A 288,358-nucleotide genomic window follows, 5' to 3' on the forward strand; every position below is an offset into this window, starting at 1 on the left:
CTACTGAATGGTAACATTATTCCCTACAATAAACGGTTACAAATCTCGGCGTAATGATGAACGGAACAGTTGATTGGTCTGATCACACGAAAGAAATACGTAAAAAGATTTTTGGAGTTCTTCACCCTCTTAAACGATAGAGGGATGTATTTCCATTTGAGCTACAGACCAAACTAATAGAGACACTCATTCTCCCTATTCTTTATTATTGTAACGTTGTTTTAGTTGACATGACGAGAGAATAAACACTTAAAAACTTCAACGAGCACTGAATTCCTGCGATTTATTTACAATATCGGATACGATGTTCATATCACCCCATACTATCAGACTGTTTCATGGCTGATGTCTGATAAACGTCGGCAGCTACAACTTTAACGATGGTGTTTAGAGTATCAGCTACTGTATATTTCTTCTAAATTAATCTTTTTATCATCATTTCACAACGTAAATACACATTCATTCTTTCATTCCACTTCACCGCACAAATAAAATTAATAGATCATTTGTGGTCCGCCTCTGTGGTGTAGTGGTTAGCGTGATTAGCTGCAACCCCCGGAGGCCCGGGTTCGATTCCCGGCTCTGCCACGAAATTTAAAAAGTGGTACGAGGGCTGGAACGGGGTCCACTCAGCCTCGGGAGGTCAACTGAGTAGAGGTGGGTTCGATTCCCACCTCAGCCATCCTGGAAGTGGTTTTCCGTGGTTTCCCACTTCTCCTCCAGGCGAATGCCGGGATGGTACCTAACTTAAGGCCACGGCCGCTTCCTTCCCACTTCCTTGCCTATCCCTTCCAATCTTCCCATCCCACCACAAGGCCCCTGTTCAGCATAGCAGGTGAGGCCGCCTGGGCGAGGTACTGGTCATACTCCCCAGTTGTATCCCCCTACCAAGAGTCTGAAGCTCTAGTACACTGCCCTTGAGGCGGTAGATATGGGATCCCTCGCTAAGTCCGAGGGAACAACCGAACCTGGAGGGTAAACAGATGATGATGAAGATGATGATGAGATCATTTGTGGTACTGTCGCCAGATTATGGAATACCCTACCAGCTCAGGTCAGAGAACGATTTAAGGTCACCTGCCGAGACTACCTGCCGAGACTACCTGCTGAGGACAGCTGACTGAATGGCTGAAGTATGAATGTGTACGTGCCTGATGGTTAGTCATTTTAAGAGTTTTTAGTATTAATTAATTTTAATATTAATTTAGTAATTTATTTAAATTTACTTTCAATTCTATTAATTTATGCAGTTTTAACTATTTTAAGTATCTCAGTATTTTATTTTTCCGATTAGTATGTAGTTAAGTGTACGAAGGGGCCTGGAGCCCTAACTTCGCCACGGCATAGAAGGCACTAATAAATAAATAAACAAACAAACAAATAAATACATAAATATAGAATGAAGCGTATGCATATAGATACGTATTTTGTTAGTTGGTAAAGAAAAATACACGTCACAACATATGCTAGGTAGAGTTTACCTTGTCCTATTAGTTTCCCTAGCGGTTAGGGCCACACAGTTGTGAGCTTGCATCCGGGAGATAGTGAATTCGAACCCCACTGCCGGCAGCCCTGAAAATGGTTTCCCGTGGTTTCCCATTTTCACACCAAGCAAATTCTGCGGCTGTATCTTAATTATTAAGGCCACGGCCGGTTCCTTCCCACTCCTAGGCCTTTCCAATCCCACCGTCGCCATAAGATCTATCTGCGTAGGTGCGTTGTAAAGCAAAAGCACCCTAGTATAAAGTTATAGTTTTGTGACGCTAATATTCGTATCTATAATTTTTATTAACGTGCCAGAAACCAACGAAATGGAGCTGTTGCAATTTCAACACCGTTTTAAGTGCCACCGACCCAAATCGGGATTTGAACCTGCAAACTTGGACTCAGAATGACAGCGACTCAACCAACTGAGCCGCATGAAAAGGAAGCGTTTGTGATTATTGTTGTAAATAGATGCAGTTAGTATTTTTACAATGGTTTTATGAGGAGCATTTATTAAGGCGTACGTTTTCCAACTGTCCTAAATGCACGAGTCCGGACAGAAGAACTAGCTGGAAGCTAAAGAGGCCTGCAGGGTTGTCGCTTCCTTCTCTGTTCACTTTTCCAAACCAAACTCCATGGCGTAACAGCCCCCAAGGGCCATCGCCTACAAAGCGACCGCTGTTCAGCCCGGAGGCCTGCAGATTACGAGGTGTCGTGTGGTCAGCACGACGAATCCTCTCTGCTGTTATTCTAGGCTTTCTAGACCGGGGCCGCCATCTCACCATCAGATAGCTCCTCAATTATAAACACGTGGGCTGAGTGTACCTCGAACCAGCCCTCAGATCCAGGTAAAAATCCCTGACCTGGCCGGGAATCGAACCCGGGTCCTCCGGTAAGAGACAAGCACGCTACCCCTACACCGCGGGGCCGGCTGGTTACTTTTAGGTCTTCTTATTTTAGAATTTGACTTAAGGCATCCTGCATTCGATTTTCGGCACTGACGGAGTTAAGAAAGGCATGGGATGGGGAAGATACAGCTTTGTTTTTGGGTGCATTAGAGTTGGCCTTGAGTCTCCCGTAATCGAAATATCTACGACCTGGAAGGGGCGTAGTACCAAAGTGTCTCCTTTTTATAAGAAGACAAATTAAATGAAGATTCTACTTCCTCACAAACGAAGAACGACATTATAAATTTTACGAACAGTTTCAATAATGCAGCCGGTTTATGTTAAGAGTACAGAAGCTATGATTGTACATGGTAACAATCAAAACCATCAGTATCTACTGAAGATCCGTCACCGCACTTGGTGTTCGGCTCCATGGCTAAATGGTTAGCGTGCTGGCCTTTGGTCACAGGGGTCCTTGGTTCGATTCCCGGCAGGGTCGAGAATTTTAACCATCAGTGGTTAATTTCGCTGACACCGGGGCTGGGTGTGTGCATTGTCTTCATCATCATTTCGTCCTCATCATGACGCGCAGGTCGCCTACGGGAGTCAAATCAAAAGACCTGCACCTGGTGAGCCGAACATGTTTTCGGACACTCCCGGCACTAAAACCATACGCCTTTTCATTTTTACCGCACTCAGTAGGACCAGCTTTCTTTTCATATCCACCAGGCGAGTTGGCCGTGCGGTTAGGGGTGCACAGCTGTGTGCTTGCATCCGGAAGATAGTGGGTTCAAACCCCACCGTCGGCAGCCCTAAAGATGGGTTAACGTGATTTCCCATTTATTTATTTATTTTTTTGCTAGGGGCTTTACGTCGCACCGGCACAGATAGGTCTTATGGCGACGATGGGATAGGAAAGGCCTAGGAGTTGGAAGGAACCGGCCGTGGCCTTAATTAAGGTACAGCCCCAGCATTTGCCTGGTGTGAAAATGGGAAACGACGGAAAACCATCTTCAGGGCTGCCGATAGTGGGATTCGAACCTACTATCTCCCGGATGCAAGCTCACAGCCGCGCGCCTCTACGCGCACGGCCAACTCGCCTGGTGGATATTTTCACACCAGGCAAACACTTCTTTCCCACTCTTAGCCCGTTCCTTTCCCATCGTCGCCATAAGGCCTACGGTGCGACGTAAAGCAAATTCTAAATAAAAATTTAAAAAATCTTTTCACAACCCCTTCCAAGGAAAAGTTGTATCAACGCTACTGGCCTGGACTTATACCCCATCCACTGAAATTATGTTGTGGGTACGCCACTGCATCCACTCGCCATTTAAGGTACAAGCTAAGCCAGAAGAATGGTTGGATACTCAAGATACACCATCGTAAATGATGGGATTATGGCTCAAAAGTACAAAGAAAGGTCAGGGACGGCATCTAGTGTTTTGAGTAGAATCCGTATCAATAGAACGTGACTTCCCATTTTTAAAACGTGTCATGCACCGACTGCGATTCAAGCCTGGGTTGCCCTGATGAGAAGATAAAACCATTTGAACTGAGTTATCACGCCCGCCAATTACAAAATAGTTACCCGCACTTTTGATGGCGCCATTTGAGGTTCCAATCCGTTCCCGGGCATTTGACAAAATATTCCTGCCTATTGAACTTAGGCACGAATCCGCGATTGTCTTGCTACTGTTAGAATTTAAAAAAACATTTTCATAACTTACCAAGGATGCGCATAGTTCTGGCTTCTCAGCGACAAAACGGTTCCTCTTCAAAAAATGAGGAACTAAGTGCAGCTCACAATCCTGCCACAGTCTTCCCAACGCTGCAACTTAAACACAGAACATCTCTCAACCACGGCACAACCCGAGGATCCCTAGGACATTGTTGTTTCCGGGAACCGATGCGCAAAAGCTGACACGATGTCGTAAGCTTGCAGCTGTTTTTAAGGCCGGGCCCCCGTTTTCTCGGTGATCACGTTCTGGCCCCCTACTGAGTAATCCCTTGCTAATTGCCCCTTTCCTCATGTCTTGACATTTGTGAACACACCGTTACATTCCCAATACTGAGGCCTCTACAGGGAAATATTCCCGCGCATCACAATCCCAAGTGTTTTCCTTTCATTCAAGCAGTACAAATGTGGAGAATTATGTACGGCCCCACTGAGCCTTGCTAGTAGATTCTTTGTCGCTACGTTAATTTAACATTTCGGCGAAAGATTTTAAGTTGTTCGTACCGTACGTAAAACAACGGCTGATCCTCGCTCTAGTTTCAGGAAACTACGCCAGTGGTATATAGTACCTAACCTCAATAGAGTTGCCAAACATGGGAACACACGCTATGACCTGAATTTTTCGGAGAATGTTATATGGTATTTTAAGTATTGTGTGGAAGTATGTGAAAAGGAGGTTCAATTAATTCCTAAACATCATATCAGTCTCCACTGGGACTTGTGGAGGAGTTATAGGCTGATCGTTACCACTAGAGAAGAGATGTTTGACGAAATGCCAATCGTATGCTTTATTCTTAAAAAATTAATACAAACAATTTGTCATAAACAGTGTTCTCCCCAGAAATTTTCGTCAGGTGCGTGTCAGGAATGAGTAGCCGGGAGGGAAATAGGACATAAAAATGGATATGATAAAATTTCAGTGTATTCCTCCCAGGGCATTAATAATATCGGACAGGTAAACAAAGTCCTCTCACTGGGTAAAGTCACTACGTACTGAAGGAATCGGTACATTTTTGTACGTTTTCTGTACTTGGCTGTCGTGAAAAATTCTGGAGTTCACCCTGTATCAATAACCACACTCCAGGTGACACTAATTTCTCCATGTCCTCAACGTTCTTCTTCTTTCTTATCACCTCCTTGAGACCCTTGCAATTACCCTTCAACTTATCGACCTTCAGCGCCATTCTCCTGGCCTGTTCACAGTACTCCTCTGCAGTCTTCAGAAGAGCTTCCTTGCAGGGAGTACCTATGTCTGCATGGTCAAGGCCTGACTTCTGCAGCACTGGTGAGACCTTTTCCCGCTTCATCCATCTCTTGACTTTATCATCTGTAATGGAAACCAAGGAATAAGAATTAATGTTCAGTCTACCAACCCAAAAGACAAGTATAAAAAAGACATGCCTTTATTTCGCAGTCATGAAGTGAGCCTAGAAATGTTAGTGCATGGATGATCCTTTGGTTGCTCCGTTCAGAAATTTTTGATGATACACACCAATAACTGAACTGCAGTGACCTAAGCATCTGTACACCTAGGATAGCCATATTATAGAGAAAGTGAACTCTGTCTGGAGACAAATAAGGACGCAGGATCTCCCCGTCAACAAAATTATACAGAAGAACATGGATATAAGTATGAAAAGTTCGAAGCAATAGACAGTAAGAAGGTTTAGGATCATTATAACCAGTAAGATTTTCATTGGTATTTTGCAAGGGAAGGTGCAATCAATGGTTGATAGTAGGCTAAGTTGGATAAACCGGCTTCCGTGGTGGGGTCATGTGAGGCGAATGGAGGACAGTGTACCAGGAAAATGGGTATCAAAGTGCATGAGATCTTTCCAAGGGGTTCTTAGTCCTTAGGAGCGGGTACAGAGATAAGGATCGCAAGGCGAAATAATAGATATCATAACTTCCTCCCATTTATTCAATCTATGAAAAGTTACCCTATTATATAGCTGAATTGTAGTGATCAAAGATATTTATTGGAAAATATGTTCCAATTCCTGCAACAAAATATAGAAATATTGTGTTGATCGTATTAAAAATCTTGCTATCCAAATGAGTAATGTTTTTTTCAACTAGTTATATCCATCATGATTTTTTTGATCTAAAACAATAAAACATGTTGAAAATAAGTTAATATAACACTTGAACGAAATCCTAAAGTCCTTTCTACTACCATTTGTGATTTCAGAGTATGTTTTCTACGTAAATTAAACAAAGTAAATTCTATAATTTCTTCTCGTGAAATTCTCAAAAATATTTTAGTCATAAAAATTTACAAAACACTTGAAATTAAATTCGATCTTCCGATAGAAAGTTCTAAGTATTATCCTACTTTACGTAACTTATTGTACACTTTATATGAATATTGCGAATTAAGAGTTTATTGTACGCCTTCACTACAAATAAAACACTGAATTGAACTTCTAAAGTTGCAACAAGTAATAATAATAATAATAATAATAATAATTGCGTATGGCCTCCGGAGAGGCAGGGTGCGGGTCTTTTTCTCGTAGACGGCCCATTAGGCGACCTGCATGTCTGTGAAGATGAGGGCCCTACCTAGGATGATATCTAATTCTGAACACGCCACACATACCAGCCCCAGAGCCATTGGAATTAACCAATTGAGGTTAAAATACCCGACCCGGCCGAAATCGAACCGGGACCCTCTGAACCGAAGGTCAGTACGCTGACCATACAGCCAACGAGTCGGACAGTTGCAACAAGTGAGAGCATACGATATTACGAGAGCTAACGTGATAACACACAGTCTTCCAAAAGTCTGTCTGTATTTTTAATGAGAGTGAATTATTGCATTACGTTGTAAAACGGCAATTTTCAAAGTTTATAATCTTCTAATAATTGTTCATCAAAATGTTAAGTAAGTGAGCTTTTGAATTGAGTTAATATTCTTTGTCAACAATGACATTGTCTATAAGACATCTTTTGAGACTCAGAACTATGTTTTTAAATGAAAAGACACTTATATAACCTGTAATATGTCTTCTTGTTGAGCTCAGACTGTTGAATACTGCTCCACAAGCAACAATCTGGAACTCAGCTAACAGCAGGCACCGCGATGTTCCATAGTACCGCGTTCCAGGAACCGTCCCTCGTAGTACCAAGCCCACGTTCCGCGTTGATCTGCATCAATCTCCGTCGATCTACGTCATCTTCATCGATCTGCGTCGTTGTCCGTCGATCTGCGTCGTCTTGAATCAGGATCCCTCATGTTAATAAAAGAGTGGCTTTAACACAAGAAAGTCCATCTGACTAGGTAACTGTTAGATTGTCCTGTTTTGAAACGAGCACAATTTGATGTGCGGCATTAGAATTGATTAAAACGGCTTCAGAAATAATCACCATTCACTAGATGAGAAATTTTGTCGAAGCACTGCTTCTTTTCTTTTTTACCAGTCCCAATCTGTACGTAAGTTGAAATAATTGGAAAATGAAAAACGTATTTCTTTGCATAGTTCATCTTTACACTCACTGCATACCGTTCGTATTGTCAGAAATGACCCTCATTCGAAGCACAGTTTATCATGAATCACTTTCACAGTAAAAAAGGAAATAGCTCTCTCTCGTAAAATAGCGTAATGTTCCTTCTCACTGTCATAGTTCCTCAAGTATTCATGTACGAATCTTATAATTCACAATGTCTCTGAATTACGAAGCGTACATAATGTATTAAGGCGTATTTACAGTTCATTATCAGTCTATTCACACGAATTGGTTTCAAATGGTACAGCCTATTACGAAAATTAGTAAAGAGTCTTTATGCACAAGTTAAAGTGGTTTTAGATTTTGATAATATTCAAAATAGTTAATGTGTTTCAAACCTACACTTACGATATTCTAAGTTGAAACAGTTTATGACCATTAAAATTTAAAGTAATCATGCTAGCTTTAAGTTTGTTAAAGTTATTCACACGGATATCGTGATATTTTATAAGTTCAAATACTGGCGGAATTTTACAAGTCTTATATCTTCAATGTTATAAACACATTAATTTCCGAAGTTCAAATATCCCTGATGAATTGCAATTCCGACAATTTCTCAAGAAAATTCATAGGTTACTCACTAGTGTTCAAATCAACTAAGCGTCAACTTGCTGTCAAAAATAATATAAGTATCACGACGTTCCCGCAGAATGAACACAAAGTTCGGCTTCACATGTCGCGAACAGCAGGACCTACAAGCCAGCTGTGAGCGAAGAATTGGTACTGCTTTGCTCTGTTTTTTTCTTCGGGTGTGGGGGGGGGGGGGCGAAGCCCGCTCCCCCCGCGTGACCAACGACTCAATCTACATGGCCTCCGACATGCTATTATTTCTAAGAAGAAGAAAGAGGTAGCAGGGAGGAGTGGGAAGTGATACAAGGAGTATCTGCCTGTTTCCATGTCAGACACGCTACCAGGCGATATTGTGTTAGGTATATGGTATTGCAGTATGGTACTGAAGGGTCAGGGAAAAACCACATAGGCAGAAAGAAGAAAGAGCCTACATGTAAAACCTGACATCTTTTGATAGCACATGCAAGGATGTGGACTGGAGAAAGACCAGAGTTTGTGTTAGTTAGGAACAGGTAACATGCACAGAACACAAACCAATTCCTTGCCATTCCATCACCTGGGGATCAGTCCGTCTGGGCACTGCTGTGACTAGCGCGGTCCTTGCCGGCTGCGGAGCCATGCGTCGAGTACCACTAGGGCCCGTCACACGACTCCACCTCCTTGGGGTACCTCGTATCCAGTCTCCGATCCCGGAGAATGAGGCCAAGCCCGCCGAGGCGGGGGCCTCCTGGAAGGGGGTGGGTCATGGCGCCGGGCCTCCCTCCTCTCTGCCCGCGCCATGGCCCGGTAGATTGGGCAACTGCGATGGGAGGCCGGATGCCCCCCCGCACAGTTGGCGCACACCGGCGCCTCCTAAAGTGTTGCGCAGGCCGTGTAGTGGTGATCACCACCACAGCGGTTGCACTTCACTTGGAGTCCACAGCTAACTTGACGGTGGCCCCACCTCAGAGAGCGGAAACACTGCAAGAGCTGCTGAGGGGGACGTTTTACTCTTACCCGACTGCCCCTACCCGCTGAAGTCCTCTCCTGATTGGCTCCTCGGTTGACTGCTGTCCTGGGGGCAGTCTTGGGTTGCGGCTGGGCGGCCCTCTCCTGTTGGGCCGGCGTCGCCTTCTGCTTCCTGGTCTGGCGTCGTCTTCTTCTTCTTCCCGGGGGTTTCTTCTCGGCAGGGGAAGAGGCCTCGCCCTGGTGGCCCTCCTCCCGGCCTGGTGACCCCGGGGTAGCTGATGGCTCCGCTGCGTCGCCGTCTTCCACCTTCTCCTGGCTGGCGGCGGCGGCGTCGGTCGGTGCTAACACTCGACTGCGTTCCCGGTCCTGGGGGGCGCACATCGAGGTCTGCAGCTCGACAGACACGATGGCAGGCTGGGCCTGAGTAGCAGCCTCCGAACGCCATGGGGCGTCCTTTTTCCACTGCTGTGCTGCCATCCGCCATCAGGGGCGCCTTCCTGGATTGCGCCCGGGTGACAGGGCCTTCCTGGTGGAGGTGGCCCTTGGAGGAGCGGTCTGCGTCCACTTCGCAGTTCCGAGCCGCTCAGCCTGGGTCGCACAGTCGCGGCGCCAGGGGGCGGCATGCTCCACCTCCGTGGTGGCGTCGCTGGTCTCCGGCGTGGACGGGAGGACTAAGTCGGTATTAACCGCTTTATTCCTCGTCCATCGGTCCCTCTTGTCCGTCTGGATGGCGGCCGTGCTGGTACTGGGCCTCCATATGTAGGCGTCGAACATCCCTGGTGCGTCGTCCCTGCCTGGTAGCCGGATGACCTGGTATATCTGAGAGAGATCTCTCGCGATATTATCCAGGCGCTCCTGCCTGGGGTCCCTGATGATTAAGCCTCCCGGGAGGAAGCTCTCGACGCTCTGCGTAGGGGAGATCCTGGCCCCCTTGGACACGGGGTGGCGCATGAAGTTCAGGACCCCGTCCCGCTCCTTGGCTGCGTCTTCCCCCGGCCGGTAGTAGACGACGAGAGCCGGGTCCGCCGGGGTAGCGGAGCTCTCTCGGAACTCGAAGCCGTCAGGGGGGTCGCACCCGTCCCTGTAGGCGTCCCAGTCCATCTCGTCGTCGTCCGCCGTAGTCGTCCTGATGTCCGCCTCTGTTGTCCTGGTGTCCCCCGCATGCCACACGTTCCTGGGGTCCGCACGCCTCTCGTTCGACTTCTTCATCCTGAAAGGAAAGCTCCTGAAACAGAAAAAGCGAGCACTGAGAAGTGCTTAGCTCAGACAAATGCTCTTCGGAAGTCGTACTAATAAGTACAGCTGCCTGGTTAGCACTTGAGAAGTACCGAGCGCCTGGCAATGAGAGAGAGAGCGGAGTGACAGGCACGTACGACCTCTCGCTACGACACTGCTTTGCTCTGTTTTTTTTTTTTCGGGGGGGCCCCCGAAGCCCGCTCCCCCCGCGTGACCAACGACTCAATCTACATGGCCTCCGACATGCTATTATTTCTAAGAAGAAGAAAGAGATAGCAGGGAAGAGTGGGAAGTGATACAAGGAGTATCTGCCTGTTTCCATGTCAGACACGCTACCAGGCGATATTGTATTAGGTATATGGTGTTGAAGTATGGTATTGAAGGGTCAGGGAAAAACCACATAGGCAGAAAGAAGAAAGAGCCTACATGTAAAACCTGACATCTTTTGATAGCACATGCAAGGATGTGGGCTGGAAAAAGACCAGAGGTTATGTTAGTTAGGAACAGGTAACATGCACAAAACATAAACCAATTCCTCGCCGTTCCAGTTATTCAGGGGATCAGTCCTTCTGGGCACTGCTGTGACTAGCGCGGTCCTTGCCGGCTGCGGAGCCATGCGGGGGCCTCCTGGAAAGGGGTGGGTCATGGCGCCGGGCCTCCTTCCTCTCTGCCCGCACCATGGCCCGGTAGACAGGGCAACTGCGATGGGAGGCCGGGTGGCCCCCGAGCAGTTGGCGCACACCGGCGCGTCTCTAAGTGTTGCGCAGGCCGTGTAGTAGTGATCACCACCACAGCGGTTGCACCTCACCTCGAGCCCACAGCTGACCTGACGGTGGCCCCACCTCAGACAGCGGAAACACTGCAAGAGCTGCTGAGGGGGACGTTTCACTCTCACCTGACTGCCGCTACCCGCTGAGGTCCTCTCCTGATTGGCTCCTCGGTTGACTGCTGTCCTGGGAGCTTTGCTCTGGCCCGAGCCTCAGCTTTTATACCGCAAGGCAAAGGTTACTCGCTAAGTCACGAGGAAATGTGTTTTCTTTCTCGGTTGTTATCTCTTGAACGCCTTGGTGGAATTTGCTGAGATTGACATATATTTGTCTTCAGAACACTAGCTACACGATGTGGTATGTCACATTTCTGCACCTTCATCGGTTAAAAGTCAGTAAATTTTTGTTCTCGTAAATTCGAGAGAAAGGCATACGACATGTGGACATGTGGCAATGACGTCACCCGGAAGTTCATCGCTCGTGACGTGTCCTGCTTGCCATGAGGAACTTCGTTTTGAGCTCACGTAAGATGTCTGGCACATGAACACATATTACTGCCGCCCTTTTCCAAATATTCCGGTAACTTTTAGGAAAATGTGCCTGGCTAAAACAGTTCCTAGTACAATAGGTTACACAGGACAATAATGGTCAGGATCGTGGAGAGTAAGAGAAGTAGAGGAAGATCAAGACGATTATGGTTACAGTCAGTTTGTAATGATTTAAAGATAAGATACATGGATGTAAACGAGTTACAACGAAGTTACAAATAGACGATTGTGGAGATGCTTTAAATGAACTGGGCTTGGAGAATGAGCACTGAAAGGCATAAGTCGTTTTTTGTTTTGCTAGTGGTTTACGTTGCACTGGCACAGATGGGTCTTATGGCGATGAAAACGGGAAACCACGGAAAACCACCTTCAGGGCTGCCAAGAGTGGGATTCGAACCCATTATCTCCCGTATGCAAAACATTCTATAATGAAGATGATTAATTTATATTTGGAATCGAAACAGGATGCTGCATTTCTTACTACTTGAAACCCGATAAATAATATTTGAGGTGAAATTTTAATTTTTGTGTACTGCCGAGAGTATTTAAAGGTAAAAAGATGTTGAGGAAAGAAACTGCTGGTGATGTGTTGTGCATTATCTTTGAAAACTTTTAAAATAAAGTCATTTTCAACGAGTAACCATGATGGTGTGCTGCGATAACCAAGTTGACGAAACAAATTTGGAACCAACTAAGTTTGAAGACATGTTTTGAACTAAACCTCGTACTGTAATCTTCGTGGAACTTAGTGTACTCTGTGATGTTGCTCTTTCTGATGAGAACTACGGTGTGTAAACTATAAAAAGTGTTTCATGGAAATTGAAATTGCATTGGAACTCTGATGAACTCTGGTTGTGTTTATTATGAAAATTGTTGCTGGACATGATGTAAAAACTCTACTAGAACTTAAATATTTGATATAAGGTGATAGTTTTACATGCTGGATACATCGGAGGTTGGACTTGGTTCTTGTGGTCATTTTGATTTGGACAATGTTAAAAATTTAGTTTATATCAGACCACTGTACCGTGAATATGTATGTGGATAAGTAGTGCTTCGGGGAGAGAGGCTGACACAGTTGTGTCGTGTTCATTTACCTTCTCCCCTAACGTTTTAGTTGTGGGCTAATCGCCATTGAAATTCGTGTCCTAAAGTCCTAACTTTCTTCAAACCTTTCTTCCTTAGTTTTTCTAGTCATTTCATGTTTTATTAAATTAGTATATTCCCCGAGCCTAGCAATCGATATCATGGTTTATACTTAAAGTATGAAAACTTCCTTGTGTGTGCTGCTCTCTCTACGGAGAGTTCGTACTGCGATGCTCTCTGTCTTGTTAGCTCTCTCTTCATCATCTAGCGGGCGTGTGCCGTCATTATAGTCTAATCGCTGGAGTGAGATGCATCGCTGGCGTGCTTGGTGTCTCTTGCTGGACCAAATGTCGGTCCACATGGTTAACGGATAAAGTGTCTGTGTGATAGTGCTCCCTCTTGCCCTCACTGCATCTTTTACTTATTTATATCTTAGTGGAAACGTCCCCAGACGGTATCGAATTTGTTTTTAAAAACCTCTTGGATTATTGTGTCCACGTGAGTACTGTGAACTGACGCTAACGCGTCTCTGCTAACATCTGAAAACATGTAAGTTACTTGCCTTCCCAAGTGAAGTGAATCTTTTGCACTTCCGCTATGAGTCTCCTAAAATATTCCATCTTCCTATCTCAGCTTTTAATTTTAAATAATGTACCTGAAAATATATTCGGGTTTCCTTGTAAAATTAAATTATGTATAGAGATATTCATGCTAAAAGATCGTGTACTGAAACCGTACTAAGCTTATCATGTTACATTTTTCCATGGGTGAATCTTAATTGTTATTATTATTATTATTATTATTATTATTATTATTATTATTATGATTATTATTATTATTATTATTATTACTATTATTATTTATTTTGAAAAGATAGAGTGTAGTTTTATTTATGGTTGCTATGAAATTACCCCACTATGCAAAGTTTTGAGCCATGCGTGTTCTCACCAAGACGAAAATTTTATTTAATTTTCACTGCCTTATTTCTTTTCTGGTTCCGTCCTTTTTATTATTTACTTGTACACCCTTCCACCTGCCAATATTTCATTAATCTTTTTCAAGAACGGGGGCTTAATTGATAAATCATGTATGGTTTTAGGAAGTGTATGTTCGAGCCAGCTACTCAGGGTAAAAATATAAACTTAGTCCATAAAAATCTGTTAATATCATCGTAGGTTCCGTTGAAGAGTAAAGACATTCGCATATCTATCATTCAACCCCTATAATCAAGCAATTAACCATGATATCGCCTATATCATATCATAGATTATTACTATTAGCATTTATACTATCTTATGACTCAATATCATTAGCTATTTTCAGAAAGAAAACGCATAAATTATTCTAATTCTAGTTTGTTAGCATGCTAACATGATATCAAATAAAATAAAATCGAATTGAGGGCTGTAGAGAAAAGGAAATGAAGTTATGTTACATATTTAACTTGAATACATAAATTATTTAAATTAACATAGTTGAAATTGGATATACTATATCCTTTCATTGATAACTTGTCATTATTACTTTGTTGAATTATTTCAGTTCATCACTTTTGAATACAAATAGTTCATGGGGTAAATGGGGTTTGATTCTTTATTTCAGTAGGAAGTAGGGATTCTTCATGTTTAGTTTGGATTTTTGTATTAGCTTTTTTTCGAGTTCGAGATAATCAATTAGTTTCCTGAATGTGGTATCAAATTGTCATCACACTTTAAATTACTATATCTATAATAATATTAAATAAATATCGTCATATTCATTCGTATATGCCAGTAGAAATCAAATATTTTACCAGTAAGTGCCACTAATAGAATAATCAATCAGTTCAAACTACGAAAATCGTGCTGTATGATTATATATTTATGTGCTACTGTAATTAAAATAAATTCTTATATCATTTACTGCCGTGACAATACTACGTTGTAATTCAATTTACCAATCTACATTCACATTATGAAACATTTGTTCCGTAAGGCGATTTTCCTTAATATCCCTATATCAACTCCATAAAGTAGGTGAGATTCAATTAACCTAGCATTATCTCCCATGTTATACTACCAATCGACATTTAATCACCTGGACTGTATCTCTATATTCATATGAGCATGACCTAACCTCGTTGCTTGTGTCTTATTTATCATACAATAACCGTAACTAACACATAAATCCGTAACATCATCTTCCTACTATTCCTCACACAATGAATAAATAATATTCTCCAATATTATGATTACTTCATAATTCTCATATATCCCTTCTTATAGACTCATCTGCATACACAAATTCTCCACTAATTTCTTCTAAAAAACCTCTTTGTTACGGTTTACTAGTCCATCGAAGACATATTCTGATTATTAACCGCGAATTCCCAATATTTAATTCATTTCTTCTTATAATACAGTCATTATGGCCATGTCTGCCGATTTGGTCTCTTCGATATCCAGGTTTTTCTCTGTAATTCACAGACTCTCTTCTTGGTCTCGCCTAGTTCAACGCTAAATGATCTTTCCGAGTAGATTGGTACATAAACATCGATATTCACATTCCATATATGTTTATAATAACCTAAAATCATCTTACGAGTATGGTATAACTATTACTCAAATTGGCACACGCTTGCGGTTAACTTCTTAAAATATAGTACTGACATTCATATACTGGCACATATAAGTTATTTGTAGGCAATTCTGCACTCCTACTACTATATTTCAACAACTACAAATAACTTTGAACTGGTAATTTGGGAACTTATTACTTATCTCGTCTCCAACGAGCTAGAAAGAGGACTATAGAGTGGCTATTGGACCACCATATTTGAATCTACTTGAAAGCCACGTCCGCCATATTGTAAGCGATCAAATCGAGTGGGCTTGTGATGAAGCAAGTACAGAGGCTGCGGGAATAAATACCGTTTCACAGTTTTTTTTATTAGGGAAGCACTCAAAGATGCGCAATGTCTGTTTAAAAGGACATTAAAAATACAAGATACAGGCTACGTACTTACATATTGTATAAAGAAAGAAAATTAGCGCATTTCCAGTAGTCCGAATTACAAAACAAATCAAAAATTTAGACCCACTTACAGGGAATGAAAATATAGAACAGAAAACCTTGAGCAAAGTAATATAACATCGAGAAATAATTCATATAACTTTAATAATAATAATAATAATAATAATAATAATAATAATAATAATAATAATAATAATAATAATAATAATAAATCCTAGTATCTTTCCATTTACCTGGAATTGGAATTTTGTATGGATTTAGCCTAATTTAACGACCGAATGCCCTTCCTGACGACGCCAACCCTAGGTGGAGTGATGTATTTACTATTGCATGTTTTTGTAGTGGTTTGTAGTATGTTCTGTTGTGTGTAGATGAAGAAGAAGGTTATCCAGTCCCGGATCCAGAGTAATTAACTGTCGACTACCCGGTTAAAATCCTCAACCCGGTCGAATCCGGTGCCCTCTGAACCAAAGGCCAGCACGCTGATCATTCAGCCAAGGAGCCGACACTAAACAACTTGGCAGGTTCGATCCTGGCTCAGTACGATGGTATTTGAAGGTGCTCATATCCCTCAGAACTCCTGCGGGACAACATTCCGGCACCTCGGCTTATCCGATAAAGTAGTTTATAGGACGTAAAACTAATAATAATTTACGAAAAATAAGTATTCTAGAGCCGTGGGGTACAAGGTTTGAAGTGAACAATGGTGTAATAAAGTATCCCTTAATAATAATAATAATAATAATAATAATAATAATAATAATAATAATAATAATATATATAATAATAAAATAACAAGAATTTGTAGGATAAACAATTTGAAATAATTGTTGAAAAAGAGAACAGTTCTTCTTGTGATAATGATCTTAAATCACATAAGTTAACTTTCTTGAATAATTCACTTCGATTATCTTTGGAAGAAGATTATGGTAACGCCGATTTTTATTTGCCTTATGTAGCACCCACTCAGACACGCCTTATAGCTACGATGGGATAGGGAAATGCTAGGACTGCGAAGGAAGTGTCAGTGGCATTAAGGCACAGCAGCCCCCGTATTTGCCTGATGTGAAAATGGGAACCACGGAAAACCAGCTATCAGTGCTGTCGGCAGTGGAATTAGAACTCACTATATCCCGAATGCAAGCTAAGAGCTATATACCGCGAAGCACGTAGCCAACTCGCTCAGCAGTAGTGGTCCTCATATTACTCCGTATCGTTGGCAGAGGGGATGGGGTGACTAGGAAATTCTAAATATTGTAGGTGTGGCGTTGGACAGCAGGCGTCTTGTAACACCGTTGTTCACTTTATATTTATTTTCAAAATGCTGGGGAAATGTGCTCTGTAGGATACAATGTAATAATAAATAGTGGTCTTGGTTTTTCTTCCTACCGACTACTTAGTACGGTTTTCGGAGAAGCTGAAGTGCCGGAGTTTTGCCCCGGCGGAGTTCCCTTACGGGCCGGAAAATCTACTGACACAAAGGTGACCTATCTGAGCATCTTCAAATACAAAATATGGCAACTTGGGCTCAGAAAGCTAGCGCTCTACCGTCTGAGCCACTTAGTCAGGCAGGATACATTTTTATCGTGTTTGGCTGCCAGTTCCTACAAGAAAATAAAAGTAGGCCTAATGTACACGTGCTGGATTGTGCTACACAGGCTACGTAATTCTGCTAATCGCCCAAAACTGTGTAGGCTACTTTAGTAAAACAAAATCTTATCTGAAATATGATATTTATTCTTCGTGTTTTCTCTACAATTTATGCAACTGCATGCCACACACGTAGAGAGCATAATTTCTTCGATCTAATCTGTTAAAAGTATTGCACCGTATGCGGAAGAAATTATATGAATGGCGCTTAAACTATGGAGTCGCTATTTCGTCTTGGCACCACCCAGAGCGCTGTAGCAGCCATGTTAGCCACTCTATAGTCCTCTTTCTAGCTCGTTGCTCGTCTCGATTGGGTCAACTGCTGGCTCCTGCTCGTTCGTTAGGCCATCTCTGAGCAATCAGCTTCGGTATCCGTATACGTCACAGCTGGGCATCAGTCTCAACAGTCTGGCTTGAGTCATAGCATCTCAGGTAGTCCTCCTTCACCAGTTTAAGCGTGTTTCATCATATCGCCGGTGTCCATGCAAACAGAAGACAACATTATTTGGGCAGAATACATAACTAGATCTTCCATTATAAGCCTTCTAGCATGTATGAATGGATATTGGTATTTCTTAATACTTCGAAATTATGCTCTAAATATATACTCCCAATGAAGCTTATTCTCGTTAAATATATCGTCTGCTGAACGTTGAATAATGCTTCTAATTAATATCTTTGCTGTTTTTGACGGTATCCGGCCACTTATTATAAGGCAACTGGCCCTTTTCTCCTCAATCTTTCACTGGTCCGTAACTTTCCTTAACTTTAATATGTTAAAACGAAAGTGTATACGTTTTCGTTTCGTCTCGGCTTATTTTGCAGGTGTAAATAACTAAATTCTTCGCTGGAATGTATGTTATCTCTCGGCTCTTCTCGTACGTTGATGATACTCTTCTTGGCCCTCAGTAAAATTACTATCTTTTTTAAATGCGATCTTCCCTTACAAAGTAGTTAAGAATAGAATGAATTCAATTATTTTTAAGGACCATAGTTGTTCTATCTAAGAAACTCTTTTCTTTCTCGCCGGTCTTTATAAGTCTCCGCCTTCTAATTACGATCAACATGCCACATGGATACAGTTCATATATATTTGCGCTGTCTGAAGCTGCTCCACGCCATTTTATCCGCTACATCTCCATGTTAATGATCATCTCAAGTGTAACGTAATGGTACACTTGTAAATTTGTGATTTTGCCCCTTAAAGTTATGGCCATTGTTGTGGTTGTACTGATCAGTCATGGCTTATGTCCATAGCGTGTGTTCGTTGCCATGACGATGAGTTGCTGCTGGTGATGATTTGTTTTTTTCCTGGGGATTGTTGACGAGTTTACAATTAGTATGACTTGGCCCTTGCTCTTGTGAAATTTTTGGGGCATGTTATTGGGCATTTAATCTTACTGTGTATTTTGTCTATCCTAAGTAGGATATATCTATATTTTTCGCTTTGGTACTTGGGGAAGTACCATTTGGTGATGGTAACGTGTGGAGTTAGTAAGTGAATCCCTTGTAGAGAACTCCACGATTAATGGTAGTGTTATCTTGTGTAACTGAAGTAAACTCTAAATGATAAGTTACAAGGAACTTTTACATTTCAAAAAAAGAAAATCTTGATTTATCCTGCTTCACTGAGAGTTTAGTTTTCTAAAATAATTAGCTTGTTTAATTATTGATTTATTATTTTCTTCTTTGGTTGGTTGACCACGTTAGGAATTTTTATCCTTCCAATTTATCATTTTTCAAAATAGTCAATTAATTGTACAGGTGGACGTTTTCTCTGTTATGGTATTTAATTTAATTTGTTTTCTTTAAAATAAAGGTATTATATTTTTGTTATCTAGGTAAGACATTTTGTTCTTTATTTAATTTTAGTATTTTGATACCCGGTACAGTTGTTCTTAATCCACGGTTTTAATTGAGACACCTCTCCACCTGCTCTGGTAAGTTATTCCTCGTTTATTTTATGGTGGTGTTGTACGGTGTCTGTTCTCGCTTCCCGTTTCTTGATGAACTAGTTAATTTACGGTAACGACTAGTTCCCTTTTTTACTGCCGTTAACGTGTAGTTGTGTTTGACTACGTAACGGGTCAAACGGCTCGGGTACAATGCTATCATATATCTCAAATATTATTATAATATTTATAGATCCACCTGTTCAATACAATACAATATAATCCACTATTTCATGTGGTAAAATGTATACATAATACGTAAATGTCATAGGTACATGTTTCACCCTTTTCTTTACGGGTATCTTCAGCCTATATCAATCTTAAAAATTAATGGATATGGAATTTTTCTAATCTTATAAACTATAGAGTAAAATGTTGGACAATGATTTCATAAAATATTATACTATAACGTCTAAAATAACAATATTGCACAGAAAGTATGTTAAAATACTGTGAATAGTTTTTGAAGATTAAAACGTGGTTAATCATGAATATTTGAGCGTTTAAAACCAAAATGGATCGTCTTCTTATACATCATTAAGACTGTGACGGCCTTGCGTTAAGCACAATCGTCAAAGGGGGATGTTTGCTCAATACGGAACCAAAATGAGAATAGTTACTTGTAACAATGCTATCAACCAAATTCTGATAAGGACGACAACGTTTTGCCTACATCAAAAACTAAGCTACTATTATGGCATATTGAAGGACTGCTGAGCATGACAAATACACTAGAAGAGATTATACAGGAATTTTATTCCAATAATCCTAGTGGAAACATTTTTAACGCATGTGTGGCAAACTAGTAGAAACTATTCAACGTTCGCCATTGCAGAAAAATCTCCAGTAGGGAGGCCCAAAGGAGGCAATGCATATCTGTTTACTGATCAATTCTCACCATTGAGTGTACAATACAGATCTACGAACGTTTTAGTAGTTCGAAGCAAGCCGTGTGTATGTGTATGTGTATATTTCCAGCCAGACTTGTCATCAACTGAGATTATTGAGGAAGTTAGTAAAGCTTTAATTGTGACTTCTAGAGATGATCTCATTATCATTGCCAGAGACCTAAATTGTCGCATTGATAAAGAACATCGAATATCAACAGAATTTTTGGACTTCTTGGAAGAGGAAGATCTTCGGTTGTTGAATGCCTCTGACTTGAATACCTACATATCTCATAATGGTGCTAGCACAATAGATCTGGTGTTTATGAACTCCAAGTTTGTGCCGATCAAACAGGAGGTCATTCTTGAGGCGCAACGGAAACACCTACCAGCTGAATCTTACAGCTGGAGAATAGGCCTAGTATGCTTGATACAGTTAGAGACCGTACAAAAATAAGTAGAAAAATTAATCCGTCTCTTAACAGTGGTAAAGATAATCAAACGATACTTAACCTATTACGAGAGGGTAATCTTAATGCGGCTGCATTATATCTAGAAGTGCTGCTCCAGAGTGCTACTCTACCATCAATAACTGTGGTCAGGAAATCTCAACCCTGGTTCACCAAGGAATGCTATAAATGTCGTAGATATGTACTGGAAGCATTACATATAGTCAGAAGAGAGAAAACAAAAGAATCCCTTGAAATATATGCCAGTAAACGGAGAGCATACAAACTACTACTAAAAGAAGCCAAAAATCATTATAGAGGGGAAGAATAAAATAAACTTATAGAGCGTGCCAGTCTAGATACTTCACTGGCTCTGAAGTCTAGGCAACCGAAGTTCTCCAGGAACTTACGAATGAAAGTTTGGGAAAAGCACTTGAGTGCAATGCTTCAAGAGAGAGATACTCGACCTACTAATTATTTCGTGCCAGTTTTACAAATAATCCCCGAAATTGACAGATTTTGCATTAATGAGTTGGTATAAACTATTACAGCATCTAAAGATAACAAGGCATGTGGCACAGATCATATTTGTAATGAACATCTTAAAGCTGCTCTTCCAAAAACGGATGAATCCATCACTCACCCAATGAATTAATGCTTGCGGCAACGTAGGATACCAGACAACTGGAGAAAATCTACTATTAAATTGCTATATAAAGGCAAAAGTGATATCGCAGATCCCAACTCATATAGAGGAATAGCGCTAGAATGTACTCTATTAAAGACTTTTACTTCACTAGTAGGTAAACGTCTCATTAAATTGATGGATAATAAACTACCAGAGTCGCAATTCGGTTTTAGAAAAGGAAAATCAACGACTTAAACTGTTCGCTGCCTCCAGACTGACATAGAAGAAGCCTTAAAGAAACTAGGGTGTAAACTGCATGGCATCTTTATAGATTATTCTAAAGCTTTTGACACCATAACCAGAACCAAACAGTACTGTTAGAAAAATGGAGATTATCACTGGTAGTACGAACTACCTGGTACCGTTAATTAGGAACCTACTGCTCAATAGTTCAATAGAAGTAGATGATGGCATTACCAAATCTAATATTTTGGTAAAAACAACCGGGGTATTACATGGAGACCCGTTAAGTACACTACTATTCATCACTGCGACAACAGACATAGTAGATTTGGTAAACCAGGAAAGCGTCAAACTATTAATGTACGCTGATAATATGTTCTTAACATAAACGTCAAAGAAGGAACTACAGGAATCATTCAATCAAATAGTATTTTGGGTAAATAAAAACGAGCTCCAACTACCGTCTAAATGCATCTATGAAAGCAATATCTGACATTAAACATCTGAGAAAATTATCTTTAGAAACAGCCAAAAAACCCTTTCATCTAAAATTCAGCCCTATAGCAACACATGGCTTGGAGAACATTTGGGAACATTTTAGTATGAAACAGCTAGAAAAAGTCCAGAAGTTGAAGGCAATTTACTTGAAATGGGCTCTGTGCCTCTCCAAAAATTATCTTTCTTGGTTTGTGTATGAGCTATCCAGGGAGGGATTTTATGTGGAGGAACTAAGGTTACAGTTTTTACTTCCAGAAACAACACCCTAAGTACATCTGCTTCGAGACCTACAATCGAAGATAGCTGACATCTGGGAAGATTTCTACTCTACCGATGCCATGCTGAATCGCGAGTGGGTTCGAGGTGGAAATGAACTGCGGCACTTGCTGACAAGGTTCTCCATTCATGGGTTCCATTATAAACTATGTAATATAGAGCAGTATCATGAACCAGATTTGAACTGCGTATTTTCAAAATGTGGTGCATACTGTACTAGATACCATGGTTCAAGGTGTAAACAGCGATCGGAATCACTGGTGAAATTTTGTAACGAAGATTAATAAACTTAATCAATACAAAGTTTTGTCAGAGAACACGATCTCTTCGAGCACTCCAGTGCGTGGTAACAACCACAGAACTTCTCACACCATCGACATACACAGTCATGGTTCGGATCGTGAAATCTAGGTACAACACATGCCTTGTGATGGAAGCCATGGACAGCTGCACGGGTTACTGTATATCTGAGGTCGAAGCAACTCTGACACCAATTGACTGTTGTCATTGCATCCGTTATATAGAAATCACTCCAAATTTTTGTCTTCTTTAATTTTAATTCATGTAAGAGCTCTTCATATGCCTTTGTTGATTGTAGAGTCATTGTATGTCGTAAGTCCTCAATGAAGAAAGGTTCTCGGGTCAGTTAATACACAAGTCTAGAGGGGTGTGTATTTAGATACACATAGGGCTCTTTTAAGGAAAATTGCTTTCACCCTTTCTACCTCTTTTAGATCTTTCTTTTTTCAGGAAGGTTCAAATTGTTTCAATGCCGTAAGCGACAGTTGGAGTAACTTTGAGGCGGAAGAGTTTCAAGGCCGTTTTGATTGACAGTTGACTAAGGTGATCTATGTCATTTATTGCTATGATTGCTGCCAGAGTCCTTTCCTTTATGTGAGCTGTAAATGTGGTTCCAGTTGTCTGAAAAGTCATTCCGAGATACTTGAATGAATTGACAATCCTTAAAGGTGAACCTTCGTAGCGTATTATGTCTGATGCTGCTCTTCTTCCTCCCCTTCTAAAAACCATGACTACTGTCTTCTGATCATTAATTTCTAAATTGTTTTCTTTTGACCAATTTGTCAGATTGGTGACTGCTTTTTGAAGTTCATCTCGATATGGCGATACAATTACCATGTCATCAACGTATAGATACATTTTTGCACGAATCGTAGCAATTGCTTCTGTAACATCACGTGTTATTACATTAAAAAGAAGTGGACTCAGAGAATCCCCTTGAAGGACCCCTACCGTCTGAAGGATTGGTTTTGACTGTGCTAAATCATCGCATATTCTCACATAGTTTTCTGATATTGTATTCTTAATAAGCTTTGTGTAACAGTTTTTCCCTGTTATCTCTTCCAGTTTCCGAAGAATCAGGCTCCTGCTTGTGGAGTCAAAGGCTTTGCGGAAATCTATAAACACTGCATAGAGCTTTCTTTTCTGCAACCTGAGTGCTTCTTGTATATCTTCAGGCAAGCAATTGATTGCCTGGATTGTTGATCTGCCTCTTCTAAATTCGAACTGTTCTTCCGGTATTTTATCATCTACTATATCCCTCAATCGATTTGTCAGTGTTTTTGTAAGAATCTTCAGTAATGTGCACTCAAGAGCTATTCCACGGTAGGTGATCGGATCTCTCACATCTCCTTTACCCTTGTACATCACTTTTAAACTTGATTCCCGCCATTTGTCTGGTATTCTTCCTTGTTTGAGACATTGATTCATAAGTTCCGTGACAGGTTCTTTTAGGGTTGCCCAAATGTCTTTGATATGTTCGTAGAGTATGTAATCTGGACCTCCTGCTTTCCTAGTCTTACTCTCACGGACGACTTCTTCTAATTCGTCAACTGTGAATAATTCAATTCGTGCTGCATCCCAGTCACTATCTTCAGTCAAGTCTCGGGTTTCCTTTGCTTGTAGTAGTTTAGTGAAATGATCTTTCCAGGTTTCTAGTGGTATCTACCTCGTATATTTTGGTTGTCTCTGCTTCAGGATTGAAAATGGTTCCTCTTCTGCTCTCTTGATCATATTTTCTTCTGACGTTTTCTGGAATTCTTCCTTTGCATCTTTAATTATTGCTTTATACTGTTTCCTACTTTTGGAATATTCCGCAAGTGTTTCTGGTGTTTGAAATTCCAGGGCTTTATGAAGGGCATCTAACGCTTCTTTCCTGGATTTTTAGCAGATATGGTTAAACCATGGTTTAGACTTCCTTTCTTTGTTATCTCGTTGAACTAACGTTTGCTTAATGATATCTTCTATGTGTTGAAGGGACCCATTTAAGTCACCACTATGTATTTCATTCAAGATCATTGGTACTAATACAGAACAGGCCTCTAATTTATCCTCATCGATTTTCCGCAGCGGCAGCTTCTTGTGGTTGGTTTTGATTAACGAATCGAAGTTTCCTGTTATGACAATTTCTACTGGTAGGTGTTTCCTTATTGCTATTTCTTTTAGTACCGATGGCCTCACTTCCTTGGGACCTATCTGATTGCTGAATATAAGATCAATAGTGCTGCTTCCATTTGGGCCTATGTGTGTCTTCTCACTTTTCTTGTTTAGTAATGAAAATCCCTCTGTCTCCAGGTAATTTACTACTATCTCCGCTTTCTTATTTGCAACGTCTATACGGCAGTTTAGGTCCCCGGTAATTATAAGATGATCTGTATTTCCCAATTTAGAGATACCTAACATCAGTTCATTTATAATGTCGTGTTCTTTCCATTCAGGTTGAAAATAGGCGCACATCACGGATAAGGGTGCTGTTTTGACCATTAAAATATTGTCTGTCTTATGTAGTAAACTGAAAGGTGACATTCTAGCTGATAATAGACGTGCTAGCCCTCCCTTTGGTCTCCCAGAGTCACCTTGAGTTGCTAACACGTGGATTGCGTATTTATTATTTATGTGAATTTCTTTCAATGAGAATGTTTCTGTAAGCACCACTATATCATATTCAGAGAATTTATGGCAAGATAATGTACCAAGTACACTTGCCAACCCTTCTATGTTCCATATTAAACATTTAATATCAGTTCCTATGTTACATGTCTCTTTGATCGCGGGGTTCCTTATTGGGGTTTCGTCATGTTTATTATTCTTAGTTAATAGTTTCAATATTTTAATAGTTTCTGAGGTCGACTGCTTCGGATTCCCGTCTTGACCGCCGAAAATTAAACCGTCTTATGATCAATCTTTGGGGCCAAAATTCATCCTCTTGCATCTTGACGTAATGATGAAAAGGTATTCCCACCTTGAATGCTTTACTTCTCCCTATTGTTTTCAATTGTTCGCATTCGATGTTATCGTTTATTCCATTTCTTTGAAGGAAGCTCGTGACTGTTTCTGCTGTTGCGGTTTCATGTAATCTACTTACGTATATCCATGCTTTACGTTCTACTGCTTTTAATTCTTCATTTGCTCCTTGTTTCTTGCCTACTACTATTTTGCTACTGTTTCTTCTTCTACGTCCCTGTGTAGACCAAGCTCCTTGTCCTCCATCCGCATCTGCCTGTTCTGGGTATATATCACTCTTCTGTGCTTCGATGAGGCTAAAATTAGGATCAAATACCTCATTTGACTGCTGACGAGAAGATGTAGTTTGTGACGTAATAACTGATGGTCTGGGGTTTGATGAAATACTTTGTAGATTTCTCTTTATCTTTGACCTCTAGAATGTTTTTGATATGCTCTTCTAGTGAATCGATTTTCTGTGTGAGTAATTTTATTGGAGGGTTTACATTATCTACCGTTTTCTCTTTGATGTGACTTTCTAGGAAGTTTACTCTTTGCATCAGTTGATCTATACGAGGGTTCTTACTTACGATTTCCTCCAGTTTGATCATCAATTGGTGCATTGCATCTCCTTGTAATTTCGTTGTCTTTAGTGCTGTTTTGCATTTATCGCAGAGCCATGTTAGTTTGCAGTTGCTTCTACTGATGATATCGAATTCTCCTTGTTTTAAGCCCTCACAGTCCTTGTGATACCAGAGTTCACAGGCGCCTTCACATTGAAACGCTTGCGAGCCTAGTTCGAAGTCCTGTCTGCAGGCGTCGCATTTATCTAAATTCTGGCAACCGTCTTGGTCGTGTTTACGGATAGGCATCTCGATCTAAGCGGCCGAAGATTAATGTATATTAATTCTTTGCACATTGTGGTCATTAAATAAATTATTGGGTGGTATGAATAAAAATGATAATATAGTATGTACTCAACTTTTCTGAGTATATACTCCACTTCATAAGAATAAAGTTCTTGAGAATGTACTCACTAGCTGAGTATATACTCATGTTATGGAGATATGGCGGCCGGTGCAGTGTGAGTGTTACGAGCTCTCTGTTATATCCTGCGAAAACTGCAAGAACAACCGCATCTAGGTACGAACTCTGTCACTGAAAACATTTGTAGAGTGCTCTAGTGGAAATATATCATTTAAAACATGACACTTAAAGAAATAAATCAAAGAATAACTGTCTTTGAAAGTCAACTGAGTGACTTCGAAGCTCGCCTAGCAGCAGCGACCACCAGTGCTGGCGACACTACTACCAAACCACGACAAGAAATACAGAGCCTGACTGCCGACTTTGAAACCTTCAAGGACCAAGTGACCATTGAAATTGCCGAACTAAGGACTAAGATATCTACGATGGACGAGACACTAACCCGTCATGAAGAAATGATTGACGATTTGGCTCAATATAGCCGTCGTAACTGCCTCCTACTGCACGGTGTTGCCGAGGAACCTGATGAAGACGTGTATAAAAAATTACGGACTTCATCAGGGATAAGCTACAACTGGACATCTCACTAGGAGACATTGACCGCTGCCACAGGCTTGGTGAGCGGAAACGTACAACAGCTGAAGCCGTAGTGACGGGAAGACGACCGATCATCGTGAAGTTCCTTAGGTTTCAAGATCGTAACCGGGTTTGGAGAGTTAAAAAACTTCTCAAAGATCTAAATTTCTAATAACTGAATCGCTTACGAGTATACGGAAACAGATTCTAAACAGAGCTAGGGATATCCTAGGGCATAAGCGGGTATGGACAGTCGAAGGAGGCATAGTAGTGTTACTAAATAATGGAAAGAAAGAATATATTAGTACTGTAGGTGACTTGAACAGAACTCTAAACTCAGCAGGTGTAACAGTGAATTAAGGTTTAAGTCTTAAAATGTTCAGTAGTGTTCATGTGTATATATTTGTGTGTGTGTCTGAGTGTGTGCGAATTGAGTCAGCGAATGTACCTGGGAAATTCTCGGTAAGTGTTTCTTTAGTTATGCATGATAATGGCTAAGACTAATGAGCCTGTGCTTGTAGCAGGTGAGAAATTCCTGCATGCCATTGACCCGGACGTATTCCAAGACAATGACAACCCTCTTTCACAATCACCAGTAGCTCCCCTACCCCAACCTGAGCCCACAGGAATCCTATTGAAACGTGCCTTGGCGCAGTTTCCTAGAACCCTCCAATGTTGCCACATTAACTGTTTATCACTTTTAAGTCACTTTGACGAAGTCCGTTCTATAATTACTGATACAAATATGCATTTAATCGGCCTGAGTGAAAGTTGGTTGACTAACAGTATCAGTTCAGCGCTTGTAAAAATTGATGGGTATACTTTATTCAGGAATGACCGCGCAGGTAAACGAGGCGGTGGTGTTTCAGTGTACTGTAGAGACGACATTAAGAGCAAAATAATCTGTGAATCTTCCCCCAATGTCACTCCGCATACTGAATATATGTTCCTTGAGGCGATTGTCAACAACCAGAAATTGTTAATAGTAGTAGTATATAAGCCACCCAAGGTAAGTAATATAGACGCACTTGAAGCGGATCTGCTGAAACTTATACCAGGCTACGAACACATCATAATCCTCGGTGATTTTAACATAAATCTCCTGACCCAGACTAGTGACTCGGACCGAATTCGCAGGCTGTTCATGTCAATGGACATGACGATCTTACCGTTAGACGCAACTAACCACGTACATACACGTAACGGCTCAACCCACACCCTAATTGACTCCTTAGTGACAAATAATCCCCATAAGGCTGTCAAGCACGGACAAATCTCTGTCCCCGGTATCTCTACACACGATCTTATCTATCTGTGCTACTCACTGCGGGTGCCGAAGTGTAAAGCTAAGTATGTAAACTACAGAGACATGAAAAATATAGACTTAACTCTACTACAATATGACGCATATAATTTACCTTGGGACGACATACGTCAATTGCACGACGTGAATTTGAAAGTACAACGATTTAACTCCTTATTGTTAGGACTCTATGACAAGCATGCTCCCGTTCTGCAGGCAAGGATTACTCGCCCTCCTGCTCCATGGTTAAACACTGAGATAAAAGCAACAATGGCCCGCCGTGATGCTTTGTTTCGCTGGTATAGAGCAACAAAAGAGCAAACGGATTTCGAACAATACTGTCGTCTACGGAACAAAACGAAACAATTAATTAGAAAGAGTAAATTTAAATATATCAGAAATCACACAAAAAATCTCAATACTGTTAATGCGTGGAATCAGTCACGTTCAATAGGAATAGGAAAAATTAAAGAACCTCATATACCAACAATATCGTTGGACATACTTAACTCTCATTTCACTGGTAATCAAATCAAAGAAACTCGACCCCAATCTGGATCCCGTTACACGAAGATGGCAATTACTTAAATATTGAACCAACATTCTCATTGCGAACTGTCAATATAAACGAAGTAAAACGAGTCTTAAATTCCATTAAATCTGAAGCGAAAGGAACAGATCATATTCCAATAGGCTTCATAAAAAATGTCATCGGCGCAGTATTACCGATCATTACTCATATCTTCAATTACTGTATAAACTCAGGAACTTTTCCAGACATTTGGAAGGATGCTCTAGTGATTCCGGTATTAAAGAACACCACATCAAATTATCCATCAGACTACCGCCCTATATCAATACTCCCTCCGTTTGCGAAAGCCCTTGAACGACTTATTCACGAGCAACTAACTGAATATCTCACAAATCATTCACTACTGGACCCGTTGCAATCTGGCTTCAGGAAGGGCCACAGTACGGCGACAGCACTCCTTCGGGTAACAGATGATATCAGGCTTGCTATGGATAAGCGACAGGTGACGGTACTCACGCTCCTTGACTTTTGCAGTGCATTTGATACAGTCAACATACAACTACTCCTTTCAAAATTGCGCTTCCTTGGCGTTGACCGGAATGCACTCAATTTCTTTATATCCTACCTCACAAATCGTCGTCAGTGTGTCTCAGTAAACGATGTTACGTCCAAATGGGCTATCAGATTATCTGGCGTGCCTCAAGGATCTGTGCTTGGACCTTTATTATTCAGCCTGCATATCAATGATACTTCATCCCCACTTGTCCACTGTAAATACCATCTGTATGCTGATGACCTACAGGTATATTACCATACCAGTGTAGATAGTATATGCGAAGCGATCCAGCATATGAATACAGGCCTACAACGACTTACAACGTACGCCAGGAACAACACCTTACTCATCAACCCACGAAAGACCCAAAGCATAATAATTAGACACAAAAAATTACTATGTGCTCTAAATAGTAATCACAATCCTCCTCCAATTACCATTGATGATACCGAAGTGCCATACTCCAAGATTGTTACAAACCTCGGGGTCACCTTAAATGAGACTCTGACCTGGAATGAGCATATAACCAATGTGTGCAGAAAAGTACACGCATCTATTTATCCTTTGAAGCGTCATAAAAATGTTCTCCCACTGGACCTTAAATTAAAACTCATACAAACACTTCTATTTCCAATCTTTGACTACTGTGACAGTTTATTGACTGACGTAACCTGTGAACAAGCAACAAAGCTACAACGTGTACAGAACTCTTGCATTCGATATGCCTTCCATCTCCGACATGATGCTCATATAACACCATACTACAAAAAGTTGGGATGGCTACGTTTAAATGACCGTAGAAAAATGCACCAAATGACCCTTATCTATCAGTTGCTTTCCTCAAACAGCCCCACCTACCTGTCGTCCAATTTTAGGCTTCTTTCTTCGTTCCACGAAATTAACACTCGTTCCGGATCACTACTTGAAATAGCACCGCATCGAACGAATACCTACAGCCATTCATTTCTGGTCTCCGCTACGAGGTTATGGAATACGATCCCGGATGATATTAAAAAGTCTTGCTCGTCTAGGACATTTAAAACAGCCTACCGTAAATTTCTCCAGAGTACATACAGTTGACTCGAATGAATGTAAGAGTGAATGACGTGTGAATGAAACCAAAAATGACGTACTAGATTTAAGTTCTTAGGCTATCCCATTTATGTTCATACTACTCTCATTTAAGGCTATAGACTGTTCATAGAAATAGACTACATAGTAACATTGATTTTAGTTCACTCAGATCGTAACATACTAGTTAATTTATTTTAGCCTTGTATTTGAATAAGTTTTTCTTTAAGCTAGTTGTAGGTATAATCTTGATATATATATAATTTTTTTTGTTATTATCCACTCTCTATTTATCCTATAATTTTTCATCAGTAGTAACCTTAATTAATTGTATTATTGTAATTCCTTATCTGACATGCATATCTCAATAACAGTAATTGATTACAATGATACTTTATATTAATACTGTAAAAATAAAAAAAATGTATGTGGCTAAGTGTAAGAGAGCGCCAAGAGCCCTAACTGCGCCACTTAATAAATAAATAAATAAATAAATAAATAAATAAATAAATAAATAAATAAATAAATAAATAAATAAATAAATAAATAAATAAATAAATACATACATACATACATACATACATACATACATACATACATACATACATACTCACCTTCCTAAGAGTCTGAGAGTAGTTTCTCATATGTGCTATGAATAAAAGGGAGTGTCTTCTCAGATTGATGAGTATATATTCACTTTGTTTTGAGTATGGCTGATAGTTGTCTCAAGCTTGAGTATATACCAATTTTTAGCTTCTGAGGAGAAATAACACGGCTGAGTTTATTAATAATGTGGTGCCTTGTGGAAAAATTTACAAGGAGAGAAGTGAACATGTGGACTCTAATAATTTTAAAAGTCTATATCGTTTTTCCAAAGTTAATGTGGACTGGTTAAACCTATACTTATTTGGACCGGAGAAACTGGAAACAAGAGGTGGTGCTGTTAAAAACATAGTAAAATTAAAAGCATTTTTAAGATTGGTAGGTGACCCAGGATTCCAGTGTGGCATAGGAGAAAATCTTGGAATCCATTAAACAACTGTGTCTAAAAATCTTGTTGAGTTTATGGACCGCATCATGGCTAAAGCTGCAGTGGGGATAAAATTTCCTCATACAGATATGGAATTTGAAGTTGCGAAACAAGATTGGCAGGAAAAGTACTACTTTCCAGCAGCGGTAGGTGCTCTTGACTGCACTCATGTTGGAATTAATAAGCCTACACATTATGGTGATGAATATGTAAACAGGAAAGGTTATACAAGTATTACTGTACAGGCAACGTGCAATGCCAAGGAAGTTTTTACCAGTGTCGATGTATCATGGCCTGGATCTGTGCATGATTCTCGAGTCTGGAGAAATTCAGCTGTCCAGACAACAGTAAGTCTGAATAGGGTAAATGCTTTACTGTTAGCAGATAGTGGCTATGGTATTGCACCTTGGCTTATGACACCGTTCAGAAATCCACAAACACCTCAAGAAATTGCTTATAACAGGTGCATTACCGAAGAAAGAGTTGTGATCAAACGATGTTTTGGGCAACTAAAACGTTTCCCAATTCTTCTGCACAAGGTAGGCCTATCTTTAAATAAAGTGCCAAAACTGATCATTTGTTGCTGTGTGTTGCACAATATTGCCAAGTACTTACAGTATGAGGACCCTGAACTACAACCATTAGGTGGCAATGTAAGGTTAGAAGATGGAAATGAGGATGACATGGCAGCTGCTGCAAATATCAGGTGGAATGGTGAAGCTAGGCGAAATGAATTGGCAGAGATAATATATCAAGGTGTTTGAGTTGCAGCAAGTACCAGTGTCACTCTGTTTATTGTACACTTAAACAAATAAAAAATGTATGCAAAACAATTTATTTTTAAATATATATATACTCGACTATCATTCTTTCATCTATGATTTTAACTTTTTTTTTTCTGTGAGTTCCAACACTCTTATCTGCTTTAACATCACCAAGCGCTGCAGGTCTGTGTTATTTAGAGTTCTGGTTTCGTCATTTTCATAGTCATCCAAAACACTTCTTTTTCGTTTAGGGGTGGCTACATTTGGAGAGTTGACGATTTCTACAGGACTCCCTCCTTCTCCTCCAATACTACAAATTCCACTACAGGTGGAGGAATATGTTGTGGCTGAACTTCAGGAAGCCCTACTCCAACCCTCCAACCGCAGTTGCTCCTACCAAAAAAAACAAAAAAAACACGAAAAACGTTTTAATTCACTAATTCAGTTTTCTACGGACAATTGAATTAAACGGAGCTAAAATCCCAGGCCCAGGATTCAAACCCGGTACTCTTAACCAGATGCCTAGGTGCTATTTGGTTCTTATAAAGCAATAAATAGAAATATCTTAACCTTAAAGTTTGTAGTGTTGGCACACAAAATACTGAACTTTTTACAACCTCTATAAACCTGTTCAAGAAAATAATCGTGAATATACTTTAGGAACATACCCGGAATTTGTGTCAATGTTGGATTAGTATCCCCATCCATCAGCTCGTGGATATCTCCCAGTCCTTGAGCACTATCCTTTTATTCCCCGTTTGGTTTAGGTCGCACTTTTGTTTCACCCTCATTTTCATGTTGTTTATCCTATTCGTAATGGTGCCGATCTCAACTTTCTTGCCGCACATGGCTATCAATTTCGTTTGAATTGCCTCCAACGATTCGGATTTTTCTTTCCGAACTGTCGGCAGTTGGGACTTACTAAAAAATACCGCATGTTCCCGCAATATATTCGCAAATGTTACCGGATGAATACTTTCCATATCGACGAACTTGACGAACGAACAATCAGTGCAAACTACAAACTAAACCGGATCTAGTTGAGGTTATGTTGCGATTGGAACCAAACAAGATAACAGTTAACGATCGCACACAACAGGAGTATCTACTCAGTTTCAAACGATCAACATGGCGGTGCGCTTGAGTATCTACTGTACTCCATCAGAGGAGAATCTTTTTATTCTTACCAAATGGAGTACTGTACATACTACTTGGGCTGAGAATATACTCCTACTAAATGCTCATACGTATGTAGTTTGAGTAAGTACTCACGTTTTATTCATTCCACCCATATCTAGTGTTCTGATTATGAACTTTATAGTTATTGTGATTGGGTAAAATTACGTGCCCAATAAACTTCCAAGTAGGAGGAGGAGGAGAAGAAGAAGAAGAAGTTGTTAACATGTGGTGCTGGTGGTGAACCTTTATTCTCAAATTGTCACCTTAGCGTCTCTTACTGTATTGTGACTATCTGTTGGCAGTAGTATAGCACCGTTGAATAGGTTGAAGTTTTAAGAAACCGGGAAAATAACATTTTTCGCTATGGATGAGGACGATCAAATATCTGAGGATGTTGAGATGACACTAAACAGTAACAGTGCAAACGTAGAGAAAACTTACCTTCCCGGAGACCCCATTGAGGATGATGATGAACTTGTATGTGATGAATCGGCGTATATTATGCTTCATCAAGCTAGCACAGGTTTGTGTACTTGTTATTTTACTAATTAGTGCAACAATGTAGGTATGAAATAACTTTGTGCAAGGTGATAACGTGAGATATTTAACCCGCCAATGCACGGGTTAGGTCTGCGAGACCCATGCTCTGGTATTTCCAACATTTTCTGATAGACGGTGATAGCTGCATACTTCCGGCTTCTGCTGCCTTCCTTTTATCACCGGTGTAGTATTCCTGCAGACGAACACGGAAATGATTGCTTTAGTACGTGAGCAGTGGTAAGTTAAAGTGCTCTGTGGGCCTGTGAGACCCAACCCGTGCAGTCGTGTAAGTTTTTTTTATCATAAGCTTTTTTGTTTTTCAATTTTAACCGTGTACTTAAAGAAGATTATAGGGTGATTATATCTTAGCGTCTTGTCCAAATCCGTGGTTTAGCTAGCCTGGCTGTCTTTCACCTTAGTTCCTTGGGTTTTAAGAACACAGGTGAGACTGAAAATGGGTTGAACTGTGCTGATGAGTTCGTTTCTTCGTAGGTCGAAGAAAAAGGAGTGTTATGATGTCAGCAATCCACGTGATATGGAACGAGTTGCCGCATTATTGGAGGAACCATTATCAGATGATGAAATTTACTGTGGTTTTCCTCTCATCAATGCACAGCGATGATAAAACTGAGGAAAGTATAGGAGGAAAGAGGAAGCCTGTAATAGTCACATTCTATAATTCAGCTAAGGATGGTGTAGGCTGTGTAGACGAAAGGACGTCTCGAAACACCAGACGTTGGACAATGGTGGTCTTCTATGCGTTGCTGAATATTACAGGCTTTTAACCCATATTTAATATTCAGAGCCAACAACCCTAACTCTCCAGACGCAAGGAACAGAATAATTTTTTTGAAGAAACTCTTGTTTCTTCTAACTGAAGAACAAATAAGAGAAAGAGCTGTCTCAAGATATCTTCCTAAGAGCATTCGCGATACTGCAAGAAGGATATCTGGGTTGACGGCAGAAGGAGGACGTGAAAATACAGAAAATAAGAGGACGTCGTGCATACTGTAGAGTCAGAAAAGACCCGCTACTCGTGCTGTTTGTACAGAAAGTTAATGTATCTTGAACTCTCCGTATTTGTGTGCAGTGAATGTAAAGCTGAAATGTGAATGTTCCAGTGAACATTCTGGATCGTGAAAATTAGGTTATGACGATTTCATAAATTTTGACGTGATAAGTTCTGAATTTTGTGATCAAGTAAAATATTGTGTGTAAATTTGCAGTGGTTAGAGAATTGCTTTGTAAAATGTTAAGTAAGTGTTGATCATCAACGGTTTTGTGACAGCAGTGTGTTTATAATGTTATCGGAATAGGAGGAAATGAATACTGAAAATAAAAATATAATAGCATACTATAAAAAAGAAATATGATGATGGGTCTGTGAGACCCAACCCGTTTCTTCATGTAACTTTTTGTGACCTGTGCACTGACGGGTTAAGGTGAAGGTAATGTAGGTGTACAAACTGCGGTTGTGAGCGGACATTAAGAAATATGAAGGATCAGATACAGAGTTCTAGGGATAATCAGTACTTAAGCCGGTAACTTCCAATATTGGTCCGCGCGGAGTGACAGTCCTTTCTTTTCTTCTCGCGGAGGACGTGGTCTGGACGGTGGACAAGGCTGCCAACCTCTTTAGTTAAGATGGGACAAGTCCCAGGTTATAGCTGAATCAGTACTTAAGCCGGTAACTTCCAATATTGGTCCGCGCGGAGTGACAGTCCTTTCTTTTCTTCTCGCGGAGGACGTGGTCTGGACGGTGGAGAAGGCTGCCAACCACTTTAGTTAAGATGGGACAAGTCCCAGGTTATAGCTGCGAAGCGGCCTTAGTCCTTTATTTAAATATTTTTTACAAAAGTTGATATTTACGTAGCTTACAATATGTACGTTGATTAAAAGCCAGAATTTGTCAACAAGGAAGCAACTAAATTATTTTATTTTACAATGACTAGATAACGTCCAAAATGTAATATGGATTTCTCCTACTGTCTGGATGAAAGTTAATGCAAATGTGTTCGTATTGACTATGGTTCATTCCACGTTAAGAAAACAGTATTGCTCTTATGACAACAGGGTTGCCATATCGAACGGTGGCACATAAGTCTGTGAAATTCAATATTTAACTTCAAGATAACAAGCGGGATAAACTAAGCTGCAAATTATTTGTGTGAACTAAAGGGTTTTTGGTTTATATAGAATCAGAGGTAAACTACAGCACCTAAAAAACCTCAGCATTGAAGTGTAAGGTAAATCGGCAGAGAAAATATACAAATATTTTTTATGGGCTCGAAGGGTGGAGGATGCATTTAATTGCATTTAGTAAATTTCCCCAGACGGGCTGAGTGGCTCAGACGATTGAGGCGCTGGCCTTCTGACTCCAACTTGTCAGGTTCGATCCTGGCTCAGTCCGGTGGTATATGAAGATGCTCAAACACTTCAACTTTGTGTCGGTAGATTTACTGGCACGTAAAAGAACTCCTGCGGGACTAAATTCCAGCACATTGGCGTCTCCGAAATCCTTAAAAGTAGTTAATGGGACGTAAAGCAGTTATTATGATTATTATTATTATTATTAAATTTTCCCGAGCAACACGGGGTACTACTGTGCTGTCGTATCGCTTAACAAAAGACAATTGTAAAAATTAAGTGCGGTCTTGCAGAAAACAGCGGTAATTAAAATGCGCTTTAGAAAGAACAGTTAAATAACAAAACCAAGCACAAACAAAACACATGTATCAGTATAAGGTATGCCATGACTTATCGCTGCACACCACAGCATTAAAATCTTCAGTAACAACTTCTGTACAGTACGAAAATAATAGAACACACACAAATGCTATGCAATATACATCCAAAGTAAAATATCTGCCATTGTGCGGTATTCTTCTTGTACTGAAACACGTACTTGGCCCCTGACACGAACCCCATTCTCGTTACCGGCATGAACTAACGTTAACCGTGGACCACGACCTATAGGTGACTTAAGACATCACAGAAAAGCATTCCGTGGAGTTGAAATGGTCTTATCTTTCCTTTCTTTCCCAACAGTGTGCCCTGTGTTAACCCATGACTCATCAGTGTAAAAGATGTTCCTTCCCTCGTCTCTATATTTTTTAACTGTTGACAGATACTTGTGACGCCAAGATATAATGTCCTCTCTTTCCGTCAAACGAGCTGAATTCCCTTTCTTTTCGTACTGGAAACCCATGTCTCTCAACAAACGATACAAAGTTGTTCTTTTGAACTCGGGAAGGTCTTTATCATTATTCACAGACTGTAAGACTTTCTGTAAGGTTGGAGGTTGGTTTTTAAGGAAAAACTCGTGCACCTAACGTCTTAGACCACTGCGAACAAAATCATTGAACTTGACTGACCTGCTGTCTTTCCGTGGTGCTTTACGTTTTCTTGTTTTAATCGGAGAAGCCAAAGGCCCTGTAGTGGCTGCTGATCTCACTTTATAAACAGTCCTCTCAGAAATGCCTGTTGTTTCAGCAGTTTCTTTTACCACCCAGATGAGACTTTTATCTGGATTCTTTCGAGAAAGGTAATTAAGTAGGGCCTACGTTAAGCACAGTTTCCATTGGTTTCTTCCTAAGTATCTCTCCCTGCTTATTTTTATGGGCGTTCTCACCCATAACGCAAATAAATCACTATTAATGATCACTATTAATGTTAAAAGAATCACACACGTAGGCTAATCATATGATACTCACTCAACAGAACACAATTAGGCCCCTACACTGATATAAAGGCTGAAAAACACACGCAACAAATAAATACCGTAAAAGGTATCTCTACAAAAGAAATCACGGTATTAATGTTAAAAGAAAGAAATCACACAAGTAGGCTAATTAATCACATAAAACTCACCACAAGACAAGTTCGCACTGATATAAAAGCCAGAAAACAGACGCAACAAATGAATACTGTAAATGACTCTACAAAAGATCACAGTATTAATGTTGAAAAAAAGAAATCACACACATGGGCTTATTCCATAACTATCACTCAATACAAGTACCCTCTGATTTACAGCCTAAAACACACATGCAATAAAGAAACATTGCACGTGACTTCACTACAGATGTGAGCTGCCGGCTGTTTGCAGATGCTTGTACGAAAGCGACATAGAAGGCAAATGAAGCAAGGCAATGAAGCGATGGCTGTTCCCGCCATTGTACTTCGTCCCTACGAATGTGTTTATGAAAAATAAAATGTTATATAGTTATTGTAAGATCTGACGGGCAAAAATGCCTCATCCTGTTTATCTATCTTTCATAATACATCACAAAGTACAGTATAATATCCCTTAATCACGAGAAATTATGGGTGTCTCAGAGGGGGTGTGTTCACTCCTTGTAGGTCCATAAGAGCAATACCTTTTTCTTAATGTGGAATGAGCCATAGATCACAGCGTGAATTGGGGTTTCACCAACTGTATGGATGAACATTGGGTTGAAGGTTTTACAGTTGGTTCTTTCAAAGGAGGCTGTGGTCACCTATGTCGTAAGTATATTGTTACCAAACCGAACCGTGGTATAAAGCCGATCATGTTGAGTTTGAATATTCCTTTAGAAAGAAGCATGGTAATATTTTATAGATTAAATCTTGTAGGCCTATGTTGGAAACGAATTGTTGATATCATTCATTAGTGCTCATCTGATAAATGTTTTTGGAATATTGTGCCGTTCTTGTTGATTAACGTTCCTGTTGGTGCATTGTTTAACCTTGGGAGGAATTATGAGTTGTCTGTAAATGAATAAGAGAAAAAAGGAATTTAGAATGATGAATGTAGAGCCCAATATAATAAATGTAAAGTGAAAGTTTTACCCCATAAAAGTGGACGAACTTGCTTGTCCAGTCAGATGTTAGCTGGAACCACTTGTTCCGGTTGTAAATTTACATAGTTTATTTATTATGTTGGGCTCTACATTCATCATTCTAAATTCCTTTTTTCTCTTATTCATTTACAGACAACTCATAATTCCTCCCATGGTTAAACAATGCACCAACAGGAACGTTAATCGACAAGAATGGCACAATATTCCAAAAAATTTTATGAGATGAGCACTAATGAATGATATCAACAATATGTTTCCAAAATACATGATTTAATCTATAAAATATTACCATGCTTCTTTCTAAAGGAGTGTTCAAACTCAACATGATCGGCTTTATACCACGGTTCCGGCTTGGTAACAATATACTTACGACATAGGTGACCATCAGGGGGGAGTCTCTTCCCGCATCACGCTCAGTTGTTTCTCTCCCTGGCCGCCTTCTGTGTGACGCCATGTGATATGAGACAGCGCTTGCCTGTCCTGCTGACACGTATTACCACTACAGTCTAAAATGTTCATAACTTCTGAACCATTCATGCAAATAATGTCCTGGCAAGGTTATTGTAATCCTTATAAAATACTGGAGGAGGTCAAACAATTTATTTTGATGAGGAACTCGAGGATAATATCAAAATATCTATGTAATTTTAAGGAGTTATATTTTTTACTGCGGACTATATTATAAAATCGCTTCTAGAGGGCAGCCGGTTGAAAATATTAAAGCCATCACGGACTTTTTTGTAGAGGTTTCTATGCTCTACAATTCGTGTGCTTACACTTGGGGTACATCGTTGATGGTTCACGCAGCGTAAGCCAAGAAAGCAAGTGACTGACCAACATTTTTGTCTCTTTCTACGTATTTACTGTATATCGGATCACGGATACGTAATAATTTTATAGTGGTTCACTATGTGAACAGTGTTCATGTTGTCAGTATCTGAAATAGAACCACCGCACTGTACTGATTAAAATGCAGTCAACATATTATGGAAACGTGTGTGGCGCTATAAATTGTCGGCGTGTAAAAGAACTCCCGTGGGACAAAATTACGGCACCTCTAGTCTCAGAAAACAGTAAATGTTGTTAGTGAGACCTAACACAAATAACATTATTATTATTTTGCATATTATAAAGACAATAATGACAACAACCATCATAGCCAGTTAGTTTGCTACTCTGATGGCATAACAATAATTCCTCGTCAGCAATGCTTGGTTGTTGAAACACTTTGTAATAAACTCTTGAATATCTCCCTTATTAGAGCTTGTATGTTAAAAAGGTGTCAGATATAAATGACTGAATGAAAATGATATTTTCTCTAATTATTGTTTTGTGCTAATAGCCGGGCTGAGTAGCAGCTCAAATGGTAGAGGGCTGGCCTTCTTAGCCCAACTTGGCAGGTTCGATCCTGTCTCAGTCCAGTGGTGAAGGTGCTCAAATACATAGTTAGTGGGACGTAAAATCCAATAACATTAACATTATTATGTGCTAAGAACTTATATTTCTGAATGTATTTCGAAGCTCGTGAAATAATACAGTAGAGATCGGGCCAGCTAGAAAGACATCCGGTGAGGGAAGTGTGCGAGTGAGAAAGCAGAGCCGTGGGAGCGAGAATGCTGACTTCCCCTTCTCGCTCAGTGTTGTGGCGACGTACAGTTGATCCGAAATATTTGTTATAACTGACATGTAACACTCCGCAGATTTTCAGTTCGTGGAATTCCCTTCCGGCTGTAAATTACAGACATACCAAGCCGAAATGAATGCATTTAGAAGTGTTACAGATGACAGATAGATTGAAGGAGTTACAACATAATTTAACCTCTTATTACAGTAGCTGTCAAAATCGTTTCCGTGTATCTATTTGCTTAGTCCTTATTTTTAAATCTACCGCATGTAAATTCCGGCTCAGGAACACCTCTGCGGAGGTTCGGACCTGCCTTCGGGCAGAATAACCCTTACCTTACCTTATTTTTAAATTATAATTTGATGTAAAATTAACTTTACGACGCTGTAGATGTACAGTGTAGAATATGGTTTGCTATAACACCAGGCTTCATAACCTTAGCCACGTCATGTAAAATAACTCGATGATAATAATAATAATAATAAGCTACAAGAAAATTTAAAAACTCTCAGAAACTATGCGAAGAAGGAGGATAAACTTTTACGGTCATCTTCTCCTCAGAATGAACTCTATGATTAACCGAACGAATCTTGACTTCTTCCGTAACCCAAAACAAAACCGAACTGGTTTAAAGAAACTGAATAAGACATGGTAGAATTAAAAATTATAGAAAATTCACTATTCGGTTGAACAGCTAAAGTAATAACTAAAGAAGAAAAAACGTTCCAAAACAAATCTACATTAAAAGCCAAATCTATTATCTTGGAAGACGAGAAGAAACGAAGATCAGAAAGAATGAAGAAATACTGGGCACTAAGAAAAGAACAACACACAGAGAAAGAATTGATTAAACATACTCCAAAGAGGGTGAAACGAAATAATAATAATAATATATATATTAAAAAAATTTATGAAAACTAAAGTCAGTCAGTCTGGCCATTCTATCCGGTCGATTTCCTTCATTCTTTTTTTAACTGAAAGGTATTCATGCACAGATTTGTCATCAGGTACTATAAATCACTTAACTTCCGCCTTCCTGATATTATTTGATTTTTTCACTTTTTTGTCTCTTTGAAGCAATCATATCTTTGGTTCTAATTGAGGAACGGAGTTCGTTTTGGCCCAAGAACACTCAGTGGATCAACCTCTTTCATTTCAGCTCTTAATTCTTCAAATTGGTTGATTCTGAGTAAAGTTATTAGTACATTTGTCTCCGTGACGAAGATCTTTGAAGGACTTTTTTTTTTTTTTTTTGCTATTGGCTTTATGTTGCACCGACACAGGTAGGTCTTATGGCGACGATGGGACAGGGAAGGGCTAGGACTGGGAAGGAAGTGGCCATGGCCTTAATTAAGGTACAGCCCCAGCATTTGCCTGGTGTGAAAATGGGAAACCACGGAAAACAATTTTCAGGGCTGCCGACAGTGGGGTTCGAACCTACTATCTCCCGAATACTGGACACTGGCCGCACTTAAGCGACTACAGCTATCGAGCTCGGTGAAGGACTTTTTAACAGTTCGGCGCGTGGTGTTGTTCCAAGGAACGTTTAATTCAATTTCTTTGTGTGATGTATTTTCAAGTGTTTTGTTGACATAATATTACATTCTATTACCACAGCAGATCATGTGCTTTGTTTCATTAACTCGAAACTTTGCAAATACATCCGTGTGGATAGTAACGAACAACACCATACTTTGTACATTGCGGGCGGAGCCAGCGGGAAACTGCTAGTAATAATAATAATAATAATAATAATAATAATAATAATAATAATGTCCTCCTCTGTGGTGTAGTGGTTAGCGTGACTAGCTGCCACCCCCGGAGGCCCAGGTTCGATTCCTGGCTCTGCCACGAAATTTGAAAAGTGGTTCGAGGACTGGAATGGGGTCCACTCAGCCTCGGGAGGTCAAATGAGTAGAGGTGGGTTCGATTCCCACCTCAGCCATCCTGGAAGTGGATTTCTGTGGTTTCCCACTTCTCCTCCAGGAAAATGCCGGGATGGTACCTAACTTAAGGCCACGGCTGCTTCCTTCCATCTTCCTTGTCTATCCCTTCCAATCTTCCCATCCGCTACCAAGGCCCCTGTTCAGCATAGCAGGTGAGGCCGCCTGGGCGAGGTACTGGCGGTAGAGGTGAGATCCCTCGCTGAGTCCGAGGGGAAAAACCGACCCTGGAGGGTACGAAGATTAAGAAATAATTATAATAATTTTGTTTTAAGGCGAGAAAGCAGTGTTAGACTATATGATCGTTTGCTCCTAGCTTCTTAATGCCAATATTTTGTTGCTTTCTTTAAATGTGACTTACGATATGACATATATAATTATATAATTGTTCTCAGGTACAGAAACAAAATATAATTCATAAAAGGAAACATCATAAGGGGTCTACATATGCTGAGTAACAACGTGTGTATACGAAGATAACTTAAATGGCACTTGAAATAATAAGTAATAAAATAATGACATAATTATTCACAAAATGAGCACATTCTTGTTTTATTATGTCCACTACAGCTCTTCAATTCCACTGAGTCCTCCGTCATCACTTCTGTCGTCCTCACTGGATGACGTGTCGTCGGCTCCCAGCTGGATCGCAAAGGACTCCATAATGTCTTCAAAATGTTCCCCATCCCTTATGTTCCAGTCTTCGGCGGATATTGATGCGAATTTCTGTCTAGTGAGTTCCTCTACGTCATCAATAGTGAAGGTGACGTTGTGAAAAGCTACCCAGTTCTTCACTTTTGCCCACATTATTTCATTACTGTTTCATTCAGGGTGATATGTGGGCAGTCGAATTACCGAGTGTCCGTACTGTTCCATGAGTTCATCTAGGACGTAGGTTTTGTGTGCCGGCTTGTGCAATTTGATAAGCTCATAAAGCTCGTGTTTGTACATCATCTCACAGTGGGGAATGTTCCTATTCACTAGCCAGGAGATCGTCACTTTACGTGAGCTGGAGGTTGGAGCACGATCTACTTCCTTGTTGTGATATGACGTGTAGACAATCACGAGAACACTGCGAGGTGGAAGTTATCTTTCATATCTTTCATTCTCTTAAAAAAAAAAGTCACTATTCATGTCATCGTGATAGTCGCCACTCTTGCTGCCAGACTTCCAGATTAGCAGACGGTTCTCTGTGTCGGATCTCATGCTTTCCGTCAAGCAGTGCATGCTCCGCTACTGCTGATTTGTCGCATTGCCCCAAGCGACAGTTCCTTTTGTGCTCCGTCAGGCGAGTATTGACACTTCTGCCAGTCGTGCCAATATAAACAGCTCCAGAGCTGCACGGTATCCTTGACGGAAAGCATGAGATCCGTTACGAGGGTACTGACATACTGGCCACAACATCCCACTTTCACGCACGTCTCTACAGGGAAGCAATTGAAATACATAAACATCTGGATAACTTAAATTGAAAGGAGGAAGGACTGAAACTCAGCAAGGCCTGGTACACCCCTTTATATAACGTACGGCCGAAAGGACATTACAGTCAACCAACCAGAGGATCCATTGCTCGGCACGACCCAATCAGAGGTCGTGCACTCAGAGATCCAACAGACGACAGACTGCTCGGAGCGACCCAGTCAGCATTCATGCCCTCATATATTCAACCTGGTGACATGCTGCATGGCATGATCCAATCAGAGGTTGTGTGCTCAGAGACCCAACCAAACGTCAGGCTGCTCGGCGCGACCCAATCGGAGGTTGTGCTTTCAGATAGTCAATCACATTTCGGATTGCACGGCGCGAACCAATTGGAGGCCGCACACTTACATATAAATACAGCTGCTTCCCAAACAACTTTCGCAGTCGCCAGTGGTATACAGGAGAGTGTATCTACACGACGCCACAGAAGATGACTACCGCAGCAGTAGTCGAAACGTCTGGAAGAAGCGAAAGGAGTAGACCACGGTATGATAGCGCGGAAGATTTTTATTATATTGACACCAGCTGTGAAAGCCTTCATACTTTAATTAACAAGAACTGTGGCAGAAGGCTTCACTGAAGAAAAACATCCATGTTGAAGACCTAGAAATACCTTCCTTAAACAAATTCTAATCAACATTCAGGCACAGAAATATTTCAGTGCAGGAAGTGGCAAATGCCAGGATGATCTGGAAATGTTTTATGTCAACTGATCAGTCTTAGGGCTAGCCAGAGATGATCATAGGGCTACATACCTTTTCAAATTACCTGTTATTGTTTCATTAGAAATACCCATCTAAAAGCTTTCTCAGTCCTGAACTTGTTTCTAAGTTGTAAGCGCACAGCACCAAACATAGAAAAGGCTTCACACGCCTGCTGATGATTATGCATTGCCTGTGATAATTTGAGAAATTTAATCCTTTTTAGATTGCCCTAATTCACTACAAACTATTGCAAAACATGATTTCCACCAATTTTTATCACTTAAAGCAGTCACAATGTCAGGTTTAAACAGCAGTCTCTTGGAAGGTAGTAAGTTAGCTGGGAATTTTAAAATCATATTGAACAAATGAAAGCTGAAATTACCAAGTTCGTTTCAGCTTGCCATAATTTACTGCTCTTTTTGCTAGCTACCAAAATGGAGGGACTTGTTAAGAAATCAGCCAAACGTGCATTGGTTATAGATTGGTCATATCTAAAATGTATTTGCTCACAACTGTAGTATCACTAACAGATTCAATTTTATCACTCTTGTGTTTTTTGCAGATTGGTCCACATTTCAATCTGGAATACATTTTCTGCATTCCTTTTCAAATCCTTTCATTCAGACTGACTACCTATCTGACTATTAAGTTTAATTTCAATTTGAATTTTAAACCTACTGTTTTACTTATACATTTCTAGACTAGCATTTTAAAGAAATCAAATTATGATTATATTATAAAAAATCATGACTAAATTAGTGATTTAAACCCTGTAGAAAATACTCTGAACTATCTTCCTCCTGATTTCCATATCCAGTTTGAATTTTCCACAAGTGTTTTGAGTAGTAATGTATAAGAAATATTGCATACTTATCAATGACATTATGCTCTTTGACACATGACAAAGGAGAACAGAAATAGAATACTGGTAGCAGAAGTGAAATTTCAGATAAGTATGTTTCAGAAGATGAGAAAAGATCGAGCGAGAAAAAGATATATAGGTGATCCGAGGTATCTGTGGAACAGCAGAGGTGAAAGAAGCTGGAATGGGTCTAACTACAAGTCCGAAAGATGAATTTAAAATTTAAATAAAGGTTATATTTAACAATTTTCACTAGGTGAAATAACAAAGAGAAATCAGGTACAATGCAACTTTACAAACGAAAGCACAAGTTAAGGGGTCTTTACAAATTCTAGGCTATGAGCCCCAAAGTTTAACAATTCCTGAGCTCTCAGCTCACAACTACATATTTTAGAAAAGGGCAGAAATTTCCTCAATACAATGGAGCACTTGCTCCCAGCAATCAAAATGTCACGCCTCCCCGAGGCACCTTTCAAAATACCAGAAAGAGCTGACCCGCTCTCATTCTTTCAAGCCTATTAAAAGGCTATAAACGGACTTTACTACAAACTGCCCTCAAGGCACACTTACAAAGAAACAGGGGTATCTTGTACCCATTCTACCAGACCTTAGTGGACAAAAACTAGGTTAATTTTAAATGGCCAAAAACGCAAAAGGAATGGAGGCGTGAATTAGCACTCCTAAATACACATTTTAAAACCTAAGAGGCACTAGGCCTATTGCACAGGGACTAATCCAAATCTATGGAGGTGACTTGTATACAAGATAAATTTAACACATTAAGAAGGAAGAGAAAAACGGTTACGAAAACATAGTCACCTCAAATTCAAAATGAAGGGGAGCTCGAGAGGGTAAAGCACTCTCTATCCCCGAATTACATTTAAAGATGTATGAAGTTTTACAAAGTAGGAAAAATATTTACATGTTTAAAGGTTTCGGACCTGCCCCGCGGGTTAAACTGCTGAGCTAGCAAAGAGACAAGAAAGATGTTAAACGGCCATTACCTTATTGAAGAGCTGCTGCCCGAAGGAAGAGGCGCTACCCGCCCCCTGCTATGCTTCTATACACTAAGCAAGATGTTGGTGAAGTGGCGAAGAGCCGAGAAAATCAGCAGTTTTTAAACCCTCGTGGAAGATTCGAGACCTTTCATGAATAATAAAGACACACCTACTCAACTTTATTGGGTAGTTAAGAGTTACAGATAGAAAATTCAGGAAGAAGGACCCGATTAGTCCAAAATTAATTAAAGAAATTCGGGATTGGCTAAGTTCAAAACTGGCGGAAAGAAAAATTAATATTGCCAACCCACAGATGAAAGAACAAAATTTAGTAAAGACCAAAACTTCTGCATACAAAATTTCTTCAAAAAAGTTTCTCACTTCGCACCAGGGTGCGTGATCATAGGTTTTTTTTTTTTTTTTTTGCAGTGACATCTATAAGAGAATGTCCAGACTTCTTGATCAATGAAAAACAAAACAAGGCGAAATACACACGGTGACATCTTCTGAGAAACAGTTGAGTTGGTTCGGTTTTTAAAGTTCAGAGTTTCTCCAATAGAGGAGTACTTTAAGGCGGAAAATTCGAATGTGAGGCGTATAGGTGTACCGCCCGGTACAATAGGAAATTCAATTTCAATTAGAAGTACACTGAACATATGAATGAATGCCAAAAATATTATGGAATTGCCAGTGAAAGGAAAGAGAGACGGGAAGATGTTTATACAGTGGTCCAGGGAGGTTACAGCTGGAGAACACTGTTTGGAACATGGTGATAGACAATGAAGCAGTGGAGAGAAAAATAAAATGGAAAGTAATCATACTTGCTTGGGTAATAATATGAACAATGACAAGAGTTCTCACAACTGTTCCTGTTCATTGAAACCAGTACAGACCCTGCTGCTACTCAGGTTATTAGACTTCACATTTTCCAAATGCATAGGGTTGTTGACAATGTTTCCCAAGCTCCTAAAGTGGAATACCAGTAATAACAGCTGCCGGCTGTGAATGAAAATTGTACTGTACTCACTGTTACTACTGGGTGAATCATCAAATTGTCTTCATCCTGTCAGTATGCTAAGTAATGTAAACGAGAACACTCTAGCTGACACATTGATGGTGTAACAAAAAGCAATATAAATTGCAAAAGGTTCACCTTTTCAATACAAAATAATAATGTTGTTCAGTTTGAATTAAAACATTTTAATTTGGTTACTCTGTACTGGTTTAGACGTTGTTAGACGTCATCGTCAGCCGATCTTAGAATAGGGCAAATTTACAAGAAATATTCATAATATAAAGTACAATACATAACTCCTACTAATTAGATAAAATGAATAATATTATAAGGAAGATAACGGGTACTGCCTGGGGGGCACATCCCAATACTGTGAGAACCTCTTCCATTTCTCTATGTTACTCTGCAACGGAATATGCATCCCCAGTATGGTACAAGTCAAGTCATGCCAGGAAGGTAGATGTTGCTCTAAACGATACCTGTCGCATCATTACCGGCTGTCTAAAATCTACTCCGTTGAACAAATTGTATAGTCTTGCTGGTATTGCCCCTCCTGATATCCGTCGAGAGGTTGCAGCAAAAGACGAGAGAAAGAAGGCGGAAACATCTGAAGCTCACCCTCTGTATGGATACAGGCCAGTTACTCCAAGACTCAAATTAAGGAAAAGTTTCCTCAGAACAACAGAGGCTCTTAATGGGACACCTCAGCAATCCCGAATTGATATGTGGCGCGCAAGCTGCACTCGCTCCGAAGAATGGTTGACACCAAGTGAAGAATTACCACCTGGTCACATGGAGAAATCGAGTACTTGGAGATCACCGAACAGATTACGAGCAGGCATGACAAGATGTAAAAGCAACCTGCAGAAGTGGGGTTTTAACATCAAGTCGTCATTGTGTGAGTGTGGTGCAATCCAGACGACGTCTCATTTGTTGCAGTGTAGTAAGTACATGCACAGTACAAGATCTACTTCAGGCAACAGAAAATGCATTGGATGTCACCAATTTCTGGGCAAAAGTAGTGCAGCCTTTTTCTTTTAAGTGTGACTTTGTATATAATGTATATAATTCAGTAAGAGTATATATATGTATTTATAGTATTAATGCTTCTGATATGAATAAATAAATAAATAAATAAAATTAGATAAAATACACTAAATGGTTGTACTTGAAGCAAAGGCTCTCTGTTTATAACAAGATAAAATCTTTATAATCAATGTAAAACAATGAAAATGAAAACACTTAAATGTTGATTTTTTTATAGTGTCCGCCATGTTTTAAAACTTGAGGTCATATGAGACGTTACTAGTCATGATGTCAAATTGACTTTTGTATAAAGGTTTTAGTTTAAAGCTTGAATACAGGTTTTTTTTTAAAAGTTCCTCTGTGGAAAGATGTGTTAATTGTGGAAAAACACAGCCATGATTAGCATCATGTTGAATCGAATCTTCTAGAATCTGTAGTGTATCGTAATTGACCAGGTGGATCATGTTACTAACAAGGTCGTCAAAGATATTGTATGACCAATGCCGGACCTCGTTCGGCTTGCTGTAAGGCACGGAGTGTGTACTTGTGGTGTACTAGAACCAAACTCCTATCAGCCATATTGTTGAAAATGTTAGAAGTGGTCTCGAGTAGTCCGCAGACATGTATTTTAGCATAAGAAAGTCTGTTTTATCCTTTGGTATTTATAAAATTTCACTGTAATGATATTTTCAGTTCTACGTAAGTGTTACGTCTGTACACTTCGTCTTCTAATCTACCATACAAATTAAAGTCACAAGTTGCAGAGTTGGGAGAGAAAGCTGGCTGAAAACTGCACTGATTATTCCATATGTGAAAAAATTTCATTCATTGAATTGCACACTGTATGTTCTGTAGCTCCATCTGTTTTAAATATCCTTGTATCTTTCCCTCTTTTGTTAGTTGAGGAAAAACCTTGTAAGGGATTAATTCAATATGTTGATTGGAATACTGATATGTACGGTAGGTATATGATGATTTTGCCTCTTTTCACTGTGAAGATTGAAATGTAGTGAGCTTGCAGAGTAAAACCTGTCCACAGCAGAAACCCAAGGGACCAGAATTTTTTTTCAGCTGTATACAGGATTTCGGTTCATAAGTCATTAAAAAATAAAATGGAAATCATAAGTACTTACCACCGTTAAATAATCCAGCAGGAGATTTATATGATTTTGTGCAGTAGTAGATACTGTCTGTTTGGTCATCAGCCCAGGGGCTGGTTGGATCCTCACATAGCACCACCAAAGGCTATGCAGTTATAGGAGAACCATGAAAACCAATGGCAGCATCAAAATGAGGCATACTAGGCAAGATTATGAGTGAGGTAGTTAGGCCAGAAAGTGCTATTGCAGCACGACTAACCCTATGAGCAACACCTTTCATAACACTCCATACTATACCGACACTAATCACACACACGTATATACACTAGTTCATCAGCATAAACACAAATCTGTTCTTGCTTAGAACTACTTCACAGTGCACAGTAGTACAGTACATACTTATTTAATACACATTGCATGTTTTATAGAAATTACACCAACAGTAATACTGTAGAGTACTGTCATTTACTTCTTCTGGTAATCCAGAACTATCCTTGGTAGCACAGTTCTGTACGAGCATAGAAAAAAATATTGAACAATTCTGCCATATATTTCCCCAGCAGTAATGACTGAATGCCATTTATGGCTTATAGGGCATGTCAGTAAGACTTCACGTTACATAAACTATCTTCTTCATTGTCTTTGTTCTCGTCATAATCCCAATCAATTTCTGTTTTCTTTTCTTTGAGGTGATGGGTGATGAACTCTTAAGTGTTATCTAATGCTGCCTCTGTTTCAACTTTTATATCAATGGGCACCTAATTTTCTGCACTGACATTACCATAATTACACTGTTTTAGAGTTTGTTGTAGCAATTTTCACAATTTGTTTTTACGTCGTACTGACACAGATAGGCCTAGGTCTTATGGCGACAATGGGATAGGAAAGGCTAGGAGTGGGAAGAAAATAACTATGGGCTTAATTGAGGTACAGCCCCAGCATTTTCCTGGTGTGAAAATGAGAAACAGTGGGGTTCGAAAAATTTCTACGCAACACTTTTCCACCTTGTCAGTACCGTATTTACTCGTGTATTAGACCCCCCTTGGCGTTTTGAGATGAAGAAAATTAAAAAAATAAATCTCACTTAGGCTACAAGACCCCCAATGTAATTCGTCAGAGAAGAATGATTCCGCTTCATAGCGGGTACAAGCCTGCAGCTCTGATGACATCACACAAATTTGTGAACAGTTTCGTCCGTACGATCCACAAAATGAAAAAACGCGTCAAAGCCATGCGGTACATCTGTGTTTCATAGTTAAGAAATGTCCGCCTCCATAGCGTAGGCCTACTGCAGCTCTAATGACGTCGCGCAAATAGGTGAACAGTTTCGTGTCCAACCCGCGCATTGCAAGCATGCATCAGTCATGTATATATGTCTGTGTTTTGTAGTTAAGAATGTCTGCCAGCGTAATGGTTAGCACAATTAGCTGCCGGTCTCGGGAGCCTGAGTTTGATTCCCGGTACCGTATTGCTAGAGTTTTACGAATAGTAGGAAGGTTGATTTGCAGTAAAAATGATACATGAACTCCCTTCCACTGGAGGCATGTCTAAAAAAAGAGCTGCACCACCTCGGGATGAGGGAATGAGTTTACTTTTAAAGTTAAAAACTTCATCACTGATCCGTATTGAACTAGTAGTTACAATGCTAAAAAGAGAAAAAATGTTCCACCTTTTCAATACAGTAACACTGTTGCACGAATCAATGTAGCAACATATTTAATTTATTAAGGGACCGGTTTCGACATCTGTCCATGTCATCATCAGCCTACACAAAACTGGCAAGAAGTCAACACAATTGTAACGCTTATGACACTTTTCTTGAATTAAAAATAGAAGTTCATGTAGAGGTTCTTGAGCACTCTTGCTGATCTTGAGGTTGAAAAAACATACCTGCCAGCCCTTCCGATTTACCCGGAAACTTTCTGGTTTTTAACTCGTCTTCCGATTTTCCGATTTATTTTTACTTCTTCCTATTTTTGACCAATATAACTTCTAGTACGGCCAATACTCTTCCCCTACTATAAATTCTTATGTGTTTGTGTAATTTACGAAACGTCATTTTCAAGAGTATTTATTTGATGCTTTATTTCGTGAGTATTTCGTCCTGCGCCTTCGTGTATCGTGTTTCCCGCTCACCACAGCAGCGTGTCCGCTTTGTACAGCTGGGGATTCGGGGCGGCAATTGTCCTGCAAGCAAGACAGGCTGGCGCGCGCTAGCGACTCAGTTAATCGGGATGAAAGAATGAGTTTATTATTGTTGTTCGCGCGCTGTTAACATCGTTTCTGTGCATAGTTTCGTCGGAGTTTTAGGCCCCTTTTTTTCTTGCATTTGTATGCTTTCCCCCACTGCCAAAGTCGTATGTTAATAATGTATGGGACATATAGAATTGTTTTGTATGTGGTAGTTTCGCGTATTTAAGTGCATCATTTTAATGAGTTGAATGTTTTTAAGTGGGTTGTGTCGGTGACAGTTTCAGGTAGTTTATTTTCTCGTTAAGGCCAAAAATATAACAAACGTTATCTCCAAGTGTTCAGAGATACCTATAAATTTCCGTTCATTTTACCGTCTGATAAAGAAACTACCATATTCTTTCGCGTAATTAACGCCCTTGCATAATTTTCGCATCCCAATATTTTTGGGTCCAAAGTGGACAAAAACAAATGTTCACGTATATGACGCTCCCACAACTTCGAACATCTATCACGCAGCTCCGGATGCGTTTCGAAATAAAGATGTCAACTACTCAAGTAGCAGGCTTCCTATTGCGAAAGCGGGCATTCCAGATACAGGGCAACGTGCTGTTATTAGCCGGCACTAGTTTTACGAGTGTTTCGGGTACGGGACATTCTGTGATCTCAAAATTGTCAGTCCACAGTATTCGAGTAATACTGCATCATACTAACTCGCGGTGATCAGTTACACCGAAACATACGGGAAGAGGGCAGCGAGTATTCAATGCCCAAATGAAACGTGCGCTACCGCGGTAACAGAAGTGCACGTCAAGCGGCCAACATGTCTCGCAAAGCATTTCACGGACCAAAAAGCGGCAAGTTTCCGCAAGTAGAGAAGGATCTGCTTAAATATATGATTTTGTGACGCAACGTTGGATAAGCAATTTCTCACGAAATGCAGTATTTTAAAAAATGTGAAATAACCGCTGCACATGGAATCAGTGTCTCGGATTTGAAGGTTAGCCGAGTCTTGATTAATTTTATGAAGAGAAATGGACTTCCTCTTCAGCGAAGAACATCATCATGCCAAAAAATGACGAATGATTTAAACCATTTTCATAGTTTTGTGATTGAGAAGCGTGAAGTGAGGAATATTTGATCTCCCTTATAGAAACCGCAGATCAGACGCCAGTCAGTTTCCGTATGCCACAAAGTCGAACAATCGATAAGAAAAGATCATACAGTGTTATCGTACGCGCTACCGGAAGCAAAAAACAACGATGTACTGCAATGCTTGCTATAACAGCTGATCTCAGAAAGCTTACACCTTACATTGATCTAAAACGAAAAACAATGCCCAAAGCAAAATTTCCGCGAGTGATCCACCTTCGTATTCAAAGAGGAGGATGGATGGACACGTCACTCGTACAAGATTGGATACAAACGGTTTGGGGTAATGTAGCAGGGTCCCTCCTTCGATGCCCGGCCTTTCTCGTGTTGGGCAGTTTTTTTGCCGGTATGTCATTGTTATGGCATTACATGGATTGTACTTTTATTAGTTCATGTTTTCACTCCAGGTCGTATTGTCAGCTCGTAATGGGAAGAATATTTTCCAGTCGGTACTTCAATCCCACGTGTCTAACTTACCTGATGTACCGGTACCCTATTTGAATTTTCAGGAAAAATCTCACTCCGGAATTTTACGCCAAATGACGATAACCGCAAACGAGTTGGACCAGTTGTGTTTTTATATAATATTTGATGCATCTTTTAAATGTAAATGAATTGTAAATATCTTAATTCCTTGAATAATTTACGCATCCGAAGTTTTCGCCTGTATTTTTCGTCAAAAAGTGCGTTAATTACGCGAGAAAATACGATGATATGCATTTTGTTGCGTGTGTCGGTGTGACATAAATATTATTATTCATTTAAGTGTCATAAATGATAATGATAAGGTACATTTTCTTGTAACCATTTTTATGTTTTGGTAGTTTAAGATTTGAAATTTAACGGTCAATTCGCATTGTAACTGTAGATATGTATGCCTTTTATCTTGACCTTTTTTCACCTAGACCGTGGTGGAATATATGTGATAAAATCCAGGAATAAATAAATCTTCCTATTTTTGGTTTCTAAAAGTTGGCAGGTATGAAAAAATGATGCAGTATAGTTCACAATTGTTGTTATTCAAGGAATAACATTTTGTTGCTAGGTAACAAATGATATGATTTTGTTTTAGTACTTCAAAAGGTGGATAGTGGTGTATATAAAAACTCTTATAATATGAGACTATTAGTACTGGTATGGATTTTTTGAGATCTAAGGAAAAGAAAAGAAATTAAAAATAAGAAATAGAAAAGTGAAAATGGTAAGGTAAGTATTATTATGGGGCTCACTTTAATTTAGCCTTGTCATGAAGTACAAGAGGATGTAAGAACCAAAAATTGAATATAGGTAGGGGATATGAGCGAGTAAGGGGAGTAGTTTAAGGTGTGTCAGGGGGGTGTTGTGGTAAGAGCAAGTAGCGTGAGAAGGTGTTGTGTATTACGTGGAAGATTGAATGCCTACTGGTCAACTTGAGGCTTTTGAAAACTAAAATAAGGAAGTCAAAAAGAATGTTCGGTTTTTCAGAAAAATCGTTAAGGTTTTGGTTAGGATTAAAATATTGATCAAGGTGTATTAAACAATTTTCAGTGATATCAACTTCCCTTACTCGCTCATATCCCCTACCTATATTCAATTTTTGGTTCTTACTTCCTCTTGTACTTCATGACAAGGCTAAATTAAAGTGAGCCTCATAATAATACTTACCTTACCATTTTCACTTTTCTATTTCTTATTTTTAATTTCTTTTCTTTTCCTTAGATCTCAAAAAATCCATATCAGTACTAATAGTCTCATATTCTAAGAGTTTTTATATATACCACTATCCACCTTTTGAAGTACTAAAACAAAATCATATCATTTGTTACCTAGCAACAAACTTTTATTCCTTGAATAACAATTGTGAACTATACTGCATCATTTTTTTAACCTCAAGATCAGCAAGAGTGCTTAAGAACCTCTACATGAACTTCTATTTTTAATTCAAGGAAAGTGTCATAAGTGTTATAATTGTGTTGACTTCTTGCCAATTTTGGATGGTCGTAAATTGTATTGAATAATAGTGAATTTAAGTGAAGTTTCAGGTATTGTATAAGATCAATTACATCAGAATCTATACAACAAGTGCTACAAGTGTTATCCTTGAGCTAATTTATGTGTATGGTCAGGATAATCGTGTAACAAATTTTTGCATACGAGTGAAAACAAGAAACCAGAATCTTGCATTCAAAGAAGTTATAGCTTAGATAGTACAAAAGTGATGGCCACATCAGGATGCAGCGTTGAAGTGGGAACTTGCAGCAAAAGAGTGAGAGAGGAAGATATATCTATACAGTGTGACAGGATTTGCGAAAGATGGCATCACAAGGAGTGCACTTTAATGACCTCAGGTGAATTTGAAATGTTGAAACGTAAAAACTGCAAATTATTATGGATGTGTGAAAAGTGCAAGCATGAGATAATTAACAAAAAGCAAGTGTCAGGGGACAAAATTGAGAGCCTGGACATTGAGAGACTGGACATGATTCCGAACAAATCGGAAATTAAAGGTGAAATAGCAGATGTTAAATCTTCTATTGATGCCCTAAATAAGACATTACTAACGAAACTAGCACAAATATTTGAGGTACAAGTGAAACAATCTGAAACTCTAGCAGACCATCTCAAAAACACTGAAAGTGCGAGTTGGCCCTCACTGCCAAACAAGAGAAAACAGAAAGAAATATATGAAATCCTGCAACTCCAAAAATAGATGAAAATTCTGCACACAATCGGGATCAACTACAATACTGTAGTCAAGGTGAATCACAACTCTCACAAAGCAGCATGGACCAACAAACCGAATCTCCCATTTCCCAAGTACCAAGCACTATAATGCACGGGAAGCCACGATTACAGGTACCAGGTAATAACACGATAATCGAAGACCACTCTCATAATCATAAACGAGGTACTCAGGGAGAATGCAGCAAGAATTCCCTTGACAACTGTAACGAAAATATGACAGAAAATACTAATATGGCAGAAAAAACAAATGATGATGCCAATCAGGGCAATACTGGACCATGGATTACCCATCAAAGAAGAAGACTAACATTACGGAATAGAATTGGGCATGCAAAAGGGGGCACAATAATCGGAACTAAACCAAATTTAGGACAGCCTCAGGCAGCTCCCAAGAAAGCGTGGATGTATATGGGGAGGCTCCACAAAGAAACAGAGTTGGAATCTATAATAAACTTCCTCCGAACAAATGGTATCTTTGGAGATATCGAATGTGAGTCATTACAAACAAAAGGATCAAACAAGGCATTCAAAATAGGAGTAGATTTGAGATACCTTGATTCATTACAGGACGAAAACTTCTGGCCTCAGGGAATCTTAGTTCGGCCTTTTCGTCTCTCAAGAGGAAGAGCCGGTGTACAGTTGTAACTCTAAAATAAGATCACACGACAAGACTAAGGCACTAAATTTGGACATTATTCTTTGGAATGTGGAAGGTTTAAAATCTCTTTGTTCTTCCCTTCCTGATAATTTCTGGCAACAGTTTGATATAGCCATACTTACTGAGACTTTTCTACTGGAACACCTAAGTTTTTCACAGTTTTACAGCAGACATGTTCTAGCCACACCAAAGGAGCGAGGAAGACCCAAAGGAGGAGTTAGTATATTGTATGGAGAAGGCATAGGCACACCAGGGAAGTCCATAAAGACGAAAATATGCTAATAATTGAGACGGAAAAAATAACCATCATTGGTATCTACATTAGCCCAGCTAGGCCAGCAGACGATGCAATGGAACATATAGTTAAGGCAATAACAGCGGTAAAAGATGACAAATGTGATTCTGGGGGGCTATTAAAGGTGAGCTAGGAAATCAAAATCCAGTAACCAAGAAGAGTCCTAATCTATGCATTACAAGGAATGTGTGTATGTCTATCATAGAGGATGGAAAAGAAGACTTGGAAAGAGTACCTCAGTTGATAAATGAAGGAATGATTGATGCTGCTCTGGATATTGTTCTGGACCTCATAAAGAAAGCACAAATCAAGAAGACTCCGAGGATCGCCAAGCCATGGTTCGACAAGGAGTGCTTCACGGCCAGACAAGATACTTTGGACCTTTTCCACAAGGCACGGAAAACAGGTGGGGAATCCACATATGCTGAGTATGCAGTGAAAAGGAAAACCTATAAGGATCTACTCAAACAAAAGAAGGCGCAATACCTAGAAAAAAAAGGCTAAGTTGCAAGCCCAAGATGCTATGAAAAACCCTTACATTGCTCTCAAACAACGAGCTACGTGCCCTTCTCCTGAATTCCCAATAGCTACATAGGAGAAACATTTCTCGGAGATCCTTAATCAGCAAAATCTTGACACAGCTCTCCCACTTCGAGAAAAACTATATTGTACAACAAGACCTATAGATCAGGAGGAAGTCAAAACTGCTATCCAGTCCATGAAAAATAAGAAGGCAGTTGGCCCAGATGGAGTTTTCAATGAAAATCTGAAAGATACCTGTGACATTCTGCTTCATACATGGATCACTCTGTTCAACGCGTGTTTGATGACAGGAAAAGTACCTGTTGGAGACAGTCGCATATCAAAATGCTCTTCAAAGGCAAAGGAGACAGGGATGACCCTTATTCGTATAGAGGTATTGCCCTCGAAAATAACATTTATAAGGCCTATGTCAAGATCCTAGAGAACAGACTAATTGCAGAAACAGGAACTATGATCCCCGAACTGCAATTTGGTTTCATGAAAGGAAGAGGGACATTACATGCAGTCAAGAATCTTTTGGACAATATACGTGAATCAGTGAGGTGGTCAAAGGGGAAATTTTATGTAATCTTTGTGGATTTTAAGAAGGCTTTTGACCTCTTAAACAGAGAAATACTCTTTAGAAAACTAGCAAATATGATTGGAGCAGACAACCCACTAACCATAGCCATAAATAACATACCTGCTTACAACAGGGTCACGATACAAGATGGCAAAGCATCCTCAGCAGCCATTATACAAAGCAACGGGGTATTGCAAGGGGACTCCCTTAGTCCGATACTATTTAACTTAGCCTTAGCAGATATCACAAATATCAACCACAACACATCAGTTGTGATGTACCAGTATGCAGATGACATAGCAATAGGATCGAACAACAGAGATGACCTACAAGCTGTAATGGATAAGCTCGATGAGTATGCTGACATGAACAGTCTCATAATCAACAGAAAGAAAACAGTCCAAATGATTTTCCAGAAAGGAGGGAGAATAGCAGCAAATGACAGGATAATAAGTAGTGAAACAGCCCTGGAAATTGTGAATTCATTCAAATACTTGGGGATTACGCTCCAGCCCTCTTCTACTTCTTTTAGAATTCATGTAAGAGAAAGGTCATTGGCAGCCATCAGAATTATGTATGATATGAAGGAACCCACTAAACTGTCTGTAAATACAGCCATGACGCTGTTCTATGCAAAGGTTCTACCTGCCCTGACATACGGTTTGGAGCTAATTTGGGAACATCTAACTCTATCTGACATTAGATTTATTGAGAATGTCAAGGCTAGATTCGTGAAAAGAATTTTAGGTATTTCCAAAATGTCACGATCAAGACTTGCTTATGAGCTAGCCAGAGAAACCTTCCTTATGGAAGACATAAGAATGAGACTACAATTACCCTCCACACGACAAGAACAAGAACTACTTCATATTAGACTAAGAAAACGAGCGGAAATTGACTTGGAATTCTACCGGATGGACGCAATGATTAATTGAAGCTGGACTGGGCCGAACAACGAACTGAGGAGTGCTCTGAACAGATTGGCCATACATGGTTTCCATCACAAACTGTGCGTACGACCTGGTTTTCATGACCCATCCGTGCAGTGCGTGTGCGTGTTATGTAACAAACGATGTGATCGATACCATTTTAGTGAATGCAGTAAGGGAACAGTTTCCTTATTGGATTACTCTAAAATCTAATGCACATTTGTGCGCAATTTCTTATTATTATTAATAAATTAAATATGTTGCTACATTGATTCGTGCAACAGTGTTATTGTATTGAAAAGGTGGAACATTTTTCTCTTTTTAGCATTGTAATGAGTTTACTTTAGTTAAGAAATATTCACGGTTATTATTAGGCCTATTAATATAGGCAGGCGAGATCATTAACAAAGTTTTCGTTTAATATCTCGTATCTCGGGCCAATATAGGTTTTTTGGGAGAGAAGTAGGTTTAAGACGTGATAAAAACAATCCAATCACAATTGTTTTACTCGCCAACATACCTAAAAATAATATTGATTTTTCAGCGACTTTCGGAGATGCCAAACAAAACATACTAGGATATGTGTTAATAAAAAGTGAGAGACAATGAACATATGAAATTAAACATTATGATAATAAAACACATTACCGCCACACCTGTAGATATCCATAAATGCGGCAAACTTTTGTGTTATTCATTTTTATTCTTCCCGTTGTGGAACTTTTGGCACTATCCGTGCAATAGCATATCTAACCTAAACAATGCGGTCTCTCTTATTTCATTTACAGCTGTTTTGGTAAATCCTGATGTGATAAATGTATATAACAAACATGAAATATACTTAAAAATAAGGGCCTGGCTTTCAAAAGCCACAGTTATCAAAAGAATGCTTCCAGTCATTATGTATTACATTCGGAAATACAACTTGTAACATATGCTATTCTCCGGACCACCTTTTGAGCAGACTAAAATGGAAGTAAGTGTATGGACCAGGGGATGGCATGGGCAACAGGGGCAGCGCCTACGGTGTTGTCACATGGTAGGTGAGGGGGCATGGCCGTTGCCTACGCTATAATACAAGGCCTTGAAATGCACTCATGGAAACGGGTGGCATCCTAGTTCACCATTCAGCCGCTAGGATCGCATTCTTACCCCCTTGTATTCGCATGGGCGTATATGTCAATAAATAAATTATACCCTAAATAAAAAGAACTGAATGTTTTTGCGAGTATTGACATTACTTTATTTATAGAGTGGTGCTGCATTCGCTTGGCTATGCCATTGAAGTTTCAAATTTTTCTTTTGAGGGGCTTCTTATCAAGTTTCAAAACTTTTTCTCTTCTACTTGAATGGCTCAAAGCAATGTTATCTAATAGAGGTCTCAGAAATTTTCATAGTAGAAAAAGAGGGGGTTTGTCGACTTTACACTTTCTACACTTAATTTCACTGTTGAACATGTCTTTCGAAAAAAAAACGTACGCCTTTTAGTAACACTCTTCAGGGCAAGTACTGCGTAGCGGAGGTGACAAATTCTGTCGTTTACTGCAGAAGTGCCACAGACGATGATTTTCGGTATCTGAGGGCTCCTCGATCTTGAAAACGAATAAGACACAATGTTGGAGAAGTGATATGTTCTAAACAGCCGTTACAATCTGTTTGTTCTTTTGCCACACGAACCATAATGTCATTGTATTCCGTTAGGCGTCTTAGGTAGCTGAAGAAGAGCTCGATGTCATCGCTTGTTAGGTTCCTCGTCAATGCATAATGAAAATGTATACTTATGAGGTATTTTACGCAGGCCACAGTGGATTGGGTAGTCAAGATCTAAGCCTGATACATTTCCCTCATGAACCATTTTTACTTTCTCTGAATGCATTTGAATTTTCTTAATATATGACAGGATATCATTAATTAACCAACTGAGTGTTCATCTTCACTACTAAAAGATGCTCGTTTGTTCTCATTCCTGGAATATGTCCCATGTGAGGTGTTGCAGACGTCATGCGCATCGAACAATTTCATAAAATGCTCCATAAAACAAATGGTTCATTTTAAACTGTATTTAATGCTCTCGGGACAAACCACGTCCATACTTCCCAAACCAGAGATTGTTTCAGGGGAAAATACAATATTTTTAGCTCTTGCTACATTCATTTTCTCCAAATTTGTTGGGCAAATTATTTTTCTGTTTGGTTTCCTAATTTAAAGTTTCTGAGTTTGAAGAGGCCTCTCAAATGATCGACGGTCACGTTAGTATTGTTTACAAAAAAGTCCAGTGACAAATTATGGGATCGCCCGATTCTTATGATGACTTTCAGATCAAAACTTAGGAACAGAGGCCTAATTTAATCAGCTTGGAGTTGTATCTCATGCGTAATACTTCCTCTGTATAATGTTTCGAACCATTAACATTCACTGGAAACTTGTGAAACGAAATTCCACTACCTTTAATTTCTCGTGAATAAACCATGATTGGAACTGCGAATGTTTAACATCAGATGAATACATAATACATTCACAACCAACTCAGTTAATAAACACGTTTAAAGGCGCAAACCACCGGGCGAGTTGGCCGTGCGTGTAGAGGCGCGCGGCTGTGAGCTTGCATCCGGGAGATAGTAGGTTCGAATCCCACTATCGGCTGCCCTGAAAATGGTTTTCCGTGGTTTCCCATTTTCACACCAGGCAAATGCTGGGGCTGTACCTTAATTAAGGCCACGGCCGCTTCCTTCCAACTCCTAGGCCTTTCCTATCCCATCGTCGCCATAAGACCTATCTGTGTCGGTGCGACGTAAAGCCCCTAGCAAAAAAAAAAAAAAAAAAGGGCGCAAACCTGGTGGATAGGGGGCAAGAAAGTGGTCCTAGCGGCCCTGCATTGAACTTCAATGTGACCACTTCGATAGCGTTTTACGGCCTTTATTTCCAGGCCTTGTATTATAACGTAGGCAGCGGGCATGGCAATGGTGCCGTCAGTGCGGAGCTGCCATATTTACTTACTCAGTGGATGTCTTGAACACGTGGGTGCAGTTCCAATCATAGTCTGTTTAAAACAGCAGTGAGAAAATTTTATCAGCGTGTTTCGCTTTTACAAAAAGAGTGTATGTGCGTATTTTATGCTAATTCATAATTCTTGTAGACACTTGTACGTTTGAAGGTTTCTTCTTACTTGTTATTGGATATTATTGTGCAGTGGATCCGAACAAAAATTCACCAGACTGTTACCAGTTGAAGAAACGCAAGATTTTTATGTCCAGCGAGAGAAACACAATTCTGTCTGTTTATAAGCATTTCCGAGGGAAAACTATTGATGGTGGGATTACTACTGTTCATGAAGCAGCGAGACAGACAGCAGAGGCAGTGGAAGCTTCATATACAACAGACCTCAAGGTAAAAGCCGATTATGAAACCGGAAAAGGGTTGGGGACACCTCGAAAGCATAGAGGAATAGAAAGGAAAGTAACTAGTCTTCAGAAGTATGATTCCTTTACTCGAGCTGCAATAAGGAGAAAAATCCATGTCTTGTACAGGGAGAACAATCTACCAACATTACGTAAAGTGATATCAATTGTTAATGAGGACAAGGAACTTCCAAAGTTCTCTGAAACAACCATGCGGAGGTTACTTTTAGATATAGGGGTTTAAGTATATAAAGCGGAGGAGAGAATCATTGTTTATTGATAGTGAAGACATTGTTGCTTGGCGTCATAGGTATTTACACAGTATTCGCGAAGTAAGGGCCAAGGGAAATGTCGTAGTGTACACAGACGAGACATGGACAAACGCCAGCCACACCAAGTCCAGGGTTTGGGTTGATACATCTATTAAGACAGCCATGCAAGCATGGAGGGAGGGCCTCAGCACAGGTAGCAAGGCACCCTCAGGCAAAGGGGGGTATGTATTGCTGATCCATGCAGGGACTGAATGTGGGTTTGTTCAGGGAGCAGAACTTATATTTATGGGCAAGAAGACAGGCGACTATCATGGGGAAATAGACGGTGAGCGATACGAGGAATATTTCACAAAGCAACTATTACCGAACATACCACCTAATTCAGTTATTGTCCTAGATAATGCTTCATATTACTCAGTGAAAATCGAACGTGTGCCCACACAAAAAGTGCCACAAAACCTGTTATTCAGGCTTGGTTGACAGAGAAAAATATTACTTGGGAACCCTCTATGAATAAACTTGAATTTGTGGAAATATTCAATAAAATTCGTGCAAATTATGATGCCAACTATCACATTGACAGTCTGGCAGCAGCTGCAGGTCACGCGGTGTTATGTCTCCTTCCATATCACTGCACGCTAAATCCCATAGAACTTGCGTGGAGCCAAGTGAAGGGATACATTGCGGCTAACAACAAATGTTACAAGCTCCCAGAAGTGGAAAAGTTAATGCGAGAGGGATTACGTCAAGTGACTTCGGAACAACGGCGAAATTGTGTAGAACAAGTGAAACAGATGGAGAATCGCATGTGGGAAGCTGATGGCCTCATAGAACGTCTTCATGACAAGATTGTGATCAATCTCAATGATGACAGCTCCAGTGATAATACATCGTGTGCTGACCCCGACTCTGATTCCGACTTGGGTGTGCAGCCACTTGATAGCAATACAGATTAATTACTGCAGCACAAGGTAAGCTGATGCTCAGACCTCCTGCATGATGATAATAGTATTTTTTAATAAAAATATATTTGTAATAATTAATTTATTGAAATTGTGCTGCACAAGCGGAGGTGGGACAGGTTTTTGCCTGGATCCCCAGCCTCCCCTGTCACTTTCAAGTTAATTCCAGTATGAGTATATAATTATCACTTCTTTCACTTAGTCATCCATCGCTCGTGAGTAGTGTGACAGACCACTCCGGCAGGCTCGTTTCAAATACTTGGAATGGATTACATCGAATGGAATCAGGCCGTATATTTAGATAATAATAGTGAATGATAAATGATAATGTTATATATTTATATATATATTAATAATAATAATTTAATGAATATAATGCTTACTGTGTATGTCAAAAGAATTTGTTCACAATGCTTTGTATGGGATTCTAACATGCATACGTTAATGTATTAATTCTTTCAAATGCACTCGAGGTACAATCCGTGAGCTGTGCTGTATTATAGTGCTGGAGTACAACTTTGAATCGTGCGTTGGTTCATTTGGCAACCACAGCGAGTGTGACAAGGCAGTGACGTTACTTTCGCTTTAGTCTGTTCAAAAAGTTGTCTGGGAAATAGTTATCTGCTGGTGGTTTGGCACTCTTTCAACACGGTTTTATTCAGAAGGAGTGGCTTCTGCTACACATACACTAGCTGGGAATATCAGAGACCATCTCCAGAAACCATTTGGGAATAGCTTCACACAGTTCGGACTCTATAGTTGGGAACAAAACTATTTTTAAAAGGTTGAAAAAGACGGGATCTTGAATGCTCTGTCTCGATTGCAGTGAATGGCTGAAGAGATGGCATTGAAGATGATGTCACTTGTAATGATGACATGCTGGTAGCAGGGAAGTTAGTGGCGCAAGACAGTTAAAATGAAAGCGGTGATCAGGTTTACTGTGTGGTAGGCCTACTTCTCAACTGACAGAGACAAATGACTAGCCATTGAGTAATTTTGTATCAGTATTGCAGAATATAATATTCCCTTTTCTCTACAGGGTCGAGTATGAAGTGAGACAAATTTTTGCAGCAAGTTTTTATGACCATTTTTACGACCTTCCTGACATCGACCTCATCAGAGGAATTAATGAGATGAAAACAAATGACGTGATATTATGAGTAACTAAAACGGATTATATTTACCCTATATGTAGGCCTAAAAGTCGTGTTCACCATTTATTGACTTTTTACATTTAGAAATATTGCCTTCCAATGAAAATACTCAAGTTGTGTTCACTGCACAAAATTTGAGGTTATCGTATATTGGACCCCCTCTTTAATTTTTGGCTGTAAAAGTGGGGGAAAAGGGTCTAATATGCAAGTAAATACAGTACTTTACATTTTATTATAATTATCTTCCATACATGTTTCGAGACCTCAACTGCTCTCTTCCTCGGCGGTGCAAAACATCAAACAAAATCCTAGGGCTTGACGCATTTGTTCAGTACAGTCATCAACAAAACGTATTATACATAAATCTTGAAATCCTTAAAATATATCTTTTGTGTCCAAACTGTTCATACTATGTCGTTTAGTAAAAACTTTAAAAATAGAAACATTTTCAAATCATAAACTGAATAAAACCTATTAAGTTAGTCACTATACACTAAAAATTTGAAATGCTGCCTGATCTCTTCTTGAAAACTTCTCCTTTCCATAAATTCTTATTTACACTGCTACTGTTTTAAGACCTTCCATATAAATCGGAATTTCTCCTCTTAATCTCGTCCGACCTTGTGAGCCATTTTTAACCGTCAAGTTCCTCTAAAATAAACAACCATTAAAACCAACTTTAGAGACTGTTTTTAATGAAAAATACTACAATTCAGGTGACTAGTGAATTTTATTTTTTTTACTTTGGTTTCAGCTGGTGGCAAATTTGTCAAAATTAAAACAAAATTATACTTGTCTGAATCAAACAAACATGTCCTTGCTCCTGTGCTTGCTGCCATTGACCTTATGAGGCCAGCTGCTACTTGTCGCTATGCTGCCAGTTATGTAATGTAGGGAAGGGTACATGTCAACGACCGGAACTATTTTTTTTACTCTATCTTTCTCTCCTTTCTCCTTATGATTGTACGCTAATTTGTACTTCACGTTTTCTTCATTCAGCGGTTTATGAGAATAATTATTATTGCTTTTCTGGTCTGCATATATACATATTTTCTTTAGAGCATCCATTAATTTTCCTTTCGTGGTCGTGTGCAGTATTTTAATATCTTTATCTCTTTCCATAAAATCATGACTGTACTCCTCCATGTGTTCTTCCATTGCTGAGAATCTATTGTCTTACTGCATTCACGTGCTCCTTGTATCTCGACTACAAACTCCTACGTGATTGTCCTATAGATTGCTTTCCACAACTTCAGCACTAATGAAATATACGCCCGATTTGTTGAACTTACTGGACCTATTAACTTTATGTGAATTGAATAAAATTCTATTATTATTGTCTTAAATGCAATGTCAGTCCCCTTTTTGATAAAAATCTTTTTTATTCCATGCAAGTGTCTGTTGTGGAATGTTCTTACAGCCACATTCTTCCTTTCTTTTTCCAAAGTTGATCTGTGATTTTTTACTAACTTGCTCTTTGTGTGCATATTTCTTTGAATATTCATTTCTATTCATGATCTCATATATTGTATTCATTTCTTTTTCAAAAGCTTGTCTTTTTAAGGGGAATTTAAGGGCTCTGCTAATCATGCTGTAAAATGTTGCTGTCTTCTGCTGCCCTGGATGGTTGGAATCCTTCTTAGTACTAGTAGTTGTTTCTTATCTAAAAACCTCACACTCTAATTCCCTACTTCTTCTCTTCTCTTCTCTTCTCTTCTCTTCTCTTCTCTTCTCTTCTCTTTTCCAGATTCTCTCTGGGTAAGGTAGTGTACCAAAGCCGTGCCCAAACCATTTTAGCTTTGCTATATCAGTCTCTTCTTGAAGTTTTCACTCTCCCACGCTTCTCCTTATTTCCACATTTCTCATTCTGTCGAGTCTTTCCCTGTATGCCCCTCAATAACCTCATTTCAGCTGCTTGTTTCTTACTTTGGTTCCACTTAGTCAACGTCCAGGCTGCTGAAACATAGGTCAGTATAGGTTTATAATAGGATGAATATAAAACCTTCTTGAACTTCATTGGCACATCCTTTGTTCCATACAATGTTTCTCACACCCTGGTAGAAACTTGCAGACTGCTGTATTCTTAAATCAACTTCTCCATCCAAATTTCCATCTTGTGACGACATGCTGCCCAAATATTTAAAAATTTTCACTACTTCAAGAGGTTCATTTCCTATTTTTATCACTCCTCTGGATTTTCTGTTACCTCTTGTCATGATCAGAGTCTTACTTTTTGCAGTGCTAATCTTCATTTCAAAATTTCTCATCTCCTCATTCCATAAATAAGCCTGTGTCTGTACTTCCTCTTCACTATCTCCCCAAACCACAATGTTATCAGCAAAGAGCATAGACTTTATTTGCTCGTCCATCATCTTCTGCTTGATATTATGTAGAATTCTATCCATGATGATAATGAAGAGTAAGGGAGACATTAAACTTCCTTGTCTTAAGCCTGTCTCAACTCTGAACCATTCAGTTTGACCCACTTTGGTTCTAACACAGCTTTTGCAATTTTGACACAATGCTATTACGATCTGCATTGTTTCATTCCTAATCTGTGCCTCTGTCAATATTTTCCGTACCAAATTCTTTGGGACACTGTCATGTGCCTTTTCAATATCTAGAAACGTTACTACCATGTCCTTTCCATATTCCCAACACCTTTCCATCATTTGATGCAATGTAAATAATTTATTGGGTCAAATGTGGACCTGCCTCTTCTGAATCCATAATGGTGTTCTGCCAATTTTCCCTCTACTCTGTCTCTTATTTGTCTATCCAAGTCTTTCAAGGATCTTAGCTGTATGAGGTATCTGTGTCATTCATCTGTAATTTTCACATTGCTTCCTGTCTCCTTTCTTGAAAATTGGTATAATGACCCCATTCGTCCACTCTTTTGGAACAGTCTTTTCTCTCCATATCACTCTGATGAGTCTACACAACCACTGTAGACCAACTACTCCTGCTGCTATTATCATTTCTATGGTGACCTCGTCAATTCCAGCTGCCTTGCCTCGTTTCATTCTTTTAGTGGCTCACTCAATCTTTGCCATGGATACCTCGTTTTCCTTATCTTCCATCTGCACTAAACCTGGTTCTTCGATTTCTCCTTGTACTGAGGTATTTTGCACATTGTAGGCTTAAAGCTGTTCAAAGTATTCTCCCCACCTCTGCAGTATATCTTGCTTCTGTGTCATCACTTCCTCCTGTTCATTTTTAATGAAGTTAGCACTTCCACCTGGGTTTTTCTTCTTTTTTACCCACTGGAATAAGATCTTTTTCCTTCCGGTTGTGTCTTCTTGCAGGAATTCAGTGAATTTTTGCCAGCATTTCTTTTTCTCTTCTTGAACCACCTTGGAGCACTCCTTCAGCTATGTAGGAAACGACAAGGAAAGAAATGTGATTGTAGCGGGAGATCTGAATTTACCAGATGTCAGTTGGGAAGGAAATGCAAACGACAGGAAGCATGACCAACAAATGGCAAATAAGTTAATACGGGAAGGACAGCTGATTCAGAAAGTGATGGAACCAACCAGAGGGAAAAATATCCTGGATGTGGTGCTGATAAAACCAGATGAGCTCTTTAGAGAAACAGAAGTAATAGATGGTATTAGTGATCATGAAGCTGTTTTTGTCGTAGTTAAAAATAAATGTGATAGAAAGGAAGGTCTTAAAAGTAGGACTATTAAGCAGTACCGTATGGCTGATAAAGCAGGCATGAGGCAGTTTCTAAAAAGTAACTATGATCGGTGGAAAATGGTAAATAAAAATGTAAACAGACTCTGGGATGGGTTTAAAGAAATTGTTGAGGAAGGCAAAAACAGGTTTGTACCTTTAAGGGAGGCAAGGAATGGAAAAAACCCACCTTATTATAATAGAGAATGAGACTAAGAAGGAGGTGCAGACTGGAAAGAATTAGTTAGAAATGGCTGTGGAAGTAAGGAGAAATTGAATGAACTTACTAGAAAATATCTAGCAAAGAAGGCAGCTAAGGATAACATGATGGCAAGCATAATTGGCAGTCATACAAATTTTAGTGAAAAATGGAAGGGTATGTATAGGTATTTTAAGACAGAAACAGGTTCCAAGGAGGAGATTCCAGGAATAATTAATGAACAAGGGAAGTGTGTATGTGAGGATCTTCAAGAGGCAGAAGTATTCAGTCAGCAGTATGCAAAGATTGTTGGTTAACAAGGATAATGTCAAGATAGAGGAGGAGACTAAGGCTAAAGAAGTATTAAAATTTACGTATGATAACAATGACATTTACAATAAGATACAAAAATTGAAAACTAAAAAAGCAGCTGGAATTGATAAGATTTCTGGGGATATACTAAAGACAATGGGTTGGGATATAGTACCATATCTGAAGTACTTATTTGATTATTGTTTGGTCGGACGAGCTATACCAGATGAATGGAGAGTTGCTATCGTAGCCCCTGTATATAAAGAAATGGGTGATAGACATAAAGCTGAAAATTACAGGCAAGTAAGTTTGACATGCATTGTATGTAAGCTTTGGGAAGGCATATTTTCTGATTATATTAGACATGTTTGCAAAATTAATAACTGGTCCAATAGAAGGCAGTTCGGTTCTAGGAAAGGTTATTCCACTGAAGCTCAACTTGTAGGATTCCAGCAAGATATAGCAGATATCCTGGATTCAGGAGGTCAAATGGACTGTATCGCGATTGACCTGTCTAAAGCATTTGATAGGGTGGATCATGGGAGACTACTGGCAAAAATGAGTGCAATTGGACTAGACAAAAAAGTGACTGAATGGGTTGCTATATTTCTAGAAAATAGATCTCAGAGAATTAGAATAGGTGAAGGTTTATCTGACCCTGTAATAATTAAGAGTGGAATTCCTCAAGGCAGTATTATTGGACCTTTATGTTTTCTTATATATATATATATATAAATGATAAATATGAGTAAAGGAGTGGAATCAGAGGTAAGGCTTTTTGCGGATGATGTTATTCTGTATAGAGTAATAAATAAGTTACAAGGTTGTGAGCAACTGCAACGTGATCTCGAAAATGTTGTGAGATGGACAGCAGGCAATGGTATGTTGATAAACGGGGTTAAAAGTCAGGTTGTGAGTTTCACAAATAGGAAAAAATCCTCTCAGTTTTAATTACTGCGTTGATGGGGTGAAAGTTCCTTTTGGGGATCATTTTAAGTATCTAGGTATTAATATAAGGAAAGATCTTCATTGGGGTAATCATATAAATGGGATTGTAAATAAAGGGTACAGATCTCTGCACATGGTTATGAGGGTGTTTAGGGGTTGTAATAAGGATGTAAAGGAGAGGGCATATAAGTCTCTGGTAAGACCCCAACTAGAGTATGGTTCCAGTGTATGGGACCCTCACCAGGATTACCTGATTCAAGAACTGGAAAAAATCCAAAGAAAAGCAGCTCAATTTGTTCTGGGTGATTTCCGACAAAAGAGTAGCATTACAAAAATGTTGCAAAGTTTGGGCTGGGTAGAATTGAGAGAAAGAAGGAGAGCTACTCAACTATGTGGTATGTTACATGTTATAATTTTCATGTTTTGGTCCGTATTGAAATGTACAATGAAGTCAAATAAATATTAAAATTTTATTCAACCTATTCAATACATAAAATGGGATTTTAATTAAGAAATTAAATCTTGAATGATAAAAGAAAAAAATGTAGTTGATAATTCCAAATGGACTATTAAAACATATTAAAGCTAGTAAAGAGACGTTACCGTTGCTCACTTCAAGTGAAGTTTATAAAAAATTGTTACGTTGGAACAAGTAATGCGGGGCCTTGTGATGGTTGAGAGTGTTAGATAAAATTATTGTGTTTTGAACAGTTCAAGCGTCAGGATAATGATGAAGAATGTAGTTAATAACTCCGAGTGGAGTTTAAACACAATTTTAAAATATTAGTAAAGGGAAGTTTCTGCTGCTTAGAACAAGTGGTGTTCATAATAATATAAAAATGGTTACACTGTTGGAACTCTCGTGCAAAGAGATAAAACTGTAGTCTTCTAAAAGCACGAGTGAAGAAGAGTACTTGATGGTAAGCAGCTGTGTTAAATATTAGCTGGAAGGAGCGATTGTAGTCTCTTGTATATAGTCGAAGGGGAAATTAGGTTTGAAGTCTCTTTATTAATGTTGAAATTGGTTAATGTAGACCGGGAGGAGCTTCAAAATCAGATACATGGAGCATGTAAATGCTAGAAAATATAATAGATATTCGGCAGTCGGACAGCAGCATAAAGCAAGATTTAGAGGTTCTCATGAATGTAAACATAGGCCCCATTCTCGATGTCACAGAAAGTTGCTTCCTTCACTTGGATCAGTTCTTTAACTCCAATTCGAACCTGAACGAAATCTCAGGAAAAAACCAATATCCTCCTTGATTTTTTAATTAAAGTCTTTAGGTGTGTTGATCTTCCGATTAGACGTTCAGATATCTGCATGATATACAATACCCTATCACGTTACCAACCCTCACCACACTGTTCACGTGACCCGCCTTAAACCCTGCCCTTCCTCCCAACCCTTCCCCATCCCACTCGCCCTTCTCCTCTCCAGCCCAAAATCTGCCTCACTACACTCCACGTGTCAGTACGTTAGTCCGCACCTCCTTTTCACAGGTCAAACTTCTCCTCATGCTGTCTAAGGTGAGCCACATATACCGTATTCACTTACGCTATTATCATGTCCAGGCCCATTAAACCTTAAAACTTATTCCTCTTTTGGATTGGTTTCTCTTTAAGCTTCTTCAAATCTTCCCAACTGGACTGAGAAATTTTCGATCATCTGTATTACGTCCAAAGAGAAGAACAGAACAACAAACAACTACCGTATTTAAACAGTACCGTTTCATACTAAACAACCTATATATAAAATAATAGTTTTGTCCGTACATTGCTCAGAATTTGAAAAGAATTGTATTTCTGTATTGGTCATGTCCATAGTAACAAGGAAATTAACTTTTTACTTTTCCATAATTTCTGTTTCTCTGTCTGTATGTATGTATACGCATCACAAGAAAACTGCTGAAGAGAATTTAATGAAAATCGGTATGTGAAGTCGGGGGATGAGCCACTACAATCTAGGCTATATGTAATTTTACTTACGCTGAGTGAAGCGGTAGTTTAGGGGAAGGCCTAAAATTGAATTCTCAAATATTTATATTTTTAGTGGTCGTATCGATAAATACTACATAACGAAAGTTATATAGAATTAAGTTTCCGATCATTTATGTCATACATTGTTACCATACCGGCATTAATAACACAGATATTCATGAATTCATATTTTTGTTGCCAAGTCCATATCAACGCCGAGCCACGAGAAAATGGGTTAAAAGTATTTAATGAAAGTTGGTATATAGAGTCGGGGAATAAGAAACTACAGTGTAAGTTATAAACAAGTTTATTCACCCTGGATGAAATTGTAATTTAGGGGAAGGCGCTTAAAATTTAATTTTTAAATACCTATGTATTTGGTCCTATCGAAAAATACTACATAACAAAAGTTATAGAGAATACAATTTCCGATCATTTATGTTTTATTCAGTTTTGCCGTACTGACTATGATAAGAGAGGTATTTCAGAGTCGAAAGAAAACTAAATGTGAGGGCCTACTATATTCAAAGCGCATGTCATTGATCAACAATAACATTACATTGACCATTGTTTGTTGTGATGTTCTTTGTCTCTTATGCTGCTGCTCAACTCAGATAGATGGGATTACTGCTGCGTACCGAGTAAATGAAATGGCGTATGGCTTTTAGTTCCGGGAGTGTACGAGGACATGTTCGGCTCGCCAGGTGCATGTCTTTTGATTTGCGTACCGAGTATAACAGCCTGACTGAATACTGGTGGGAAATTGCTGGGGAGTTAAAAAATTACTTCTTTAGCATGCTATTCCTCTGGTTCATACATTTTCCGATACTGCCAGTACGTAACAGACTGGTTCATCACAGTATTCCAGCTATTCGATCCCTACTCTGACGCGTTGTTTTGAATGAGCTGTGTGCACACTTAAGGCAGAGGCTCACTCAGTAGTAGTATTAGTAGCAATAGTATGACCTGGTCTAGAATTACAATTTAGGCCTGTTCCAAATTATAGCAACACAATTTACTAAAAGAGCCATTTCTTAAGAAAAGCTTCTTCCTCTTCACTTTTATTAACTTCTACATTCATTTTATTCCAAATTAGCAGCGAAGAGGGGGTTATCCTCTGGCTTCGAAGAAAAATTTGCCTCCAAGTCAGATTTTTCCGCCGCCTGTGTAGTTAAGTGAGATTTTCCTACTCATCGGGTTACCCTAGGAAACATATTAGTAAAAGGGCATAGTTTTTGCCCTGGGAGTCTCCACTATTCGACACCTCTACCTGGCCGAAATAAGACGAAGTGTGTTCATGGATCACGGCTGTCTGTGGCTTGGTCATTCCAGCTCTGGAACTTTGGACTGTTAGATCGGCAGTGTAGTACTGTTCGTTAAAATTGAGAAAATATGTGGTTTTTCATTTGATTGAGTCATATGAAAGCATTGTTTTTAATCATGCCATTCCTACTGACATCATTGTAATGACCTATGTTCATTTCAGTTGAGAAAACTACTAAGAAAGTCTTTCTGAGGATGTAAAAAGACGGATGAAGAGTGAGTGTCTGCCGTTATAATAAAAACTCCCCAACCTGATTGTGACTGATGGTAGGCAATGGGGCCTACCATTACAATGAAAATTCCCTAACCCAGTCTTCATATGAGAAAAGACGTTTGGTGACTTCCCCGTCACGTTTCTAGGGTAACGTTAAGTGCTATGCAATTTAATACAATCTTGCACTACCTAACCTAGAATTCTGTATACAATGTAGAATTCCGTAGCGAAGCACGGGTACATCAGCTAGTTTTATATATCTTTCAGTGTAAATTTTAATAAGCGTAACAAGCCTTTCAAAGACAACATGTTTTATGAGATATACAAACGCGTAGTCCCACAAGGTCCATTACACGAGCAGTGTTTTATCGACTAAATTTCTGTTCTTACTTGGACGACATTTGAATAACAAGTGGTTTTAATGAATTGACAGATAATCACTAAAAGTTTTTTTAATTGCAACTGTAAAATGACTTACGATGATTTGAGTATTTCTATGTAAACAGATCAGCAAGATCAGATGATAATGTATTTGCTATGAGTACCTATATCACTTTAATTTTAACACACAGTGAAAAGAAACTTTTAAAGACTTTCACATGATCAGAATGTAAAAAATAGATTTAAGAAAGTTTGATGGTACAGCTAAAGCATGTTAAAACTTTTAATCAATGTATTTATTTGGTATAAAATAGTGTATGATATTTTGTATCCCTGTACTTAATATGTACTTGCTCAATTTATGTGATTTGTGTGATTTAGGCTGATGATGATGGCATTCGTATATGTTGATACCGGTACCACTATTAAATAAATGTTGTAGATAACATCTTATACAATTTGTAATTTGTATTGAAAAGGTTGAACCTTACTAAAACTTATCTGTGTAACGCCATTATTTGTCAGGAGATTTTTAACTCTAGTAGAGATTTATTGTAGAGGAATACAAATGAATATAAATACCAGTCTTCACAAAGCTAGGAAAGGTCAATCTGAGTGTGGTAGACCTTGAAACACTTCCACGTGAAAGGCAACGCCACATCTGTGGTATTCAAACGATCACTCTTTGCGAAGGCCACGTGCTGGGCAGACCCTGCAACACCTTGAAGGAACAGATTTCTTTTGGGTTGATGCAATTTTGGAAGGACAGTGTCCCCCCATTGTTGACCCTGCAACCTCAATGGTGTGTTCCTCTGGTTGGGACAGCACCTGCTCAGATGAAATGATGTGAAGTCCCTTTGCTTCTTTCCAGGATTCAAAATCTCCCCATAATGAAACTGTTCAGTAGAGCCATATCCAGCATGTAAAAATAGATCATCTTGTATCCTGCCACATAGTTTTTCCAGAAGTTGATAGGATGCCAAACTTTGGTCATGAACGCCGACCCCGCCCATTAACTGGCCGTAATCCACTGAAATGTTGAGTTTCATTTTCTCCTTTTCAGTTTTTTATTTCACAATCACAAAATCTGGCCGAATATGTTGAGTTATTCACATATGAACAGCTTTCTTGTCCATCAATTTTATTGCTAAAATCCCAATGCATGAGACTGCAGTCCTTGAACACCTTTGGTATATTTTTCCTGTTTGATCTAACTGTACCTACTGCATGTGTATTATTATTTAAAAGGGTTCTGAATAATTCAGGTGAACTATACCAGTTGTCCTTAAAAATTGTTCTCCATTCACCTTGAAGCTTATGGCACAACTCAAGCACAACCTTTTCACTTGCCAGGTGACTACTTCCAATACCAGGCAAAACATTACCCTGTGTATCTTTTCCAGTGTAAAGTTTGAAATTCCATCAATAACTGTTTTGTGAATGTATGATGAATGCGGTATGTACTGCAACAATCACAGCTAGTTACTAAAGCATGACATGAAAAGGGACATACTGTATTCATTCATAACGTTGTAGTAAACAGCACACCAACATCTATATAACTAATATTCGTGTCCCTTTTAACTATGTTTAAATAACAAACAGACCAGTACAAATTGGCCGATTCAGCATTGGTTTGGGGATTGGTAAAGACTACAAGTATGATGTATACAACGGATTACAAACCTCCATCCAATTTTCTGTTTTTAATAATGGTGTAATTCTCATCCAACGAGAACATATCGCAAGTTTAACTTTTCTATTTCATTAACCTTCATTTTATACTTTGAAAAAATGAACTTAACACTAGAAGTGTTAGAAATAATAATGATAATAATAATAATAATAATAATAATCATGCTGAGTGAAATGGTAGTTTAGGGGAAGGCCTGAAATTTTATTCTCAAATATTTGTTATTAGTGGCCGTGTCTTAATGAAAATCGCTAGACAAAGATGGGAAATAATTCGCTACAATATAGGCTATGCACGCTGAGAAAAATGGTAGTTTAGGGGAAGGCCTAAAATTTAATTGTCAAATATTTATTTTATTAGTGGTCGTATCTTCACAAAAATTGGTATGCAAAGTCGGGGAATAGGTCGCTATAATCTAGGCTATCAATAATGTTATTCGCACTGAGTGAAATGGTAGTTTAGGGGAAGGCCTGAAATGTAATCTATATATAAAATAAGTGTTTTGCCTGTGCATTGCTCAGAATTTGAAATGAATGATATTTTTGTATCTGCCATGTCCACAGTAACAAGGAAATGCATTTTTTACTTTTCCGTAATTTCTGTCTGTCTGTCTGTCTGTCTGTCTGCCTGCCTGCCTGCCTGCCTGCCTGCCTGTCTGTCTGTCTGTCTGTACACGCATCAATAGAAAACGGTTGAAGAGAATTTAATGAAAATCGGTATGTAATGTCGGGTGATGAACCACTGTAATCTAGGCTACAAATTATTTTATTCACGTTGAGTGAAATGGTAGTTTAGGGGAAGGCCTGAAATGTAATTCTCAAATAAGTTATTTATGTTATTAGTGGTCGTATCGATAAATACTACATAACTAACATAACTTTAGTTATGTTGTAAGTTAGTAGTAGTTATGTAAGAAGTTTTTAATTTTCCGATCACTTATGTCTTATACATTGTTACTGTACCGCATATAATCAGAGATATTCATGAATTTGAATTTTTGTTACTAAGTCCATATCAGCGCCGAGTCACGAGAAAATGGGTAAACAGAATTTAGTGAAAATCGGTATGTAAAGTCTGAGAATAAGGAACTACAGTCTACGATATAAATAATTTTGTAAGACACCCTAATATCACAGAGTCGAAAGAAAACTAATGTGAAGGCCTGCAATATATAAAGCTCATAAACTTTATCAACAATAACATTACATTGACCATTGTTTGTTGTGATGTGCTTTTTGTCTTCTGTTTCCTCTCATCCCCGATAGATAGGATTACTGCAGCGTACCAAGGTTTTTAAAATTTGCTTGACGTCGCACCGATACAGGTAGGTCTTATGGCGACGATGGGATAGGAAATGAATAGTGGTGTGAAGGAAGCGCCCTTGGCTTTAAGGTACGGCCTGGTGTGACTGGTGTGAAAATGGGAAACCACGGAATACCATCTTCAGGGTTGCCGGCAGTGGGGTTCGAATCCACTATATCCCGGATGCAAGCTCAAAGCGGCGCGCTCCTAACCACACGGGCAACTCGCTTGGTCGTACCGACTGTAACAGCCTGCCTGTATATTGGCAGGAAGTAGCTGGGGAGTAAGATAACTTTCTTCTTTAGCATGCCATTCCTCTGGTTCATACATTTTCTGATATATCTGGTACGTAACACACTGGTTCATCATAGTATTAGAGTTATTCAGTCCCTACTCTGAGGCACTGATTGGAATTAGTAGTGTGCATATTTAACGGAATAATGACAGAGGAGTGTTCACGGCAGTCTGCAACCTGGTTATTCCAGCTCTGGAACTTTGGACTCTTAGATCGGCACATAGTACTGTTAGTTGAAAGTGAGAAAGTGTGCGGTTTTTCATTTGATCGAGTATTTTATATGATAACATTGCTTTCAATTGCTACATTCCTACTGACGTTTTTGTAATGACCTATGTTGAATTCAGTTATGAAAACCACCAAGTCAGTCTTTCTGAGAATCCCGTAGCGAAGCACGGGTACATCAGCTAGTTCTATATAATATACTTAACATGACCTAATAAGTTGACAATTTATTTTTGAATTCTTCAAACTTCATTTAAAAGCCAGCCGTAAAAACGTTAGTTACGCTGGTGAACGTTCTTATAGTAATTTTATCTTTATCTTTACAGGATCTCCTTGTTTAAGCTTTGATATAATCCAGGACAATTTGGGTGAAGCAAGGCAGTCATTTCCACTAACAGCATATTTGGTGGCTGGTACTCAGGCTCCACACACTCATACAAACAGTCTTCTGGTGATGAAGGTATGCAAATCATATTCTAATTTCCTGTTGAGCATTTTAGTTAAATATTCAAGTAATTAATGTGTTTTGTTGAAAGGTCCTGCTTGAATAATAATCAGGAGAATCTGTCACATCCCTTAAACGAAGCTGTGTAAAGTGTTAATGGTCATTATGTATGCACTCTCTTGCTAGGAAATGCCTTAGTTTTCAGAGCCACTGTCGGCAGCCCTGAAGATGGTTTTCCGTGGTTTCCCATTTTCACACCAGGCAAATGCTGGTGCTGTACCTTAATTAAGGCCATGGCCGCTTCCTACCAAGTCCTAGCCCTTTCCTGTCCTTTCGTCACCATAATACATATCTGTGTCGGTGCAACTTAAAGCCAATAGCAAAAAAAAAAAGTTTTCAGAGCTCTAAGGACTACGACCTTTTGCTACATTTTCACAATGTAGGCCCTAGTGGTAGTAATAATATTAATAAAGCAAACCAAACCCCTTTGCGCAACAACCTAAAGGGCTATGGCCTACCAAGCGACCCCTGCTCAGCCTGAAGGCCTGCAGATTTACGAGGTAACGTGTGGTCAGCACGACAAATCCTCTCAGCCGTTATTCTTGGTTTTCTAGACTGGGGCTGCTATCTCACCATCAGATAGATAGCTCCTCGATTGTAATCATGTAGGCTGAGTGGACCATGAACCAGACCTCAGATACAGGTCTCGCAAGGAATCGAACCTGAGGCCTCTGGGTAAGAGGTAGGCATGCTACCCCTACACCGCGGGGCCAGCGTAGTAGTAGAAGTAATAATAATAATAATAATAATAATAATTCGTCTAAGTATTTACGTATTTTGTGTAAGCACATTCCTTTAGTTCCAGTTAAACGGTTATTCCTATTATTTTAAAATTAGGACATGCATAAGTAGAATAATTGTAGCTGTAATAGCTGTAACAATCTCTCTAAGTATTTAGTTTTAACCTCATTGCTATTACCTTATTTCCATTAACTTGTTGAAATTAAGATCCTCTTAAATGCAGTTCATAATTATAGTGTACTGTAGTTATTTTATTAGATACAGTAATATCTTTCTTGCATTCTTTACTGTTGTGTAATTCTTGTGTATTCCTTGTGATATTCAGTAATTAATGGCAGTTTATATTTTTGTTAGTGCATAGTGGAAAATTTTAATATAAACCTAAGTAGTATTGTAGTGATTTTGTAAGTTATTATATTGCTTACTTTAATGCCGTATGTTCGTTGAGTAATATCCTAGACAATATTTCTTTCCTTTGTTTTTTAATTCACTGAATATTATTTTATTTTTGATGGTATTTGATTTTTACATAAAGAAGGCTAAGCAATGCAGGTCTAGGGACTGTGGGTATGAGTGGGCAGTAAGGTGTATGGGGAGGAGTTGGAGAGTTTGAGGAAGATTATTAGGATTCTCACAGAGGACAGAAAGGATCGTAGGTCTCCCTCAAACAATATACAGGGTATGGTAGGTGTACAAAATGGATGGGAAGGAAGGAAGGAAGTTGTAGAAGACATGTGGGCTAATGTTTTAAGGGGGGATGTAACCGACGAGGGGTCAAAAAATCGAAATTTTGAAAAATATTTTTTCCGTATGTATGGTCTTATATATATATATTGTGTGAAAGTTTCAAGCTCATAACTCAACTAGAAGTATTTTTAAAAATAATTTATATAATATGTTGCATACATATAGCCACACCCCATTTTATGTCATTCAATAATCTTATATTTATTATATTCTACTCACTGGTCATAAAATTATTTTTCTCTATGGAACATCTCCATAGATGTGTTCTCTTTGGAATATGATGTGTAGTTTTGGCACTAGGTAGCAGTGTGTTTTGTTTTGGAATCTTCCATGCTACAGATGTGTTGATATTTAGGCCTACATGAGGTTTTGTTGAAGTGTGATCTTTTTTCTGCACTTGTGATTGTGAAGTAATTATTAAACATGCCAAGAGTCAAATCCTGTTTCAAGAAACAGAAATTCAAGGGCAATGTTCATACAAGGAAGGTAATTCAGCCATCAGAACTGTCAGCTCAAGAACATAACCTATCAACTTCATTTACAAAACTTCGCTCTGACTTTCGTGGCCAGGTACAAGTTGAAGGTGAACAGTTTTCTACCTCTGGATATAGACTGATTGATCTGAAATTGTTGTCACAGGCTATTAGTGCTTCATGTGTGTGTGTGTGAATAGGGAACATGCATGATCCGGGGTTTTAATTAAAAATATGCTAATCTGATTCAAAATTTCATGCAGAATTCAAAAATGTGATCAGAATGTACAAATAATAACTCCAAACATGATAAAAATCTACGAAAATGTCACGTCACGCAAGTACGCGATCTCATTGGTCTGACGTCATCGTACAGGTTGACTGAATTAGCAGACGAAATAACACATAGTGTGCTGTGAGAAGCAGGATACACTTCGCGTTTCTACTTTACGTTAGTGTCTAGTATGGTTAAATTCGAGGTCTATACATCGGATAATAATCTGAGTGGTATATTTTAAACTTAAAATGAATCCTGCGCAGACAGTGAGGCAGAAAACTTATAAATGGTGTAGAGTTCCGATGTGCAATAGCACATCGCATACCATACCAAACAAATTGTTTATACATGTTCCAAAGACGCTAAAACTAGGGAGAAATGGATTTTGGCGAGCCGGAGAAATGCTGGTGATATATCGGAAAAGTCTACAGTTTATTTATTTGAAGATTTTTGAAGATGAATTTGTTTGAATTTTCAAATCACTTTTCCATGTCAGCTGTTCTAGTGGTAAAACTTTAAATTTTAATGTATGATGCTTTATTTAAATGCTTCAATTACATCTAACCTATGTTTTGGGTGATCCATGTCAAGATAATAAATCAAAGGGGTTATGAACCATTTTGACAGCTCTAATTCTACCAATATATCTTGGCATGGGACAGTTATGTATGTCTTTATTGAAGAGCTTAATTGGTAAAGAAATTTAGGCTATATCTAAACACTCTATAATCTAACAAAGAATAGGTGTGTAAGAGAAAGGAAACAACGTGAATTTAACAAATGTATAACTCTACACAAAACCAATGCTTGTTTGTTGGGGTCTTATAAGTTAACAATGCTCAATTATAATAATTATCATAATATTAATGAAATAAATAACATAATTGCACACAGGTGAAAATAGTGATGCAGGTGTTTAAAATATTATCCAACTTAGCCTAAGTTTTAGGTTATACAAGCCAAGTCAATAAACCGAAGGGTAAAAATACCGCGCGAGTTGGCCGTGCGGTTAGGAGCGCGCAGCTGTGAGCTCCCATCCGGGAGATAGAAGGTTTTGAACCCCACTGCTGGCAGCCCTGAAGATGGTTTTCCGTGGTTTCCCATTTTCACACCAGGCAAATGCTGAGGCTGTACCTAAGGCCACGGCCGCTTTGTTCCCATTCCTAGGCCTTTCCTGTCCCATCGTCGCCATAAGACCTATATGTGACAGTGTGACGTAAAGCAAACAGCAAAAACAAAAAAGTAAAAGTCACAGCACCCAAAGACTTTCCTGTATTGAGCGACTAAAATGTCACCAGGACACTTTTCTTTCCTGATATGCTCAGCTTGTTAAAAGCCAAATGTAATTAATGTTATTGGCTTCACGCCCCGCTAACTACTACTACGATTTTCGGAGACGCCGATGTGCAGGAATTTAGTCCTGCAGGAGTTCTTTTACGTGCCAGCAAATCTACCGACACGAGGCTGAGGTATTTGAGCAACTACCACCGGACTGAACCAGGATCGAACCTGCCAAGTTGGGGTCAGAAGGCCAGCACCTCAACCGTCTGAACCACTCAGCCCAACTTGTGAAAACTAGATGAAGTCATATTTATCTTTATAATGTTTAACTTTTTCCCTCCACAAAGATATTTAATTCTCTTTCATGGGCCCCGGAAGTGGGTAGGCCAGTTGCCCCAACCATAAATATATATTTTTTCAGAAATGATAGGTTATAGACCTACAGTACTATGATCTTTCTATCTTTCCTTCTTTCTTTCTTTCTTAATCAGTTTATCCTTCAGGGTTGGTTTTCTCTCGGACTCAGCGAGGGATTTCACCTCTACCACTTCAAGGGCAGTGTCCTGGAACGTGAGACTTTGAGTATGGTGATGAAACTGATGAGGAGGGCCATTACCTCGCCCAGGCGGCCTCACCTGTTATGCTCAACAGGGACCTTGTTGGAGGATGGTAGGATCGGAAGGGATAGACAAGGAAGAGGGAAGGAAACGGCCGTGGCCTTAGGTGCCTGGAGGAGAAGTAGGAAAATACGAAAAACCACTTCGAGGATGGCTGAGGTGGGATTCGAAACCCTTCTACTCAGTTGACTTCCCGAGGCTGAGTAGACCCCGTTCCAGTCCTCGTACTATTTGTTTTCAACTTTCATGGCAGAGCCGGGAATCGAAACCGGGCCTCCGGGAGTGGCACACATTAACCACTACACCACAGAAGCGGACTAATACTATAATGCTACCTATATGTTTATGTTAGTGCTGAAATCCAATTTCTTACTTTACTAATGCTGAAAGCCCGAAAATGTAATGTTATTCTTTAATAGGGGAATCAGTCTAGAAGGAAATATTGAAAGTGATGTGATATCTATCCAGGTTCGTTGTTATCCTAATACTATGGGTTACAGTACATTGCACGTATATAAAAGACGCCACTTACAAACTTGCTTGTTATCCGCTAATTTCTGCGGCCACAAAAGTCACATTTTTCAAGAATGATGACATCTATACATGGTAGATTGTCTGACTGTGCTGTTTTGAACCTTTCTTCTGTCATTTCGAAGTTATTCGCTATCATGAATAATAAACAATCGGCTTTTAGCAACGGCTGATGCACAATGGCTGGTAGAGCTCCATGCGGTACTGGATCGTGACGTCACAGCGCGCCGCTTACGTCAGAGGCCGTTTCACTCGCCTTGCGGAAAGGCACTATTAAATATTTTTTTAATGGTAGAAAACAAGGCAACATACCACAATGTAATACGTTTACGTACTATTTCATTGGTGTACTTTTCAAAAAAAATATTTTTGAAAATGATGCATGTTCCCAATTGTAAGAATTCAATGTGTCTCAGTGTTGTAGAAGAGAAGAGAGTAGGTTTAGCTTGTGAACTGACAATTTTTTGTGAATTGTGCAGTAACAGGTCATCATTTGAGACATCTTCAAAGACATCCTCTGGTATTTATGACTGTAATTACAGATTAACTTATGGTATGAGATGTATAGGGAAAGGTAGGGAAGCTTGTAATATATTTTGTGGTGTGATGAATATGCCACCACCCATTGCAAGGTTTGATAAAATAAACAAACATATTTTGAAAGATGTCAGTGATGTGGCCAAGGAAAGCATGGCAGTGGCTGTGAAACAAATTGTAAAAGACAGAGAAATTGAACTAAAGGTGTTGGAGGAGAACACTGAGGTTCCAACAGATCTCTGTGTTTCAGTTGATGGTTCATGGATGAAGCGTGGGCACACTTCTCTCTATGGAGTGTCATCCATAATCAGCATTGACTCAGGGAAAGTTATAGATGTTGAGACAATGTCTAAATATTGTCATGAGTGTTCTGTTAGGAAGAAACTAGAAAATACTGAATTAGAGAATGAATGGCAAGAAAAACACTCTCATGTTTGTTACAAAAATTACAGTGGATCAAGTGGTGGTATGGAGCCAGCTTCTGTAGTGAAAATGTTCTGTCGCTCACAAAATATGTATGGTGTTAGATATTCTTACTACCTAGGTGATGGTGATTCTAAATCTTTTAAATCTGTAGTTGACAGTAAACCATATGACTGTGAGGTGACCAAGTTAGAATGTGTGGGCCATGTTCAGAAACGAGTTGGATCCAGGCTGCGTCGTTTACTGAAGGAAAGTAAAGGCCAAAAATTAGAAGATGGGAAACCACTTGGTGGGAGAGGGAGACTTACCCAGAAGGAAATAGACTCTTTTCAGGTTTATTATGGAAAGGCAATTAGAGAAAACAACAGCAGTGTTGATGCTATGAAAACTGCTGTTTGGGCTACCTTTTTCCACAAAATATCCACTGACAAAAATCCAGTGCACAATCTGTGTCCAAAGGAAGGGTGGTGCAAGTACAACAGAGGCACAACCTATAGGCACAATAATTCACTTCCAGAGGCTGTGATGCTAGCCATCAAGCCCATATTTAGGTCTCTTGCTGATCCAGAACTCCTGAAACGTTGTTTGCATGGCAAAACTCAGAACAATAATGAGAGTTTTAATAATCTGGTTTGGTTGAGATGCCCTAAAACAACATTTTGTGGTTTGAAGGTGTTGAATATAGCAGTGTATGATGCTGTTCTGTATTTTAATGAAGGGAACATGGGTAGAATTGAAGTCCTAAAGAGGGCTGGAATGGATCCTGGTGTTTTCACTACACACTCCCTCCAAGAAATTGACCAGCGAAGGATTGACAAGGCAGAGGTATCACAAATTCATCTGGAAAAACAGAGCAAAATGGAGAAAAGGTCCAGAAGGAGAGCACGAGAAGATGAAGATGAAGACCAGGTTTATCATTGTGGTAGCTTTTGAGAGGCAAAGTACCTCAGATGTGAGTAACAGTACATTACCAACTTTCAAGTGTTGTTTTCTCGACTTCAATATTTTCATCGCAAAGGTACAATTTTCTCTGAAACCCCAAGAACTAAAGTACTGAAATTTTTAGACACTGTTTATTGAGTGACAGTACACATATTTATGAAGAATTATGCTTCTATCTAATCATTTGTTCAATCTGCAAGCATTTACATTGATTTTTTTACTATCGTTTACAACATCCTAAATTCAAATTACCATAAAAAAATACATTTCTGATTGTATTTCCATAATTCTTCATAAAGTTAGAGATAATGTCATGTACATAAAAGTGTAAAAAAATCAACCCAGAGTATTTTGCAGTTTTGTTTTAAAGTGTACCTAAACAAGGGGAAGTAACAAACTTTTTAAACCGACTGTACTGGTGCCATTTTTATAACATAGATAGTTATTGTTTGTTGTATAATAGCCCAATCATTTATAATTAACTATGAAAAGTTTCGTCTTTTTATGTCTTATATTGTGGACTCAGTGAACTTTTAAATCCAGCAATGCATTCTCGGTTACATCCCCCCTTAAGGGAAAAGAAAGGACTAAGGTCTCTATTCAGGGGAGGAATTCCAGACAGATATTGATGACAAAGCAGTATGAGTCACTGTAGGTAGAACAACAGAGGGAAGATGAGGAACAGGGAACTGTTGCAGAGGAGGGGAGAAGTAGGAAAGGAAATGCAGAGTAGAGGATAGAAAAGGGAGATGGAACAGGGTCATGGGTGAGAGAAAAGGGGTGGAGGAAGGCAGGTACTGTAACAGTCAGCAAGAATAGGGGTGACCAGGAGGGGAGGGAATCAAATGAGGTGGGTGAATGTAGTGAAACGTCAGCTAAGGACAACATGATGGCAAGCATAATTGGCAGTCATACAAATTTTTAGTAACATAGCTGTCAGCTTGCATTCGGCAGCTGTGAAGGTGGTTTTCCGTTTTCAGACCAAGCAAATGCTGGGTCTGTACCTTAAGGCCACAGTCGCTTCCTTCCCACTCCTAGGCCTTTCCTATCCCATCGTCGCCATAAGACTTATCTGTGTCGGTGCGACTTAAATCAAATTGTAAAAAAAAAATATTGTAGTAAAAAATGGAAGGGTATGTGTAGCCGCGATCGAGATAATTACGCCTACATGAACTAATAATAATAATAATAAAATAAAAATTAACTTGGAAAATAATAATAATAATAATAATAGTACGAAACTATGAATAGAAAATAATAATATTGACACTCAATGTGAATAAGGAAATAGTAAAATGACGCAGTGGTGGAGATTTCAAATCTAAGCTAGGAAACTTGACGGTAGCTATCAATATGCAAAATCAGATCATGTATGTATAGACAAGAAAGGGTTCCACCTTATCAATACAATTTTATTACCATAAGAATTAGCTTACGGGACCGGTTTCGACTTTAGTCATCATCAGCTATTTAAAGTCAAAACCGGTCCTGTAAGCTAATTCTTACGGTAATAAAATTGTATTGATAAGGTGGAACCCTTTCTTGTCTATACATAAGTGAACTATCAATATGGAAATGAAACTAGTAAATCAAGAAATCAGCTCATATACGAGGTAAAGGCTTATAGGCCTAATAATGACAACTAAGAAAGGATTGTGGAAGGTGCAGGATCCCTATTGAGGTCCATGGGAAGGTATGGCGTTATGGGGGAGAAAAGGTTTGCAAGAATCACCCTTGACGTGATATATTGAAAATAACAACCGAAAAATTACAAGAAACAAGTTAAACAACATAGCAACTAATAATTACAGTAACTCGCAAAGCAAATCTCTTCAACGACAGATACAGATCAGCTAAACAAATGAAAAATACAAGTTTAACGTCGTAGGCTTTATGCAGAATTACAAAGGCTTTTGAGTAAAAATGCAGGTGAAAGAATTAAAATTACAAACAGCGGGAAACTAGGGCAAACTCAGACACGTTAAACTTAAAACTTTGAAAATGACATTAAGCAAGAAAATACCGAAATGCAAAAGGAATTAAATTAAATCAAACAAAATCAGGAAACTTTTGACTTGGCATGGAAATGGCACTTACCAATAAGGAGGAAGGGTTCCCGGGAGGGGAAACCCTCGAGCGCATCCACACTCGGGGATGGTCAGATGGAATAGATCAGCCGAATCCTAGCCCGCACACGCAGCCGGCAGAAGGCCGGAAATTGCCCAATCACAACCAACCAATAAGATCAATTCACTAGATTCCCGTTCTTTTCGCCAATAGAAAATCTCATTATTTAAATCAACCACTTTGGATTACCATATATGGTCATATTAAGATAGTTAACAATTTCTTGAATATTCCTATTTAAACATCTATTTCAACAGTGGTATAGGATGTCTCAAAATTAAAGTACCTTACATATTTCAAATGTTACAAAATTACATATTGATATACAGATCACTTAATCACTCTTGCAATGTTAACAATAAAGTTCATAAGTTCCATTCTTGAGGTTTCCCTAAATTACATTCTTTCTTTTAAAAATTACAAACATAGTTAAATTAATATTTTCTTCCAGTTACATGAAAAATAATTCCAGCATAGTCCAGAGTTCTTATTTCTTCATTTCTCACAATACAAAATATTACAATCAAAAATGAAATCCTGCTGTCCTTTCTTGATGACAAAAATGCAATTCTGCTGTTCTTTCTTGATGACACACCTGTCACAGTATGTTTGGTTATTTTGACACAGAAGCAGGTTCCAGAAAGGACATTCCAGGAGTCTGGTCATTGGGGGCTTCCACTGTGGGACACTTGGGGAAGGTGTGCAGAGGAAAGGGAACCAGGGTAGTGTTACCCAGGATTTAGGTTAAGGCAAATGTTGAAGAAAATAGAAGAGAATGTGGAGGGTAAGGGGAAATGGTAGTTTTTCATGTTGGTACCAACAATGTAAGGTAAGCAGCTACAGGTCATAATATTTTTGGGATGTGCGGAATCTGGTTAATGCAGCAAGGAGAAGTTTACAGGAGCAGAGATTGTTATTAGTAGAATATCGTGTAGGAGAGATACTGACTGGAAGGTGATTAGGGATTTAAATGAGACTATGGAGTGGGTACGTGGGAAACTGGGAATGAGATTTGTAGACCCTGATGGAGGATAGGAGATGGGGATTTGTACTCAAATAACCTTCACTTGAACCTCAGTGGTACTAATAAGTTAAGCAGGTTTGTTTAAAAAGATTATAGAGAGGTACATTCAGGGAAATTGGGTGAATTATGGAGTGGCGATAAGGTTATAGGCAGCTGAAAGTTATGTAAGGATGATATAAAAATGTTAGTGTTATGCTGTAGAAGTAATGTAAAGAAAGGAATAGAATTAAGTAATTTAATAAATACAGTTGAACCTGACTTATACGTATATCAAGGGGAAGAGTAAAAACTACTTGTAACTCAGAATGACTTAGAAATCAGACTTATGTAATACATCACATATTTACTGAAAAACCAGTAGAATAGACCAATGTGTAAATCCTTGCAAATAATAAATACATTAAGACAGAAAATATTATTTTGAACTTGGTCCAGCTGTAAAGAAATAAGATAGTTTGGCTTGTTTCACTTTTCTAGCATTAAGATTATAAACCTCATTTAGCAAACTTAGTAATGAATTCAAAGCATTTTCACTACAACTTTTCACACTGATGTAATGCCTACACACTTCGATTGCACTTAACACTTCACACAGTTCAGGGGTCAAGATTCAAGTCGTTATCTCCACCTCCAATGTCACTATCGCTTGTTGCTGGTCCATCATCGCCGCGTTGTTGGCGTATGTCAGCAATAATCTCTTCATCCGGTAGTTCTCCACATACAGCCAGATTATCATCGAAATGCACAAAAGTATCGAATTCTCCACCCTCTGGTAGCGTTAGCTCATTGCCAGACAAAACTTCGTCCCCATAATCATCATTAGAGACAGCCTCTTCTAGTAAGGCACCAGCTTTAGGGAAACAGTTGCTGATTGTGGAGGAAGACACCTGCTTTCAGGCAGCCAAAATAAAATCCATGGCTTGTAGCAAATTAATGGAGGTTCATTTCCTGCATCACTCAGTGTTATTAAATGTTGAACCAGCATTTTTCTATAACGCACTTTGAAATTTGCAATGATGCCCAAATCAAGCGGTTGTAGAACACTGGTACAGTTAGGAGGGAAAAATTCCACTCGGACTTTCTCCAGAACGATTTGAGGTGGATATGCTGCACATTGATCCATAGGAAGAAGGATCTTCTTCTGTTTCTTTTTCAGTTTTTTCAACCACTGTTCCATTGGATTCGTATTCCGTAAGTTTTGTTTTCGCACTCTTAAAACACCTTGGATTCTTCGATTTTCCTATCACAAGTGGAGGAAGTTTGTCAGATCCATCTTCATTCGTGCCGAGAAGTACTGTTACACAAATTTTACTTTTCTTCCCTCCATGGCATGAGTCACCTCTTTCAGCTAATGTTTTATTAGGAATGAGATTGTAGAATAGGCCGGTCTCATCACAGTTGTAGATGTTTGGAGGCTGAAAATCGCTTACGATACCCGGCAGAACCTCTTCTTTCCAGTGTTGTACTGTAACGTCATCCGCAGATTTTGAGTCACCGGAAATTGTTCTCCCTGTGATTCCATGACGATCTTTAAATCTTTGCAACCATCCTGACAAAGCCTTGAAATCAGCAGCGATAATCATCATTTCAGATAAATCTATCGCCTTTGCCTACAGCATGTCTCCACTAATGGGTAGAGCTGCAGCCCGCTTTTGGTGGAACCGTGTGAAAAGTGCTTTCTCCAAATCTACGTACCATCCTTCTTGCTGACGGCTGTGTTTTGGTCATTTTGAACCCAGTTTTAAGAACTCGTCCAAAATAGCGTTTCTTTTACTGACGATTGTACATAGCGTGGTATAAGCAATCCCTAAGTCTGAAGTGATTTCAGTTTTTGTTTTGTGTGGATTAGCGTCCACTTCTCGTATAACTTTTCCTTTTTTTGTTCTCCATGGCTAATCAAAAGCAACTGAATGACAAAACGACTGTTCAACAGTAAACACCAGATACCGGCATCGTGGACATTTTAATTCTCCATTGTTCCCACGAAAGAAATTCTCATGTTCAAACAAATTTACTGTATTTTCTTTTGTTTCCGCACCCAAACCGCCCACTTTGCTTATAATGTATCTTAATCTTTGGCGGCGTGTCATAAACGACGAAGGTAGAGGAAGAGCGAAGGGGACTCGCCTTTGTTAAGCCGCTAGCATAGTGTATCGAAGAAGAAGTGCGACATCTTCTCCGTTCGCCCGTAAGAGAGCTCAAGAGGTTAGTGGGACACCCGCTTGGTGGCAGCACAGGCGATTGCGATGTCAACAGAGACCCTTGGCCATTAGCCCGCGTTATATTTGCCTTCAGATGTAGTAATTTTTATTGCTCATTATTGTCGCTGTCAGAGATGTTTTGACAGTTTGCATTATTAGTGTATTCACGATTGAGTTGTGTGAGAAGTGTTATGTTTTAAATATCTCGGTCTTTCACAATTAAGTATTTATTTATTTTCCACCTAGTCGATACAATGATTGCTTAAGGCAATTTTTAATGGTCAAAAGTGGTACATGTTTCGTATATTATCAACATCTTCAGCCACATAACACTGTTTAGATGAAAAATATATAAAATTGACAAAGTAATGCTTTAGAGGAAGTGACCTTAAAATTAACATAAGATTGACAAGATTAAAACAAACAAATAACTCAAGAGAAAATATATAAATTATTTCTACAATAGAAAGCAGTCGTCAAGGAAACACTTGTACAATATTCCATAGAGAAATTGTCCTAATAAATATTCTTTTCTTAATAATTCATGAAAAAAGATCAATTGATAAATTAATAATTATACAATTTATAAGTAATTATCGAAATGAAGAAATCCTGATATCACAGTGCGGCTCTTATTATTAACATAGATGAAAATATAACTACTAATTCCTAGTTGTCAAATCTTATTAAGCCTGCTTTCCTTTGGAACAGTAACTCCTGTCATTCTTTCACAGTTTTGCGCCGGGTGTAATATTGATGATGCGTTCTTCCTTGCTCTTGCACCTGAGGAGGTGGAGGAGCGGGGGAGATAGGTGTGTCAAGAATTTCCTTGCTGTCACCTCCTCAGGTGCAAGAGCAAGGAAGAACGCATCATCAATATTACACCCGGCGCAAAACTGTGAAAGAATGACAGGAGTTACTGTTCCAAAGGAAAGCAGGCTTAATAAGATTTGACAACTAGGAATTAGTAGTTATATTTTCATCTATGTTAATAATAAGAGCCGCACTGTGATATCAGGATTTCTTCATTTCGATAATTACTTATAAATTGTATAATTATTAATTTATCAATTGATCTTTTTTCATGAATTATTAAGAAAAGAATATTTATTAGGACAATTTCTCTATGGAATATTGTACAAGTGTTTCCTTGACGACTGCTTTCTATTGTAGAAATAATTTATATATTTTCTCTTGAGTTATTTGTTTGTTTTAATCTTGTCAATCTTATGTTAATTTTAAGGTCACTTCCTCTAAAGCATTACTTTGTCAATTTTATATATTTTTCATCTAAACAGTGTTATGTGGCTGAAGATGTTGATAATATACGAAACATGTACCACTTTTGACCATTAAAAATTGCCTTAAGCAATCATTGTATCGACTAGGTGGAAAATAAATAAATACTTAATTGTGAATCTATTGAAGTGCGATACGGACCATGAAGCTGATTTTATGTAATATCTCGGTCTTTGTCGCTGTTGTGCTATAAGGCAACGTATATCAGTGCGGGAGGAAACTATCACATCATGCCCTCGTGTTTTGTACCCGGCTGCAGATCTGGATATGACCGATTGTCTTCAGGTAGGCATTTCTTTAGGCCCCCTAAAGAGAGTGGTGTTTTACTGAAATGGGAGAAGGCTATCCATACAAAAGACCGAAAATTAACTCATAACTCTTTCGTTTATGACATTCATTTTTGCGATGACTTTCTAGTAAAAGTAGACTCGTTTGCGGTGAATGGTGAAAGAGTAGAGATACCAAGACAGTGCTGGAAATTAAAACCAGAAGCATTTCCTCACATATTTCCTAATCTACCCAAGTATATTTCTAAGGCAGTTAAGAAATGCAACTCCTCCACGAATAGGCAATCCACACAAAGAGATTTCTCTAATAAAAGCCCTGAACAGATCATAAATATCAGTGATAGTGAGCTCTAATGTCGCAGATGCTAGGAAAACAATTGCGCTATTAAAGAGGAGATGAAGAATCAGAAATGCAATTTCATTAGAACGCAAAATCAACTCAATGTCGCTAAAGCTAAGATACATTTGCTTGAAAAAGACATTTCTGATATAAAATCAAAGAGAAATTTCACTGAGTCAAAACAATTCGGTTCTCTCAGCAATAAACAGAAAATTATAGTCAATACAATGTTAAAGAAATGTCAAGCGAAAAGTAAAAAAGGAATGAGATATAGTGATGAATTTCTTCTTGATGCACTTCTTTTGAAAATAAAGTCTCCCAAGGGTTATCGGCACTGTTTAAATCATGACTTGCTGCCTTTGCCTTCTGAATCCCACTTGAGAAATTTGGTGAAGGGCCTAAAATGTTCGTACGGCATAAATGAGCATGCTACCACTGCCATAGCAGATTTTTTTAAAGGAAAGGAGGAACATGAACGCTTAGGGGTGTTGATGTTAGACGAGGTTGTAACGGATCAAACACCCTATATAGATAATTAAAAACAATTGCAAGCTGGGCGCCAGGCTTCGAAATTAAATTTAATTTGAAACTGAATTTAGATATAAAAAGTACTAAACATAATTTAATGAGACTATCTCGGTCGTGAGGTATAGGGATACTAACCATTAAATACCATGTGGAAAAACAAAGGGAACCTACAAAAAAGTCAATTATTTAACGATGTAAAAAGAAAAAAGTTTTATTTAAAAAAAGATGAAATTACGTAAAAACGAGTGGGTTTTTTTTTTTTTTTTTTTTTTTTTTTTTCATTCAAAATTAAAATTACTGACAGAGATTACAATTCAATACTACACTCGTGGACTTGCGATAACAGGGCTAACTCATGTTCACCGGAGTTGATCTTCTCGTAGTCTGCTTCCATGGTTGATCATTGTCGTCCCTCTTCCAACAGCATCATCCTCGTCATCTGCTTCATGGAATGGATTCCACCCTGAATCTATCACTCCCTATTTTGCTGAGTACCAAAAACATAGTACTAGCCTTACAATATGAAATTCCACATCGGAATTAATTGAATAGAGAGAACGGAAAACATCCAGTCCTTCTATATTATACGAACTTGTCTTTCTAAATAATCTGAGTAAGTCTCACAGAGCCGATAAGAAATGTTGAGTATAAGCACATCGTAAGCGATGCACTCAGAAAGCAGAGTGACTAAAAGCCCGTGGACTACCTGAAAATGGAGACTCAAGAAAGCTGGATGCAGAATGCAGAATACAGAATGAAGAAGAATGAAATCAGAATCAGAATGAAGAAGAATGATCTTCCACGCCGTGTAGATCTATATAAATCCTCTTCAGATTCCCACTTCCTCCCTTGGTGTCACATGACATCTCGTTCCAATGAGAGCCGATATACGTCACTACCCTGTCGATATATAGATGAAGTGTCTGTCCTTGACAGAAAAAGCCCTCCTGATAGGAGCATGTGATATGTGGTAATTTAGCGTCGCAACAACGAAATTAGGTATCTTCCTCTTGTTGTTGCGTACGTTTCCAAGAACCATCCAAAATTAACCTTCCTGGACTATTACGAGACACCAAGTAGCCTGTTAGCGCAAGATCTGTCTTAACATTACCACGGAATATTCAAATATATTACAATTAAAAATTATATCTCGTTCTTACGTACAATTACATAAATGATGATGATGGACGTTAATAATTAATAAAATTACATGTGATACATATATATATATATATATACAATTAATTCGGGTGGGCAATCAAATTATGTAAATGTCGTGGCGACCACGATTATTACAAGGTGAAGTTACGAGAAGAAATTCGCATTAACTCGGAATCGTTGCAAGTGAATGGCTTTGTTTATTTGGGGAAATTTACTGAAGATAAAAGCAAGGGTCAGTTTTCAAATCGTGCTCTAGTTTTTATGTTTGTTCCTTTTCTATATAACTGGATACAACCCATAGCGATATATGCTAGCCGGAACGCCACCCCTGGTGATATCATTGCAAACATTCTCATTCAAGTCATCATACAATTAGAGCAAGTAGGTGTCCGAATCATTGGTTTCACTTCGGATGGTAGCCAGTCGAATAAAAAGTAGTGGAAATGCTTAGGAATATCTGGTAACATAAAGAATCTGAAATGTTATATTTCCAATCCACCTGACTCCAACAGAAAATTATGGGCATTTTCAGACGCGCCACATATATTTAAATGTGTAAGAAATCATTTTCATGACAAAGGACAGGTTAATTATAATGGCAATATTGTTGATTATTCATTCTACAGAAAAGTTTACGAATGTGACTCGTCTCCTGAATTTTCCGGATTGAAAGTTTGCTACAAACTGATCTCTGCCCACTTGGATCCTAATTCATTTCAGTGAATGAATGTAAGACTGGCATTTCAACTATTGAGTAGATCAGTCGCTAATGGTATAGCATTCTATCGGGGTATTAAAACACAGGGTTTAGAAGACAGTAAACAAACGGAAATTTTCACAAGCGATTTAAATTGTCTGATTGACGCATTAAATTCGTCTATTCCCACTCAAGCACTGTATAAAGGATCACAGGCACATGAAACATTAATTAAATGGCAGAATGTTCTCAGAGATACTCCAAATTCATTCGCTTCACAAAGGACACTGGAGTCCTTAAGAGTTACCGTGGAAAGTACCTTAGAAGTGTCTGAATATTTGTGGGAACACAATTATAGCTATGTTTTGACAGGAAAATTTAATCAAGATCCCGTAGAACGTCATTTCGGTATCCTGCAATCACTGTGATGATCATCCGTCTACTATTGACTTTCTACATTTACACACGTTGCAGTCTATTTACGTACCGTCTAAACTTGCCTTATCGTCTGGCGGAAACTGTGAGTACAGAGCTGAATCCCCATTGACGTCTCTTGTTAATCAAATGCATATTCCTGCAAGAGAAATTGAAAGTAAAAATCGTGCAGTGAAGACACAAGCTGTAGATGAAATCAGGGAAAAACTTGTTAACATCGAAAATGACATTCAAATACCAGACTGGGAAAACAGTTTACCTGAGTTAAGTGGGCGGAATTGTAACAAAGAGTACTTAGTGTATCATTTAGCCGGATACATAGTGAGGAATATTTCAAAAGTGATTCAGTGTGATTTATGTCGTCCTTTCCTTTTCGGCAAACCGACTGATAGTGTACCTGCTTCCCTAAAACTAATTAAAGATTACGGCTCAATGCAAAGCGCCACATATCTCACGTATGCGTCGGAAAGTGTTTATAATGTGTTGTTGCGAGTAGAAAATGTTGTTGCGGAAAAGCTATCGTGTATGGATGGTTTATGGGGTGATACTTTCTTCGAGTGCTTGGATAAATGAGATGTTATTAAAGTGAAGTCATCGCAGTTGGGGTGCTGTGAAGATCATGTGCTGTGTTTGCTACCAAAACTCGTATTTCACTACTTGAAATGTCAATTCTTCTTCCGCACGAAGGAGATAAGAAGGGAGCTGGTTACTTCGAAGGCAGCAGAATCATCCAGGAAATATTCCAAAGTGTCCAGCAGATGAAATCATTTTCAAACGTAAGTTGCATGCTTTTCTTAGTAGATTTTGAAGTAGTAGTCCCGATAATGCCTCATTTATCCTCTCGCTCAAACATCACTGTGGATGACAGTGCCATCTGTGCGGCAGTCCACAGTAACTCGTGAAGACATCGCACTTCCTCTTCGATACCTATGCCGCTAGTAAGTAAGCGTCAGCAATGTCACTCGGCGAAACTCTGTGTTCTGTTTCAGCACCGAAACCCGATCGCTCTACTTCTGCCCACGTCAACAAAGAGGAAACTTCGTAAATACAGTAGTTTCTTTTTAAAAAGCACATTCTCATTACAATTACGCAAAACTCAGTTATATTTCACTGACATTTAATACGTATAATAGCGAATTACGTATAAACGTATAACGTATAAGTAAGGTTTAATTAACACACTTTTAAATTATATTTTGCCGGGACCTAAAGGAAATTACGTACAAATATGAATTACGTAGAGCAAAGTTACGTATAAAGCAGGTTCAACTGTATATATTTACCAGATATTGTAACAGGAGTTGAATTTTTTCTAAGAAATTATATTATGGGTACAGAAATTTTCTGAAGGAACTGGAGACAGGATAGTTAGGAATGGTAGGAGGGGAAGTGTTCATATGGGTATAAGAATAATTTTTAAGCTATAAAAAAGTTACGGGTATGAAACGTGAAATTCTAGGTATAAGGCTCATCTTGAAAGATAATAGGCAACTTGATGTTTGTGAGCTGTAAAGACCAGGAAAGGGTGGTGCTGATGCAGAATTATTTGGTGTTGAAAATGACACAGAAAAGAATGTGATTGTAGCAGGTGATCTCAGTTTACCAAATGTCAAGTGGGAAGGTAATGCGAATGATACAAAGCAAGACCAACAAATGGTAAATAAGTTCATTTGGAAAGGGCAGTTGAATCAACAAGTGATGGAACTGACTAGAGAGAAGAATATTATTGTTGTGATGATCATAAAACCAGATGAGCTCTATAGAGAAACTGAAGTAATAGATGGTGTAAGTGATCATGAAGCTGTTTATACCGTAGTTACAAACTGATAGAAAGGAAGGCTGTAAAACTAGGACTATTAGACAGAACCATATGATTGATAAGACAGGCATGAGAGAGTTTTTTTAAACCACGAACCTGCTACGCTGGCATAGCAGGGGGAGAGGTGATACTCCCAGGTGGCGGATAGGGGGTTCCTAACTGGCTTGCCGGCAGACTTGAGGGAAATAAAATACCTCTCGCGGACCAAACGCACAACACCCTGTGGGTGGGGGCACAGGCGAAGAATTCACCCATGGTATCCTCTGCCTGTCGTAAGAGGTGACTAAAAGGGCTGACCAAGCGATGATCAAATTAGAACTATGAAACTACTTGTGATTGGTGCCACCACGCGGGGAACACCATGGGTCGCTTTTACTTGCGCGTAGTACCATTATGTTGGGTACCAAATAGGTTTGTGATTAGTAGCACACAGGAGCACCGTGCGGTCGGCTTTTGCAGTACCTGTGATGAGTACCGCCATATGGGCAGGACCATAGAATGATAGCTACCATGGTTCTGCCTTGCCTATGATTAGTACCCACTATATGAGGAACACCACGGGATAGTGCAGGTCCTGTGGTTAGTGCTCTTATGTGATGAACACCATAGGTTTGCGTTGCCTGTAAATGGTGCCACAATGTGAGAAAAACCATCGGTCTGTATTATATGTCGAATTTCCTAACCTGTGAATAGTACCATAATGTGTGGAATACCGCAAGTATCTGCTACTTTTGATTAGTACCACAGCATGACAAATACCATGGTTCTACTTTCCTAGCGATAAGTACCGTTATGAGGGGCCAATAACTTGGATTTTGGACCCCCTGTAGACTGCAAGCATCATCGATTCAGTGTTATGCTATAGCAGCAGTCCCTTGGTCAGTAATCCTGTTGTTTTACATCATTTTCTGTGAATGTAAGGCATTGTGGGTAGCATCCACTGATTGTTTTAAATTCATATCCATCCATTCATTCTTTGTCCTCACGTTTTGAATTCTGCTCAGTGGAGAGGCAATACCTGTCTCTACAATACTATGATAACCAACCTAACGCCATGGCACTACAGCCCTGAAGGGCCTTGGCCTACCAAGCGACCATTACTCTGCCTGAAGGCCTGCAGATTACGAGTTGTCGTGGGGTTAGCATGACGAATCCTCTCGGCCTTTATTCTTGGCTTTCTAGTCCGGGGCCGATATCTCACTGTCAGATGCATCACGAAAATATTTCTGCTTTCTATAAATCTGTTACTTTCACTAAGTGTCATGTACAGTAGACGTGTTATAACTATCACTGAGTAACCTTGGCCTTTCTAAGAATTCTGAGGGTTGCATCCTTGCTATTCCGATTCGAATAACATTTTCTGCCCAGCTGAGGCTCGGAAGTACATGATGATCAATCGTGCAATTAGCTCAAGAGAGTACCGTGGAGGCCACTGCATAGGCTACTTGGAGCCACCGGTGGCGGTGCCAATGCACCATAGGAGACTTTGTCTCATTTTCAAAAATTTATTATATTGGTATTATATATGGTATTATATTATGATATTATACTGTATATTGTTATTATAAATTTACTCATTCGAAACAAATATTTCAGGTTCCCTATGGGAATCAACATCTGTATCATCTGATGGCCAAACAGGCATCAATTTTTGAAAAGGAGACAAAGTCTCTCGTAGTGCATTGGCACTGCCGGTGGCTCCTATTAGCCTACGCAGTGGCCTCCACGGTATGCACTAGCCATGCGTCTTGGTAGGTGTGCTATTTACGAACTGATGAGCCCAACTTAGCACACTAGGATGAGACGCTGGCAACCAGGAATGGGTTAGCTGGAAAATTTATAATGTCCAATAATAGACCAATTATATTGGTATTGTAGATAAATTTACTCATTCGGAACAAACATTTCAGGTTCTCTATCCTATGGGAATCAACATCTGTATCACATACCACTTAGTCGATCAGCTTGTCTTTTTTCAATAATTGAAATTATTAGGGGTCCTCATATTCAGTACAATGATATTTATTAATGTGGATTGATCACATGTCGTTCACATGAGGTACTAGTTTCGGCACTTAACTCGTGCCATCATCAGCGAACGAGTCAAATCAGGCAAACACAAACAACTTAAAACTATTTTAAAACACACTGTAACAGCTGCATAGATGAATATTTAAAAATATATGGTACTTGATGATATTGCACTTTAGTATAAAATCCTTTTAAAAATGATAACTCTGTTGTTTTGTACACATGGTGGTTTGTCCAGCATTTTTAGTTCTTTGATCTTGTTGAAAATATCCTGCAGAGTTTTAATGTCATATGACTACATATACACTATAAGGGCAATCGCCAAATTCAACGGTTATAACAGATCAATTATAGAACAGATAATCAATAAATTCAGACACTGGCTTAAGACCACTCTCACAAAAGAAAAACCTAAAACTACCATTTCATCTACTTTTACATTCTGTGACGATGTCCATCAAATCACCAACCTCTTTCGAAGATCGTCTCCTTTTATATGTGCCTGGCCAGGCTTCCAGAAAGATACGTTACAAAAAAGTATCTTCTTGAAAATTCTAGTGTGCCTAATACATCGATTATAATGTACAGAATATTCTAAATTGTTCTAGTGCCTATTACCACTCTGGAAGTTACAGTGTGTTTCACAATTATGGATTACAAATTATACAGGTAAGAATGAGCTTCAGAATGTGATTATTCACATGCTTGTGCAATCGCAAACTAACTGCGCAGCTAGCTTGGCCAGCACTAGCCTTTGCTCAGGAACGGAATTATTAAAAAAATGCATTGGAAGGGAAAATCTGCAAGGTCATGTGGTTTCTGGTGAGTAGAAGCATTTGTATGGGTATTACCCTCATCCCTCTTGTACATATATGTGACAAAAAATAAACTACAGCTGCATAGGAACCACTACAATTCAAGGTTGTGCTCATACAGTCTAACTCGGGTACGGGGGTGAATGTGTTAAGAATGATTAAAAAGTCATAAAAGTTTGGCTGCATATGACACAATATATAGGATTATTTGCAGCAAGAAAAAAGTTAACCCATCAAAATGATGGGTTTGACCTTTCTAGTATTAAGATTATTGAGTCTGTGCAGCACGAAACCAATCACAAATTCCTTACCTAAGCATCTATATAGAAACTTTGTTCCTATTCTTTTACCATTGATATTCACCTTAATCCTTTTTCCTTTTCCTTGTTCCTTTGTTTATCCAGCTTTCTTGTCAAACACTTCCCATATCTTGAAGATCTGTCAAGATGGCGCCTCAATGAGTGTTGAACCTGGGTAGTAGAAATGAGCTCGTGGGGTGCTGTGAAGAAATGGATGTAGAAGAACTGGATTGATGAGGAGAGAGCCAATCTATCTCTAGATGGCAGTTTATGAAAATGTGGAGATTGTCCTTGGCCTTTTGTGTTTACTCTCTTTTCCCACATTGACCTATCATTGTTTTTTTCCTGTTTTGTTTTCCTTTGATTGTTCCTTCTTTCTGTATATGACTTGAATTGTACAGAAACTAAGTAAACATTTAGATATTTTTCTACATATTCACCATTTTGGTCGATGCATTTTTATAGACGCTGTGACAGTTTGTGTGTGCCCATGTCATACCAGCTCGGCGCCATGTTGTTCAGGAAGTTGCTAGCGACGCTTTGGGAAACCTCAGGAACCAAAGTGCAGAGATCATCCAGAGTGATCCGCCGATCTTCACACGTCTTTCACGACTGTCTTGGCGGAAATTGATGGTCTCCCGCTCCTTTGTTCGTTCGTCGTGAATTTCAGTCCAACCGGCTGCAAACTCTCTACACCACTTATGAACATTTTTGACATCTATGCACGACTCGCCGTCAATTGGCGATGGATTTCAATCTCTTCACTACCTTTTGCGTTCAAAAACCAAATAACTACGCGCACTTCGCACTTGGCGGTAACATCCAACGGGAGCTCCATTCTCAATGGCTGCCAAGACTGAGTGCCTCAGACCAGCGTGCACATGTTTATATGCGAGCACGGGAAACACTCTTCACAATATTGTGACCAGGAGACCTTATTTTTGGGATTACCCTCGTATTTTGGTGAAGTGAAGAACAATATTAAATAAAATATCAGGATGATTTTGTGTAAATATAAAAACTGTGAAGAGCCGAGTGACCATTTAGAAAAACGATCTGCTATTAGTCATTATTACTGAAAACAATATACGGAAAAATCTCCATGCCAAGGACCCTCGAATTTTACCAAACCTCATGTGTTTTGGAACATATGGGTGTGATATTTCAGTTGAACATGGAGGACGCAATGACTGGTGTCGCCATGTGACATGTAGAAAACATAAGTGTATGGATGTAGTAGTGGGCAATGCAAGATTCTCTCATCTGATCTTGCTACAAAAAAGTGATGTCCGTAGTGTTGTATGGGCTGAATATTATTTCACTTTCTTTTACATAACATTCCCTTATCTGCAGCAGGTCATGCCACTATGGACAATCACTTCTGAAAGCTGGCATCTCTGTGTATAAAATGATTTTCCAGAATATAGTGGGTATTTAAATTTCATAGCTTTTTGTACTGGTATCATAGTAGAGTTGTAAACAGTCCAACTTCATGTTTATCTTAAAGATTATTTGTACTGTATTGACAGTTCTTCTTAAACACATCCAGTGGTCTTCATGGTACAAAACCCTGAAATATCTGTAAAAGTACACAGCTCACTCTTGGTCATTCAGCCGGATTTCTGGAAGAGCCAAATTGTTAAAGATTTCATTTGAAAAATGGTATGCTGTACATATTCAAAGATCGAGCTCGATAGCTGCAGTCACTTAAGTGCGGCCAGTATCCAGTATTCGGGAGATAGTGGGTTCGAACCCCACTGTCGGCAGCCCTGAATATGGTTTTCCGTGGTTTCCCATTTTCACACCAGGCAAATGGTGGGGATGTACCTTAATTAAGGCCACGGCCGCTTGCTTCCTAGTCCTAGCTCTTTCCTGTCCCATCGTCACCATAAGACCTATCTCTGTCGGTGTGACGTAAAGCCAATAGCAGAAAAAAACCATCTTCAGAGGTGTTGGTTTATGTAAATTTGGTTTTAATATTGTATGTATATAACATTTTTCAGTATACGGTATATTTTGTGCTTAGATTTCTCCAACTTTGATATTGACCAAACCACAGTTGATACTTAACACACAAAAAATATGCAACTGCACTATGAACACAGAACAGTAGTATCCAGTATATGTAGTAACAATAATGCAAGTGGATGGTTTTCAAGGTTGCACTACAGTGAGTCACAATTCAAATTCAGATGTATCAGCAGAATACAGCAATGAAAAGAAGGCTGGATTTTCTCACTTAATGCACAAGGAATCAGTGGCATGTAGTGATTTTTAAAAGAAAACATTTTCAGTCCATTATTCATGATATAATCTCCTACATTAAAATGTAACGATTTTTGTAAATAATTAGCTTTTTCCTTTAATTCCAAGATTGAGAAAAGATTTTTCGCACTCACTTTACACTGCCAGCCACCACAGGAAACATACTACTATGAATTCATGCCTCCACATAGGGTTGGATTCAGGAAAGGCTGTAAAACTGGGGATAATCTAATTGGGAAATGGCCAGAAAGACGACATACATACAAATTAACACTGTATTTTTTTAAATGTTTGTTTGATGCATATTTCTATCACCCTTTGGATTTTTTGTTCTGGTTTTATCGATCTTCATTATCAATTAAAAGAAAATAATGCTTTTGTTTGTTCACAGATATCAAATATGCATAAAACTCAGAAAAATGAAAAAGATGACGACTCTGGGTCTGACTCGGACACTAGCGACGAATCATCTGTTGATGAGACAAAGCCAAAAATGCACTGTGCTTTCATTAATCACCAAGGTTGTGTCAACAGGATAAGAGTAAGTTCTGGTAAAAGTGGCTACACATATAACTGCAAGCTTGCCAAACATGCTTGCTCAATCTTTATGTACATGCATGCTTTGGCATCTGTAGGATTGTGCAAGCATTTCAGTTGTACAAGTGGCTTGAAGATTGATTGAATTTTAACTATGCATTCATGAACAAGCCATGCTTCAGTGTAAAGTGGAACATGTATACCAGGGGTGTACAAGCAAACGTTAATCATGAGTGAACTCTCATAACATAATTTGTGCCATGTCTGAAAAAGCTCAGCCATGGATTACTCAGAGTTTATTCGAGCATACCCAAGTCAACCCTGTCTCTGGCATATTAAATCCAAGGTCTGTCATGATAAGGCAAATAGGGATGCAGCGTGCGATATATTATTTTGTTAATTGATCACAATGCTGATAAGGCATTATAAAAGAGAAAAGAAAAATATTGAAAGAATCTACTCCCTCTGGCTTTGGCACAGGTCAAATTTATGAGCTGACACTTTGGTACTACAACTTGTTTGAGTTTTTAGTCAGTCAGGACACTCATAGAAGCTCTTTGTCCAATTTGAATGAAAAAGAGGTGAGTTTTATGTACAGTTTCATACCGAGCTCATAACACTTTAAGCAAGCCTCAGACCTATGGGAGTAACGGAGCCTCGCTCCCATTTGACAGGCGAGGGACTCCTTGGAAACAACTTGCGAACAAAATGAAATTTGATGAGGAGCTATCAATATTAATGGGGCTTATGGAAGAAAGAAGTAGAACTGGCTGAGTCAGCAAAAAAGATGCATCTGGACGTGCTAGGAGTAAGTAAGTGATATTCAGGTAAGGGGAGATAACGAGGAAGGTATAGGAGATTATAAAGTGTACTTGACGGATGTTAGAAAGGGAAGGGCAGAGTATTGGGTAGGGCTGTTTATCAGAAATACCATTGCATGCAACATAGTTTCAGTTAGGCACGTAAATAGCGAATTATGTGGGTAGATTTGGCAGTTGGAGGAATTAGGACAAAAATTGTCTCAGTGTATTCACCATGTGAAGGTGCAGATGAGGATGAAGTTGAAAAGTTTTATGAAGCATTGACTGACATCGAAGTCAGGGTCAACAGCAAGGATAAGATAGTGCTAATGGGCAATTTTAATGCGAGAGTTGGAAATAGAACTGAAGGGTACGAAAGGGTGATTGGTAAATGTGGGGAAGGTATGGAAGCTAATAGGAAAGGGCAGCATTTACTGGTCTTCTGTGCTGGTATGTGTTTAGCAGTTATGAATACATTCTTCAAGCATAAGGCCATTCACCGCTACACATGGGAGTCTAGGGGTACCAGATCCATGATAGACTATATCTTAACCGACTTCAAATTCAGGGTCTGTTGGGAATGTACGAGTTTTCCATGGATTTTTCGGTGGTACAGTCCACTATCTGATCTGGAGTGAAATTAGTATCTCTAGGCCTAGGGTAGAAAAAGTGAAATCTGTCTCCAAACGAATAAGGGTAGAAAAGTTCCAGGACGAGGACATTAGACAGAAGTACATGGATATGATTAGTGAGAAGTTTCGAACAGTAGACAGTAAGCATGTTCAGGATGTAGAAAGAGAATGGGTGGCATACAGGGATGCTGTAGTAGAAACAGCAAGGGAATGCCTAGGAACAACTGTGTGTAAAGATAGAAAAAAGTGAACATCTTGGTGGAATTATGAAGTGAGAGCAGCTTGTAAACGTAAAAAGGAGGCTTATCAGAAATGGCTCCAAGCAAGGGCCAATGCAGACAGGGAATTGCATGTAGATGAAAGAAACGGAACAAAACAAATAGTTATTGAATCCAAAAAGAAGTCGTGGGTAGATTTTGGTAATAATCTGGAAAGGCTAGGTCAGGAAGCATGGAAACCTTTCTGGACGGTAATGAAGAATCTTAGGAAGGGAGTAGAAAAGGAAATGAACAGTGTTTTGGGTAATTCAGCTGAACTCATATTAGATCCCAGGGAATCACTTGAGAAGTGGAGGGAATATTTTGAACGACTTCTCAGCGTAAAAGGAAATATTTCAGGTGGTGTTGCGAACAGCCAAGCTTATGGGGAGGAGGAAAATGATGTTGGTGAAATTACGCCGGAAGTGGAAAGGATGGTAAATAAACTCCATTGTCATAAAGCAGCAGGAATAGATGAAATTAGACCTGAAATGGTGAAGTACAGTGGGAAGGCAGGGATGCAATGGCTTCATATAGTAGTAAGATTAGCATGGAGTGTTAGTAAGGTACCCTCAGATTGGATAAAAGCAGTAATTGCACCTATCTACAAGCAAGGGAACAGGAAGGATTGCAACAACTATCGAGGTATCTCATTGATTAGTATACCCGGCAAAGTATTCACTGACATCTTGGAAGGGAGGGTGCGATCAGTGGTTGAGAAGAAGTTGGATGAATACCAGTGTGGTTTCAGACCACAGAGGGGCTGTCAGGATTAGATATTCAGTATGCACCAGATAATTGAAAAATGCTATGAGAGGAATAGACAGCTTTGTTTATGTTTCCTAGATCTAGAGAAAGCATGTCAGGGTACCAAGGGAAAAGATGTTTGCCATACTGGGGGACTATGAAATTAAAGATCGATTATTAAAATCGATCAAAGGCATTTATGCTGACAATTGGGCTTCAGTGAGAATTGATGGTAGAATGAGTTCTTGGTTCAGGGTACTTACAAGGGTTAGACAAGACTGTAATCTTTCACCTTTGCTGTTCGTAGTTTACATGGATCATCCGCTGAAAGGTATAAAGTGGCAGGGAGGGATTCAATTAGGTGGAAATGTAGTAAGCAGTCGGGCCTATGCTGATGTCTTGGTCGTAATGGCAGATTGTGCTGAAAGCCCTGCAGTCTAATTTCGTGGAACTTGAAAACAGGTGCAATAAGTATGGTATGAAAATTAGCTTTTTGAAGACTAAATTGATGTCAGTCTAGATGATTGACTGATACGGCCTTGTAATAATACTCAACATGGCTTAGCTGTGTTGATACTGCTACACGGCTGAAAGCAACGGGAAACTACAGCCGTAACTACCTCCCGAGGACATGCAGCTCTCTCTGTATGAATGGTGTACTGATGATGGCTTCCTCCCGGGTAAAATATTCTGGAGGTAAACTAGTCCTCCATTCGGATCTCCGGGTGGCGACTACACGAGAGGGGGCGATCATCACGAAGATGGATACTGACGTTCTGCGAGTCGGAGCGTGGAATGTTAGAAGTTTGAATCGTTGTGGTAGGTTAGAGAATCTGAAAAGGAAGATGGATAGGCTAAAGTTAGATGTAGTTGGTATAAGTGAAGTACGTTGGCAGGAAGAACAAGATTTTTGTTCAGGTGACTACCGAATTATTAACACAAAATCAAACAGGGGAAATGCAGGAGTTGGTTTAATAATGAATAAGAAAATAGGGCAGTGGGTAAGCTACTACGACCAGCATACTGAAAGAATTATTGTCGTCAAGATAGACACCAAACCAATGCCCACCACAATAGTGCAGGTCTATATGCCTACTAGTTCAGCGGATGATGAAAAAATCGAAAGAATATATGACTAGATAGAAGATTTAATACAATATGTAAAAGGTGACTAGAATCTAATTGTGATGGGAGACTGGAATGCAGTGGTAGGCCAAGGAAGAGAAGGTAGTACAGTAGGAGAATTTGGATTGGGACAAAGGAACGAAAGAGGAAGTCGGCTGGTTGAATTCTGCACTGATCATAATTTAGTCCTTGCCAATACTTGGTTCAAACACCACCAACGACGGCTGTATACGTGGACGAGACCTGGAGACACTGGAAGGTATCAAATAGACTTCATTATGATTAGGCAGAGATTCAGAAACCGGGTGTTGGATTGCAAAATTTTCCCAGGACCAGACGTGGACTCTGACCACAACTTGTTGGTCATGAAATGCCATCTGAAGTTGAAGAAATTAAAGAAATGAAAGAATGCAAAAAGAAGGGATCTAGACAAGTTGAAAGAAAAGAGTGTGAGGGATTGTTTCAAGGAACATGTTGCACAAGGACTAAATGAAAAGGCTGAAGGAAACACTATAGAGGAAGAGTGGAGAGTCATGAAAAATGAAGTCGGTAGGGCTGCTGAAAAAATGTTAGGAAGGAAGAAAAGATCAACTAAGAATCAGTGGATAACTCAGGAGATACTAGTCCTGATTGATGAACGAAGTGGATAGTGGATAGAAAGTGCAAGGTAGCTGAGGAAGAATGGCTGAAGGAGAAGTGCAAGGACGTCGAAGGCTGTATGGTCCTGGGAAACGTAGGTGCTGCATACAGGAAAATCAAGGAAACCTTTGGAGAAAGGAAATCTAGGTGTATGAATATTAAGAGCTCAGATGGAAAGCCACTTCTAGGGAAAGAAGACAAAGCGGAAAGATGGCAGGAGCATATCCAGCAGTTGTATCAGGGTAAAGATGTAGATAATTTGGTTCTGGAACATGAAGAGGCTGTTGATGCTGATGAAATGGGAGACACAATTTTGAGGTCAGAGTTTGACAGAGCTGTGTGTGACCTAAATAGGAGCAAGGCACCTGGAATTGATAACATTCCCTCTGAATTACTGACTGCCTTAGGAGAAACCGCCATGGCAAGGTTATTTCATTTAGTGTGCAAGATGTATGAGACAGGAGAAGTCCCATCCAATTTTCGGCAGAATGTTGTTATACCTATACCCAAGAAAGCCTGTGCTGACAGGTGTGAAAACTACCGAACCATTAGTTTAGTATTGCATGCCTGCAAAATTTTAACACGTGTTATTTACAGAAGAATGGAAAAACAAGTTGAAGTTGAGTTGGGAGAAGATCGGTTTGGCTTCAGAAGAAATGTAGGAACACGTTGTGGCTACTCCAACCACTACTCTTATACCTTCATATCTTCCACACAATATAAATAACATTTGTTTGAGCGCCAGTTGCTTTTTTAAGAAAAACAACAAAATTCGGTAGAGCATACCTCTTATATCAATTATCTCAAGGCGTGAAGTGAAAAACTCGCATATCTGGCAATATACAGGGATATGGATCAGGACAATATTAAATTACTGTTGCATTTCCACAATTGAGGATTGTACATGGAGCTGGAATCACTTATTATAATTAAAATAAAACTGAGTTTATGACTATAATTTACGTCACAATGAACAATCATTGACGTCTTTTAATTTAACATAATATATCGTGAGATTTGCGGTACTAATAAAAGGAAAATTTAATCTAAACAAAAAAAGCTATTGGCATGAACTTGAAGTGAGATGTGATATCGCCGCTGATTACATTCTTCTTCATGTTATGAATGCATAACATGTCTGATGCTTTAATTACCTGATGTCGGCATACACCGCTGTTGAACTTGAAATTCTTGGGAAAACCTCTGAGCTGAAGTCGGGAGCCGTCTGCTGTTATCTTCTTATATAACAAGGAGTTGGCCTACATACCATGTACGCATGTAGGGAGCTCCAATGTAATTACGTCCACTCAATATATTATAAGAAATTGGAAAATATTATTGAAACATCTTGTGAAGTCCATCCTCACAAGAAGATGATGTTTCTTTATCAGCATAGTACCCGTCTCTGCTCGGATACAACCACCACTTGTAGACTTCCTCGATTATTACTTCTTCAAACACAACTCTTAGCTCTGACCATCACACTAAGACCACTTCTTCCATTTGATACATCTGACTGTTACATATGATCTGCACGATATGAACTGAATACCTCTCCCTACTGTTGCATCAACTTATATAACCTCGCGATGACGACTCATCTCCCTACTCACTGTTCATCCCTTCCACTTCAACATACAGTAGCTGGCGAATACTGACACTTGGTCGCAATCACGTGCCCACGCACTGATGTCATCAGTCAAGTGTTGTCTAAGCGTGCCCAAGCGGATTGAGGATGACTATGCTGAGTGCGTCACCGGGAAATCTACTTGCACAGTTAAACATAGCCTCGATTGCAAAATACTATGCCAGCTCATCTAGCCTGAGTTACAAGCCACAGCATGACAATATGAAACCAACAAATCTCACTTACTACAATACAGAATTACAAACAAATTTCACTTAACCTATGATTAAATACAATAATATACGTGATACCTAATTATTACAGTCTAAATGATGAGAAACCGAATATATAAAATCTAATGAATCGGGTTAATAATAATAATAATAATAATAAATACTGAATGGAATCTGTAACCCTGTTGTACGGTTACAACGTGAAAAAGTCCTGACTTTACGTCTGATCTTAGAGGATTCGAATCGAGGAGGACAAGCCCACGTACATGGCATTCGTAGATCTAGAAAAGGCATTCGATAATGTTGATTGGACCAAGCTATTTATGATTTTGAAGATGATAGGGATCAGATACCGAGAACGAAGAATTATCTACAATCTGTATAAAAATCAGTCTGCAGTGATAAGAATCGAGGGCTTTGAAAACGAAGCAGCAATCAAGAAAGGAGTGAGGCAAGGCTGCAGTTTGTCCCCTCTCCTTTTCAGTGTTTACATAGAACAGGCAGTAAAGGAAATCAAAACCTTGAGATTTGCCGATGATATTGTTATTTTATCTGAGACTGCAGAAGATCTCGAAGTTGCTGAATGGTATGGATGAAGTCTTAGGTAAGGAGTACCAGATGAAAATAAATAAGTCCAAAACAAAAGTAATGGAGTGCAGTCGAATGAAGGCAGGTGATGTAGGAAACATTAGATTAGGAAATGAAGTCTTAAAGGAAGTAGATGAATATTGTTACTTGGGTAGTAAAATAACTAACGATGGCAGAAGTAAGGAGGACATAAAATGCAGACTAGCACAAGCAAGGAAGAGCTTTCTTAAGAAAAGAAATTTGCTCACTTCAAACATTGATATCGAAATCAGAAAGATGTTTTTGAAGACTTTCTTGTGGAGCGTGGCATTGTATGGAAGTGAAACATGGACGATAAGTAGCTCAGAAAGAAAGAGAATAGAAGCTTTTGAAATGTGGTGTTACAGAAGAATGTTCAAGGTGAGATGGATAGATCAAATCACGAATGAAGAGATACTAAATCGAATTGGTGAGAGGAGTTAAAAATTAAATAACTGGAGGTTCAACCTATTCAATACTCAAAAGAAAGAAACGTAGCAATCACATTTCTATTTAAATGGGACCGGTTTCGACCTTAGTCTAGGTCATCATCAGCCATAAAAAACATGTAAAATGTTTAAGAATGTTGGAGGTCAGTTTTTCACTGTTAGGCACAAAGACACGACATCACATTCTGTTCTGCACAAAGTCACAACATTAACAATCAACTTGCGAAGATCAAAAAGGCTTGAATTCGCAGACGAACAGATCTGTAGATGAAAGCCGCCAGCTCCCGGTGACTACGTGGCACACTCAAGGTCACGCGCTGCGGCCAAACACCAAAGCAGAGTGGAGAACGTTTCGAAGGTCCAGAACCTGTCACGGCTGCGGGAAGCCAAGTACGTATATAAAAATGTACGATGCCAATTAGTATAACCGAACGAGCACCCGTACTCCAGCTAAGATCTTGGTTATACTAATTGGCATCGTACATTTTTATATACGTACTTGGCTTCCCGCAGCCGTGACAGGTTCTGGACCTTCGAAACGTTCTCCACTCTGCTTTGGTGTTTGGCCGCAGCGCGTGACCTTGAGTGTGCCACGTAGTCACCGGGAGCTGGCGGCTTTCATCTACAGATCTGTTCGTCTGCGAATTCAAGCCTTTTTGATCTTCGCAAGTTGATTGTTAATGTTGTGACTTTGTGCAGAACAGAATGTGATGTCGTGTCTTTGTGCCTAACAGTGAAAAACTGACCTCCAACATTCTTAAACATTTTACATGTTTTTTATGGCTGATGATGACCTAGACTAAGGTCGAAACCGGTCCCATTTAAATAGAAATGTGATTGCTACGTTTCTTTCTTTTGAGTATTGAATAGGTTGAACCTCCAGTTATTTAATTTTTAACATCAATAATTTCAATACGGAACAATGAAATTTTTATCTTTAAATTGGTGAGAGGAGATCGATTTGGCTAAATTTGACGAGAAGAGGAGATAGAATGATAGGACACATCTTAAGACACTCAGGACTTGTTCAGTTGGTTTTTGAAGGAAGTGTAGGTGGTAAGAACGGTAGGGGTAGACCAAAGTATGAATATGACAAGCAGATTAGAGCAGATGTAGAATGCAGTAGTTACGTAGAAATGAAAAGGTTAGCACAAGATAGGGTGGCATTGAGAGTTGCATCAAACCAGTCTATGGACTGATGACTCAAACACACAACAAATGATTTTTGCTGGATGCTAAATAATATTATCTACAATCATCATCATCATCATAATCATGATATCACATTATTAATGTATTTTGCATAATAACACCTCAAGCAAGAGGAGAGAAAAGAGAAAGGAAGTTAGGCACAGAAGCAGTAAGTTCTTACTTTGCAAAAAACAGTGCAGAATTGCTATAGGGAGGACTCAAAAATCCAATTCTGGAAGGGGAAAGAGGGTTTGTGCCAACCATGTTAAAATTGTACTTGTGTATTTCGAACATCTTTATTTATTAATAAAATTACAATATTAATATTGGAACGTATTACATTTAGAGAACCCACCATCAGTTAAATCCACCGCTACTGATAGTTTACAATTACAGTATTGCCAAATAAATGATTAGATTCTCCAGCTGTCTGTAGATTATGCTAGTTATGCATGGAACGATTCTATTTGCGTTCCAATCTGGTGCATAACAAACTGTTTCTGAACGGTAATCAGTATGCGCTTGCACATTCACAGTTGTTGGTATGGGTTCTGAATGCATTCCGAACTGTATGTTGGAACAAACCTTGTATATAAGAAAATATAAAGGTCTAATAATCCGTCCCTGTGCGATCCCCCTCTTAATCATTACAGGATCAGATAACACTTCACCTATTCTAATTCTCTGAGTTCTATTTTCTAGCTGGGCTGAGTGGCTCAGACGGTTGAGGCACTGGTTTCTGACCCCAAATTGGCAGGTTCGATCCTGGCTCAGTCCTGTGACAATCAGAAAGAATGCTTAGCCAGAGCTGACAAACAACACAAGACAAGGTGACTGGGCTGTGATTATCTGCTTTATGTTTATTACTCTTTCCCTTGTACACTGGGGCTGCTATTGCAACTCTTCATTCATTCATTCATTCATTCATTCGGTATCACTCCTTCATGCAGACAGTAATCAAATTATTTCAGATATGCCACTGTATCCCAGCCTGTAGCCTGTAATATATCCCAGAAATCTTAACATTCACAGCTGCTTTTCTAGTTTTCAGGTTTTATATCTTTTCGTAAATGTCTTTATTGTCATAAGTGGTTTGAGTAATTCGCCATTATTAGTCACCTCCATTATTTGGACATTATCCTTATATCCAATTACCTTTACATATTGCTGACTGAATACTTCTGCCTTCTGTAATTTCTCACACATACACTCCCCATGTTCATTATAGATCACTGGAATGTCCTTTCTGAAAACCATTTCTGCCTTAAAGTATCTTTACATATCCTTCCATTGCTCCCTAAAATTCATATGGCTGCCAGTTGTTAGCCATCATGTTATCCTTAGCAGACTTTTTTGCTAAATTCAATTTCCTAGTAAGCTCTTTTGAATCTCTCCTTGCATCCGTAACCATTCTTAACTTAATTTCTTTCTAATCTGCATCTCCTCCTTAGTCTCTTTATTTCCTAGCTATAATACGAGGGCAGATTAGAAAAGTAACGCACAATATTTTAATTTTTTTTCTGGCATCGTATTGCAGGTGGAATGTTGAAATTTCACGATATAGCTTGAAGTTTGCGCTACAGAGGGTATTTGGTTGTCATGTGCAGCTCTAACAAGAGAAGCCTGAACTACAAAACAAACATGGCGCGCATGTGACTTTCGTCCACGTGTGAAGAGCAGCGAAGTGTAGTTCGATATTTGTCAGCCAAAGGGCATACACTGAATGAAATTCACAGGGACATGCGTGGCGAGTATGGGGACGATTGTCTGGACTGTAGCAATGTCTCCAGGTGGTGTGCATTATTCCAAGAGGGCTTAGTGATTTACCACGCCAAAAACAGTAGAGACAATACGCGACACTTCTGGATTTAGCCTTGTTAAAATGGGAGACAAGTCGCAAGTGGTGTTCCTAGTGGCGTGACCTGAAAATTTGCGCTAAATTCAAATGTCAATGGAAATATATATACGGGAATGGATAAATAAATTACATCTAGAAAGAAAGTGTTACTAAGATATTAACTTCAAAGTTGCTAAAGCAATTCTGGATAAATGAATGAAGAATTATTTAACAGGTTATTATTTAAAGACTGAAATTAGACATATAATCAAGATGTGAAATGGACTGCTGTGAAAGGGTTTGATCTTTCATTTATGCACTACTTTTTTAGCTTTAGCATTCCTGCCTGAACGTTCATGGCTAGATTTGTCTTTTTTCTCATTTAAAAGCATTGTATCATCACATTAAAGCACTTGTCAACAAAAATATCGGCACATTCCTTACACACATGATTCAGTGAATTTACATTTAAGAACTGGACAATTTTCCTTTTAACTTAAAGCCTACGAACAGAAAGAAAATCTATAAATTTACCCTCAAAAACATTCAAACTTTCCCTATAAGCAATACTTGCCATAATGCCATTACATTAGGGTAAAGCAAATTTGCATCATATTGTTTCAACAAAATATGTACATTTCTTAAATCACCCATATTTTCTTCAGTGCTTGACAATGCATTACAGCATTCCAAATGGGGTAACTTGGAACACAACCAGCCACACACATATGCATAAATGTATTTTCCTGAATTAAATCATACCCACAGATCACACCTACAACACATTGGTATTGAAGGTTAACTGCTGCACTATACAATAAAATAAGCTTATTATATTTTAAGCCGGTTAAAATGTGGGTCGTGCAGGTCAGAAGTTTAGGAAGTACTATAAAAATCTCTTTGTAACTGGAAGAATATATATGCTAACACAATATTTACTTACATTTTGTCATGAGGGAAGCGGAAGAAAGACCGTGAATCCTTCTGCACTTCATACTTATTGCAGCCAAACACAGCACACAACTTTCCACTCATATTGAGAGGAGATATAAAGGAATGACTCACGCTGCTATTTACGTATGTCAACTTAATGCAAATGCATAAATAACGCCAAAAGCTTCACGAACAAATACACGTGCTCTTATGTCAGAATCAGTAACTCTCAGGTCACTCCTCTAGATAGAGCTCTAATCGCTGTCCCTCGATATCTCGCAGAGTGTCACGTATTGTCTCTACTGTATTTGACCACGCCATTGAGGCAGCAATTTTGTAGACCGGCTTTTACACCTGTGAACCTTATCGTAGATATTCAACATTTCCTATGGAACGGTGTAAGACATTTTTCATGACACGTTGAAATTCCGTAAAGTTAGTGCTCGCTGGGTGCCTAAGAACCTGACAGACAACCACAAGGGCCAGCAAATGACAAGCATGGATCGCTTGACATGTTACGCTGCAGAAGGGCATGACTTCCAGGAAGGAATCGTCACTGGTGATGAGTCATGAGTAGGAACCTGAAAAAATCGCATTTGCGATAAATGCGAATTTTTTAATCTTGTACTGAATTCAAGCCTACGGTAATTCTAATGTGGAATAAAATTATTTTTACACATAAATAGAAGTGTGACAATATGCAAATTGTGACCCAAAATGCAAAATTAGTATGAATATGCAATGTTGGTGCAAATTCTGCAAAAATTTGCTATTTTACTGGCAAATCAAAATGTAAATCGACTGACATGGAAATAATGAGATAGACACAGCGTTGTTTTCCTGTTGTTCAAAATTGAAACTAGTGAAGAGTAGAAAGTCAAGCTATCATTTAGGTTATGGGGCGCTCGACAGAAGCTGTGCACGAAAGGGCTCAGCAATATGCAAAGTATGGTTTATATGCCACAGATTCAGCGACAGTGTTTTGCAAGTTTTTTAATTGCCGAGTTGAGTGGGGAAAAAAATAGCATTGTGAAACATGTTAAATCTGAAAAACACTTGGGTAAGCGACGCGATAACGAAAGTTCAACCCCTGCTGCTAGTACGTCTCAAAGAAAGCAATCTTCTGTGCTTACACAGTTAGATAGTTGTAAACTATGAAAAATTTCCTGAGATAACTTCTCGAAACGCACAGTTGAAGTATTTGGCAAAGCAAATATACCTCTGGTAAAGCTGGAAAGCAAAGAGCTAAAAGCTTGGATTACTGAGTTTTCAAATGAAGAGCTGCCATGTGTGAGAACTCTATGTGAAGTATATTTACCGGGTAAGTTTCGATTTCATTGATCGGGTACGGTTTAGGTATTACAACATCGAAACCATGCGCAAAATTGAAGGATACCGAATTTGAGTGTGATTTCCATATCGAACTATCTTACCCATACCCATTTGATCCAGTAATTGTAAATTATTTTGTTATAATTTGAGGTCTTTCTTCCTTTCTAGAAGTTGCATCTGACCACCAGAAAAGAACAGCAGAGGCTCTAGTGGGGAAGAACATCAACATATTCTGTGATGAAACTACAGATAGAATGGGCCGTTGTGTTTTTATCATATTCCAAGTCCCAGCCGGATCAAAAAGAGAGCTGCACATTGTTTCTGTGAACGATCTTGATGCAGGAAATGCTACAAACTGCTCTCGTGCTGTTTTAGAAGCTCTGCACAGTTATAGTGTACCATATCATGCAGTTAAAATGTTTGTTAGTGACATTGCCCCATACATGACCCGGTGTTATGAAACATTAAGTGTGGTCATAGGGGATCATTTAATGCATGTACAATGCTGGGCACAGAAGATCAGCTTGGTTGGAAATAGTTGGGTCGCAGTGATGACAGATTTAAATCGTGTGGTTGCGATGGTAAAGTCTGCAGTTTTGAACACAAGAAAGCGAATATATAATTATTTAGAATTCTTAACATCAAAGTATGGTGCTTCATAGGAAGCAGAGCTTTTTCCTGCGCCTGTCATAACCCCGTGGAATAGATGGTTTCAGGCTGTCTGCTATTTGAGTGCTTACTTTACTGATGTTACATTTTTCAAGATGTCTGACATGAAAGACATCAACAGTACTGTAGTATTAAGTACCTGACTGATCTGAGTGACCGAGAAGTGAATAGGCTTCACTCCCACATGATTTTTGTCACAGATCATGCAGCTGGATTATTTGACCTCCTTACTGAACTTGAAGGGTATCTGTATTCTACCTCTCATTTCCTTTACCCCAAACTGCATAACCTTGATGTCAGTTTTACCTTCGTTTGTGAGGGGAATTTTTCTGTGGCAACTGATGAGGCTTTGATTAAGTTCACTCCTCTACAGCAGGCTGCATGTAGAGACACATTTGTCAAAGCTGCTAATTCTTCACAGTGCAATTTTTCAAGCTTAGTATCCAAGAAATACAATTTGGAATAACACTGATAAATTAGATGATCTTGAGAAATTGTTTGGAGTAACAGATCTCTCACTAAACGATATCTGGTCTGTTTACTTTTCTCTGAAACATGCAATTCAAACCCAGATGAAGGAAAGTGAAAAATGTGTCATGCTTGCATGAACTGCAGTTCAGACAGACTTCAGCATATTTGCTAAATACTGTCTTGAGTTGTTGTGGACCCCAACAAACAATGTAGATACCGAGCGCGTGTTGTCTCATTACAACACAGTGGTTACAGACAGACGGCGCAATTTGTAAAAAAAGCAATGTCGAAGTACTGACAATGCTTTCGTTTGAACAATGAATTTGTATTGTTGTGAACCAAGGACAATAATTGCACTTCATAAACTTGGAATCATTAAAATTAATAATACCATGCGATTATTTTAACTTTGTAAACAGATGCTAATTTTGGAATAGATGCTAATTTTGAAACAAATAGATGCTAATTTTTCAGGTCCCTAGTCATGAGCATACCACTACACTCCCGGAACCAAGCAGGCCTCTGTGGAGTGGAAACCTGCTGGTTCGCCAGTACGAAAAGAATTCAGAGTGACTCACTCTGCTAGGAAAGTGCTTTGACAGTGTTCTGGGACATTTGGTGTGTTATTGGTGGACTTGCTGAACATGGGACCACTGTGAATGCTGCAGCCTACATTAAAGTAAAGTTGCGTCGTGCCCTTCGTGACAAACTTCTTCATGACAATTCCGTCCCGATGCTGCTGCTCCTGTTCGTAAGAAACTCGCCAAATTTGGGTGGGAGGTGCTCCAGCATCCGCCATACAGTCCGGACCTAGCACTGTCGGACTTTCATCTGTTTGGTCGCATGAAGAAATTCCTGGCAGGCCAACATTTTGCAGCAGATGCAGAGGTGAAATCAGCAGTCTGCAGATGGCAGTACTCCAACAAAACGGAGTTATACAAACAGGGCATATTGAAGCTGGCACCACGATGGGAGAAATGTGTTGAGAAACTTGGTGACTATGTAGAAAAGTAGGTCAAAGATGTAAGTTCATGTATGATTTGTTTGGTTTTGATACATATTAAACATTTTGGGGAAAAAATTATTGTGCGTTACTTTCTGATCTGCCCTCGTATAGTGGGTTCTTACCTTTCCTTACCACTTTGAAAGGTACATACCTCTTTTCACACTCCTCAAGAGTTGCTTTAAACCCATCTTATTGGCTGTTTACAATTTTATTTACTATTTTCCATTGATCATAATTCCTTTTTCAAAATTTCTCCATATCTCTCTTATTAACCATATGGTATTGCCTAATAGTCCTACTTATACATCATTTCTTTCTATCACATTTAATTTTAACTAAGACAAAGACAGCTTCACGATCACTTATACCATCTTCAGTTCAGTTTCTCTGGAACTAATCTGGTTTAATCAGCATCTTGTCTTAGAATATTTTCTTTCTTGTTGGTTCCATCACTTTCTGATTTATTATGTTTTTGAGATTTGTATAGTTTGTTTTCGAGTTTATCATGTGTTATTAGGTCATGTTCTGCTGTCGACTGTTGTTACATGTGGCTTTCTTGATCTGTTTTAAGGTATTTTCACGTAATTAGTGATGTTGACATTTGTTTACGTTGTTGCCATGGACTGAGTAACAAGATAAATTTTTCTGTCTGTGCAAGGTGGTGTCTTCAGTGCACATTTTCCTACACTAATTGTGTTTCTGTGCTTATCCTTAATTTGTACCTTTTTTAGTTGGATACACAAATACACCCATTTTCTAGCTTTTTATATTTTACAGTTGGTACTAGGCATCTTTTTGTTATGTACATATGCAACATTTTAGGTTATATTAATTATTTTTCTAGATTATTATGATATTATAAATTAATGAGAAGGACGTTAATGAATTCTATGGCTAGCAATACGTGTCTTTTGTATTTCCATGCTGTTTTATTCACTCTTCCTGTCTGCCTGTCTACAGTACAGTTATGCCTTTAAATGCACTTGTTCTTCATGTATATGTTTATTATTGTTTATTTTGTTTAATTTGGTATACTTGTTTTTACCATTTATTTACAATGCAATGCCATACACCTTACTCTTGTATACGGATATAAAATGTTATAATTTAAGGGGTTCTACTCAAATGTCAACCTCATCTGAATATGAGTCTGGTGACCGAATGACTCCCGGGATTAGAAGTCCCCCGCTGTCATGCCACCACGAACTGGTAGTGGTTAGGGCACACTCTTGCCCTTGTGTCAGGAAACTTCCCCTAAAGGCAGATGAACCACATGTGGTCAGTAGCATAGAAAGTGCTCAACAGTGGATCAGTTGTTCGGACAGGGTGTCCTTGCTCGGCTGGAATGGCAGATGAAAGCTGCAGTGATTAGGAATCCTTCAGTCATCTTCAATCTGCTTGCCATTGAACATACTTCCTAGTCATCAAGTAAGGTGCATTGTTGATGTGCAACAACACTCTCACTCTAAAAGAATTGATGCACAGAAGTCTTCCAACAACTTACGACTTCTTCCAAAAGTCCTGCGGCGATCAAGAAATTGCGGCGAGGGGCAGGATTGTGATGTCTGGAAGCCTCTAGTGATAACTTGGCATGTAGGTGGCAGATGTGTGATCGGTCGTCTTGCTTAGGGTTGTGGCTGTAGAGCAATTCGGTTGCTGCATCTACATCTGAGCAGTTCTATTTAGGGTCCACTCTGCTCATCTTACGTGGGGAAAGGGCTAGAAAAGGAGCCCTAAACATAGTCAGCCAGTAATATTATTGATCGAATAGCCACATCCAAAGGTATCACCTTTATGCGTTCAAACAAATAAGAAATTATATTTTGCAACGTGGAATGTAAGATCACTCAAAGATGACCCCGCAACTGAGAGACCTGAAAGGAGAACAGCCATAGTGGGTAGAGATTTAAGAAGATATAACATTGACATAGCAGCACTCCAGGAAACCCGTCAGTTGAATGAACAAGGTGCTGAACATGATTTAACATCACTAACACCACTTTTTGCCAAAAGAATCGCTTTAAAACGTCATGGCATCATCCTAGATGGAAACACTGGCACCTCATCGATTATTAAAATTGTCTGCAAGAAAGATCTATGTGACTTTTTTATCACCAAAGCAGTGACAAGAGCGGATGACTGTTGGACTTATCAGATCAATTATGAATTTGTCACTATCCGCTCAGAGGAGAAAACAACAGAAGAGCTGTAAAAATGCTTTTGATAGCGTGAAATTTCGAATTTCAGAATATACTTCACAATATAGAGAACTGGTTCATCAGACCCTGTCGGAGGAGTATCATTAGGATGTAACACAACACTGGGAGAGCTTGAAGACCACCATTTGAGATGCTTGCAAAGAAACGATGGGATATAAGACCAAGAAACTTTAGGATTGGTTTGATGAAAATGATGAAGAGATTGAAGCATTGATCTCAGAGAAGAGAAAAGCTTTGCAAGCATTGCGAAAAGACATGAACTGTCTCGCAAAGAAAGAAGTCTCTTGTCTTGCCAAAGCAAATGTCCAAAGAAGACCCCCTGTGCTCAAGAATGCATGGTGGATAACCAAAAAGAGCTGCAGTATCTAGCAGACAAAGATTCGTGGAAATTCTTGCAAGCCACTAAAGCCATTTACCTTTGGTAGAAATCCATTCTGGTCCAGTGATAGGAGTACCCTTCTAAAAGATCAGTGCTCCATCAATAATAGATGGAAAGAGCATTTTGAAGGTCTCTTGAATCAGGAATCGTTTGATGATGAACAGGTGTATGACTCAATAGAGCAAGCACCCATCAAAGAAGAACTTGGCTCCCCACCAACACTGGATGAAGTTGAGCATGCTGTTAATCAAACAAGGCAACACAAGGCCACTGTACCTGTGGAAGCTCTCATAGAAGGTGGTAAGGAACTCATAAGACATACATGAACTGATCGTTAAAATTTGGAACACTGAAGAAATGCCTTCCGATTTCCGAGATAGTCTTATAGTTCCCATATTTAAGGAAAGTGATTGAACAGGTTGTAATAACTATCGGCGAGTATCATTACTGTCTTTCTTGAGAAAGCTTATTGCTTGAATTTTGGCAAATTGTATACTACCCTTAGTGGAGGAAATACTACCAGAGGGCCAGTGTGGCTTCAGATCTTCTAGGGGAATCATGGGTATGATATTCACAGCTCGTCAGCTTCAGAAAAATTGCAGAGAACAAGGTAGACCTCTTTATATTGTCTTCATTGATCTCACTAAAGCATTTGATTCTGTAAACCATGATGCTTTGTGGAAGATTTTTAGGATTGTATGGTTTTCCACAGAAATTTATTTCCATCTTGAAACTATTCTGCACTGATATGATGACAGTTGTTATCGGTACCAACTATGTTGAAGAGCCATTTCATATCAATACCAGTGTTAAGCAAGGCTGTGTGATTGCTCCCACTTTGTTTTTGTTATTGTGTGTCTCTCGTGTTGGCTGTACAGTCAGCTATGGACTTACAGAAAAAGGGGAGTTCTGTTTGGAAGACCAACGTACTCGTTTTTGAGTGTTTGCTATTGTATTGTATTTCTGATTTGGTTGTCCTTCCTATATTAACTTACTCACCATTTGTTGGTCATACTTTGTCATTTGCTTTCCCTTCCCCGTTAACATTTGGTGAGTTCACACATATATATATATATATATATATATAAATTCCTTCCTTTCATTTCCTTCCCATAACAAATATTCCAAAGTAGCTGCTTCTGCAACACAACCCCTTGTGATTACAAAATAAATCTTTGTGAATTTATTAAGAATATTGAACAAATTCTGAGAATTATCAAATTGTTCAAAATGTGGCTTTTCAAGAAAATTTAATGTAAAATGTTGAAATCATATTTCATTAGAAAGCCCTGCTTTGTATATCATACAAAAGACCAAAAAACAAAGTTTAAATTGAGACCTTGCCCAGCAGTATAGAACCAGTTGACACATCACTCCAAGATTTGAGGATTTCCTTTACACACTTCATGGCTTTAGCATATTAACTCCTTAAGCGGGGAGCTCGGTACACACTAGTTCACTCTCAGGTGGGGAGCGATTTCCCTGATTGAAGAAAATATTTAATTACTTGATTAAAAACAATCTTAGACTAAAATGAACTATTGAAGGGCCAAAAGAGGAACATTTACTTGAATATAATGTATTTAATTGTTGAAAAATTTGATTATTTTAATTTTTCAATACTTTGTGCAAAAACGTACTAAGTGATTTCACACTGTGAAATAGAGATTGCTTCTTCCTAACAGCAAAGCTCTGGTTTTTGTTTATACAGTAACTTTCACCTGAATATTTTAGGCAGTTTACTATCAATCTGTGCTTGTAAATAAATGTTTCCGTATATGTAAATTTTAGATTTATAAAGTTTACATGTTCTTAAAAGATATACATAGGAATAAATTATAATATTCACAAAATTTTCTGTTATGTTGGTTTGCACTTTCAAGGGATCAAGTTTATATAGACTCCCTACAATTCATAAGTGACATAAACGGACTATATTACACTACAATACAGGTAATATCTACAGTATTTACAGTCTTTACAGTGTTATGTCTTTTACAGCTGTTCATTATGATACTCACGGAAGCAGGTCATATTATATAACCTACCAGGCGAGTTGGCCGTGCACGTAGAGGCGCGCGGCTGTGAGCTTGCATCCGGGAGATAGTAGGTTCGAATCCCACTATCGGCAGCCCTGAAAATGGTTTTCCGTGGTTTCCCATTTTCACACCAGGCAAATGCTGGGGCTGTGCCTTAATTAAGGCCACGGCCGCTTCCTTCCAACTCCTAGGCCTTTCCTATCCCATCGTCGCCGTAAGACCTATGTGTCGGTGCGACGTAAAGCTCCTAGCAAAAAAAAAAAATAATTATATAACCTGTCTCACCTTTGCATAATTTATATAATTCCATTCCGAAACGCGATCATTTTCTTGTTATGTAAACTTTCCGACCTAGCCACCCTTTACATAGCAAGAGGTTCTTATCAATTGACATTTTGCCATCAGGGGTATAAGCTTCCAAAAATTTTGTTAACAGGTGGTCAAATACTGGATTTATCTCGTATATTTTGGGAGGAATTTGTGCATTATTCACCTTATTGTCAGAGATATGTAATAAGCTGTGGAGGAAAATCTAATAATAATAATAATAATAATAATAATAATAATAATAATAATAATAATAATAATAATATGTTATTTGCTTCACGTCCCACTAACTACTTTTACTGTTTTCGGAGACACTGAGGTGCCGGAATTTAGTACCGCAGGAGTTCTTTTGCATGCTAGTAAATCTGCTGACAAGAGGCCGACGTATTTGAGCACCTTCAAATACCACCGGTCTGAGCCAGAATCGAACTTGCCAAGTTGGGGTCAGGAGGCTGGCCAGGCCACTCAGTCTGGCGAGAAAAGAAATCTCCTCTGTGTCATCAGCTCATAGGAAATAGGCATAGTGAACAAGCGATTCGAGAAATAGTGTCCTAATTTAGGTTTCTATACAATCCGCTGCGGCAACAGAATGGTCATAAGAAGCTTTATTTCGTCCTTATTTGCCCGACCACGGTCTTGATCTCAATTCCTTTCGTCTTTCTAAACTGGGTTTTATATGCGGTTTCCCACTCGGCATCTTTTGTCTGTTCAGCTATGTTCTGGCATATCTCGTCATAAAAAAGTTATTAAAATATTTCGCTCAGCTTTGTTTTCCCTAAAGACAATCTCTTTACATCACGGTGGAAATTTGGAACAAAGCAGGAATTTCTTTGTCCATTTTCAGTATAAGTTGACCAAGAACTTGCAGTGGTTGGATTGTAAACAGGATTATCATCACAATTGTCACTGTCATGATCGCTACTTGAACTGGAATCGAACAAGTGTTGTCTCTATTGCGACTGCTGAACATTCGAATCAGCTACGCCCAAACCCTGTATATTCGAGCTTGCAGTACTTATTCAAGGTAATTTCTTGTCACGAATTCCCCTTCGGCAGAACTTACTTCACTAATATCACAATTCTCGCCACTAAATTCCAACATTTCGTTTACCATGAGCCGTAAATCACCTTCCTCTAACAGTGGGGGTCGGTAATTCATTATAGATATTTTAGCTGAAAAAAATGTAAGAAAAAAAAGACCGAATAGAACCCTGGTCTCAGCAGTTTGGATGGAAATCATGAAATATGATTATTACGGATGCGTACGATAATAAAATGTTGTGTAACTCACGATAAACACACACTCCAGTCGTGAAAGAACAACTCAAGACTGGGGATAATAAATTAGGTTACGGTTCTAAAATGTCATCAGAGGGGTCTGTTTAGTGTCATAAGCTCTAGAAATCTCTTCTACAGCAATATTATTACATCCAAGGGACGGTTAGGCGATGAGCTAAAGCTTCAGCGCGGAGCTATTAGGCCTTAGGTCGTTCTTGCCTGGACTCAGCTGCGTTCTTTATGTTGCAACTCATGGATGACACATTGGTATTGGGAGAACATAGTTGAAAAAAGTCACATCAGAGGGCAGACTCATCCAGAATACGCTGCTGAAAAGGAAATGAACCTCTGCAGGCAGGCAACTGAGAAAAAAAATATAATTTGAATCGGCGGATATATCCACGCTCCCCACCGAGCAAGCGACTTGCAGCCGCGGATCTCGCTGCATCGCCCACCTAACGGGTTAATTCAATCACAGCCAGATATTGTGGGTTAGAATGTTGATTTTATTTGGAATTACTCCAGATAAACTTGGAATTTTATACCATGTTTTACTTCTGTAATTAACTTAAGGTATTACAACCATATTTAAACATTTTTCAGAGCACTGTTTGTAACAGTACCATCCTTGCTGCTTCGTGGTCTGAACTCGGACGAGTGAATATATGGAATCTGAATCCACAACTCGAAGCAGTTGATGATACAGCGCTACTAAAAAAGTACAATGAAAGAGAGAAGAGTGGTTCAGTGAAGCCTCTCTTTACATTCTCTGGCCACCAAATGGAAGGCTATGGCTTGGACTGGTGCCCTACAAGTACAGGTAAGCTTATCATTAATTATATGTGGATGATGAAGCATTCACAACTCAGTTGTCAGAAAACTCTGTTCTGAAAGTTAATTGACCTAAAAAAAACTTTGGTGTGTTTCTTTTTTTTTTTTATTCATTAATTTTTTTGCTAGTGGTTTAACGTCTCGTAATTGAAGAATGCTACAAGAGGCATGGGCAGGTTTCTTTTTGTCGCACCAACCAACACAGATAGGTCTCACGGCGACAGTAGGACAGGAAAGGGCTAGGAATGTGAAGGAAACGGCCGTGGCCTTAATTAAGGTACAGCCCCAGCATATGCCTGGTGAGAAAAAGGGAAACCATGGAAAACCATCCTCAGGGCTACCGACATTGGGGTTCAAACCCACTATCTCCTGAATACTGGATACTGTCCACACTCAAGCAACTGCAGTTATCGAGCTCGGCAATGGACAGTTATGATTGTTTCATAGATCTAGAGAAGGCATATAACAGAACCGAGGGAAAAGGTGTTCTCCATACTGAGGGACTGTGGGATTAAGGGTAGGTTATTAAAATCAATCAGTTATTTATGTTGGCAATAGGGCTCCATTGAGAATTGATGATAGAATGAGTTCTTTGTTAAGGGTACTCGCAGGGGTTAGTCAAGGCTGTAATCTTTCACCTTTGTTGTTCATAGTTTACATGGATCATCTGCTGAAAGTTATAAAGTGGCAGAGAGGGATTCAGTTAGGTGGAAATGTAGTAAGCAGTCTGGCCTATGCTGATGACTTGGTTTTAATGGCAGATAGTGCTGAAAGCCTGCAGTCTAATATCTTGGAATTTGAAAATAAGTGCAATGAGTATGGTATGAAAATTAGTCTTTCCAAGACTAAATTGATGTCGGTAGGTATGACATCCAAGAGAATTGAATGTCAGATTGGGGATACAAAGCTGAACAGGTAGATAATTTTATATATTTAGGATGTGTGTTCTCCCAAGATGGTAGTATAGTAAGTGAGATTGAATGAAGGTACAGTAAAGGTAATGCAGTGAGCTCACAGTTGCAATCAACAGTATTCTGTAAGAAGGAAGTCAGCTCCCGGACGAAACCGTCTTGACATCGGTCAGTTTTCCGACCAACTTTGCTTTATGGGAGTGAAAGCTGGGTGGACTCAGGATGTCTTATTCATAAGTTAGATGTAATAGACATGGAAGTATCGAGGATGATTGGTGATACAAACAGGTGGGAACAATGTCAGGAGGGTATTTGGAATGAGGAGATAAAGGCTAAGTTATGAATGAACTTGATGAATGAACCTGTACGCATAAACCTCCAATGGAGGAGAATAGGTTACTGAGGAGAATAATGAGCTCTGTTATGCAGGGTAAGAGGAGTAGAGATAGACCAAAATGACTGTGGTTAGACTCAATTTATAACTTATAACAATTTAAAGGTAAGAGGTGCAGAAATAAAGGAGGTCACAAAACTAGTTACAAATAGAGGATCGTAGTGACATTTAGTAAAATCACAGAGGCTTGCAGACTGAACGCTGAAAAGCATAACAATCGATAATGACTGTGTGTATATATGTAATGTATGTATGATTTAGCGTCGCACTGAAAATGACAAACACAACCTGTTTTCCAGTCAATGACCTGGTCAGGGATGGAATGAATGAAGCCCGCATCTTGTGGCGAGGATAGGAATTGTGCCGGCTGCTGAAGCTTGTCGCGCTCCTCTGGGGCAATGATTAATGACAGGTGAAATGAAGTGATAGTGGAGAGTGTTGTTGGAATGAAAGATGACAGGGAAAAGCAGAGTACTGTACCTGGAGAAAAACCTGTCCTGCCTCTGCTTTGTCCAGCACAAATCTCACATGGAGTGACCGGGATTTGAACCACGGAACGCAGCAGTGAAAGGCCGATGCTCTACCGTTTGAGCCACGGAGGCTTCTTATTGTCGCACTAACGCGTCAAATGTTTTTGGTGATGCAAGGATGGGGAAGGGTTAGGATTGGGAAGAAAGTGGCCAGGCCTTAAGCTGCCTGGTTTAAAAATTTGAAACCATGGAAAACCAACTTCAGGGCTGCCAATGGTTGTATTCGAATCCACCCTCCCCCAAATGCAAGGAGAAAAGCCTTGCAAGCGTGGCAGAATGACATGAACTGCCTTGCAAAGAAAGAAGCCTTTTGCCTTGCCAAAGCAAATGTCCAAAGAACTCATGCACTCAAGAATCCATGGTGGACAACCAAAGCAAAAGAGTTGTAGTATTGATGTATCTACAAAGAAGCACACAAAATGCTATCACTTGTGTTCACTTTTATTTACAGGTTATATACACAAATTCACAAAAAAAAAAAATAATAGGCTGCCATCATAAAACAAAACACTACTACGAAAGAATAAGAGACTGCAACAGTTGCATGTCAACTACCAACCCAACAAAACCAATTCACATACTTCACACAAGTATCATCAAAACAATGCCCGCTCCGCCATCAGGACTGCCTCTTTATATATGTTGCCTGGCCAGGCTTCTAGAAGAATATGACACAATGTATTTTCTTGTAAATTCCAGTTTCCAATAGCTTAGATAGAATGTAAAGAATTTTCTTTAACTATCTAGTACCAAAGATATGTTATGCTGGAGATTACGGTGTGTTGCACAATATTGTAGTGGATTATACAGGTAATAATAAATGATATACTGTACAATTAATTATGTGTTCTTACATTAACTAAACTCATTTGTATATATATAGAACATGTTTCATGACATAACCTCACAAATAATACGATCGTCCGTACATAACCACGTAAATAATAATAATATAAGTGGATGTAAACACTTCATAGCCATACCTCACAAGTCATAATAATAGTTAATAATCATAATAATAATAATAATAATAATCAATATTTGCAATATTTACCCATGGGTTAAAGAATATTGTTTCCAACTTGCGTCAATATCCCCCCTAGTTTTCCGTGGTTTCCCATTTTCACACCTGGCAAATGCTGGGGCTTTACATTAATCAAGGCCACAGCTGCTTCCTTCCTATTCCTAGGCCTTTCCTTTCCCATTGTCACCATAAGACCTATCCGTGTCGGTGCGACTTAAACAAATAGCAAAAAAATCCCCCCTATAACTTGAAACAATTTCAACAGTTTATCACACTCGAACTTTGACTTAGTCATAGATTGTATCTTCTCTCTTCTTCGACGCCACTGGATGTGCTCTCCTCCTCTTGACCGGATCGTGCCATGTTAGGTGTCGGTGTTGCCTCACTGCCAGCCTCTTCCTCGATGATAGTCGATACGTTCTCTTCATGATGACCAGATTGTGCTGTGTCATTAATAGCCTCTCCTCCAGGTGGACCCGTGTGGCAGTACCAGGCTTACTCTATGCGCAGTAGTTGGGTGACTCGCCACAACTCCCATGCATGTACCTTGACAGGAGTGTTGGTCTTTAGTAAGTAGACCTCATGGCCCAGCTGCTTATCCACCTTGACGGCACTTAGGTGCGAAACTTGCGTGAAACCCTTCAGTCTTATTACTGACTGGGTGGTTATGTCACAGTACTTGTTGGCCTGGTAGGAAGATCTGGGTGTCTTCGACATCTTGAGCCTTGGCCCGGGTAAGGGATCTCTTCTCGGCCAAAGATTGCTTCTCCTTGATGTCCTGCTGCTGCTTGTGCTGCCATTCTGCTAGGGAAACAGCTGCATCATCTTGACCAGAAGTGGGTGATGGACGAATCTCCCAATCCCCAGTGCCGTATAGCTGTCGACCAAGGAACAGCTCTGCTGGGGAATAGCCAATGATACGGTTGATGCGTCGTCTCAGGGCAGAGAGTGACTGTGATATCTACCGGTCCCACAGTTGATGTTCTTTGTCTATTACGTAGACCCGTAGCATCCTTTATAGCTCCTGGTTCTGTCGTTCCATTGAATTGGCCCTTGGGTTGTAGATAGGGATGGTCCAGTGCTCCACACCCCATTCAGTTATAGTTTGATGCCACGTCCTTGATGTGAACTGACTCCCATTGTCTGACAGAAAGCACCGTGGATAACCGTAACGGCCGAATACCTCATCTTGTAGAAGGCTGGTGATGCGTCCCATCATGGCTTCTGCTATTGGAAAGGCCTAAGTCCATCTTGTGAAGAAGTCGAATTTATTTTTGTTTTTGCATTTTGATTTACATCGCACCGACACAGATAGATCTTATAAGATAGGAAAGGGCTAGGAGTGGGAAGGAAGCGGCCGTGGCCTTAATTAAGGTACAGCCCCAGCATTTGTCTGGTGTGAAAATGGGAAACCACGGAAAACCATCTTCAGGGCTGCCGACAGTGGGGTTCGAATCCACTATCTCCCGGAATACTGGATACTGGCCGCACTTAAGCGATTGCAGCTATCGAGCTCAGTTCGGTGATTATTAGGAGTCCTGTTTTACCCCGAGGTGTTCTAGGGTAAGGACCAATCAAGTCCAGGGCTATGACCTCTCAAAGGCGTTGCGGCCGTCGTCCTCACTGACTGGAATCTGCCTTCCTATTGCTCGCCTTGGTGCAGGCACAGATGTAGTACCCCTTCACATAGTCCAGGATGTCTTTCCGCACGTTAACCCAGAAGAATCTTCGTCGGATAGACTGATATGTCTCTTCACCTCCTGGATGTCCGGCGTGCTGCCATGGAACTTCTAGAGGATGTCCATCGTGTGCTGTCTAGGGATCACCACTACTGAACAGGTGTGTCAGAGAGGTGCAACCTGACATTAAGATCCTCTGTCAACCCGGAAGTTATAGATGTTGATTCCCATAGGGAACCTGAAATATTTGTCCCAAATGAGTAAATTTATAATCTATATATATAAAATAAGAGTTTTGTCTGTACATTGCTCAGAATTTATAAAGAATGGTATTTCTGTATCTGTCATGTCCACAGTAACAAGGAAATGCACGTTTTACTTTTCCGTAATGTCTGTCTGTCTGTCTGTCTGTCTGTCTGTCTGTCTGTCTGTCTGTCTGTCTGTCTGTCTGTCTGTCTGTCTGTCTGTCTGTACACGCATCACTAGAAAACGGCTAAAGAGAATTTAATGAAAATTGGTATGCAAAGTCGGGAAATAAGTCGCTACAATCTAAGCCATAAATAATTTTATTGACGCTGATAGAAATGGTAGTTTAGGGGAAGACCTAAAATTTAATTTTCAAATATTGATGTTATTAGTAGTCCTATCTTAATAAAAAATGGGTATGCAAAGTCAGGACATAAGTCGCTACAATCTAGGCTGTAAATAATTTTATTCGTGCTGAATGAAAGGTAGTTTAGGGGAAGGCCTGAAATTTAATTCTCAAATATTTATATTATTAGTGGTCATCATATCGATAAATAAAACATAACCAGAGTTATATAGAATTAAATTTCTGACCATTTATGTCTTATACATTTTTACCGTACCAGCTATGATAACACAGATATTCGTGAATTTGTATTTTTGTTGCCAAGTCCATATTGACACCGAGCCACGAGAAAATTGGTTAACAGAATTTAATGAAAATTGGTACATAGAGTCGGGGAATAAGAAACTACAGTCCAAGCTGTAAACAATTTTATTCACCCTGGATGAAATTGTGGTTTAGGGGAAGGCACCAAAAATTTAATTTTTAAATACCTATGTTATTGGTCCTATCGAAAAGTACTACATAACAAAAGTTAGAGAGAATACAATTTCCGATCAGTTATGTTTTGTTCAGCTTTACTGTACCATGATGATCCAATTAATTAATTGAAGGAACAAGAATCCACCTGATCGATACTTTCACTTTTATTTAGCCTTAGGCTATTTCAATAGACATTAAATTAAAAGTTCAGAACGTGTTTCGAATGCATTGCATTCATCATCAGGTGCTTACATTTGGCAAAAGTAAAATTAGCCAAGAACAGTCTCACAATTTTCTTAAAACCTTAAAAACAAGTGTTAGTAGTGCATGTGTGAATGGAAGTGGGGGGGGTTAGAGGGGGGGATGCATTGAAGGCAATTGTTAGTTAAACGATGACTTATTATTAAAAATCTTAATGTTAAAAACACTGATGGACTAAAATATGGTTCACTATAAGTCTTGTGAATTTTCCATAAGTTTGTTGATTACTGAAGAACTTGTATGCACTATGTGAAGTATTTCTGTTGAACTGTTGGTAAAAAGTTTCCTTAAGAAGGCATCCGGTGTTTTCACGTCTCTTATCTCCTGTTGGGTGGAGAGGTGTGGATTGTTTCAAATATGAAGTTTGCTATTTGTTGTATGAATTGAAAAAAGTTGGATCGTCTGTATCACGACCCTTGCCTTGCATGTTTGTTTAACTTCCCGTGCTATGGGAGTGGGTTTAATCCGGCTGCCTTCAACCTTGTATTGTAACATTTTAATTTAATGTCTATTGAAATAGCCTAAGGCTAAATAAAAGTGAAAGTATCGATCAGGTGGATTCTTGTTCCTTCAATTAATTAATTGGATCATGTAGTCGATACGGATATGAAGTGGATAGTATGTAGTACCATGATGAATCGGAAGAAAACTAAATGTAAAGGCGTACAATATCGAAGGCGCATAACATTGATCAACAATAACATTACATTGACCATTGTTTATTGTTATTTTATTTGTCTCTTATGCTGCCTCTCAACTCCGATAGATGGGATTACTGTTGCGTACTGAGTATATTAGCCTGACTGAATATTGGCTTGGAAATTGCCGGGGAGTTAAACTTTCTTCTTTAGCATGCCATTCCTCTGGTTCATACACTTTCTGATACAGCTGGTACGTAACACACTGGTTCTTCGTAGTATTCCAGTTATTCAGTCCCCACTCTGACTCACTGTTTTGAATTAGCAGTGTGCATACTTAAGGCAGAGGCTGACTTACTAGTAGTAGTAGTAGTAGTAGTACCGGGCGAGTTGGCCGTGCGGTTAGGAGCGCGCAGCTGTGAGCTTGCATCCGGGAAATAGGGAGTTCGAATCCCACTGTCGGCAGCCCTGAGAATGGTTTTCCGTGGTTTCCTATTTTCACACCAGGCAAATGCTGGGGCTGTACCTTAAGGCCACGACCGCTTCCTTCCCATTCCTAGGCCTTTCCTATCCCATTGTCGCCATAAGACCTATCTGTGTCAGTGCGACGTAAAGCAAAATAGCAAAAAAAAAAGGTAGTAGTAGTATGGCCTGGTCTAGAGTAACAATTTAGGCCTATTCCAAATTATAGCACCACAATTCACTAAATAACTCAAAATTCAACCCTGTACAGAGCCTTTTCTGAAGAAAAGGTTCTTCCTCTTCACGTTTATTAAATTCAACATTCATTTTATTCCAAATTATCAGTGAACAGGAGGTTTCTCCTCTGGCTTGGAGGAAAAGTTGCCTCCAAGTCAGATAGATTTTTCCACCGCCAGTGTAGTGAATTGATATTTTCCGACTCATCGGGTACTTCTAGAAAACAGATTAGTAAAAGGGCATAGTTTTCGCCCTGGGAGTCAGTCTCCACTATTTGACCCTCTCCTCGCCGAAAAAAGACAAAGTGTGTTCACGAATCACGGCTGTCTGCGGCTTGGTCATTCCAGCTCTGGAACTTTGGACTGTTAGATCGGCAGTGTAGTCCTGTTCGTTAAAAGTAAGCACATGCGTGGTGTTTCATTTGATCGAGTATTTCATATGAAAGCATTGCTTTTAATCGCGCCATTCCTACTGACATGATTGTAATGCATGTTCATTTCAATTGGGAAAACCACGAAGACAGTCTTTCTGGTAAAAAGGCAGGTGGAGAGTGAGCGTCTACCATCATAATGAAAACTCCCCAGCCTGATTGTGACCGATGGTATGCAAGTGGGTCTACCATTACAATGAAAATTCCCTGACTCAGTCTTCATACGACAAAAGTTGTTTGGTGACTACCCCGTCGGGTTTCTAGGGTAACGTTAAGAGCTATGGAATTTAATACAATCTTGCTCACAACGTGTACATTAGAATTCCATAGTGAAGCACGGGTACATCAGCTAGTACCAATATAAATCTGATGGCCAGGCAGGCATCAATTTTTGGTAATGAGACAAAGTCTCTAGTGCATTGGCACTGTTGGTGGCTCCAAGCAGCCTACACAGTGACCCCCACAGTATGCACTAGCCATGCGTCTTGGTAGGTGTGCTATTTACTAACTGATGAGCCCAACTTATCACACTGTCACACTGGGGCGAAACACTGGCAACCAGGAAGAGTTAGCTGGAAAATTTATAATGTCCAATGATGGACCATTTATAACCCGGAAGTTCTTGTAGCTCATCTTGAATTCCCTCGGGACAAGTCGACTATTGGTGTTCTGTCTCCTAATCCACTACGTCATGGTCCTATAGGGCTTGTCTTGTTCTTGCCATTGTTTAGTTACTTCCAGATCAAGTTACTTCTTGATGTCGTGGGATTCACTGTGGTGTTTTCGTGGGAACTCCCTCTCGACATTGGTGCTCCTAGCTTCAAGTTCCATCGCCGGGTGCTTAGATAAACTCTCTGCTCCTATGTTCGTCTATCCTCGGACATGACACACATCAAAATCATATTCTGCGATGAACAGAGCCCATCGCATCAATTTCGATTTTGAGCCAGGCAGAGTTCAACCCTTTGAGGGCTGAGTTATCGGTGTAAGGCTGGAACTTCCTTCCCTCCAAGTAGCATCTCAATTAGCCCATGGCCCACACCACAGCTAAGGCTTCCTTCTCTGAGTGCAGTAGCATTGTTCAGCTTTCTGCTGGCATACTCGATGATGTCCCTTCTGCCGTCACTCCTCTCCTGAAATAACACTGCTCCTAGGCCAGAGTCGCTGGCGTCAGTCTGCAGGCACATCCTCCGTTGAGGATCGGGATGGGCTAGACCAGGAGTGTTGCATATCACAGCCTTAATGCCTTGAAATGCTGCCTCTTCCTTGATGGTCCATCAGAAAGGGTGGTTGTAATGGAGTAGATCGGTTAGTGGTATTGCCTTCTCTTCAAAGTGTGGCATAAAGCTGCTATCCCATCCACACAGGCCAAGGAACTGACGTACTTGTCGCTTGGTCCGCGGGCGCTCACCTTCTTCGATCGCTCGACTCTTCTGCGGTTGCCTTTCTAAGCCTTCAGATATTAGGACATAGCCAAGATATTCTACACGGGACTGGGGGAAGTGGTATTTCTCCAGTTGGCAAGTCAGTCCATGAATCTTCAGTCATTCCAACACTTTCCTCAAAGGTACAAGGTGTTCTTGAAAATTCTTGTTGTGAATTAAGATGTCGTCGAGATACACTTGGCAAAAATCTCCAATATATCCTGACAATGCCTTATCCATGAAGGTTGCAGGAGCATTCTTCAATCCAAAACGCATTACTGTAAACTGGTACAATCCTCTTGGTCCCATGAAGGCGGTCAGTGGTCTAGAACTTTCCTCCACCTCCACTTGTCAGTATCCGGAGTTGAGATCCAGTGTGCTGAAAATCCTAGATCCTCTTACATGTTTCAGCGGGTCTTTCAGGTCAGGCATGGGGTAGGCATCACTAACTGTCTTCTTGTTCGGCTTGTGGAAGTCCACACACAGTTGTTACTCCCCATTCTTCTTTTTCGGTAGGACAATAGGTGAGGCCCAACAGGATGTAGAGGGTTCAATGAGACCTTGCTCTTCCATCCCTTGAATCTTCTGAATGACGTAGTTGCGGTTATCCTGGTTGATTGGATGTGGACATTGCTTGATGGGTGAGGAAGTTCTGCTTTCAGTGGTGTGCGTTGCCGCGGTAGTCCGTCCCATTCTATTGGTGATGACTTCCGGAAAGTACTTTAAGGTGCGTCTCAGCTCCTCTTCTTCACTTGGTTGAAGATGCATTAACTGGGTATCTCCCAGGTCTACGTCGACTTCCACATCCTTCCAAGTCCGGAGATTTCTATTGTGCCAGGTGACCCTCAGACGTCTGTCTATTCCCAAAAAGACTTCATGTACTGCATAGTCTAGGATCACATTCTATTCTGCCAGAAAGTCATTACTTAATATGATGTCAGGTATTATGTTCTGAATCACTGCAATGTCAATTACAATAGGTAGGTCCATGTATTTCACTTAGGTTAGTCTGTCCTTGGAAGGAATAGGTTACCCCGTCTGCTGCTCCCACTACCCTTCCGAGATGGTGAGACTTCATGGATTGTAGTAATATGGCAACAACCCCGTTTACAAAGGAATGGCTTGCTTGGCTGTCGAGTATGGCTGAAAAATTTTTGTTGGCCTAACTTCAAGAAGATATCTGGGCGAGGTTGGCCTGTTCTGCTCACAATCTGACCAATCCCTCTCCTACTTGGCCAGGGTTGCTTGTCTGTTGTGTCTTGAGGTGCATTCCTGTTCCCTGTCGCATCCCCCCTCAATCATGAATGGGTCAGACCTAGTTTTCCGACGTCAAGTTTGGGCACTTGTTCTTCAGGTGTCCCATTCTTCTACACTGGTAGCACTTCCTAACCAAGCTGGTGTCTTCCATAGCTTTGCTGTTGTGTTCCTCTTCCAGCTGGGCGATGATTCTCTGCGGATCATGAAAGGATCTCTGTTGTGATACTTTCACTAGGGGTCGAATCTTATTGTCTAGTAGCTCTGTGATGTCTGGTAAGATCTCGTTCTCGCATCCTTCCGGCTGCAGATGCTTGAAGAGCTGGTACTTCTGTAGGACGAATACGCTAGCTCTCATGCCAGTGGGTTGCGCTCAGTCAGTAGCTTCCTTTTCACAGAGCTCTTCACCTGTTCAGAATTGAACATAGCAGGGAATTCTCTCTTGAACTCCACCCAGTTTAAATTTAAGCCCTTCAAGTTATTCCACCAAGTAGCGGCTTGCCCCTTTAACCGCGGTGTGATAAGTTGAATGAAGATGTCCTCCGGTAGATTAGTCCGTCCTAGTAGAGTGATCGATCCCTCGATGAAGCTAGTCAGGTTCTCTTCCAGTCGCCCGTGGAATTCTGGAAGGCTCTCTATAATCACATTCGGGTCTAGGTATCCTGTATTGCTGGTTAGGATTGAGGGGTTTAGAGGTATGGCGATAGGTCCTGTGCGAGTTAATTCTATCTTCTACCGCTTGAAGGATACTCTTTCTCATCTCCTGCACATCTCCCTTGATGGTCGAAATCTAGCTTTCCAACCTTCCTTCAACGGCAGAAATATGGCTGAAAAAATTTCCCTTGGCGATAGAAATTCTCCCCTCAGCCCGTTGTTTTATGCCGGAAACCTGGGTTTCAACCTCCTCCTTAAGGTTTGGTTTGAGATGTCCCCTTCCAGCTGGCTTTCCGTAATATCGATCTGCTCAACCTGTCCCAGTTTTGACTTGATGTCTGGTATTTGCTGTGTTAATTGACTGGTGACGTCGCTAATTTAGGATGAAATTTTATCATCTATGGTTGAAATTTTCGATTCTAGGCCCTGTTTTACTTTGTAAACCTGCATGTATACTTGTGATATTGGTCCGGTTAAAACTGAATTACCATGAGAAATTTTGCCTGCAATTTTGTCATTTACTTTCGAAATTTGGTCTGAAAGTTTGTCATTGAATACCTGCATCATGGTCATTTAGAACACATTTGATAATATTTACCTCCTCTTCAGTGGCGGAGTCCAATGTTTCGTCCACCTCGATAAAGAACTTCTTGGGATCTTATCCTTTTTTGATGAGATCTTCTTGTAACCACATCTTCAGCGATTGCTTCTTGCTGTTCACTTTTAACTTTTACTAATTTCGTATAAACATTGAAACTTCGATAAATACACTAACAGTGTTTGCAAAAATCAAGAATCAAACAAGTATTAGCCAAATCTTCCAATTTAATTGGCATTTTTTCTATGACTTGGACATTAATATTATGTTATTAATGTCTAGCCCATTAATGATACATTTTAATTGTCAAATTCTCTTGTTTACTTTTTAAGTAGTGACGACATTTTATCAATATTATGTAATTAACGTCTAGTCCATTAATGAGACATTTAAATTGTCAATTTTTCCTGTTTTCTCTTTAAGCATGACAGCATTTTATTGTGTAAAACATTTTTAATATGCAACTTTATTGTAAATAGGACTTAATGAATGACTTCACCTTGAGACAATCGTATAAAAGATGGCTGAAGATGCTCGATACAGCGAGCGAAACATGTACCAATTAACGTTTGTATTGTAATGTCCCTTTAGGACAATAAACATTTTATGTATTGAATTGGTGTAGATTATACAAGAATTGTAAATACTAATAAGAAGTTCAGTACGGGTAAAAACATGAAATTGGTCTTATTCAATGGGTCACTGTGCCGTAACCAGTATCACTGTCATTCTGCAACCAGGCATTTACATCACTATTGTCTACATCTGAAGAACCAGGAATTTTTACAAATATTTCAGGGAATTCGGACCTGTTGACAACTTCAGAAACTTCAGCGGTAGAATCGCAAACACCAATCCATATTATTTTCCATCTCTCTGCTGTATACATAACTGTATAGTTTCATATGTACAGTATTATTGAAGGGGTGCGCATATTATCATGGTGAAAAATACAAAAACAGTATAGTAAATAAAAAATAAATCCGGATAAACTGGAAATCCAGATTAATAAGGACCGGATATGAGGTTCTTGTGTATATTATAGAACACCAGTCGTAAAGAAAACACTGACCTTTTTTTTTTTTGTATGGGGCTGGAATTGTATCAAGTTTTCAAGGAAAAATACAAAATTTCATTTATTTAATTTTTTAGAATGGAGACGCTTAGTGGCTATCATCACTAAGTGAGACTAAACATGATACCACGGAACTTGCCTAATTTTTTTTTCCCTGTACTTTTTACTTTAGTTTGTATTGGAAAGGAGCAAGTGTCAAATCAAGTGCTTCCTTTTCCCACACTGACCTGTCATTGTTTGTTCTATTGTGTTTTTGTTTTCTTGTTCCTTTTGCTTTAGTTAGTAACATTTTGTATTTCAAATAATTTGCCTGCGTAATTTTCGTGTGCGCTTAATTTTAGCACCTCCGAATTTGAATAGTAATTATTAGGTTTTTTATGTTGCGTGCGTTATTTTTGCGGTCTCAAACAATGCTCAGTGTCTTAGCCCGAGCGTTGCAGGCAACTGAGTCATTGTCTGACATCACCACTAGCCATAGTGTAGGTTGATCTTGAGCGAAACTGCTTTCCGATTCCTGTGTCTGCACTTTGTGGTAAGTACCTAGAGGAAGCTTATGAAAGGCTTGTGGGAAGTTACCACAGATGCGTTGCTGTAATTCATTCTGTGAAGTAATGTGTTAGGAAACAGTATAAGGATCATATCCACGGTTTTTATATAGAATGGATGGCAGAACACGTTCACTGGACGTGGCAAGATTCAGCGACCTTTAGAATTAATGTGCCACTGAATGGTGAAAAGCTGGAATTGAGTCTTGTGTGAAATGGTTATGAAGAGCTTCAGAAAAATTTGCTATTTGCTTTACGTCGCACCGACACAGATATGTCTTATGGCGACGATGGAATAGGAAAGGCCTAGGAATTGGAAGGAAACGGCCATGGGAATTGGAAGGAAATGGCCATGGCCTTAATTAAAGTACAGCCCCGGCATTTGCTTGGTGTGAAAATGGGAAACCACGGAAAACCATCTTCAGGGCTGCCGACAGTGGGGCTCGAACCCACTATCTCCCGATTACTTAAGCGACTGCAGCTATCGAGCTCAGTGCTTCAGAAAAAAAGGAATATTCAACTTGCTGAATGGTCTCAAACATGACGACTTTTGGAATGACAAAGAATCTCAATCTTTTGAATGTGACGACTCCTCATCATTGTCGGAGAACAACAGTGAAAAGTAGAAGGGTAAGTTTGTTCAGCACTGTTTTTATTATTGGCATCTGATTTGCATTTTCTTGTAGCGTTTATAACCTTAATGCATGCACTACCCTGTTACCTAGTTTATAGTTTCAGATTTGTAGACCATTCCATAGCAGTAAACAACACTATAAAGGCAATCACACTAGGCCTATTATTTTTTTCACCTGTTCACCTACTTAAAACAAGTGCTAAAAAGCTGTAGACCTACCGGTAAACGAAAAGATCAATTTGAGAACTTGCTTGCTGTTATTTTCTGTGTATTTTAATATTGCAGTGATGGAAAACAGACTGCCTACCGTAAATATGTAAGGCACACGGTTTTGATAAAAATGTAATTTTTATTATTTGTCTAACATGAATAGATGTTCAAAGTTCATACGAAATATTTTCACAGCTATCGTAGTGTTTTTATCAATTTTGTCTGCAATTTAATTGTAACATCAAACCTTCAAGAAAACGTCTGCATAGTTTTCACAGCTTGATTTTTAAACAAAATATGTTGTTGAAAAATGTATGAAAATTATGCAGGCAAATATGGTACAGTATTTTTTTAAATTTCTCACCTCTAAGCTCGACTTTTTGGGGCAAAGTACATTTTTGCATTTGCTGAAAAGATGTTTCTGTTCAGGAACATCCCCAGCGGTGATAGATATTGTAAGATAAGTTCAGTTTCTTTGGAAATACTAGAGAGGTAACAAACTATCTCATCAAAAATTGGTGAAGCTGTTTCTTTGGTAGTAGAACTGAAAAAGATATCTTTATCACCACTTAATTTCTTCCCTTTTCTGCTTCCATGCAATTTGTTTTTTATTAGAAAGTAATGTTTACAATTTTATTTCATGAAGTAAATTACAAGTAAAAATTACATTTTATAGAAAGTAATGATTGCAAGTAACAGTTACTAAAAAGCATTCTTTACAAGCAATTTCATTACTTTTATTTACTTACTTCCCAACTCTGGTATTTACTAATAAATATTTTCGTTTGTACGGATATTAACTTGTACTTAATCATTAATCGTTACAAATTTCATTGTGATTCGTATTGACAGTTATCAGTTACAAAATAACATGTTAATTAAGGTCAACCTAATCAATATTTTTACTTAATCATACAGTACTAGTTCAGTGAGTGTCTCACGGTCTCAGAGGGAATTATTTTTCATCTCAGATTCTTTCCCTATTTTTACATGCTGCTTATGATATAATACTCTGCCCTGAAAATTTACTCTTTCTTCACTGTTACACTTCTAACTTGGACAGAAACGGTCTTTGCTGTATGGCATTGCTAGCAATAACGGCTGCTGAGAGGGACTGGTAGAGGGGCACTACTATTTCACAAATTTACAGTCTTACCATACACACACAAGTAAACAAATGCATACCCAAATACATATCCCTTTCAGACCTGAAAGAAAACTGGCGGTGTGAATTTTTGTTTGTACGTCAAAAACTGGCTAAAATGCTCTTAAATACATATATTTTTAGTTTATTCTACAAATTAAAAATTAACATATGAGAAAAAACACCCACACAATTGTGCATGTCAGGACTTAATTCACTACTTACGAAAAAGGAAAATTACCTCAATGCATGTGAATATACATATATATATGATCAAATGTTCTATTTTACAGTGGGGAATAATTAAAAACAATTGAATCTTCGTTCAAACACAAGTAAATATTACATTTTCTACACTGAGGACGAGTTTTGCTTTTAATGGCCTTTTGGCAGCAGCACCTACTCGTCGGATCTGAAAGAAAACTGGAGGTGTAAATTTTCGTGTGTACGTCAAAAACAAAAATGCTCTTAAATACATGTTTTTACAGTTTATTTTACAAAATGAGAACTTTCAGCTAAAAAAAACAGAACCCACACAATTGTGAGTGTCAGGACTTTATTCACTAGTTACAAAAAGTAAAAATTTTAAAAATTCAGCTCAGTACATGTGAATATACACATGTACATGATCAAATGTTCTATTTTACAGTGTGGAACAATGTATTTTAAACAATTAAAATCTTATACATTACATTTCTCACGTAGAGTACGAGTTCTGTTTTCGCAGTCCTTTTGGTGGCAGCACCCAGCACTCTTGCATGCATAGCCTGTAGGGAAACCTAGCCCTCACAATTGTGCGTATCAACATTCAAAACCTCGTGGTATTACGTACGATGTTGTAAGTTCACAATTTATGTTTGCTAAACAATTTACACACTTCATTGATTATATTCTGATCAGTGGAGCTTCTAGATTAATATGAATGCAATAAATAAATACTTATTTTCGGCATTACTGCTTCCCGCCATCTTGCCGATGAACTGTATTTTTTAACTTTTCTTCCTGCCCCCTGGTGGGCAAGCGCTAAATAAAAACAACTGAAGTACATGCTACATGTCCCGCACAAGCACTGCAGTCCGGTCCAGCGCCATGAAAACGTCAAATAAGCTCAGACATAAATAACATACGAACCCACACAATTGTGCGTACACGGTCTGAAAGGGATAATATTTCGTGTTAAATATTTGCTTATTACTCTACGTACTTTACTGTCTTGTTTTTTATTTTAAGAGAAAATGTGGAATGAAATCTTGCGTGTCCATTTGAAGAAGGCGGCGGTACTTATTCTTACTCGAGTATTGTGAACTATTTAAGTGTACTAGGGATGGAACAAATGGTTACTTTCTAGTAATTTTTTGTAATGACCCATTTACATTCCCAGAAATAATAACATTATATGCCACCCTTGTGGTAGCCCCTTTTGGTACTTCCTGGAAGGGACCCGTGAGTTAGCCAACTGGGCAGCTTCCAGCCAACCTGGAGGGCATGGCTGGCCTTTCCGTGTATTGTTCTCATTGTCTGGTTTCCCTGTGAGACTCTGCGAAATGCATCAAGAATGTTCATTCTCTAGCCACATCGTGAATATTCTGGTACACATCACCTGAGCTATGAAAAGTGAGGCTGGCCGTGAACAGTCAGTCAGTGTGGGACCCAAGAGGTGGAGTCAGTGTGGAACTCGGAGTCAGTGTGTTGGGGTTCGGTGATTGGGCTGGAGCAGCAGGGTGTTGGCTGTCACCATTGTTCCACCAGAGTCTGAACAAAGAGTGGTTATTGCATCAAAGTGTCGAGTGTAGTTGGACTGAAGACAGCAGTTGGCTGCCATCATTGTTTCACTGGAGTCAGAGTATCGTCGGGTACAGGATAGAGTGCTGTATGTGTGTAGTACTGTGGACTGAGGACCATCATAGAGTCAGTGACTAGAGCAGCTATTGTGAGTGTAATTGATACAGTGTTAATGGTCATTTTGTGAGGCATGCTGTCCTGCTGTTTAGCACTGTTGAACTGTTTGAACCAAAGATTATAAAATTCGTAGATAAATGAGTGTTACACATAGTTCATATGCTGCTGGAATGAGAGATGAAGAATTAGTCCTCCTACCAGACAAAACAAAAGCAGGGTTTAATCCAGTAGATTTTTTGCTATTTTTTTAACATTACACCAACACAGACTGGTCTTACGGTGATGATGGAATAGGACAAGACTAGAATAGAAGCTACCATAGCCTGGTGTGAAAATGGGGAAACTACGGAAAACCATCTTCAGGGCTGCCAACAGTGAGGTTCAGATCCACCATCTCCTGAATGAAGGCTAATAACTATGTGACCCAAACCATGTAGCCAACTTGTTCAGAAAATCCAATATAAAAGACTACAAAATCTTTGTTTTCACCATAGCAAAAGGCCTGAAATCTGTGGTAAATAACTGTGAAAGTGGCTTGTCCAGTTTTTGTTCTGTATATCACTTATTTTGTACAAAAGGATGATAGTAACTCTTGATTCACTGCCCCATAGTTTTCACTCGGTGACGAAGATTCAGAAGGGACAGGTATACAAGATGGCACTTGCCGTGGCTTTTCAGGATCTGATATTTGAGGCCCATGAACACTTCCAGAGCTGCATGCACTGGTAGAATATGGAAAACTATATTTTATTTTTGGTGCGGAGATTTACGCAGAGCAGAGAGGGGGGGGGGGGGTGTTTTGAATGGCTGGACAAAACATGAGACAGTTTAAGTTTTGATAACAATATCTACTGAAATTTATTTTCTTTCTTTTCTTAATTTTTCAAAGCAACAATAACAAAGATTTAACAAGAAACAACAGGGGAGCTTGAAAGATGAATTAATTTACAAATAGGGGAGAAAGGACTCCTCTTTTGTACAAGTCAGTCAGTGAAACTCAGGCCAATATGCCTTATAAATTTACGAAGTTTTGGAGATAAGCTAGCCTTTACAATCAAAGTCCCATAGCAGAGAGCAAATAGAAATTTGCACAGTTCAGAAGGGAGCAAAAGCTTCCAGAATAAGGTTACCTTGGAAGGGTTTTGAACCATGAACCTCAATTTTACACCTTACAAGTGGCCTTTATGGACCTTCCAATTACATTATTTACCTCGGGCAGAATATACTTTCTGCTGGTAAAAGCTTGAACAGCTTTTACACTCGCACAATATGGGAGCCAAATTCAAAAGATGGATTGAAAAATTCAGAAATATTACAGGAGCTGAAGCCCGTATTACACAGCCAAGGAAAGAAAAGGAAAGACAAAGATTAACTTAAAAGGCCGTGAGCGAAATGAAAGTAGAGTAATTTAAAACTTTGTTTCCAGAAAACAAAGTGAAGAAGGGAAACGAGGGTACACACTCCTGTGTCCTTAAATTTTACAAGATTCCCATAAGGGGCACAAAATTTAAGTTCGTAGACTGCCAAGAAAACCTACATTAAATTAAAGTCAGAGTAAATGCAGGTCAACCTAACTGTTACATGCTACGGGGGGAATGCTGGAATCTTCCTTTTATTACATGTAGATTAATTTCACATGGTTAGATGAAACTGCTGCTTTTATATTTTGATGCCACCTCTTTGTGCCAGCCCCAGCCTCTGCATCTCCCGAGGTAGACCTCCTCACTTACGTACCACTCTCTTGTGATCTCGATGAAGATATACATTTTAGGTCTGAAATTCACAGTATTTATAGGGCACTGGCTGACTGTTCTAGAACAGTTATTCAACGAACAGTTTGATTAGTGAAATCTTGCATCAGAAGGCAGGATCTGATTGGTTGATATACCTTAGGACAGTGGTGACAACTCCAAAATAAATAGAAAACAACAGAAGAATGATCAGGTTACCAAACCTTCAAAGCATAAACATTCTCCTTAAAGTTAGTTACAGTACATAACACTAGGTAGCTCCACTACTAGAGACATCTAGTCAAAATACATAAAACTTCTTGGATATGGTATAGTTCCAATAGTCTTCTTTTTTTTTTTTTTTTTTTTTTTTGCTAGGGGCTTTACGTCGCGCCGACACAGATAGGTCTTATGGCGACGATGGGATAGGAAAGGCCTAGGAGTTGGAAGGAAGCGGCCGTGGCCTTAATTAAGGTACACCCCCAGCATTTGCCTGGTGTGAAATTGGGAAACCACGGAAAACCATTTTCAGGGCTGCCGATAGTGGGATTCGAACCTACTATCTCCCGGATGCAAGCTCACAGCCGCGCGCCTCTACGCGCACGGCCAACTCGCCCGGTCCAATAGTCTTCAGTAGATAGCACAACATATAGCAGTTCAAACTTACGGAGAGGCCTAACTAATGTCACAATTATTTCTTCTCGTTTCTCTCTTCTATGGACCACGCTATTTCAACTGCTTTTTCTTACTATCTTTCACATTTGCCCAGTGTTCCCGCATTCTTCTTCGGTGAGCATCCCTCCATTCTTCGGTCCACTTCTTGCCAGTTTTTATTTGGGGTTTTGACTGATTTCTTCTTCAAAGAGTCACGTTCCAAGATGTCCTCATGTGAGATTCCTAGTTCTTGTAGGTCTTTTCCCACCTCTGTAAACCAGATCCCTTTGGTTTTCTTTCCCGCAAAGTAAGCACAGATTCGATTGGACAATGTTCCGGAGCTCATTCGTGTCAAGTGGCCATAGAAAGAGATTCTCCTTTTGCATATGGTGTCCGTTATATTCTCCATGTGTAGATACACTCTTTTGTTGTGTCATCTTCTGTACTCTCCTTGTTCTTTGACTGGGTCCACAATATTTCTTAAAATCTTCCTCTCTTTGGCTTCCAGTTGCTCTGCCAGGCCTTTCCTATTCATCGCAAGGCATTCTCATGCATGTAGCACCTCCAGTTGAATAACTGAACAGTAGTGCCTGAGTTTGGCCTTGAAGAACGCTGATTGTTTATTGTAGGTGTCTTTGGTTAGATGGCAGGCCATTTTCATTTTGTTGATCCTTGACACGAAAGCTTCCTTTTCATAATGAATGTTGGGCTCTATCCACTCACCTAGGTATTTGAATTTCTCTACCTTCTTTATTTTTCCTTCGTTCACCTTAAGTTCTCTGGGTACTGACTTGATGTCCGTTATGTACTGTGTTTTCCCAAACGAAATCTGAAGCCCTGCCTTTGCTGCTTGCATCTGTAGTTGACTGATTTTTTGTGTGGCCGTGTCAAGAGAATTAGAGAGAATTGCAAGGTCATCTTCGAAGGCTTAAACAGTCGATTGTCAGGTCCTTGTTCTTACAACCTAGTCTGATCCCATTCTCTACACCTTCCATATGCAGTTCTTTACACCATTCGCAAATAATTTTCTCGAGAACACAGTTGAATAGCAGAGGTGAGAGCCCATCTCCGTATTTCGAAGGACTTAGAAATCTCTCCCTTGAATCTCACTTTGGAGGTCATGTCTAGCAGGGTTTTCTGAATGATTGTTTTTGACTTATTATCTAAACCCAATTCATTTAGAACCTGGATCAGGGTACTTCGATCCAGCAAGTTGTAAGCCTTCTTGAAGTCAACGAAGTTCACTACGAATTTCTTACTTATCAGTTTTATGTGCGATAGAATTGATTTTAGATTCATGATTTGCTGAACGCAAGATCACCCTTTCCTAAACCTTCCTTGGTATTCTCCCAGTTGCTGATCTAGCTGTGCTTCAGCTCTCGTTTGAAGTGCTTTTGCGAGAATCTTGTATGTTGTTGAGAGGAGTGATATGCCACAATAGTTGTTTATGTCCACTTTGTCACCTTTCTTGTGCAGGGGGTGAATCAGGGCCGATGTCCAGTCACTTGGCAGTTTCTCTGTTTCCCAAATCTCCCGGATGATATCCGTAAGCTTCTCAACTGCTTTATCACTTGCATACTTCCAAAGCTCTGCAACTATTGAGTCCTCACCTGGTGCTTTGTTGTTCATAAGCGATTGAATGATCCGCCTGATTTCTTCTCTGGTTGGTGGACTTGGGTATGGATTAACGGGCATATTTTCTTGAAAGGAAAATTTTGATGTTGGAGCCTCACAGAGAAGAGGGACTCAAGGTATTTTGCCAGGATTTTACAGTTGTCTTTGTCACTGTAAGCAACTTTCCCATCGGAATTCCTAAAGTGAAGACTTGGGTGGTGTGTATTTACTGAGATTTTGCTTGAAGGTTTTGTAGAAGTTGCGAGTAATGTTCTTTTTGAAATCTTGGTCTATCTGTGCCAAATTATTTTTGTGGAATGCTCGTTTTACCCTGCGCATGGTTTTGTCAGCCTGCTGTCTTGCGATCAGGAACCTCTCTCTGTTTTCTTCGTAGTTCCATTGCAGCCATTGCAAGTCACCTTTGATGTATGGTTTTGTCGCATTCATTGGTCCACCAAGGATGCTTCCTCGATTTTGTCAGTGGGATGGTTTCTTTTGCCGTTTCAACTATGGCTTCTTTGGGTTGTTCTTAATTCTGTGGCTCAATTGATTCAAGTTTCTGACTGAATTCTCTTCGAGTCCTTAATTTTTCTACATCAAACCTGTTGATCATTCCCTGAAATCTCTTGGTGAATCTTGAAATAAGCTTCATTTTTATCTTTGATTAGATAGTGATCAGAGTCATAATTCATGCTGATAATTCCTGCGCAGGCACAAACTAATTTTGATGATTTGCTTTACATCACACTGAGACATATGTTTTATGGTGACAATGGGATAGGAATGGGCTAGATTTAGGAAGAAAGTGGCCATGGCTTTAATTAAGGTACAACCCCAGCATTTGCATGATGTAAAAAATGGGAAATTATGGAAAATCATCTTCAGGGCTGCCAACAGTTGGATTTGAACCCACTATCTCTCAAATGCAAGCTGACAGCTACGTGACCCAAACTGCGCAAACACTCGCTTTGTGCAGGCACAAATTTTCTAACAGCTTAGAGGCAGTACTGACATTCCTACTTTGTTACTCATTGGCTGGTTACAGATATTCTTTAATTATTTGAAGTGCTTTGTATTATGTTTACTAGTAGTAATACGTAGTGTGAAGTTTAACGTAGCAGAAACTCCCTTCCGTTCCTTCGGTTTCACTGAGATAGTTACTTTTTTGTTAAGTCTCCAGTTGAACATGGTATTTCTGGAACAGCTTACCATAATGGAACATCTGGTTGTCCGAAGTTTTGATGTCGTCTCGCTACAGGGATGGGCCATTTAGGGGTAAGCACTCTTGATTTCTGTTCCAGCTTAAATTTCCTGTAATGTTCGCTTGCTTGTCATACAGGAGTCTGCCCCAAACTCACCTAGATTCGCCACTTAATTATTTATGATGCCTTAGCTTTTCAGCTGGGCTTGCCTGTTTGTTTTCGAGGCATTCCCCGCTCCTTGTTTCGCTAAATATGTAAATTGTAGTTTATATATTTACCTTGTGGTTTTGCCTCTGGTAGTTCCGTGTCACTTGATGTACGCCAGAGTTTTTGAAAAGTACGTTTAAATTCACTGTAAATTGTAATAGCGTATTACGTTTCTTCTTACCTACTAAATTGCATTGTACAACTGGATTTGTAACTAGATGTATAGTTTGTTTGAATCTTTGAACTTATAGGAAGCTGTTGTCAAAGAACGTGTATTAATAATTGGTGTGTCTCAGCAGAACATGCAGGTTGTATTTTACTATAGTTATGTGTCGGTACCTTCCACATGGCGGATTTTGTTCGGAATTCATTTGTAAAGTCCTTTGGTAAATAATATTTTTGAAAATTAAGGATCACGGTTGATTATTTCCGAAACTGCAACCTAAGCCATCTCCATGCCCTTGGGAGGTTCCCAGCTCCTTCCTCCCTTCCTGGTTTGTCATGTAGTTGGCCCTACTGATATTTACTAATGTTGTTATCGGCGGAGCTCTGCTATGTTTCAGCCGATGTTTCACTAAGTGTGTAGTGTTTTTTGGTACTGTGTAATTGCACTTACTTTCCTCGCTTTACTGTGTTTAGTGTAGCCGCTGAAGTAACGGTTACAGGACACAATACATTATTATGTTACAGTATCTAACTTCCATCTCTAAAATGTAGCTACTATCACTTAAGTCTATCTGAAATATGTTCACAGCACTATATACATCATTGAACAAACTACCATTGGATAGCCTGGTAATTCCTAAGGCCCATATTCATCAAAGTTAGTTACTTTCAGTGTTATCTTAGATCTCCAAAACTCTGATAATGTCATTATCTTGGATAACACTCACTTCCACAGAATTTATTATCTCGGTTTACAAAAACTAAGATTTTGTTTCAGTGTGAATTTGAACTTTAAATTTTTCATATTGACGCACGGACAACAAATGACTATGCGCTGACGCCATTAGAGAAAAGTATACAAGTTGTTGAGTAGGTTCGGTGTTTGTGATAGTAGTGCTGTGTTTCCTAAATTCATTATAAATTATTTCTGAAGGAAGGAAGAAGCCTAATATGACATTCCAGGAGAAGGAAATGTTATTAAATTTTGTGGCTGAGAATATTCACATTATAGAAAGTAAGAAAACTGATGGTGTGACAACTCAGATGAAAAATGATTTGTGGGGAAATGTAGCAGATTGATTAAATTCCCAAGAAAGCGAGCCTGCTTGGAATATTGCAAATTTAAGGACATTTTGGGAGAATATAAAGAAAGGTGCCAGGAAAGCATTGGTGGACAGAAAGGTGGAAGTACTGGAAACAGGTGGGGCCATTAATAAGTTAATTGAAAGTGACCCCATCTGGAAAGAGTAGTGGATCTTATTCACCCTTCAGTAGAGGAAATGAAGAATCGCTATGATGGTGATGGTGATAGTGTACCATGAGACGTAACAACTGTGGACAGTGGTAATATAGTTGTTGGCAGAGGGATGTGGGGAGTCAAATTATAATTTTGTGGTTGAACCAGTGCAATTGGATTGGAGCCAGTATATAACCAAAGTACTGCCAAGGTTGTGAGCTTTGGAGCCACCGGCACTGATTGGCTCACTGAAGTCATTGTTACATCCAGCTCTAAAATGAACTACATGCTGTGTTTGTTAGTGTTCCTAATAAAAGTGATTCCCCTGAAGTGACCAGTGAAAATTTGAACATTTCAACAACCTCTTCATCTTCAGTTTCTCCAAGGTGGGCTAAACGTAGAAGGCCAACACTCAAATTGGAAGAACCTTGGCGAAACTCCACAAGCTGAAAGCTGAGGCAATAACCAAGTGCACGGAGGAAGCAACCCAGGAGCCCTTATGGAACAAGGAGCTTCACTCTCTTTGTTTAAGAGTAGGAGGGAGTCAAACTAAAAATAAAAAGTAAAACTTGAGCTTCTAAAGCAAGAAAAAATGAAAACTGATTTGCTGATGAAAAGCTGTGAAATGGGTTAAGCTATGTTGTAATATATTATTATATTATGTGTTGTTTCTTATTTAATTCTTTGTGTATTTTTGATATTTGTCTTGTGTATTTCTTCTTATTTAATTAATTCATTACAGAGAAACAAGGTTCGGCCCCGAGGTGTAGGAGGCAACGCGTCCACTTGTCACCCGGCGGCCCCGGGTTCAATTCCCGGCCGGGTCAGGGGTTTTCAATTGTAAATGATTAACATCCATGGCCTGGGGACTGGGTGTTTGTGTCATCCGTAACGTTCCTTTCCTTACATTGAACACTTTACACTTCCACAATTTCCAAATACATGCAGGTTCATAACATATGGTGCAAAGTAGGGGCAAAGCACCTCTCTTGGTTGACGCCCTGAATAAATAGCATAGAAAAAAACAGAGAAACAAAAAAATATATAAATAGTATAGGCTATTGTGGCTCAAGCGGCAGCGCACCGGCCTCTCACCGCTGGGTTCCGTGGTTCAAATCCTGGTCACTCCATGTGAGATTTGTGCTGGAGAAAGCTGAGGCGGGACAGGTTTATCTCCGGATATTCCGGTTTTCCCTGTCGTATTTCATTCCAGCAACACTCTCCAATATTTCATTTCACCTGTCAATCATTGTCCCAGAGGAGTGAGGCAGGCTTCGGCAGTCGGCACAATTCCTATCCTCACCGCTAGATGGGGGCTCCATTCATTCCATTCCTGACCCGGTCAAATGACTGGAAACAGGCTGTGGATTTCATTTCAGTATAGGCTATTCTTAAATATTAAAGTCTGAAAAGTTAATCTCCCCAATTTCACTATATAATATTGTCATATATAAGAACAAACTAAATGAACAACATTATGTAACATTTGTTCTTGTACAGTACCACAGCATCCTATAATATACCAGGCTAGACTACACATTAATGCAGTCTCCCACTGTAACTTATTGGCCACATGGTACTGGCATTCTGCTGCTGCTGCTCTTAACACGTTCAGTACCTGCTTCTGAGCAGGACACTTGAATGCCTGGACCAGCCATTTTCATGCCCGGCCCTCTTGACGTGCATCATTTAATACAATTTACAATTACTCCTAAACTATACATGTTAGAAAAATGATACTTTGTGCTTACCTCTAGTAAATATTTAGGGTGTGATATCTGGTTTCAAAATACACTAATTTTATACAGCCTATTTGTATTTTCGGCATAATGATTACTGTCACTGAAGTGAAGAAATGAAAGAATATGAAGGAAGCGTATTCGGAACATTGTATTAGAAAATATCAGAGTATGAAAAACAGGGTCTTCGGTCCAGTACATTTTTATATCAGGATTTTGGACTAATCAGTTTCCACGATTGCATGATCGAATTCTTTGTGTAAGGCCGGGGCACCGCACTTATCACTTGACTCGTGTATAGATTGGTCTGCTCACACACATACTGATAAAATTCGTCATTCATGAAAATACTCACGTAACTCAAAATATCCTGCTTATTTTCTCTTTGAACGTTTATACCTGAATTCTCTGTAAATGGTGGAATGGGTGGACACCAACTATGATGATATGTATCAGGCACTTCACTTTTCTCTATAGGCCTATCGGATTCGGGAATCGGAATTTCCTCGTCACTCTCACTTTCACTATCTGAGTCTATTTCAGGAATAAGTTCATCACCAGAATAATCATTGTGAACAATATCTAATAATTAATCTTCCGTAAGAAACATTGTTTTATAAGCCATTACACTACACTTGGTAAGAACGACACGCACTGCATTGGAATCTCAAGTACCATCTTGACGCGTGAGGAAGTGCTGAGATATTCCCGCTAAAACAGCTAAGATAAACATGAGCCCACTCAACGCGAGGGTTATCTCAAAAAGGTCAACCAACTTCTTGCTACAACCAGTAATGCTGACTACGGTGTAAGAATCCATAGATGACGAATATAAACAGCATTGCTTCACGCGGAACATTAAATGTCTTACGCCGTCCATGGCCCACAGCACAAGAGCAAGCTTAAACGTCTTACGCCGTCCATGGTCCGCAATGAGTTAAAGAGTTCTCTACTATTATAATTAGAGAAACAACACAGTAATGTCATAGGCAACAAATTGAATGCTGTTTAACATAGCAGTGAAGGCACGCATTATTAGTTTAGTTCAATAAGTACCTATGTAATATATTGCACCGTACGGGGGTACATCATTCGTATTGTGCCTTTTCCCTAACTGCCTCATATGCTCCGGCTAATAATCTAATAAAATATTGAATGGTCAAATAAATATAATCATCTCCTGTAAATTCAGGACGCCACGCAGATAGGAATGAAAATAATTACATCAACTTAGGTCTGTAATCAAATAATATTATAATTATCTATGTTTGCAAAAATCGTTTGTATATTTCATCCCATCCAACATGTGCATTCATTTGTCTACATCGATATTGGCTTATTTCGGTGAATACCACATGAGAATCATATTTTGTTATCAAACCATATATTCGTTCGCTGCACAATACCTTTCAGGGATACTCATTTCAATTAACCCTTTTTTTTAACGTGGACTCAACTGAGAAATGCACAGCCTTTTCCCCAAGTCCGTCCGCAAAACCAGTTCCGATTAATTGTAGCCAATAATAAAATAGATCTTAGAATTTATCTATTGATTATTTATAAGTACTCCATCTAATATCTCTTCCGATAATGAAATGAATAAATAACAAGAATTTCGGTTAAAATCCTTATCTCCTATTTTATTGAAAGTTCATTGTACTTGAAATGAAGTATGATTACAATTACATGTTCAGTTACATTCTTAGGAATTCCAATTCCAAATTGAAATACACTTCATATTTTCCTAAAATATTAAAAAAAAGAAAATCTTCGAAATTAACATTACAATCTCGTTTCAATATTTTTGAAATATTATTAATTCATTGAAATATTATTGAAATCTTGTAAAATATTCCCTAAACATTGTCGAGATGACGTTGGAATGGTTGAAATACCTTGGAATATCGGTGAAATAATGTTGAAATATTCCTTAAAAATTATTGAAAAGTCACTGAAATGACTGAAATACCTTGGAATATCGGTGAAATGATGTTGAAATATTCCTTAAAAATCATTGAAAAGTCACTGAAGTGACTGAAATACCTTGGAATATCGGTGAAATAATGTTGAAATATTCCTTTAAAATCTTTGAAAAGTCACTGAAGTGACTGAAATACCTTGGAATATCGGTGAAATAATGTTGAAATATTCCTTAAAAATCATTGAAAAGTCACTGAAGTGACTGAAATACCTTGGAATATCGGTGAAATAATGTTGAAATATTCCTTAAAAATTATTGAGAAAAGTCACTGAAGTGTTTGAAATACCTTGGAATATCGGTGAAATAATGTTGAAATATTCCTTAAAATCATTGAAAAGTCACTGAAGTGACTGAAATACCTTGGAATATCGGTGAAATAATGTTGAAATATTCCTTAAAAATCATTGAAAAGTCACTGAAGTGACTGAAATACCTTGGAATATCAGTGAAATAATGTTGAAATATTCCTTAAAAATCATTGAAAAGTCACTGAAGTGACTGAAATACTTTGGAATATCGGTGAAATAATGTTGAAATATTCCTTAAAAATCATTGAAAAGTCACTGAAGTGACTGAAATACCTTGGAATATCGGTGAAATAATGTTGAAATATTCCTTAAAAATCATTGAAAAGTCACTGAAGTGACTGAAATACCTTGGAATTTCGGTGAAATAATGTTGAAATATTCCTTAAAAATCATTGAAAAGTCACTGAAGTGACTGAAATACCTTGGAATATCGGTGAAATAATGTTGAAATATTCCTTAAAAATCATTGAAAGGTCACTGAAGTGACTGAAATACTTTGGAATATCGGTGAATTAATGTTGAAATATCAAGAACATTAACTTAGTATCACTCAAATATCAATTAAACATCATTAAAATATCATCTGAATTTCATTGAATATCCCTACAAAATTCATATGTATGATCTTTGCTTTCTTTGTTTTCTCAAGTCTTCATTGTGTAATAACGATAACAATATAAGTAAGTTCTATAAATATGGTTCAAAAATTTCCATACAGCTATATACCGACTCAAATAAAACCGAAAATAAAATATTCTTTATACTAGGTAAACTAATTTGGTCATAAAACCATCTGAAAATAAATATGAGTAGCCTATCATAACATACATGTGCAAACAAGCTAATCAAACATCTAGGGATGCAATACTTCCATTCATAAACAAACATCTTTCTGCGAAATTAAGACAGGAAATGGTATCTGAAATTTACCTGTTAACAAGCAGTAGTCATTTAAGTCATGAAGACGTTTCCTCCCTCCAAACATGCGCTTGAGAGGAAATCAACTTGGGCTTAGCTTATTATGTGAGATTCCTCAAAAAAAAATCTTAATTTTCAATCGCAAATGCCTTGTTTTAGGATATAATTTTTGATGACCGTACACCACAAGTAGCCTGTAAGTTCATTAACCTCTTACAATCGTATGCATGTGCCATATAACCCGACTTCGTATACTGCTACATAATTCACATGACGAAAACATCAACTATAACCTAACATTAGCGTTATGTTGCTTAAATATTACCAACTGCTCAAATGTAGTCGTATTTCACCAAATACGCATTCTATCAATAACAATTCCTCATTACTTATACACTTCCGTATATCCATTATTTTAGCCTATAATCTCTTAAGATCATCGATCATAACAACGATTCCACATAACAAAATCATTCGTTGCTTTACACATGGTGCAGTATACGTTTATTCCATTCACATAATCTCATCACATACCATGGGTTTACGGTATTCCGTAACACAAGCAATCACATATCCCCAGCAAAAGAACGCATGTGTTAATATTTCAGGTTCTACTTACTTACTTTTGGTGTCAAGTTATCGTCAAATTAAGTTCTATTAATCTAGAAGACGGTCTTATACCATTCTGCATTGCACTGGAGTTGAATTACACAATGAAAGGCATAAATCTTCAGAATCACATTGATAACGTCGGTTTTCAAAGCTTCACATGAAATAAACAAGCATTCCTACTCATTGATTATAGATTTGAAACGTCAAAGACTACCTAACTCCATATCCTAAATAAATTATATGGATTCCTTTTTAATGACACTACTCATGGAACTTTTATCTTGAAGAATTAAACATTAACCATACTACAATCATATATTAAAGTAATCATTTACTATCGTTCATCCAAATATAAGTAATTTAACTACGAAAAATAATTGTATGGAACTTGACTTATCTTGCTTTCGCTATTCGACGGGGTTGGTCTTCATTCTGGATCTCCCTTGGCTCCCGACTCGAGTTGCGGTTCACGTCATCGTTGGTTACTGGTGACTGGCCTCGGGTGTGGATGATGACGGCTGGCAAGGGCTCCCACCGGATTGTGACCCCATTCTTCTGGTTTACTCAGCCATATTATCTCCGTCGATTACGTGCGATGGAAACATAATGAAGGATAGCATTAGATGCATTCTCCAGACAGGAAATAAATAATTTTGAATATATTTTATCTATCTAGTAAATTATTCGTCAAGATGCAATATTTGGCGCAATACTTTAAGTATTTCTTGTTTGTCGCTAGCTTAAACAATAACCTGCCGATCTCTAAATCTTCTTTTTTTAAGATTTCAGCTAGGAGTTCGTATTGGCAACTATTACGGGGCGATGTCTTCCTCTTTCCTTTCACTTCTTTCACGCCCGATGCTTTTAATTCGTATTTATGGTTTATATACCGCCGTAATTATACTATTAGCAGTTCTCTTCTCCGATTTCAACCTCTTCTTTTCTTGAATACCAATTCTAGCTTACAGTTTCGTTCCGATGATCAATACGATTTTTTTTAAAGTGTCGTCTTTTTTTTTTTTACTCGGGACAACAATCTGATTCTTTTACTCACGGCCATTTGGATTCCTTAGGTCCGATCGTCGCAATATTAACTCATGGCCTACTTGACTGGTTATATCTGCATTTTCTCTCTAGAATATACTATTTCATTATATAACCTCCGTCATTTTTATCGTGATGCATGGCAAGTATTAGGGATGTAACTCCCGCTCATGACGCAAATCGGGCAATGAAATGGTACAATATATTTCAGATTATTGTATCCTGCCTCACTCGGTTGATATACAGGATATGCCGGGACTTCTACCATGTCATTTTTCTGCATTTAATTCATTTTCAAGCCTACTTAATTTAAGAAAGGAACTAACTGAATTTGTATGGGACGTTACTAAATCCAAATGCATTAAGAAAAATTATGTCCTGATCTGATGAAATTTCTCATTTATGTTGGGTTCTTAATGTTTTGTCATGATAATTCTAATCTCAGTGCTACCGTAAAAATTTCTTTGATACAGCCTTTGATACAACCTACAAGTGTTAGACACATAGACAAAATAAAAATGGAAAACTTTGAGCCTCAGAAATCATTTGTTCATCATTTCATGACCTTATTGTAATTGTAATATACTGAAACCATCATCTTGATGTTCAAAAGTCGCATCACCTCTAAATTAATTTCACACAAGGAGCATTCTGGGTAGTGTAAAAAAGGCACATGTAACTTCGGCATGCGCTGTTATAGAAATAGTTGGCCCAAATCAACCCGAAAGTGCCCCAACTTGTAGTTGGGCCCTGGCGACATTAAGGTAACCTTGTTTCATTATTGAAGAATACGAAATTTTTACAGTTTTATGGACACTTGCTCATTAATTTGTGGTCATATTAAGTAAATCAGCTTGTACAAGACTTGAAGAAAAGCTTGGATGTGGAATGATACGAAGATTCAAGTGAAAGAGTGCCATTGGATTTAATTCACCCCAGATGAACGTCATCTCCTAAGAAAAAAAGAAATACCCTGTCTGAATCTATCTCGAAAATATGGATATTTGTTGTGCCATCCAGATTAATAGCCAGCAGATTAATTATAATATTAATAGGAATTACGGGTAATTATTTTGGCTCGGTTACGATCGCCACAATCTCACGGCTGTGGCATGGGTCTTCCATTCATTTCAAAGTCATTGAAGGAGCAGGTTGCCGTCTGCTTTTGTGGTGTTCTCACATAGTCAATCAGAATGTCCAGCAGGGTTAGCTCTGGCGAATATGCATAGAATAACCTTGGTCATTTAAAGCAGACTTCGTAATAATTGCTGAAAACATTATATTTCTCAAAGTTGAAAGAGTTAAATCTACAGACAAAACTAACAGTTTTTGTATCAGAATAGCAAGGTTGCAGATTTTAGATGTTTATTTCTATGCAGGTGTGAATGAATGATAGGCATATATATGATCCGTGCGCAATAATAATGTTTCGCCAAGGCCTTCTGTGTGATTTCTCTTTTACAGGTATTATATCCATTTGAGATGGAAATATTTGATGTAAAAGGCTCACTGTACGTTTTTGATGACTTATCCACTTATCTACATTTCCAGTGAAGTGCTAAGTATACTGTACTTATAAAGCTGGCAAGGTGGGCCAAAATACCAGTGTCATGATGGATTTCAAATATGTTTAAATGTAAACATATGCTACATCCTAAATGTTTATTGACGTGGAGAGTAGTAGTTGAGGTGTAGTTCCTTGAGACAGGAAATATGAAGAACATGTGGATAATTGTTTTTGTGTGTGGAAGGTAGTGTTATTTTAGATAGGGGAGTGTGACTATTTTTTAATGTGAGATAAATCTCCAAATGTTTGAAACGGGTTCAAAGTTATTTTGTTGTCATCGAGGTATGTCTTTTGATGCATTCTTTCCTCCTTTTTGGTGTGTCATTGTACTATTTTCTTGGTATTGATTGTGAACTTGTTGATTGCCCATTGTGATAGTCTATTAAGCTTATCCTGTACTTCGTTCAGAATTGGCCATCCTGCAACCATATTATCGGCATACGTATAAGTTACAACTTTCTTATCCAAGTCTTGGATTATTCTTGTTACATCAGATGTTGCTATATTGAATAATACAGGATTCATTGGATCACCCTGTAAGAATTAATTTGTGTAAGGTTCTTAATAGAAGGATAAAACATGAAATTATGATCTGTAGTTTGAAGAGTATTAATCTGGTGGAAATGGGTGGGTTTATCAATCTTTAAATGTTCCAGTTTTTTAATTCAAAGTGCCACTTGTCCACAATTAAACTGTTCAACACAGCTCAACGTGGGCTGTAATGATGGTAGGAGTCTTAAAATTTCGTAGGTATGCTAACTAAGCAATGCGCTTGCAAATTATGCCTCAAAAATTATTAGTTCAAAGTCTTGCCACCAGACAAAAATATGGCGCTGCAAGCAGAACGTGCAGTTTTCTGTAACTCTTGATGTCAGAATGTTCTGCCAGTGGAATTGCATTGTGTCAGTTCCTTGGTTGTTCAGGAACAACCATTACGTTCAGCTTACGCGACTGTTTGGTGTGGTTTTATAAGCTCCTTCATTCTTGGTCCACCCCCTGTGGGTGATAGACACAGACGAAGAATTCACCCATGGTATCCCCTGCCTGTCGTAAGAGGCGACTAAAAGGGGCGACCAAGGGATGATCAAATTAGAACCATGAAACTGCTTATGATTAGTACCACCTCGCAGGGAACACCATGGGTCACTTTTACTTGCGCGTAGTACTACTATGTTGGGTACCAAATAGGTTTGTGATTAGTATCAACTGAGAGTGCGACAGCTTTTACAGTACCTGTTATTGGTAGCACTATATGAGCGACATCATGGAATGAGGGAACCCATGGTTCTGGCTTGCCTATGATTAGTACCCACTATATGAGAAACACTACGGGTTAGTACCCTTATGTGATGAACACCATAGGTTTGCGTTGCCTGTAAATGGCGCCGCAATGTGTGAAACAGCGTAGGTCTGTAATACATGTGCGAATTTCATTACCTGTGGATAGTACAATAATGTGTGGAATACCGCGAGTCTACGCTGCTCTTGATTAGTACCGCAACATGACAAATACCATGGTTCTACTTTTCTAGCGATAAATACTACAAGTATCATCGATTCAGTGTTATGCTATAGAAGCAGTCCCTTGGTCAGTAATACTATTGTTCTACGTCAGCTTCTCTGCATGTGAGACACTGTGGGTCGGTTCCACTGATCGTTTTAAATTCATATCCATCCATTCATTCTTCGTCCTCATGTTTTGAATTGTGGTCAGTGGATTTTTTTTGGCTTTTAATTTGTCATTTCCTTTCGTCTCATCTCGTACCATTAGGGGCCGGTGACGTAAATGTTAGGCCCCTTTAAACAACGAGCATCAACTTCATCATCATTCTTGGTCCGTTTTTCTGTTGAGGAGATGACCCCTATTGTGCCTATTAGGTGTACAGCAACATCTGCACATTATAGGGACCTCCTTATGCAACATGTAATTCCAGCCTTGAAAGAATTATAACCACACCGTTATTTTCATGCAAGATGGGGAAACACCACATACAGTATTGCTTTCCAGGTGAAAGATTTACTGCACAAAACCTTTGGTAATGACCGCATCATATCTGGGCATTTTCCAGGTTTGTAACCTTCATGATCCTCTGACCTACCCATGTAACTTCTGGTCATGAGGATCTTTGAAGGATCATGTCTATCAGGGACATGTCTGGTCTCTGCCTGATCTAAAGGCTAGCACACATCGACATGTCGCTCTAATTTCACCCAATATGCTGCGGGCAACTGTCAACCATCCAGTGTTAAGGATGCAACATATCGCTGAGTTGGAAGTCTATATCAAACAGTGTTTGTAACCATAAATCCTAATAATTGTGCCAGAACCACCGTTGTTACGTGTTTGATCTGTCCTGCCTTTTTCTGCGACACTACCACTGCTTACAGCGCCATATTTTTGCATGGCCGTAAGACTTGAAACTAATAATTTTTATGACAATTTGTGAAGACATTGTTTAATTAGCATATCTACGAAATTTCAGACTCCTTAGATCATTACATCCCGTGCTGTGCCGCACTGAACACCATCAGTTTAATTGTGGACACCCAGTATTATACTTACAGTAATGGATAAAATAATTTTGAGCTTTGAATTGGCATACTTTCGAAAGCAAGTAGCATTCTAAAGGCAGCAAATAATATAAGGAATCTTGATGTACATTGTAAGTTGAATGTTCAAATATACTTTCTACTTATACAAAAATTTTATATTCTTGATACCGTCTTGTTTGTTTTGTTTTGAATTTTTGAGTCCATGTTGAAGTATTGTTATTCTTAATTATTATTAATCACCAATTGTAATCTTAAGACATGACGTTAAGATGACATCCTGTATGTCAGATAGAACAGCGTTGTCAAAAAAGGCCATCGATGGCTTTTGCTCTAGTTTTGTCACAGGCCTTTGCCCAGAGCTCGAAGATCAGCACTCTGGCCATGCTAGTTGAGAGATGGCAGTGAGTAGAGTTTGACACTGTGTGAATAATGGCATAAACACATTAAAGAGAATACAGTTTGCTCTTTATTATTGCTGTTCTTTTTTTCTTTTCTTTTTTGTGCTCTTTCACACACAACAGAGGGTGTAGTTTACATTAATTTATGTTTATGTTTATTATTATTATTATTATTATTATTATTATTATTATTATTATTATTATTATTATTATTATTATTATTATTATTATTATTGGAAAAAATATCAAACTAAATTGCTTGGCATTCGCGGATGATCTTGCGATACTGGCAAATGGTTTCGAAGAGGCTAAAGTTCAATTGGAAGAACTTGCAAATGTAGCGAAAAAAGTTGGATTGCAAATTTCGTATAATAAAAAACAAAAATAATGCCTACTTTCAGAACTTTAAATTCAGAGCTATTATTAAATAATAATAAACAAATTGAAATTGTAAGTACATTTAAATATTTGGGTGAAAATCTCACTTGGAATTGCAATGAAAAACCATCAATAGAGAGCAGAATATATAAACTGAAGCAGGCACAACGGATAACTTGGCCTACATACAAAAAGAAATGTCTTTCGATTAATGCTAAATTTAGGCATTATAACTCTGTTATTAAACCAGAGGCAACTTATGCTTGTGACACATTATTTAAACTCAATACTAGATCAACAACAGAACGCTTACAACGAGTTGATCGAAGGATACTCAGGACGATCATAAACAAGAAACATCAGGTGGATGGACAGTGGAGATTGTTGCCGAATGAGGTTATCTATCGGGAAAGTGAGTCCATCACAGACATGATGAGAAAAAGAAGAATTGCCTTTTTTTGTCATATATTTTGACTAAGTGATAACAGAGTTTTAAAACAATTATTTAATTACTTTTGGAATAGTAAATTAAAAAAAATTGATTTAAAGAAGTTCAAAGTGATTTGGAGGAGTTTAATATTACCATGCAAACCATAGAAAACAGAGGCGAGAAAAGTATTTTGAAGAATAAATGGATCAGGCTTCCTCTGACCACTGTACAGAGGAAACAATATGTTATAACGGATGCGGAGAGAGCAGCCAGGTCAACCAGACTCGAGACTTTTTGGGAGAAGAAAAGGAAGACAAATTTGTTGTAGTCTGATTTAAGTGCTCCAGTGTGGGCGTAAACTCTGTAAATAAATAAATAATAATAATTAAAATAATAATAATAATGATAATAATTATTATTATTATTATTATTATTATTATTATTATTTAAATAATTACAAAACGGAAGTGATCAGTATCAGTATGTGTTTCTGTATTTCAGTTTCACACGCTAAAGACTGTTTCTGTTATCATTTTCATATTTTTAATTTTTTTTATCCTGTTTAATGTTATAGTAACAAAACAAATGCTTTTGGCAATGCAGGAGGGGGGGTGGGGGGGGGGGCGCTAGAATTGGGAAGGTAGTAGGGTGGTCTTAATTATGGTACAGCCCCAGCGTTTACTTAGTGTCAAAGTGGGAAACCACAGAAAACCCACTTCAGGCTTGCTGATAGTGGGATTTGAGCCCATTTTCTCCCACATGCAAGCACACAGTTACAGGGCTCAAACCGGACGGCCATGACTTGTAGGTGATAATTTGATTATTGTAGACTCATCAGAAAATTTAATGTAATCCCAATCATGGTTTTATTTTAACATGGCAAATATACTCCGGTAAAATATGCTGTTAGTTGAGCACTGAATCGTCTAGTGCATAGTGGATTATAGACTGATTTTGAGATGACTGAACACATTTAAGAACATGTTTTCTTTGGCAGTAGTAAATGATCATCATCGTCATCCTCATCTACACGGGACGGGTGCCAGAATTCACTTTAAGCTTGTGTGTAATATGATGTTTTGCAAATGAATGACACGTTTTATATTTTAACGTAAGCTGCATCATATATCAGGGATGTACAGTATGAAATATATACATTCTATTTATGGTCTGTTGCCCATGTAGAAATTTTAAAAGAAATGTAAAAATATTTGCTAATGACAAGATTCAAACCCCTGCCTTCTAGACTGTGTTTTTCAGTTTGTCATATTTGATTTATGATGCACCCTTTTTTATTTATAATGTAGAGCTATGATATGGGCAGTTATTGCATGAGCCAACACAGAACATAAACATATGCTTAGGGAAAAGAATACTATTGTATATCATTCTGAAGATTCTCTTTATAAATTGTGTTTATCTTATTTGTAGGAGTTTTAGCTACGGGAGATTGCAAACGGGGTATTCATATTTGGAATCCAGCTGAAGGTGGCATTTGGCATGTTGATCAAAGACCATTAATAGGACATACCGATTCTGTGGAAGATCTTCAGTGGTCACCTAATGAAAGACATGTTCTAGCATCATGCTCAGTAGACAAAAGGTAGGATGCTAACTTCATAATTTAATCCTTATAAATGTGTGTAAAAGAATATTACGTTGACTTTACCTCAACTCATGCTTTGTGCACTTTGAGCTATTTTAAACTTTGTCAGTGGTTCAGCACAGCAGTTTGTAGTTGGACAGAGAAAGATTACAAAAACAGTAATACTGTATTTACTTGCGTTTTAGACCTCCTTGGCTTTTCGAGACAAAGAAAATGGAAAAAAAAATGAACTTGCATACAAGAACCCCCAATGCAATTCGTCACATAAGAACAATAATTCCGCTTTGAAGCGGGTACAAGCCTTACGGCAGCTCTGATAACATCACACAAATTTGTGAATAGTTTTGTCCGTTGGACCCAGGCAGTGAAAGCACGCATCGAAGTCATGCGGTACATCTCTGTTTCGTAGTTAAGAAATGTCCCACCTCCGTAACGTAGGTCTACTGCAACTCTGGTGATGATGCAAAATAGGTGAATAATTTTGTGTCCGACCCGCGCATTGCAAGCACGCATTAGTCATGTATATATGTCTGTGTTTTGTAGTGAAGAATGTTCGCCAGCACAATGGTTAGGACAATTAGCTGCGGTTCTCGGGAGCCTAAGTTTGATTCCTGGTACTGTACTGCCAAAGTTTTATGAATGGCTGGAAGGTTGATTTGTGGTAAAAATGGTAGACCTATATACAACTCCCTTCCACTGGGGGCCTGTCTAAAAAGAGCTGCACCACTTCGGGATGAGGAAACTAGTTTACTTTAGTTAAGAAATATTCATGGTTATTGTTATTAATATAGCAGGAGAGATCATTAACAAAGATATCGTTTAATATCTCGTCACGCCAGTAAAGGTTTTTTGGAGAGAAGTAGGTTTAAAACATGATTAAAAACAATCCAATCATAACGATTGTTTTACTCGCCAAGGTACCTCATGAATAATAATAATTTTACATCCCCACGTAACGATTTTCGTAGACACCAAACAAAACATTCTCTGCGTTAATAGAAAAATGGACACAACAATTGTACGAAATTAAACATCATGATGATAAAACGCATTACCACCACCCGTGTAGATATCCATAAATGCGGCAAACTTTAAAAAATCTTCCCATCGTGGAACTTCTGGCACTATGCAGGCCCTTGATAGCGTGCCAAACCTAAACAGTGAGATCTCTCTTATCTCATTTACAGCTGTTTAGGTAAATCCTGATGTGATAAGTGTGGAGAACAAGCATGAAATATCCTTAAAAATAAGGGTTTGGCTTTCAACAGCTGCAGTTATCCAAAGAACGCTTCCTGTCACTATGTATTACATTTGGAAGGACAACTCATAACATACGCTAGTTAACAGCTTGTTGCTTGGCACGCTTTCTGGTTTCTACAGCATGGCTTTATTCGGAAGGAGTGACTTCTGCTACACATGCACCAACTGGGAATATCAGAGACCATCTCCAGAAACCATTTGGGAATAGATTCTCACTGTTTGGACTCTATAGTCAGGAACAAAACTATTTTCAAACGTTTCAAAAAACACTAGATCTGGATTGCTCTTGATGCAAGGCTGACAAGATGGCAGTGAAAATGACGACGTTCCAGTAGCAGGGAACTTGGCGGCACAAGACGATAATTCAAATGAAAGCAGTGATTAGGTTTACTCAGGTTTACTGTGTGGTAGGCCTACTGCTCAGCTGACAGAGACAAATAACTTGGCCATTAAGTTCTTTTGTATCAATATTGCATAATATGATAATACGATAACCTTGTCCGTTTTTCTCTACGGGGTCGAGTATGAAGTGAGATGAATCTTTGTAGCAAGTTTTTACGACTGTATGCCCTTCCTGACCTAAACCTCATCAGAGGAATTAATGAGATGAAATGAATGACGTGATATGAGTAGCTAAAACTGACTATACTGACTTTATACAGTATGTAGGCCTAAAAGTCGTGTTCACCATTTATTGTCTTTTTTTTTCATTTAGAAATACTGCCTTCCAACAAAATATAGCCTGTATAACTCAAATACATTGATAAGTTTGTTAAAGAATAGTGTAGAATGTTTACGTGTATAATTTATAGCTCTTTATAGCCTAGCAGCCATATGTTTACTGCATAAAATTTGAGGTTATTACATGTTGAACTCCCCACCCCTTACTTTTTTGGCTGTAAAAGTGGAAAGAAAAGGTGTCTAATATGCCAGTAAATATGGTAGCTAAGAATCTGTTGGCTATTGATCATTGTACCACGATTCTGGACGTCAGAGGTAAACTGTCATAAGTGACAGTTCACTAACTTTACAGGACAGTAGAAAGAAGCTGCTGAAGTGCATATTTTGCTACCTTTAACGCAGATCGGATTGACAGTTCTGACCATGATAATTTATCATAAGAGCCAATACAATTAGGAGTGTGGCGAAGGGCATAAGGTTGAACTGTTGTATGATCATTTCCATTATTTATCGCTGGGTTCTCCTTGCACATATGATAGTATCACATAGCTTATCTTCATTCCTGCAAAACATACACTGACAATAGTGTATCCATACAAAGACATGATCAAAACAAGTCACATTTTGCATTTACAATACTTTACCTCTGAAGTCCAGAATTACTGAGAACATCCATTATTGCTTACATTGGTTTTATTTTCGTGATGTTTTATTCACCGTTCACTCATTTTTACCATTGCACAGTGGTCTCTGTGCCAGTTTTAGAATTGAATTAGTCAACTTTGATGACAGTCAGTTAGTAATAGGCCTTCTGTTCCCAAGATAAGTTAATATTCTGGCGAAGGTCATCCTTTCAATTCAACTGTGTGTCCCTGGCTGTACGCGCATTAAAAGAATTCCTGTGGGACATTTATTCAGAAACCGTAACTTTCAGTGTTGGTTAGTTAAAGTGAATATGACAATACAGTCTTCCAGTGGCTCAACACATGATTAATTCAAAAATTTATTATGTGTTGACCTACTAGGGCCAAGTGGTTATGTGAAACAATTTCCCAATATCCTGGCTTCTGTTGAAGACTTCTAGCTGTTAGGAAAGATGTTAAAAAGAAGGAATAGGCAAAGTAGGACTTCAAGAGGTTCAGAGTGTCATGAGATACATTCTATCAACATGTCTCCTTATTCTGATCACAATTTGCTAAATAATCTCCTGTACTTTATTTGATAGAGAATATCTTCATTTATGGTTCTTATCGTCTTTCTCCCAACATTCTCTGACTTCACGTTTCAGAAGTTTGTATTCTCTGCTTCTGCACCAGTTATTGTGTACATATTCATTCCCCATTCACCCACCCATATGATACGCAATACTCACCACAGAGGACTTCCTGCTACCAAGTACAGTTGAACCTGGTTTATACGTAACTCTGTTCTGCGTAATTCGCATTTATACCTAATTTCCTTTAAGTCCCGGCAAAATGTAATTTAAAAGCGTGTTAATTAAACCTTATTTATACGTAATCCGTTTATATGTAATTCGCTGTTATACGTATTAAGTGTCAGTGAAACATAACTGAGTTTTGCGTAATTGTAATGTGCACATGCTTTTTTAAAAGAAACTAGGTACTGTATTTGCGATGTTTCCACTTGGTCGGCGTAGGCGGAAGTAGAGCGGTCGGATTTCGTTGCTGAAACAGAACACAAAGAGTTTCGCCGAGTGACATTGTTGACCCTAACTTACTGGGGGCTTAACAAAGGCTATCCGAGCAAGACCCCTTCGCCCTGTATCTCGCTCCTCCTCTACCTTCGTCGTTTTTTACCTTCACAGTGCCGCCAAAGATTAAGATACATTACAAGCAAAGTGGGCGGTTTCGGTGCAAAAACAAGAAAAATACAGTAAATTTGTTTGAATATGAGAATTTCTTTCGTGGGAAAAAAATATCCACGGTGCCAGTATCTGGTGTTTACTGTTGAACAGTCGTTATGTCATTCAGTTGCTTTTGATTAGCCATACATAATTTCACGACGTGAAATACTTCAACCACAAAATTGAAAAGCTGGACAGGTGCGGGAGAAAATCAAAATAAACTGTACAGGGATTCGCATATCCCAATCAATAAGAGGAAAAGTTATACCCTAGATGAAAAAGTAAAATTTATTCGAGAAGTGGACACTAATCCACACCAAACAAAAACTGAAATTGCTTCAGACTTAGGAACTGCTTATACCACGGAAGGTACGTAGATTTGGAGAAAGTACTTTTCACATTGTTCCAGCATAAGCGGGCCGTAGCACTACCAATTAGTGGCGACATGCTGAAGGCAAAGGCAGTAGATTCAGTTAAAATGATGAGTAACACTGCTGATTTCAAGGCTTCTTCAGGTGGTTGCAAGGATTTAAAGATCATCATGAAATCGCACTGAGAACAATTTGCAGTGACTCAAAAGCTGTGGACGATGTCATGGTGCAACACTGGAAAGAAGAGGTTCTGCCAGGTATCGTAAGCGATTAATCAGCTTCCAAACAACTACAATTGTAATGAGACCGGCCTATTCTACAATCTCCTTCGTAATAAAACATTAGTTGAAAAAGGTGACTCATGCCATGGAAGGAAGAAAAGTAAAATTCGTGTAACAGTCCTTCTCGTCACCAATGCAGATGGATCTGACAAACATTCTCCAGTTGTGATAGGAAAATCGAAGAATCCGAGGTGTTTTAAGGGTGCGAAAGCAAAACCTACGGAATATGAATCCAACAGAAATTCTTAGATGACTATGCTTTTAATGGAACAGTGGTTGAAAAACTGAACATTAAAATAAAAAAGAAACAGAAGAAGATCCTTCTTATTACGGTTCGATGTGCAGCACATTCACCTCAAATCGTTCTGGAGAATGTCCGAGTGGAATTTTTCCCTCTTAACTGTACCAGTGTTCTACAACCGCTTGATTTGGGCATCATTGCAAATTTTAAAGTGCATTATAGAAAAATACTAGTTCAACATTTAATAACACTGAGTGATGCAGGAAATGAACCTCTCTCCTTTAGTTTGCTACAAGCAATGGACCTTATTTCGGCTGCCTGGAAGCAGGTGTCATCCTCCACAATCAGTTACTGTTTCCGCAAAGCTGGTGTCTTACTAGATGAGGCTGCCTCTAACGCTACCGGAGGGTGTAGAATTCGATACTTTTGAGCATTTCAATGATAATCTGGCTGTATGTGGACAACAACCGGATTAAGAGATTATTGCTGACATATGCCAACAACGCAGTAGTGATGGACCAGCTACAAGTGACAGTGATGGAGATGGAGATAACGATTTGAATCCTTAAACACCTGTTGTAAGTATGTTGGGTGAGTGAAGTGTTAAGTGCAGTCTACGTGTGTAGGCGTTACATCAGTGTGAAAAGTTGTAATGAAAATGTTCTGAATTCATTACTACGTTTGCAAAAGGAGATTTATACTCTTAATGCAAGAAAAGTGGAGCAAGCCAAACTATCTGATTTCTTCAAGGCTGGACCAAGTTCAAAATAATATTTTCTGTCTTAATGCATTTATTATTTGCAAGGATTTGCACATGTAGGTGTATTCCATTGTTTTTTTTGTTTTTTTTTTTAAAGTAAATATGAAATGTATTCTGTAAGTCTGATTTCTAAGTAATTCTGAGTTACAAGTAGTTTTTCTCTTCCCCTTGATATACGTATAAGTCAGGTTCAACTGTATATATCAACATCCACACGTCGATACCTCATGGACTGGTCAGAACAGACTAAAACAGTCTGGAGCTGGACTCGTACGTAGGCAAATAATGACAGGAAGCAGGGAAAACGTAAAACCTGTACCCCCCAAATGAAAAAATGGAAAAAAAAAAACATGAGGGATTTATTAACACACGTGAAAATTTGATGAATAAACTGATGAACAAAAATGGTAAAGCATGGAATAGTTACTTACATATAAAGATGTATAGAGTTACATGTTGACAGGTGTTCAGCAACACCAAGAGGTTCAATAAGTATAGACTAGAGTAGCCACAATTCTCTCTTCAAAAATAATAACCACACCTCAGAATATTAACTCGCTCGAAAATACATAATTTCACGACGTGAAATACTTCAACCACAAAATTGAAAAGCTGGACAGGTGCGGGAGAAAAACAAAATAAACTGTACAGGGATTCGCATATCCCAATCAATAACACACAACAGTCACCATACCTACCAAAAGCAGTATCTCAACGAACAAAAGAAGATTTTAGATAAAGGAACGGTTGCCATAGTTACGAGACGGGTAAACAATATCAAGAATCAAACAGATAAAGCTAAAGAAAAATCATAAAATAATTAGTCAGGCCCAAAAATACCCAAAAGCAAAAATAAAAGAGAAATGAAAGTTAAATGAAAATAACACTGATGGGATGTGGAGAATACCATAAATCACAAGCGGACAGCACAAACATGCACACACAGAATAGACACCCAAAATGATAAGGACCCACGATAGGTCAGTGCGTCTAGGCACATTACGGAAACAATCTGTATAGCACGACATGTAATTTCATGGACTCGCGAGCTTGATTCAGACACCACAGATCGTAATATTGGATTGCCACAAAGAGAGACAAGGCCGAGTCCTGCAGAGAGGCCCAGCCCATGAGTTGCTTCAGCAGTAGACTGCAATGGGCTTTGAAAGGCTGGAACAAACGAAGCCCGTGATGTCATCGCACGGGCCAGTCTGGGCCAGCGCTCTGTCATTCGTACGCGGTGAGTCAAGGACAGTGCTTTAGTAGTTCTATGGGCTGACTGCTTCAATGTGTACAGTGTACTGTGTGTCAGCGGAGTGCGTTGCATTATGGTCGAGTGCAGCAGATCAAATTTGCTGCGGTTTTCAGTTTGACTTCTCTGTCTATCCTGTTATCGGAAACGAATGTGGACTGTAGTTCCAAAAGAAAAGAAACCATGGAAAAAATCGTGAATTAAAAAAAGAAGCAACAAATGAACTAAAAACCGCACTGTACAAGACTTCTGAACCGGATCCTAAACTTAAAAGTCGTATTTGGTTGGTATTCAAGCCTGCAATTGATGGTGATGGGAAAGACGTTAATTTTGTGTGCTCTACGATCTGCGGTGAACTTTATGTACACACTAGCAGTTACCCGCGGCTTCTCGCGTGGATTTCGTAATTTGATAAAAGTAATCGTTCCTCGGTACTTTACTAAGACATTATCTGAAAATCCTTAAAGTATAAAACCTCACTGAAAAATTGAGTTTCATTTACCCCAGAAACTCTTTGTAAACCAAGTTTGTGGTGTTGCCTTTGGAGACTGAAATGACCATGCGACATAGAACTGCACACGTGAGAACGTCTTCTCTCAAGTTAAAAAAAAAAGTTTCTTTATTTTTAAAGGAGATTACAAATACGTATTTCCACATCTGTAACATTTTGAGATATAAGTATCCGCATAAAAAGAATTCAACCCCTATATCAGCCCTTCTTCCACCCCCACCTACGTAAATTTTCCGAAAATAAAAAAGAGACGTCTCTTTATTTTTAAAAGTCATTATAAATACCACTTCACGTCTGTAACATGTTAAGTTTTTGAGATATATTGTAGATATGCACAGGGATTATGTGTACAAATTTTGGTTGGCAGCTATGCCCAAATATACACGCATAATCGCACTGCTGCCATGGTTACGGCAGTTCATTTCTTTATCCGAGTCCGAGAGCAGGGGTAGTGTGGTGCCAATATCTCCATAACGGTCGGTTTTAGGGCCTTAAAACATGGTTTTTGGGCCCATAGGACTTAACAAGATTTGTTCTTTGGGTCAAGGGGCTTAAAATGAGCTTAGTCTCGTCCTTGCACGACAAATTCGATATTTTGCCTATATTAGCCTATTATTTTTATATCTCCCCCATCGTCCCCACCTCGAATTGTTTTGAAAATAAAATACAGCCCATGTCTCTCAGGGATAATGTATATTTACATTAGTAAAAGGATTTTTAGAATCGGTTCAGTAGTTTCTGAGATTACTCTCCAGATATACATAAACCAACAAAATTCGCGCTCTCCCTTTATTATATTAGTGTGTATTAAAGGAGTCGGGCTGATTTTGTCTTTTTATGATTAGATAAAGAACTTGCGATGAACGAGAAGTGCTTGAATGACGAGCATTCTAATGTTTCCTTGTCATCAAGACTCCACGTCCGGCTCCATGGCTAAATGGTTAGCGTGCTGGCCTTTGGTCCGTGGTTCGATTCCCGGCAGGGTTGGGAATTTTAACCTTAATTGATTAATTTAGCTGGCACGGGGGCTGGGTGTATGTGTCATCTTCATCATCATTTCATCCTCATCATGACACGCAGGTCGCCTACGGGAGTCAAATCAAAAGACCTGCATCTGGCGACCCGAACATGTCCTCGGACACTCCCGGCACTAAAAGCCATACGCCATTTCATCAGACTCCGCAACTATGGCACAACCTGCCAAGGTAATGAGATTTTCTTCGTGGACTGACGTTCATGATGCTCCTATTCCAACAGATGAGCTGGAAAGATATTTAAAGCAAAATTGTGGAACGGAAGAAGATAGATATAGCGTCCTATTGGAGAACAAATTGACAAAACTATCCAAAATTTCACCAGATCGCTAAGAAATATGTAATATGTATGCAAGCATCAAGTTCAGCTTCAGAGATAAATTTCAGTTCAGCGGGCTTCATTCTCAAAGCATGACGGTCTCTTCTACAACCAGATAACGCTGATGCTCTTCTTTTCATGCACAGTAATTCCATTCCCCCACATTAACAATGACCAATAAACTACGCACACTAAGTAAAAGCTATGTTCAGGTTTGTTTTTGTTGTTGACATATTGCACGTCATTTCTGTTTATATTTTATTTTGAGGTAAACTTGAATGAAGTCCTATGAATATGCTTCGTGTTATTTGGATTCATTTTCAGTTAACTTGATGTCAATTGCAATCGAATATTAGTTTATTATAAAGTTTCTGTTTGTTTTCAATTATTATTATTATTATTATTATTATTATTATTATTATTATTATTATTATTATTATTACAGTGCAGGAGAAATCTCTACCTTTTAATTTCAAAATGCGATTAGCCTACTTTAAAATATGTTATTAGCGCACGGGAATTTGTAGAGTGAATGATGTGAATAGTAGTGTGGCGTGAACATTTCGTTGTGCACGGCGCACATGTTATTGTGGAGAAGTACTTGAGGTTATTCTACTGAGCCTGCCCAGTGCAGTGGACTGCGGTGGGCTGTATGAGACCAGTGCCATGGGCCAGTACGCTTCCGCGTAAGAAGAGAACGGCACTGCACGGGCTGGGCTGCTAGAGCCCGTGGGTTTGAAGTGCTGCGCGGTGGGCTTGGCTGCAGGACTATGAGACAAGGCTCACCCAATCTACAATCGTAACAGTCACCATATATTCGCTGTGTGATATATGAATATCGCCTCGCATGGACGAACATGAATATCAAATCCTAGCGTAATATAATACCATTTTCCAAAAAGCTCAGCCATGAATGGAGATGGCGAACAACAACCATAGTAGGTCTCAATGTAAAGTCACAAGCACACATCAACCAAGCAAATGGACAAATACTATCCTCCGTTCTCACATGCATGTAAAGTACAAAGGAAAACAAAACACACAAAGCAAAAGCCAAATATCTGCAGTAAACAAAAGTAAAAGGTCTGCAGAACGAAAATCTTATAATGTAGCGTCTGCGCAACTACGGCAAACAAAATTAGTAAATACCTGCGTTATGCAGAGGTAGAACACAGAGGCTCTACGTCACCGGGAACATTGTCTCTAGAATGCGAGAGAAGGTAAATCCAAGTTAAGGACCACTTATAATTCATTACACTCATTTCAAATCCCGTTTTGTCCATCTTGCCGAGGCCATCCATTATTGGCCTCCGTATCAGACAAACTCCTCTCAAGGAAGTGACCTAGAGACAAAGAATCTCAAAAACAGATAGACAAGAGCACCATCTGTCCAGGAGAAGTATGTTGTATGTCACGTTTGGGAACATACCAACAATGACATCGATGGCATAGCCACAGAGATATGATGTTTATTGATGGTGCAGCACCAAGGCAAGCTTGGTGTGGCACACATTCCACTTCACTCACCCACACGACATGCAATACTCAACATACAGGACTTCCTGCTACCAAGTATATATCAACATCCACACGTTGATAGTAACCTTGTGGACTGGTTGGAATAGACTAAAGCAGTCTGGAGCTGGATTTTTACATAGGCGAATAATGACAGGAAGCAGGGAAAACTTAAAGCCCGTACCCTCCAAATGAAAAAAATGGGTACAAAACATGAGGTATTTCTTAACACACACAAAAATTTGATGAATAAACTGATGAACAAAAGTTGTAAAGCATGGGATAGTTACTTACGTATAAAGATGTATAGAGTTACTCATAGACAGGTGTTTAGCAACACCAAGAGGCTCAGTAAGTATCGACGAGAGTAGCCATAATTGACTCTTCTTAAATAATACCCACACCTTACCTTAGAATATCAACTCGCCTTGAAAATACATAATTTTGTGACGTGAAATACTTCAACATCAAAATTGAGAAGCTAGACAGGTGCAGGAGAAAATCAAAATAAACTGTACAGGGATTCGCATAGCCCAATCGATAACATATCACCCAAGCTCCAAGCAAGCATCACCCGAGACGCGAGCACACAACAATCACTATCTCTACCACAAGCAGTATCTCGAGGAACAAAGGGAGACATTACATAAAGGAACGGTTGCCATAGTTACAAGATGGGTAAACAATATCAACAATCAAACAGATAAAACTAAAGAAAAATCACAAAATAATTAAATAGTCATACCCGAAAATACTCGAAAGCAAAAATAAAGTTAAATGAAAATAACACCCATGAGATGCGGAGAATACCATAAATCACACAAGCGGACAACACAAACACACACATACAGAAAAGAGACCCAAAATGATAAGGACCCACGATAGGTTAGTGCGTCAAGGCACATTACGGAAACAATCCGTATAGCATGACATGTAATTTCATGGACTCACAAGCTTGATTTAGACACCACAGATCGTAATATTGGATCGCCACGAAGAGAGACAATGCTCACCCAAACTACAATCGTAAGAGTCACCATATGCATGCTGCGTGATATATTCATATCACCTCGCATGGACGAAAATGAATATCAAATCCTAGCATAATATAATACCATTTTACAAAAAGCTCAGCCATGAACGGAGAAGATGAAACACAACCATGGTAGGTCTCAATGTAAAGTCACAAGCAAGCACATCATTAAAAAAAAAGGGACAAATACTATCCTCCATTCTCTCGTGTATGTAAAGTACAAAGGGAAAAAAAACCACACAAAACAAAAGACAAAGATCTGTAAACAAAAGTAAAAGGCCTGCAGAACGAAAATCTCATAATGTAGTGCCCGCGCAACTACGGCAAACAAAACAAATAAATACCTGCATTATGCAGAGGTAGAACACAAAGGCTCTACGTAACCAGGAACATCGACTCTATAATAAGATTAAGGGTTATGGACTTCATATTGTTGGTCCGTATTGAACTGAGATAACATATAAATAATGCTCAGTATTTTCCACCTATTCAATACTATTTACATCACATGGGACTAGTTTCAACCCTACTCACGGTCATCATCAGCTATATTAAAACATAATTTGGCTATCTTTAATTTTAGGCCTACATATTGAAAGGCTTTCTGTTTTGCCTGGTAAGCTACATCATTATATGAACTCCATATTGTTGGTCCATATTGAACTGAGATAACATATAAATAATGCACAGTAGTGTTTCCCACCTGTTCAGTACTAAGTTGTATTTACAGTATTTACATTACATGGGATTAGTTTCAACCCTACTCGGGATCATCATCAGCCATATTAAAACAAACACCTTGCAAACCGTGCAAACACCTTTTCATTCTTTCAGTTTCCATGCCATACATGAGGAGGGCATTAGAAACACATTGAGATTTTCTTTTTACAGTATATCCATCCCATATAAGAAAAAAGAAAGAAATTCCATAGGAACTCTCAGTTTAGGATATATAAGAGTGGGGGAAAACTGTTATACTACTCAGCCAGAGCATACCAGCAAATTGTTCCTGGTTCAGTCTGGTGGTATTTGAAGGTGCTCAAACACGTCAGCCTTATGTCAGTAGATTTACTAGGGATAAATTTCTGGCACCTCATTGTCTCTGAAAACTATAAAAGTAGTTAATGGGACACAAAATCAATAACACTATTGTCGTCGTTATCATCATCATCATCATCATCATCATCATCATCTTCATCATCATCCCAATAGGGCATAGTAACACAAGCCAAATTCAGCTGAAATGCAGCGTACTGTATTTGATAAATTATGTCATTAATACTCAAATTTATTTTTGTGAAGATCAGTGCTTGATAACTGAAACATATAACAACAAGTTTTCCTCTCTTTAAATAAGATTACAGTATACATAATCTACCAAATATGTCTTTCCCTTCCGGGAGCTTATCTATTTTTGTTTTTATTTGCTCTATACAGCTGATATGATTATTTTATGTTTTACCTGCTTAACATGCTCTCTAATATTATTTTTGTTTTGTTGAGTTGACCACATGTACAATTAATTTTGAAACATTTATTATAACACAGAACTGGCAAGCACTAAACTATTGTATTAATTCAAACTAGGCAACACTGAACATTATGGCTTCGAAGAAATTAACAATTACTAAGTGATGAGATTGTACATTTTTCATTTATATGCTCTTGATTTTGTTGGAGACAAGGCATAATTTTGGATTTAATTGTATTATTTCTTCTTCTATTCATCTTCCAGCATACGCATTTGGGATACTCGTTCTGCACCTAATAAAGCTTGCAAAATAACTGTTGACAATGCACATGAAAATGATGTCAACGTTATAAGTTGGAATAGAAATGAACCTTTCATAGTCTCAGGAGGGGATGATGGAGTGCTGCACATCTGGGATCTTCGAGTTTTCAAGGTACGTGTACATATTGTATAAGTGAAATCAAATTTAATACCTAACAAAGTCGTGTGCAAAGAGCTAGAACCCATTACAGATACTATGCGTAAGAGGAGACTGGGATTCTTTGGACTTATTATGAGGATGCAAGATTCGAGACTGAGGTGCACCCCTTCCCTTACCAACAACCTACTTCACCATAAAACACACACGTTGGAAGATTCGAGGCGTGGACCGTGACTAGGAAAGGCCAAACACAGCCCTGAACTGGAAACAGTCCTCATTTCAAAAGCAGAAATGGAATAAGACTAAAGCTACTAGCAATAAAATCCCAATTAAATTTAAATGAGCGTTTATTGATATAATAAAATTCAAAAAGGAAACAAGAAATGAAGCGAGCAAATAAAAACAAAGGATACGTACATGTGCAGAGCTCATCCAATTGAAGTCATAACACTAATGCGTGAGCACAGCTTTTTCAAACACCAAGCTTAAATTATTCATAAGACGGGCTCACCGTCTCATTTGCAATCTCGCTACATAATGTGGTAATGTGAATACAATCCACACGGATGAACTCGGTCATTCTTTCTGCGAGGTTAATACATTTTTTTATATATGCGTCTATTTAACTTCCACATCGTTTCAACAATTACCACACAGAACAAAGCTCCCACACAGCATGGAGAAGAAAAGGATTCAGAGAAGGTAATAGCACAGAGAAACATCTCTGGACCATAGAAATAAAATTTAAACCCAAAGAGAATCACAGGCATGCGCATAGCCTGAATATAAGAAAAGAACATGGCGGCCTCGTGGGCAAGCAAACGGCCGTGATGAAGCTAAGGCAAAATAAATATCACCGTGCCAGCAACAAAAATGAGGCTCAGAAACAAGATTAAAATATAAAATGAGCTGACCGATACGTCATCCTTTCTCTCCTTTCACTCACCAGCACACACCTAAAGATTCAGACATTGCCGGTATCGGCAAACAATCTGAGCAGTTGCTCCAGTTAATAAGTTGAACACAATCTCGTATAGTATGACTCTCATGGTCACAAACTAAGGTCTCACGTATGTCAAAGATAGCGTGCACAGCGCAGGCAATTAGCAGTAGGATAATAGAGACCCAGTGGTCACATATAAACCCATCAGCTCACGCACTCCGTACGACATGAATGGATCTCCGCGTCGACACGCAGGGCATACATTCATTGATGGCAAAATACTTTACAGTGTAGTGCACAAAAATAAATCAGTCTGAGACACATGAACACATCACGATCATGTCACCCACAGACACACAGCCCATTCTCGCTACAGAGCACAAGGACGCATATCAATCGGCCATCATTAGAAGAGGCGAACGGTACTATTTAACCGTAGAAATAATATAAATAGAAGGATTACCATACCTGATATATTAGTCGTCAAAAGTAAAGGAAGGATGGTAGTATGAGACAAGTTTAAATCTATTAAAAACCCATTTATGGCATAAAAATGCCACTCCAATCTGCGTGGGGTCCATGTTTATATTTCACACACACAACAATGTAAAGAATCGCTCCAAAGAGATAAAACTACTGTCTCGCCGAAAGAATGATCTTCCGTGCTCATGACCGAGGGAGCTGCCCTCACTGGCACAATCATGGAAACATTTAAGTCAATTGAGGTGAGGCCGATACAAGCTCTTTGCAATATGGGAAACATCATCTTTATGAACATGCCATTTTAGCATGGCTCAAGACTTCTGATGCAACTAGTACAGCATAATGTTGTCTCAAAAAATACCACAACAGGATGTAAATGGATCAGAGAAGTAAGAAAGAATCTGAAGGAAATAGGCCTTACAACAGCAGACACCACAAATAAGATAAAATTGAATACAAAACTCAAGAATACAAACCTCTGCTTTACCCGTACGCGGAAAAAAACCCGCACATTTCCAGCCAAGCAAAGGGCACGAAGATCGGAGTGTCTGAAGAAGTACTGGGAGGACCAAAGCCCAAACAATCCCTTCAAAGAGACCTGAACAGTGGACTGACTAAAGTGATCCAATGTGGTCATAAAACAAGAAGGAGAAGAAGAAGACATTATTTAATAGTTGAGACTAATTATAGATAGTATCTTGCCTGCTATATTTGTGTGTATCTTTACGTGTGTATCTTTCGTGTCTATTAGAGCATAGTAGGATAAAATAGTACTGATAAAAATCTGTATACGCATTTAGCTTTGTTGCTAATGTTTGAGTACTTCTTGCAAATTTCAAACTTGCAATTTTCATTTCTGTCTGTGCTTAGTAGTAACATTGTAATTAGGATACGTCTGAATGTAGTTTAAAGTTATTTTAGTGTATTGCAGTATCTTATTAGAAATTAGCCTGTAAAGATTTTTAATGTACATATTTCAATGTGTCACTACACCAGTTTTAATTAATGTGTCCTTGCTCATTTGTTAGTGATTTGTTTTATGGCTGATGATGACATTTAAATGTCGAAACTGGTCCCATGTTGAATAAATGTTGTGAATAACATGTACCTTATAAATAACTCATCTCTGTATTCTGTTATTGTAAAATATATGAGTAGTATAGTAGAAGTATCTGTAGAAACTGTCTTATTAGAATTCTGTTGTTGTAATTAGGATAGCTTAGCTGCAGTTTAGAATTATGTAATTCTTGTGTATTCCTTTCGATGGTATTCAGTAATTAACGGCAGTTATTTTCCCGTTAGGGTGTTGTAGGATAAAAATACAGTATGGCTAAGTAATATTGTAGTGTAGTAGTATATTAATTACCTTATTGCCATGTGCTCTTTGTGTACTATCCTAGCCAATATTTCTGTCCTTTAATTTTTTTGCACGTAAGAAGTTATTTTATTTTTCATTTTTCCATAAAGAATGGCTAAGGACTGTAGGAACTTTAGGTGTGGCCAGGCATTAAGGAGTATGAGGGAGGAGTTGGAGGGTTTGAGGGAGATAATTAGGATTCTCTCAGAAGACAGGAAGGGAGGCCTCCCTCAAACAATGTACAGGATACAGTAGGTATAAAGGAGGGATGGAAAGGAAAGGGGGAATTGTAGAAGACAGATGGTTGAATGTTCTAAGGGGAGGAGATTACAGGCTAAGCCTCTGTTCAGAATCAGAATTCAGGACAGGTGTATGTGAAAAATCCGTATGAGTCACTGCAGGTAGAACAACAGAATTAAGATGAGGAACAGGGAACTGTTGCTGAGAAGTGTGGAAGTAGGAGGAAGGGAGAAGGTAGGAAAAGGAATTGTAGAGTAGAAGATAGGGAAAGACAGGTGGAACGGGGTCATGGGAGGGAGAAAAGGGATAAGGAAGTAGCTTCTGCAGCTTTCTCAGGAAAGATAGGGCTGTCAAAGAGGGGAGGGAATCAAATGAGGTGGGTAGGGTTGAGGCTGTGGTCATTGGAGATTCCGTTGTTAGACATGTGGGGAAAGTGTGTGGAGGATAGGGAACCAGTTAGGAAATTTGTTTAGAAGGGTTACAGGGAGGTACATTCAGGGAAACGGGGTGGTCTAGGAAGCAGTGACTAGGATACATGGATCTGGAAGTCAGGTAGAGAGTGTTATCCAGGAATTAGGTTGAGGCAGATGTTGAAGAAAGTAGAAGAGATGGAGGAGGGAAAGGAAAAGGTGGTCGTGTTTCTCGTTGGTACCAACAACGTAAGGCAAGCAGGTATAAGTACCAACATAGTTGTGGATGTGTGGGTAAATGCAGCACGGGTGCAGTTTAAGGAAGAGGAGATTATCAGTGGAATACTGTATAGGAGGGATACTGACTGGAAGGTGATTGGGGATTTAAATGAGACTACAGAGTGGGTATGTGGGAAACTGGAAGTGAGATTTCTAGATCCTAATGGGTAGGTAGGAGATAGGGATCTGCGCTCAGATGGCTTTCACTTAAATTGTAGTAGTACATATAACTTAGGAAATTTGTCTAGAAGGGTTAGAGGGAGGTACATTCAGGGAAACAGGGTGGTCTAGGAAGTAGTGACTACGATACTTGGATCTGGAAGTCAGGTAGAGATGACATAAAAAGTTAGTGTTGAACTATAGAGGTATTGTAAAGAAAGGAATAGAATGAAGTAATTTAATAGATATTAATTTATTGGATGTGAAGAAGGAATGCCAAAAAAGGTGATGGAAATGCAAATGCAAGGAAGAAGGGGCCGTGGACAACCGCAGTTGAGATGGAAGGACACAATCCAAGACAGTATTATAGAAAGATACCTGGACTCGGATACAGTGTTGGAGGAGCGGTGGAAAGACCGAAGAAAGTGGAGAGGAACCATATTTGCCCTTACCTACAGCTGCATAAAGGGAAATGATGATGATACTTATCAGATATTGTAATAGGAGTTGAATCATGGCTAAGAATTAATTTATTTATTTATTTATTTATTTATTTATTTATTTATTTATTTGTTTGTTTGTTTGTTTGTTTGTTTGTTTGTTTGTTTGTTTGTTTGTTTGTTTGTTTATTTATTTATTTATTTATTTAAAATCATACAGATTATGTGGATGGTCTAGTGAAAAAAGGACAAGCCCCATGTACATTAGTTGCTTCACAGACCTGCTTACTTTATTCACATATTTACACTCTTACAGTAATTCACTCGACGACATTTTCTCTCCCTTTCATTTCCATCCATGCACACACAGAGATTTACATCTTTTTACATGGTTTGAAAACTACGTTAGAGACAAGGCTTTTATTTTTCGTGGTAGCTCATTCCAGAGACGTGCGGAGCGGCCATAGTAGCTGGATTGGTAGGAGGTGGTGCAGGCAAATGGAGGGACAAGATTAATGCCTCTGCAGGCAGGGCGCAAGGATAGGGAAAGGGGGCGAAACAAGTCAAGGTTAATGGAGTCGGTGAGGGATTTTTGGAGTAAGATAAAGTCGGTTCTTTTGACAATAGTTTCTATTGTGGGGAGGTTAGCCGAATGAAGATGTGATCGGTAAGTTATTAGCCTTTCTGCCCGATTCTGTATTTCCTGAAGTTTGTTTAGATTTGTGACTGTGGTGGGACTCCAGGCAGGAAAACCAAAGGTTAGTATGGGTCTTACCATACTCAGGTAGGCTGTTTGTAGGGCCCGTAATTTGAATATTTTTAGGTTCCTGCTAAGAAATCCCAGGAATTTTATCACTTTTTGCCTTGCCTCCTCCGTCTGCAGGTTCCATTTCAAATCCTTAGAAATAATTAATCCTGAAAGTTTGACATTTGTACACTGCGGTAGTACGTTCTTATTTAGTTCATATGTCTTCTCTATGCAGTTTCTTGATCTACTTATCCTAATATATTTACATTTATGCTTAGCCCATTCACAGATTACCATACAGATAAATTTTGTAGGTCTGATCGTAGTTTTTGACTGTCTTCTGTGTTCTTTATACTTTTATACAGAACAGTGTCATCTGCATATTGTGCCATGTGTGCGGATACACATCTGGGAAGATGAAGCACTTTCCTCACGAAACTGGCCTGTGTATCATAGAGATAGGATAGGAATGGTAGGAGGGGAAGTATTTATTCTGATGAAAGAAGAATTTGTAAGCTACGAAAAAGTTAAAGATGACAAAAATGAAATTCTAGGTGTAAGGCTCATCTCTAAAGATAATAGGCAACTTGATGTCTGGAATGTACAGACCAGGAAAAGGTAGCGCTGACGCTGATTCAGAATTATTAAGATAATCAGCTATGTGGGAAACAACATGGAAAGGAATGTGATTGTAGCAAGAGATCTGAATTTACTGTGCATCAGTTGGGAATAATATAATATACAATTGAACCTGACTTATACGTATATCAAGGGGAAGAGAAAAAACTACTTGTAACTCAGAATTACTTAGAAATCAGACTTACGCGATACATCGCATATTTACTGAAAAACCAATGGAATAGACCTACATGTGTAAATCCTTGCAAATAATAAATACATTAAGACAGAAAATATTATTTTGAACTTGGCCCGGCATTAAAGAAATTAGATAGTTTGGCTTGTTTCACTTTTCTTGCATTAAGAATATAAACCTCCTTTAGCAAACTTGGTAATGCATTGAAAGCATTTTCACTTCAACTTTTCGCACTGATGGAACGCCTACACACTTCGATTGCACTTTAACACTTCACTCAGTTCTGGTGTCAATATTCAAGTCATTATCTCCATCTACAATGTCACTATCGTTTGTAGCTGGTCCATCACCGCCGCGTTGTTGGCATACATCAGCAATAATCTCTTCATCCGGTAGTTCTCCACATACAGCCAGATTGTCATCGAAATGCACAAAAGTATCGAATTCTACTTTTTATACACCCACTGTTAGCTCATTACCTGACAAAACTTCGTCCCCATAATCACATCATAATTAGAGGCAGCCTCTTCTCATAAGACACCAGTTTTGCAGGAACGGTTGCTGATTGTGGAGGATGACACCTGCTTCCAGGCAGCCGAAATAAATTTCATGGCTTGTAGCAAATTAATGGAGAGAGGTTCATTTCGTGCATCAATTAGTGTTATTAAATGTTGAACCAGCATTTTTCTATAATGCACTTTGAAATTTGCAATGATGCCCAAATCAAGTGATTGTAGAACGCTGGTACATTTAGGAGGGAAAAATTCCATTCGGATATTCTCCAGAACGATTTGAGGTGGATGTACTGCACATCGATCCATAAAATGAAGGATCTTCTTCCGTTTCTTTTTCATTTTAATGTCCAGTTTTTTCAACCACTGTTCCATTGGATTCAACTTCCTTAGGTTTTGTTTTCGCACCCTTAAAACACCTCGGATTCTTCAATTTTCTTATCACAAGTGGAGGAAGTTTGTCAGATCCATGAAAATTTGTAAAACAGACTTTGGGAAATTCTGAACACTTCTTCCTTGTCAGGAATATCGTAGTTCACTCACGTAGCCCCGATATGTGTTAAATATATTATGTATTTCTGTCTTCAGAGGTAAAACAGAAAATTCAAAGTACAGCAAAAGTGTGATAACAGCATGTGGTGAGTTCCCCTGTAGAGTTCGGGAAGATCGGCTGTACAGAAGAAGAAGAAGAAGAAGAAGAAGAAGAAGAAGAAGAAGAAGAAATCTTAATAAATCATGGATGTTGTTATCTTCCCCCTCTGGCGCTTTGGCTGAATGGTTAGCTCTTCATGCACGAACACACACCCCCCCCCCCTTATGATACCTTCATTCTTCGGATTGTTGGACCTCTTCCATTTCCCTTCTGATTAGTGTTAATAGAGGATGGCTGGCAAGTTGTACTTCCTCTTAAAATAATCACCACCACGAAATGGTTAGCGTACTGGCCTTCGGTTCAGAGGGCCCTGGTATGATTCCTGGCTGAGTCGGAGATTTTAATCACGTCTGTTAGTTCCTGTAGATCGAGGGCTACGGGTTTGTGTTCTTATTCATACGCATCTTCAAGTATCATACAAGAAATAACCACAGAAACACGCAATAGTGAGTACGGTATATATCGCTCCACATATGATTGCTGTTAGGAAAGGCATCCGACCGGAAAACTAGGCTAAAGTCCATACAAAATCCTGCTCTAGGCAGTTGACAAGTATGCAGTTCACACCAACGCGCTAGATGTCACCACCGTCGCTATTCGCACTCCACTCAATGCTGTTGAGATAGAGCTGTCGTGTATTGGTGTATTAAAGTATTTGCTAATACTACAGAAGTAGTTTACCTATGATAACAATGACATTTACAGTATGATACAAAAGTTGAAAACTAGAAGAGCGGCTGGAATTGATAAGATTTCTGGGGATATACTAAAGACAAACATATCTAAAGTACTTATTTGATTATTGTTTACATGAAGGAGATATACCAAATGAATGAAGAGTTTCTATATTAGCCCCTGTGTAAAAAGGAAAGGGTGATAGACATAAAGCTGAAAATTACAGGCCAGTCAGTTTGACGTTCATTGCATGTAAGCTTTGGGAAAGCATTTTTCTGATTATATTAGTCATGTTTGTGAAATTAATAACTGGTTTGATAGAAGGCAGTTCGAGTTTAGGAAAGGTTATTCCACTGAAGCTCAACTTGTAGGACTCCAGCAAGATATAGCAGATATCTAGGATTCAGGAGATTAAATGGACTGTATCGCGATTGACCTGTTTAAGGCATATGATAGGGTGGATCATGAGAGACTACTGGCAAAAATGAGTGCAATTGGACTAGAAAAAAGAGTGACTAAATAGGTTGCTATATTTCTACACAATACCATATTTTCTGTTGTATTAGACCCCCTCGCAAATTAGACCCCCCTTGGCTTTTCTAGACAAAGAAAATGAAAAAGAATTGCATATAAGACCCTCCAGCGTAATTCGTCAGAGAAGAACAACGATTCCGTTTCGAAGTGGGTACAAGCCTTACTGCAGCTCTGATGACATCATACAGTTTTGTGAATAGTTTTGTCTGTACGACCTATGCAATGAAAACACGCGTCAGAGTTATGCAGTACATCTGTGTTTCGTATTTTAGAAATGTCTGGCCTCCGTAGCGTAGGCTTACTGCAGCTCGATGGCGTCGCACAAATAGGTGATTAATTTTGTGTCTGACCCACGCATTGCAAGCACGCATCAGTCATATATATGTATATATATATGTCTGTGTTTTGTAGTTAAGAATGTCCGCCAGCATAATGGTTAGCACAATTAGCTGCCGTTCTCGGGAGCCTGAGTTCAATTCCCGGTACTGTATCGCCAGAGATTTACGAATTGCAGGATGGTTGATTTCCAGTAAAAATGGTACATGCAACTCCCTTCCACTGGGGGCCTGCCTAAAAAGTGCTGCACCACCTCGGGTTGAGGAAGCGAGATTACTTTAGTTAAGATGTAATCACGGTTGTTGCTATTCATATAGCAGGCGAGATCATTAACAAAGTGATCGTTTAATATCTCGTAACTCAGGCCAATATAGGTTTTTTTTTTTTTTTTTTTTTTGAGAGAAGTAGGTTTAAAACATGATAAAAGCAATCCAATCAGAACGATTGTTTTACAATTATTATAATAATGATAATTTTACGTCCCCACTTAACGATTTTTGGAGACGCCAAACAAAATGTACTATGAGTTAATAAAAAAAATGGAGACAACAATCGTACAAAATTAAACATTATGATAAAACGCATTAGCGCCACACCTGTAGATATCCTTAAATGGGGTAAACCTTCCTGTTTATTTTTAATCCTCCTCTCATGGAATTTCTGGCACTATGCAGGCACTTGATAGCATACCTAACCTGAACAATGCGGTCTCTCTTTTCTCATTTACAGCTGTTTAAGTAAATCCTGTTGTGATAAATGTAAAGAACAAGCCTGAAAACTACTTAAAAATAATGGTTTGGCTTTCAATAGCCCCAGTTATCTAAAGAACTCTTCCAGTCACTATGTATGACATTCGGAAGTGCAATCCGTAACATATGTTAGTTATCAGCTGGTGGTTTGGCACGCGTTATGCAGCACGGCCTTATTCGGAAGGAGTGGCTTCTGCTACACAATCACCAACTGGGAATATCAGAGACCATCTCCATAAACCATTTAGGAATAGATCCTCACTGTTTGGACTCTATAGCTGGGAACAAAACTATTTTTAAAAGTTTCAGAAAAAGACGAGACCTCGAATGCTCTTGATGCATAGCTGATGAGATGCAGTGAAAATTACGTCATTTGGAATGACGACATGCCAGTAGCAGGGAAGTTGGCTGCACAAGACGATAATTCAAATGAAAGCAGTGATTAGGTTTACTCAGGTTTACTGTGTGGTAGGCCTACTGCTCAACTGACAGAGACAAATGATGGCCATTAAGTTCTTTTGTATCAATATTGCATAATATGATAATACGATACCCCTATCCCTTTTCGCTACGGGGTCAAGTATGAAGAGAGTTGAATCTTCGTAGCGAGTTTTTACGGCCGATGCCCTTCTTGACGTCAACCTAATCAGAGGAATTAATGAGATGAAACGAATGAGGTGATATGAGTAACTAAACCAGACTATATTTTATATGTAGGCCTAAAAGTCGTGTTCACCATTTATTGTCTGTTTACATCTAGAAATACTCCCTTCCAATGAAAATAGCCAGTATAACTAAAATATATTCATAGGTTTGTTAAAAAATAGTGTAGAATGTTTACACATATAATTGATAGCTCTTTATAGCCTAGAAGCCATGCGTTCACTGCACAAAATTCAAGGTTATCGCGTATTGTACCCCTGTACTTTTTTTTTTTGTTTTAACGTGGAATAAAAGGGGGTCTAATACACGAGTAAATATGGTAGATCTCAGAGAATTAGAGTAGGCGAAGCTTTATATCTGACCCTGTGATATTTAAGAGGGGAATTCCTCAGGCAGTATTATTGGACCTTTATTTTTTCATATATACAGTGTGATTCAGCTGCCCCTTCCAATGTAGTTTTATGCAACCCACAATATTCATTCCATGTTGAAAACATCTGCCCTCCCAGTATGCTCAGACAACGCAACCAGATATCTTGGTATTTACTGCCTCACCATGATAGGATGCCGTAATGTTATACTTGTCTTAAACACTGGAAGACACTGTTGAGAAACTTAGCCATAATAGGTTAATATGGTTGTTTGGTCCTGTATTAACTTGTCTGAATCTATTACAGAACTATTTAAAATAGTTTATTTGAGTCTGCCTTGTCAATACACCTTATAATGATAGAAAACTATTTATTTTACCATACATGTTTCGTGAAAATCATCCATTCCCTTCATCAGTGATGTCAGTTCAAAATAAATAGTTTTCTATCATTATAAGGTGTATTGACAAGGCAGACTCAAGTAAAACTATTTTAAATAGTTCTGTAATAGATTCACTGGAAGACATGCATGTGCGTTCTACATCGTATGAACCTGACACGCTGGCGAAACACTAAATTGATATTTTGACCGCATTAAACCTAATACTTAGTATTAAGCTGCCCAGTGTGCTGTATGGAACCATAGTGTTGTTGGTAAAGGTGTGGCAGAGCAGGCTTGCATGTCAGGTGGGAGGTTAGAGTCTGGAGCGAAGATTGCAAATTTTTGAAATATTTGTTTAATACATACCGCATGCAATGTAAGTTCAGTACCCACTTTCATGCAAATTGTGTGTGATTGAATGTGTTTGTGGCCCTAAGAAGGGCCGATTAATTAGCAGGCTGGACACATACAGGCTGGAAATAATAGGAACACAACTGCTTCGACAGTGTTTTATTGCATCAAATGCTTGATGTGATGATCGTTTTGGTATATGCACATTCGGGCCCAGTGTCCAATAGATCGTCTTGTGTGTTGAAGCATTCAAGGTGTAATTGCTCGGCAGGCGTCCGTGATGAGTTGCCAGAGCTGGTCGGTGTTTTCCGGCGCTTGAGTGTAAACGATGTTCTTTAAATGTCCCCACAAGAACGGCGTTAAATCCAGTGATCTGGCGGGCCAAGAAACAGGGTCTCCTCGTCGTATCCATTTCCCTGGCATTCCTTGTTCAGATGGTTACGAACGGGCAAAGTCAAATGTGGTGGAGCTCCATCCTGTTGCAACCACATTATCAAACGATCGTGCAAGGGGTCATCCTCCAGCAGCAGTGGGAGTTCCTGACACAGAAAGTGTAAGTAGCATGGGCCCGTCCAATGGCCCTCAAAGAAATAAGGTCTAATCAGGCGATCCCCCAAGATTCCACACCAAACATTCACTCCCCATCGTACTTGCTGGGCCGCTGTCGCACCCAGTGAGGATTGTGCGGACTCCAGTAGTGCATGTTGTGGCGATTGACTTTCCCATTATTGTGGAAGCATGATTCGTCCGAGAACAAGATATACGATACGAATGCTGCATGATTGTCCAGCCTGGCTAATAGCCACAGACAGAACTCGATTTGAGCTTTGAAATCTCACCCATGGAGCCCTTGTAACTCAAGATGGTATGGGTGAAATTTATGTTGATGCAGTATTTGCCAGACGGACGGCTGGCTGGTGTTCACCTGTCGTACCATTGCCCTTGTAATGATGTGCGTATTATTACTAGCTGCCTCCAGAACGGCCTCTTCTGTTTCAAGTTACAAGTAACTAATCTCATATTTGTTCCGTATTGAAGATAACAATAAGTAAAATTCTTTTAAGAATAAAATTTACTGTGTCCACCTATTCAATACAATTATATTCTGTAGTGATTAAATCCTACATGAATTACATGCACTAATTAGGTACATGTTTCGCCCTTTTTTTGCGCATCTTCAGCCTAATAACGTTCAGACGCAACCGGAACAAATGGATCCAGCTAACATCTGACTGGACATTTACAGACAATACTCATAAATCCTCCCAAGGGTAGAACAATGTACCAACGGTAACATTAATCCAACAAGAATGGCACACAATTTCGAGAAACATTTTATCAGATGAGCACCTGACTAACGAATGATATTGACAACATGTTCCAACATACACGTTTTTAACCTCTAAAATAATACCATCCAACCACGCTTCTTTCTAATGGGATATCCAAGCCCAACAAGATCGACATTATACCACGGTTCCGGTTTTATAGCTGTGTACTTACGACATAGGTTATCATAACCACCTCTGAATGAACACATTTGTATCAACTATCAACCTAATGATTCATCCATACAGTTGGAGAAGTTCCAATTTATGCTTTGGTCAATTTCTAGTCAATGTGAACACATTTGTATAAACTATCAACCTAATGATTCATCCATACAGTTGGAGAAGTTCCAATTTACGCTTTGGACAATTTCTAGTATTTCTTTATTCGAATCAGAAGTACAACAGAATAATACTACATTTAAAAGAAACAAACTATATATACAGATATATACAAGTAAAAGTCATTGTATGATAATTTTAATTGCTTCCTTGTCACAAATTCTGGGTTTTAATTAATGTACATATTTTAACCTCCTGAGGCCTGACGTCCTTTTAAAAGGGCACTGTTTAAAATCAGAATATCCCGTAGAGGAAGTATTTTAAAAATAAAATAAATAAAAATTGACCTTTTGTTTGTGCTCAACTTTTTTGGGAATTCATTTACCTCGGTGTGATATGCTTCTAACTTCACTGTCTCCCACCAGTGCACAGTTAAAGAAGTATACACTTTTATGACATCTGACCAAAAGAGAAATGTTCTGGGCCTTAGCAGGTTAAATCTATGTAAATATCACCTAAAGCACCTTTTTGTAAAAAAAAACTTTTTAAGCATAAAGACCATTGTATTTAGTTTTAAGTTCTAATGTTTATGTGGTTTAAGGACTCGACCTTAAGTTTATTATTAGGCTGAAGATGCCCAAAATTAGGGCGAAACATGTACCTAATTTGTATCTGTAGTTCATGTAGGATTTAATCACTACAGAATATAATTGTATTGAATAGGTGGACACAGTAAATTTTATTCTTGAAATTATTTTACTTATTTTACTCTTCTCTTTCACCCAATGTAACGGGCCTATTGTGGACTGGGGGCTGACTCGAAATCAAGCCTGTTGTCCTTAGGCATCTTGCAACACAGCGGAATGTCGTAGCAGCCCGATGTCACCTGTTGGGATACTGTTCCTGGTTCAGACATAGTGCCTCGCATGCGTATTGTCTTGCTTCCCCAGAAATGAGGAGCATGTCAACATATTCCTCTGTGGAAAACATACTGAATGACAGCAGAGATTACAGTACATTCAGGCCCTAACCAGCGGAGTATGCACCGGTCACAACATGAATAACAGCGTCATTCTACTATTTGAATGTAGCAAATATGGGCCTGTGTTTACGTATTCAAACATCACACTGATGTAAAATTATTTTAATTATGCAGGAATCGATCTGCCGCTGTCATAGTCTATTGATTGTTATGCGAACGCCTAACCACGTTTTATGCATCGATTCCCCTCTTCGTTACGCGCGGTCACGAGGCATGACACATTAATGTGTTAAAAGGACGTTGCTATATGATTTCAAGGCGTCATGCTTTGCGGACGAATGATATAACATTTCACTAGGGTTCAGAATCGTGTGCAAAATGTGCTCACTGAACGTTAGTACCATACAGTATGCCTGCAGGGGAATAGCACCCCTATGACCATGTGCACATTAGTTGGGCTGCAGCATACTATATTGGAAGGGGCTGCTGAATCACACTGTATATAAATAATATATATAGGAAAGTGGATAGGTAATTGACACTATGCGAAAATGGAGGATTGCATTCTTTGGAGACATATACTGCTTACCAGATACTGGACTCCTGGAACAACTTTTTGATTTCTTTTGGAATAGTAAAACAAAACACACATGGTTTAAAGAAATACAAATGGATTTAGATGAATTGGAAATTACTGAAAAGCAAATTGAAAATAGAGAAGAGAAACAGATTCTAAATAACCAGTGCACAAGACTATCACTAAAAATATCGCAGCGTAGCAGTATATCTGCAGAAGAACGGGCTGCAAGATCATCCAGAATGAAGAAGTTTTGGGAAAGGAAAAGGTTGTCAAGTGTTAAAAGCTGAACTTATTCTTTGAAGACTTTGTTGCATTAGGTTTGATTTTGGTACTCCAGTGTGGGTGTAAACAGTGTAAATAGATAAATAATGTAATTACATGAGTTAAGAAGTGGAATTAGAGGTAAGACTTTTTGCGGATGGTGTTATTCTGTATAGAGTATTAAATAAGTTGCAAGATTGTGAGCAACTGAAAAATGACCTTGATAATGTTGTGAGATGGACAGTGGACAATGGTATGATGATAAAAACGGGGTTAAAAGTTAGGTTGTGAGTTTCACAAATAGGAAAAGTCCTCTCAGTTTCAATTACTACGTTGATCGGGTGAAAGTTCCTTATGGGGACCACTCTAAGTACCTAGGTGTTAATATAAGGAAAGATCTTCATTGGGGTAATCACATAAGTCACATAAATGAGATTGTAAATAAAGGGTACAGATCTCTGGACATGGTTGTGTTTATGAGGATGTAAAGAAGAGGGCATACGAGTTTCTGGTAAGACCCGAAATAGAGTATGGTTCCATTGTATGGGACCCTCACCAGGATTACTTGATTCAAGAACTGGAAAAAAATGCAAAGAAAGGCAGCTCGATTTATTCTGGTGATTTCCGATAAAAGAGTAGCGTTACAAAAATGTTGCAAAGTTTGGGCTGGGAAGACTTGGGAGAAAGAAGACAAGCTGCTCGACTAATACTTCTGTATCATAAGTGATATGTTCCGAGCTGTCATTGGAGAGATGGCGTGGAATGACATTAATAGACGAATAAGGTTGAGTGGTGTTTTTAAATGTAGGCAAGATCACAATATGAAGATAAGGTTGGAATTCAAGAGGATAAATTGGGGCAAATATTCATTTTCAGGAAGGAAAGTTATGGATTGGAATAACGTACCAAGGGAGATGTTCAGTAAATTTCCAATTTCTTTTAAATCATTTACGAAAAGGCTAGGAAAACAACAGATAGGGAATTTGCCACCTGGTCGACTGCCCTAGATTCAGATCAGTAGCGATTGATTGATTGATTGATTGATTGATTGATTGATTGATTGATTGATTGATTGATTGATTGATTGATTGGAGAAATGTTGAACAAAAAACTTCACATACTTTAAACAAAAGAAGTAAAAATCAGCCAAAAGAATGCCCTACTAGTATTGAGCCTAACCATACTTTCCACCCTCCAAGTACACTGCCGTAAAAAAAAAATGTACTGATAATGGTTCCAAAGTCATCTGCCAACAAATAGCGTAGTGACATAGCTGCCAGAACGCCATCTGCGTGTACCCTTTAATAGGATATATTTATAGCCGTAAGGCTTGATGTGATGTAAACATGTCAAGTACGCAGTTGCCATGCCATGGAGACGTACTCGTGCTTCCTACAGCCTACTGACAGAGTTTGACAGGGGTCAAATTGTGGCCTGCCAAGTGGCGGGATGGTACCTTTCGGAGAATTGCTACACAAGTTGGACGTGCTGCGTCAGTTGTGCAAGAATGCTGGTTGGAATGGTCACGTGAACATTCTCACACCCGTAGACAAGGTTCTCGATGTCGACGCAGAACAGACGTCTGCCAAGATCGTATTGTGAGGGCAGCAGTGGCAGATCGTACAGCTACCACACTATAGATACGAGGTTTTGTGAGCCCAGAAGTGGCAACACGAACTGTTGCCAACCGGTTACTAGCAGTGGGACTACGGTTACGCACACCTCTAGCCCATCTTCCACTCACGCCACAGCATCGACGTGCACGGCTCGACTCGTTTTGTCATAGGATCACTTGGAAGATGGAATGGCAGGCCGTGGTCTTCAGCGATGAAAGCAGATTCTGCTTGCACGCAAGTGATGGTCATTTGCACGTATGTCGTAGACCTGGCGAGCACTGTCTCGTAGAGTGCATTCGTCCAAGACACACTGGCCCCCCCCCAGGCCTTATGGTCTGGGTGCGATGAGCTAAAACTCTCGTTCACCTTTGGTTTTTGTGGAGGGAACGCTGACCAGCGCTCGGTACGTTCAGAATGTTGTAAGACCCGTTCTCTTGTCATTCTTGCAACAGGAAAGTTGTGTGTTGTTTCAACAGGATAATGCTCGCCCACACATTGCACGTGATACTCAACGTGTTCTGCAAGACGTGCAGCAACTTCCCTGGCCAGCATGATCTCTGAACTCGTCTCCCATCGAGCACGTGTGGGATATAATGGGACAACTGACATGTGAGACTCATCAATCCAAACTACGTGAACAGGTTGAACAGGCATGAAATAATGCCCAAGACAGTATTTGCCATCTGTTTGATAGAATGGATGCCAGAATCAGCGCCTTTATTACCGCCCATGGAGGATACACCACGTACTATTATGGGTGTTTCAGCCTGGATCAACACCTGGTACCTCAATACAGCTTGAGCTATTGATCTGTAAATGTACTCCATATGCACTGTTTCAGTGATGAATCTTGAGTGAATTGGAAAACTCTGAGAGAGTGTACTTTTTTTTTTCCCCGGCAGTGTATTTTGAGGACAAGAAAACACAGCTTATTAGTATAACACCCAAACATAATTGGTCTAGTTCATATCATCAGAAGCAATATATAACTACCATTGCTGAAGTGGAACAAGTAATAGCTCAACTCCAAGTAAATAAGCAAACTGATATTAAATATGAAGTTAAAAAGAAACTTCCCAGAACTATTTAAAGATCAGATAGTTAATATGACCCATTTTCCTTCGAAGACCTCAAAAGTTTAAAACAAAAAATAAATGATGATGACCTTATAATTACAAAGGCCGATAAAGGTAATGTGTCCGTCATCATGTAGAAGGAAGAATACCTAGAATAAACCGAAGCATTCTTTTCAAGTAACACCTTTACTAAAATTAAAAGGACCCTACCAACTCTATCCAAAGAAAATAGAAACAGTTACTTAAGAACATTCATTTCATCCTTAATTATAATGGAATTTCTGGTTTAATTAGTATGAACCCAAGGCTACCTTTATCAAAAGCTTTACCCAAAATACACAAACCTGACACACCCATAAGACCAATTAACAATTTCAAGAATAGTCCTATTTATAAATCCTCTAAATTTATTCACAGTTTCTTAAAAAAGCACTACACCTATCAAAGGAAACTACAATTAGAAATTCAATTGAATTTTGCAAAACTACTAAGAACATAAAATTGAATCCATTTTTCACTTTGAATTCATTTGACATTATCAATACGTATTCCGGTTATCTGTGTCGGTGCGACGTAAAGCAACTAGCAAAAGAAAATAGATATGTATTCCAGTATCTCAACAAGAGAGACACTTCACATAATCAAGAACAACTTAGTAACCATGAAATTGAAGAATTCATGCTACTTTTGGAATTCACCCTCAACAACAATTATTTTTCTTTCAGTGACACAGTGTACCTACAAGAAGGTATGCCGACGGGAGCCTGGGCATCGGGCATCTTAGCTGAAATTTACATGGATTATTTAGAGAAACACAAAATTCTAAACAATGAAAATGGTATTATAGTCTGGATAAGGTTTGTTGATGACACTTTTGTTACTGTAGATGAACAAATCAACAGTAGTTCTAATTAATAGACCAAACCAATAGTTTAGACAGAATAATAATAATAAACTTAGTTTTCTGGATCTAACTATCGAAAGAAAAGAAGAAAACCTATCCTTTTTGATTTTCAGATAACCAAGTCTAACCATAAATACTGTACGGGAAGATACGCATCACCCTGAAGCACATAAAAGTTCTTTTGTGAGCATGTTGAATAGAGCCTATAATATCCCCTTGTCTAAGAATGATTTTCAGAAAGAAATAGCCTTATTTATGAAATGGCGTTAAGTAATGTTTATACAAAAAGCTACATTGATAGATTAATAAACAAAATAAAAAGTAAACCTCAAACGCAGCTAAAAAGAGAGCATAAAAAGAAAAACCTTGCCACCTTCACCTATAATAACAGAAATATTTATCAAATCACTAACATCTTCAAGAGTCTTAGTTTCAATATTGCATTTTGTACCAGTAATAATAACCAATGTTTAATATTTAATCACCACAGTGCTGTGAGTAATAATAGATTTTTAAATTCGGGGATATATAAACTCAAGTGCCATTTCTAATATCTCTATGGGAATTTAGAATTTTCCATCCCCGTCAGGAAGTCATAAAATTTAAGAAATGAGATTTCCACTTCCGGAAGTGCATATGACCCTGAGGTTCACTGAGCCTACACCAAAAATGAGTACCAGGTTAATTCCTGGGTGCCAAGGCAGCCGGGTGTACAGCTAACCACTCTACCCCATCACCTGCCGCGGTTAACAATGGTGGAAGCCTTTACCTTCCACTCCTCCAAGGGCCTTCATGGCCTGTACGGAGGTGACTTTGCTTTGCTTTTTTGTTCCACATTAAAAACGAAATCTGTACTTTTTTTAAATAATGTAACTAGATTTTAAGCTGGAATATGTTTTATAATTACATACACCAGCAGTAAAAACAAATGTATTGGAAGGTGGGGTACTTCTTTCAACCTAACCTTAGTTGAGTTGATGCCAATGCGGGACAAAAATGATATTTATAAGCTGTCAGAACATAACATGAAAGATCCATAAAGAAATTATGTTCATTGCATTGTGTAGACTATAATAATTCATAACATTTGTATTTATTTGGCTGAAATCAGATGAAATTCCTCAAATCAGTAAGGGGTTATAGAAATGACTTCAGTGAGTAGCTCCGCTTCTACAGTTTCTCCATCTTTGATTAATATGCCAGAATTGTGGCGTGGCTCGCGGTGGTTCAAGAACTTGGCGCACCTGCCCAAACATTAGGAGACTTGGGTCTGAATCCCGACTGAGGTCAGCAGATACTCAACAGTAAGGAATTATTGGTTTGTTTATTGTTGTTTTTTTCTTTACGTTGCACCGACACAGATAGGTCTTATGGCGACGATGGGACAGGAAAGGCCTAGGAGTGGAAAGAAAGCGGCCGTGGCCTTAATTAAGGTACAGCCCCAGCATTTACCTGGTGTGAAAATGGGAAACCACAGAAAACCATCTTCAGTGCTGCCGACAGTGGGATTCGAACCCACTGTCTCCCGGATGCAAGCTCACAGCTGTGCAACCCTTACCGCACGGCCAACTCGCCTGGTGATTATTGGTTTTGGTATTATCCTGCAACACCAGGAATACCAGATTTAGCAAAATTATGTTTGTTTGAATTTACACATAAACCAACTTCTGGTGCTTGGTCTAATGATTCATAATGACATCCAATTTGTCCATCATGCACTTGATTCAAAATTTAATAACGAGACCTAATCCTACCTACAGAATTACCTGGTTTACGTTCAAGCACCTCAGCATCTTAATAGGGCTTTAGCCCTAGTAACATTGTACATTGTTTGCTGAGAAAGGCAGCAAAGAGATTTTTTTAAAAGGACAATTAGTATGTGATGTGCACATCATCAAGATTTTCTTCTTTGAGCACTGTTTGTAATCGTCTTTGCTTTTATTGCAAATTCATCCCATTGCACAAAATGTATTTACGTACTAATTTATGAATCTCATATTGACTTAGATCTCGAACACCTGGGGATTTCTCATGAAATATTGTCCCAACAGCATGAGGTGATTTAGTTTGGAGATTTGTATTGTAAATAAATACTTATTGCAGAATAGAATAACTAGGCCTACTGTTTGCCATGTTGTATTCTCAGAGACTGAAACTAGTATTAGACACATATTGTTCGTCACTGTTCAAAGGACACTCACTGACTGGTGTGAAACTAGAGGCCAGTGTCTCCCACCCCTCGGCTGGCTTGAGCGAAGGCTTTTTTTTTTTTTAAATGGAAGCTATTTCTTTTCAGTTTTCACTTAGTTAATCTATAACTGTGAGATATTTTGGTCTTTTGTAATGAATGGAGGATAAATGAAATTAGACAGTGCCTGAAAAAAGAAAACATTTAATAACAGATTATACCTGAAAAAGATATTTCTTATCCTGCTGTAGTTTCGACAGACTGAAAGACCTCACAGTTATAGGCTTATTTGTTGACACAGTTCTCATGATCACCCAATCATCAGATAATTGTATGACCTTGTATTTCTAAATCCTTATACTTACCATTGATAGAGACTGGCGATTTATTGTGTAATAAATTGTAGTATTTTAATAGTATGCTTAATCCTTGAAAATTCGATTTTAAGTTAGTCGTCATAATTCAGATTTCATTACTTCCTACAAATTATCTTCTTACCACTTTTATATGATTATTTTCTTATCATGTGCATGTTGTTATTTCCTTAACAGACTGGCTCAGCAGTGGCAACATTCAAACATCACATGGCACCTGTAACAACAGTTGAGTGGCATCCAACAGATGCTACAGTGTTTGCGTCGGGAGGAGATGATAATCAAATTGCTCTATGGGATCTCTCCTTGGAGAGGGACTTGGAAGCCTGTCAAGATGATATGGAGGTAAATCCTAAAACCAGATGTCATTCCTTACTCATATGTACTGTACCGGAAAATGATTGTGGGGTTTGAGCATGGAAAGGATCTCAGGTAGTGTCCAGTGTTTTTTGGAGCAGGTACAGAGACGGATAGTATCGCAGGGCGAATAATAGATGGTAATTCTTTTTTTCTATAAAATTTATTAATAATAGCCACAGATATATCACCCTGCACTTGCAACTCAACTTGGTAGTTAATATGTGCCAAAATGAAAAAGAAAAGATTTATGTTATGATTTTCTTGACATCTGTTCGCTTGAGAATTTAAAAAATAATTATTGTTATTCTATAGATCATGAATAGCCTACAGTCTTTCTAAATGTTAAACCACACACGTATTACTTAGCACCTTGGAAATTGTCAGTTCATCATTTATGGTGATAATTTCTAAATTTTGAAACACAAAATAAACACACACTTGTCATGGAAGGTTTGATAAATTAAATATTTGAACTCTTGCAGTATGTCTTTCAGTTTGTTTAAATTGAAAAAATGAAATGAATAAAGCACTTCAATTAATTAATGACTTAGAAAGGAATTTACAGCAAAATATTAATTTTTAACTGACGATGAAATTATGAATTAACATCCACATGCAGCACTTGTAAGAACACTGTACTGAACAAAGTGCTTAGTAAAAAGTCAGTCAGTTGTGATTACTCACTCAGATTACTAGAAGATCTGCTTACTAATGTTGGAGTTGAGCTGTACGGTGTCTGGAACATTCTGCGGAGTGCGGACAAAGACTTGAACTCAGCACCGGCAATGTTCAGTGAAGATACCACGTCAATCTCCCTCGTCGACGTCCCTCGATGGGTACTGTAACTGAAGAAACCATGTAAATCCCTCGTTGGAAGCGACGTTTGATGTAGCAGGATCTCGTAGCACTTTTGCCAAAATTTCCGTTGTTCGTGGGAGTAATGTCGGAACACAGAAAGTTCAATTGGCACTATTGAAAATATTACGGATGTTAATTTCACACACCGTCGTAATGCACAGTTCTATTTTTACACTGATTTTACGGCGTTAAATTAGCATTCACAGTCCATGCTGCAGAAAAAACAGTTTTTATATACACAGTTCATAAGCACTTGAAAACGTGATCTATCACAGTATCTATCACAATCTCTGAACAAATATTATTAACAGGTTAAGGCGGTTTTATGGTTGTATTCACACCACACTAGTCCGTACTATTTAATATTATTAAAAAATGTCCTTAATGTTCATTGGATTTCTCACCGTAGTGACCGAAAGATCGAGACAGTGTTCAATGAAAATAGTTAATTTTTACCATGTTATGGGACGAATGTTGAATAAATACAGTCTCACACAGTTCACTGTAAGGGAAATATGTCTTAGAAGTGGTTTTAAATTACGATTTCAGTTTACCACACGCTATGATTTATGATATTAGCACAGTTTAGAATTATGTGGAACTAGTACAGTTCATGGTGTCATATTTTAGTCAGTGAAATATTAGACACTTCAATTATTACTTCCTATTATAGCTTCACCTTTATAATAAATTTGCAGGGGCCGATGACCTTCGATGTTAGGCCCCTTAAAACAACAATCATCATCATCAATAAATTTGCAAGTATTACATCACGCTAATTCACCTTGAAAACCCTCTAGAATCTTACAGTCGTCGCGGCGCGACGGAAACTTCACATACGGTACAACGTCCTTTTACTATTACAACAGCGTTTGAGTATAGCCACTATTATGTCCACGCGAATCGCGACGGAGCATACTTTCTACACACATTGTGCACACATAACTCTGTACCCGGGACTGCACTGGCTATGGCCTTGGCCCAGTGGCCTATATATACACGTCAGGCGGGCAGCGCTTGGAATCAGGTGAAAAAGGGGCGAGTATTTCTCTCAAATTTTAAATTGTCATATCTCGGAAACCACTGGATGGATTGATTTCAAATTTGCAGGGTTTTGTTTCCAGAACATCAGCTATAATTCAGCGTTGGTCTCGTGTTAATCGGCCCAGGCATTAAAAAGTTCATGAAAATAGCCAAGAAACTTCTGTATGGGAAGTAAGCTGCATGCGGCGGTGACGTCACTTGATCTTGCTTGACTTGCGTTCTCGCTTGTGTCGTGCAGTAGGTACAAAAACATTCTCTCACACAGCTGTTCATGTATCGGAACTGAATTGTATGCTAGAAAATAAAATTTGTAATTTATATGTGCCAGTGCCTATGCCTTCCTGGTACAGTACTGAACATCATTTTTGTTAGAGCTGACTGATGAGTCATTTTTTATACAGTAAACACTTGATAACTCGGACCTTGACAGCACAGACTTGGGATAATTCTAGCAAAATTTTCTGAAAATAAAGTTTTATTCAGTAATAACCAAGCGGAGTGGCCGCGCGACTTTATGCACTGCAGCTATGGAGCCAAGCTGTACATTCAAGAGACGCATGGGTTTGAGCCCCACCATCAGCTGTCCTGGTCTGCGATTTCCCATTTTCACTTCCAGGCAGATGCCGGGACAGTTCCAATTCCTAGGCCACAGTTGATTCCCCTCTACATCCTCACCCAATTTGCCCGCCTTTATAGTGTAATGGTTAGCACTATTAGCTGCTGTCGTCAGGCGCCCGGGTTCAATTTCTGGTACTGCCAGAAATTTAAGAATGGCAGAAGAGCTGGTATGTGGTTAAAATGGTACATGCAGCTCACCTCCATTGGGGGTATACCTGAAAAGAGCTGCACCACCTCCGGACGCAGACACGAGTTTAATTGCCGATTTCATTTACCGTTTTTCATTTCATCTTCATTAGCTCCTCAAGTGAGGTTGGCATCGGGAAAGGAATCCAGCTATAAAAACATGCCGTATAAATTCATCTCGCATCATCCTCGACCTCATATCAGGAAACGGGACTAAGGGGTAGACAAACAGAATTTCTGATCAGTAATATTGAATTTATTGAAATTAAACACAATGTGTACATATGTGTTAAAGGTTGCAGTTTGTCATTATTTTCTTTTGGTACATTACTTTTTTTTTTTTTTTTTTTACCAGTCCTTGGCAAGTGTGCCGATGTGTTGTGTTTGTTCAGTACAGTTCATCAGGTGGTACCTAGGACAGGTCATTCTACAGGGACGGCAAATACATTCTTCGTTTGGGGCATGAAATCTGTTGGTTAGGCATATTTTCCCGTGGAATCCGTGGACACCGAAGCGTGTGTATACATGGCGTAGTTTGTAGTTTGGGCTCTTCCATTCACTGTTCTTCATTACTTCCGTTTCGTAGAAACCTTCAGGTATCTGCTGGGCTGTCTGTCTCCTTTCTTCAAGGACGGCAGTCGATGTGGCGGTGTCTGGTAGCTCGAATGTTTGTTTGATGTCTTCCAGAAAGAACGTTTCGTCTGCCATTATGTACGCCATTCGATTCTCTGTAAATTTTGAGATCTGTAGGATCCGTTCCAAGTACCTGGCCTTTATATTCTCAATTCTTTTCATGTTTGAAACAGTTAATTTGTGCCCTATCAATTGTATCCCATACGTAACTACCGGGGCCACTTTAAGCTTGAATAGTGCCATTGCAGTGTTCACTGAGAGGTTCTGCGGCTTGGGGATCTCGTACATTGCTTTGGTTGCTGCCGCTGCTTTTTCCTTTACATGCAGTGTGAAGGTTGAGCCTGTGGTCTGCAGTGTGATACCCAGGTATTTAAATGATGACACGATCTCGAGTTGTTCATTTCCGTTACGGAAAACGTCATGTTGCCAGTTTTCCTCCCCTTCTAAATTTCGTAACTTTTGTCCTGGCACGTTGATGGTTAGCGAGTTCTTATCTGCCCATGCTCTGAGGTTATTGAATGCAGTCTGTATATACGTGGGATCCCTGGATATCAGCGTCATGTCGTCTGTGTACATAATTAGTTTGACCCTTTCGGTCCCCAGTACGTTAATGATGTCGGATGTCATCAGGTTGAACAGCATGATCAGTAATATGCCGCTGCATGCTGTTATGTTAGGAAGGTTATAGAAGTAGCATAATCCAGGAGACCGGTAGACTGGAATAATACAGAGGAGGAGGAGGAATTGCATCCGCCAGGTGGAGTGGCTCGGATTGAAGAAACACTGACCTTCAGAATCCTAAGTTGGCAGGTTCGATTCCAGCTCAGTCCGGTGGTATTCGGAGGTACTCAGATATGCAGGACTCATTTCGGTAGATGTACTGGCATGTAAAAGAACTCCTGTGAGACAAAATTCTGGCACATCAGTATTTTTGTAAACTGGAGATGGGTTGATTCCAGTTTTTGTCAATACTCTATATTAATACAATGGAATCTCGGTATTTTGGGTCTTGATAGTTCAACATTCCCATAAATCCGAGGTGAAAAATTTGAATAACAACAATCAGTTTTCATTGCACGAGTACGTTATACGAGGTGAAAGCTGAGCACAACACATGGGAAACTGACCTTGAAAGCAGTCTGGCAGTTTTCCTATCCCTAAACATTGCACTATTGGCAGCTATGAGTTACCTATCAAAGGGTAGAGAAGGGTCCACCTATTCGATACCATTAGGTTGTATAATGTCCTATATAACTGGGACTAGTTTCGACCCCACATACATTGGGTAATCTTCAGCCACGTTCCAGTTGGAAAATATATGCTCACATACAACCAATAATAAAGTAAACAATCTGGTATGTCTCTTTATTTACAATCCAGATTTAAAACATTGATGAAGTCTGGCAACACATCCAAAATTGAAACCAAATGACACATCAAAACTGCTGCGGTTGGTGCCGAACTGTGTCGTCGCTCTTACGGCAACCAGACGTTCCTGAGTATCTGGGAGTTGGCATTCCCCATCTGCATAGATGAGCCTCTTCATTTATAAATTATATTTTGTTCAATATTATTTATTTATCGTATGGTTTACAATCACAACATTTCCGTGGTTTCCCATTTTCACACCAGGCAAATGCTGGGGCTGTACCTTAATTAAGGCCACGGCGACTTCCTTCCCAGTCCTAGCTCTTTCCTGTCCCATAGTCGCCATAAGACCTATCTGTGTCGGTGCGACGTGAAGCCAATAAAAAAAAAAATCACATCACAATAAAAGTATTTTAAACCTATTTACACGTCTGAACACATTAAGTCACAATGTCAGATTGGTATCTCTTATATAATTAACACCATTTTGAGTAGCCATCAGGAACTCGACTGGATCTCCTGAGAAGGCTGTTAGTGGGCATTCTTGGATAATATTCTCAGCACCACAACTACACTCTGGAGATGGAATTTTCTTCCATTTATAAAGGGAGTCTGCACGTCTGCCACAGTTAATTCGGATTTGGTTTAGAGTACACCAAATTTTTCTGGTGAGCTCAAAACCTGGTGGCTTAGTTGTGATGCATGGCATAGTTTGCTGTTCTGATGTTGCAGAGGTCTTCCATAATTGCTTCCAGCTGTCATTCATATTGAAATTACTTTCAGCAAGCTTCCTTGCAGTATTCAATGGAGGGTGGCGAGAGCGAAGTATGTTCCTATTAATAACAGATGTACAGGAAGAGAATAATTGTTGCATATATTATTGTACACCTTGATAAGTCCTTGTTCTCTTCTCACGGATGGAGGTGGTATGAGACTTAATGATGGCAGCCAGTATGTTGGAGTACATCTGATTGTCCCTGATATTAAACACATGGTTTGGTTGAGCTGAGTATCAACAAGCTTAACATGAGCGCTGTTTAACCAGATTGGTGCACAATATTCAGCCATGGGATAAACTAGTCCAAGGGCAGAAGTCCAAAGTGTAGAAGCTGTTGACTCCCATGTTGTGCCACACAGTTTCTGCAGCATATTATTTCTGGTTCTGAGCTTGGCGGCTGTTCTGTCAAGTTCTTTGAACCTTATAATAATATGGGTAATGGTTTGTATGTAGCTTCAAGGGGAACTTTAATAAATATTCCTTTTCATCAGATGTAGTGATGTATTGTTTAATTTGATTTGAAGTGAATGTATGAAAAGAAAATATTTGAAGTAAATTATTGAGAAAAGAAGGGAAGCTAGAAGATCAAGATTAATATACAGCTATATGAGACTCACCCCTATGTTCCTCGTAAATTGTGTGCACTTGGTACAGACACCAACATCAGATTGATTGTTGAGAGGGAGCAGAAGTATAGCTTATGATGGCAGGGGTTGGAGGAGGGATGTATGAGGAGGGGCGGGTGGTGGGCATGTAGGCAGTTTTGAACTGATTGGCGGACTTTACATGTCTTTTTTTCCATTTATACTTTTCGTGTATAGGAATGATTATATAAAACAGAATTAGGTTTTTCAATTATTTCATTAATAATATGGTTAGGGTTAAAGTACTGTTCTGAATGAATGTAACAGTTCTCCAATATGTTGAGCATGGTTCTTATCCACTTTCAATATGCCTAAATCTTAGTCAGTTGATGTAAAATTAGGTTCAGCATATACAGGAAACCTACCCACACATCGAACACAATAAAAATAGATTCCACCCACCCACATACTCACAAGAAAGCCGCATATTATAGCATGATATACAGAGCATACAACATTCCACTCACGAAAAAAGATCTAAACAAAGAATTGAACCTAATTCACGAAATAGCCAAACAGAACGGATATAAAAGAGAAATGATAAACCAGATCATCAGCAAAATAAAAAACGAATCAAAAACTAAATTAACTAGAACCATCAAAGACAAAAAAGATTATGCAACTTTCACCTACAACAACAACAACAACAACCATATACAGTCTATAACGAACATCTTTAAAAAACAAGGCTTAAAAATAGCCTACAAAACCACACGTAATAATACCAACATACTATATAACTCCAAATCAGTCAACAACATAAATAAATACAACCATTCAGGAGTCTACCGCCTGAAATGTAATGACTGCAGAGCCAGCTATGTAGGACTTACCGGGAGAAGTTTTTCAATACGATACAATGAACATAAATACAAGTATCAATAATGACATGGAAATTCTCAACACCAATCCAAAAAGTCCCTTGCTCAGTATACTAGAAGAATTTTACATAAACCTAGACCAATACACAAACCCAAACTTCAACTTAAATGAAAATACTGACAAAAATAATGTTCTTTTTAACACAGTCATTCCCCTCCTAAAACATAATTATTTAAAAAGAATCAACAAACAACAACCTACGCATACAAATGAACCGCTCAAAGATCTCCCCTCCTCCAACCCCGCTTCTGTCACAAACGCTCCACCCATCCCTCCAAACCTCCCCTCCGCCGCCACTAACTACAGTCCCAGGATAACACGCAACAGATCTCGACAGGCAGCCACGCAAAGCATACAGTCTCAACATTCAACGTAAGTAACACAACATATAACTTACCTTCTACACCTTTATTATACACCAACTTTCTGCTTGCAGATAATTAATCTACAACACACAGAAGCCTTCATGCCATTACCATAAAGTGCAAATTTAAATTCCATCAAGACGCACGGTACCTCGAACGAGCTTCATTTTGCAACAGTCACCATTCAACCAGCAACAACACATTAACAATTTCCTAATGACATCCATAGACTAAGATACTTCACCAAAAGCAGCAGTTTACAAATTGCAACAAATTCAACAATAATATCAATCTAACACAACACGCATATGTTATGCACTCCACCAGTTGAAAGTGAAAAACAAACAGTAAAAAGAGGAATTGGTCCCATTCCATTAGATTATACGTTAAACATTTTCAGTTGGCTGCTATGTCAGATCGTAATATTACATATGTATTACAGATGGTAACAACCCACAGTACTACTGTTTAGAAATGTAAACTCCATTTTATACATGATAAAACAAACATATGAGGTATCACATATCAATACTTTCGAAATGAAGGATCCATTTTAATAAGGTATCACATACTAGTTTTAAAATACTGGGACACCCTCTCTCCAGGGGTCATAAATATGGAGGGCCCTTGCCCTGGGTTAAGGGTGAAGACCTCAACGGCATTTATGGCGGAGAAGATGGACTTCAGTACGGCGGAGATGGCGGAAGAGGCAACCCATCCTTCTGGGGTGTACAGATGGAACCTACTGCCTTGTAGGACGAGGAAGGCATCCTCAAAGGCTAAGGGAGTAAACCCTGAAAGAAAATCCTCTTATGCGTTAGGCCTAGCATGTCAGCAGGAGAGTATTGAGTATAGTTGCTTTCAATAAGAAAAAGAGCCTCGGAAAGAATATTATAGACCGGACTGACATGTCCTCTCAGACAATTGTAAAGTATGATGACCGTAAGGCTGATGATATACAATGTTCTGAAAGGAAACCCCAAATAAAAAAGAGACCCAAATACCTAATTGGAACTATGAACATTCTATCATTAACTGGAAAGTTAGAAGAACTCCTAGACATGATGGATAGAAGAAAAATATCAATATTGGGATTAAGTGAGACCAAATGGAAAGGGATTGGAAGTAAGACACTTCGTGGAGGTTATAAATTATATGGAGTGGAGAGGAGAAGGTAGCGAAAAATGGTGTTGGATTCTTAATTAACGAAAGGACTGATGCTACAGCTGAAGTTACCTGCAAAAGTGATAGAATCATTAAAATGTCCATGAAACTGGAGAACACTAAGTACACCATCATACAAGTGTATGCCCCACAGACAGGCTGCAGTGAGGAAGACAAAGAGAAATTTCGGCAAGACCTGGAAGATACAGTTAATGAGGAAAATGTTATTATTATTGGAGATCTAAATGCGCAAGTTGGGGTAGACAGACTTGGGTACGAGAACATCATTGGTCCACATGGATTTGGACAAAGGAACCCAGAAGGAGAACAACTATTAGATCTGTGCAGAAGAAATGATCTTATAATCAAAAATACATTCTTCAAAAAAAGAGACAGTCACAGAATAACAAGGTACAGTTGGGATGGCCAGTATAGAACATTGATTGACTACGTAATCACAAATAAAGATGGTGGCAGGTACATCACAGATGTAAAGGTCATCCCTAGTGAAAGCATGGACAGCGACCACAGATTGTTGGTAGTAGACTTCAAACATAAGACAAATGAAACGCAGAAACTTATTACGAAAAAACAAAGGATTAAAACTTGGAAGTTGCAAGAAGTCCAAATAAAGGAAGAATACAAACTAAGGATTCAACAGAGTTTGCCGAAGTGTGAAGTAACCAGCGTTAATGAAGAATGGAAGGCCTTCAAAGACACCTTTGTGGGAGAAGCCAAAAACCTATGTGGAGTTACAAGTTCTATCAAAAGAAAAAAGGAGACACCATGGTGGAATGATAGAGTGAAAACAGCGGTGAAAGAAAGAAACCAAATAAAGAAGGCACTGGACAAGGAGAAACAAAAACAGGGACAAGAACGAAATGAACAAGAAATACAAAGACCTCAAGGAGTATACAGGAACAAGAAACTTGCTGTAAAGAACATTGTAAGGGAAGAAAAAGAGAAGAAATGGAATGAGTTTGCAGACAAACTGGAAGAGGACAGTAGAGGAAATATGAAATTGCTATACAGAGTAGTGAAAAACAAGCGAAGGGATCAAGAGACCATAAAAGCAATAGAACGTGATGATGGAACTCTGGCACAAGAAGAGGGAGAAATTAAACAAGAACTCAAGATCTATTTCGAAAAGCTGCTGAATGGAGATACAGAAAACATAACAACGGATAGAGGAGAGCCAAGTCGAGGAACCACAACTGAACCACCAATTACATGGCTTGAGGTTGAAAATGCGCTCAAGAGCATGAAGAAAGGAAAGGCAGTGGGTGTAGATGAACTAAGTGCAGATATGCTGAAAGCAGCGGGAGTTCCAGGAATCCAATGGCTCTATAGACTGCTCAACAAGATGTGGGAGGAAAATACTATTCCTTAGGATTGGAAGATGGGCATCATTGTACCTCTGTTCAAGAAAGGAAGCCGACGAAAATGTACTAATTACCGTGGTATCACACTACTGTCTCATGTCCTGAAAATATTGGAAAAAATAATAGAGACCAGAATCAGAGATATTGTTGAACCAATTTTGGAAGAAGAGCAGTATGGTTTCAGACCAGGAAGGTCAACTACAGACCTTATATTTGCAATTAGGATGCTAATGGAAAAATACTGGGAGAATAAGCCTTTATTCCTAATATTTTTGGACATTGAGAAAGCATACGATAGTGTACCAAGGGAAAGAATTTGGCAATGCATGAAAAAACTCCAAGTGCGAGATAGCCTCATAGACAAAGTGAAAATGTTGTATAGTGGGAACAGAAGCTGTATTCAAGTAGGATGTGGTTTGTCGGACTGGTTTGAAACAAAGAGAGGAGTGCAGCAGGGCAGCTCATTGTCACCACTTCTATTTATTATTGTAATGGATGTAGTAATGAAATCTATTAAAAGGAAAGAACATGGAGATATCAAAGCCTTCACATTTGCAGATGATGTTGCGATCTGGAGTGACTCAGAAGATGAATTGGGAGAGAGAATACAAAGCTGGAATGAGGAGTTTAAGAAATATGGTTTAAACATCAGCAAGACCAAGACGGTGGTGATGAAAGTGTATGGGGAAGGAGCAGAACCAATAGTCATGCTAAATGAAGCTCAACTGGACAGCGTTCCAGTTTTCAAATACTTGGGTAGCGTTATATCAAATGACAACCTAGCAAAACATGAGGTGAACAATCGAATCAATAAGGCAACACAATTCTACCACCAGGTAAGACACCTGCTGTGGGATGAGCAAATACCCATGAAAACAAAAATGACAATGTACAAGTCCTATTATACACCAATTCTTACATACAGTCTCGAAACCACAACACTGACCAATAGAGATAATTCCAAACTTCAGGCAGCTGAAATGAAATTCCTACGCACTATGATCCAGAAAACCAGGAAAGACAAGATTAGGAATGAGAAAATTAGAGAAGTAGGAATAGACAATTCTCTCCTAAATAAGATTCAGATATCAAGACTGAAGTGGTTTGGTCACATGAAGAGGATGCCAGTAAACAGAACTGCAAGGAAGGAATTTGACAGAAAGGTAGAAGGAAGACGACCCGTGGGAAGGCCACGAAGGAAATGGATAGATTTAGTTAAGAGCGATGTAATGCTGAGAGGTCATGACTGGGACAAGTTGGTGGAGGAAGAATGGTACAAGGACAGGATGAGATGGAGGAGGCTCATATACCACACCCGGGAAACTGGAGATGGTTTAGGATGATGATGATGATACTAGTACTTTTAGTAATGAAGGATATATTTTTAATTAACCCTTTAATTAAGCTTTTCCTATGTTTACTCCAATGGACTTTTTAAAAAAGTGGAATACCCCAAACATTAATACAAGTGAAATTACGTCTTATGGACATCACAATAACCAATAAGCTGTGATATACCTCTACAACAAAATACTTTTAAGACTCTATAATGGACTCATTATCACTAATGTGTATGAGTGAAAAATCTTATTCCACATTTTGTAATACAAGTGTAGTATGATCCAAAAGACTCTAACAACAAGTACTTTTTAAACAAATGTATATTTTTTACCATTTTAGTAGATATTTGTTAATGTTTTAATCATATGAATCAATCATATTGAATGTAATATTATCAATACCAGATGTGAATAAGTGTAGAACTCATTACATGTACAAAAAGCTTAGACACAGTGAGCCAATATACCTCATACAATAGCATGTTCAAAAACTAAGATGTACCCACTAGTACTTTAACGACATAACTTTCAACACTTGATTTAATTGAAATAGTCACCAAATGTAACCTTTCATATGCGATGTTTTTATAAATTTCTTTTTTTTGTGTGTCAACTGAAGATGATCCCCAAGGGATTGAAACCGGTATTGACCAATTTACTAATTTAGAGTAAATAAACTAATGTATTGATAAGGTGGAGACTTTAGACTTTCTTTATATCACCTACTTGTTTGTCGTTTACAAAGGCAAATATACACACTACTAACAACAACCAAATCATTACTTGATGAGACCTACTCGTTTGTCGTTTACAAAGGCAAATATACACACTACTAACAACAACCAAATCATTACTTGACGAGACCTACTCGTTTGTCATTTACAAAGGCAAATATACACACTACAAACCATCAATAAAATGATTGATACTATATATACATTTCCTAACATACCTCCAGGTAAGAGTCCCACTACACTCACTACTGTTATAGAACAAAAATCGTATTCTGGTAGAGAAAAGTACGACGACTTTCTCTACGTACGGATGCAACCTTCTTTACGAAGAGCATCCCTAACCTTATTTACACACTTCATCGACGTCTTGAGTCCTTCCCGACTGCCGCACAGGTTGGTGTAACACCTCAGTTTTCTGCAACTGAAACTGGATACTCGGCCGACGATTTCCTCGACCAAGAATCAGCTCTGTGCACAATCACACATCCACTACCGAATCTCAATTCTGTACGCATCACCACATCCACCGTACATAATCTCGTAGAAGAATTGTAGTCCAACTATTATACAGAGTTGGAGTTACAAATAAACACTTAAGTAGAGTCTTTGACCTAACAGCCATCAGAAACTCATTAGAATCAGCGACATATAGCGTGCTCACTCCGAAAACGATACTCAAGAACAATACAACATTGCCTAGGACTATGCGCAAAGTAACTCCCGCACGCCGGTCCGAGTGAGAAACACACAGAATCAGAGACAGAAACACAGTCAGAATCAGCATTAGAATGACTTGCCGCCTTTTTGTTTTTTTGTTTTACGGGGGGCCCCCATAGCCCGCTCCCCCGCCGTGACCATCGACTCACTCTACATGGCCTCCAACATGCTATTAATTTCTAAGTAGAAAAGAGATAGCTGGGTAGAATGGGAAGTGATACAAGGAGTATCTGCCTGTTTCCATGTCAGACACGTTACCAGGCGAGATTGTGTTAGGTATATGGTGTTGAAGTATGGTATTGAAGGGTCAGGGAAAAACCACATAGGCAGAAAGAAGAAAGAGCCTACATGTAAAACCTGACTTCTTTTGATAGCACATGCGAGAATGTGGGCTGGAGATAGACCAGAGGTTGTGTTAGTTAGGATTATATGTCATGCAAACATAACCATTTCCTTGCCATTTTCTGTTATTGAGGGGATCAGTCCTTCTTGTCACTGCCTGGTGCAGCTCGGGTCTGGTAGCGTCTGGGCTCTGGGCCACAGGTTCGTCCCGTTGCCCAGCAGCCAGCAGTCCCTGGTGCCAAGTCTCCTTTTGGGAGAGGGGGGAATTAAAGCCAAGCCTTACGTAATGCAAGGGGCTATCTTCTTCCGCCTGTCGATGTCCCTCTATGCGGTGTTATTGGAACACACTTGTCTCTGCAACAATTTGTACATATATACATTTAAAATTTAAAACTTTAGAGAGCGGGCCGCTCTCTTCCGCTCTCGTGTACTGTAAAACAAGTACATCGTATAATTAAATGATATTATCAGGGGTGGGTTATCTGTCCACTCCCTTGTCGCTGGCAGGGGGCGGGGGTGGATTGGGTCGTCCCTTATTAAGGCTGAGTTGCCTTCGTCTTGATGTATTTCTTATCTCAATCCTCCCTCGCTTGATTACCGGTGGTGGCTAGGTCTGTAACATAACATAACAAAAACATAACATAGCATAATAACAGTAGTATAGCTTAATCTAGGATATAGGTGATCAGGTCCTTACCAATACTTGGTTCAAACACCACAAACGACGGCTGTATACGTGGACGAGACCTGGAGACACTGGAAGGTATCAAATAGACTTCATTATGATTAGGCAGAGATTCAGAAACCAGGTGTTGGATTGCAAAACTTTCCCAGGAGCAGACGTGGACTCTGACCACAACTTGTTGGTCATGAAATGCCATCTGAAGTTGAAGAAATTGAAGAAAGGAAAGAATGCAAAAAGATGGGATCTAGACAAGTTGAAAGAAAAGAGTGTGAGGGATTGTTTCAAGGAACATGTTGCACAAGGACTAAATGAAAAGGCTAAAGGAAACACTATAGAGAAAGAGTGGAGAGTCATGAAAAATGAGGTCAGTAGGGCTGCTGAAGAAATGTTAGGAAGGAAGAAAAGATCAACTAAGAATCAGTGGATAACTCAAGAGATACTAGACCTGATTGATGAACGACGAAAATACAAGAATGCTAGAAATGAAGAGAGCAGAAAAGAATACAGGCGATTAAAGAATGAAGTGGATAGAAAGTGCAAGGTAGCTAAGGAAGAATGGCTGAAGGAGAAATGCAAGGATGTCGAAGGCTGTATGGTCCTGGGAAAGGTAGGTGCTGCATACAGGAATATCAAGGAAACCTTTGGAGAAAGGAAATCTAGGTGTATGAATATTAAGAGCTCAGATGGAAACCCACTTCTAGGGAAAGAAGACAAAGCAGAAAGATGGCAGGAGCATATCCAACAGTTGTATCAAGGTAAAGATGTAGATAATTTGGTTCTGGAACATGAAGAGGCTGTTGATGCTGATGAAATGGGAGACCCAATTTTGAGGTCAGAGTTTGACAGAGCTGTGAGAGACCTCAATAGGAACAAGGCACCTGGAATTGATGACATTCCCTCTGAATTACTGACTGCCTTAGGCGAAACCAGCATGGCAAGGTTATTTCATTTAGTGTGCAAGATGTATGAGACAGGAGAAGTCCCATCCGATTTTCGGAAGAATGTTGTTATACCTATTCCCAAGAAAGCCGGTGCTGACAGGTGTGAAAACTACCGCACCATTAGTTTAGTATCTAATGCCTGCAAAATTTTAACACGTATTATTTACAGAAGAATGGAAAAACAAGTTGAAGCTGAGTTGGGAGAAGATCAATTTGGCTTCAGAAGAAATGTAGGAACACGTGAAGCAATCCTGACTTTACGTCTGATCTTAGAGGATCGAATCAAGAAGGACAAGCCCACGTACATGGCATTCGTAGATCTAGAAAAGGCATTCGATAATGTTGATTGGACCAAGCTATTTATGATTCTGAAGATGATAGGGATCAGATACCGAGAACAAAGAATTATCTACAATCTGTATAAAAATCAGTCTGCAGTGATAAGAATCGAGGGCTTTGAAAAAGAAGCAGCAATCCAGAAAGGAGTGAGGCAAGGCTGCAGTTTGTCCCCTCTCCTTTTCAATGTTTACATAGAACAGGCAGTAAAGGAAATCAAAGAGAAATTTGGAAAGGGAATCACAGTCCAAGGAGAAGAAATCAAAACCTTGAGATTTGCCGATGATATTGTTATTTTATCTGAGACTGCAGAAGATCTCGAGAAGTTGCTGAATGGTATGGATGAAGTCTTGGGTAAGGAGTACAAGATGAAAATAAATAAGTCCAAAACAAAAGTAATGGAGTGCAGTCGAACGAAGGCAGGTGATGCAGGAAATATTAGATTAGGAAATGAAGTCTTAAAGGAAGTAGATGAATATTGTTACTTGGGTAGTAAAATAAGTAACGATGGCAGAAGTAAGGAGGACATAAAATGCAGACTAGCACAAGCAAGGAAGAGCTTTCTTAAGAAAAGAAATTTGCTCACTTCAAACATTGATATCGGAATTAGAAAGATGTTTTTGAAGACTTTCGTGTGGAGCGTGGCATTGTATGGAAGTGAAACATGGACGATAACTGGTTCAGAAAGAAAGAGAATAGAAGCTTTTGAAATGTGGTGTTACAGAAGAATGCTGAAGGTGAGATGGATAGATCGAATCACGAATGAAGAGATACTGAATCGAATTGGTGAGAGGAGATCAATTTGGCTAAATTTGACGAGAAGGAGAGATAGAATGATAGGACACATCTTAAGACACCCAGGACTTGTTCAGCTGGTTTTTGAAGGAAGTGTTGGTGGTAAGAACGGTAGGGGTAGACCAAGATATGAATATGACAAGCAGATTAGAGCAGATGTAGGCTGCAATAGTTACGTAGAAATGAAAAGGTTAGCACAGGATAGGGTGGCATGGAGAGCTGCATCAAACCAGTCTATGGACTGATGACTCAAACAGGTGATCAGGTATGTACATATATACAGGTGCTGCAGTGTGGTGTGTGGGCGTAATGTTAAGTGGAGCGGTGTAGTGGGTAGGTGTCAGCTTAGGAGCGAGGGCGGCTTTGGCCCCCCGGCCTCCTAACCCTGTGGCTGAACAGAATGTGTTTCGGCGTGGGGTATTTTGTGTATAGGTCGACGTCATAGCATCCGATTCCACTGACAAGTGGGTTGACCTTACTACCCCATGACTTCTTGTACATTCGGAGTGTTTGTTTTCGTATGTGTTGCCTTATCAAGCTGACTTTCGCAATAGAGCGTAGATGCCGTATTGGCGTGTCGTACGGTAGTCTAGCCGCTGCTCGAATGCATTTGTTTTGTATTAGCTCCAGCTTATCCAGATTTGTCTTAGCAGTGTAGCCCCAGGCGGGGGCTGCGTACGTTATTATTGGCCTAATTAGGGCCTTGTACATATTGATTGCTACTCTCTTATTAATACTGGATCTTTTGTTCAGTATGGGATAGAGCTGTGACAATTGTGCGTGTGTTTTCCGCTGGATCTCTTTATGTGATATAGCATGGTTAGTTTTCTATCTAGGACTACTCCTAGATATTTGACCTTGTCGTGCCATTCTATATCTCGATTGAATAGTTTGAGCGGTTTTATATTGGCTGGCCTGTGTGTGCATCTGTTCTTCCTAGTGAACATTACAGCTTGGCATTTGTCTACATTGACCTTGATACGCCATTTGGTTAGCCAGGGCTCGAGGGTTCGCAGTGCTACTTGTAGTCTCTTTCGGGTGCATGCTAGTTGAAAGTGCTGTACTGTGATAGCAGTGTCATGCGCGTAGAGGTGCGTGGTAGTGAGTTCCGCTGTCGGCATGTCATTCTTAAATAGAATGAACAGGATTGGCCCTATTAGTGACCCTTGGGCTACGCCCGCCCTGATCGGTCGCGTGCTTGACAGTGTGTTATGAACGTCTACTTGGAACTCTCGGCCTTCCAGGTATGATTTAATTAATCTTATGTACCCTGGGTGGAATTCGAGGTCTATTAATTTCGCTAATAGGCCTTTGTGCCAGACTTTATCAAATGCCTTCTGGATATCAAGGAATACCGTGGCTGTGTCCCTCCGCTTGTTTAGTCCGATGGTCGCTTGTTCTAGGACCCTGGTAAGCAGATGTGAGGCGGAGTGGCCGTTCCTGAAACTGAATTGTTCGTTTCGAATGATTCCTCTTTCCTTGATATGTGCTATGAGCCTTTTCAGCAGTATTTTCTTGAATACTTTGCTGAGGGCGTCCAGGAGACTGATGGGCCTGTAGTTATTAGGGTTAGATTTGTCCTTGCCTGGTTTGCCAAATACAAGGATTCTCACCTTTTTCCACTGTTCTGGATAATACTGCAATTGGAACATTGCGTTGTATATTTTAGTAGTGCGAGGGCTTTCGGAGTTAGCTTTTTTAATATTATGTTCTGTATCTCGTCTGGGCCGGGTGCCTTCTTCGGGTTAAGGTGACCTATTATCCACTTAATTTCGTGGATATTAGTCTTCTTAACCTCGGGCTTAGGTGCATTTGCTAGGAATTCCGCTACCTTGGCCTCTGTTTGCCTAATGAAGGCGGGGTCTGACTGTTCGTCATTGGGCGAAAAGGCCTCTTCCAGTGAGTCGGCTATCACCTCGGCTTTATCTTGGTTTTCGTATACTGGTCCGTTAGGTCCCTTAATTGTTGGGATCACATGTGTGTTCTCGCGTGAAATATCTCGCTAAGTTCCAAACCGGTCTGGTATTAGTGTCAAGCGTACTCAGTTTGTTATTCCAGATCTGAGACCTATACTCCATTATTCCGGTTTCGATTTCGACCCTGAGTTCATTTTTACGTATCCGGTCTTCATCGCGGTGGTATCGGGCCCAGTTGCGCTTGTGTCTGTTGCGCTGTCGTGTTAGATCTTTAATGTGGGCCGGTAATTCAATGTTAGTGTTTTGTCTAGGTTTGTGAACCGGGATGCTCGCAGTTGTGGCTGCCTGGATCGCATTTATGAGTGTTTTTAGGGATTCATCCATTTGCGCTGGGTTTACTATTTGTATGTCCTTAGTCCCCTGTAGGAGTGAATCGAGTTTTCTTTCAAATTTACCCCATTTGGCTGCTTTATAGTTGAGTCGGCGCTTGGGGTTATTCTCATATTCCTCCGGGTTCGCTGTCAGTGTAAATATTACTGGTTGATGCCTCGACCCTAGGTCGTTAATGACCTTTATGGTGTGTCTTTGAGGAATATTTCGCAGTAGGGCTATGTCTAGAATATCGTCAACCTGTTCGTTTGGCGCTAGGAACGTGGGATAGCATGTGGTTATACAGCCTTGTGCCGTCTGGGTTAGGTTTCAGGCATCCCCAGCTGGCGTGTTTCGAGTTTAGGTCTGCTCCTAGTATCGTGTTTCGATTTAGCCTTAGTACCGATTCGATGTCTTGTGTGGATGTTTAGGTCTGGAGTATGCCGATATGACATTAACGAGTGTTCCTCGCACTGGCATGGCAATTCCGCATGCCTCCAGCTCGACCAGTTCTGGTAAGTCTATTTCCATATGTTTAATGTCCTTCCTTACCAGAACTGCCACTCCTCCGACTTTGTTTGCCTTTTGGTAATTCTAAATTCCCATGGAGGGAATTAGATTCCATTGTGGAGTTTTGTCTCCCGTATGCAGTTATCAGACTGTGCCACACAAGAGGCTTCTGATAAGTTCACCTGCATACACCCCAGCATAAGTGGGTAGGGTCTGACACATCCCACTCTGATGAGTCTAGTGTCAGGCCTAAGACGAAATGCTGGTTAATAGAGCAAACGCCTGAAAAGCCATACATCTAATTTTTGATCTGATTTTGTTTGCCTTGTCGCTACGGTGTATTTTATAGCCTCTTATGGTGAACTTCTTCCCCGGTGGGAGGAAGGTTTCTGTTAGGAGAGCTACGTGTATGGTGTTCGTGGCTAGGAATGCTTCGAGTTCATATTTCCTGAACCTGACGCCCTGGCAGTTCCATATTAGAACTCGAATCTCCTGCGTGTTATTATTATTATTATTATTATTATTATTATTATTATTATTATTATTATTATCTTCGTTGGGTTGTTCAGCCATCCGGGGTTAGGAGTTCAGAAGTTGCATTAGCCAGGTCCCTTAGCCAGGGGTAGGGGAGCATGTTGGCCATCATAACACCAGTGGTTATGGCTACCGAGAGGTTCAGGTTCGGAAAGAAGGTTTTCAGGATTTCTTCTATCCTTTCCCTGAACGCCTTCACTGCCATGTTCCCCGCTGGCTGTTGTACCTGTAACTGTGTAGTTGGTGTGATTGGTGTGGTGAGAGGGGGGGGTGCGGATGCCGGCTGACTATCGGCAGGTTCTCTGCGAGGGGTGGAGCTGGCCTGGGACGGGCCCTCTAGCAGCTCGGGAGGTGCTGGCGTGGACTTAACCTGCCTTTGTTTATTTACATGGGGCTGGGCCTTCTTGTTGTTGTTGTTTGAGGTCTTAGTTCGGACGGTGGTGGAGGCTGGTTGGGCTGAGGGCCCGGGGTTGTTTACCTACCGTCCGTACGGGCTTGAAATTTAAGATGCCTCCGCCTGATGGGTGCTGGTTGTCTGAAGGACCTTGTTTTCGGCCCTTTGTGCCAGACGGGCCTGCGGGACCTGAAGGGTCCTTTTTACCTGAGGGGCCTAGGTTCTTTTTGCGTGAAGCGCCTGAGCCTGAAGGGCCTGCTTGGGCCTTAGGGTTGCCACGCTTGTTACCCTTTGGCCCTTGGCCTTGATGGGCGGCTCGTAGTCCCTGCGGCTAGGACAGTCTTTAAAATTGGCCGCGTGTTTTCCCCCGCAGTTAGCGCACTTGGAGCACGCAGGGTCGTTGCCGTGCGGGCAGTCGCGGGACAAGTGGGAGGCGGCACATCTGCAGCATCTGGGTTCCAGTCGGCACGCCGCCCCTGGATGGCCATGCCTCTGACACACTCCACATTGGGGACCAGTGGCTGGGGGGGGGCGGTATGGCTCGACTGACACCAGCATGTTTGCGAGCATCCGCATTTTCCGCAGATTGTCCGTGTCTGGGGTGTCCGCATCGGCAACTGGGAATAGGTTGCCCTTGGCTGGCCTATTCCCTGCTCTCATCCGCACAACGGAGAATGCGGGGATATCCTGTGCTTTCAATGCAAGCTGGATTTCGTCCGTATTACTTCCGTTAACGGGGGTCCTCACTATGAACCGCTTCATTGTGCTGTTGGGCAATACTTTTACAAAATTAATATTTAGCCCTTTTAGCACGCCGATAGCAGTTTCATAGCTCTCAAAGGTTTGCATGTGGAGCCGGATCGCTTCATGCGCATCAACTCTCGGCCTGGAGAAGTAATACTGTCTCTGGTCATGCGGTAGCCTTTTGAGGAGCTCCATTTCGAGTGTTTTTGTGTTTGTAGTGTAGACCGTAAGGGGTCAACCCCCCCACCCCTTACGGGTGACCTGTTTCTTTTGTTGTGGTGGTGGAAGTGGGCTCTGACGAGTCTGCCTCTTGTGTGTGGAGTGCTGGGGTTGGGTTGAGCCGATAGATGTATCGGTCCTACTATCGACTCGGGTACTTGGCTTATTTCTCCCGCCTGCCTGGGCCTTGCGGCTCAGGGGCTGGGTTACTTTCCCTTTCTCTTTCCCCCTCTTCCTTCCTTTTGCCTCCCTGAAGCCGTCACCCTGGTTTCCCGGCTGGGTGGCTGGGACCTCGGGTTCGGTCACCCTGTTCTGGCTGAGTCTCTCTCCCTCGGAGCTCTCAGATTCGGCCTCCTGGGATGCGCCTGTAAGGTCGATCACCAGTGAGGCCTCGTCCGACTCCGAGTCCGAGTTTCCCGCTCGCCCGGGTGGGGGTTGGACTTTAATTGGCGCCATTCGCCGAGTCCGCTTCTTCTTCCTTCCTCCCTCCCTTGTGCGCTGATGCCTCTGCGCTCAGGTTGACGGAATTGGGTCCCGCTTTCCCGGCGTCCGGCTGGCTGACCACTGGGTTGGGTGTGAGGGTTCGGTTCTTGTTAGGGGGAGAGGTAGCCTCCAGTTTGTGTTGGTATTGCTCCACAGTCACTGACTCAGTGGAGGCATGTGACTGTTCCTTCCCGTGCTCGGGTTCCGGCACTTCGGGGCCTAGCTCCGGTTCCCGTTCGACCAAGCACAACGTCACGCACCCCAGCTCGGCTTCCAGGCATCGCCTGCTCTTATTTCGGGGGTCAGCCCTTCGGCTGGCCGACCGAGTGGGGAGCGGCTGCACTGGTATGTGCGAGGTGGCCTATACTGACGGGGTGGTTATTGGAGATGTCGTGGTGGTGGTGGTGCACGCATAGTTGCGCGTAGCTTGCCCCATCAGGTAAACGTTTCCCGTCAGGTTTATTAGCTGTGAGTCAGGGGTAAAGTCTTCTCCCAGCTCCTGTACTTTTCGTTCCCTGCTCTCGGAGCACGCTAGGCGCTGAGTCACCCCCAGCTGTCGCTCGGCCGGGTCATTGACCGGAGCGAGGGCCGGTAGCGTGACGCTATGCGCGCTGGTAGTGTTGAACCCTAAGGACGTGTTCAATACATTACTACTAAAAAATAATATATTGCCCGTGGGGGTTATTGGCGGGGGGCAGCGCTGTGAGAACTGCGATTTGCCCTCCGCTGATGAACTGACGGCTGTAGAGTGAGAGTGCTGTGAGAACAGCACTTCGTTCACGACCGGCGAAATGACGCCCGCTGTTTGGGTAGAGTGCTGTGATAACAGCTGCTCCGCCTTAGTGGCCATCTCTGGAAGTTCTCGGCGATCGATGAGTGTCTGTGTGGTCCCAGGCTAATCGACAAATTGCTCTTTCGAAAGATTGCTCTTTTGGAAAGAATGAGCCTGGTCCCGTGTGTGTAGATGTGGGGAAGAGCTAATGAGAACTAGTGAACGCGGGGTGATCCGACACGAACGGGACCCTGGCTCACGGCAATCCCTGACAAACCCTAGGCACCGAGAGGCGGTAGCCGGTTGGGACGAGTGTGTGTCTATCTCGAAGTTCTTGACTGTCTCGATGTGGGGTGAGTAGTGCATAGCACTACCCACAGCCGTTGAGAGGAGAGAGAGAGCGGAGCGATAGGCACGTAGGTCCTCTCGCTAGCGCAGTCGAACTCGTCCTCTCGTGACTTGCCGCCTTTTTTTGTTTTTTTTTTATACGGGGGGCCCCCGTAGCCCGCTCCCCCTCCGTGACCATCGACTCAATCTACATGGCCTCCGACATGCTATTAATTTCTAAGAAGAAAGAGATAGCAGGGAAGAGTGGGAAAGTGATAAAAGGAGTATCTGCCGGTTTCTGAGTTAGACTCGCTACCACGGCAAGAGTTTGCTTGTGATGATGATGCTTGTTGTTTAAAGGGGCCTAACATCGAAGGTCATCGGCCCCGGCAAGAGTTTGTATTGGTAAGGTAGTGTTGAGGTGTGGTATTGAAGGGTCAGGGAAAAACCACATAGGCAGAAAGAGAAAGAGCCTACATGTAAAACCTGACATTTTGTGATAGCACATGCAAGGATGTAGACTGGGAAAAGTCCAGTGGTAGTGTTAGTTGAGAAAAGGTATCATGTACCAGCTAGCCATGAACCATAGTCTCACCGTTCCATCTGCCAGGGGATCAGTCCGTCTGAGCACTGCCGTGACTAGCGCGGGCCTTGCCGGCTGCGGAGCCATGCGTCGAGTACCACTAGGGTCTGCCGCACCGCACCACCTCCTTGGGGTCCCTCGTACCCAGTCTCCGATCCCGGAGAATGAGGCCAAGCCCGCCGAGGCGGGGGCCTCCTGGAAGGGGGTGGGTCATGATGCTGGGCTTCCTTCCAGCATGGCCCCCCGCGCAGTTGGCGCAAACCGCCGCCTCCTTAAATGTCGCGCAGGCCGTGTAGTGGTGATCACCCCCACAACTGTTGCACTTCACTTGGAGCCCACAGCTCTCCTGCCGGTGGCCCCACCTCAGACAGCAGAAACACTGCAAGAGCTGCTGAGGGGGACGTTTCCATCTCACCTGGCTGCTGCTACCCGCTGAGGTCCTCTCCTGATTTGTTCCTCGGCAGACTGCTGTCCTGGGTTGCGGCTGGGCGGCCCTCTCCTGGTGGGCCGGCGTCGCCTTCTGCTTCCTGGTCCGGCGTCGTCTTCTTCTTCTTTCCAGGGGTTGCTTCTCGGCAGGGGAAGAGGCCTCGTCCTGGTGGCAGGCTGGGCCTGGGCAGCAGTCTCAGAACGCCAGGGGGCGTCCTTCTCCACTGCTGTGCTGCTGTCCACCATCACGGGCGCATTCCTGGCTTGCGCCCGGGTAACAGGCCCTTCCTGGTAGGCCTGCGTCTGCGACCACTTCGCCTTGGTAGGTGGTCGACGATCCTGGTTGGCGGCCTTGTTGGTCTGCGTGTACTTCGTAGAGTACAGCTTTCCAACTGGGGTCGCGCCGTCGCGGCACTCGGGAGTGCCGCCGTCGTACTCGGTCCTCGGCTTCGTCTGTGTGGTTGCCTCCTGGTAGCCTGAGACGTCCAGATGCTCCCTGAGTCCTGGTAGCCGGGCAACCTGGAACTCCTGGGACGCACACTCCTTGTAGACCTTGAAGCTAGCTACGTCATTAGGGCGAATGATGATCGCCCAGGCAGGGACCATATGGCCTATGATCTGCAGGATTGGCTCCCCGATGGACTCCGCGATCGCGTTGAGGTGGTCGAATACTCTGTGTCCCCTGGTGGTTGTCCTCCCCCCACCGGTTGAACACCACCAGCCCCGGGCGTTCATAGTGGGGGGCTTCCATCGTGTAGAGTGCGTCTTGTAGTTTCTCGAAGGCCGCCTCGTAGTCGTGGTCGACCAGTCTCACTGGTAGGGTTGGCTTCTCCATCCTGGTCCTCCTGAAAATAAAGCTCCTGACAAATGCTCTTTCGAAGATGTACTAACAAGTACAGCTGCCTGACTAGTACTGGGAAAGTACAGAGCGCCTGGTGAGGAGAGAGAGAGCGAGCGAGAGGAACACGTCCTTCCACTACGCCTGTCGAACTCTCCTCATGACTTGCTGCACACGCGTACCTGCTTATATAGGCTTGCTACACGTGATTATAGCGTCCTGGAAAGTTTACTGGTAGCAACGCTCTCACAGGCACTTCTTGACGCGTCACTCAGTCAACCCAACCTCGCTTAAAAAACAAAGCCCTCGTATTGGCTATTGAGTGTCTGATGTGACATTGAACGTCCACTTACGTATATCCACATTGATCCACTCCAATTCTTCAGTCTATACTACTTGCCGTACCCCGTGTTTCCAAGCCACTTTGTTGCAACAGATCCAACTGACTTCAACCGTCCTTCCCGATATAGTCGCAGTTTTCCCGGTTGCACAATCCTTACGGCTAGGCCATATTTATAGGCTCTTACCCAAACGGAAATTTATACAAAATATAATGATGCACATATGCAATATTCCCTAACTACACATTCTTCTTATAATATTACGTTTTTACATTCTCAATAAACAAAATTACATGATTTTAACATTACAAACTATATACGAAAATTTCCTAACCTAAAAATTCGGGGATCGTACATACGTACAGTTACAAGGTGGATAGGGGAAAAGGTCCCATTTGAAGTTCTGCAGCAAATCCTGGGTCCTTTGAGCTAAATGGGGACGTGTGTTTTTATGAAAGAGCAGCACTTTCCAAGACAGAAGACCAGGACGTTTTCGTTTGATTGTAGCTCTGAGCTTCATAAGGACCACGCAGTCAGTACCGCTCAGCTGTGACCATAGTGCATCGTGGCAGGTAGTCAACTAGTAGAACACTATGACAGTCCTGAAAGACAGTAGCCATAACTTGGGCCGCAGAGACTGAGGTCTAGGTCATTTTGGTGCACATTAGCCAGCTTTCATCTCCAGTGACAATGCAGGAAAATAGTTGATATCCCTCTCTTTGAAGCATTTGCAAGAAAACTCAGGCTGCTTCGATCCAAGGTTGCTTGTGAGGATCAGTAGGCAAACGTGGGACCCATCTTGCACAGACTTTTCGATATTGCAAGACATCTGACAATATCATTGCAATAGAGGAGCGTCCATTTTCCATACCAGAAGGCAGTTGATCATTATCTCATCAATGCTGATGCGCTGATCTTTGTCCACCACATTCTGAACTGTAACAATGGCTGAATTGCCTGTAGAAGTAAAAGGGCCTGCCGCTGCGCTCGTCACCATACACATTTTGCTGTCCTTCCAGGAACCATGAATGCCAGTGGCAAGCCATTTGGATGCTCATGCGTCCTTCACCATAAACACACACTAAATGACGATGAATATTGATAGCCGTTTCATTTTTCACCATGAAAATGTGAATAACAAAACAGAGATCACAAGTGGACACGCTTTCAAGTGGTAGCTCCATAGCAGCTGGCGCAGTACTCTCGAATGCGGAGCAAGCCCGTGCTGTTGAAGGTCATGCACTGCCACCTTACCCCATTGAAAGTTTACTGTACCAACTTAATTTTGAAACATGTGGCTTGCAGAGAAAAAATAGGGAAACTTATTTATTGGATGACATTGGTCTAAACACCCTCTTTATGTGGATGAACAGAAATGTTATTGTAGCAGGTGACCTCTATTCACCAAATGTTGATTGTGGCGGACAGCTGTATCAGACAGTGACAAAACCAACTAGAGAGTAAATATTTTACATGTGGTGCTGGTAAAACCAGATGAGCTCCATAGAGAAACTGAAGTGATAACTATGCTGTTTTTGTAGTAGATGAAAATAAATGCAATAGAAAGTAAGTTTGTAAAAATAGGACTACAGTAGAACCTCGAAAATTCGAAGCAGCTCTCATTCCCGGAAACATGAAATTCGGTTTTGCATGTTATTTAAATCGTTTAATTCGAAATACGGATAATTCGTAATTCGAAGAATAATGTCTGTCCCGTTACTGAAATTCAGACTTTTAATTCGAAACTGCCTTTACATTTTGAAAAAAGTAGTAATTTACAGAGTAATTTAAATTCAAAATTTTGCCGTGTCATGAAAGAACGCGTCTTCCGGAACGTGAAGGGGTAACGTTACGCACTTTCACCTCCTTCGTCGTGTCTACAGTATGCTTCATATCTGCTATGTTCGAGCGGAATCATAATTATTTTGTATTGGGCGTTTTTAGGACACAACAATATCAAGTAGCAGGCAGTGTGTGGAGAGGTAGAATCCGCAAACACTGGCGATCCCGACAGTTGGCGAAAAAGCGTGACTTATAGCATATAATCAATTCGTACGCACCAAACTATATTGTCAATACCGATGAAACTGCATTGTTTGTTTGTTTTATTTGTTTAAATGCTGATTCCAAACGGACTTTTGGTTTTAAAGGAGAGAATTGCCAGCCCGGATATGTACTGTGTTGCTATGCAATGCACACTGCACACGGGACAGAAGCAAGACACTTCCTTCCCCTGTCATAGGAAAGTTTGAAAATCCACGATGTTTTAAGAGCGTCGGGCACTTTCCATGCCAGCATAGGGTATCTAAAAATGCAGATAGTACAGTCATCCAAAAGATACAAAGTAAAGCATTTGCACAGGGGAGCCAGCATAATTTTTCCTCGTCTTTGAATCGTGTTTTTCTTCCTTTCGTTGCGCGAGGTTATGTTTGTGATTGTTTTATACAAGAGCATTTTTTGAATAATGTAAATGCACCTTGTTGGATAAATTTCTGAAATTGTATTTTCCATGGCATTTGCAAAGTTTAAACTGAGAATCAAGATGATTGCATGCATTAATGGGCCTTAGAAGTACCATGGCGGGAAATCGTACAAGTATAGTCACTGTACTGTTGTAATGTGGATGGAAGCGAGAGACTTTCCCCCCTCGCCATAGGAAAGTTTGATAAGTCGCGATGTTTTAATGGCATCGGGTACATTCAGTGCGTGCAAAAGCATCTAAAATGCATACAGTACAGTAATCCAATGAATAAAGCACTTGCACAGGGGAGCCAGTATAGATTTCTCCTCGTCTTTGAACTTTTTTCTTTCTTTCAATCTCATTGCATGAGGTTATGTTTGCCGGTGAGTTATCCAGTTTCATTCTTTGAATACTGTACATGCACCTTGTTGGATACGTTTTGGAAATAGTTTTTTTCCATGGCATTTGAGAGCTTTAAACTGTGATTCAAGGTTAATTGCATGCAGTAACGGGTCTTAAAATATATTGTGACGCCGCAAGGGTTGGCATTTCTGAAGTAAGTGTAGGCGGTTAATTCGAAATCACGTAATTCGAAGTCCGATTTTTGCATCCCAACGACTTTGAATTAACGAGGTTTTACTGTATTAGGCAATACCATATGTTTGATAAGAGAGGCTTGGGAGAGTTTAAAAAAAAAAAAAAAAAAAAAAAAAAAAGTAATTTTGATCCATGGAAAAGGGTAAAGAGAAATGTAAAAGCCTATGGGATAGGATTAAAGCATTTGCTGAGTAGTGTGAACGATGGTATGCTAAGGAATGGGAAAGACCTACTTACTATAACTGAGAAATAGATTATGGAGGAGATGCAGGTTTAGTAGGTTAGCAATCACTATTTGCTAACACGGCGGGACCACTGTTAAGCAGAGTCTTGGAGGGGGTGTACCAATCCAACCGATGAGACCAAATTACACATCTCGGCGACTTTGCAAATGCACACGGCCTAACAACCGAAAAGCTGCAGTCGTGAAAGCCATTTTAGGAATTGCACCTCCATGGGGAGTACGTATTTTTGAAAACGGAGAATTCACTTCTCCTTTTGCAGGTTAGCAATCATCTGCCTACCAAATGGCACGTCTGCGCGAAATTCTGCAAACGCACATGGGCTAACAACCCAAAAGCTGTTTCTATTCCTGAGATTTTATGATCTGCAGCCGTCAAAGCCATTTTAGGATTTGGGAACAAATGCTCACCGTCTTGATCCCACTAAGAAGCCAAAGGGTTTCGACCAACCAAGTTGCCTTTGGTGTCGTCTCAACAGACTAAGGACTGAACATGGCTGCTTTAACTACTTTCTTTACAAATGGGGTTGGATCAGCCCACCAGATGTAGTTTAGAAATATAGGCGATTGAACATGGCATCCAATGCTGCCCTCTTCATTTATACTCTGGATTTTCTAATAAATTCACTCTCTTCAAATTCAATTCAGTGGCTGGAAAGTGTGTAATTTTGTCTTGTGTCAAATGTATATAGTTTTTAATCTCTATATGACTAAAGACCTATGATAACAAATGTATTTACAAAAAGGTACAAAGGTGTCAAGCTAGAAAAGCTGCTGAGATTGATAAGATTTCTGGGGATATCTTAAAGGCTATGGGTTGGGATATAGTGCCATGTCTGAAATAGTTATTTGATTTCTGATTGCATGAAGGAGATACCAAATGAATGGAGAGTTGCAATACTAGCCCCAGTGTGTAAAGTGGTTAATGCAGGCCAGTCAGCTTGACACGTGTTGTTTGTAACCTCCGGGAAAGCATTCTTTCTGATTATGTTAGACACACATGCAAAATTACTAACTGGTTTGATAGAAGGATAACATAATGGCAAGCATAATTGGCAGTCGTACAAATTTTAGTGAAAAATGGAAGGGTATGTATAGGTACTTTAAGGCAGAAACAAGTTCCAAGAAGGACATTCCAGGAATCATTAATGAACAAGGAGAGTGTGTATGCGAGTATCTACAAAAGGCACAAATATTCAGTAAAGATTGTTGGTTACAAATATAATGTCCAGATAGAGGAGGTGATAATACTAAATATACCTATCATAACTACATTTACAATAAGATACTGTAACCGGAACGCCCGTACTTTAACTGCAGTGGAGAGCATGGGTTGACACCAGGGCGTGTACGGTCCATGCTAGGAACTTACAGAGAGAAGGGTATTTGAATTTCTTTTTTAAGTTAAACTTTTGGTTCATTCAAGTTAAACAGAGTATATCACCTTTTAGAAAGTCCAAGCAGCGGTTGGAAGATACGAAGTCGGCGTCGGCGAATTCCGCGTCTTCCCACGATGTCGGCATCAGCGATGTTCCACGTTGTCAAACTCCTTCCCCCTCACCATGGATCTCCTCTCAGCACCATGGCACGTTATCCCACGGCGGTTGACAGATCTTTAAGTACCGGTGACAATCGGGATCGAACCCGGGAGTCTTCACACCTGGTGATAGTTTGAGTGCAACATGGAATAATTAAATTAAAATTTATTTCCACTGAGATACCATGAAGGGGGTAGAGGAGTGTGTAGGCATCGCACAGAATGTCAATGAAATCTGATACGACACTTCTCTACCACACTGGACTGAATATTATTACACGACACAGTTTGTAGAATCTTGAACCTTTTCTGATACTAAGGCACAGTGTAGCAAAAATAAATTAAAGCACAGTTCTTGTGAAATAACTGTCATTAAGGCACAGTCTGACGAAGATAAATTAAAGCACAGTTTTTATGAAAACACTGTTACGAAGGCACTGTCTTATGAAAGTGAATTAAAGCACAGTTTATGCAAGTCAATAACAATTCACAATTATTCACTCGAAGAAAGAATTACTCGAGCTTTTCCTGTTCAACACACAAGCCTATTGATGACTCGATAGTCAATAAACTCCTACCTCACACAAAATAAGTCATAAGTTATCACTTTTGACACGTAGAAATTTTGACACAAACACTTGTACTGTTTAACACGACTATCATCGGCAATCTGCCGGGCAGAGTAACGACCTCGAAGAGATATCTACGGCTGACCCGCACCATGGCAGCTGGGAGTACATGGAGATACTGACTTATGCTAGAATAGTGCGAGTCGTTTATATCCCCATGCCGGGCCGTGTGGTTACAAATTCAACAATTTTCCACCTTCAATTACTCAGCTATCCTACTGCTGATTTTGATGAAACTTGGTAAATTTTCTTTTGTTATTAAGGGCTACACGATGATGTAATCAGAATGTTTATGTATTATTTCATTCTAGAGATAATGAAATGGAAGGAATGGAATGTCCGATGGCTACGTCATCTGTCCTTGGCTGGCTTCTGGCAGTGATCAAGTTGCACGCATAGCTGCTACATCCATTACCCACGCACACAGCGGTCTCTTAAACTTCCCGTACAGGTGTTGTTTCGAGTAGCGCTAGAAACACTTTGACAGAGAATGTCGTGGTGACATTCCCATTTCAATACAAAAGTTGAAAACTAGAAAAGCGGCTGGAATTGATAAGATTTCTGGGGACATAATTAAGACAATAGGTTGGGATATAGAACCATATCTGAAGTACTTATTTCATTATAGTTTGCATGAAGGAGCTATACCAAAGGATTGGAGAGTTGCTATAGTAGCCCTTGTGCATAAAGGAAAGGGTGATAGACATAAAGCTGAAAATTGCAGGCCAGTCAGTTTGACATGCATTGCATGTAAGCTTTGGAAAAGCATTTTTTCTGATTATATTAGACATGTTTGCGAAATTAATAACTGGTTCGATAGAAGGCAGTTCGGGTTTAGGAAAAGCTATTCTACTGAAGCTCAGCTTGTAAGATTCCAGCAAGATTGAGCAGATATCTTGGATTTGGGAGGTCAAGTGGACTGTATCGTGATTGACCTGTCTAAGGCATTTGATACGGTAGATTGTGGGAGACTGAATTGGTTGCTGTATTTCTGGAAAATAGATCTCAGAAAATTGGAGTATGCGAAGCTTTATCTGGCTCTGTAATAATTAAGAGGGGAATTCCTCAAGGCAATATTATTGGACCTTTATATTTTCTTATATATAGAAATGATGTGAATAAAGATGTGGAATCAGAGATAAGGCTTTTTTGCAAATTATATTATTCTGTATAGAGTAATAAATAAGTTACAAGATTGAGCAACTGCAAAATGACCTTGATAATGTTATGAGATAGACAGTAGGCAATGGTATGTTGACAAACGGGGTTAAAAGTCACGTTGTGAGTTTCATAAATAGTGAGTTTCAATTATTGCGTTGATGGGGTGAAATTTATTTTTGGGGATCATTGTAAGTACAGTACCAGTCAAATGTTTAGGATCACATGAAGAAATCACGAAATGTCATCTAGAACCTAAAATTGTGCCACTAGACCTCTGTAATTTTCTTTCTGATATCTCACATCTAATAGGATATATGTCGCCTGATTTCATTGAGTTAGTTCAAGTACTGTAGAAGTAATGAACTTTTAACTCTTGGAAGGTCACAGCAAAAAATCAAAAATTTTGGTAATATAATATATTTATACTAAAATGACCCCTAACTATTGCTAAGTCTCTACAAGAATCTTGGTGGTGATACTTGACACCAATTAGAGGATACAGTACATAATATTTCCAAAAATGTTGACTTTCTGATGTGACCTTACAACATATTTTAAAATTGTATAACTTATACAATACTTGGCGTAAATCACTGAAATCAGGCGATGTATATCTTAAGGACAGGAGCATAATTTCCATGTGATTTTACACAAAAGAGTAGTAGTATGAAAATGTTGCAGAAGTTAGGCTTGGAAGACGTGGGAGAAAGGAGACGAGCTGCTCAACTAATAATTATCTGTATTTGAATGCTCCAAATTGCAATATATTGGTACCAAAACTCAAATATTGTAACTGAAAACAACTGTAGCCATAAATAAATAGATAGGCAAATAGTCATAATAAATAGGGTTCTCTTCCTTGTAATATTATACATTTGGTCAAATGTAGTTGCAGTTAGTAACATTATAGACATTTTGCGGCAATGTTGAAAGATGATACATGCAGCAATGTGGCTATTGACCTGTGCTTATTGTCACGGTGCATTGTGCATTGAACACGTCATAGTGGAATCCAATCTCATTTTAATGTTGACTGGAGATGTATGGAGATGCTTCTTGTCCGTATCAACTGTCAAGTCTAAAATATTATTATTGACTTTTATGACTTGTGTTAATAATATAATTATTTTCTATGGGGTGCTTTCCAATCATTTTCAACATTGCAAACAAACGTCATAGCATAAAGTTACAAACCACTAGTACTTGAAGTTAATCATTTCATCAAAGGCGTAATTTTACATGAAAAAGAACTCTACAGCCTTTTTCAGTGATCATATTTGAGCTTTCCTACTAGTTTTCATGCAACTCAGAGCATTCAAATAGGTAAATGCTTCCCTCATAAACTGTATGTTTTGAGCCGTCAGTGGAGAGATGAATAAGCTTGAATGAAGTGTTTCACAGTAATTTTTTGTGCAATTCAGAGCATTCAGATACTTCCCTTGTAAACTGTATGTTTTGAGCTGTCATTGAAGAGATGCCATGAAATGATGTAAATAGAAATTAGGTTGAATGAAAGTGTTTCAATGTATGAAAGATCATAACATGAAGATAAAGTTGGAATTCAAAGGGAAAGGAATTAAGGATGGAATAATTTGCCAAGGGGGGTGTTTGATAGATTTCAAGCTTCTTTGAAATCATGTAAGAACAGTCTTGGTAAATTGATGATCTTCCACCTTGGTGTCAGCCCTGAATGCAGATCAGTGGTGATTGATTGATTGATTGATTGATTGATTGATTGATTGATTGATTGATTGATTGATTGATTGATTGATTGATGGTACAGATTATAACCATTAACTATTGTCTTACATTCACTTCAGGAAAAAGGGAGTAAACAACCATACACTACGTAGTCTCTTAAGTAATAGTTACAACATTAACATTTTTTTTTATTATTTTCCCTTTGTTTCAGAATGTTGCTCCTCAATTGCTGTTTATTCACCAAGGACAGACAGATATTAAAGAACTTCATTGGCACCCTCAGCTGACAGGAGTTGTTATAAGTACTGCACTTAGTGGTTTCAATGTATTTAGAACAATTAGTGTATAGTGTGAATGAGTTGGAGTGTTTGTCTGTCCAATACATGTAAGAAGATCTGTGATTACAGGGTGTAGGGGAAAGTTATACTGAAAATTTGAGGTGTGTATAAGAAGTGTATTTGCTATAAAATAGTACAGCTGTCAACGTCCTGTTATTGCCAGAAGGACAAAAGTCTGTTTCTGTTTATGCATCACTACATTTGGCTGATGGTCAAACAACTGATGTCTGTCTATAAACACCAAGTTACATAACCAGTTTGTTCCGACCTTATTCCAGGTATTGTATTGTGTTGTAATAGGTCACTCATCCTTGTGATTGGAGTGACTCACCATACAGATGCGAGCTATACTGCAGCATAGTCTTACCTATTCTATACATACTGCACCCGTCCACCTCCCGAGTCCCAGACTAGCATTTATCTCAGGGGTGTCGGTTCATTATTTAAGTCATCAAATATAAATATAGCGGCATAAATGAACACGGGAATGAACGGAGCAATTTAAAATTAAAATGGGGAAGGCTCGATTGTAAACTTGAATTTAAGGACTCCATGATAGGACTAGGAAGTGACTGTTAACTTTAAAAAGGGTCTCATCTAACTACAATAAAAAGATTATGAGAATGGTTTCCTTTGAAATAATTTGCCAGAAGGGGCAGTTTATTACGCCATCCGACGTACGAAACTTTGATACATTTGGCAACGATATTTAAATTCCCACACATGTTACATAAACAAATCACTTGCTATACCGCAAGTGGTATCAATATGTTGCTGGGTTGCTTCTGAAAGAAATTACAAGTGGAGTATAACTTACGGATCGATTCCATTTGAATCGAACCGTTGTTCAAGGATATAGCTTCCTTTTATCAGGAGCCCGAGCATAACGCATGTTACGGTCGGCTTCTTGATTTAACTAAGATGATGTACTCCGCCTATATACATTTTTCCGAGACCGGTACTCGGACTGGGTAATGTTTCTCGTGAATTACGAAAAATGGATTACACGGACAGTTCCTATCTTACTATGTCCAGCTGATGCCATACCACTGAATTAGCATTTACATTTTATTTACACATGATCTGAGATGTTACAAAGTAGCCTCAGTAGACTACTGCCACAGATGAGATAACGAGAAGCGGTGGGAAATACCGTGACAATGACCTCCCCTCGCATCGCCAGCGAAGTAAACAAACACACCAAGTATTACTGTAACTCGTCTCGTGCGGAAACCGTACGATAACGAGGTAACAAATGACTATAACATTTATCACTCTTATTATTCAACATACGAATAGAGGGATGTTGTCACCAATTAATTAATTCACTATCGTCAGAATATTCATGAAATTATCATCCTTGAAATTATTATTATTATTATTATTATTATTATTATTATTATTATTATTATTATTATTATTATTACTCAACGGTTCCTGGCACTGTCACGTTTGATTAATATCGTCATTATTATGCGGGATGCAAACACAAATGGTTATTATTGTTATTATATCCCTCTTGTGGTTATTATTATTATTATTATTATTATTATTATTATTATTATTATTATTATTATTATTAATGAATAGGTGATTCCAGATATTATTATTATTATTATTATTATTATTAACGTCACTCAAGATTATTATTATTATTATTATTAATGAACCGGTCACTTCCGCCAAAATATATTAAGATATCGGTCGCAATTACAAATATTTCACTGATCAACCAACGCATCATTACTGTTATTATTATGACAATTATTATTAAGCTGACCGCGATGATTTAACATCGTCCTTACATTATTATTATTATTATTATATCGGTTGCATATTATCATTTAAATTCCCGTTTAACATCTTTATCAACGCTCAATTAATTAAGGCGGTCCAATCATTTATCTTGCAATATTTATTATTATTATTATCACGACATCATGATTGTCATCACTCGTCATTACAATGATTACACTATACGATCATTTATGTGGACTCTGAACTCTCATTATCCTTAGATCCGTAGTATCTCGACGAATAGCGGTGCAGTCTATTTATTTCGTACATGCTGTCACGGGTTCGAATTCTACCCGCTACGTAACTCAGTATTTCTCTGTGACACTGCCCGTACATTTTACACTCATTTCAATATCCTAAGTGTCTCTCGTATGGAATTTATTTCCTTTTCTATCTCAATATTCCTTGATTCATTTATTTCTCACAGAATTATCAACTGACTTATTTATTCCACTTCCGACATCGTACGACCTTTTATTATCTGACTGCAGATTCTTTAACATTTTCTATCTCATTTTGATCTACGCCTTAGTTCGTTCTCCACAAATAATCGTAACATTTTGAAATTATATTTACCAAAATTTGACAATCATGGTTTCGTAATATTAGTCCTACGTGTTCCGGCTAATGAATTGCAACTTTAAGACACGACATTTATACGTAAAAATATATTGGACCGTAATTTAAACCACACGTTCATTAACATGTACGGATTATTAGCACCGATCTACATTTCAATATTATTAATTTATCAAGTTAAATTACCACACACTTTATTTCCGAATTAAAAACGACATCCCGTCATTAAATGATTCCCGACAAACTCAACACCGGATCACTTAAATTTATTATTACGCACGGCTCACTAAAAATTCCAATATCACATGAATTATTATTATATCCAAATTTAAAAAAAGTAAATTCTTCTTTAAAAAAAGTAGTTTTATTATATTTATTATTATTATTAATTTAAAAAAAAATAATTTTCGCCTGTTACACGGTAGACCACTCTTAATATGTTTAACGCATAACCCCTTTGTACAATTTCGATTTATTCTGGGAGTAATCAATCCAGATATGATTTACTTGGAATATTATTATTATTATTATTATTATCGCTTCTCCCAAATTTAACAACTTCACTTTGAAAATATGAACATACTAATCAACAACAAAACACAACTGGTATGACGAGGCTGGACTTTCCTTCAATGTCATTACATCGCTCGTTAAAATGACAAACAGAAAAACACATATCGGGTCTATTTAACTATAATAACCAAAATCGAATGTAAAGAAAATTATTCTTGACTACAAAGAAAATATGAATGCATGCATGACTTAACGTACTACCCTATATCTACAAAATTTACATCTCCAACAAACTGAATACATAAAAAGACCCGATTATTTACATTGTTATTATTTACTACTGTCCGTGCTACAAATTTAGGATGGGGTCGTTAAGCGACTCATCTTGTTACAGAAGGTAACCAAGTCTAATCAAATTATTCCCATTTTTCCCATCACGATAACATTTCCCAAATATTATTTACATTATGTACTCATCTTAGTTTCTCGGTATTCCATTACAGCTTTGCAGATGAGAGGCTCCTTTCGGCCCCTCTCTGCATTTTACTCCTCCATTCTTGATGGCGTAGTTCCACAAAAGATTTCCTGGCACATTACCATTTTACACTAATACCTTAATTATCACAAAACTTCACCATTGACAACGTTAACACTGAACACTTTAACTTTTATACAACAAATTAATATCCTAGACCCAAAAATGTAATATTTTACACTATTTTAATCTTCGTCCAATTACCGCACAATGGACCTGGACACGTACGACGTGGTGTCAAATTTTACGCCCGACGCGATATGCCCGTTTCATACGGCCTTCTTGAAGTGTTCATGATAGCGGTTCGATATTGCAAAGTACAGGCTATTATTCCCTTAAAGTACTGTTCGTCACACAGTCTGTTATTTATGTACTTATTGCGGTGCAATTTATATTACTCCCTTACAGTGCAATTAATTTACTTCACTGATATTTATAACTGACAAACGCTGTCCTACGTTAACTATTTCCAGTTCATGTTGCTTGAGCGCGATCACATTTTCTAAACACTGGCGGATGCTCGCGCCATTAAATGTTGAGTTACTGTACGCCCGTAGAATCTGAAGTTAGCCGCGACCAATGGTTCAGCTCCAGAGATTCATTTCAAGTGTGTTGGCGAGGATCCCTTGTCCCGTATATATGGATGAAGCTTTCCCTCGCGGATTCATTGACGTCATACCCCTGAGGGAGGGGGTGGATTTTTAATATCGGTACTTGCACTCCGAATTGGACGTTAAAATTTATATCAAATTAATCCACTCCGCTAGCATATTTGGTGGATTAAATATGAACTCCTGGTGATCACAGATTTAGGAGATACGGGTGGATTTAGCTCCTCACATTTCGCGCCTTCGGAAGCGTCCCTTACAACGTGGTCTTCGCCCAGCCAATGACATTCAAGCTGTCTGGTTTCCAAGAAATCCAGCCTCCAATTTATTTAATTTGCCAATAATTATTATTTTTCCATGCGTGACATCCAATAAATTCATTACATCGATCCGTGTACTCACAATAATTTATTACTGATTACTTTTGAAGTTACGAGAATATCTCATCCATCATTCCTTAAGATGGTATCCCTGGGTCTTCCATCAACTTTTAGCGATTGGCCGGCAAGCGGTCACGTGATTTAAATCTCCACCTGCCCGAACCTAGGCTAGCGAATGTCCTCGCAACCGCTGTAGCTTTCCATGACGTCACGGAATCTCCGTCCTGCCAAAAATATCCCAGCGCATTACTCATGTTGCGAGCTTCCTTTGTGTCACCTATCCCTTTCTCTTTCTGACCAAGACTTATTTGTGGACTTGTATTTCCCTGTTCGCCAACTAATGAGATCCCCTGCTGTGAAGTAGCTAAATGTTGTTGTGTCGAGCTAATCCGTCAGGCTCCAGTCTGTCGTCTTTCCTCGCTCATATTTCGACATTACACAGATGAAATATTTTCAACTACACTTCTGTATTTCAATAAATGTACCATATATTATTTTATCAATCAAATCATGACTGACTATGGACCTATGTCACTCGGGTTCAATACATACATACATACATACATACATACATACATTATCATTAAAGACTGTTATGCCTTTCAGCGTTCAGTCTGCAAGCCTCTGAGAATTTACTAAACGTCGCCACAATCCTCGATTTGCAACTAGTGTTGTGGCCTCATTTAGGTCTATAACTCTTATCTTTAAATCGTTAGAAACCGAACCTAACCATCGTCGTCTTGGTCTCCCTCTACTTCTCTTACCCTCCATAACAGAGTCCGTTATTCTCCTAGGTAACCTATCCTCCTCCATTCGCCTCACAAAACCCCACCACCGAAGCCGGTTTATGCGTATAGCTTCATCCATCGAGTTCATTCCTAAATTAGCCTTTATCTCCTCATTCTGAGTACCCTCCTGCCATTGTTCCCACCTGTTTGTACCAGCAATCATTCTCGCTACTTTCATGTCTATTACTTCTAACTTATGAATAAGATATCCTGAGTCCACCCAGCTTTCGCTCCCATAAAGCAAAGTTGGTCTGAAAACAGACCGATGTAAAGATAGTTTCGTCTGGGAAGTGACTTCCTTCTTACAGAATACTGCTGATCGCAACTGCGAGCTCACTGCATTAGCTTTACTACACCTTGATTCAATCTCACTTACTATATTACCATCCTGGGAGAACACACAACCTAAATACTTGAAATTATCGACCTGTTCTAGCTTTGTATCACCAGTCTGACATTAGATTCTGTTGAATTTCTTACCTACTGACATCAATTTGGTCTTCGAGAGGCTAATTTTCATACCATACTCATTGCACCTATTTTCAAGTTCCAAGATATTAGACTGCAGGCTTTCGGCACAGTCTGCCATTAAGACCAAGTCATCAGCATAGGCCAAACTGCTTACTACTGCACCGTGCGGGGTACATTATTCGTATTGTGCCTTTTCCCTCACTGCCTCAAATACTCCGGCTAATAATCTAATATAAAATGTTGGAAGGACAAATAAATATAATCATCTCCTAAAAATTTAGGACGACACGCAGGTAAGAATAAAATAATTACATCAGCTTAGGTCTGCGACCAAATCATATTACCATCATCTGTATCTGCAAAAAAAAAAATAATTTGTATCTTCCATTCCATCCAACATGTGCATTCATTTATCTACACCGATATTGGCTTATCTCGGTGAATAACACATGAGAACCATATTTTTTTATCAAATCATATATTCGTTCGCTGCACAATACCTTTCAGGGATACACATTTCAATTAACCTTTTTTTTTATCGTGGACTCAACTGAGAAATGCACAGCCTTTTCCCCAAATCCGTCCGCAAAACCAATTCCAATTAACTGTAGTCAACAATAAAATAGATCTTTGACTTTATCTATTGATTATTTATAAGTACTCCATCTAATATCTCTTCCAATGATGAATTGAATAAATAACAAGAATTCCAGTTGAAATCCTTATCTCCTATTTTATTGAAAGTTCGTTGTACTTGGAGTGAAGTATAATTACAATTACATATTCTGTTACACACTTCGGAATTCCAATTCCAAATTGAAATACAATTCAATATTTTCTTATCATATAAAAAAAATCGTTGACATTAACATTACATAACTAAGTACCACTCAAATATCAACTAGACATCATTAAAATAACATTAGAGTTTCATTGTATATCCTTAAAAAAAAAATCATAGTTTTATGATCTTTGCTTTCTTTGTTTTCTCAAGTCTTCATTGTGTAATAACGAAAACAACATAAGTAAGTTCCATAAATATGGTTCAAGAATCACCATACAGCTATATATCGACTCAAAATAAAACCGAAAATAAAATATTCTTTATACTAGGTAAACTAATTTGGTCATAAAACCATCTGAAAAATAAATAAATAGGAGTAGCCTATCATAACATACGTGTGCAAACAAGCTAATCAAACATCTAGGAATGCAATACTTCCATTCGTAAATAAACATCTTTCTGCGAAATTAAAACAGAAAATGGTATCGGAAATTTACCTGTCCTCAAGCAGTAGTCATTTTAGTCATGAAGACGTTTCCTCCCTCCAAACCTGCGTTCGACAGAACTTCAACTTAGGCTTAGCTTATTATGTGAGATTCAACTGAAAAAATAAATATATGTTGACTTCCAATCGCGAATGCCTTGTTTTAGGATATAATTTTTGATGACCGTATACCATAAGTAGCCTGTAAGTTCATTAACCTCTTACAATCGTATGCATGTGCCACATAACCCGACTTCGTATACTGCTACGTAATTCACACGACGAAAACATCAACTATAACGTAACATTAGCATTATCAGATCAAAAATTGGATGTATGGCTTTTCAGGTGTTTGCTCTATTAACCAGCATTTCGTCTTAGGTCTGACACTAGACTCGTCAGAGTGGGATGTGTCAGACCCTACCCACTGATGCTGGGGTGTATGCAGGTGAACTTATCAGAAGCTTCTTACGTAGCACAGTCTGATAACTGCATCGGGAGATAAAACTCCACAATGGAATTAATGCCCGCCTAGCAATTCCAATAGCATTATGTCGCTTAAATATTACCAACTGCTCCAATCTATTCGTATTTCACAAAATACGCATTCTGCCAATAACAATTCCTCATTACTTATACACTTCCCTATCTCCATTCTTTTAGCTTATAATCTCTAAAAGATTATCGATCATAACAACGATTCCACCTAACAAAATCATTCGTTGCTCTAACTGTAGTGCAGTATACGTATAATCCATTCACATATTCTCATCATCTATCATGGGTTTACGGCATTCCGTAACACAAGCAATCACATATTCTCAGCAAAACAATGCGAGTGTTAATATTTCAGGTTCTACTTACTTACTTTTGGTGTCAAGTTATCATCAAGTGAAATTCTATTAATCTAGAAGACGGTCTAATACCATTCTGCATTGGACTGGAGTTGAATTACCCAGTGAAAGGCATAAGTCTTCAGAATTACATCGATAACGTCGGTTTTCAAAGCTTCACATAAAATAAACAAGCACTCCTACTCGTTGATTATAGATTTGAAACGTCAAAGACTACCTAACTCCGTATCTTAAATAAGCTATAAGGATTCCTTTTTAATGACCCTACTCATAGAATTTTATCTTGAAGAATTAAACATTAACCATATTGCAATCATATATTAAATTAAATATTTACTATCGTTCATTCAAATATACGTAATTTTAACTACGAAAAATTTAAATATAAGGAACTTGACTTATCTTGCTTTCGCTATTCGACTGGGATGGTCTTCATTCTGGATCTCCCTTGGCTCCCGACTCGACTTGCGGTTCACGTCATCGTTGGTTACTGGTGACTGGCCTCGGGTGTGGGTGATGACGGCTGGCAAGGGCTCCCACCGGATTGTGATCCCATTCTTCTGGTTTAGCTAGCCATCGTATCTCCGTCGATTACGTGCGGTAAAAACATAATGAAAGATAGCATTAGGGAATAAATAATTTTGAATATATATTTTAGCTATCTAGTAAGTTATTCGTGAAGATGCAATATTTAGCCCAAATACTTTAGGTATTTCTTGTTTGTCGCTAGCTTAAAGAATAAGCTGCCGATCTCTAAATCTTCTTTAAGATTTCGGCTATGAGTTCGTGTTGGCAAATCTTATGGGCGATTCACTTCTTTCACGCCCGATGCTTTTACTTCGTACTTTATGGCTTATTTACCGCCGTAATTATACTATTAGCAGATTTCTTCTGTAAATTCAACCTCTTCTTTTCTTGAATATCAATTCTTGCTCACAATCTCGTTCCGATGATCAATACGATTTTTTTTAAAGTGTGTCGTCTTTTTTTTTACTCGGGACAACAATCTGATTCTTTTATCACGGCCATTTGGATTGCTAAGGTCCGATCGTCGCAATATCAACTCATGGCCTACTTGATTAGTTATATCTGCATTTTCTCTTTCATTATGTAACCTCCATCATTTTTATCGCGATGCATGGCAAGTATTAGGGATGCAACTCCCGATCATGACGCAAATCGGGCAATGAAATGGTACATTTTACTTCCCCGTCAAAAGGTAAATAAATGTACTGCTCGCAGTATATTTATTTCGTTTCTACTTCTGTATAAAAATGGAGCTTTCATTGACCCTTTTGTTTCAGATCGTCCCACATAAACTTAATAACGCGTTTTCTTTAATATATACATTCTATTCCTGATCTTCATAATACAATTTTAGACTAGATGCGTTATATACATTTCTGTAGGTTCCATTTAAGTTCTCGACTACATATGCGTTGTTGCCTAACGCTTTCCTTATTACGTATGGACCATCATACAAATGAACAAATTTAGCGAATATTCGTTCTGACACATTGGAATTAGGTGCTTTTCGAATCAATACTTCATCATTAGTCTTAAAGGGTAGATGGAACTTTTTGTTCTGGACCCTTTTTAACCGTTTATTTGCTTGCTCTACGAGTTTGGCTGTCACCATCTGGTTAATCTCGACGCTACTGGGGTTGGGTTCATCATTTTCCCCTATAACTTTATCCCAAGGTCTTTGTGGTTGTTCATTCAAGTGTATCATACGGGGTGTGTGATTAGTTGATTCATGGATAGTATTATTCATGCATTCCTCGATTATATTTATAACGTTGATCCATTTCCAATGGCTTTCTGAACAATATATTCTACAATATTTTGCTATCTCCCGCATACATCGCTCTACGGGGTTCGCTGACGGGTGTCTAACCGAACAGAGTACATGTTTAATTTCCAGGTTCTGCATCATCTCTTCAAACTCTACTGACGTAAATTGGGTTCCCCTGTCGGTTAATATTTTTTTCGGCTTTCCCATTCGAGGTATTATGTTTCTACTTATTGCTTTGAGCACCTGCTTAGATGTTGCTCTTTGGATTGGTTGTAATACTATGAATTTTGAGAATACGTCCATGGTAACGATTATATATTTATGTCCTCTAACAGCTGTTGGCAACTTTCCAAATATGTCCATTGCAAAAATTTCTCTCGGTGCTGTTGGTATTATAGCTATCGGTTGATGCTTGGTTAGGAATGAATTGTATTTTGTTCTTTGACAGATATCACATGTTTTAATCACGTCCTTGATGGTTTTCGTGATTCCTTTCCATGTGAACCTCTCCAGTATTGTTTTCGTTACCTTTTCTATTCCCCCATGTCCGATTATTCTGTGAGTATGCCAAATTAGTCCTTTTTGTAATGATACTGGTACTACTATTCTCAATTTATTGAAATCCTTGTTAATACGTTTCATTAGCATTCCGTTTTTTAATACAAATGGATTGCTTTCATCTTGTAAATTCCCGTTTTCTGAGTTATCGTGCTCAATTCTCCTGATTTCCAATATTAAGTTTTCGTCTGCTCTTTGCAATAGTGCGATATCCCCTAGTTTTCCCAGAAATTCTTCATCCTGTTCTACCAATTCAATATGCTGAACAAGTTGTTCTTTCTCTACCGGGTTTCTACTAAGTGCATCCGCAAGAATGTTGTCTTTTCCACTACAATGTTCAATTTTAATGTTAAACTGTTGCGTAAACAACATCCATCGTGTGATTCTTTCACTCGACATGGCTGCTTTTAACCCAAACTGCAAGGCTTTGTGATCTGTTCAGAACTTTACTGGGAAACCGTATACTACCTTCTTCCACTGCTGTAGGGCATATATAATAGCTAGTAATTCCTGTTCAGTCGTCGTGTAATTGATTTCATGGTTACGTAATTTTCTACTGGCAAATGCTAAATAGGTTCGACTCTTTGGGTCCTCTGTCATTTCCTGATATAAGTAAGCACCAATTCCTATACTGGAAGCATCAGTCTGTATTATAAATTCCTTAGTGTAATCAGGATATCCCAGCTTTATGCTATTAGCTAATAATTTCTTCATTGCGAGGAACACTTCTTCGGTCTTTTCGTTCCACTTCCATTTGTTGTTTGCCTGTAACAACTCTTGCAAAGGTGCTGCCGTTTCCGTATACCCTTTGCAATGGTTAGCAAAAAATTGTGTCATTCCCAAGAATTGCCTGACTTGTTTGATCCGCATTGGGCGTGGGAATTCGCATATCGCTTGAATTTTTATTGGGTTCGGTTTTACCCCATCTCCATCAATGACATGTCCAACGAATAAAATTTGTTCCTGACAAAATTTTGATTTTTCCAAATTGATTTTAAACCCTGTGTTTTCTAAATTCTCTAATAAACGATCGAGTTTATTACAATGATCATCAAATGTTTCACTTGCCAATACCAGGTCATCTACGTAACACGTCACGTATTCTTTTACCTCAGGTAACAAATTTCTATCCAGGGCTCTTATCAACACGGCGCAGCTGTTTTTTAGTCCAAAGGGCAATCTGCAGTATGCGTAAGTTTGATTGTTGAACATAAAACCGGTTAGTAGTCTGGACTTCTCTTCTAGCAATATATGATGAAATGACAAAGTAAAGTCTAGGCTTGTGAAATATTTCATATTTCTAAATCTCCTTATTATTTCCTTGATCTTTGGGACTTGATCATATTCTGGGATTAGTTTTTCATTTAATCTCCTAACATCTAGGCACATTCTTAGCTTTCCATTACTTTTTTTAACAATAACGATCGGGTTCAGGTATGGTGTTGTTGTTTTAACGATTATTCCGTCATCCATCATTTCTTGAATAATTTTCTTTACTTCTTGAAAATACTTTTCGGGAACATCGTAGGGTAACAGTACCAGTAGTTGACAGGGTTAAGTGTTAAAAATTACTTTTTCTCAAATACTCATTGATGTGGTACATTTTTGACACTATTATCATGATTTTTAGGATCAGCGACTTGTTTTCTTTTAAGATATTCAGTAATTATTTGACATAACACAACATATGATTTTTTAATAAATTTTGAAATTGTACCTAGAAATGTACCAGTAATTGACATATCAAAATAAGCAAGGTACCAGTACTTGACACTTTTAGAAACCAGTAGTTGACATATAGAAAAAACTGCATTGCCATAGGTGATGTACAGAAAATACTCATTTACACAACATAAACACCTTCTATTATAGACCTACAGAGACAAAACATTATATTTACAATATTATTACAAAAGGCTAAACAAATACAAATTACAAAATTGAAGTTTCAGTAGCAAAAGGCTACTTGATTATTTAAGGAATGAGCAATATTTTCCAAACACAAGAATGTCTATGATATTCTTAACGCTTCTACCAGTCCACATCTAGCGGCTCAGAAAACTGATACCTACTCATTTACACAACTGAAACTCCTTCTGTTATAGATATACAAAGACAAAACATTATACATTCAATATTATCACAAAAGGCTAAACAAATACACAGTACAAAATTGAAGTTTCATTAGCAATAGGCTCCCTGATCAATTTAAGGAATGAGCAATTTCTTTTGAACACAAGAATGTTTGATATTCTTAACGGTTCTACCAGTCCACATCTAGCGACTCAGAAAACTGATATCTACCCGAATCAGATGAACCAAACAACACTGGAGACTTTAAAATCTTGAATATTTGGTCAGGACTGACAGTTCTTATGTCTTTTGTATTTCTGACAAAAACATTCCGAAGTCTTGTGAGAGGATTTAGTGTCATAGCTTCATACTTATTTTCAAAAACTTCACAAACCACCAATGCCAATTTAGTCATTCTTTTACTATTTGGCTTACGGATGTGGCATAGAATGAAACTTCCTTCCTTAACTAGGCCTAAGTCACCTCTAGAAACAGTCTCATTGTCACATTTCTTTACAGTGATCGAGCTGTCGGGTACAGGCAGGTTGTTTGGCTCAAAGTTTTGTTTGTTCTGATTTGTGTTTCTTCCAGGCTCCTTGCTGATATCAGTATTGTTAACTTCAAGACTTAATTCATGAAGAACTTGAATTTCTGTGTCAGACTGAAAGTTTTCCCCTGGTAGTACTTCATCTTCATCGGAAGGGCTCTTCCCTGGCTGTAAGGGCATGCTGTCTTTTCCAGAATTAGCATTTATAACAGGATGGATATAATCCAGGTCTGAGTGATCAGAAAGATCAAAGCTGACATCATCAGCACTGTCTCCAGATGGGATCCATTCTTCATCTGAGGACGAGGAAATAATTTTCATTGTTTTCTTTCTTGTAGTCCTAGGCTTAAGTGTTTTAACTTTTTGTAACTTCACCTTTCTCAGTTCTTCCTTTTCTTCCTTCTTTCGTTTCCTTTCTGCAGCTCTTTTCTTCTTATTTTCTTCCATCTCTAGTTTCTTCTCATTCTTTTTCTTGTGGTATTCTATCCATGGTTGTGATGTAACTACGCTGGGAAATAGCTCCCTTTTTCTTTTTCTTTCAGTAGGTGTTTCCGGCCAGTGAAGTGCTCTCTTGAAGGGGCTTGGGACATTTGGCAGGTTACTATATGTTGCTGAAATACCATGGACATTATTTTTGGTTACTTGCATTTCAGTGCATGAGCTCTGAGTGCCACTAGTTCCGGGACGGTCCATATCAATGTTTCCTAGCATGTCATTTCGGTTCGAAGTCTGGCTCTTTATTTTCTTCCACACTTCAAATAAAGACTTATCCTCTATTTTACCGTCCCATGATACTTGATTCTCCTTGGAATTAAATAAAATAACTTTCTCTGGGCCGATAGCGCTTTCCAAGACAGTTAGCGCCAAAGGAGTGCTAGGCCTAGGCCTAGTAAGATCCATATTGATATTACTAGGACTATTTGTGGGCTTATTCAGCAGTGAGGGAGCCTCTGGGTTCCAAGGATGTAATCCACACTTTTTGAACCCATTACTGATTATGGCTGGGTTTATCTCTGCTAGAACAGCACGAAGAATAGGGGCAAAATCCTTTTTCTTCAAAATTGGGTTGCTCAGATTTTCAACTCTCCACTCATGCACCTTGTCCTTCCATTTTCCTTTTAATGCCCTAAAGACAGCAACATCCATAGGTTGGATGAGATGAGTGGCATTGGGATGTAACGCCACAAGGATGATTCCTTTCTGAGAGCAAAATTGGCTTGTGTGTAGAGTCAAATGAGAAACGTGGCCATCCATGAAGAAAATCACTGGCAATGGAATATCATTTTCCAGTAGCCAAGGGTAAAAGACATTCGCCATGTACTCAAAAAATAAGGGACCTGTCATCCAGCCACTCTCAGACCTTCCGATGCCCCAGTTCGGAGGAACGCTATTAGCTATCTCAGCTGGTATGCGCTCATACCTGAAGACAAGCAAGGGCGGTGCCATTAGACCAGCAGCATTAGCAGTTACTAATACTGTAATACACTCTTTATCGTCACAGTTAACTACCTGATAGACTTTCTTCTCCCCTTTACCAGCTAGTACCTTGTTACCTTTCGGATTTAAGAAAAATGCAGATTCATCGGAATTAAAGAGGCGTGAGGGGTCACTGAGAACGGTAAGCAGATTTTCCTCCTCTAAATACTTATGAATATTCTGAAACCAATTCTGTAAATCAGCTGAACTCACACGTGCTCTTGCAAGTGTTAAATTTTCTGCAACTCTCAAGGTAATTGCAGGGTCTGTTCAAGAAAGATTTTATCCATTTATTTCCCGACTTAAATTTTGATGCTTTGTTCAGTTCTTTCAGAAGGTGAATGGCACTATTAATCAGCTCGGATTTTGTGACTGGAAAACCTGCTCTAGCCATAGATTGGATCCAGTCCACAAGTAATAGCTCTTCATGCGTTGACAGGATAGGATCAGGTCCCATCCTTCTTTCAATTCTAGTTTTCCCTCGGCATTTGTAAAGTAGAGTAATACGAGGCACACCAAAACGCCTTGCTGCTGCCGCCACTGATGAACCTCCTCGGACATCATCTACTGCATCTTTCATCTGCTCAGGGGTATAGTTCAAAATTCTATTCCTCACTTTCTTCGGTGGCATGTTTCCAACTCTTAAAGAAAAAGGAGAAAATGAACCCATGCAAATATCAAAATAGATACCCATGTAAATATCGAATAGAAGATTTAGTGTAGATTGGAACCTACATTATAGAGTTTTAACACGAGTAAATGAATAATATGTTTGAAAGAAAAAAATTAATTAAAAAATAACTTATAGTTAGCAAGAACCAATCGTTGACATGGTAGAAGACCAGTACTTGACACCCCCTGTCATCTACTGGTAGGAATAACTTATTTAATATGGGACTCAGCACAAATGTCATAACTTACTACAAATAATGCGGATAAGCCGTTATCAATATAGGTCCTTACAAAAATGCCCAGACCCAGTAGTTGACAGGGGATGTCAATGACTGGTGACTCATGACATTTTGAGAACCAGTAGTTGACAGGCAGTATTAGTGCTCAAAGAAGCTTCACTGTAAACAACTACCAATAGAATGATGTCTATGCTTAATGAACTTAACGTTTGTACCTTGTAACTGCAAAAAATATCATATGACAAATAAATATAAAGCAATTTACTTACCACTGCTCCTTATCAAAATCGGTAAGGAAACACGCTGTGAGGCTTGGAGCAAGCACGCCGCCATTAAATTCTAAGAATGCTCGACTACCCAGAGTGCTCCGGTGACATAAGGGACAGGGGCTCACTCCAGCGGGCTCAGACGGAATTACAGTTAACCGCTGTGCGCTCCACCTCTTCCAAGGAGCTTATGAAATGGTTTTGATTCAACACATGTCAACTACTGGTATCCCTGTCAAACACTGGTACTGTTACCCTATAATTTTCCTTTGAACGGTGTCCAATCGTTGACAATTATTTTATATTTGAAATTCGGTATCTAACCAGGTTTGTCTTTAAATATCTCTGAGTGCTTCTCTATGATTGCATATAACTTCAGCTTTTCTTTGGCCTCTAGGTTGGTTTCAGCAATTTTTTTCCATAAACTTGGTTCTTCTTTTTCTTCATCGACCGCTAAAATCTTTTCCAAACTTTGTATTATTTCTTCTCCGTTCTCGGCTTCAGTCAGTCTCCCGCTTGATTCATATTCATCCATTAGCCCCTGTACTTCCAATCCTTCGAATTTCATATGTTCTATGTCTTGAATCTCTTTATTCAATTTAATTCTCTCTTTAGTTATCTTTCCATCATCCTCAGTGATAGGAAACCTTATTTCTTGCTTTCTTAGGTCTATAGTCATTTCTGTAGTTGTCATAAAGTCAATCCCAAGGATCACATTGTATCTTAATTTACTCATCACTATGAATGGTTGTTCGAATATCAGTTCGCCGATCCTGATTTTCAAGTATGTTTGTACTTTGCATTCAATTGATTTATCGGGTATTATTCCCCGTATCTTTGTCTGGGCAATTGGTATTATGGGTACCTTCTCCTTTCGACTGATTTCGTCGAATAATACTTTCGATATGATGCTAATACTTGCCCCAGAGTCGATTAAACAGTGTGTCCTCAATCCATTTACTCGTATCACAATAATAGGCAAACGTGCTTTATTTTCTTTACTTTCCACCGGTTCATCCAATAACTCGTCTGGGTCTACGTCCCACGATTCGATTTGTAATATGTACCAACTTCCAATTTTGTTATTTGTTTCATTCCAAGTACAACTTATTTCATTTGCTAATTCAACATCGGCGTTTTTTTTTTACTCCCGACGTCCAATTCGTATGTTTGGGCATCTGGGTTTAGTTTATGTTCGTCTCTCTTTTTCCTTTTAAATTCTTGGAGCTCCAAACTTTCGGCTCCTTCTAAATCCCCATTAATGTTCTGGTTATTAATTGCTTCTTCCCATTTCTTCTTTTCCTGGGTTTCTCTCCTTGAATTTTGATTATATTGCCTGTTTCTGTTTTCTCTATTATAGTGATTATTTATTTGTGTTCCTCGATATGTTGTATTTCGTCTAAAACTGCCTCGATTTCTGCCGTCTCTGTACTGAATGGATGGCCGATGATAAGGCACAAATTTTTCATGTATTTGCCTTTCATTCCCATTACCATTCTGTTTGCACTTACATCGGCTTTGCTCTCTTAATCCCCCTTCGTCATCACTATATTCCCTTTTCTTGGGATTCTTACCGGTATCTCTTCGCTCTGGAAACGATCTTTTCTGATTGTTTTCCCAGTTCAGCACATTTATCTCCTGGTTATTTGTATTTCTATTTATTTTTGGCGCTGTATGACTAGATGTCATATCGAGTTGCCTCAATATATTCTCCATCTCCACTGCTGATTTTACATTTGCCGCCGCCAGCAATCTTTGAGTTTCCGGAGGGAATTGTTTTTGAATAGTTTTTATCGCTTCCAACTCACTGGGCGCTGAATCTAGGTCTTGGAACCTATGGAATTGGTACGAAAAATAATCGCTGTACCTAGTCTGCCCTATTGATGAATATTTTCTAGAATACAGTTCCAGCCTAAGGTTTGTTGGATTTCTGGGTTCCAAAATCTTTTTAAGAAAGCAATCTTAAATTCCTCATAATCGTGAAATGTATATTTAAATGCTTGATACCATACGTTCGGATTGGCATCCAGATGTTTCTCAATTACTCTGAGCTTCTTCTCGTCGGGAATTCTATTCTCCCGGAAGTACTCTTCCATTTCTCTTGAAAATCTCTTCGGAGACATTGCTGCAGAGTTATTGAAATGCTTAGGTCTGTCATCGTAAGTTTTGATGATATTGATTATCGCTGGGCTTCCATTCCCATTATTTCCAATCATCATGTCCTTGCTACTTCGTTCTGTTTCTCCACTTATCGTGGGTGTCCCTTCTCTTTCGTTGATCTGTATATCCACCATCCTTTGCTCGTTTAATTGTTTTGATACCTCTGCTTTCGTTATCTGTATTTCCCCTCTGATATTCTGAATCTCTTTCTTCATTTCGTCTATTCCTTGCTCTGTTCTAAGCATTCTCTCTTCTGCTTCGTTTTTATTCTTTCTCATTTCATCATTTATCATCTCCATTTTGCTTCCAATCTGGTCACGTGCTAAAGTGAATTTATCCTCCACAGTTTTGTTTGTCGACATTACATTTTCATTTATCTTCTTTAACTCCTCATTATATTGACTCCATTTTTCCTGTGAATCTATACTTATCGATTCCATATTCTCGGTCAATTTCTTGATCTCGTCTTCTTTCAATCCTTGGATACAATTCTTACTTTCCGTTAGCTCGCTTCTAATTTTATTCATTTCACCGTAGATCTCTCTGTTCTTGTCTTCCATTTTCTCCATCATTTCTGTTTGCAGATCATCTAATCTGGCTTTCATCTTGGAAACTTCTTCTTCAATTTTTCCAATTCCTGTCTTTATCATTTCCTCTTGTCTCTTCTCCATTTTTCTCATCTCTTCCATCTGGTTTCGATGCCTTTCTTCTTGCTTTTGCTGATATTCTTCTTGCTTCTGCTGATATTCTTCTTGCTTCTGCTGATGTCTTCCTAATATCTCTTCTAACTGCTTCTTCTGTCTTTCTTCTTGTCTCTCCTCTTGTTTCATCATTATTTCTCTTAGCATTTCTATCATTCCTTCTTGTTCTTCTTTCATCTTCTCTAGATCCTCGGTTATCTTATTTATCTTCTCCTCCTTTTCTTTCAATCTCTCCTTCTGTTCTTTAGCCTTTTCAAACTCCTCGATTATTCTGTTTATCTCCTCATCCTTTTCCTTTTGGTATTCCTCAACTTGTGACCTCAATTGATTAATAGTCGCCATTTTATGTCTATTATTGCTCAACCTCGCTAAAGACTCTATTTTGCTAATTGTTTATAGTTTACAACCAATAAAATATATCAGTATTTCAATTCAGTATGAGATCAACAATCCGGTCCTCCCCACATAACCAACCATTCCATCGCCCCAGTTATTTATGAAACTTGAGAAAACAAAGAAATCATTCTTGATATTTCAGAACTTATTAACTTATTTGCTATCTCTACCTTAATAGAAAACAAAAATCATACAGCGATCTAACTTAACATTATTAACTATCTTAACTAACTATTCATCTGAAATATTCCTGCTACATATTCATTATCATTATCATCCACTTCTTCAACTCCCATTCTCGATCATATGACTCTTTGCCTAGTTCTCCATTCCTTCTTCTCTAGGTTTCCTTCATAATTATCGACTCCCAATCATTTGCTTCCTATCAGTTCTGCTTCATATCTGGGTAAATCTTTCTCACCTCCAACATTTTCTATCTAACTCTTTATGTTACATCTCCTCAGTTTTACTTCGTTTCTGGGTGTCAATTATTGCAATTATTCTTTTCTAACGACGATCGTTAATTAAAGTCGCAGCTATTTTCCAGAAACTGCTCCGCATTGTCAAATAATGTGCTAACAGTTATCTAATAGTTTGGTTTAGCATCCACAGCCTTGCTTTAACAATGAGAGCAAATTAATGCTCATTATTCATCTTATCATCGGACTGGGTGTCCTCACTTTACTTCCATGTTAATGTTAATGCTGTGCCCCTGGGCATCCTCAGTTTCTGCTCCACGAATGGGCGCCAATTTATGCACCGTGCGGGGTACATTATTCGTATTGTGCCTTTTCCCTCACTGCCTCAAATACTCCGGCTAATAATCTAATATAAAATGTTGGATGGACAAATAAATATAATCATCTCCTAAAAATTTAGGACGACACGCCGGTAAGAATAAAATAATTACATCAGCTTAGGTCTGCGACCAAATCATATTACCATCATCTGTATCTGCAAAAAAAAATCATTTGTATCCTCCATCCCATCCAACATGTGAATTCATTTATCTACACCGATATTGGCTTATCTCGGTGAATAACACATGAGAACCATATTTTTTTATCAAATCATATATTCGTTCGCTGCACAATACCTTTCAGGGATACACATATCAATTAACCTTTTTTTATCGTGGACTCAACTGAGAAATGCACAGCCTTTTCCCCAAATCCGTCCGCAAAACCAATTCCAATTAACTGTAGTCAACAATAAAATAGATCTTTGACTTTATCTATTGATTATTTATAAGTACTCCATCTAATATCTCTTCCAATGATGAATTGAATAAATAACAAGAATTCCAGTTGAAATCCTTATCTCCTATTTTATTGAAAGTTCGTTGTACTTGGAGTGAAGTATAATTACAATTACATATTCTGTTACACACTTAGGAATTCCAATTCCAAATTGAAATACAATTCAATATTTTCTTATCATATAAAAAAAATCGTTGACATTAACATTACATAACTAAGTACCACTCAAATATCAACTAGACATCATTAAAATAACATTAGAATTTCATTGTATATCCTTAAAAAAAAATTCATAGTTTTATGATCTTTGCTTTCTTTGTTTTCTCAAGTCTTCATTGTGTAATAACGAAAACAACATAAGTAAGTTCCATAAATATGGTTCAAGAATCACCATACAGCTATATATCGACTCAAAATAAAACCGAAAATAAAATATTCTTTATACTAGGTAAACTAATTTGGTCATAAAACCATCTGAAAAATAAATAAATAAATAGGAGTAGCCTATTATAACATACGTGTGCAAACAAGCTAATCAAACATCTAGGAATGCAATACTTCCATTCGTAAATAAACATCTTTCTGCGAAATTAAAACAGAAAATGGTATCGGAAATTTACCTGTCCTCAAGCAGTAGTCATTTTAGTCATGAAGACGTTTCCTCCCTCCAAACCTGCGTTCGACAGAACTTCAACTTAGGCTTAGCTTATTATGTGAGATTCAACTGAAAAAATAAATATATGTTGACTTCCAATCGCGAATGCCTTGTTTTAGGATATAATTTTTGATGACCGTATACCATAAGTAGCCTGTAAGTTCATTAACCTCTTACAATCGTATGCATGTGCCACATAACCCGACTTCGTATACTGCTACGTAATTCACACGACGAAAACATCAACTATAACGTAACATTAGCATTATGTCGCTTAAATATTACCAACTGCTCCAATCTATTCGTATTTCACAAAATACGCATTCTGCCAATAACAATTCCTCATTACTTATACACTTCCCTATCTCCATTCTTTTAGCTTATAATCTCTAAAAGATTATCGATCATAACAACGATTCTACCTAACAAAATCATTCGTTGCTCTAACTGTAGTGCAGTATACGTATAATCCATTCACATAATCTCATCATCTATCATGGGTTTACGGCATTCCGTAACACAAGCAATCACATATTCTCAGCAAAACAATGCGAGTGTTAATATTTCAGGTTCTACTTACTTACTTTTGGTGTCAAGTTATCGTCAAGTGAAATTCTATTAATCTAGAAGACGGTCTAATACCATTCTGCATTGGACTGGAGTTGAATTACCCAGTGAAAGGCATAAGTCTTCTGAATTACATCGATAACGTCGGTTTTCAAAGCTTCACATAAAATAAACAAGCACTCCTACTCGTTGATTATAGATTTGAAACGTCAAAGACTACCTAACTCCGTATCTTAAATAAGCTATAAGGATTCCTTTTTAATGACCCTACTCATAGAATTTTATCTTGAAGAATTAAACATTAACCATATTGCAATCATATATTAAATTAAATATTTACTATCGTTCATTCAAATATACGTAATTTTAACTACGAAAAATTTAAATATAAGGAACTTGACTTATCTTGCTTTCGCTATTCGACTGGGATGGTCTTCATTCTGGATCTCCCTTGGCTCCCGACTCGACTTGCGGTTCACGTCATCGTTGGTTACTGGTGACTGGCCTCGGGTGTGGGTGATGACGGCTGGCAAGGGCTCCCACCGGATAGTGATCCCATTCTTCTGGTTTAGCTAGCCATCGTATCTCCGTCGATTACGTGCGGTAAAAACATAATGAAAGATAGCATTAGGGAATAAATAATTTTGAATATATATTTTAGCTATCTAGTAAGTTATTCGTGAAGATGCAATATTTAGCCCAAATACTTTAGGTATTTCTTGTTTGTCGCTAGCTTAAAGAATAAGCTGCCGATCTCTAAATCTTCTTTAAGATTTCGGCTATGAGTTCGTGTTGGCAAATCTTATGGGCGATTCACTTCTTTCACGCCCGATGCTTTTACTTCGTACTTTATGGCTTATTTACCGCCGTAATTATACTATTAGCAGATTTCTTCTGTAAATTCAACCTCTTCTTTTCTTGAATATCAATTCTTGCTCACAATCTCGTTCCGATGATCAATACGATTTTTTTTAAAGTGTGTCGTCTTTTTTTTTACTCGGGACAACAATCTGATTCTTTTATCACGGCCATTTGGATTGCTAAGGTCCGATCGTCGCAATATCAACTCATGGCCTACTTGATTAGTTATATCTGCATTTTCTCTTTCATTATGTAACCTCCATCATTTTTATCGCGATGCATGGCAAGTATTAGGGATGCAACTCCCGATCATGACGCAAATCGGGCAATGAAATGGTACACTACATTTCCACCTAACTGAATCCCTCCCTGCCATTTTATACCTTCCAGCAGATGATCCATGTAAACTACGAACAGCAAAGGTGAAAGATTACAGCCTTGTCTAACTCCTGTAAGTACCCTGAACCAAGAACTCATTCTACCATCAATTCTCACTGAAGCCCAATTGTCAACATAAATGCCTTTGATTGATTTTAATAATCTACCTTTCATTCCATAGTCCCCCAGTATGGCGAACATCATTTCCCTCGGTACCCTGTCATATGTTTTCTCTAGATCTACTAAACATAAACACAACTGCCTATTCCTCTCGTAGCATTTTTCAATTACCTGGCGCATACTGAAAATCTGATCCTGATAGCCTCTCTGTGGTCTGAAACCACACTGGTTTTCATCCAACTTACTCTCAACGACTGATCGCACCCTCCCTTCCAGGATGCCAGTGAATACTTTGCCTGGTATACTAATCAATGAGATACCTTGATAGTTGTTGCAATCCTTCCTGTTCCCTTGCTTATAGATAGGTGCAATTACTGCTTTTGTCCAATCTGAAGGTACCTTACCAACACTCCATGCTAATTTTACTACTCTATGAAGCCATTTCATCCCTGCCTTCCCACTATACTTCACCATTTCAGGTCTAATTTCATCTATTCCTGCTGCCTTGTGACAATGGAGTTTATTTACTATCCTTTCCACTTCCTCAAGCATAATTTCACCAACATCCTTTTCCTCCTCCCCATGAGCTTGGCTGTTTGCAACACCACCATGATGATTTCCTTTTACATTGAAAAGATGTTCCCTCCACCTCTCCAGTGATTCCCTGGGATCTATTATGAGTTCACCTGAATTACTCAAAACACTGCTCATTTCCTTTTTCCCTCCCTTCCTAAGATTCTTTATTACTGTCCAGAAAAGTTTCCCTGCTGCTTGACCTAGCCTTTCCAGGTTATTACCAAAATCTTCCCATGACTTCTTTTTGGATTCAACAACTATTTGTTTCGCTCTGTTTCTTTCATCTACGTACCAATCCCTGTCTGCCTTGGCCCTTGTTTGGATCTATTTCTGATAAGCCTTCTTTTTGCGTTTACAGGCTGCTCTCACTTCATCATTCCACCAAGATGTTCGCCTTTTCCCATCTTTACACACAGTTGTTCCTAGGCATTCCCTTGCTGTTTCTATTACAGCATCCCTGTATGCCACCCATTCACTTTCTATATCCTGAACCTGCTTTCTGTCTACTGTTCGAAACTTCTCACTAATCATATCCATGTACTTCTGTCTAATTTCCTCTTCCTGGAGACTTTCTACCCTTATTCGTTTGCAGACAGATTTCACTTTCTCTACCCTAGGACTAGAGATACTTAGTTCACTACAGATCAGATAGTGGTCTGTATCATCGAAAAATCCGCGAAAATCTCGTACATTCCTAACAGATTTCCTGAATTTAAAGTCTGTTAAGATATAGTCTATTATGGATCTGGTACCCCTAGCCTCCCATGTGTAGCAGTGAATAGCCTTATGCTTGAAGAATGTATTCGTAACAGCTAAACCCATACTAGCACATAAGTCCAGCAAACGCTTCCCATTCCCATTAGCTTCCATATCTTCCCCACATTTACCAATCACCCTTTCGTATCCTTCAGTTCTATTCCCAACTCTCTCATTGAAATCGCCCATTAGCACTATTCTATCCTTGCTGTTGACCCTGACCATGATGGCACTCAATGCTTCATAAAACGTCAACTTCATCCTCATCTGCACCCTCACATGGTGAATACACGGACTCAATTCTTGTCCTAATTCCTCCCACTGACAAATCTACCCACATCATTCGCTCATTTACGTGCCTAACAGAAACTATGTTGCGTGCAATGGTATTCCTGATAAAGAGCCCTACCCCAGACTCTGCCCTTCCCTTTCTAACACCCGTCAAGTACACTTTATAATCTCCTATCTCTTCCTCATTATCTCCCCTTACCCGGATATCACTTACTCCTAGCACAACCAGATGCATCCTCTTTGCTGACTCAGCCAGTTCTACCTTCTTTCTTCCATAAGCCCCATTAATATTGATAGCTCCCCATCGAATTCCATTTCGTTCGCCAAGTTGTTTCCAAGGAGTCAAATGGGAGTGGGACTCCATTACTCCCATAGGTCTGAGGCTTGCTTAAAGTGTACATAAAGGTATTGTGTTTTTGCATATGCCTAGCAAATATTTTCTGGTATCCTGTATGATTGCAGTACAACATTCCCTTCCACCCTGTATTGTGAACTGTCCTGCTTTTTAAGGACGCCCAAATGTATTTTTAAGCAAATAAAATCCTTTTATTGTTATTATCTTTCTCTCAAGTACGTTTTAATATTTGACCTGCTGATGTAATGGATATCAGATAAATTTCCAAAGAATCTGACTTACTGACAAATGGATTGTTTAGGAAATAATCTCAACTCATTCTTTTACCTTCCATCTAGAAGAATTGAAGGTAGTGCAGTTGATATCACACTACCATTATCCTATAACGATCCTCCAGTACTAATTTAGACATCTGGACAAGTTAACAAAGAGCTACATGGAAAGTATCAAAATAGTTCTATTACTACCAGGATTTAAACTTAGGTCTTTCAATTGAAAATTTGTGAGTTGAAAATGAGAGGTGGAAAATGCAAAGTATCATCCCGGCCGCATCAAACTTCAAGATTTTAAAGATAAAATAGATTTATCATAACCTCTTTAAGTACAGTGCTAGCGCTGTATTATTACGGGTACCCGAAGGAGAGCTAGGACGAAGCAAGAACTAATAACTATAAAAGTTTGCAAAATAGCTTATCTAGGCCACATATTAAGAGGAAACAAATATGGCCTCATAAAACTCATTCTCCAGGGTAAAATAGAGGGCAAACAGCAAGTTAGCAGACCAGAGATAACATGGTTACACAACATCAAGCAGTGGACCGGTACTGAGACAACTGAGAAACTCTTCCAACTGGCAGAAGGCAGGAGAAAAAGTTTCTCCAGAGTAATCGCCGACATCTGGACAACCGGATATGGCACTTGAAGAAGAAGAAGAAGAAGCCTGCCTTATACCGTCAGGCTCAACATTTCAGTTCCTGGCCAGGTTGGGGATTTTTACCTGGATTCGAGTTCTACTCAGCCTACTCAGAAAAAATTGAGACTGACAGTGAGATAGCAAACCAAGTCTAGATAGCGAAAAATAATAATGACCCAGAGGATTTGTTATGCTGACCACACATCAGCTCGTGATCTGTGGGACTTTGGGCTGAGCAACTATTGCTTGGTAGGCTACGATCCAAGATAATTGTAGTGCCATGTGTTTTTTGTTTTTGTTTTGTTTGTTCTTGGGTAGACATTTTGAATTTTTCTTCTTGTACTTTTGTTAAATAAAAATTCCCATGTGTGTGTTTTTTGAGGTTTTTATTATTAAATATTTTCATTATTGACTCTTAATTTTCTGTATCTAGTCTGTAACCCTCCAGGAATGAAATAAGTGCCTCCATAATCCTCGCTGGGCCGAGTGGCTGAGACAGTTGAGGCATTGGCCTTCTGACCCCAACATGGCAGGTTCGATCGTGGCTCAGTCTGGTGGTATTTGAAGGTGCTCAAATACCTCAGCCTTGTGTCGCTAGATTTACTGGCACGTAATAGGACTCGTACGAGACTAACTTCCGGCAACTCAGATGTTATTGGGACGTAAAGCCAATATTATTATTATTATTCATAATCCTATATTAATACAGTCACTATGGCCTTGCCTGATTCTGCACCTCTTGAAATCATCATCAATCATATGTAACTAACATCTCCAGGTTTCTCTTCTTTTTGCCTCCATGTTCAAGTCCATTAGCCCCATGTGTGTCTCCCATCACTGGAGCTGGTTCATATGCACAGCTTTATCAGAGAGCTCATTCCTAAGTTACCGAGCTTGAGAGCTGCAGTCACTTAAGTGCGGCCAGTATTCGGGAGGTAGTGGGTTCAAACCCCTCTGTCGGCAGTCCTGAAGATCGTTTTCCATGGTTTCCCATTTTCACACCAAGCAAATGCTGGGGCTGTACCTTAAGGCCACGGCCGCTTCCTTCCCTTTGCTGCCTCTTCGTCGCCATAAGATGTATCTGTGTCATGCAAGGTAAAGCAACTTATCATCATCTCATTCCTAAGTTAGTCTTCATTTCATTGTGAACGTTCATCTGCCATTGAATTTGAAAGCATTGGAACAGAGCTTGCAGCAAAAAGAAATTAGCAGGGCAGAGGAGGATACGCATACTATCTTCGAAGATATTGTAGAAGGAGCCAGAGAAGCAGCCAATGAGGAGGGAGGCCAGAGCAATAGTTAAGAAGCTGAGGACTGAGGACAGGGTGAGAGAAGAAAGGAAGATACAGGGAGTGATTGTGGGGGGGAACACAAGATATGGCATGTGCACATAAACAATGTAAAAATAGGGCTTTTTGAGGGAGGAAGCAGAAGCAAGAGGTGCCTTGGCTAAAGGGAGAAGCTTTAGCCTAAAAGAGATGTTGGGTAAGAAGAGTAAATTGGACGAAGGCGTAGTGTCAAGAAGTTAGAGAAAAAAAAAACAGCAGTAGTAAGTAAATTGTTTAAGCACATGAGAATAGTGGAGTGGGTGTGTTATTTGTAGCTGAGACAAGAGTGATTTAGTAGTTAAATTAGTAGGCAGTGAATTCTGTACATTAATTGCTGTCATTGTATTTGGTTTGTATAGTGAGCCTGATTGGCGTTAAACGTATCAAAAATGCAATAGAGTGATCAGAGTTCTGTGTTGGAATGGGAAGAGAGGATGTAGTTGGAAGGTGGTAATTAAGATGAAGAGGGTATTTGGTTAATAAGTAAGGAAGGGAGTGATTGTAAAAAAGGGTAGGTGATAAGGGTAAAAGCTAATGGTAAAATGTGATGGCATTTAATGTAGTGGGATGGTAAAATGTAGTGGCATAATTTAATATGGTGAAAGGCTTATGTGACTCTAGTTGAGATATTTTGGTTGGTGAATACAAGTGGCTTCAGGTTGATTGTGATTCAAAGTTGTGATGGCATGTGAGGTGAGTTTGTAAATAATCACGAGGTTTTGTGATTTAGTTAATGTGTGGAGATGGCTGGTATATACTGTCGGATTTTTTATTATGGACACTCGAGTTTAGGCTTTAGTTACAAACGAACCAATAGGCCTATTGCAATGCGAGTTAAACCAATATTTTTCTTGTTTAATTATACGTTAGCGTATATAAGACCATTCTTTTCGACGTTCATTAAATATTTTTTTATTTGTGGTTGTAATAAATGTTGCCCGGGTTTTTTGCTTCTTCTTTAGGAAGCGCTCACTTAGGAATATATACAAGGAAAACTACTTGTCTGATGGTAATGAACTTTTTGTATGTTATAACCGCATGTATTTGTAGTATAATACTGAAGTTACAATTTTTTTCAACTACCCTGATAAAAGTTCTTATCATTTTTCTAAAGCAACTCTTTCTCAGCCCAGGATAAACGTACAGCACCAAACTTGGGCTTGTTTTGAAGCACTCAGTCATGGTTATCAGAAACTACAACAACTACAACAACTGTAACCGTACAGTGTGGTACCGAATTTATGAAGAGTAATATTGAAAGGAGGTTTTGTGTTCGCTGGACCGTGCGATTAACAGCAGGCTGGGTGGTGAAATCGGGTGCAGTATTGCCGCGTTCAGTAGTAATCACGCGCTCAACGAACACAGCTTTTCGTTTACTTTCAACCTTTAATTTTATTTCCTCTTATAAATTCCACTTCCCATCACCTTTTCTCATAACGGCTTTGGACCTTCAATGGCACGTTTAAAAATGGTTGACTTCCTAATTTAGAAATATCACACTGACAATTTTTACAAGAGTTATTTGTATTATTATTTACATATATTTACCGTATTTAATTCTATCAATTTTCTTCGTCTGAAAAATCACTGTGTTCCGATGAATCGGTGCTGCTGTCATTCATGTTAATTATGGCTGGCTCGAGGGACATTTTCAGATAGTCCATCTTTTTCTCAGTATTGGTCTCCAATTTTCTTAGCGTGTTTAATATGGTATATTTTTTCCAGGGTTCAGGGGTCACGGTACATAAGGCTTCTCTCGGCATAAAGCGTTAATTGCTTCCATACCTCTACCATTTTCTAATGTGTTAGCCATATTTGTTTTTGTAATTACCCTTTTACGTAAGCCCAAATGAGCTCGATTGGATTAAGCTCGCAATGGGCCACTGGTGACCAAACAAGCTGTACATCTTCTCAAAGTCGCTTAGTCAGTTGTTCCAGCTTCTTTACTGGTGTTTGAAAATAAGGCCTGTCAAATACAATCCGCTCTGATTTAGTTAATTCGTTATAATAATCAACTCCAGGTGATAGTAAAATATTCTTTGATGTTATCCAAGATATAATTTCAGGTTTCAGCCATGACATGCTCAGGTTTTTAGATGAAGGATCGACCGACCATCGTATCGTATGGAGCTTGATCTATATCGACCGTCTACCTTTGAGGCAATAAACTCAGGGCTTTCGTGAACCATTCTTCATAATGAGTTGAGTTCATCTCATTGTGGTAATCACCACTTCATTTCTTGCCAATAAAACAAAGTTCTGCACCGTCAAGAAATCCTTCTTCACTTCCGATGTGTAAAATTATGATATATTTCCCAGCTCCAGACGGTGTTTTGAACCCTCCACGCCATTTATAAATTTGCTGAAAGTACCCTCTGTACAGATTATAGTTGTCAAAGTTGTTTTCTAAAGCTTCAACCACGTTTTCTTGCCACCCATATTTCTTAGTATTGTTCTGTCTCCACCAGGTCTTGTCTGTAAAGAAGATCTTGTAGCCCTGTGCTCTTAAGCCTCTAATTTGTCTAAGGTAGGCATGTTGGGATGCAGCAACTGTGGAATTTATAAGAGGAAATAAAATTAAAGGTTGAAAGTAAACGAAAAGCTGTGTTCGTTGCAGGCGTGATTACTACTGAACGCGGCAACACTGCACCCGATTTCACCACCCGGCCTGCTGTTAATCGCACGGTCCAGCATACACAAAACCTCCTTTCAATATTACTCTTCATAAATTCGGTACCACACTGTACGGTTACAGTTGTTGTAGTTGTTGTAGTTTCTGATAACCATGACTGAGTGCTGCTTCAAAACAAGCCCAAGTTTGGTGCTGTACGTTTATCCTGGGCTGAGAAAGAGTTGCTTTAGAAAACTGATAAGAATTTTTTTCAGGGTAATTGAAAAAAATTGTAACTTCAGTATTACACTACAAATACATGCGGTTATAACATATAAAAAGTTCATTACCATCAGACAAGTAGTTTTCCTTGTATATATTCCTAAGTGAGCGTTTCCTAGAGAAGAAGCAAAAAACCCGGGCAACATTTATTACTACCACAAATAAAAATATTTAATGAATATCGAAAAGAATGTGTCTTATATACGCTAACGTAGAATTAAACAAGAAAAATATTGGTATAAGTCGCATTGCAATAGGCCTATTGGTTTGTTTGTAATTAAAGCCTAAACTCGAGAGTCCATAATAAAAAATCTGACAGCAGTCATTTGTTAGTGAATAAGGTAGTAGAGTGGATGTAAAAATCATGATGAGTTAAGGCTGTTGGATGAAAAGGGAGATAGTGATGTATGGAATGGCAAGTGAGATGGTTTCATTTAATGTGGAGATTGGTTTGAAATTTTATAAGAGAATAAGTATGGTAGAGATTGAGGAGGAAATGAATATGTGGTGAAAGAATATGACCAGGTTGTATAAGTTCAGATGGAGGTTGACTGTGACTCAGTAATACGATGGTATGTTGGATGAGTCTGTAAATAATAGTTGAGGTATCATGAGTATGCGACTATGATTAGTATATGGTATGTAAATTACGAGAAGTGGTGGATGGATATAATGGTATTGGAGGAAGGAAATCGTTTGGGTGAAGATGATAGTATTGTCTGAAGGCAGCCAAGAGCGATTATATGTATGGAATGGTGTGATGGATTAATTTAATGAGGAGATGGGCCTGAAATTTTGGATGAAACAAAGGTTGGTTGAGAGTGAAGGAGGAATTGATATGTGGTGAAAGAATAAGACTAGGTTCTACTGTACTGGTAAGTTTTGTTTCTTCACCTTCTTTACAGCAAGTTCTGCTTCAGAGGTGGAGGTTGATTGCGAATCAGCGACACAATGGTAGGTGTGGTGAGCTTGTAAATAATAGCGAGGTATCATGATTATGTTCGGTTGGTAAATCATACTTGGAGCTGTAGCTAGATAATGGAGTTTAACAGTGGACACTAGTAATGAAACGTAAGGTGAATAATTGCACACTGGCATGACAGTGGATGTAACATGAAAGCTGGGTTTGCAACTTAAGTAGAGCAACAGAGAGGACAGTGTTCAGGAAGGATTGTGCTGAGTTACGAACCCAGCCAGAAGTGATACGCAGTTTGTCTGGTGGCATGCTTTTTCTTTCTTTTTGTGAGCTGGTTTAGGTCAGACTAGTTATTTTTTCTCTCCATTAACGGATCATATACATATAATGTAGATCTGGAGGAAAGAATAGAATAGAATTAAAAGTCTGAATTTCGATAATGGGACTGACACTGTTCTTCGAATGATGAATTATCCATACTCCGAATTAAACAATTTAAATAACATGCAAAACCGTACCTCGTGTTTCCCGGAATGAGAGCTGCTTCAAATTAGGCAAGATTTTGTTGAATGAACCGATTTCGAATTATCGAGGTTCTACTGTACTGGTAAGTTTTGTTTCTTCACCTTCTTTACAGCAAGTTCTGCTTCAGAGTCAAAATCAGGACCATCTTCATTACCCAAGGCCAATGGGGTCATTGCCACTGCTACCATATCTTCTATATACTGACATTAAAAGGAGTTTGTGCTAGCTTCTCTCTACTTTTTAAATTTTTTTTAATGGGATTACTGCTAACTTGTTTGGACAGGATTGAAGTGGTTGCTGTGACAGAATTGGTTTGACATCATTGTTAGATGGAAATTATGTGCAGGAAAAGTCTGATGATGATCTGAAGCTGCTGTGACGTAAACTTCACCGCCAGCTCGTAGACGCCGCCCTGCGAAGTTATCAAGACTCCACCTCCATCCTCTTCCCCAGAATTCTTAGTAGACTAAATTTGACAAATTCAGTGTTGGCCTTCAGACTTCTTTTCATAAATTCACTTTTTATTAGAACTTCTAATGGATTTGCTAAAGCAGTTGTTCACCAAGTTTGTTAAGCTCAAAATTGTCAATAGCTCCTCATTGCTTGAAGTTGAGAACTTGATTCAAAATCAAAGTGACGATGAGTTAGTTATTGGCATTCAGATTTCGAACATAGTGAATGATCTCAGGGATACAGATAAATCCCTTTTCTTTTCATCAGTGAGAAACTACTTTTGTACTGCCTGCGACTACACCATTAAGTTTCCACTCAAGTATGATGTGTTGAAGCATGCTCAGGTTGCTAGGTTAGACAAAATTGAAGATGCACAGCTTTCTTCCATTTGTTTTTTCTTGGAAAACTTTCCTATCATGTTACGTAAGGAAGAGAATGAAACTACATATGAGGTGGTGAATGAGCTTCAGAGGCAGTTCTGAAGGAAGATCCTCTTGAATTCCAGCTTTATTTCCATATATATTTATTATTGTGGAAATGCTTTGGGCACAAATTATTACTTCTTCCTTAAAGAAAGAAAGAAGCGGATCCCACTGGCCCAGTAGTCTATACAAACATCTGCCTAAAGATAATCACCTAGTATATACTGCACCCATCCCCTCTCTGAGTCATATTATGTCATCAAAATCATAAATATAGAGGCATCAGTGAACACAGGGATGAACGGGGCATGCAAAAATAGAAAGTGGTGGATGCTCAATCATAAACATGAATTTAAGGACTCCATGATAGGAATAGGAAGTGACATTTAAATTTTATCAAGGACATAATATCTAACTACAATAAAAAGATTATGAGAATGGATTTCTTTGAAAATAAATGCCAGGAGCAGTTTTATTGCACCATCCGGCACGCTGAATTTCGATACACTTTAGGAAAACATGATTTTACAATACATTAAATAATAAGGTCACTTGCTTCACTGCAAGTGGTAACAATACATTTATAATGTACATCCTGAAAAGAAACACAACTTCGGGGTATGATTCACTAATTGATCATGTTGGAATCGAACCAGTGTCCATACGATCTGATGTTCCACAAGGACGAGACTTCTTTACATCGAGAGCCTGAGAATAAATCAAATTTATCGTCGGCTTCCCGATTCAAATTAGATTGAGTACCCCCCGACTATCTATATTTCCCGATTTCGGCAATCGGGTTGATGATGATTAAGGAAGGTATATTTCACGGATGGACCCTATCATTTATCTAGCTGATGCTATGCCAACTGGAATTCACCTCTACAAATCTGTGGCTTGGTTCTAAAAGGGCCAATGTCATATTTTATCGAAATTGAGATATTAACTGATACAAACGCGTTTTATCCTGGCTTGCAACATGTTAAAAGGGCCAATGTCTCTGTTAAGTACTAAACAAACAGTTAACGTTTAATTAAATAAGCCCTTGCCAATAATGTTAGATTACCAATAAAGATTAGAGACCTGACAATTTTTAAGGAATACTATCGAAAAAATTAGCGTTTAATAAGGTGACCTCCACAAAGAAAGTATAAAGTTAGTTGTTGAAAACAATAATTGGAAAACTATAAGCAAATATTCAAATGCTCATAGCTCAAAAACAGGTTTTTTTGACATTGGTCCTTTTAGAACCAAGCCACAGAAATATTTACGCATGGTCTAATTACCGCCGAGCTCGACCACCTGGTCTCAGTAGGTCAATGCGACGATAAGATAACATGAGGTGTAACGGGAATACCGGCCGATAACCTCTACTCACCCCTCAAGCAAAATAAACAAACCGGGTATTACGGTGACTTGACTCACGTTGAGTCGTCTAGTTACGACACAGCATATGATTATCTCCGTTCAAAGTCTTAAGCTGAGGGATATCGTCATCAACAATTTAATTTATTATTATTAGAATTATCATTCATCCACGAAATTATCATTTGCATCTATTATGATTATCCACGATTTCTGACACTGCCACATTATGATCATGATTATTATTATTACTGGACGCAAAATACAAATGTTATTACTATGATCATGCTATTACTCATGATTATTATTAATATTATTGCATTATTATTATTATTATTATTATGGGTTATGAGTTGGTCACGTCCGCAGACGTCTCAATATACCGGTCGCGTTTACAAATATTCAATGATCAACCAAAAAATTCCTTATTATTTTCATCACTACGATTTATCACCGTCCTAACGTTTTTATTATCATTATTATTATTATTATCGGTTTCACATAATCAGTTATATTCCTCTTTAACACGTTTATCACCGTCCCTTCATTTAACACGGTCCAACTTTAGATCTGCAAGTATTATTATTATTATTATTATTATTATTATTATTATCATAATCATGATTATTATCACTCGTCATTCTTAACCATCACACCATATGATCCTTTATGTGGAATCTGAACCTCTTTTAATCTTGGGGTCCGTAGTCTTTCAAACAACTATCTGCGCAATCCATTTATTTCGTACGTACTATTACGGGTTCGAATCCTGCCCTCTACGTAATTCAATTTTACTCTGTTACATTGCCCATATTTGTACACTCATTTCTCTGTATTTATCATTCATTTCATACATTTGGCCTTATCATCATTTACCCCCTCCTTAAACTTATATATATATATATACTGTTAAATCTCTACTATATCACCTTAAATGAAATGGCATTGTCACGTCTTCGTCGACGGGTTACATTCTTTACCCGATATCTCCATTTTTACTCGTCGTTGGGCAGCCTCGTTAGACGAAATGGAGTCGCTCAGCGGATACCTCAGGGTTTTCTTATGGCAAGTAAGACATGTAATCTTACTGTAGAATTCGCTTTACGTGAGTTCAAGAGAATCCCAACTCACGGGTGACACCTACCGACACTCACGACATAATAATAATCGTCGACAACTTTTATCAGAATATTGACTCCGAGAGAACTCACCATGATTAATTGGAACACTTGATTACTGAGTACCACTTTTAGCTATCAACTAACTTACAAACTAAACAGTAATAGAAGAATTCATGACATAAGCAATTATAGAAAAATAACAAGATATTTATTAATAAAATATTAAATTATTAAATTACCATATTATGCGACGGATTATTTAAAATTGACTGAAAATACGTATGGAGAATGAGTCAGCGCTGGCTCGTAAAATAAAACAAAATAATATTCAATATTTAAAATTATTAAGAAAATCAGTTCCTTTGTGAAGGAGAAGTTAAGTATTTACACATTTACAATAGATCACTGGACACATCTGAGGTCCACCTTGCAGTTTGAACGTAAGTGTAACATCAACACCATTAACTTGTTACGATAGTTCATTTCCTTAGTCTGATTAAACCAGTCTCACTTGGACACAATGTTCAGCCAAAATGCATCTCAAATACACTAATAAGTTAAGTCTGAATAAATTGGAATACATTTAAATAAATCTGAATAAATTAAAGGAAATCGAAAATAGATCTGAGTAAATCAAGATAATTTTGAGTAAAATCCGAAGTCATGATTTTGTTGCAACGATCTCGTATGTGGATAACTACTTACGAACTAAGGCATTCTTTCCTAGTGCCTGGTAAATACGGCTCCTACTCTAGCTTTTCCCTAGCTGAAGTTCGTTAAAGAAATGTACGTTCAAACGGAGAATATTAATTGATCTAGCTATCTAACTAATTTTCAACATAATCTTTGGCTGTCATATACATGTCCTTTTAGGTTCAATGTCCCTTTCTTTAGTTATATTCCAATAACATTCAACTACAATGCAAGGTACTTCTCTCTCTCGCAATTAGTATGGAAGCGCTTTGCTGCGAGGTTCAGAAACATAATCTCATATACATCGGTGTCGTAATGCATCTGGTTAACTACAGCTATTCAAAGTATCGTAGTATTCTGATGTTCATTATAAATCATCTACACTGACATACGATTACGTCACGAGCATACATCTATAATAGTAAACCCAGTTCGTACCTTGGCTTGTGTCGCTCCAGCGGTGAGGGCAATCTTACGTAAACGAATCATAAAATAAACTTGTAGTGTGGCATATCTTAACTTGCAGGTACACGTTGGCCCTGCATCGCGTGAAACATCTCATATCACTATATATAACTCGAATCTTTCATCCAATTACCATAATCATATCCTTATTACAACATCCATCTAATATTAACACCGTAGCCTCCATAATAATTTTTCGCGTTCCCAAATTCTCGACTACGTCAAAGTACCACACTGATTCGTAATATAACATTTACAAGTCGCAGCTTCTCATAACCTACGGACGAGTTCAATGCCCTTTCTATGAACCAAACAATGCGTAATTCCATTTGTTTCTTTCTACACCGCGCACAACCACTCGTGACGTCAACTTTAAACATTACTTCAATGAAATCTCTATAATCTCCCAGTATGTAATTTTAATCAGCTGTTTCCACATTTCTCTTTCCAACCTCACGCTTCATACGAGTATTTTAGTCGATATATGTTGACATATATATCCATTACATGTGAAACTATTACTATATTGCTAAATCGTAACTACGAACTTAATTATCTCACACATCGTTGGTAATCCTCACTTGCATTGCTATATTTATCGGTCTACAATTAGCCCATCAGCACATACCTAAGGTACATGTGTAGGCAAACCAAAAATTATGCGATAAAATATTGTGAATGACTTAGCTCGCTCATGGTTGTTCCTGGTCCAGCTGTTCCGTTCCCAAATGGATGTAGTTGGGTCTTCGGTTCAGTCACGGGTTGAACAAATGGTAGATCATCCGCTCCTTCGTTCTGGAAGTACTATCCGGATTCCCGTTGCCTTCCTTCGTCATGGCTCGATCGGATGGTTACCGGTACCCGTCGCCTTCCTCGTCATTGCCTGGTCGTATGGTAAGATGAATTGTTCCCAGGTTGGTCCATCATGTGTATTTAGCACATCATCATCATCATCATCTTGTCAGTCTCAAAGTTGAAGATTATATTGCAGTATACAGCCATTTTACTATTCTTCTCTGACGTCTCTAATCCTTAATTTTATTTCCTTTTATTTTTCTTCGTAGCTCTCCGACGTTTCCGCAATTTCGTAAGATAATGAATTCAGTACGTCTATTTTCTGTCTGAACTGCTTTTGAATCTTGACGAAAACTTATTCTTTATTCTTATTCAACCGTTGGAAAATACTTCTTTTCTTATGCGTGATCCTTTGCTCCTCCTAAAAGAATTATTCCGCTGACGGTAATTGCGTCCGCTCTCTACGTCGTGAAAATTCAAGATGAAGATTTTTAATAATCAAGTTTTTTTCTATTTTTTTGAAAACAATACTGTAGACCGTCCACTGTCCGTTTTACCCTGACTATTTGACCATTCCATGACGTATATGGCCCTCTGTATCATCACAACAGGTGACTATTCCTTGCTTGCTATAGATTACATGGCCCATACTTTTGGTCGGCGCCATTTTGTAATCTGTCGTGGACGTGCGAACGGGCACAGCATATATATCACACTTGTATGGATACCTGGACATTCCAACATTCTTGGTAATGTTCAAGCTGACTTTGCTGCCAAAGAAGCTAGCCGTCTTCCAACTCCCCCCCCCCCCACAGTAGCTATACGCCCTCTTGACCCTATCCTAGTCTTACAGACAATGCCTACCGGTCCTGGCAAGATGAGTGGAATCAATCTGCGCGTTATAAAGGCACTTATTATTATCAACTGCAACCATACATTCCAACAAAACCTTGGTTTTCCAAGGGCACATATACACGCCGACATATTACTAACATAATTCGCTTACGCTTCAACCATTCCCTTACCCCGCAATACAAGTTTCGTTTTCATTTAGTTTACCAGCCTAACTGTGTGTGTGGTGATTAAAAGGGGATAGTAACTATCTCTTCTTTCAATGTCCTGTCTACGGTGCCTCCCGTCGTAAGTTACTCGCTAGTCTGACACGAATGAAAATTCCCTTTCCTACTAGTCTTTCTTGTCTATTATCTGATCTATCATCTGACATCATTGCAGTTATTAATCAATTTCTTGATGATATTCAATTGGTTCTATAACCCTTCCTCGTTCAAGACTATTTTACTGACCTATTTCACTGGCGTGTAAGTTTATTCACTCATTTTGTTTTGGTCTTATTTTTCTTCTGCTTTCCGTTAGACTTTACTCCTGCTGCTACTGCCCTGCTGGCTACCGTTGCCTACACGAGATATACAAGGCCGGGAAGTGTGCGCTAGTTCTGAGCATAAAAACCGTCCCCAACCAGGTTCGTAGTACCGCCGCCAGATGTCTCGACATCGTGCTATAGTTTTCATGTGCTGTAGTGTATTAACATATGGAGAAAAGTGTTTTTAAATACGTTTACCTATAGATTTCACTTACTGTTAGTGTTCAAATGAACTCGAAGTTTATTTCATACACTCTATAAAATATGATATATCGTATTGTAAGACCAATTCGTCAAAAAAAAAAGGAGAACAATTGGAGTTTTCAATCATTTCCAGCCGATCCAGTTTTAAAGGAGAAGTGGATAATTGCTACATCCGGAGGGGGGTGGGGGAGCAAATTAGGTTCGCTTTGGTCGCCTGGGACGTCATCCAGAGTCTGTAATTTACATTTTAAATATTGAGACTTCAGATTATGGGTTAAAGATTCATTAGATCACTTCACTGCCTCAGACTACCGCATCAAAAGACACGAATTAGGTCTATGTTGGCTTTCCGAATCGAAAAACTAGAGCAACACCCCTCATTAAAGATCCACCTGTGGGTGGGGGCGGTAGAATAACACCCACGGTATCCCCAGCCCATCGTAAGAGGCGACTAAAAGGGGCCACAGGAGCTCTGAACTTTAGGTTGGGTTAGCGACCACGGGACCTTTAGCTGAGTCGTGGCATTGCTTCCACTTGTGCTAGGCTCCTCACTTTCATTTATCCTATCCGACTCTTCTCGGTCAACTCTTGTTTTTTCCGACCCCCACGGTATTAGGTTCCCCAGGCATAGGGATTCTTTCATTTTCACGTGGTCCTTGTCTTCCTTTGGCCGATATCTTCATTTTTGAAGTGTCGAATCCGTTCATTTTTTTCCCTCAGATTAGTGTTATATAGAGGACGGTTGCCTAGTTGTACTTACCCTAAAAACAATAATCACCACCACCACCTCATTAAAGAAAACCTCCATTACGAAGCCATGAATTTGACATGCGTGGAGGAAACTTTAGGATCCCTTATCATAGATGAAATGGCTACAAAGCCCAGAGTACACTGTAATCGTAATCCTGATCAGCAACAGTTCTGGATATAGGCTTACTCGATGAGACGCTCGAAGGTAAACTAACTAATCAATTCGCGATTATTCTATTTTCTTTCAGATGTACTATTTTTAATAGGCCTAAAATATCTGGAAGTTTTTTGCTATTGGTTTTATGTCGCACCGATACACATAAGTCTTATGGCGACGATGGGATAGGAAAGGGCTAAGAGTGGGAAGGAATCGGCCGTGGCCTTAATTAAGGCACAGCCCCAGCATTTGCCTGGTGTGAAAATGGAAAACCACGGAAAACCATCTTCAGGGCTGCCGACAGTAGGATTCGAACCCACTATCTCCCGGATGCAAGCTCAAAGCTGCGCGCTCCTAACCGCACGGCCAACTCGCCTGGTAGTTTTATATTATCTTATATGCTATTGATCTTTTCAGAAAAACCTGTCACTCTGGAGTTGTCTTCCTTGGCCATGATATGTGGTTATCGTGTTCGAGTTGCGGAAGAAAATTCCAACTGTGAATCATGCTTGGGGCAGATATCCTCGGCCACTACTGACTGACCATTGATGTGCCTCATTAGGATGAAAGATCGTGGAGCATTACGCTACCCCTCAAAAGAATTTGTTTCCTTCCTGCAGAATATGTTGAATTTTACGCGTCACTCATTACGTTATCTGGGAAATACGAATTTAGTTTAAAAACTTCACGTTTTTGTTGTTCCAAAGTTCATTGAGGCATTCAAATGTGACGAGTGTGATCAGAGAGTACTGACTGCAACTCTCGTTACAAAACTTTTAAAACCAATACTCGACAATGAAGCTCATACAATTACAGATGCTCATGATATGGAAAAGAACTTCAGGACAAAGCCTTTAAGTTGGAAGATCTTAAAAATGTGAGTGATACGAGCAGTGATCATGGTAAGTCATTTTTAATGTATTACTTTTATTAATTATCGCACTTGACTTCGCCTAAAATAATTCCAAATACCACTTAAATGTGCTTTACATTACATCCAGTCACTCGAAATCACATTTAGGTGGCCCTAACATCATTATTTGTAGATTTTTACGTCTTTAGAAACCAACATGTACTATTAATTGAATGTATTTCGCGCGAGCAGCAAAGCATGATGTCGAGACCTCTAGCGGACGATCGTAAAACTACTTGCGACCCGCATTTCTATCGGTCCACTTCCCGGCCTTGTATATCTCGTAGGCAACGTCGCTACTGAACATAGCTACTGTCTTTTGTCACTCCCAATACTCATGCTTCAAACACTATCATACGGTACGTATTTCCGGTGCGTTATTCTCTAGCGGACGATCGTAAAACTACTTGCGACCCGCATTTCTATCGGTCCACTTCCCGGCTTTGTATATCTCGTAGGCAACGTCGCTACTGAACATAGCTACTGTCTTTTGTCACTCCCAATACTCATGCTTCAAACACTATCATACGGTACGTATTTCCGGTGCGTTATTCTTTTGTCAACTAGATCAAACATCGCATGTTATTGTTTTAGGTTAGTATTTTTATTTATACACTGTACTCTCCGGTATTTATCTCATTTTCTTCTTCAATCCTTCAATGTTTACCCTCCTATTAGTTTTTTTTTATCCCCTCATAAATCTGTCCTACATGTTTGTCTATCCCAATTGTAGACCCGGTCGTGTTTGAGTAGTAAAAAGACGCCAAGACGGGTCACTTAGGCGTGAAGATTAGCACCTTTGTGTCCCTGTGCTTTTTCCTATGTCTCCCTCTCCTTTTTGCTTATTTGCTTACTCCTTACCACATAGTTGTACTCATTCAACAGTCTCGTGAGAGATCCCCTCTACACCTGTCACACTACCTTCAAAAACTTTTCGTTTCATATGGCAATTTGTGTGATATGTCCACAGCTCGATCATATTTACAGGTGATTGATGTTTTTGTCCTCTTCTTACTTCTCTTATCTACCTTCGGTTGCTATGTTTCCGGTTCCCATTATGAACTCAGTGCAAGATTTTTTCGTGTGTGAACTGTGAATACCTAGACTGATTTCAAGGACATCAGTTTTACACCCCTCCATTCATATGTGCAAACTTCACTTATCCTATGCTTTCGAGACTCTACCTTGCGTCTGATTTGTTTTACTATTCGCATAGTGGCTGAACGACAGTAAAAGAGTCCATAAGCATCAAGAAAGAAGAGTTTCATACATTTCTTGACAGTTACTTATAAAATATTGGACCACAATTTAAACAATACGTTTATTAGCATTTAAGGTTTATTAGCACCGGTATTATTACTCATAATTATTAATACACAAATTTTAATCATCACATATTTTTAATTCCGAATTAGGAAAACTATTCTGTCATCAACGATTCCGAATTATCTTAACATTTTATCCATTCAAAATTTAATGTTACTCACTGTTCACATTGAAAAACGATATTTCGTGAATTATTATTATTAGTTCGTGACATTCCCTACAAATCTTGTCAATGTTGATAAAAAAAAATTAACACAACGGAAAGCGCTGGCATCGCACGTGGCTGGATTTTCCATAACATTATCTCACAAATTTGTCGTCAATTGACTGACATAAAAAGCAAACTCTGGGTCAGTCTGAACATAAAACACGAAACCAAATGTCGAGGAAAAACTCGACTAGATTAATATTATAATCCATGTATGACTTAAATCACTACCCTGCACCTACGGAAATATGTACAACAAAATAAATACATTATTGGACCCGACATTTACAATACTACAATTTCATTCCATCCGTTTATACTAAATTTACAATGGACTCGGGAAGCGATCGATTTTGTTACATGAAGTAACCAAGTCAAAAATAAAATTGTTTCCCCTCCCAGTCATGGTAACATCCCCAAATAAATTTACATATCAGTACCCATCTGTAGTTGAAATCCTTGGCAGGCATTGCGGACGAGAGGCCCATTTGGCCCTTCTCCGACTTACGCTTTCATAATGGTTGGTTTCATTTCACCTTCATATTTTATTACACAGCATTCGCCATTATAACACTGATTTAATATATTAACGCTGACACATCGAAATTTAATTTTACCATATAATACCACTGCGATACCAGATACCCAATTTTATTTATGTACACTATTTTATCTTCGTCCTTTCACCCGCACAAAGGACTGGACACAAAACGACGGAGTGTCGATTAAATCGCCCGGCAAGCTTCAGGTCTCCGACACGGCACGTCCGAATTAATACCAAGTCGCACTCTTGATGTGTTCATTATGACGGCGGTTTTATTTCAGCTACCTACAGTACAGGCTCAATTATTCACTAAGATTTCCATTTACTGTCCGTCACACAGTTTAGTACACCTGCTTTCACTGTTACTTTAAAAGAAGATATTTTATCACTCCTTGCTACTATTACATCTTTACTCGAATTCACAATATACAACTCGTAGGCTCAGACCGTAGCATGATCTGGCGTGATCTAACTTTACTCGACCCGCGGGTGACTGGAACACAACGACCTGATTCAGAGTAACAAGTCACTTTGCCCGAGCTCCGAATACAAGTGAGTTTGTAAGTGCGGTCGTCCGTAAAATGAGGTAGTGCGTAAAATGAGTTAGTGAGTGTTCCTTCCACTCGTATTTATTGATGGAGGGCCTTACTGGTGGATTAGCTGACGTCATGCCTTGGAGAGAGGGGGTGGATTTCTCAAATCGGCACTGGCAGTCCGAACTGGAAGTTATAATTGATACCAAATTAATCCCCTCATCCGGAACATACACCTGGTTTAATATGAGCTGACGATCGCAGATTTCGGAGATATTAACAGATATCGCTCCACAATATTTCGCGGGTTTCGTGGCGTCTCTCGTGGCAGGGTCATCTTTCAGCCAATAGCATCCGAGATGCCCTGTTTCCAAGAAATTCAGTCTTCAATTTATTTAATTTGAAGCTTATTATTATTTATTATTCTTCTACGCCTGACACAATTTGATCCATATAATTGCAATAATTGATTAATGATTACTTTCGAAAATAAATTGACACTTCATTTCATATCTTTCAAGATGGTATTCCTGGCTGGCCAACTGAATTTTGTGATTGGACTAGAGCAAGCTGTTTATTTGAATCTTTCTCCGTAACAACTTGACAAACACATGCCTTGAGGCTCTGGTCTTTTCCATTCTCCAATTCCCAGAATACGTGACATCACGGACATTTTCTGCCTGACACAAATACATCTTCGCAGCGCTAATGTTGCAACCTTTCCATTGTTTCTGGCTCGCCTTTCTCTTATTGTACGAAACATATTTGTGTACATCCGTATCTTCTGGTCGGTAAATTAATAGGCCCCCTACCGAGAAGCAGCACTCTAGCCATGCTGACAGGCTAATCCTCACAGCTCCGCTATGTCGCGCAGCCAGCCCGTGTTTCCACGTTACTTAGGTCTGAATATAGTCAACCAATTTTCTTCATTTCAATACGCGTACCATATTCTACTTCGGATATCAAATCATGATTAAATTACGACCCCTATCACTCGGGTGCAATACTCTACCGGGACCGGGAAAATGTGATAATTGATATGTTTTGAATGATTTTCGGGCATTCTTTTATTGCGGGGAAAATAATGTATTGCCTTGTTAATGCTGCAGTGGCAGCAAGAATTCTTTGTAGAATCCTACACACTCTTTTCTTGCCCTCGTAAACATAGTCGCCTACAATTAGCCCTTTTTTCTTAAAAAAAAATACTATTTGTTCGGGACGTCGACCTATGAAGATCTTTTGCCCCTACAATTAGGCCTACATGAAAAGTGTCTCGAGGTCAGATGTCATTACAAACCTCCGCTTCGGACGAAGGCGAGTAAATTTTACTTAAACATGTCAGGTCCGCAACCTAATAACTTCTGAAAAATTGATGAATCCCCGATTCCAATGCAAGGTGTATATACTTAGGAGTTGTGGCATAGTGGTCATCGTACTTGTCTGCGAGCGTCGTAGACGTGAGTTCGAGTCTCGTTTCAGGGAACGTTATTTAAAATTTGGAACAAAAATATTACGCAAATTGCAGTACCGGTACACTTTGTTTTCTACCTGAAATTAATATAGGTCTAAACGTTCTCACAGTTACTGCTGGATCTCTTTCTCTGTATATATATTAATTTCTTCTTAATCTGTTTATCCTCCAGGGTCGGTTTTTCCTCGGACTCAGCGAGGGATCCCACCTCTACCGCCTCAAGGGCAGTGTCCTGGAGCTTCAGACTTTGGGTCGGGGGATACAATTGGGGAGAATGATCAGTACCCCCCCCCCTAGGCGGCCTCACCTGCTATGCTGAACAGGGGCCTTGTGGAGGGATGGAAAGAAGATTGGATGGGATAGGAAAGGAAGCGGCCGTGGCCTCAAGTTAGGTACCATCCCGGCATTTGCCTGGAGGAGAAGTGGGAACCCACGGAGAACCACTTCGAGGATGGCTGAGGTGGGAATCGAACCCTCCTCTACTCAGTTGACCTCCCGAGGCTGAGTGGACCCCGTTCCAGCCCTCATACCACTTTTCAAATTTCGTGGCAGAGCCAGGAATCGAACCCGGACCTCCGGGGGTGGCAGCTTATCACGCTAACCACTACACCACAGAGGCGGACTATATTAATTTGAGGTAGGAAATAAAGTTCCACTGCAATTTGATCATTACTTTTATTCGCATTTTTACCTTCACATTCCCTGAAATAATTAATTCAATTTGTATTTTTTTTTAAAGTAACCTAACGCGGGACTCGAACTCTCATCGTCGTAGTTCGTAGACAAGTACGATGACCACTCGGCCAATGCTACTCTTGGCTAGTGCGCAACTTTTCAAATATATACGCGGTGCTTTACAATCGGGAATTCGCAATTTTTTCGAAAATTACTAGGTTGCGGACCTAACAAGTTCAAGTTAAATGTGTTCGCATTTTAGTGCTCTATCCCTTCCACGTGGTCCGAAGCGGATCCTGCCTCATGACATTTGTCCTCATTTATTTCGAAAACGAAACTATACGGTATTGACCCAAACCCTTCTACACGAGTTACTGTTGAGTGTCCCCCAACAGGTACATTAAGCTAGTTGAAATCGATTGGACGCAGGGTCTGACCCATCCTTGTAAAATGTATAAGCAACTGCTGCACTGGAGAGATTGGTAAGTTGCAATCTGTTGGAAACTCTAACCTATATCGTCTAGTACCTTGTTCATTATGGCTTCGGTAATTAGAAATCTTTCTTCTGACAACTCCAAAAAGGTCGTTATTTCTTAGTATGGGTCGTCCTTTGCCTTCTTCAGTTTATAAATAGTCCTCATACAGCAGTAAAGCTTCGAACTTACGTCTTCTACATGTCTCCATTTTGAAATTTTAGCAACTGTTAAGAGGTTTAACACAGGGGTGCTGCTAGGTTAATTTAACACAAGATTTAACAATTGTTAGAGTTAACAATTCTTGATGAGACGACCATTTTGTTAAATTGCGTGTTAAGTCTCCTTAACAGCAGTGTTAACACTTAACATTCGTTGAAGAAACCGGCCTTTGTGTTCTTGCCTACGCAATATAAACAAGTAGAGGTCTTACGAACTTGGTTAGGATAATATCACTAACAGTTTGCTGATATTCTTTGACCTCAAACTGTAAAAAGCACATTCTGAAAGGTTTTTTTGTTCGTTGTTTTACGTCGCACCGACACAGATAGGTCTTATGGCGGCGATGGGATAGGAAAGGCCTAGGAATGGGAAGGAAGCGGCCGTGGCCTTAAGGTACAGCCCCAGAATTTGCCTGGTGTGAAAATGGGAAACCACGGAAAACCATCTTCAGGGCTGCCAACAGTGTGATTCGAACCCACTACCTCCCGGACGAAGGCTCACAGCTGCGTGCTCTTAACCGCACGGCCAACTCGCCCGGTATTCTGAAAGGGAAGACGTCGCAAGTCCTCGTATTAAGCTCGTACATTTGAAGGACGTCGACAATAGGGCACAGCAGCTTCAGCGAACTCCTGCAGATGCTTCACCAGAGCAAGAAAACACGGTTTTGGGTATCGAACTCCTCCTCCGTCCTGATGCATAATCAGTTCCATTTAGCGGTGTCGAAGCTCTAGGCAGTGAGATGTTGCTGACACAAATGTCACACTCCATCCTTTATTCAACAACATGAACCTAGTATCCGCAAATTAGGATTTGATTTCCTGTTTCTAGTTTGATTGGAATACCATCGACTGGATATCTGAGGTTGTCCAAAATGTCTAAACACGAAGACGTTTGTTTTGTGATTGTCCGTCACAATTCTTATCACAAGGAATCCGCTGTCCTCCACAGCTTTAATCACCTTCTGAAAAAAATCTGCAGCTTGTTTCCAGTCATTCGACCGGGTCAGGAATGGAATGAATAAAGCCCTAACTAGCAGCGAGGATAGGAATTGTATCGGCTGCCGAAGCCTGTCGCACTCCTCCGGGGTAATGATTAATGAATGAAAGATGAAATGAAATGATATTTGAGAGTGGTGCTGGAATGAAATATGACAGGGAAAATCAGAGTATCCGGAGAAAAACCTGCCCCACCTCCGCTTTGTCCAGCACAAATCTCACATGGATTGACCGGGATTTGAACCACTGAACCCAGCGGTGAGATGCCGGCGCTCTGCCGCCTGAGCCGCGGAGGCTACTTCACCTTCTGAAATAAGGTGTAAAGGCACAGATGCGAGAGTAATCTGAGGATAACCAATTACTTCCTTTATTAGGTCCTTGCCTAGATAAAGCCGACAGCCGCTTTTCTCTTAATTCCCTTGTAGACGGTATTTCATGGAGTCGTATCTTTTCTGGCTGTGAACCACCTTGCCGAGATTGGCAAAATGGTACACAACAGTTGAATATTTCGGGGAAAGAATCTAAAGTTACAGTTCTACGAAAAATAGAACTTACACAAACGGAAGGAAACAAGTACCAACACATTAAAATCACTTTTGAAATATCTATAAGCATAACATGATTAATTCATTTCACAGTTCTACATAAAATATCTCTTGTACTAACGGAAGTGACCAGACACGTTTACTTATTGTACAAAACAACTCGCGTTTATACACACATTCATGCACCAATAACCCAGTGCTACACCCACACTAACAGCGAAGATTGTGCGTCTACTGCTGCACTCTTACGGCGACTTGGAGAAATGTTGGTAGTCGCGCCCAGCGCCTCCTAGAGAACAAGGCCTGGCAATACGATTCGTGACGTCACGCGACTGGGCTCAGCCGTGGCCACCACGGCTCAGCGCGAGTGGATAGTAGATGAAGCTAATTCCTTACGAAAATTGAAAAATACGCTGGTTAAAGTGCATTCTACGAATATTCTTTCTCGTAGACGCGCATATCGGAAGCGAAATGAGTAATATACCGTAATAATTAGAAAGAACAATTAAAAATGCAAAGAAGAATTATTTAAAGAGTCGTCACAACTTTAATAATATGTCTATATGACACTTTCTTACGTATATTTAAGAGTCAAAAATGATCAGTTACTTTTACAAAACTCGCCATAAGACCTCCCTGTGTCGGTGCGACGCAAAGAAAAAAAAAGAAAAAGCAAGCTTTTACAAAACTGAACTTGCTGATGAAAGATAAAAAAACATGCAAGTACAGAAAAAGCTATTAAATAAAAATAATAACATATAAACTACCTTACTTACAGTGTATTAGTAGCAGTCCAGGAACATACAAGCTGTAATGTTCAGTGTTGTCGGTCATGAAAACAAGTAAACATTTTTTTTTACAATAGAAGCCTCACATAAATAAAGGGGGGTGAAAAGCTCACACAATTTGGCTGTTATGCAAAGAGAATGATTACAGTACATGCCAACAATAGTTTGTTCATCAAGTCATCAAAATTATATTCGCATTCCCTAGTGTAAATAAATGTACTTATATGATTTTGGTCCCTGATTCAAATAACCAGAACAGGGAAAAAATTGAAATTCTTAAATTTGAAAAGTAGCATGCCAATTCTTATAACATTTGAACTGACCTTCACCCAGACATTTTCTGAAATTGTTTTCAATTTAACTTCACCAGGTTGCTTAAAATTGAAATGGACATGGGGTGAACATGATATAAGAAAATATAAAAGGAAATCTCTATGAACATTAATTGTTAAAATTCTAAGAAACCATATTAAGAACTTGCATCCCTGCCATTATATTAATAAAAAAGTAGCTGAACACACACTGAACTACTCATTTCATGCTTTATGAACCAGCTGCATTATATAGATAGACTAATCCCCAATTTTTCACAGATGCGTGTTAGATTCATTACATAACAAAAGCTGGAAGGAGTACTTTCTCCAAGAGGAAATTCATAACCACAGTGTGAATAGGCTATAATGCTGGAAGAGGAAATTCATAATTGAATTCACAATTACTCAAACAGGAATGTTTACTACTGAAGGAACTTACAGTGATTAGCCCTGAATTCAGAGTTTACACATTCCCTTTGAATGGAATTCATAGAGGTTCATCAACTCAGTGATTAATAATAGTAATGTTCTAAAAAAAATGAGAAAGCCTCAGCTTACCACAGACAAAAGGAAAGGATGGTTAATGATTTTGTAGGATATGTGCCAAGGTAATGAACCGTATTTGTTAAATGGCAAAATACCTGTTTAAGACAAAAGGTGCCCTCTCAAATGTACATCACTCCCTGAAAACATAACACCTGGCAACAAATATGATAAAAGTGCTCTTGTGTTATTACTGTGTTATCTTCTAAAGAAACTACTATGGAAAATAGAGCTACTAAATTTGTTCCTTTTCAGTGCAGTTCCAGTCTTGTTTTACAGATATTGAACTTAATTTTTCTTTAAATTCCTGGAAGTTATTGAAAGAAACAGTACTGACATGAGCTTCATAGGTCTCTAAACTTTGAGCAAGAGCCTTGGCCAAACTTTCATTGTCTACTCGACAACGCCTATCGTCTGGAGCTTCTCGGTGGGCAGATGTGGTATCTGACAAGTACTCTGGGCAGTTTGGAAGTTGAGAAGGAACAGCTCCTAAAACGTTTAGACCAAGTTAGAATGCATTCGCCTAGATATAAATGCGCTCGTCTATTAATTCATGGCACCACTTACTTCACAGGACCATGTCATGTCTTAGATATATCTGGTTGATTTTAATATAAAATGAATAGCACATAAGGAGACAGAGAAAATAATTGAACTTATAATAATTATACAGAACCTAACATAATTGCAATAAACACAGTAACATTGCTGTCTAGCCTGAACTAAAAATATTAACGCACACTAAGTGGTATTTTCCCTCATGCGATATAATAAACAGAACTGCCTCACTTGCAGTTAAGGGTCCAGCACAGAACGAATACTTGAAAGCCAATACCTTACATGCCTTCATAATTTGGGCCCTATAAGTTTTTCCAGAATATCACTATACCCACAACAGTAGTCCTATGAAGTAATGTGAATACTCAGCACATCCCAAACTAAATGTAATAACTGGTCAATTCAATACAGCAAAAGCTTAATTCAGTAAGATATAAATCACCCTAAAAAATCTACTATTTCATTCATAAATAGCAAAGATATAAGAGACCTATCCACAAACCTTTCACAGTTCTTGGATGAGATAAAGGTGCAGTCAATAATTTCCCATTTCTCTCATCATACCTGCTGGTCGCCCTTTCAACCTCATGAGTTTTGAAATGGAGCTCGCACACCTACAACACAGGGCTCCATTTCAAGGACCATTCCACAACTTAAGTGATAGAATTATTGAAATCATATATAATACACTAATAACTACCTCACCTTTGCATTTTTGGAGGAACGAAATCATCTCGGCGAATAGCTCGTAACCACTTAGCTCTCTCCGAGTCGTCAGTTGGAAACGAGAAAACACTCACTTTAGGGCCAGTGCGAGAATTGCCCTTACAATTTGGAACACTGCATTTCTGAGGCATCGTTATTCATAATTTGAAAAACAGTGGTCGCAATTCACAACACACCATTAAAAATAAACTCAGTTCTAACCTCATGTGGTGGCTATGCCGGCATTTTAAACGCAATTTATCAATATTAACAATTTATAAGTACTATCACCTTTAACTGAACTTACACTAATAGGAATATTAAGCGAGTGTTAACACACAAGACTCGATTAATATTAATATAATCGATGAAAAACACACATAATAGGGAAACGCGTCCTCATACACCAAGCAGCAATAAGCTGAGTTACTGGCATGGGCCTCCTTCAACATACGTCATCAGCTACTCTCATTCGTATTTCCAGGCCTTGTTCTCTAGGAGGCGCTATCACGCCTTCCTGTGTTAAACTAGTGGCATAGAGCAGGCAGTATAAGAGGATCGAGATGGCTGTGGTTTACTCACTGCAAATGGAGCATGTCAAATGTTAATGAAATTGACACTAGAATCTTGATTCAAATACCTCGCTGGATCACAAATGTTCATAAATTATCACTTGAAAATAAGACTATTGAACTGAATATCTGGCCACGTGTTATATGTCAGCGAATTAATACTTGGAAAAATAATATGTAATTTATAATGTCAAGTTCATGACATGAGTTTAACATTGGCATGGCAGACTAGAATGTTCTATTGGATCACTAATCATTGTCATCACAGTTCCTAACTCGCTGATCTTGTCAGTTTATGATTAGAACACAATATTAAGCACAAGATGCACAGTTTATGCAAGTTCAGGACACATTGGCACGTTGTAATAAATTAAGTAAATTAAATGGTACTCGGAAATGTCCTATTCCGTCGATAAAAAGAAATTACGTGTAGCTGAAGACTGTTAAGCAATGTCATTAAGTGATCATTGAAGTAAAATTGCACTTGAAAAGAGTCTAACACTGTCCATGAAAAATTATTACGAAGTATAAATTATAAGTCAAATTATGACTTTGAAAGTTCTATGTTCCCTCGGAACTTCATAACAGGAAAACACAAACTCAGATATGGCATAAGTACTCTATGTTTCCACAGTCTGTTATGATGACCGAAGTTTAAACACAAGTCCAGATGCGGCACTGAAACACTCGGAAAATGTCTATGTTCCCAAAGTCTGTCAACGAAATACAAGTTCAAATGTAGCACTTGGAAAAGTTACGACACTCAAGAGAGAAATTCTAAGTTCCTTCAGTTAGTCGCTGAAACACAAGTCCTAACATGACACTTGAAGAAAATTAAAGTTCCAACTCCGCTGAAACCGAACACTCGAAATGCAAAGACTCGTCCGACCATAGGTTTGGTCCGCACTCGTAGAGATCCACCCGTCCCCCGTGTCGCAGAGACGGCGGAGTAACACACACTGAATCTGTAGTCCGGATCGCCCTCCTTTTAAACCAGATTGTGACGAAGCATCTAGAACGTGGGTATTATCCACCTCTATAACTTCTAAAGTACACGGCGGATTTTCCTAAGAATTTGACAGGTTGCATCTATTACGATGACCTCCGAGTTGGCGGTGTCAAAACAACAAAATTTTAACGCTAAATAGACTTTTACACATGGGTCGGGACATTACCATACATGGTCACGCTCGGCTGTGTAGAACTCACACGAAGTGGCTACGTCACGGCTGAGTACATTAGCGAGTTCGGCGGGATGCCTATCTTCCACCTAGCGCGAAGTTCAACACACATACTATGTATTATATTCCCTCGATGGTTCCATCTGTTTGATGTGTGAATTTGCGACTATGGGATAGGGTCGTTTCTTATATGTGGAAGTATCCTTAACATCCAGATTGTATCTAAAATCTCGGATCTCTCCAGGCTTATCACAGAACACGTCTGGATAAGTTTTGAAGATTTCCTTGAATGAATCTGCGACGTTTTTGTTGGCCGCGAAGCATCTAGAACACACTGACTACACTGACTATGGAGCCGACTTATTCTGGACCGTCGTCGTACATCTCTTCTATAATAGGCACATCTTCGACGGGTCCCACTTCATTGGGATTATCCTCTTCATTTTCGACTGGCGCAGCATAGCTATTCCCACCATCGAAGTCTTCTTGTGGGGTATCTATCCCTTGTATTCAACCATCATCTCCTTCAATCAGCTGTAATTCTACACGGTCAATATTGTAAAACGTAATGACGTTTGCAGCATAATCAATTACTCCTCCATATTTAATACGGAAATGGGAACCAAGGATAATATTGAATTTCATCTGAGAAAGCACTAAGAAAACGTGCTCGAATTGAACATGTCCCACGATCAATTCCACAGAAGGTCTGCCACTTACATTTAATGCATTTATCTGGCACAATCGCTTTAATTCTAAGTTGGGAAACGGGCATCACAAGTACATCATGTCTTTCCTTTATGGCTTCCAATAGTCTAGTTGAAATGTGGGAGGCTTGAGCTCCTGAATCTACCAATGACATTACTTTGATGTTACCATCCTAATGGCGATTACTGGCAGGCTACGCTGGATTCTTGGCCTAGATGGTGTCATGTCCTCATGGAGTAGTTCCGAGTCCTCTATGTGCCAATAATGCACCTGAGTCACGCAGAGCGCCTCTCCCCTCCTTCCGTTTTCAGGCAATCTTCCTAAGAGAAAATCAGAGTATTTTTGCACTCGTTGCGTCAGGGTTCAGGGCAGGCGTTTCGTTTCTTTTACGAGAAGACTCCTGATACTCTAATGAGGCGGCTCCTCCTTGATTCTCGCCTTTCCGCTGTTCTTTCATGTACTCGAGTATCTCGCCATCGTCTATTCAATTCTTCCCGATAAGAAACCGTGTCCTCTCCTTGCTGGGCCTCTGTTGGCTTCCTCCATGTTGATCTCTTTCGGTACGGCACTTTCCCTCGATCCGGCCGTCCTTTATACTCTCGATATGATAGGTGAGTTCATGGGTATGTCACCCGCATAGGTCCTACCCTTCCGAGGGCCCAGCTCAGACTGAATACTTTAGCCCTGCACTCGCGGGGGCGCGCTGTTGTACTTCACGTCACTCACCGTAAGCCCACGTGACGAATACGGCAGCTCCTATTGGTAGAAATATCTCCCGATTGCTATTGGTCAATTTGAGTTTGACAACTTGGACCACGTGGGACGACCACGTTTGTGACACTTTGCTTCACTTTGATTTGTATGCATTTATCTGTTATCTTCGTTTTCGTGTTTGAAGAAAAAGTACAAGATATTTGAGGTAAGCATCCTTATGGTTCTTGTTTTACTAATCTCCTGAGGCCAGAACATGAAAATATACCACACCAAGGCAAATGACTTTCGGATAAATTGAATCATATTCGCCTAGTCCTAAATTTGCTATTTATTTTATTTAACGTTTGAATATTGTTTGCGGGATATTCCATTCTATTTCTAAAACAAAATCCTATTAAAAGGATAGTAGGCCGCAGGAGGTTAAGTAGTTATTAAGTTGATGATTGATAGCTGCTCATGTTCCCAAAAATTTCTTTTTGGCTGTCGCTGTTTTATTACCTTTTTGCATGGTGGTTACATAAGTCTACTTGAAACAGACACCTTAAAATTCTGTTGATGTAATGTTATATTATTTATGATAATCCACTATCATTTTGAGGGTATTGAAATTAGCAGTAAAAATATAAACTGATACAGTGTCCTTTATTACTTTCTTCTATTTCCTTTCATGTCTCAGACCATGCACGAAACGTGTCAGATCTGTGGCATTTACACAGATAGCAAAGAAGGCCAGCAACAGGGAATCTTATTTCATCATTTCCCTGTTGGTAGACCGGATATTTGCAGAGAGTGGTTGGACGTTGTGGGGGGTCGAATGCTTGCGGCAGCTTCCTCCGAAGCAGCTGAAGAACCGCACTGTGTGTTCTAGGCACTTTCGCCACTCGAGCTATCCAGGACCGCTATCAAGGTTGCTGTATAAAGATACTGTCCCGGAAAGAGGTAAGTAGTAGTAGTAGTAGTAGTAGTCGTTGTTATTAATTTCACAGTACTGTGACCTATCAAATTTTCCTGGGTTTCATTTCAAATTGCTCTCCAGAGGTAATGATGATAAATTCATCAGTGCCAGATGAGGGGGAACCTCGCTTCTCATAATGAAATTTACTATAATGCCTGTCACACCTGGTCTTGCCGTACCTGTAAGTTGAAATTGGTACATCTCTTACAGGCCTAACATTTATTATTAACAGAATAGTGCAGAAATGTGCAAATTTTATAATTTTTATAATCCATCAGTGGCTTTACGTTAGCTGAATTGTGATGGTGAGGTATTTAATTGAGCTCGCTATATTAACTCCCTCTTTATCTGAAAACCATTTGCACCGTTTTGTCCAGGTTCATTTTAAGGGAACCTGGTACACATTTTTTTATTTTCCACAATTTTTGAGCAATCACAATGAAACTGTTGTGGAATATGTAGGACTATTATAGAAATAACATATCTTATTTTCAGCTAAATATCCTTATTAGTTTATGAGATATGATGTACTTTGTGTTTATGATGCTCGCAAAACAGGCAACTTTCAAAAAGTTCCCTGTGGGATGGATTTTTACCTGAGAGTTTGAAAACTTCTTCCTTATAACATAAAAAAACTCAAGGATGGAATTTTCAATTCACCCTATGTCGCTTAATTAACTCCTGTTTCAAGTTTGTAATTGTATTTTATATGTAATTTTCCACTAATTTTCTGTTCATTTTGCCTCATAAAATGAGTATATTGTAGAAGAATGAAAAATCTATCCTACAATTTTCTTGGTAGGTCACATAGAAGCTACATACCAACTTTGGCAAATATAGGTTTAGATTTGATCTGCATGGAACAGTGCAGGTTACAAAAAATGGTATTTTGAGTTAAATGAATTTTAGTTCTAAAACCATTAAAAGTTTTCATAATGGCCTTTCCAAATCTCTTAAAATTCACCAGCACTATAACTCCTACCCTCCTGCTTCTTCTTGGCTTCATCCCTGTGTACCTTTAGGAGTTTCAGTTTTTCCTGGCTGTTTTCTTTTGTTGGGTGACTGACTGCTGACTGTGAAATTTTCTTCTTTCATCTCTTTGTGTGGCAAGTTTGGTGGATGCTGGTGAAAGTTTATAATTCCTTACAGCCATTTTCATTTCTTGTGTTGCACTACATCTCATGTTGTATTCTGCAACTGCATTAGAAACAGCTATTCCAAGTCGTTTTGAGGACACAAAGGTCTCTTCTCATGGGCGCCCGGAGGATCTTTTCCAAGGAGGGGCACATCAACAATTTTCTTGAATATAAAAACCAATATAACGTCAGCAACATTAAATTGTTTACAGAAATTTCCGGTTATAACAGATGCTAGATGACTGTCAGTAATTTCAGTTTATGAAATAATCTGGTATGATATTAAACAATTGAACATCAACATTTTTAGAATTCCAGGGGAGGCAAATACCCCCCCTGCCCCCCCCCCCCCCCTCCCCCTCCCTTGCGGGCGCCAATGGGCACTTTTTCCACATACATGCATGAAGACTTTCATTGGCAATTTGAGTATCCCCTTTACAACATCTAGACAGAAGTTCAGTTGATGCCAGCCTTTGGTATACAGACAAAATTTTCAGCAGCATTGCAATTGTGAACTGAACTGACAATTTTTGTGCCTTTGAGGGGTTTGTCCAGTTGCGATACTCTTATTGTAGAAGCACCATGATTCAGGTCTTTGGGGGCATTTCTTATGCTTAGGATCTTCTTCTGTGGAGGAGTAATAGTATAGTGTGGCACATATTGCAGATTTCATATTATCTACAGAGGGAATATTTGCACATATTGCCTGCCTATAATCATTTGTGAGCTTCGCAGTAGTTGCTTCCTTCAAACTTCCAGGTCCCCTTCCCCCAAGTGTAGTTCCTTCATGGTTGACTAAATTGTAGGATGAAGTAGTTCATAACATAGCTAACAGTTGGCAGTATATATTGCAATATTAAAAAATAGTATAATCTCAATGCTACTGTAAAGAGGGAATTAATGGTAACAGAAGGAACACGGATAGCCGAGCATACAGAGGAGAGGAGGCGTGGTTGATAATTAAATGACCGTGCAGAACCATTTAAAAACGACCGTAACTACGTCAAAAACAGTCACAGCGGCACAAAACCACATTTGTTATTTAGAGGATGGTTAATATAATTTATTTATGCCAGAATTCAAATTTCAACAATTTCATCCATTTAAAAAAATGTGTCCCAGGTTCCGCTAACTTTGTTGTCTTCAGAATATTTTTCAAGCCTGACCACAGTTGCTTACAGATCATCTTTGTTCTGAGAACCTTTATGTAGGTCATCAGCATATACCGTTATACCGTTCTTAGTGTGTGTGTGTTTTTTTTTCATATAGGTGTGCCTCGACACAAGGCTGGTCCACGGCCAAGTCCTTCCGCTGCTATGACTGCTGCTGCTCACACCACCTGCACCACCGGCACTCCTACTGCTTCTGCTACTACTACCTACTACCACCGGTGCTGTTGCTGCCACCACCATCTCCATGCCTGCCGCTGCTACTACTGCTACTGCTATGAGTAATGGTGCTGCTGCTATTACTACCATGACCTCCACTCCTGCTGCTCCTGCTTTCACATATAAATACTATAAAACTGTGAATTTAAATGATAAATCATTAGCAAAATTTCATCAATTACATCGGAGATCAAATGTTTAGCTTGACCACTACGTAGTCACGAGCTGGGGTCTGGATTAGCGTGGAATCACATGCGAGCCCTCTGTTCCGCATAACATCACAAACCTGTATGGCAGTCCACGTGCCCACAGCAACTGAGTGGGAGGCCTAACTCCACTGTTACATGATTTGGAAGGAGCTATAGAACACTAGAAGATCAAAGTAGGCCTACTCTGTTATATCTTGTTTGTGATGATAACATTCAAATAGTTCAATTGTGCAGTTAATGTTTACCTGTCTGATATTTTTGTTAACACCCTGAGGGGAACGAATTGAAATTTATTTTCATATTGAAGTTTTACATAGTATTCCCCACCTGCCTACTCATTCTTGCCACCCGGCTGACAAACATTACTGGGGAGAACACTGGTGCTAATGTTATTAATGTTCATTTTACATTCAGATTAAACAATTTCAATTTGTGAATGCTAATGATTGTTTATCAATATATTTAATTTTGTTTTACAAAACACCCAGCAAGGAGGCTGTGCAGTGGGGTCATGCATCTATGAAATTGCGCTTGTGCAGTGGTGGGTTCGAACCCCACTGTCGGCAGCCCTGAAAATAGTTTTCTGTGGTTTCCCATTTTCACACCAGGCAAATGCTGGGGCTGTACCTTAATTAAGGCCATGGCTGCTTCCTTCCCGTTCCTAGGCCTTTCCTGTCCCATTGTCGCCATAAGACCTATCTGAGTTGGTGCAACCTAAAGCAACTAGCCTTATAATAGTTGTCCCCCTGTAGGTAGGGGCAGTAGACTAACAGCCACGACATCCTCTGCCTGCTGTAAGAGATGACTAAAAGGGATCCCATGTGCGCTCTGCACTTGGGATCTGGGGTAGGCGACCACGGAGCCCTTAATTGAATTTTGACATTGCTTCCGCTTACTTGTGCCAGGCACCGCACTTTCATCTATCCTATCTGATCTACCTTGATCACCACCTGTTCTTTTCTGCTCCCGATTGTATTATGTATGGAGGCTTAGGGAGATTTATTTTCAAACCCTCCATGGCCCTGGTCTTCCTTAGCCGATACCATCATTATTCCTAGTGTCGGCCCCCTTCTATTTCTTCTCTCCGATTACTAATATATATTGGGGGTGGTTGCCTAGTTGTACTTTCTCTTAAAACAATGGCCTAGATGTTAGGCCCTTTTAATCAACAAGCATCATCATCTTAAGCAAGGAGATTTGTGGTGAGGGCAAGATGTTTGGTGGCCATGGCATATACTAGGAACTGTCCCATCATTCGCCTTACTGCAGGTGAAAGGAAAACCATTCTCAGGACAGCCAGTGGTAGGGGAACAGCCCGTTTCTGTGTCCCAAATGCAGAGGTGTAGAAACACGGTGGAACCGTGGCCACCCCTCCTCTGCTTGGTTGGCCGGTTGGAGTGCATGTTATCATACCACAGATCAGCCTCTCTGCAACCACCAACATAGATTTCTGCCTTCATTGTACAGTAGATACAAATGGCACTGTCTGAAGTGAGTTTCCACTGTCTTCAACTGGCATTTTGTGTAGGTCACAGCACAGTCCCTTGCACACCGTAATGTTGTGGAAGGTAGCAGCATATTGTTCATAATACTGTACTAAATTATCAAACAATTTCTTGGATGTAGCTCTTAATAGGTGGAGCTATGTTGTGACTTGGCATGGGTATGTTTTGTGCTGGATCAGCTGCCATATTATTGTACGTAGATCCTGATGCTACATATTTCTGTCAATTTATTGGAACTCCTCTCCTGTGGATGGACTGAAAGGAAGCATTATTTGTACCTCCTGCATGTTGTATGAGGGAACAATCACAGAATCTGTAAGCGCTCTCTTGTCTTTTAAACTCACAAATGTATTCATGATTCCATCCTTTTCCATGTACCAGAAAAATTTAGATATATCCTACTGTCACACAAAATAGAACATTTCTAACTATTGTAAATAGTGCAGATCAATGAATACAAGGGATGCACACAATTTTGTAGCTTGACATTGGTTGTCATCTAAATGCAGATGACTGATTGAATGATATGTTGTGTTTTGATGCAATATGTAGGAACAGGGTATGTGCTATCATGTCTTGGTTTCTTCAAACACTACTCTGCCAGAGATTTGCCATCCTCTAGTAGATGCAAAAGAAGTAAAAATCTCAATATTTCTCAGTGTGTGGCCCTAGGTGCCTCATTTGAGACTGAAAGATGTATCATATAGTAAGTTCCTTGGGAAAATAGGCTACAAATGGTGTTGCTGAAAACTTTTGACATGTCAATGCAACGTTAGACTGCAATAAGAGAGAAAAGTATTATGTTGTAACTTGTCAGTTCCAGTCGTTCTTTCATAAATGAATGATTTTGTATTTGTGTTGTATTGAATAGTTTTCTGGCTGATGAATATTAATTGATGATTAACACTGCTGCATGTAATGTCAAGAGATTATGATATACTATGATCACTAAAACTTTTGTGCAAATTTCTACACCATTTTATACCTGTAACACTGTGGATAGTAGGTAGAATATAGCTCCATAAATCAAAAGATCATGTTTCATTTCAATTTACCTTTGAATCCTACAAACTCCCTCCTTATCATATGAGTTTGCTTTAATCATTTTGGTTCCTGTGTATGGTTTTCTTTCTTACATTGTATTTATATTTTATTTTCTGCATAAGTAGCATATCTTGATACTATTGATTGTTACGGTTGGCTTAAGTAGTGTTAAAGAGGACTGATGTACGAGGGGATGTTAGTGTCTATTTCTGTTGTAGGTCTTAATCTGAGATAAGGATTGCCAATCCCACTCACCTTCTGGACACTTCCTTCCTCCCTTTGTGAGTTAGCTTCCTTTTCCCTCAGCAGAAACAAAAAAAAAAAAGCAGCATAGGCAAGGCCAGTCACTCCCATCCTTCGTGGCTTTGTGAATTAGTAAAAATAAAATACAGCTCCATAAATCAAATAATTATAATAAGCAGCACAATCTGGTAAGCTTCTTTTCTCCAGCAAAAAAATTATTATTAATAACAATAAAGCACAGGCCAACCTCCAGGTGTATCACTGTTCAGAATGCAGAATTTCAGAAAAAGGTAACAGAACGAAGGAAAGAAAGAAAAGGAAATGAAAGAAAAACATAAAAGAAATAAAAAACGAAAACATAGATTTAATATAATATTTAAGAGGAGGGGAGGGGGGCGAGAACCTGGGTACCCTCCGCGCGCTAAACGGTTTAAATCGCCCGCCCGGTAATTTTAGTTCAGCCCTGCTCTCGCCAGGGGCGCTAGCGTGCGATTCCTGGCGATCTTTGCGCAGCCGTTGCGTACAGAAGTGAAAAATAACGTTGAGAGTCATCTCTTACTCATTCTCTTTGGGTGAGTTTCGTTGTATATGCAGTTCCTTTGGTACTTCTGGATCTGGGCGTCCTTGTGTCACAATAGCGACAGGATTGGTTGTTACTTTTTTAGTTTCACCCCCTTTGAGTAAAGATGGAGCATGGGCTGTGTCCAACCCACGAAGCATCCCGTCCATTTGTTCTAAAGATTGTACATTAGCAGCTACCAAAATCTCCTGGACTTGTAATGTGATCGCTTGGATCAGCTCTTGTTCAGGCAATGGTGGGTCCAAGAATTGCATTTTCTTAAGTTGCTCGATGAAATAGTCTGAGTAACGCGACGTATTTATGGAAGTATTATACTTCTTAGCATATAACAGCAA

The 288,358-nt window shown here is 39.2% G+C and overlaps 1 protein-coding gene and 1 long non-coding RNA gene across 4 annotated transcripts; both read left to right on the forward strand.

Moving 5' to 3' along the window:
- The first annotated feature begins 33,812 nt into the window (after nt 1-33,812).
- On the forward strand, nt 33,813-228,651 carry l(2)09851 (WD repeat-containing protein 1 l(2)09851). 3 transcript variants are annotated; one of them, XM_067137928.2, is made up of 8 exons: nt 33,813-34,125; nt 77,447-77,580; nt 101,914-102,063; nt 123,459-123,675; nt 160,930-161,101; nt 173,962-174,130; nt 194,985-195,152; nt 227,974-228,649. In XM_067137928.2, exons 1-8 carry the CDS (start codon nt 33,966-33,968, stop codon nt 228,109-228,111), a joined length of 1,308 nt encoding a protein of 435 aa, XP_066994029.2. In that variant the 5' UTR covers nt 33,813-33,965; the 3' UTR covers nt 228,112-228,649. The 3 variants fall into 3 exon arrangements, with proteins under 3 accessions (XP_066994029.2, XP_066994032.2, XP_066994031.2); XM_067137930.2 differs by lacking the exon at nt 33,813-34,125 and adding an exon at nt 75,739-76,014 and having other exon boundaries at nt 227,974-228,651; XM_067137931.2 differs by lacking the exon at nt 77,447-77,580 and having other exon boundaries at nt 227,974-228,650.
- A 52,227-nt stretch (nt 228,652-280,878) lies between these two features.
- Nucleotides 280,879-284,496, forward strand: LOC137501944 (uncharacterized). Its single transcript, XR_011018688.1, has 3 exons — nt 280,879-281,168; nt 281,640-281,902; nt 284,324-284,496. It is a non-coding gene; the product is annotated as an uncharacterized lncRNA (long non-coding RNA).
- Nucleotides 284,497-288,358: the final 3,862 nt, after the last annotated feature.

The sequence above is a fragment of the Anabrus simplex genome, chromosome 1 (assembly GCF_040414725.1).
Source record: "Anabrus simplex isolate iqAnaSimp1 chromosome 1, ASM4041472v1, whole genome shotgun sequence".
NCBI classification, from domain to species: domain Eukaryota; kingdom Metazoa; phylum Arthropoda; class Insecta; order Orthoptera; family Tettigoniidae; genus Anabrus; species Anabrus simplex.